A 288,358-nucleotide genomic window follows, 5' to 3' on the forward strand; every position below is an offset into this window, starting at 1 on the left:
AGGGAAAAATTAAAGTGAGAAAAGATCAGTTAGATTTACTTATCAAAAGCATTTTATAAGTAATTATTTAAAAAGAGAGAAACCCTGTACAAATTGAGGTATGTCCCCTTAAAAGTATGGAATATAAATCCTACTCGATGGTTGTAGATTCTTCGTGTAATGTGACAAATATCGAACAGCTGGGGGTTACTGTATGCTGCTGTTAAAAGGGAAACACTATGAATTTTTTTCTTTTTGCCTTTTTTCACAAACAAAACCATCTGTCACTTTTTAGCAAAGTGAATACTATGGACAGTTGTAACCTCTGGTTCGACAACACGTAACTGTTAGAAAAGCAAAGAAAAAAGGGGCTGCAGTCATGTTTTTAATAGCATCACTATATGACCCTAGGTGACATCCGCAGAAGAGCAGGGTAAGAACGTTCAAAAATTCTCTTCTCTGTAAAAGAATGAGAATATTGGCATGACTGACAAAAACCAAGATTTTGGAAATTTTGGAAACCTACCAAAGGGATTAATACAGGGACATTTATTTGAGAAAACTCGTTGAATCTCAATAAGAACAGTCAGCTTTGTCCCATTTTAACCTTCCCTATCCCCATCCCAGAGATTAGGTACCAATGAGCGCGGAGAGGCCCCTTCTGCTGGCACGGAAGACTCATTAGAACTCAAAGGCTCAATGTCCCCAGCTTCATCAGGATCACCTCCTATGTCCCCACTCCAACATAAAGGCTCTCTTTCTTTCCTAGTCATTGCTCTCACTTTAACAGAAGACATCCTGTGAGGCTGGGAGTTCAACTTGTGTTGTAACTCAGCCAGCTGCACGATGGGGGCCTGTGTTTGATTTTCAGTAATCTCAGCCCTGTGTGTACAGCGCCTCCTTCAGGTCACACACAGAAGCTCTCAGGTCCTTTATACGGTGTTGACGGGAAGAGAAATCCAGTCTCCGAGCTCATGTTTTTTTCACCACTTTGCCTAAGCACATTAGGAGCAACTAACCGCTGTCCTTTACACTCTACTGTTTTCCAAAAATGATTGAAAGTATTATATACAGAGTCACTTAATGCCTTGATTAGGAGTGTAACGTCTTTTGCCTATTGCTATAAAAGGTTCACACCTTGGGTTTACCACTGTTCTCTTCATTGCTAGAAATAATCATTAGCATTTTTAAATCCAATCAGACTAGAGAGCCAATTCCAGAAGGCCCAGGACCAATTCAGAAAACTCATCCTTAAATTTCCCTTCCTCTAAGAACCACTTTTGGTACTGAAATCTGTATTATTCATGGTTCTCCAGAGAAATCAAACCAAGAGGATATAGACATACAGAACAATATATATTGTAAGATATCTACACACGTGATTATGAAGATTGAGAAGTCCCGTAATCTGCCATCTGCAGGCTAGAAACCCAAGAAAGCCAATGGTGTATGGTCCAACCCGAACGTGCGAACACCAGTGGAGCCAGTAGTCCCAGCCCAAGTCTGCAGATCTGGAAACAGGCAGCACTGATGTCCGAGGGCAAGAGAAGAGGGATATCCCAGCTTAGGTGCGGAAAGCAAGTCTGTCTTCCCTCCACCTTTTTGTTTTACTTGGTCCCTCAATGGGCTGGGTGACCATCCACGTCGGTGACGACAATCTTTATTCTGTCTACAGCTCTGAATGCTGATCTCTTCCAGAAACACATTCACAGACAAACCCAGGAATGATGTTTTACCAGCTATGTGGGTATCACCTAGCCCAGTCAAACAGACACGTAAAACAAACCACCATAATGCCTGTACCTTGTGTGATAAGGTTCCTGGGAAAAATGACTACCAAGGAAAGATTTCCTTCCTGGAAGGAAGGCAGGTTTTCCTGAGGAGGCAGAGAGGAGGAAGCCCATCAGGCAGGACACCAGCTCCCTCCATGCGAGTCCGCAGGCACAGCTGGGACGGCGGCTCATGAGGTCACCATGCGGACAGCACCTTCTGGACACCCGCCATGTCCGTGACCTGCAGAAGGGGACGGGCCAGCAGGACCCCTAGCCTGCTGCACGACAGGGCTTGCAGGGGTACTGGAGGGTGACAGCAGGACCCTCCCAAGGCACGTAAGTAGAAAAGTTGGCCCTGGCTCTCAGATTTTGCTTTCCATGGGTCCCAGTGAATCTTTGCTGGGATTAGGGTTGTGAAGCCCCACCCTCAGCCCTAAGAAAAGCAGGACATCAGGACTGTGCGCTTCTCTCCACCTCCTGCTCCGACCTTGCTCTGCAGCCCTATGTACACCGTGGAATTTCCAGGACTTGTAAGTAATAAACCTTTTAAAAACCTTTTCCAGGTTTCCTGGTGGTTACTGCTGAAGGCATCTTGAGATCACAGTAAGAACCACAGGGGCCAGTCCGGCCACATCACCAGTTATCAACAGGCTGAGACTGCCATTAACCACGACCTCACGGCATAAAGCACCATTCATGAACAGGGCCCCCGTGGGCAAACATGCAGCATTTGGTCTCTCTTATCATGACTGTGACAGCATACGGAGCACAAAAGAGCAAACAATGCCCTACAACTAGGATAATAGTATTTTTTAAAGAGATTGTATTTATTTATTTGACAAACAGATCACAAGTAGGCAGAGAGGCAGATGGGGGGTAGGGAGCAGGCTCCCCCGCTTAGCAGAGAGCCCGATGCGGGGCTCAATCCCAGGACCCTGGGACCATGACCCAAGCCGAAGGCAGAGGCTTTAACCCACTGAGCCACCCAGGTGCCCCAAGGGATAATAATATTTAAGGAAAACTAGAGCTATTTGAAAAAGGTGTGCTTCTAGATTATAGACATATCGATCCCCTATGATTTCTCCATTTATTATTAATTTCTACCTTACATAATAAGCATATACTTGCTTAGGAATAAAAATGTCTCCCAAAGATCTTTCTACTCTTGCTGCTCATTTCCTGCTAGCAAAGACAACGCTTTGCATGTGAGAGAATAATCATTTTGCACAGCAATGAATGTGAGACATACTACCTTCCCACAAAGGAGGAAGGAAAGGGGAAATCACAGAATGTGACAGTGGTGGCTTCCTGGATCAGGCTCCCAAGGCTGCTGTTAAGGTTCACGAGGAGTTAATTATGCTTCATATCATTTTCTGCATCTTTATGCTGGCAAGCTTCCTGACATCACATGACTTCCTGTGTCTCTTCTGTAAGCCTTCCTCGGGCTTACAAAGTAACGTTCCATCACCACACCCGCATCTAGCCAACTGAGAAGAGCGGCTTCCGTAGAACGCGCTCAGGGTTATACAAAATAGAAATGACCTGCTTGGGAATAAAATGCCCCTTGCCCCTGTCTCACTCTTTCAGGTGTTCTAGGCGCAGATCACTGCTGACCACAGGAAGTAAGGGAGGAAATGGAATTACGGCTCATCAACAGAGGGGAATGAACCACTGATGTACATCAGAATACAAATGATGCTTGAAGACATCATGCTGAACAAAAAAGGCTTGACACACAGAAAATAGAATTCAGTTTCTTTGATATTCTAGGAAAGTCACAACTAACCTATAGTGACAGAAAGCAAATCAGTTTTTGCTTAGTCCTGAGGTTTCAGGGTGGGGGTAACTGCAAATGGGCCAGGTGAACTGTTAGTGATGATAAAAAATATTCCGTCTTAGAGGAGGTGATGGTTGCATGGGTGTCTGTATTTGTCAAAGCTCATTGAACTGTAAGTTTAAAATGAGTACATTTCATTGGCATGTAAGTATACATCCATAAAATGGAGTTTCAAAAAACCACATCTTTGAGGTGGGCTCAAGGCACAGCATTGCTTCTCATCCATATAATTTAACTGCAGGAGAATAAAATCTTGAGAAAAGAAAGACAGGAAGCAAGGGACAGGCCACTTGAATGGAGGCCCTCATCTACATTCTGAGTGAAAATTAATCAGAATCAATTTAACATGTCAGATAAATGGCACACCTATCATCGAAGTGCAAACAAAAAATCATCCCAGAAGTTTCAACTTGATAGGAATACTTGAAATTATGTTTCTCTTTGGTTTTTAGGCTATGAGTCGATATTTTTTTCCTGATAGTTTGCACATGTGCATAAGCACCATCAGATTATCACATGAATAAAACATTACAAGAAAAAAATGATGCACTTAACTTACAGAATTATTACATCACAGACCTCATGAAACTATCTGAAAGTTTCTTTCAAGAAGCAAAATTACAAGCAAATCTACCCATAAGCTGTCATCCTAACACATCCGCTAAAAGGAAAACATTTTTTTCCCCTGGTGGTTTCTATTTAAATAAAAATTTATTTAAATTTAGTTAATTAGCATATACTGTCTTATTAGTTTCAGAGGTAGAGTTCAGTGATTCATCAGTCCTATATCATGCCCAGTGCTCACCGTATCACATAAAAGGAAAACATTCTTGACATATCTTTAAAAGTCAGTGAAGATTTGGTCCTAGTCCTTTCCAATCCATGCTGTGCTTTTAACTCCCTGTTTGTACTATTCAGTTGACAGGTCTCATTTTTTCCAGTCATTCCTAAGATAATAAAAATCCTTCGTAAGTCAAATTATAAGCAGTTATTTGAGCAATTTAAATGTCTAGTCCTAGGTAAGAGTACAAATTGAAACTCTGCCCAAGGTGGGAGCTTCTCCCCACTGCTGAGTTCCAGTCTACTACAGGCTGAACACCTGGAGAATGGAGACCACGATCAGCCCCTTGTTTGCATCCCCACTCCGTGCCTATCCCCCGCTCTTCCACTGTTTCCTCGCCAGGAGGAAAGAGCCTCAATGGCTCTTCTGGTTTCAGAGTAGAGGAGGGAACTAGATACGGTGACGAAAGAGGTCTCAGTTGATGAACACTGTCAAAGAATTCATCAGTGGCTGACTGGGACTGGCCCTCTCATTTGGGGCAGAGGGTCTCTCTGATAGGAACTTCTAGTATTAATACTTCCTCCTTGGCCCCACTATAAAACATGCCTCTTAACATTTGCCTCCCATGGCACACTAGTAACAGCTGGGAGAGTGAGTCATCCCTAGAGAAGAGATTTTAAATAGTGGCACATTTTTTATTTATTCTTAGAAATACAAATTATAAGTGTATTTCTGCTACAAGGATTATACTTTTCCATTGTAGAATCTTTCAACTACATAAAAAGAAGGGGAGGAAATCTGCACATATCCTCACCACTTGTGATAGAGCGATGTTTCACGCTCTCATGTACTTCTTTTTGAGATTTCTTCTACGCACGTCTTGACATTCTGTACAAGTGAACATTATGCTTTTTTGTTTCACATAATTCACAAACATTTCCTCATGTTACTAAGTAATCTTGAGAAATGATATTTTAAGGCTGCATAATCTTCCATCATATGGAAAATATACTTGACTTAATTCTTGCAGCTCACAGGGTATTAATATGGAATACTATGTAACTTTAAAGAAGTCATAAACAGCATTTATTATGTTGGTATATTAAAAAAAAGAGGGGGCGCCTGGGTGACTCAGTGGGTTAAGCCTCTGCCTTCAGCTCAGGTCATGATCCCAGGGTCCTGGGATGAGCCCTACATCGGGCTCCCTCCTCAGCGGGAAAACTGGTTCTCTCTCTCTCACTCCCCCTGCTGTGTTCCCTCTTTCACTGTCTCTCTCTCTCTGTCAAATAAATAAACAAAATCTTAAAGAAAAAAAAAAGTAGAAGTAGAAGAGAGAATCAGCCTGCCCTACCGAGTAGAGTTCCAGAAATATCCAGAAGTGGAGCTAGCAGGTATTTTGCCTTGGGCACGAGTGGGGTGGTGGTGGGGGGAGGTGCAGACAGGAACAAGAGGTGGAGCTAAAACAACAGAGAATAACTGAAACATTATTAAAAAGGTAATCCTTCGGGTCCCACCACAGCTTCTCCAACTTCATGCACTGAAAAGGGAGATGGTCAGGCCAAGCACTACCGAAGTTTTCACCAAGTGCGAGCACACACTGTCTGAAGAGAGCTGGGATGTGGGGGTGGTTGTTCCCCTCTGCAGGAAGCCTCCCCACTCCGGCAGCGGGCACTCAGCCTGGACACTGCTCTGCTCTGGATCCACCTAAAAAGCAGCTCTGGAAAGCCCAAGCACACAGAGCTTTCTGTTAGGCTGTCTATTTCATTCAACACGGAAGGCCCACAAGGGTCCACCACACTTTTGAAGAAAACCAAGAGCTTAAGCCAGTGAGGAAGAATGAAGTAGGTAAGGTTAATTTTTCAGCACTTAGTGGGTGGTAAGTGACTGAAACCCCACGGCAAACTGGCTTATTCAACAAACTGATAAGCACACAAACAAACAAATATGGGTCAGTTCACTAGAGCTCCCATATCAAAGCACCACAGATTGGGTGGCTTAACCAACAGAAAAAATTTTTTGTCAGGGTTCTGGAAGCTAGAGGCCTAAGAATAAGGTGTCAGCATGGTGGGTTCCTTTTGAGGCTTCTCTCTTTGGCTTGAAGAGCCCGAGCACAGTCTTTTCCCTACGTCCTCGCTTGTTCTACTCTCCACACGTGTCTGTGTCTTCTCTTCTCATAGGGACACAAGTCATAATGGGCGAGGGTCTACCCTCGTGACCTCATTTTAACTTAACCACCTCTTTAAAGACCTTATCTCCAAACACGCTCACGTTCTGAAATACTGGGGGTCAGGACTTCAACACAGAAATTGGGCAGGGACAAAACTCAAGCCTGTAACATCGATCTGCTCCATTAACAGCCAATGCTGGGTCGGCCATAGCATGAGGCACAGTCACGTTCGTGACTGAACCACAGTTGGCCTCAGGAGCAGCTTTTCCTACTTTCTGAAGATTGTATTAGATCTTAAATTTACAAGAGGCACACAGGTCATTTTAAAAGTAATGCAGCTTTATTAAAAAAAAAATCAACTGATGTGTATATCAAACAATTCCAAAATTAAAATTCTATTTTTAATAATCCACATCCTTCGGCCACCACTTCTTGGCCAAACGATTTCATCATTCTTTTCACCTGTACTTATTATTCCTTGCACTGCAGACACAGTAGTTCTCATTCATGAAAATGGAGGCCACTGCAGACCGTGGACAGTTACCATCCACCAGTCCCTTGGTGCAGTATGACCTTTCTGTTGCCCTAAGGATGTGGAGGGAAGGATAAGGATGACAGTCCTTATTAGGACCTTCTCAGAGCTCCTGACCTCAGGGGAGACCTACATTTAAGTCCCACGTCTGGCTGGAAGTCATGTTTCGTTTTATTTCTTGCTGAGACTCATCCCACCCTATAAAAGAAACCTGTGCTCGCAAATTCAGATCACATTTTACACCCAACCAAAAATGCATGTATCAATTTTAATGATTGGTACCGATCCAGGAGATGGATATATTTAAGAAATCATGGTATCACTCCTAAGCAGCATCTGGGCACACATTTTAATATGTTTCTACAACATCTTGCTGTCTAAATTTGCTGTCTCTCTTTAATGGCTTTCATAATGACTGGCTTAGGCCATCTATACTCAAGTGGATTCCAAAGTGTTTCAGGGAACTAGGCAATCAAAATTGACCAATTTAAAAGATGTGAAGGGGCGCTATTGATTTTTTTAAATGCTATTTTTAAGGATTTTCTGACAGTTTTAGTGGTAGTTGGAAGAATGTCAAATTTACCCTTTAGTAGAAAAATTGATTATATGCAAGAGGGCAGAGCAATGTTGTTTTCTTAATCCCCAAACTTATCCCAAACAGTGTTTTCTTCTCATTCTTTCTTTTAACTGAAAGGAGTTCGTTTAAGAAGGGGAAAAAATGAGTATGCATCGCTACATTCTCCTCTATATCTCCCTTACTTTAAGTGGCAAAAAAGAGAAAATAAAATTCATCCTGTTCGAAACCAAGTAGTTTCTGTAATAATGAGCAGACTACGTTAAGTAATTAAGTACAAGGTTTGATCTTTGTGACAGAGGGCTCTTGAAACAACACTCCAACTGCTTTCCTTTTGAGTTTAGGCTCCCATTAATTAGATCAAATATATGCTAGATACTAGAATATAGATATGAGAAAGAAAAAAAGAAAAATTCTTATTTTCTAAATAAAATACTATTTTTATGAAATGTAAGAAATTCATACGCTCATTAAATTTCATCACAAGTTCTAATAGTATAGGTAAGATCAAAATTCCATATTCTCTCCATTACTTGTCAGAACTATGTTGTAGAAGAACTGTATTACTTACAGATACTAAAAAGACAAATTGGCATTCTTTTAATAGAAATCACACCTTTATGTAGCTCAGTATACTTTCTTGTAGCTTCTGTGCATCTAACAAGATGTAATACTTATTTCTAAATATTACTCAATTGATATTAATATGTTATAATAGGTCTACCAGCATACGGTGGGACACTGGACATTATGTGACCCTCAAACTCCTTGTATACTCTTTCTGAGTTATTCCAAAATGGCAACATCCTCTGTAGTTTTGGGGACTGTATTTCCAATTGCAAGGTCTTCCGAGTCAGCCACTCACCACAGTAAAAGTATCTTTTTATATTGGTGGGAGAACCACCAATGATGAATGGGTCCAGTACATCTGAGGCATTTCCCCCCAATTAAATGCAAGAATAGACTTGCTTGCAAAATGAAGAATTTCAGGGAAGAAATATGGAAGATCATCTGCTCTAAATAAAAGAAATTCTGGTTGATTACCTGGTTCACGTAAAGATAATGGAATCTCGAATCTTTTTATGATTTCCTTAGATTTGAAGGTCAGAAATATTTCTGCTACCTGTGACTTACGCTAGTCATTACTAGAAATGTAAGGAGCGGTTCCAGTTAGCCCATATATTTGTGTGACAATGCTATGCTGAAAATACATCCTCAAGAGATGATTTATTTTATTTTAAATTTAGAAACACTAGCTTTTTTTTTTTTTTAACATAAACTTCCTCTGCTAGAAAACTATGAGATGCACAGAAGAGCTACAGAGACATTCAGACTTAGCTTCTCCCATTATTTTTTTTTCTCCCATTACTCTTAACATCTTACAGAACCATGGGACATTTGTCAAATCTAAGAAACTGATGTAGGAACATTACTGTTAACTACAGTTCTGACTTCATTCGGATTCCATGAATTTTTCCATGAAAGCCCACTTCCTGTTCCAAGATTCAATACAGGATATATCACATTGGATTTGGTTGTCCTGTCTCTCCAGCTTCCTATGATCTACAACAGCTTCTTTCCCCTTCTCTCTCTCTCTTTTAATGACCTTCACGGTCTTAGGGAGTATTTCTGGGCATCCTGTAGAACGCCCCGCAGTCTGGGACAGTCTGATGTCTTCTCATGATTTGACGGGGGTCACAGGCTTTGGGGAAGGCTACCGGAGAGGTGAAGTGCCCTTCCTTCATCACCTCATGTCAGGGGGAACAGGAAGTTGATGTGACATCATGAGGGATGTCGGACTTCATCACTCGGCAGGGTATGCCCCATTTCTCCACTCTTAAATTATTCTTTTAACTTAAACTCCTAATCTATTCTTTGGAAGCAAATCACAGAATCCAGCCCACATTAGGGGGGGCTTGGACGTGAGGAGAACCAGTCCCAACTTCCAGGAGGGGCATTATCTGTATATATTACTTGGATATTTCAGTATGGAAGTTTTCTCTTGTGCATTCTTTGTGCATATTAATATGACACATGTATATTTATTTTGTACTTTGGGTTTATAATCCAATACAATGCTATTTATTTTGTTGCTAACATTAATTCAGTTTTGGCCTTTGGAAAGTTTTTTGAAGGATTTATTTATTTTAGACAAAGAAAGAGAGAGAGAGTTCAAGCAGGAGAGGAGGAGAGGGAGAGAGAGAATCTCAAGCAGACTCGCTGTGGAGCTCAGAGCCTGGTGTTGGGCTTGATCCCAGGACTCTGAGATCATGATTTGAGCCAAAACCAAGAGTCGGCTGCTTAACTGATTGAGCCATCCCGGAAAGACCCTGCAACGTCTTTCAAGTTGGCTCTTGTATCCCACTGACGTAACTCCAACCTTCTGTTTTTTGAACACTTCCTTAGTTTCTGGGACTCATGATCCCCCTGGCTGGTCTTGTATTTCCTGTGACCCATCAAGAGAATGCGCAGTGACTTCCTTCCAAAAGTAGACAATGGAAAGGGACTGCCAGAGTGGAGTAACTTTAAGTGATGAAATCTGTCAAACACTTTTTTAGCCACCGACCAACATCAACAACGACCAACACCAACATCAACAACGACAAGTAATTTATACCAGGTACCCTTGATCTGATGTGATGAAAAGGGCACCCTATCTCTGTGCTCTTCCTCCCCAAAACACATAGCCCTCATGTAATCATAAGAAAAACATCAGATATATCCCAATGTAAAGCCATTCTACCAAGTAGTTAACCAGTATCTCCCCAAATTGTCAATGTCACCAAAAGTGAGGAAAGGCTGAGAAACTTACAGCCAAGAGTAGGCTGAGGAGAAATGACTACTGAAGGGAATATGGTAGCCTGGATGGGATGCTGGAAAAGAAAAGTACATTAAGTAAAAATGAAGGGAATCTGAATAAAATAGGGACTTAGGTTAATCAAAGCATATTGACATTGGTTCATAACAAATGTAACATACTAACATTAGATGTTAGTAACAGAGAAACAGAGGGTGGGTTATATGGTGGTTAAATGGAGACTTCTTGTACTATGTTCACTATTTTTCCTTTCCTTTTTTTTTTTTTTTTTTTTAAGGGAGAGAGGGATGCGGGGGGGGGGGGGGGGCAGAGGGAGAAAGACAGACAATCTTAAGCAGGCTCCATGCTGGGCGTGGAGCCCGATGCAGAGTTCGACCTCACAACCCTGAGATCATGACCTGAGCAGGCACCAAGAGTCGGATGCTTAACTGACTGAGCCATCCAGGAGCCCCAATTTTTCCCTATTTCTAAAATTGTTCTAAAAATACATTTTATTTAAAAAATAGGTATGCAATAAATACAACTGACTTGGGAGCAAAAACTGAAGAACTCTGACATTTTATCCCTGGAAACGATCGACTCTGCATTCATTAATCAGAAGATAAATGGGTCCCAGTGTCAGAGGATAGCTTACATGTGAATGTACCGCTGAAGTCTCTCTCCAAGTTTGAATGTAGCTAAAAGTTTATCCTAAGGAAATTCAGAATTCTCTAAGAATAGAACTCAATTCCATTAATTTGCTTATTTTTTAGTTTTACAAAAAATGATATTTGAATACGTAATACAGGCACAGGCACGACGGGGTAAGAATGAAATGCAAAAGTGTTTGCTCCCTCATCCCCAAGAGATGCTTTATGAAGAGAAGGGGACAAAAGTTCCCAGGAGTCAAGTAAGTGCCAGATACAACAGAATGTTCCATAGCCCTTGGGGGGGCCTAGAAGCAAAAATGAGATCTTGCAATTAAGAAAATGCTGCAAAGTAAAGCTGCATTTCTAGGTGAAGACCACAATTCCCAGCGAGAATAATTATGATACCATTATTCTTATTAAATGTCCCAATTACTGTGTCTTGGAGACTTTATACTGGACATTAAATAGGAACAAGATGGTTATTCCCATGAAGCCAGATTGGTTAAAGTCCAGTCATTCTGATGAGGCAGGGTTAGGTTTATGTCAGTATGTTTAGGTACTCTGCAGATGGCAAGGAACATAGTGTCTTTTGAAGTGTTCCATATTTTAGCTGTCCACAGATTTGAAAAGGGGCTCGCTGCCATTTTGTCACCACAGCCCACAACTGAGATAGCAGACCAACTGCCTGGGAGAAGGGCACTAGTGGAGAAGGGGAGGGGGCTGCCCAGGACGTCCCCTTCCCCAGCCAGCTCCTGCTGTACTAATGCTGCCGGGGGCTTGAAGAACTCTGGGATGCGCTCCAAAGCACAGGTGACCCCAATGCCCCAGGCCAGGTGACAGGCAACGAAGCAGACTTGCACTGTCTGGAGCAGAGGAGAAAATGCTGGAACTGGCGCATCTCAGCGTGAGTAGGTCCAGCTGTCAGAGCACAGTCCCAGGAGGACCGGCAGGATGACAAGCTTCACGGTCCTCAGGCCCGGGAGCCCCCAGGAATGTTCTCCAGCTCCTGTCTCCCTGACATCCTCCATGGAAAGGAGGCAGAGCAGCAGCCCACTCTGTCCCCAGAGAGAGCAGGAGCTGCCCTGATGCTCATGCCAAGAGGCCTATTCCATTGCTCGTTGCACAATCCAGTCCCTTCAAGGGTGGCAGAGCCACCGCCACGGGAAGGCGGCTGGAAGGGCCTGGAAGGGAGCACGAGGACAGGAGGTGTGTGTAGGTGAATGGGGCGACCTGCAGAGCACTAGGAATTATTGGGGGGGGGCAACAACAAAGCCCACCCAGAAGCCCTCCCTCCGGACCCACACCTGCTCCTACATCCCATCTCTGTCTCTCTTTCACAGCAGACTCTGCGACACACCGAGTGTCTTCGCCAGATGACGGAGTGAGTCACCGCTGCTTGGCTGCCATTCGCCAAAACAGGCTTCTCTATTCAACTGCCTTCTGTTTTAGGTTCTGGGCTGCCAGGAACCACAGAGACTCTCCTCTCAATTTTGAGGGCCCCGTTTTCTCAGGAAAACCGCTCCCCTGTTAACCACTTCCTCTGTCACCTAAATGTTAGCTGGCGCATTCCTGTCAGAAAAACTGCCTTGATCCTAAAACCCAATCCCCAACATGTGTGCTACTTCCTGGGTGGCTATGACGGTCTGGGTCCCCTGGGGCTCGCCCCCTCATGCCCAACACGTTCGGATGATTTCACTGTCCTGGGTACGCGGGTTTCCACTCCACATGGCATCACCTTGGAAAAAATGTCCCTATTTCTACACAATCACTACAATACATCAAAACCTCCCGATCATAATAGGGGAGCTCGTATTCTTACTTGAAGAATGAGGATTTGAGGGAAATAGAATCCGCCCCAGTGAGGAACAACAGACACAACTTCAAACACAAGCACCCACATTCTCCACAAAATCTTCAGTGACTGTGACAAGGGATTGTCCCTGACTGTCCCAACCCCCTGTGGTTCTCAGACTGGAGCCCTTTGGTGGCTTCTCTCAGTTCATTTCTCTCTCTTCTCCTCACCTCCCTGCTAATTTTAAATTATTTGCAGTGGCTTAAGGGCTTCTGTACTGAGTTGTCCAAACACCGCAGCCCAACTGTGTTACAGACTGGCAGGTGTGATGCAGACCCAGAGCCCAGAGTGCTCTGGAAGAAAGCAGGCCCTTTGCCTTTGAGAAGAATGGTGGTTGTAAACAGACAGTCCTTGATCCTTTATGCTCCCGATACAGCCTTCAGGAGAAACACCTCTTAGGGACCAAGATACAAAGAAACATTCGAAAGGTCTGGCAGTAATAAGTGCCTTCCCCGGGGGCTTGGGGAAAGGCTATTTCCCTTCCTGCCTTTCCCGGAGAACTGTGTCCTTTTAGCCTTACTACTCACTTGAACATGCCTTTGATTAAGAGATACAAAGAGAATGTCAAGGTTTGCCAAACACCCTCTATCTTTCTAAAATGTAATTGGGAAAGTGGTATATAGTGACGAAAATGTCCTAAAAAAAAGAAAAAGAAAGAAAAGAGAAAGAAAAAAGGAGGACTATCCAATTGTTCACAGCTAAATCGTTCATTTTTCACTTATTTCAAAAGAATTAGGAAGAATGGGTAGATAAAAGAAGTCACCTATTCAGTCAAAATTGGTTCTGCAGCAAGACAAAAATCAAAATAGCAATGACTGCATGTAAATTAAAATGTAAAGAGAAACTTCTACTCCCTCTTAAAGTTACTCTGTGATTCTTTTGTGACTTTTAAGGTATGTTAATAACATAAAACACTAACGTGTCTCTACTTAGCTTTGCTAATGAAGCAGACCATGTCCACAGAGCAGAAAATACTTCAGCAAGGCGCAGGAATTCAGTGGAAAAAATCACCAATTTGTCTCTTTACAAATGTATTTGGCATATTTTGCTAATGCAAAGAAATAAATATCTGCTAAAATATCTGTTTACTCAAGATGGATGAGGTCTTTTGCTTTGTGTTGTTATTTTTTTTTTTAACCTAATATTGGCAATTTGTGTAAAAGGGTTTTCAAACACATCCAGCGTCTTCAGAAAACCAAAGAGCTGGCTCCTGGATTTTTTCTCCCTTCTTGTCAGAAGCATCTAGAATTATAACATCAGTTATGTTGACAGTTTTAGGCCAAAATTCATTGGAATGACTCTAATTTGAAACTAAATGATTTTCTTTATTATTATTTTTTTTTAATGGCACAGAAAGGTCGTTTACTTCCCTTTTTCTGATTCTAGTTCACTGTTCACGTTTTACATAATAGACCTCTGGTCTTTATGGGAAGAAACAGAAAAATCCCGAAGGAAAGTGTTTACCACATAATTGCTGAGCAAAACCAGCTGACTGAGAAGGGGGCATGTCCTGAATGTGCTGGGAAGATATTTGCTTCTTTTCTTACTGTAACTTCAGCATTGTATAAAAATGCTATTTTTATGACTGTGAACAAGCCTCTCCGTAACTCATTCAGGCAGTTTTAAGGGCTATTTTGTATGTAGCAGCATTTTTTTTTCATTTTAATAAGTATGTTTCTATAGTTCTGTATTTCAACAAAATGCCTCGTTTCTATATTCTTACTCATACCTTAGTTTTCTACCAACCGCCTATTTAGAGTCAAGTTAAAAATGAAGCTGAAGGGAAGGAGAAACTCATTTTAAATATATTCGTAAAAATGGCAAGGTCAAGAGGTAAATGTTATTTTAAAATATCATGTAATGCAGAGTACTGCTCCTTTTTATCTTTAGGTCTAAAAATATACGATCCGTGTAGTTGCTGCTGATTGAGAGTTTTGAAAAACAGGTGGAGAGGCCAAGAGGTGGGACCAGTTGATAAATCACCTGATGTATCAAGGGACCACAGTTTTCTACCAAAGGAGAGCAGAGCTAAATATTTACAATTGCTCAAAGTTCCCAGCGTAGCAGCTGCCAGCCATAGCTTGCTTCAAGAGCAATAGCTACTAAGGAGGGTTTAGTGAATGAATAACATGCTTCGTTCACAAGGATATTTTTTTTTTTTAAAGATTTTATTTATTTGACAGACAGAGATCGCAACTAGGCAGAGAAGCAGGCAGAGAGGGAGAAGCAGGCTCCCCGCTGAGCAGAGAGCCTGATGCAGGGATGCGGGACTTGATCCCAGGACCCTGGGATCACGACCTGAGCCAAAGGCAGAGGCTTTCACCCACAGAGCCACCCAGGTGCCCCAAGGATATTTTATTTTTATTTCTTTAGCAAAATCCTAACATTCTCCCTCTCTTACACCATCCTTTCCCACTTGGTGGCCCGATGAGTAGGAAAGCAGTGCCATTAACTGGAGCATGAGAGGAAAAAGGGATGTACAGGAGAACGAGGTACTTACCACTGCGGGCACAGAGAAGGTAAAATCCCTGTGAGTAAAGCTTGTGATACATTCAAGCATGAGCTGGTGGTTCTCAGTGCAACATGGCTAAAACAGGAAAGCAATGAAGCACATACAATTCTATAGTAATGGATCATAGGGGTAATGATCTCGATGTGAATATCCAAGTACCACAGCTTTTAACACTATTCTGCGGATCTGTTTCCCCACACTGAGCCCTACGCCTGTGCACACGGGACATAAGGGCCCTCTGCCAAAATCGACCCTTCACCCCCACCAAGGACCCACTTCCGGCATGAGTCCACGACCTATCCCCCTGGCAGCTGTGATATGTACAGGATATTCACTGGACACAAAATGCATATCCGGACCTGCAAGATTGCAGACACATTTTCTTCTCCCATGTGAAAATCCTCACGGACCATCCGTAGAACCTCCCTATTTAAAGTAAATAGTATCACACGGTCTTAGATCTCCAAGTGCCATTTGAAGTGACATTTAAATTATGGATGAATGGATGATATTTAAAAAAAAAAAAAAAAGCAGCACCCTATAGATTAGAGGCAAGGAGTCTAGGTGGAGGGAACCGCCTGGAAGGAAGCCCGGAGGCATGCAAGCACTTGGCGTGTTCAAAGAACTGAAAGGGGCCGGCACAGATGGGGTGGGGGGGGGCTGAGCACACATGGGAAACAGCTTGTGCCGGACGGACAGGTAAGCAAGCTCCTAGTCATGCAGATCTGGGATCTCGTGAACTGTAACCAAGATAAAAATAAATGTTTCATCTGTGTTTTAAGATTTACTTATTTGAGAGAGAGAGAGAGAGAGAGAGCGTGCGCACAAATTATGGGAGCAGAGGTAGAGGGAATAAGGAGGCACCCCACTGAGCAGGGAGCCCAATGCGGGGCTCGATCCCAGGTTCTGGGATCATGACCCGAGTGGAAGGCAGATGCTTAACTGACTAAGCCACCCAAGAACCCCCTCATCTGTATTTCTTTAAAATGCAATTCTGAAGATGAAGATTTAAAAAAAAAAATGAGAGTGAGGTGACTCAAATAAAAGTTATCAACACCCTGGAGTCATGAAAGGAAGGAATAATTTCTCGTTTTATTACAAGGACCAACCCAAGCTACCTGGGATATACATTTCCGACCTGGGCTGCTGAAGCTAGACTTCGTTAGGAAGCACACTCTGACTCTCTACTAGTCATTCCCACAGGTGTTCAGTAGAACAAAGTTAACTGGAAATTCTGAAAAGAATTCCAAAGCCAGATTTTGTTCAATATGTGCTGAGTATAAAGAAAAAAAAAAAACAACAACACTCAGATCAACATGGAAACATTATGTTATCCATGAATAATTATGTAATTTATTTGGCTACTACCCTCTTTTTTTTTTCTTTTCCCTCCTGAACTACCTGACAGCACTAGAGCTTCAGGGGACATAATTAGGTCATTGCTGCTCCTAGAGACTTGACAACAATAAATCTGTCTTGGTTCTTGTTTGCTTATTATAAAATACTGTTTCTTTTTATACATTTTCCATTAAAATAATTATGAAGACTTAATCTTTAAGAACATAAAATGGGCTATTTATTCCCTTAGGCATAGGAGATTAATTTGATGACTTTATTTTGGATTTTATTTCCAGCTGAGGTTTTATACCTGGATGTTGAAAGCCCATAATCTGGCTGACAGCAAACGAGGGATGGATAAAGTCAGGGAAATCTTCAACCATGTTTCGAAGGATCCTGTGTGATGTGAATTCTTAATTTTGGACTGACCCAATTGGTCTTTACTGGACCTATACCAAAAGTCCTATTAACGTGGCCTTATTTCATGGAACCAATTATTGCCTAAAATAATTCCTATTACCTCTGAAGAGAAAGTAGCCCATTCACATGCTCTTGTAATTCTGAAAGATCTGGACACACTTTTAACTATTTTGAAATTGTATAGTAAGCAAGTTGCCAAAGTAGTTACGGAGCCTTCCTGAGTACCCGTCACCCAGCTTCTTCCCACAGTAACATATAAACATAACATATTGTCAGAAATTTGATGGTGCTACAATAGTACTACTCAGGGACAGACTTTATTTGGATTTTAATAGCTTCTACATGCAGTGTGTGTGTGTGTGTGTGTGTGTGTGTGTGTGTGTTGTGTTGGGGGTGGGGTGAGGAGCTGGTATCTTTTAAGGAAGGATTTTACCCAGGGAGTTTTCAAAAAAGATAGCTGCTATAAGCAAGCTAATTAGACATCCACTGCTAACAATCTTGACCTCAATTAGGTGAAGAATTCCTAATTAAATCGTTACAGGCTTTTGTGTTAAATGGTAATTGAACGCCTAAAAGTTCTTCACAATTATATCATATTAACAAGAATGTATTTGCATTTTTAATGCTTTATTGATTTCCAATTCAGGACAGGGCTGTTAGTTTTATCTTACCCTACCGTTGAAAGCTTTACAAATTGTTCTTTAGGGTTGACAAGCTCAGGGAACAGGTTAAAAAAACAACAAAGTTTGTGACCCACTCAGGGTTTCTCAGAGTGCTGAGTTTTGCTACTCCCTCCCACAATTAACGCCATCTATTTAAATGTAAATCTGTGGCTAGGAAGGCAGAGGACAGGTGACACTGGAGATAGGGGACTTAGGCCACTCCCCTTTCCTTACCATTTTTTATAGTACACACCGGGATTTCTCTTATTCAGTTGAGTTGCCTTGACTAATTTGGTTGTACACATGAAAACCTTAGGTTTCAGTACATTTCATATTTATTTATTTAACATAAATTTGTGGTCAATAATGATTATCTATGTTCATTCGGACATAGAGCATTAATTCCTCTAAAATATTTACCCAAATCTGTTAACAATACTGTATTTGTTTTTTTTTTAATGGACTCATCTTTTGTACTGGCTTTGACCAGTCCATTAAAAAAAAAACAAACTTGTACAAGATGGACAAAGCGAGATTTTTAGAAAGTCCATGTCTACTTACTTTACGATCAACCATGGGCCTGAATTGATTTTTTGGACATGAGTTTAATTGGTCATTTAAAAGGATGGGATTAATTTGAGAAGGCCTACATGGGTTTATAGATGGAAATAAATTGTAAAGAAGATGGATATGAGTCTGTCTCAAATTCAGATTATTTTCTCCAGCAGTCATTGGTGGTATAGTCTCATTTTTTAATGTCAAAACCAATTTCAGAACAACGTATTTTGCCAAAATGGATCTCTTTTCCCAAATGATCGGCCAGGCTCCAGCTTCTACTATCTTCCTTCATGCTGTGTTACGCATTCCTCCTCGGTTTCAGGGTCTTTTCAACTTGGTTTTAGGAAGGGTATTTTCATAGATTACTCAATCCAGTGGTGCCTTCTGTATTCCTTAGTGTATGTCCCTCACTCTTATATGAGATTTGTCATCTATTATAAGCTTAGGAAGCACAGTAGTGAAAATCAGATGCCCACACACTAGAATACATTAACAAATGTAAATAAGACATTTTTCTTCATCTTTTTCTGTTAATGTCTCCTGGGAGTCTGTTAGATGATGGAGGCTGCATTAAAACAATGAGAGATTTTTTTTTTAGAAAGGAGTATTTTTGCAAATACGTCCTGGAGAAAATATCTGTTTGAAATCAGCAATTGTTCCTACCTAATGTGATAGGTGAGCACACCTTCATCACCAAGCACAAAGGTCATGCTAACTTTTCTGCTGCCAGCCAGGAAATACTGAAGACAGACAGGATGTAATAGTTAAATTAAAAGTTTGCTCTGGGGTACATATTTCAAGTTCCTGATATTATTTAGGTGAATACCAAATCATATTTTCAAACTTTTCAGTTATGATTAAAAATACAAAACAAGGGGCACCTGGGTGGCTCAGTGGGGTAAGCCTCTGCCTTCAGCCCAGGTCATGATCCCAGGGTCCTGGGAGCGAGCCCCGCATCGGGCTCTCTGCTCAGCCGGGAGCCTGCTTCCCCTTCTATCTCTGCCTCTCTGCCTACTTGTGATCTCTCTCTTTCTCTCTATCAAATAAATTAATTAAAAAAAAATACTAAACAAGGGGCATCTGGGTGGCTCAGTGGGTTAAAGCCTCTGCCTTCAGCTCAGGTCATGATCTCAGTGTCCTGAGATTGAGCCCCACGTCGGGCTCTCTGTTCAGCAGGGAACCTGCTTCCTCCTCTCTCTCTGCCTGCCTCTCCACCTACTTGTGATCTCTGTCTGTCAAATAAATAAATAAAACCTTTTAAAAAAATACAAAACAATTACTCAGATATAATTGGAAGTGAACAATAACAGATCAGCCAACATAATTCCACCAGAAGCATATCACAGCAAAAGGGTTTAGAGAATGCTGTTAATGCAGGATTGATCCTACCTCTTGTCTCCCACAGCACAACGAAGGTGATGGGCTAGATTGTTTAAGTTTTCACACACTTCATTTCTGTTTCACAGTATCAGATGCACTAGTATCCCTATAGAAATTCAAGCCCACGAAAAATACTTTAAAATATTTTATACTGATAATAAAGTATTAATCTACAAAAAATCAATATTCCTATTGGTATGTTCACATTGCTCTGGTCTGCTCTTTGGAATCACTTATAGAGTAAAATTTCCTCAAAAAATCCTTACTGGGGCACCTGGGTGGCTCAGTGGGTTAAGCCGCTGCCTTCGGCTCAGGTCATGATCTCGGGGTCCTGGGATCGAGTCCCACATGAGGCTCTCTGCTCAGCAGGGAGCCTGCTTCCCTCTCTCTCTCTCTGCCTGCCTCTCTGTCTACTTGTGATCTCTGTCTGTCAAATAAACAAATAAAATCTTTAAAAAAAAAATCCTTACTATGCTATGCATTCATCTTTATTAGAAATGGCTCATTTTAATAATCCTATGTTCCTGTTCATGGAGTCACAGAACAAGATCAAAATACTTCAGACATAATATAGCTGAACTCACCATAATGGGGTTATGACACAGATGTTAATTATTTTTGCAATTTCCACAACACGAGCTTACACATATTTTCCAAGTATTTTGCATTTTGCCATTTTTAGTAATATATGCATGAGCAGTTACTACTAGAAGTTTCGCATCGTAATTTTCAATTCGGTAACTTTATATCGTATGGTCGATCCAAATTGGAGCATCACCAAAATGTGCCAGGATCTGTGTATAAGCCTCCTCCGATCTGCTTACTGGCCTGCCCTTGTTTTTTGGCTCTGTTCATATAGAAGGACTCCCAAGAACCACTTGTACCTTTCTTGCGGCCTTAAATGTCATCCCATCCTAAACTTCAGGTTGTGCAGTATTCCTTAGGGGTAAAGTCTGGACTGAACTACAGCCTTTATCCTGTGTGACATCTCTTCCGTGTTTTCCAACTCTCTAACTTCCTAGACGACACCTGCATAATTTCTCCAGACCTTTTAGCCCCGATGTTACTTCTGTTTTTATTTAATCTTTTTTTTTTTTCCAACTCATCCATTTAGTTTTTCATTTCCATGATATATTTTTCAATCTATTTTTTTCAAATTCCACTACTGGCTATTTACTCAAAGCAAACAAAAACACTAATTCAAAAAGATACATGCACCCTTGTGTTCAATGCGGCATTATTTACAGTAGCCAGGATATGGAAGCTAGCCAAGTGTCCATCCATAGATGAATGGATAAGGGAGATGTGATGCGCGTGTGTGTGCACACACACGTGCACCCACACACACACCCTCAAATATTACACAACCATAAAAAAGAATCTCGCCATTTGTGACAATGTGCATAGACCTAGAGGATATTACACTATGTGAGATAAGTCCGAGAAAGACATATACCATATGGTTTCAGGTATACTTGGAACGTAAAAAACAGAACAAATGAATAAGCAAACCAAAAAGACAGTATCAGACCTACGAATACAGAAAACAAACTGGAACATGCCAGAAGAGAAGGGGGAGGAGGGATGGGCACAATGGGTGAAGATGGGTGGGAGATACAGGCTTCCAGTTTGGAACGAATAAATCATGGGAATAGAGGGTACAGCAAAAGGAAGATATTGGATGGTATTGGAAGTGATGTGCGGTGACAGATGGTAGCTACGGTTCAGGTGTATGTAGTTTAATACACAGAGTGGCTGAATCATGATGCTGTACACCTGAAACTAATGTAACATTGTCAGCTATACTCAAACAAACAAAAAATTCTTTTTTTAGAAATTTAAAAATTTAGAAATTTCCTTTCTAAGTTCATCTTTTCCAAATGTGCTTTATCTCTTAAAAATCTTTTTAGCGGTTGCCCTGGAGTCATAATATCCATTCACAACTAATTTAAATATTTTCCAACAATACTAGACTGCTTCGTGGATAGTGCAGATACCTTATAAAGGATTATTCCCCATTCCTCCTCCCATCTTCTTTAAGACTACTGGTTTTCAGGGCACCTGGATGGCTCAATGGGTTAAAGCCACTGTCTTTGGCTCAGGTCATGGATCTCAGGGTCCTGGGATTGAGCCCCGCATCGGGCTCTCTGCTCAGCAGGGAGCCTGCCTCCCCCTCTCTCTCTGCCTGCCTCTCTGCCTACTTGTGATCTCTCTCTCTCTCTCCCTGTCAAATAAATAAATAATCTTAAAAAAAAAAAAAAAGACTACTGGTATTCATGTCACTTGTCCACACTGACCTATTAGACCGATTAAGAATATGACGAGATTTTGTTTTACTTGATTCTTTTCTCAATGCTTTCCCTTTCTTTTGGTAGATCTCAGTTTTTTTTTTTCTTTCTTTCGGTATTTATGGCAGCACATGTTTGCCGGCAATGTATTCTCTATTTTAGTTTGTCTACGGAAGTCTTTATTTCTTTCACTCTTGAAGGCTGATTTCACTGGATACAGAATTCTAAGTTGGTGTATTTTGTTGTTCTTTCAATAGTTAAAATATTTCACTCTATTCTCTTTTTGCTTGCATGGTTTCAGATAAAAAGTCTACTGTAATTATTATCCTCATTCCTCTAGAATAGCCCCCAGCTTTTGTTAAGGTTTTACCTGTGCCTCGGGTTTTATGCAGTTCCTTTCTTGTGTTTTGATCCACTCTTAGACACTGATAAATACTTGTTCCCAATAATTCCATAATCTGTAGTTCTTGGGATCTGATTATATATATATATATATTTTTTTTTTTTTCCTGACAACTCTTACTAATATGACTTTTTCTCTTTCATGTCTTGTAATTCTGAATTATGAGCTCATCCTTGGTAGATCTACCTGGGAAAATCAACCTCTCGAATTAGCTGATGAAGTGTCTTTTTTTTGAAACTATGTTATTATTTTCTGCAAGGTAGCAGGTGCAATATTGGCTGTGGATAAATTTAAATTTATTTCTCAGCCTCAGTTTTTCCCAATTACAGCAGTATTATGAATTCAAACCCCAAAGACATATGAGGGCATGCCTGTGCTTGTAAATATTTAAGCAATTTTTAAAAAATTTACAGTCTGGACTGAAACAGGCAAAGTCCTTTGCTTGCTTTTTAAGAGGGTAATAACTGGAAATATCTGTTAGAGTGATTATCAGTGTCACAGTGGAATTATTAGTGATGATTTAGTAAGGCATAGTGCGGTGATACACTCAACAAAACGTCATCTGGTTACAATAAATCAACATAGTCAAGAGTTAGTGAATTAAACATTGTGTTTGCTATAGTCACTTAAAACCAGAGGCTTTAAACCATTTAGAGGAACTTGTACCAGGCCCTGTACTGGCCTTATAAGCTAAGTGTTTAAAAAAAAAAGGGACTTAAAAATTAATTACCACTATATAAATATTTTATTTCTTCCGAGCATAATGTCAATATTACAATGTAAAAATCCCTTGAACATGAGTTTGGTTCATGAGTTTCTAATGCTGTAAATTATCTGCTATTCTGAGACCCTTTCACCCATCAAGAAAACTGGGCTCTCTTAAAACAATGATTAATTGATTCTTCCTCCAAATCCACCCACCTCAAACCTACACCCTACCCTGCCCCCCGCCGAGCTCACCTCTTACAGGAAATGACAGCTCTCCCAGAGTTGCTCAGACCAAAATCTTGGGATCGTCTCGATTCCCCCCTCTCTCTCTTACTCCTCCAGCAAATCCTGAAAGCTCTACCTTTAAAGTGTATCTAGAATCCAGGGCGCCTGGGTGGCTCAGTGGTTTAAGCCGCTGCCTTCGGCTCAGGTCATGATCTCAGGGTCCTGGGATCGGGTCCCGCATCAGGCTCTCTGCTCGGCAGGGAGCCTGCTTCCCTCTCTCTCTCTCTGCCTGCCTCTCCATCTACTTGTGATTTCTCTCTGTCAAATAAATAAATAAAAAATCTTTAAAAAAAAAAAAAAGTGTATCTAGAATCCAAATAGCTCATGGTTGTCATAACCAGGTAACTGATCTATGTGCTTCTACCCTTTCCCATAATAAAGTCTACTCCACAGAACCACAGAGTGAGCTTTTATTATTCATTCAGGACACAGCACTTTATTTACCAAGTCAGACCACATCATACCCCGCTCATAACCCTCCGATGACTTCTCATCTCACTCAGAATAAAATTCAAAGTTCTAACGCAACATGCCTCAAGACCCTAGGTGATGTGGCCAGAAAGCAGAGTGTCTTGTGTCTCAGTTAATTTAACTCCCTTCTCCAACGTCTGTTCGGCAAAGAGATTGTCTCTGACCAGGGACATAAAACTATAGCACACCCCGCCTTACTTTAACCCCACTCTGTTGTAATATGCTTTCTTTTTATCCACAGAACTACTAACATAGTATTCCCACACACTACCTGATGTTTATTTATTATTTATTAATAATTGGTCTCTGTGGAGCTTGCTCTGATTCCTACAGGAGACAGATCACTGGCCAGGAACAAAGTAGGCACCTTATCAATATTTGTTCATTCATTGAAAAATATTTGGTTCACTATATTTAGTGTTCAGAATAAAATGTCGAGCCAAATGTCCATGTGTTCAATATATTATTAAATAGATAGCAAGGAAAAATGTATGTTGGTTTTACCAAGGGTGCGTGAACAGAACCTCTCATCTGCTCTAGGGAGCTGTGAGTCACTTCTCGGAAGAACTGACATCTGTACGGATACAGGTGTGTGACAGGTATCTGATTGACAAGGGCATTTCAGGTGGTGGGATCAGCCTATGCAAAGGCCCTGTGGCAGGAGGGAGCAAGGCCTACATATATTAACTGAGAGAAGCCCAAGGTGCCTGTTGAACACAGAAAAAGGGGAGACTGAGAGTAAGACTGAAATTATGGGCAGAGCACAGAACTCTGGGCAGATCTTGATTAAAAAAAAAGTGTTCTTTATCTTTGGGCAAGCGAGCAGTCAGTGCAGTCTGCAGTAGGTGGAATCAGGTGACCCAGTTTCCATCATAAGACGACAATTATGCCTCCAGGGCAGGAAATGCAGAGACTTTCACAATCATGTGCAATATGAACTAGGAGATGGTAAGAGTCTGTGTGGGGATAGCTTCCTAGAGATACTTGGGGGTTAAACGGGCATTGCCTGGCGATCAATTAGACTCAAGGGAAATAGCTAAGTATTGAAAACACACCCTCGGGGTGCCTGGGTGGCTCAGTAGGTTAAGCCTCTGCCTTTGGCTCAGGTCATGGTCCCAGGGTCCTGGGATGGAGCCCCGCATCGGGCTCTCTGCTTGGGGGGGGTGTCTGATTCTCCTTCTCCTTCTGCCTGCCTCTCTGCCTACTTGTGATTTCTCTGTCAAATAAATAAATAAATAAAATCTTTAAAGAAAAGAAAAAAAAAAAAAGAAAACACATCCTTGATGAATGGCTTGCTCAGGTAGAAGGAGAGTTGGTGGTACTCCTGATTTGGGAGGGAAAGAAAGTAGATATGAATGCGGACTGGCATGCTTCAGCAGTGATAGAAACTGCATTCCTGTTCCTGAACAAACTCTGTCCTCCAAATTCTGCAAATGACACGGTAAGCAAGTTGCTCATTTTAAAACTGTCCTCACGCCTGTGACTGCATCTTAACTGCGGCAGAGTCCCAAAGTGTCCCAGCACATAACGTCAATCCGTCCCTGATGACCTTTGTTTTCTCTTTGCTCTGCTGAGGAGTGATTTACTCCTGCGAGTTTGCAGGACAAGGGGGGAGAATTTGAACCCAAAGAATATTTTAAAAAGTAATTCTTGTCTCCACACAGTTTAAAGTTTGAAATATGCAATAAATAATATCTAAATAATAAAGTAATATATCTTCGAGGAACAGTTCTCTGTAAGAAGCAGGTCTCATGGATTATCTTCATTGCCAATAACCAGAATCTTAAATCAGAGGCAAAATGTTAGCCACTGAAATATTAGTGTCAATAGGAAAATACAGAGATACCTCATCATTTACTTTCAGTAGAGGCTACCTGAGTGTTTTCAAATAAAGGACAGAAATAAACTCAACAGAACATTTTATTACGTTAAAAATTGGTCATTGAGTGGGTTTGAAATAATAATTCTTTTTTACTGAAACGTTATGAAAATAGAGGTCTTGAAGTTAACTGTTTAGATTTGAATTATGAAAGACTCATTACTTAGATGCTTTAATGAAATCAAAATGTCTGAATAATTACAGACTTTTGCTTTTTATGTAAATGGCGGCTATTCTATAGAAACCACAATTATATTAATAAAAGCTAAATGCAATATATTCATTTTGCATTTTGGTTCAGAGTATAATATTGAAGGAAACAAAAAGCAACATTGGATCTAACTCATGAGGGGATAAATTTTTAAAAAAATACACCACTATACATCTAGCCATTTTGCATTAGGGCAGAGTATTTTCTGACTCAGAAAATCAGCCAAATGTCCCACAGAAAGAAAAGATCACAAGCAGCTGTCTTTGAAGCAGGTCTGACTTGAACTACCTTGAGCTGAAAAGCACTGCGAAAAGGAATCTTTTTGTGATGTGAAGAAAGTCATCTCACTGCTGTTGAGCCTAACCCAATAACCAGAGCTGGAGTGGGACTCTATAATGAGAAACTATTTTAAAGCAGATTGGTTATCCCTAAACATAAAACGTGGTATTCCCATCTTTGGGTCTATGTAACATTTATCTTGATATTCTGGAGACAACATGTTTGGCAAAATTACTAGAAAATCATGGAACCATCATTTCATGATGGGGCACGATGTGTGTATAAGAAACATCTTACTAATTTACAAGGTTGGACTCCTATGAATAGAGCCTTTGCGAACACTTGTATGCATGTCTTTGTGATGTATGTTTTCATTTCCCAGAATAAGTATCTAGGAGTTGAATTGCTGGGTCATAGGCAAAGCCTATGTTTAACTTTGGAAGAAAAACCTCAAATTATTTTCTTAAATCATTTTATAATTTGGCATCCTGTCCAGCACTGTAGGGCCGTTCTAGCTGTAACCAACACCGTCCCTTGCTACTGTCAAGCGCAGTGGTATTTCACTGCGGTATTAATTTGCATATCCCTGATGACTAGTGAGGGTGAGCCTCTTTTCATGTGCTTAACAGCAAGCTGCATATTTGGTAACTCATGTGTTCAAATATTTTGCCTATTTAATTTACCTCATCTTAATTTTAGAAAAAGTTCTAGATTTACAGAAAAATTTGTGAACAAGACAGTATCCCCATAAACCCTGACCCCACTTGCCCCATTATTAATATTTTACATTAGCATGATACATGAGTTAATTTTATTGAGCTGATGATATTAGTATATTACCATGGACTAAAGTCCATGCTTTATTCAGATTTTCTTACTTTGTACCTTATGTGCTTTTTCTGCTCCTACATCCTGTTCATGATAATGCATTACATTTAGAAATCACATCTCCTTAGGCTACTCTTACTTGTGATGGTTTTTCAGACTTTCTCTATTTTTGATGACCTTGACAGTGCAGAGTAGTGGTCAAGTATATTGAAAAATGTACCTCTACTGGGATTTTTCTGATGTTTCTTACCATTAGCCTAGGGTTATAGGTTTCAGGGGTAAAGTGTCATTTTTATCACACCATATCAAGAGTACATCAATCAATGGGACCTATTACTGTTTTTTTTTTTTAAGATTTAAAAAAAAATTTATTTGACAGAGAGAGAGAGAGAGATCACAAGTAGGCAGAGCAGCAGGCAGAGAGAGAGATGCAAAGCAGAGAGCCCGATACGGCGCTCGATCCCAGGACCTTGAGATCATGACCTGAGCTGAAGGCAGAGGCTTAACCCACGGAGGCACCCAGGTGCGCCTAGACTCATGGATTTGATACTTACTTTATACTTTGTGTTATAATCCAATACTACTTTACTTCTTTTATTGCTCAAATCATCCCGTCTTTAGCCACTGGGAATTCTTTGAGTTGGGTCTTGTGTTGCTTTGGCATTCACTGTAGGTTTTTGTCTCCTTGTTTGTAGCATTTCCTTACCTTTGGCACTACAAGATACACCAAGCTCACCGCGTATATTTTCTGCCCTACTTTTATAATGAGCCTTTTCCCAAAGATCCCTGAATGCTTTGATTGGAAATGTGGCTATCTAGCAAAAATAATTTTCCTTATGAAGTTTCAAGTGAACAGAGAAAAGGTTTTTAAATGATCATCTGGCAAAGCAGGATAATCCAAACAATCTCTCTTTATCAATTATTACTTTATATTTGAACACAGATTTTGGAATCTCTGTGATGAGTCATATTCAGCGTTACGAAAGACGGTCATACTTTCTAGATGCTTGAATCATTTCAAAATCTGGTGTGTCACAGGAGAATTTTATGACAAGTGTAAAATTTACTGTCACGGCCTTTTCTAGCTATTGTTTCCAACCCTAACATACCCTAGGGCACAAGAGGAACAGACTAAAGTATTTATTACATGTGGGTTCTACTTGCAGTTTTCTTCCAGTGAACTTTCCTGTGTAAGGTACAAAGAGACCTTGCAGACTGGTCGGGGAGGCAAGAGTATTACGTTGTAACGACAGCAAATTCCTGGATTGGATCCCGGTAAATCTGGTGTCCAGTTTCAATTCTGCTTAACAATAGGTACATAATATTGTAAAAATCACATAGGAGCCTCAGGTCACTTTCCGTTATGTAAGGAGGCTAGATTAGAGGATTAGCGAAATTCTTTCAGATACTACCAGGCTATTTTTGCAGACAAGGCAGCACATCATTACAAGGTGAAGTACTGAGTGTAATTACTACAGGAGCTCTGAGAACAGAAAGAATGATGTTTGCCGAAACCACAGGGGAGGAAATGATGAAAGACGGGTGACCGAGGATTTCAGGTGACTGCAAAATATTTAGTACTTGGATTTATAACCAAAGTCAAATGTTTATGACCTGGTAATCACCCTTATGTTTTATTTTGTGTGACAACAGCAATGCTAATCTGAGCCACTTTTAATCAAATTGATCGGTTGTTTTATGAAACAGCTTACTGCTCATTATCGGACTGAGGTTTACCAGAGAGGCAGGACATGTGTTTCATATAAGGATAAAACACAGAGGTTATTTCAAACCTAACTTATCTGCAAGAATAAAATTCCTGATATTTTAGTTGTCCCGTACTAATGAACTGTTTCTAGCGCTAAAAGTATCACCGCTGGCTGGGCAGTAAGGCAGCCTTTTTAAATGATGCCCAGATGTTCGAGAGTTCTGGTCAGGTGTTCTACTTGAGTTATGGTTTCTGGTGTAAAGAACTGTGCGAAACCCCACTTGGAACCAGAGAGCAGCATATAATACCGAGTGTGGCAAATAATGTTTGCTACCAACTGCCGCTCATCATTTTTTTTTTTTTTTGACAGATTCAGCTCACGATTAGAGACGAAAGTAACACTCCCCATGGTGTTGAGATGTGAATTCATGAAAACAGCTGCCATTGGTAAACACTTCAAGTGTTGAAACAGCCAAATTCTTCCAGTCCCAGGGAAAAATATACAGTATAATGAAATTAATGACAGCAATAAATGTGCTTCTTGGGTTCAGATCCTTTCTTATTACAGCACAGGGAAATGCATGTGATAGGATGAAGAAGGTAAATACATTTTACTTATTTTTTTTGGTCTCTGATTCCTGAAAGTAAACTGCCCCAAATTAAAGATTTAGGAATAGGTTTCAGCTGCGTTAAGGACAGTTCAAAAATCACTTGGATGGTAGTTGAAGTTTAGATGCTAAAACTTTATCAGTGGAACTCTGCTCTCAGGGATCACTGCGTTATTCTTTAATATTCTTTAATAAAGAAAATTTCACCAATTATAACCTGACATGTGTTTTTACTCTTTCTGCTAGGTCGGTAATTGCTAACTGAAAAGAACTTTTATCTGTTCATATAGTAAAAGCCTAAAGAAAATAATAGGAAGAAAGCAAGATGTGAATTAAACCCCAAGTAACAAACTAAGGGCATAGTCTGTAAGAAGAATGCTCTCTTTGTAGCAAGTCAGAAAGCCAAGAATCTCACCTCTCCCACCAGTTTGAGGGGGAAGCATCAACAATTCATGTTATGTGTCAGAGTTTCAGTTCCTATGTTTAAAAAAAATGGGTAAATAGGAAAGGATCATCTGTAAGATTTCTCCCAGGCATAAATAACGGTTATTTATGTTAGCAAGAACACTCCTGCCAGAGCAGAACCTTCAGATAAAGGGAAGCCTTCACACTAGTAAAGAAAACAAATGGAAAAAGGAAATCAATCACTAAGAAGACGGCTTAGACTTAAAAAAAAAAAAAATCCTGATAAGGATCCCATTTGTAACGTGGTGTCTTATACCACAAATTATAGAATATTTGCAAGTTCAAGTTAGACCTTCACGATGCAGATGAGGAAACTGGCTTCAGAGGAGTGAAGGGGCTGGTTCAAAGTCAGGGAGCAAGCGGAAAGAATGGAAGATCGGGAGTGAGGGTCTCTGACCCCCAGTGCCCCAGTGGCCCCCGGCCCCCTGCACCACCTGTCACCAGCACCTGATTCTTAATGATATGACATGTTCTTCTTCTTCCTGTCATCTGCCCTGGGGGATTAGATGTCCCTCCTTCATCATTCATTCAGCAGTATTTACAGAGCACATATGAGTCGGGTATTACTCTGAGCTCAGCAGATGCGACGGTAGATGATGGGGCATCTCTCTGTCATTAGAAGCGTGCCAAACAAACGCTGTCTGTGTCTGTGGGTGACATTCTGGGCTTCTTCAGCATCTCCACTGAGGGAGCTGTTCGTATCAGCAAACAGAAACTGAATATGGACAACGCTACTACGATTGAAAACCATTCCTCCAAACAGATCCAAGTTTGAAACAAACATCCTCAAGGCAAATCTTTTTTCCTTCCTAAAGATCCTCAAAAATAGGTTGTGGATCTTGAGTGGAGGTAGTGAGTGCGCACAGAATGGAATTCTTCCACTTTTAACGTGAATCCCCCGCTCTCAGAAGCACGGACGTGGTGTCGGAAATAAAAGATCATTGTGCTTTTCATAAGATTTCAAATATACCTTATCTGCTTAAATATTTGGGTATTTATTATAATTACATGTATTTAATTTTCAAAAATTTGAAAGGCTATTATGGAGATGGAATTATAGAGATTGATTATAGAGTTAATACCCTATAGAAATCAATTCTCTATTATAGAGCACCTATGGGTAACAGAGATAAATTAAAATGGTAAGAATAAAGAATAGTTTTGAAGATTTACATTATTTTTCCCCACCTGTAGCCTAAACTGTTATTTTCACCCATCTTTGGGAGATGTTAACTTGACTTCTGTAATATGTGTCTAAAAATGCTGATGGAACATGAAATAAAAATTGGGTCTACATTTGAAAAAACAAAACAAAACTAGCCCTGAGTAAGTGCCATGGGTAATTCTGGCATTACTTAGGATATTTTCCACAGAAGCAGATGAAGGATTGATTGCTTAAAATGATGTATTTAGATCACTTCGTAAAGAAGCAAAATACAAATAACAAGCCAGCAACAACAAAACCATTGTGTAATATACTCAGCCAAACAAATAGACAACCAAACCCATAACATAAACTGATAACATTGTAAAAATGAGTTTCAAGACCAACGCAGAGCAAGTGACAGATGTGTATGAAATTTTAGGAAAAAAGCATGTCAGACAAATGGGGCGGTTTTTATGGATAATTATCTGAAGATCAGAGTGGGAAAGCATAGGATTCCCTAAATCCCAGGGCTGACGGCCGCGATTGCCCAGATGCTGGAAATCAAACCAATGACGTCAGTGTGACCAGGAGACCGCCCTCACACAGCATGTGGCCTCCTGTCCCACCAGCGCTGAAATCTGTGACTGGGAACTCCTTTTCCTTAGCTGTGCTCCACAGACCACCAGCTCCTCCCTCCTGCTAGATCTCGTCACATTCAGCAAAAGGAAACCAAGTGACATTTTCATTGTCCACTTAAGAAACACAATGCCAAGGCCAAATATTCATTAGGTACGCGGTTCCTACTTTCTACTCAGAGCAAGGGGTACTTTTGACCATAAACCATAGGTCACCCTTTTTCCAACATCCAATAAAACCTTTCTCACTGGTTCCCAAGCTTTTGTAACAGTTTTTGCTTCCCCCCCCCCCGCCACCCCCCACCCGACCCCAGCTCTGGCTCATGTTTTCTTTCTTCCCAATGCTGCGTATTTTAGATTTCTGCTAGGATCACACCCCGTTTCTAAGTCATACTTTCTGTTCCTGTAGGCCAGCCACCCCAAAACTCACCAATTTAAAATAATAATACTTCATTACCCCTTACCTAATCTACAGGCCACTGGGCTCTCTCTTCTGTTGAGGGTGGCTGCGGGTCAGCGGGTTCTCTCTCCTTCTGGGGGGCTGTCTGGCTTCCCTTCTCTTCCCCGCAGCCTCTCATACCCCAGAGGGTCAGCTCAGGCTCTTTCTCAGGGAGTCCAGAGGATTCTGAAAGAGAGTACAAGCAAGCAAGTCTTCTTGAGTCCTAGGCTTGGACCTGGTACACCCGTCCTTCCTTTGACTTCTATTGGCCAACAGGAATCATAAAGCCAGCCCAGATTCAAGAAATGGGAAAATAACTCTCTCTCTCTCTTAAGGAAAGAAGCTGCACCACAGGGGACAAGACCAGGAGGATGTAAGGTCAAATCAACACTTTCCCCCGTATTTCCTATGTTCTGAGCTGATGAATTTAAACAAACATAGGAACACGTACCCCGTATAGAACCATACAGACCCTGTTTCAATGAAGAGAAAGGTCCCTTTCTGAATGATCAAAAGCAGTAAACATCTGTATTTGTTATTATCCATTTACTAAGGACAGATCATACTGAATACATACTGCTTTGTTCTGTACAGTATGGCTGTTATCAAATGTATGTCATGATTCCTTTTTTCCTTTTCCTAGTACATTCCACCAAGTAGGAGGAGACAAACATGGTGACTGGGGCTTCACTGCTACCAGGAGACATGAAGTGGGTCAGCTTTTGTTCTTAGTCCTGTTTCTGGCATTTCATAAAACATACAAGGCATGCATCGGAAGTTTTCTTTTGTCCTAACATTATAAAATGAAATTAATTTCCCATGGCAACTTTTGTATCTAGAGTTTAGTATAAGGAAGTGAGTGACCAAAACCCAGCAAACTTCCAGATGGTTTCAAAGCAGAGTAAACAAACCAGCATCTGCCTGTCTTCAGCCCCCTGGGTGCCATGTGCTTCCCCTTTAATCCATCTGTGGTCCTGATTACATAATTTTCCATCTTACTTTCTCAGGCTCCTTCTCCAAGTGCCCCCCCCCCCCCCCCCGCTTTCTCAACTGAAATCACACCAATGAGAGGTGTGAGTTTTGCTTTTTTTTGTTTTGTTTTGTTCTAACATGGAAGACTTCCCACGAGGAACCAGACGATCAGATAATTAGGAGCCGAAGGCTTATTATATTTCAAATATCTAACAATGTGTGATGCTTATTACTTATTAGTCTTTGTGTAAAAAATTATTGAGAATGTGAAGACATAAAGGATTATCACCGAAAATCTCTTCCTAGAGTATTTTCTTGGGAAACTTATAATAAGAGTTTCAATAGTTGGCAAAAGTCTGAAAACCCAAGTTGACTCCTGCTAACTGAACAGATTAGACAATCTTGCCAGTAAACAAGGGTCTAGTGGGTCCCCCCGCCACCACCACCAAAACCCACAGCTGGAAGGACCTTTAGTATAGAAACTAAGCCATCTTATAGGTGTTTGGGATTGCTCAGCCTTATCTTGGAAAGGACTCTTCCTACTAATTTAGCTCCTTGGTGTTCAAGCCTGGCTAAATATTAGAATCACCTGGGCATCTCCCAGAGTCTACCACTCTGCAGAATGAGGTATTATCACCTGATGGGTGTACCATGGGGCCACTGTTCAATTTTAACCTAATCCCTGCGTGACTCCCCTGTAGAGCCCAACACGAGGACTATTACTAGCCTCTCGATGACTATTTCTTTGACTGAGTTGTATTTCATTTTTAAAAAAACATAATATTGTGTCAATTTACTGACACTTTTTGAGTCAACATTGCATTCATTGTTCTCACACGTGCACAGACCATCTTTCCCGACAAAGGGGTGTCGTTAGGTTCTATGAGCCGAGGAACCACATGACAAAGATGGAAAGACACTGCGTGATGGAATGGCCTTTGCATACAAATGACTTCAGCTAATCATATTTTGGGAACATAATTAGCAGCCTGGGGAAAAATAAACAAAGATAGCTGTAGGTTCTGATGCAGCATCTTCGGGCCTTAATCTCGCTGGTATGGGAAATTTGAATAAATGTATGCTCCTTTGAGATTGGCCGAATCGGAGAGTGGCATATATTATTATTCAGCACCTTTGATGAGTTACAGTATTAATTAAATGTTACAACTAAAGGACATTCAACGCAAATGAGAATAACTTCATAATGTGATTTTTAATCTGACCATCCAGGGTCATAAACAAGAAGTGACTTTTGGTGGGTTTCCATGTAGGTCAATAAAACTACGTTTTTCCATAAAGAGGAACATGTGTCCACTTATCCCTGAAACACGCATGTACATCGATGATAGTTAATTCAACAAATTTATATCGACCTCCTGTATCGGTGGGCACTGTGAGCTCATAGTACTACAGGATCTCCAATCTATGATATCGTTGACTACAAGGTCAACATTTGGACGTGATAACGAGAGAAAAAATTGCTGATTAAAACACAGCAGCCATTACTTAGAAGTGTCTTAGAATTTGGAAAAAAAAAAAAAAAAACCAGTCAAACTTACTGAGTAGTTACTAGGCACCAGGCCTTGTGTCAAACTCTAAACATCACAATAACCATATGAGGGATCATTATAATTCTTAACCTAGGGATGGGGGCGGGGGGTGGGGAATCAGGTTTAGAGAAGGTCAAGCACTTCCCCAAGGTCACATGATCTGATATTAAGATTCAGAGTCCCATCTTTTAATAACATAGCATTCCACTGCTTACAGTCTATCAGGGAAAATAACAAACTTTATTTTCAAACTAACAGGATGTGCAGTTTTACATGTGGTCCTTCAAAAGAAGGACTTGTAAGTCACACTCTAGGTTCCCAGAAAGTATCCTGGAGCAGAGAGATCTGGTTTTTTTAAAGTCCCTGAAACAACAGGTTTGGCGAAACACGTAAAGACCACAATTTGCATAGCTAACTGAATTACATAAAGAATCGGAGGATTTTAGAGGGAGAAGACTATTATAAGTCATTTAGCCTAGCTTTTAGAAGGAGGGACTTGGGATCCAGGGAGGCCAACGCATTTGCTGATGGGCAGGGTACCAGTTTATCGCCTAGACAGTACACCGCTAACAGCTCACGACCTGTGTTCAACAATGCCATTATTTACAGGGCAAATTATAAATTCTGCAGACATGGTAACCCAGCAGAAAGTATTTAGGCAAGGTAGAGATGCAACTGGAATTTTTATTCTAAAAATATCTTATTACTGGCAATGTGACAGATTTTGGGCAGAGGAAGACAAGTATCAGATTATCATGTAAATCTAGTGGCTCCCCAGGGATTAACTGTGATACCCAAGACCACAGCTGGTAACATCTAGAGACACTTTTGATTGTCAGGACTGAAGGGAGGTGCTTCCAGCATCTTGTGGATAGAAGCATATTCCTTGTGGATAGGGATGCTGCTTAAATATCCTACAACAAATGGAATGCCCCCACCCTCCGCCCAACACACACACACACACACACTCCAAATAATCATCTGGTCCCCTGTCAATCATGCCCAGGCTGGGAAATCCCTTAGTCATCCAACAAGACATCAAGATCGGGGTTGAGTTCAAGTTTTACTTATTCATTAAATATTCACTGTGGATCAGCTTTTGTGCCAGTGACTGGAACATACTCCAGATTAAAAAAAAAAAGAAGATATGCACAGGGAACCCCTGTTCTCCCATGGCTTACTACACAGCAGGAGAGATCTGAGCTACTTAAATATAACATTAAGAGGATTGTGGTGGTGGAAATGCATGCGGTGATGGGAGGACCAGGGGGCGGGGGGTCTCGCCTCCTACCCGACGCTACCGTTCTGTCAGTTTCTTACATCAGTCTTTTCATAATTTAATATTAACTCAACGGTGGGTAATGAAAAAGATTCCGCCGACCACAGATACGGTGCTACGAGGAGGAGGAACGGGGCCACACATAACTTCTTGGTTTATGAAATACTCCACTGGGAAAGTAACATTGAAGGTACCATTTTAAGACAAAGAGGAGGAGGAAAATCCTGCAAGCACCTGGAACACCATCTGCGACCAACGGAGTCAGAATTAGAAGGGAGGCAGCAGATGGTGACCGGATCACAGAAAAAGCTGTGTGGGAAAGAGGCGGCTCGCTGAGGGTCACAGGGGTAAGATCCCCCTGGCCAACCATTATTTTTGAGCAGGCAATGGAAATCACATGCTCCAATACCAATACGTAACAGAACACCCACTGACCTTAGGGGAAGCTCCTCATGATGAAAACATGGACAACTCCCCCTCCACACAGCTGTGCTCTCTGAACGGTGCGGGGCTGGAATTCGATGTCTGAACTCAACAGATATTTTGAAGGTCATGATTTAGAACGGTTCCATGAACTTCGGGACCTGACTTCAGTGCACCCCCCCCAATCCACACATGCATACAATTTTTTTAAGGCTCAGGACATTTTTAGAGAAAGGACTGTAGCCCTATGAATTTACTTATTTAAAGTCATCAGAATGAAAGAAATAAAGCATCTGTGAATGTGGCATTTCAGTGAATTGTGGCCTTTTCTAAAGACATTTTGAATTGCAAAGGCGGCTTTTTTTTTTTTTTTTTAAGAGATTGCAACTGAAAACAGAAGAAGAGGGGTTTTTTTTTTCAGGTCAATCTTACATTTTCTTCTTAATGAAAATTAGTTTTGGAGAGAATGGCATCCCTCTGATTTCACGGTATTTATAGGGAAAAAATCATGCCTTTCTCAGGGCTAGTAATTAAATAACTGAACAGAAATTAAGATGATAGGGAATTAGTGGTACATAAAGCATACAGCTATTTCTCTTCCTTTAAAATACATTGGTGAGGTTGAGTACAGCCTGTGCGGGGCGAAATGGTGAATCTCTATAGTGTTTAAAACATTTAATGCACAATTTACCTGTGACATAATTAAAGAGTGAATTAGCAACTTGTACATAAAAGCATGATGGCAGAGTAACCAGCACAGACATTAGGATCTCACTGAGCTGACGGTGAGTCTTGGTGGCAACCTCTAGTTTGCCTAATGGCCAAGCAGGTTTGAGGGAAACTGCATTACTGAAGTGTCCAGGACCTGTTACTCAAAAACTGAATATTGTTGGGAAAAATGACATATTAAAAAAAATAGAAAGCAAGGCACTCTATGATAATTGTGTCAAGCGGACGCTCCCATTAGATGCTGTTTTCTTGCAGAGTGATGTTCCTCCTGGGGTAATTGCTGAGAGCAAATCAATGGTGAGGTCCAGATATCACACATATTTTAATACCTTTCATTTTCTTTGAGAATATCTGCCCGAATCTGATGCCGATGAAAAGGTGGGATTAGGATATAGAGAAATTGGACATGACTTCAAACTGATAATTTCTTGCCTTTAACATTTCGATCATTTGAAGTCATTTAGACATTGGGTTGACATACATAGTATTTAAAATAAGGCAGCACACATGCATCTTTTTAAAAAATGGCATTTCACTCACAATCTTCCATCGTTCGTAATAACTAGGCATGGTAGGAATACCGACCTATTTGCATTTTTAGTTTTAAGGGAGGCTGTACTTTGTGATGTGAGTTTAGTGAGTACTTCCAAATATCCCAGAGGGCCTAAAAAGCTTGTTATAATATTGCTGCAATTATAATGATAGAAAAATAATGACAGGTGATGGCTTTGTTTCTAGGGAATTACACTAGGATATGGAAAATTAGAGTATTTTCTAAGTTACAAATGAGCTTCAACCTTGTTTGTATATTTGGGATACAAAGTTTGACACATTTCCTCTCCCCAACAGGATTATGGCTCCTGGTTTACAATGGAAGGTGAGCTGACCTCCTATTTAAAATGTAAAACCCAAGTGTCGAGCTGCCAAAAGTGTCTTTAACAGACTGGACAAGGGAGACGGTAATTGAAATTCAGAGCAAGCAATTAACTCCACGGTTCATCAAATCACGAAATCTGCCCACCTTTTTTTTTTTTTTTTTAAAAGATTTTTAAAAACAAAACCCATGATAATCAAAAGACTTCCTTCTTGTAAATTAAACATGTAAAACCACATCTGCTTCTTCAGGATAATTAATTCATTGACATTTAAATCAATTGATAAGAGCACCAGCCAGTGCCATTAGTTAATTAGTAACTTAAGAAAACACGCATGGAGTGCTTAGCCCGTCCCTGGTCATCAACCAAGCACAGGGACACAGTAAAAAAAAAAAACCAAGATGCAGTCATGTGGTCTATGGTGGGATTCTAAGTTCGGGCTTATCCGGAAACGACTTCGGGTCAAGGCTGGACCTAGAGACGCTGTCAGGGGCCAGCCTGTTCAGGCAAGTAAGCAAGCAAGGTGGAAAGGAGTCTGATGACGGTGGACAGGAGGACATACATGAACACGTCGCATCGCAATGACCAAACACATGCCTTTGAACCCCAGAGTGAGCACCAGCTTCTACTTGGAGGACTAGGCTGGTTGGGGGGTTGGGGGGGTGGGCGGTGACAGCGAGAAGCTTTATAAGTAGAAGGAAGTGAGAAATCGAGTGGCGGGTGACTGCAGCCCACTGCTCAGGGGGTCACTCCTGGATCCGCATCAAGTCAAAAACTAAAGTGGCTCCTCCCCCCTCCCCCCCACCTGCCGTCTCTCCCCACCTCACCTGGAGCAGCGCCCCTTTCTGGCTTATTATCCAAGGGTTTGATGGAAGTGGCTTTAAAAATATGAAAACAAATGGAGGAGAATAATTAGCTAATTAAGCATGAAATCCTTTAGTATTTAGTAAATTGCGTGTATGTATACATATATGTAAATAGAACAGGAAATAAATATATATAAAAATAATAATTATACAAAACAGAGAAAGTAAAAGTGAAATCATTTTGGCTCCCTGGGGGGGCTCTTTCCTGGGCTACTAGCCCTACCACTTACTACACGTGTATCATCAGCCAAATTATCTGTCATTTAAGCCTCGGTTTCTCTGCCAAGTGGGGGCAGTAGTGGCACCTGTGTCCCACTGGGGCTGAGGGAATGACGAGTCCACACAGACAGTGTTTAGAAGACAGGCTGGCCCAGAGTTACCTCCCAGACGGTGTCACAGATTTTCCTTGTGCGGCCAGGGGCACCTGCTGAATTGTTAAAAGGTGGAGGGAAAAAGCGGCCTCAGGATCCTGCTTTCGGCTTTTAGCTAAGATTTTCTGAACCGAGAGGGACAGAGTAACTTCCGACAGCTGGGGAGGTAGAGTCAGCTCAACACCTTCTACATTTTACAGACTGAGTCCATTTGTAAAATGGTGAGAGTCTGTAAGTTGGCTGAGAGTGTGGGTTTCGCTCTGAGTCAGCAGAGATTGGACCAGAGCCCTGTGACAGGGCGTCACCTCCCCGTCACCCCTCACATGGCACGAGAGCCATACACGGGCAGGGTGGAAGGCGGTCTCCGAGATCAGCACCTTGAAACAGTGCCCTGAGTCTGAGCTCCCACATACGGCACTGCCAAGTGCAACAACTGCCCAGGGTGCCCAAGTGTTTAGATCGCGAGGACATCAGGTGCACCCTCAGCTGGTGACCCGTGGAGGCCTCGGAGTGGGACAAGACCAGACATGGGGGTTCTTTGAACTGCAGGCAGAAAGCGACAATCAGCAGTGGGTACCAGACATCATCAATGGCCCCTCCATCAAGTGCAGGAAAGAGAGGCCGCTCGAAGCCAGAGCCCACAGCAGGGTCTCCCGAAGCCTCCCCGGACCACTCACTTCTGAGTGCAGAAGGACAAGAAAGGATTTCCCAGACATAGTAGGATCTGCACAGCTTTCCTCACTCAGCAGCCCCCCGGGGATAAGGAGGAATAAAGGCAAGAGGGGCCACAGACAAACAGCCATGAAAAGGGATTTAAGTTTTGTGGGCACTTTCCCCTCAAGAACCAGAATTAAATGGGAAGAGATGGTTTTGAACTGGGAAGAAAAAAAAAAAAAAAAGTTGCCTTGACTTTGTTGGCGCTACGTCATTTTTGGGTTCCCCCTCTCCCTGCCATGGGATGGCTGCTCTTAGGAACCGGGCCCCAGAGCATTACAGAACATGAAAAGGAATGACTTTTGTTCAACCTTTCAGTTTGAACAGGACGCGATCTTAGCACTTCACAAAACGTCAATGGTTAGCCATTACTAATGGGGCCACCCCGTCTCCCATATCTAGAAGGTCCTCTCAGTTTTCGGGAATCCTAGTGTAGGGGCTCAGAGTGTTCACCACAATGTGTCATTCTAAAGGTAGTTTTGTCCTCAGAGGCTAACACCCAGTGTCCTTCCCAAAGCCAAACTATCTTTTTTTTTTTTTTTTAAAGAGTTTATTTATTTATTTGACAGACAGAGATCACAAGTAGGCAGAGAGGCAGGCAGAGAGAGAGAGAGAAGGAAGCAGGCTCCCTGCAGAGCAGAGAACCCGATGTGGGGCTTGATCCCAGGACCCTGGGATCATGACCTGAGCTGAAGGCAGAGGCTTTAACCCACTGAGCTACCCAGGCGCCCGCCAAACTATCTTTGAGTGGGAACTCTGAGTTGGGTCCCCTTTCGATTCCTCGAGAGTGATCACTTCTCAGTGAGAGCTGACCGTGACTCAGGAACCATTTCCGATTTTTTGTTTTTGGACTCATTAGTCATTTATTATGAACACCCATCTTGCTTTCTGTCATTTCCCCTTGGGTGGGCTGGAGAGAGTATCCTCGAACCTTCCAAATTAGAAGGAACCTTAGAGAGACTCTAGTCTAGATTTATACATAAACTGAGTCCCAGGTCATCTACAGGGCTTGCGGAGGCACCTAATAATGTTAGTGGTACACCTAAGCCTCTATGGTCTCCTGGTGCCCGCCCAGAGCCTTAAGACACATGCTTTGGGGCACACCCCCGGAGGTGGCCTGAAAATGCATGAGGGCAAACCTTCGGATCCACTGAGACCATTACTCCCTTCATAAACATCCGTCAGAGAGCAATTTCCCAAACACAGAGAGCGCACGTTGTTAGCTCCCACAGAAGAGGAATTCTGACCAGGGGGAGCCATGGGCACCGAGTGCTTATTTTTTCAGAGGAAACAACTGCTAGTTACCAAGAACCGAGTGAAGAGTTTATCCATGTGGGGGCCTGATGAACAGGAGTGAAAGGAGTCTGATTTAGGTTTTGTTCACAAGAGGGGAAGTCGTCTGATGTACAGCTTCACCAAAAAAGTAAACTTCGCTGCAGAAGGAAAATACTTCCAGTGGAGAATTCCTAGGTTTTATTGGAGTTCAGTAAAAGTAGAAGCTATTGATGTAGGAGGTTAATGTCTGTCACAGTCTGGGTGTTTTGCAATGACTTCCTTCACAGCGTGTTCATTTTAAGAATAAAGAGGTCTTTATGGTTAGTGGAGGTTTAATGAGGATTACAATGGCCCCCCAGATGCTTACAACCCATTTAAATAACCCATAACCCCTGTGTTTATCATGAGAAGGAACATGCCAATTTAGGGTATTACAAACATTCCCCTGAAAAACTTTAGTTTCCACAGGCATTTTCAATAATTTTCCTCTACATTCTGCCATTTATAAATTGCGGAATGTATGTTACTATGGAAACGACCTCTGGTCTGTTACTCGAATGCATGAGAGATAAGCTTTGGGGACGCACCCCCACTAGCAAGTGTCTTTCTTTACTGTTTCATTCCTCCGTACCCCCTTCTTCTGTCATACACGTTAGCGACGAGACGTTAGAATAGGTATCATAAAGAAGACAAATAGGGAATTCAATAAAAGCACAAATGTTTTCTGCAAACCGAATCGGGAGAGCCTAAAGATAGAAAAGTAATAGAAGTAATGTCGACGCTGCTAATACTTGTTGACTACTTACAAGGGTTTGCTCCTGTGAAATTCGAACTTCAGTGGACACGAGCGTGAGTCACCCAGCTAGACTCTACCCCTTTGGCTCGGAGGCAGCAGATCTGGGGCGGGAACCCCATTTTGCTTTCTTAACAAGTCCCAGGGGAAGGGGCTACTGAAGGTCCAGACACCATAAGGAGAACCTCTACTCTAAGCATCAAAGTATTTTTTTTAAATTGTGATAAATATTACGTAAGATTTGCCCTTTTAACCATTTTCAAGCATAGGACATTCAGGATGTTCACAAGGTCGTGTAACTACCTGGTGACAGTTCCAGCTCCCAAACTCCTTCATCCCTAATTGAAACTGTCCCCACTAATAAATAACGTCCATTCCTCCCTTCATCCAGCCTGTGGCAACCGCCGTTCCACGGTCTCTGGGAACTCAACTATTTTAGGTACCTCATAAAGTGACATCGTACAATATTTGTCCTCTGGAGACTAGCTTGTTTCACTTAGCATAACGTGGTCAACGTGTACCCATGTTGTAGCAGGTGTCAGGGCTTCCTTCCTCTTTAAGGCTGAAGAATATGCCTTTGTTGTATCGACCACATTTTGTCGATCCGTCCATCTGTTGATGGATGCTGGTTTTGTTTCTACCTCTTGGCTACTGCAAATCATGCTGTGAACATGGGTTTATAAATATCTTTTCAAATACCTGCTTTCAATTCTTTTGGTCATATACCAAGAAGTATAATTGCTGATTCTAAGCATTTTCCATGTATATGGAAACTGCAAATTTAGAAAAAGATAGGTTATCATCCCCACCTTAGAGTTGAGGGGACAGATACCCAGAATTCACCTTGTCTTCCTGAGGCCACACAGCTGGTAAGCACACCTTTGTTTCTGGCACAGGCCAGGCTGCTTCCTCTGTTCAGATACTCAGGACACTTAATTTTATTCTCTACCTAAAGAAAGCACTTTATTTTCCTGGGAAGACTCCCCTCACTTATACGGACATTAATTTTTTTTTTTTTTTACAATAAAAGTAGAAGTAATTACCTTTCAAAATTAATGGCTAGTATGAGATTAAATAATAATATGTATGTAAGAATTCTGGTAGAAGATAAAGCCAATTTAATTCTTTCCAGTTTGTTAATTTATGCATTTCTCCTTTAAATTATTTCCGGAATAAAGTAGGCTCGACTATTTCTAAATTCTGCCACATAGGGGCCAAAACTATTTTCAGTTGCCTAGCCTACACAGTTCAACTCTAAGCGGCAAAAAATGACAATCTGACAGTAGAGTGAAACTGTCCTTCCAATGGTCAGACTAGCAAGACTGGCCCATGGTCATATATTCCATTCTTTGGATAATTAGGCCAACTGTCCACTGAGAAATTCCTTTAGTGGGATTTACAGGCAGTTAGGTTAAATTAATATGCCACAAGAATTAGAAGCCATGATCTGAATACTACAGGGAAAATCCAGCACCAGGTATAGTACGCAGGATAACAGAAGAACATGGCTGAGAAATTCACAGGGGGCCCAGATTAAAATGCTAGACTCTGTTTCTGGAAGGCACCTTCCTACGTGGACTGCTTACTCCCATGCCTCAAACTCAGAAAGGCTAGTATGCATGAAAGTGCACGTCAAATATGAGGGATGATGAAGATGGTGCTTTAAAATCATCTGAAGACTGGAGGGCATCATTAATGATGGACATTTTAAATATTTTAAAGGGGCACATTTATTCTCCCAGATTTGCAATCAGGAAGCGGTGGGTTTTAAGGCTGTGCATAGGCAAATAAGCATTTCCATTCTTCAAACCCTGTCTCAGATCAGACATACACATTGTATTTCCTGCCAATCTCAATGCTTCAAGAATACTGAAAGATTAAAAAAAAAAAAAAAAGAATACTGAAAGATTATTAGAGCACTATTACACTGGTAACTGAAAGCCAACCTTTAAGTCAAAGAGACATGAGAGAAGATGAGACTGTATGAGAAAGGCACTTCCCCACTCCTTGGTCTCATTCCTCAGGCAGCATGATACTGGAATTCTAGAAGTCATGTAAGGAGAAAGATTTCTCTTACATAAACAACCGAAGGGTGGGCACTTCCTGCATGTGAAAAATCTACAAATATTTCCCCATCTCTAGTTTTATAAGCTGTAACCTAAATATTGCCTGCCCTTCCAGTTGCTCTGTAAATTACATAATTTTCTGTCGTATTCGTGGAGCTCTCAATGAACAGTCTTTTGTGGGAGATTCTACCCAGCTCCCCCCCCCCATCTTCCTGAAAACTGTCCTTTCCCCCCTACAATACCACTAATGTGGCCTCCCTAGTACTTTTAGTATAACATCAAAGATGGCTTTTGAACAGAACTGGAAATCTCAATTTCCACTAAATAATAAAAGGTTCTTCTCCCATCTCCTAAGGTTCTACTTGCACTTAAATATTTTTCTCTTTCCATTTCAACAGTTAGTGACAATTAATACAAAGGGGGAACAACAATTAAAGTTATAGGATGGCATTCTCTCACTTTTTTCAATGTATTATACCCACCCTGAGTCAAGCCTTCATTTTTCATGTTAATTTTCTTATACAAAGGACTTTAAACATATTTTTCTCATATTTAGATACAATGCTTAAGCATGAATAAATTCTGAATGGGCTCCTCCTTGAAACTTTTTATAGTTTGACGTACCTTTCTTATATCAACATTTGACTAGATCTTCCTTTCCATACCTACAACATTCTTAATATCTGAGCTCAAATGGCTCTCTGATCAACAACACTGGTTCCACTAAGTAACTTTTTCAGTTCTCAAAGTACTTATGATTCTCCAGACATTTAATGTGAGATCCAAATATTATATATAAAGCTACCTCCTGTTGTAATATGTCTGCTGGAGAATCTATAATTATTTCTTGTTGAGATTTCTTTAAATATTTGGTTCTCTGAAGTCAAGATTGTACCTGCATGTTCAGTGTTCTCCTTCTCATCAGTCAGGATTCTTATTTGCATATGAGAAACACACATTGGATCATTTAAGCAGAAAAGAGCTTCATGGAAAGAAAACTGAATAGCTCACAGGCTTTCTTGGATCCAAAGAGACTTGGGGAACTTTTCAGGAACACCCCCCCAAACCTTACCAACAAAGCCTCCTGCATACCTGTTCAAATCTCATTGGCTCTACTTCTTTCTCTAATCAACGCTTCAAGAGTCAGTTCCATGAAGACTTTGATGGACTTTCTTTATGTGATAGCTGATAGTGCCTTGTCTTGAGCCTGCCTGCACAACTTACATTTTAAGAAGGAACTTCCCTAAGCCACCAGTGAAGACACCCTTAAGATCCTAAGGGTGCCGGGGGAGCCGATGCATATGGAGTCACAGCGGAGCAGAGGATGGATCTATGTCAGTCCCTTTCATCAGCCAGGTATGCAGTTAGGACCTTCATTTCATTGAGGTTCTTCACACGTATTCTGGAAGCATGTAAGCCTTATACCTCATCATGATACCTAATCAGTAACACATCTCTGCAACTGCTTTCCTTCCTACCATGTTTCAACTACTACTATGAACTCCTGCTCCCTGGGACCACATCCCCCAAAAACCTACCAGCTCCCAAGTCTGTTCCTTCAGGCTTTTCTTTTGAGGAAAGCAATGATAAAAAAACGTGATATACTATGAATCTTATCATTCCACTTCTCTTTGGATTAGACTGTTAGTATATTCTTTTATTTATTTATTTTATTTATTTATTTATTTTTTTAAAAGATTTTATTTATTTATTTGACAGAGAGAGATCACAAGTAGGCAGAGAGGCAGGCAGAGAGAGAGAGGAGGAAGCAGGCTCCCCGCTGAGCAGAGAAGCCCGATGCGGGACTCGATCCCAGGACCCTGAGATCATGACCTGAGCCGAAGGCAGCGGCTTAACCCACTGAGCCACCCAGGCGCCCCTAGTATATTCTTTTATTATTTTCTTTAAAAGTTACTCTATAGAACAAACAGGGTTGCTGGAGGGAGGTTGAGGATGGGTAGATGGGTGATGGGTATTAAGGAGGGTACTTGTTGTAACGAGCCCCGGGTGTTGTATGGAAGTGACAAGTCACTGAATTCTACTCTGGAAACCAATACTGCACAGTCTGTTAAAATTTTTGAAAAGAAAAAAGTTACTCTAGAGATTGCAGCATGCATTCTTGATTAATTAATGTCTAACTTAAATTATTACTTTTTGTGGGGCACCTGGGTCACTAAGTGGGTTAAGCTTCTGCCTTCAGCTCAGGTCATGATCCCAGGGTCCTGGGATCGAGCCTCGCATCAGGCTCTCTACTCAGCGGGGAGCCTGTTTCCCCCTCGCTCTATGCTGCTCTGCCTACTTGTGATCTCTCTCTCTGTGTCAAAGAAATAAATAAAATCTTAAAAAAAAAATTAGTACTTTTTGTCACATCCTGGTCAGTTGCGTGGACCTTTCTCTGACATGCGGACTATTGGTGTTGGATATATCAACTTCAAATTCCACAAGACATCATGATGTGTAGTTCTGTACAACAGATAATGACCTTTCAAGGAAAGGACTATGAAGGAGGAAACACTGCTATACAAGTTGAATTGCTTTCATAGCCCAGTTGGTGTTCCTCGTGTGTTAAAGCGATGGCAGAAAATAAGTCGCTAAGCCATGAGTTTAGCAAACTCATCAGGGATTCATCCCTTACCAGAAATACTATTTCTTAAGCTGCTGGTAGGTGCTGAGCACTCATGCTGTTCCTTGTATCTGTGTGTGTGTGTTTATGTGTATTTCTTTTTTAATTTTATTGTGGCAAAATCCACAAAAAGTTTACAATTTTTAAGTGTATGGTACTATTGTATTAAACACATTTTTTATATGATAAAGCCATCATGACATCCAACTTCACGAATTTTATCCTTTTGTAAAACTGAAACTGTATATCCAAAATGGCATGCTTTTACTCACACAATTATCTGCTCAGTTTTACTCTCTGACCTGCCTTTAATATTATTTTCTTTCTGTATGAGAACACACATCAGTGTTATTTTTTAATGAAGGTCTGTGGTGACAGCTGCTCTCACATTTCATTTGTTGAAAAATATTTTACCTCCATTTTCCAAAAGATTATTTTTATTGGGTATAGAACTCTACATTGTCTGTTACTTTCTTTTAGCACTGTTTAGAAATAATGAAAAATAATTGTATTTTGGCTTCCACTCTTTCATGTGGAGAGGTCAACTATCCTACTCATTCTTCCTGTTAGGAAGGTAATACAAAGTTTTTCTTCTGGGTGATGTTTAAGATTTTTCCATGGGTCTTTGGCTTTCAGCAGTGTTTAGGTGTGGCCTTCTAGGAAGCATCCTGTTTGAAGTCTGTGATACTTCTTAAGTTGGTGAATTAATGACTTCCATGAATTTGGGGAAATTGTCTGCTTCTGCCCCATTTTCCTCCCTCTTTTCTGCAACTACAGTTCACCTAATGTCTGAATTTTACCCAGGGAAAACATCTTTTAAATTCTTTTTAGTATTTGTCCTGCTTTTTCCACTCTCCATTTCATCCTTGATATTCTGTTCTCACCTACCTACCAAACCATCCCAAACTACATCTAAACTGTGACTTCATCCACCCATTTGGCAACTATTCAGTTTTGCATGGTCTTGTTGCTAGAACTTTCACTTTGTCCTTCATTAGAGTTTCCAGTTCTCTGCCAATTCTATCCCATCTTTTAATGCTTTAGGAATAGTTTCTTTGCCATGATTTCAAGGCACATGGCTGGTATTTTCATTGCTTTTCTTTTGCATCTATTTTTATTATATGATTTTTCTTTGGTTCTTAGTCTTTTCTTCTTTTAAGCTAAGTCATATTGTATTGACCCTTGTGTATTTATATAAAAATCTAGAGTAAGAATTTGCTTCTGCTTCAGGCATGCAGCTGGATCGGAGAATATCATCTAAATCTAATCTGGGAATTGAGTAGGTTTTAAATGAGACGTTTCGGTATTAGTGATTGCTGGTTTCTGGATCACTATAATCTTGTGTGGCATTTTCAGGGACCCAAAAAAGCCCCTATTGATTTAAAAGGGTCCCTCTTCATGGGGTGAATATAAACACCATCTTCTTTTTTCTCCCAATCCCATGGGACTATTGAAATTTTATTCTTCGCAGTCTCCTAGCAACTGCTTTTAGCATTCTCACTGCCTTTGAGTGGAGAATGAAGCCAACTACCAGATGCCCATTTCTTTGGCTTTTTTCTTTTCCTAGGATCCTAGCCCCCCAAATACCTAGTGCCTTAAACGTAGCTTTCAGGTGTCTTTGAACAGTTTTGCTGGGTTTTGTCCAGTAGTTCTCAGGGCAAAAGCTAGTCCATCACTAACTAAGCTGCTACTATTGTAAACTGAGATTACAAAAGCTAGAAAAGATGGGCTACTTTACATACACACTACTTTATTAAGAGAAAAGCTCAGTGGCTGGTCTTGCCAGTTTCCCTAAAGCTAACTCCCTCTCCCCAGACAGAACACCAGCCTACAGAGGCAATCTCATCTGAGTGTTCTGGCTAAAATGCCCCTTGGATATTGATTCATAGGTCAACGAGATGATAATCACTTCTATTTTCACAAGTTTTGCTGTGACAAACTTTCACAATTGTTTGCTGACAATTAAAGCACTATTTTTTTTTTTAGGTAAAATAATTTTTCTTCCCAATACTAGGGAAAACGTGGATAGTGAAGACAGTAAAAAAATTTACAGTAAGAATCAGCAAAGCTGCAGACAACAAATTATGAGAATGCTGAAAGATATTAAAAATGAACAAATATAGCAACAGTAATATTTTCACGAAGTATATTAATTATCCTTTGGGCAGAAATAGTGTTGTTGCATGGCACCAAGGGCATGCTAACCCCAACAGAGAAATACAAAGGCAAAACAAAAGCAAAACTACGCTAGTGTAATATAAATGTTAAATTCTGGTTGCGGTTATGATTGCCAATCAATGGGGGCAAAAATCAACATGTTAGTATCAATATGTTATTAAAACTGTGTTAGTGGGAAGGATATGGTATCCCTGCACTCACACACTCCTCCATCTGGACATATCTCTTCCAGACTTTTCCAGGCAGATGCATAAGGGAAGGCGGGAAAAGCATGAGAGTAGGATGGCATAATTCAAGGCATCAGAAGGACTAATGGCATTATCAATCTTGTATTGCATCTAGAAGCCAAGTCATGTGTCAATTATTTTATATCATAATAAAAATTATCCCATTATACAGGCAGTAGCAATGTCCAATGTGCTCTGTTCAGAAACTTCAGATTATAAGCAGTTTTCACTTTGGAGAAGCTGAGCAAGTGATGAATTATGGATGGAGAAATAGGATAAATAGCAAATGTTATTTATATAAAAAGGTTCTCTAAGCTTTTGGTTTGGTTTGACTGGTAAGCTAGTAATAACTTTATTAAGGGAATTTGGAGGGATTCTCAGGTAATGACTTCACATTGCTAGATATGAAGAAACAGAACATTAACTATAGGAAAGTCCAGCCAAAATACAACCATTATTTAGACTTGCTGTCCAATGGATGAGTCTTGACTCTTTATGAAGTCCATCTAAACGTACTAAAACAGCACACTCATATTTGTGTCTAACTTCTGTGTTCAACATTGTATCTGTGAAATTTGTCCATGGTTCTTCCTTATAGTATAATTTCTATTTTTATGTATTATTTTGTTGCATGGATATACCATAAATTATTTATCCATTCTATACCTGGTGAGTATTTGGGTCTGAATTATAGTAAACAACACTGCCATGGATATGACCGTACATCTTTAATGGACATATTCTATGCATTTCTGTTGATCAAGCCTGATAGTCGAGTTACTAGATCATGGAAAATCCACAAATTTGTATTTAGTATTCCGGACAAAAGACCCATCCCCAGGGCTGGTAACCATTCTACCTTCTACCAACAGAATAGGAGTCATGTTCTTTCACACCCTCTCCATCACCAGCCTTTCAATTTTATCACTCTGGCCGTCACAGAATTTGCATTTTTGAATGATGATATAGAGTATCTTATAAACTAATGCCTTATTGGTTGTTTTCATTTATGAAGTGTAATTTGGTAAAGTTGTTGATCTATTCTCTACGAGTTCTTTCTTATATAATGCAAATAGCTTTCCCCACTTCCCGGCCTGCTTTTCTAGTCTCTTCTCTGTGTCTTTGGGTGACCCCATGCTTAAGAAATTCTGTCCAGATTTTCCTATATGGCTACTTTTTTAAAAACTATGTATGGTAAAGGTATATAACATAATGCTTTGACATACACATACATTGTGAAATGATTACATTCAAGGTAATTAACATATCTCACAGAGTGACCATGATTTTGTGTGATGAGAGCACTTGAAATCTACTCTTTTAGAAAATTTCCAGTATTCAATACACTTAACTATGGTCATCACGCTATGCATTAGATCTCTACATTCTGTATAACTGCAGGCTTGTACCCTTGGACCAAAATCTGCCCCCCTCTCTCCAATTTCCCCACCTCTCCACCCCTTCACCTTAGTGGTGAAGGTAATAACCACTCAACCCTCCACTTCTATGTGTTTGGGATTTACAGTAGCCAAGATTTGGAAACAATCTAAATGTCTGTTAAGAGATGAATAGATACAGAAATCATGATACACACACACACACACACACACACACACACACGGGAATATCACTGAACCTTAATAAAAGCAGATCCTGCCATGTGCAGTAGCCAAGATTTGGAAACAATCTAAATGTCTGAAGAGATGAATGGATACAGAAATCATGATACACACACACACACACACACACACACACACACACACACACAGGGGAATATCACGGAACCTTAATAAAAGTAGATCCTGCCATGTGCACCAACATAGATGAATTGAGAAACACTACAATGATTGCTTTTGGCATCACTTTAAGAGAACTTAGCCTACTCTGAAACCATGCAGGAATTTTATATGGACTCCAGCTCTCTATGGGGATCCTCTCACTCACCATCTCTCCTCTTGGTAAAAATCACAATTTTAAACTTCCTTATGTACTTCAAAATAGGGATGATCATTGGTTCTGTTTCTAACGCTGTTATCTTCTTGGACCTATTGTTGACCTCTTCATTTTTTTTTTAATTGAATGCCATCCATTTTTGCATAAAAAAATTTATGGGCTGATGGTATATTCCTCAAGGGAACTAAGTTATAAATTCTTGCATGTAGCTGATTATGGCATCCCCCTACCCAAGCAGGACTTGGACAGATCCAAGGGTGGGTTTAGGTTTTTGTAAGGCCTGGTCTATCTGCTGGCTGCTTTTCCTACAGGTTGTTTATCAGCACCTGTCCCTTCTTAGGGGACCTAGTTTCTAGTTTTTTCAATTTCTTGTTCTGTGAATCTGCAAACATTTCTGAGTATCTTGTTAGAAACATTTAGGAGCTAAACTCTGCTTTGCCTTTTGCTCTATGATCCCTTTTCACTGACAAACAACTTTAAGATGAAGATGAGAGCACAGATTTCCTTTGCTTCTCTTCCCTTCACTGCAGAAGTCAGCCCTTCCAGTCCTGGATGCCATGAAAGATCAGATTCCCAGTGTTTGGCTCTCACACCTGCAAGTCTGTCACCAATGCTGCTCAGCTGTTACGTTCTGCTCAGCTCTCTACCTCTTGCCCCATGCTGTTGCACAATCTGCAAATGCCTTGACTAAAAAAATGCCATGGAGACCGTTTGGCTTCCCTTCAATGTGTTATCCTTCTCTCCAGGTTCCTGGCTCCCCCAGTTCTAACTGCCTTGAAAGCTCTCTGGTACCTTTGAGAATGTATTCTCATTGAATTTACCTTCTCTTGTGTTCTTGGCTTTGGGTTTAGTCAGCTGCACACTAATCCATCATGGCCAGAAGCAGAAATCTTCAATTACCACAGTCTCGAGTCCAAAACTAAAGCCCTGAAAGAAAATGATAGAACAAAATGACCATCAATGTAAGATATTTGAGTAAATATATGACCATATTTCAAAGGAGATTATCTGATTGGATCATTTAAAGGACCCACGGAATTACATTCATTTGGCCCCCTCCAGATTCCAACACATAAGATGTAATTCAGAAAATAGTAGTATACGTTTAATCCACTTGAATGTATAATAAGTTTATTTCACTTAAAATAAAAGCTAAGAAATAGCATATTCTTGCCACAGAAAGCACTTCCATGATGAGCTCTAGCAGTAGCTGGTATTTTATTGTACACAGCACTTTAATCCACGTTTTCATTAAATACACAAAAGGATTACTGCTATTTTTATTTTTGAAATGAGGGAACAGGCAGAAGGAGACAAGAAACTTGTTCAATGCTCCTCTGTAGCAATGAAAGAAGCCAAAATTCCAACTCCAGTCTATTTGATTCCAAGGCCCAGAGGTATACCTGTTGTACATTCTGTTCAGGAGATCTACTCAGAGTTATATTTGGAGAGCAAAATATTGAGCATGAACACAAATATAAATATGGAACACTCATATGAAGCTACCTGGGAAAACAAATTCTAGCATGCCTAATGTCGTGTGTACCCGCAAAAAGGACAAATGAAACAGAGGCTTTCACCTCTACTCATCAGAGTCACCTAATCTGTTATGATCCTTTAATAGTTTGAGGTTCCCACTGGGAGAGACATTTCTGATTACATAAGCTTCACCAGGAGCTGCAGCTGTCCCTGCATCCGTGCTCGTTAGTTCAATAACGTGGAAGTGGATATGAAGGCTGTGGGGGCCCCCAGTGATGATAATATTGTTGGATTTTAAGATGTTATTAACAATTTGCAATACAAATGAGTTGTCTGCAGGAGGGGGGATCACACTGTGATCATACCTAATCAATGTGAGAATTAAAAACAAGCTAACATGTGGGGAGGCACAGATGTGGATATTAGGAGCTAAGCTTTAGCCTGCTATTAGCCTGACCATCATCAGACTCAAGGTCAGGACAGATGTGCTCAGGTTTACTTTAGTATTCTTTTCTGTTATTTTCAATGAACGTGGACAGGGCTAGAAAATCTTCTAATATGAACGTGGATAAAGAGTTCTCTCTTGCTTCCATGCTGAACAGATCTCGTGGGACTACTGATCGGAAGTCACACAGACTGAGAGGAGACATAAATGAAATCAGCGTTCGTGTAGTGGATTCATGACCAGAAAACATTTTGGGGGGTACTTCTCTTTAATTTAATGCAAGAGGTTGTAATCTCTTTAATTTCTTCACTTCAACTCTTCCGGTGTGTTAACTCTTAAAGCATTCAATGTACCCCCACCCCAGTATCTAGTAGCCAGTAAAACTTTTGTTTTCAACAGGAGTTGGGCATTTTTGAACACATAGGAAGACTGAAGGAATATATGGACTTAAAAACATATAAAATTCTATCTCTTGGAAATACGGTCTCTGGTGTAAAAAGAATGCTGCATTTTGTTGAATCTGTCACTCTTTTTGCCTTGAAGGGATGGTTTTCTGTTTCACTGTTGCAGTGAAACATTTTTGATGGGTCTTAAAATTATATTTTCACTTCACTTCATACATATACTGAGATTTAATTTTCTTTGTTGTGGCAACAAGTTTTAAAGGTGATTGAGGAAGGATTCATTGAAAGCAATTACAAATAAGCTGAAGAATAAGCAACACAGGATGATTCTGTGGCTGTTTATCCTTCAGAATTTAAACAAATCTTTGTGTTTCCATATAAAAACTATTTTTTCCCTAGAATACCACCTCAGCGATATTTTGTCCTCCTTAGTGGATCGTATCAGGAGGCACCTGCTGTCCCATTATCCTAGTAACAGTGATATTAATCTTGATCATTTGGTCAAGGTGGTGTCCACCAGATCTTCTCCACTGAAAAAGTATTTTGCTCTTTTTGTTATTAATACCTCTGGTGAGCAAGTTTTGAAACTAAGTGTCCTGTCAAAACTATGACCAGTGTCGCATAAGTTAGTTTTACACTAGTTTCAAAAGTAAGGTTTTCCTATAGTCCTTCTCTGTTTGCAGAAATGCTGTTCTACTCAAAGAAGCCTTTCTCTCTCTCCATGTTTGTCTCTTTGTGGATGTTGTTTAATACACAGAAGAACCATTTTGTAGAAAGGGACTAATATTATTCTGACATATATTAAAAATATGAGCCACAAACACCCATTAGATTTGATGCCAGTTTCTGGGGAAATTTGGTCCAAGAATCTGTGCTAAGCACACTGTACTTGAATACTATTGGCACGAAATCCTTTCTGTTTCTTGGTACGTGTTTGGTTGGCACATGGAAGGAGTTTTCAATGAAACATTTGTGTGGCCTGGAGAGAATGTGCCAGAAACACGGAGTGGCAGAGGACTCCTAATCTGAAACCCCTTGTTCAGAATCATGTCTGAGTCTGTGTGTGGCTCCTGAAAGAAGAGGTGATGCCTTGCTTTTCCCACAGCCAATGAGCCAACATGTCTCTCTTTCCAGTTTTGACGAGTTGCTTCCGGATATTAAGTAGGCATTTGCAAACATAAATATATATGTTAATTAAATGTATTCAAAAGTCCTTTGTTTTTTAGATGATTTGACTTACAGGGCTTGGTTAAACTTTGCCTTATCAAAGTCTTTTGATTGTGACATCTTATTATATTAGATGTAACTAATAGCTCATCCACTTGTATTTTACATGGTTTTACTTGTCCTCAAACTCTAGGTGTATCTAGAACTTCTGGCATCAAATCTTTTTTTCCTTACGAGTTTATTTACTTGAGAGCAAAAGAGAGAACACAGAGGGAGAGGGAGAAGCGGACTCCCTGATGAGCAGGGAGCCCCTTGCATGACCTGAGCTGAAGGCAGATCCTTAACTGATTGAGCCACCCAGGTATTCCGTGGCATCAAATCTTAACTTTCTGAATGATGTCTTCAATTTTGTTTATAAAAAATATTTTCATAGATCCTGAAAGGAGGAGGAGTCCTGGGAACAATGCACTAGCTAAAAAGTAAGATCACCTACAAATACAAAAGTCTATTATTTTAATTTTTTAACAAACACATCCCAATTGAATTCTGTTTGATTCTCTCAACAAGGGTAAAGGAGACATTTTCTGAAATCAGCAGGGAAGAGTTTTAGATGGTTGTTTGTTTTGTTTGTTTTTGGGTTCCTTTGGAATTTCTCTCCCCCTGTGGTCTGCAAACTATGCCACATAAGCCTCATCCTTCTTTAGCCTTGAAAATTTCAACAGCAGCCTATGAAATGCATGTAGTTAAAACACAGCGATTCAGCGTAGGAGCCAACGGAATGGAAGGGCAAGAAGTGAAGCAAATCCAGTTCAGAGAGAGCTATGGAGACATTGATGGCTTGTGTTATGAGCACAGACCGCCTCTACCCCCTGACAACCCTTCACTGACCACCCCGTGTTGATGGGATGTTTCAAGTGAATCCTTATCCAAGTCAAAGATGGTCATGAGAAAATGAAAAGAACAAGATTATATGGCAACTTGTTTTGATGTTTTTCTTTTCAAGCTACGCTCATATATTAAATTCCTTACAGAACATAGGACAATAAGAAGGAGAGGAAAAGGTCTCATTGTGGAGGTGTGCCATCTGTGCATTCTGTCCCTTAGGTGATTATCTGGCTGGACAGATTTCTTAAGTGATAGGAACTACCACTTCATCAAGGAACATTCATTAGAGCAATGACTGAAAAAGTAGACAGACTGTTTGCCACAAGCCCGTTTCACTCTGAAGAAATTCAGCCCCATATTCTATTGTGTGTAAATGATGTCCTCATAGAGACCCATGTGTCCGTCATCCACTGGCAGGGACATCCTCTATGGAACCCCAAGATACAAAAGTCTGTCCTTTACAACTGCTCAATGCGAAGTAAAAATAAAAAATAAAGTTTTGTGAGTTTCCAAATCATCTCCCAAAATAGTGATTGCTAGAGAGCATTGATTCCATGGTAATTTCCTGATGCTACAAACTATAGTGAAACACCATTTGGTATTGACCATTTTAGTACATAGCAGGCTCTGGCTCTGTGAGAAATTTCAGTTAGTGTCTATTTTGCAAGTAAAGAGTTTGAGGTCCAAAATAAAGGCTAGTTAAGGTACCCAAGATCCTTCGGGAAATAAAAATTTGCATATATTTAACACCCGAGGTAACTAATACAATATGTTAAATTAATCAACATGTGTTTCTTCATTTTCCTTAGAATTAACTTACGTAGTTAAAATGTCAGCATATAGTTATTTTTTAGTAGTATACAGTCTGGAAAACAGAAACAAACATTTGTTTACAACTTCAGAGTCCACTAATATGTGACAGTGGACAAAAATATCACTTCTCCTGGCAAAAAAACAGCCCAGAACTTGTATAAAGATCGTTGAAACTGTGGAAGCAGCTGTGGCTCACCCATGTTTAGCCTCCAAGCCTTTTTCCCTTTAATATGCATGTTAATTATCTGAGAGAGCAAGGGAGTGAGCATGGGTGGGGGAGGGTCAGAGGCAAGGGGAGAAGCAGGCTCCCTGCTGGGCAGGGAGCTTGACACTGAACTTGATCCCAGGACCCCAAGATCAGGACCTGAGCTGAAGGCAGACACTTAACCGACTGAGCCTCCCAGGCGCCCCGTCTCCTTGGGTGTCAACAAATCCTGCTCCAGACTACACTGTGGGGAAGAATTTTTTTTGTCTTTATTCTTTCTTTTTTTTAGTACATTATTCTTTAAAGTTGATTTATGTTAAGGACTATGTAGTGCACATTATTTTAGTTTCTTTTTTTCTTTTTTTTTTTTTTTAAGTGTCCCTGGTGATTTTGCTAAGGTGTGTACAGGAGTAAATACATGTTTAAAAAAAAAAAAGAAAGAAAGAAAGATAAAGAAAAAAAGAAAGACAAATAAGTATAGCAAAGCATACAAATATAAATAGAAAGTAAACAGGTACTTCTCAAGCAAAGGCACAAAACATTTATTTTTTGCTCCTCTGTTACACAAATTTGATTTCTTTTCTTCACAAGAGAATAATGTTTGGGGTGTAAACATATTTGAGAATTTGCCTGCAGATTTATAACGTGTTTGTCTGTGTGTTTCTTACAAGTTCCTGTTTCATTTTATGAAACTGCTACATGTCTTTTTTTTTTTTTTTAAGATTTTATTTATTTAGACAGAGAGAAAGAGAGCGCACAAACGGGCAGGAGGGACGGAGGGAGGGGAGGCAGAGGGCCTGAGGGAGAGGGAGAAGCAGATTCCCCAATGAGTGGGGAGCCCAAAGTGGAATTCAACCTCTAGGACCCTGATATCATGACCAGAGCCACAGGTTGATGCTTAACTGACTAGGCCATCCAGGTGCCCCTAGGCTTGTCTTTTCTTTTCTTTCTTTCTTTCTTCCTTTTTTTTTTTTTAATTTATTTTTTATTTATTTTCAGCATAACGGTATTCATTGTTTTTGTACCACACCCAGTGCTCCCTGCAATCCGTGCCCTAATACCCACCACCTGGTACCCCAACCTCACACCCCCCCCCCCCGCCCCTTCAAGACCCTCAGATTGTTTTTCAGAGTCCATAGTCTCTCATGATTCACCTCCCCTTCCAATTTCCCCCAACTCCCTCCTCCTAACTCCCCATGTCTTTTCTTAATGAAGAACTTCCTCTGGGTTTTTTGTTTGTTTTTGTTTTTGTTTTTAACTTCTTTTCCTAAGATTTTTTTGCCAATTAAGAAACTGGAGGGCACCTGGGTGGCTCAGCCATTAAGCGTCTGCCTTCAGCTCAGGTCATGATCCCAGGGTCCTGGGATCGATCCCCATAATGGGCTCCCTGCTCAGCCAGAAGCCAGCTTCTCCCTCTCCTACTCCCCCTGCTTGTGTTCCCTCTCTCACTGTATTTCTCATAGTCAAATAAATAAAAAAATCTTAAAAAAAAAAAAAAAGAAAAAAGAAATTGGACTCTTTCATTTAAATTATGGAGGTGGGGGAACCATGCGCAAACAGAAAAATGTCTTTCAAAGACAGCAACAGTGGGAGAATAGTAGAGAAGATTATTGGTGAAATTTTCTTTTAAGACAAATACTACTTTCTTAAAATGTAGAATTCATTTTATTTCACGAATAAGGAAACTGAGATCCTAGAGTATCTGGGTGAAATTCGAAAGGTGTCAAAGCACAGTAATGTGATACAGTGAATGACAATCAGAAGTTCTCTGGATTTGAACTTCCTCCTCTTTAAAAATGAAGAAAGAGGGGTGTCTGGGTGGCTCAGTTGGTTAAAGCCTCTGCCTTCGGCTCAGGTCATGATCTCAGGGTCCTGGGATTGAGGCCCGCATCAGGCTCTCTGCTCACCTGGGAGCCTGCTTCCTCCTCTCTCTCTGCCTGCCTCTTTGCCTACTTGTGATCTCTGTCTGTCAAATAAATTTTTAAAAAAATGACCTCATCTCCTGAGGTCTATTCCAGATCCACCACATAGCTGAGAATCACAGAGTTAACATTTATATTCCATCAATGACTTTATAACATGACAAAACACTTTTGGATACTTCCATTGCCAGACCTGCCCTTAGTCCTTTCTGGACCTTATCACTTGCCCATAGTCCCTAGAAGAGGTATTCCTGTTTTGTTTTTTTTGTTGTTTTTTTTTTGTTTTTTCTTGCCATTCCACTTTCCTCTCCCCTCCCCACTGTCCTTGGTCATATACCTGATCCCGCAGGGATGGGCACCTGATCAAAGATAGCCAACCCTGTTCCCTTTGTTCTGTGAACTTGCTTGGGGGTAACCAAGCAAAACCACGTACAAAGCAGCAACAAGTAGAACAGACGCAGAGAAAATGGAGGTAAGAGACCACAAGGCTCTGGAGACATACTGAGTAAGAAGCAGAACTTCCCATATCTCAACACAGACCCTGTTTCCAGGAACAGACCACTCAAGGCCAGGAAATACTTCTTACTCTGTCCCTAGATTCCAAACGGTGCTCCTTACCAAAAAGATTTTATTCACTGCATAGAACTTGGGTAGAATTGGGGTTCTCCTTTTACTAGAAGGAAATCTTCTAAAACCTTCTGAAAAACCTTCAAAAAAGTATTTCATTGGTGAATTCTGTAATTCAGTGAATAAAAAAATCTATGTTTTGATTTTTTTGTAAAATAAATGAAATCCCAGAATCCCTTACTTATCCATTCATTTAACACATCTTGATAAAAAGAGGAATACCTCATATATTCTAGGCACTTTTCAAGGGTCTGTGGTCTGTGGGTCAACAAAATGGACAAATATCTTTGTCCTCATGAACCTTGCACTTCAGTGGGGAAGACAGGTGATAAAAAAGAAGACTATGAAGGATTAAGAAGTGATAGATGTTAATGATGTCTTCTAGAGAGGAGAAGTTTAAAAAGGCAGGAAAAGTCAGGGGGCAGTTATGATATTCTATGAAGTATCCAGAGATTTATGTGACAAAATGACACCGGAAGAAGATGAGGGGGTAAACAGAGAGGAGAGCAGAGGGCAAAAATTACCATGGAAAGGAAAGAAGTAAAAAGGATTTCAGGTGGGCAAAAGAGTGAGGGGATATTTGGGTTTCCAGTTCCTGCAGGTAAGGACCTTGAAAGCCACCACTCCACCCCAATAAGTAAAAGCGGAACAGAGTGAAAAATCAACAACTGTTCTTGGATCCCTTGGATCCCTAAGAGAGGTAAGGATACAGGGCAAACCACTGCCTCTAAAGACCAGAGAACTAGACCAGCAAACAACAGAGTCACAGTGTCTTCCCAAGCAGAGACTTGTAAACCACCATGGGGACCTGTGATAGGGCCGACCTGTGATTATTCAGTTACTGGGGGCTCATTGTGGAAAAGTTAGAGACAAAAACTCTGGTGGGGGGGCGGTTCGGTCATAAAAGCACACCCATAATATTGTGAGATTTATCTCCAGAAGCTCAACCAGATGCCCACAGTGAATATCAGGAAAAAATCTCTTCCTGTTTCCATCAGAGGGAAGGGGAGAGGAATCATTTTAAAATACATCCGAGAACTCTGTTCTTAACAAGGCCTGTCTTTAGGAGAAACTTCTTAGCCAGAAGCTAACCTGATGAGGTATATTCTCAGAGCATCACTGACCAGTGAAAGGGAAATACCCAATGGCAGCTCACTCTAGCCCTCCAGTCCCACCAGAGTGGAAAGTAAAAGACCAATCTTGGTGAAGTCCACAGACACAGACACACTCAGAGACTCGAACCCATCACAGGATACAGGATACTTCTCCTTCCCAAAGGTCTTGGCTACATTACCAAAGGTAATTGGCTCTTGGCTACATTACCAAAGGTCTATCTACAGCAGTTCCTTTTACCCTGTACACCATGTCAGGCTAGCAAGAAAAAAATCACAAGGCACACCAAAAGGCAAAAACAAAACAAAACCCCACAATTTGAAGACACAGAGCTAGCACAAGGACTGGATGTGCTAAGGATGATGGGATGACCATACAGGGAATTTAAAACAACTTCAAGGGGTGCCTGGGTGGCTCAGTGGGTTAAAGCCTCTGCCTTCAGCTCCGGTCATAATCCCAGGGTCCTGGGATCGAGCCCCAGGTCAGGCTCTCTGCTCAGCAGGGATCCTGTTTCCCTGGCTCTCTCTCTGTCTGCCTCTGTCTACTTGTGATCTCTGTCCATCAAATAAATAAAATCTTTAAAAAAAAAAACTTCAATATCTATGCTAAGGACTCAGAGTAGGTAAAGCTGACAACACATGTAAGAACAGAGAGACAGTGCAAGCCGAGAGATGGAAACTCTAAGAACGAACCAAAAGGCAATGCAAGATATAAAAAATACTATCACAGAAATGGAGAAGGCCTTTAATTTGGCCTTACAGTAGACTGCACACAGCGGAGGAAAGAAGCTCTGAGCTTACGGAGATCTCAGTAGAATTTTCCAGACCTGAAAACTGGAGAGAATAAAAGGCTGGAAAACTCAAAAGCAAAGAGAAAGACTGGCGAAAACACACACACACACACACACACACACACACACACACACACTACAGACTGTGGGGCAATTACAAAGACACTCACATTACCCATGCATTGGTGCCGTATTTTGAAAATGGAATTGGATTAGTTGTAGGCCCATGTTGTGAACTCTAGGAACACCACTGAAAAAGCTATTTTTAAAAAAGGTATAACTGATGTACTAAGAAGGAGAGAAAATGGAATCAGATAAAATGCTCAGTTAAAACCACAAAAGGCAGGAAGAGAATGGAAGACACAACAGGAGGAACAAGGTCAACAAGCAGAAAACACCAATGACCATGGTAGGTAATCATACAACGACATCAGTAACCACTAGATCATTATCAAGAACCCACTGAACATCAATGGTCTGATGAGACCCATGAGAAGACAGAGGTTTTTCTGAGTAGATAAAAAAAACCCAGGACCCAACTATATCTCCCAGAAGCCCTCTTTAAATATAAAAACACATGTAGGTTTAAAGCAAATAGATGGGGGAACTATGCCATGCTAAATAAACCAGGGAGATGACAAGGTAGCAGGGTGAAGTGTGTTTGAGGAGGGTCAGTAAAACAGAGACCCCAGAGGTAGCAAGTAGCCAGATTGTGTACAACTTTTTCCCCCCAATTCTCTTAATTAAAAAAGAAACGACTTTATTGGCCACAAGGGACGAGAGACTGTGCACAGATGGGGATCACCACCTGCTGCTGAATCATAAGAGGCTCAGATAGGATATACGTGTTGCTTCTTGTGTGCATTGGAGGAAGCAGAGAAAAGTGGAAGCCATAAATTTAATTCCTGGTTATGCCATTTACATCAGGTGATAATGGGTTAATTACTTCACTGTATAGGCTTCAGTTTCTTCATTAAAATTAACGATAGGGAATTTCATGAATTACCTTAACTTTCAATTCAAAAGTTCATGACTCTATGGCTCATATCAGCGTTCATTACCAGGGATCTATGGGCTATTAGTCAGGGCTCATTTGGTTACAGAACAAAACAAAAACTCGTTTCGAAACTAGCTCATGATAAAACACAACCGTCCTGAAGAGAGGACATGAGACTCATACCCAACGGGAGCCTCAACCAGGACAAGTGAAAGAGAACAAGGGCAGAACTCAATGTTCAGGACCCCGGGACCCCCATTTCTATCCGCAGGCTGCTGACAGCTCTCCTCCTTGCTTGTCCCAAGAGACGGGAGGCTCTGTCTCCAGCAGCTCCAGGAACACACTCCCCCTCTTCGGAAAGAGCCTCCTTACCTCAGTTCTAATGAGGAAAACCCCAGGGCTGCAACATCTGGTCCCTTCTCCGGCCCATCTCTGTGCAAACCACATCCTTGAGAGTGAGGAGAAGAGGGAAAGCCCTTCCCTAAAGTGCAGAAAAGGGACAGTGTCCCCATCAGCGGGGAGTCCCGCGGGTAGCCAAGCAGACACAGGACCAGTAGATGGTTGTCAATCACCCATCACGGACTTTAAAATGTGACGTGTATACGTTCAACCCGAAGGAGACATTTTCCATTTTTACATGAATTAAGATTAAAGGTCTCCAGGGTATTGTTAAACTTTTTGTTTGTTTGTTTGTTTGACTGCCTAAGATGGAGAAGAAGAAAAGAGGGGGAGGAGGGAGTGTCTGTCCCAACTCACAAAATGAAACCTGGAATTTAGCCCCGAGCATGTGTTTTACCGCTAATTGCCAAGGCCAAGGGATGGACATGATCTGGGAGAGGAACGGCAATCTGACCTCCAGCCTCCCCAGGTAACAGAGACGACAGATAATTTACTGTCGGGCAAACATCTCCTCAGTGATAATCCCGAGGGGTTACCACTAGGTAATCCGCTGGAGACGCGGAAGCTCTAAGTGCTTTTCTCTCTCAATTCGGGGGAAAAAAAAAAACCATATCGAAGGTTGTAAGGACAGAGGAATTCCATTTAGTGTATTGTGGTATGAGGTCTACTTACGTAGAATAAAATTCACACATTTTTATGTAGAGTTCTATGAATTTTGACAAATTCATCTAGTCATGTAAAACCACCACCAGCAAGAAATACTGTATTTGACATTAGAGGGTTATTGATGACCAGTTCCCCACTTCCCAACCCCTGGCTGACACTGGTCTGATTCTTGTCCCTGTAACTTCCCCTTTTCCCGAATGCCATTAAGTGCGGGCCCACAGTATGGGGCTATTCAGACTGGCACTGAGAACAGAACGCCTCCGAGACGCCCCGAGGGCTGTTACTGTGTATCAAGAACTCACTCCCATATACTGTGGAGTAGTATCCCCCGGTGCAGATGTACTCTAATTTTTCCATTCATGCCCCAGATGACTTCTGGGTTATTTCCGGCTTCCCGACAGTGACAAATGAAGCTGCAATCAACATTCATGTAAGGTTTCTATGGGGACGTAGGTCTTCTTTTTTTCTTGGGTAAAGGTCTAAGCATGGCATTGCTGGCTCATATGCCAAAGTCTTTTGCAAAGAGGCTGTATCGTTTTGTTTCCAACCCACAATATAGGAGAATTTCAGCTGTTCTATACCTTTGCCAGTATTTATATGGTCAGTTTTTAAAAATGGGTTTTTATAACATGGCCTATAAAAGACAAAACTGGAATTCAAACATATATCTTTTGATTGTATTTGGAATAGATTAAATAAACTTGAAAGTGGATCTATATTTATAGAATTATATAGAAGTTTTTGCACACAGTGCTTATTTTTTTTTTCTTTAAGATTGTATCTATTTATTTGACAGAGCGAGAGAACACAAGCAGGGGGAGCAGTGGGAGAGGGAGAAGCAGACTCTCCACCTAACAGGGAGCCTGATGCGGGGCTCCATCCCAGGATCCTGGGATCATGACCTGAGCCAAAGACAGATGCTTAACTGACTGAACCACCCAGGTGCCCCCAATAGTGCTTATTTTGTATATGGGATCCCACGGTAATGGATCACAGACTATTGCCTAATTCTTATAATAAAGTCAGATCAGTAAAGTCACCATATGGACTTTCTGTCCTGATTTTAATTCATTTGCTGACTTAAGGACGTAACACAACTTGGATCAACACCAGCAGAATTTGGGGAACTGCAATTTTAAGAAGCAGAAATTAGAAATTTTACTTTGGGCATAGTTTATCTTGTCCTTAGAATTAAAAAAAAATGAATTAATTAAAAAAATGGTGGACATTCCTCCCACTTTGGTGGTTTAGTAGTCAAAAAAGAATCCACTAGACCACGTGTAGCTGTGATCTTCCCTCTTTCATCCATGGCAATTAATTGAAGTCCCTTTCCTAGTAAAGTACTATGAATGTTGTGGGGACACATAAGGCAAGTCTCTCCCTCTGGGGAAAGCCCTGTGTCATTCCCAATGTACAATTACTTCTGTCCTTCCTAAATTTTCAGGAGAGGATAACTGATGACCTTTGCCACTCCAGATCTCCACCTAGAAATTCTTCCTTGAGAAGTGGAGGATGTAGGGTGAAGAACATCCAACAGATTCTTGAGGAATGACTTTCTGTCACGTCTTGCTCATCCTCTTACCAATGACACGTGTTGTAGGAGTTGCATGCTAATTAATCTTTTTTTTTTTCCCTTTTTCCTCCAAATTCTACTTAACTCCCTTGAAGTAGGATCCCATTCTATCTCTGTGAGAATATAGAGTACAACCATTTCCTAAGACATGCCTGTGTTTCACAGGAGAAAATAATTTCAACTCATAATCTATTACCAGTGAGATGAAAAACAATCCTGAAAAATGTTTTCATTCATTTCATACACTTTGCATTCAAGATGCCTAAACTTGATTTCCTTTTTTTAAATCTTGATGCACATTAATTTCAGATTGTTTTATAGGCATCTTACAGCATTGAGGGAGTAGCTATTTACATGCACTACGTCATCTATAAGGAAATTCAACATCTTCATAGTCACTGTCTTCACCAACAAACCTGACACTCTTTAAAAGAAGCAACTGCGCACCTGGTAGATTTTATTAAGGTTTTGAGTCTATGTCATGTTCAGAGAGACAAAAATACCCCATTTTTTTTTTTTTATCAACCATTGATTTTTAGTTCATTTTCCACTTGAATCCAGTCAACCTCTTGTGTGTTTCTTAAGTGACTTTGGATCTGACTCAGGCCTTCACGATTTTCCCTGGTTGGGATTTCATTTCCATCCCAACTCTCACCTTCTATTTTGCATCTTCTTATTTACAATTTTGTTTTGCAGGAAATCCCATTCAGGAGGAACACATCAAAGAAGGGTTCCTAAGGTAACAGTTGGTGAACGAGAACCCCTGGGTTCTCATTCCTGATCCCCCCGCCTCTAGCTTGTACAACTGTGTAAGTCATTTAGCTGCTCTGTGGCTAGTTGTCCGATTTGGGAAAGCAGGCTGGTCAAAGTAAAACTAATGCACAGGGTATCTGAGGATTAGGTGGGTTAACTCACGGGGTGCACAGCTGGTTTCCTGGGCATGCTTGGGGCCGTATCAGCATCTACCACCGGTTTATGTGGCATTTTTATGGACAATACATCAGCCCTGGTTGTACTCTTAGGAGTTCTAGTCTCATCCAGGCCCCCAGCTTCTCTTCTTCCATCCCCAGAGGGCATGTTAAATATTTTATAAACAAACAAAAATAGCTCCTTCCAAAAAGAAATTCTGAGGGTAAATCATCACAGAATACATTTATCCCATTGTTAAGGATCTATGTCTTCCACAATGCTAGCCAAAGTAATTGGCTTGGGAATACCACTTCCTTTTCATGTATATCTTATTTACAATCATATTAGCAATATTTGTGATCATACCAAAGAAAGCTTCGCTAGCCCTTCATGGTAGCTAATCATTAGTAACCAGGTATTGGGATAAATTATTTACATCATTTTAGAGAAAAAAAAATGGAGATTAATATCTCCTGTTCTATCTATCTCACTGTTAGGACACTTACATAAATACTAGAGATTTTAGTAAATCAGAATAACTACAACATCACTGTGGAGTTTAGATGCACTGGGGCAGTGGAGAAAGAATGGGTTTTGGCACCAGACAGTCCTGGGCTCTACATACAGCCAGTTCCTGGATGGGTGAACTTGAGCAAGTAACAAACTCTTTGAGTTTCCAGTCTCCTCTAAGAATGACAACACCCATGGAAGCATTCATTATAAGGATTAAATGAGATGCACGCAGCAGGTGTCCACTGAATTTCATCTACTTCCCAATCCCTACACGGGTCACAGGCAGGAAGATTCATCTGTAGCATCCGATTAATGGAAGAATTAGTTCATTTCCTCACTCTGATTCCTATGGCTGATCCCTGAGGAAGCTTCCAGATGTAGCTTCTACCAGAGTTAGGCCCAAGGCTTGTGCCATCAGAAAGGACGGTAGAGATCATACAGCCTAGGATAGCTGTACTTCCAGGGGTGGTGTAACCCAAGAAGCACAGGCTTGAAAGCTGTGGAAGAAGGTGAAGGAAATCTGAAGAGAGACCAGGGTGGGTCGCGGTCATGTGCTCAATCAGCTGACTTGGTCATGAAAAATGGCCGCCCACGGTCAGAGGCATGTGGAGGTAAGCATTTGCTCTCATGGAACATCAGGTCAGCTGGGTTGGGGTGGGCGTGGCTGAGCAGCTCTGCTTCTGGCTGCAAGAGCTGGAGCAGCTCTACTCCCCATGTCCCACATCCTTCTTGGCTGATGATAACTTGGGCTTGCTCCTCTCACGGCAAAGGCCAACACACAAAAGGAGAGACAGAAATACACAAGGCCTCTGAAGGCCTATCCTTGAATTTTCACAGTTCTTACTGCCAACAGGTCATAGGCAAAAGCACCTCTGATGGTACAGCTCACACACAAAGCTTTGCCATGTCCTCTGCAATCATGGGCTTAGTTCCAACTGCTCCGAGGGAGCTCCTACGTCCCACCGTAGGAGGCGCATCCAAATGGCCAGCAAATGGTAAAAATGGTCTTTCATCCTAAAATTATTCAGACCCATATTCTCATCCTATGAGCAAGACTTGCACACTTCAACTGTCACCTTGTTATGCCATCCCCTTCTTCAATGTTATGAATGTTTAGAATATCCAGAGAACTGAGCCGTTCTGCTCAATTACATGGATGTCAGTGAGCCTTCTAGTAATGCTGTCATCGAGACACCTGTGTAAGTTATAAAGACAGTTCTGAGTTGTATTTGAGAAAAACTTGAGAAAGGTTTTTGATCTGGGTATTAACCCCTTTAAAACATGACCATATAAGCTTATCTTTGCAGGATTTTAAAAATTAAAAGATAAGGGCACCTGGATGGCTCAGTGGGTTAAGCCTCTGCCTTCGGCTCAGGTCATGATCTCAGGGTCCTGGGATCAAGCCCCGAGTCAGGCTCTCTGCTCAGTGGGGAGCCTGCTTTCCCCTCTCTCTCTGTCTGCCTCTCTGCCTACTTGCAATCTCTCTGTGTCAAATAAATAAATAAAATCTTTTAAAAAATTTTTAAAATACATATATTTCCAAAGAGAACACTGAACTTTTTTTTAAGCTTTAATTTATATTCTGTCTCTGATTTTTATTCTAGTTACTGGCTTAAAATGATGTCATATGCAATCCACGTTCTACCAGTGTAAACATAAATGAAACTCATGAAATTTAGCATGGCTCATTGAATCACAAGTAAATGGCTTCTCTATTTTTGGTATTATACAAATTAACTGTCAGTCATTTGCCTAAAATATCTGCTCTATTTTAATTCATGGGTGATTCATTTTTTCTTGCTTCTGTGTGTATGTGTGTATGTGCGTTTGTTATTTTCCTTTTGCTCATGGTATTCACTACGAGTATAAGTGATGCCTGCCAGGTCCTCAGCGCTCTAGGGTTTGGCCACTCAGGCCTCATGTGTATGACCACCTCCTCTGGGAACCGCCCTCAGCCTACGGAAGCTGCTTCTGAGGGAGTGAATTCTCCCACTTTCCATCATAATGGTGTCTTAAGGTATCTTGTCACATTGGATATTCTGCAGAACATATTTTGGTCCATTCTATTTATGACATCCTACTAATCTCTTTTTTAAAATTTATTTATTTAAAAGAGAGATCACAAGTAGGCAGGCAGAGAGAGGGAGGGAAGCAGGCTCCCTACTGAGAAGAGAACCCGATGCGGGGCTCGATCCCAGGACCCTGAGATCATGACCTGAGCCGAAGGCAGAGGCTTAACCCACTGAGCCACCCAGGCACCCCTAACATCCTACTAATCCCTTGAGCAAGAAGCAACAAATACTCTAGATGCCCTGACAGCAGGAAAGAAAGTCTACAAAGATTCAGGACATTGCCCACACATCCCCTGAAAAATAAAGGAGCACCAGTGCACATGGCATCTTTTATTACAAAGAAAGAAGCACACGCGCTTTGTGTACTCTGGGCATGAGGGTATTGCTCCCACCCACTTACTGGGTTACATGCAAGACTTTTAGTTTTGAGTGTGGTCCTGAGGACAAAACTATTTGCTGAACCTGATGCAGGCTGAGACACATGCAGCCTACGTCTTTAGCCATATGACTCAACTTCCAGACCTCATGGAACTGAAGGATCTACAGTTAAAAAAAAAAAAAAAAAAGATACTATAGTGTATCTAGAAAGACACAGAAACGTGTTCCTATATTTGCAGATGTAATTGACCCTAATCACAATCACAGGCAGACGCTGCTGACATCAACACGACTTTCCAATGAGGATGTTAATCTCGATCAATGCCAGACTCCTTCGCTACAAATTCTCTCTCTCCCCCTATTTTATTCTGTGCAAGCTAGTGATTAAATACAACGCACACTCAGCAGAAGGGAAGCTGGTCATACCACCTGGTGGGGACACATCTCCCCCCCGGGAAGAGGAAAATTATTTGTCAGCCCTTCTCCCGTATTCATTCATTTACCTATTTACTTCTATCAATATTGATCAGATACTTATTTCTGTTATAATAACATTCTGTCATTATTTATTTTGTTGCTCCTAATGTTTCAGCTTTGGCCACTGGGAGCTCTCTCAGGTTGACTCTGGTGTCCTTTCAGAGTGCCTCATGTTATTGTTTTTTTTTTTTTTTTCTTTTTTCTTTAGCAATTCCCTGTTTTCTGTCATTCCTAGATCCTCTAGGCTCATCTTGTATTTCCTGCCCCAGACCAAGAATGAGACATTTCCCCAAGGAGCCATAAGGCCAGTTTTAAATGTGGCTAGGAAATGGAATATGCCAAATCAGTTTCTATTTCATAGAGTCAGCTTCTTGTGGAATGGGTTTCTGGGAAAACACTTAGGATGCAGAAAGATATCACATTCTGGCTCTTGATTTGTTTTTCCTTATTTTCAGTGGTGACCGCTTTCTGACTTCAACCCATGCCTTAGCACTAGCGCTGTTCTTCCACGGAGACCAGTAAGCAGAATTTGTAGATTTGTGTCATAATGTGTGTCATCATTAATCTTGCTTCATCATAGTAAGTCAATGGTTATTCCCTGTTCAGTGACTGCTAGGAGCTCAAAGGGTTAAAACTGGGAAGAATGGAACATCTTCATAATGTAGTGTCTTCCTTCGTTCAGGGGGACACTGAGGAACCAGCACTTGAGGCACCAAATAGAGGGGCGAGGGATGGACAGGACACCAGCAGCTCCTCCTTGGTCCATGGAGACTTTACTCAATTTTGAGGACTCAGGAGAAGGCTCCAGGCGTTTTACACCAGACCCAGAGGACAAGGACTGGAACAAAGAGAAAGACCATGTTGCTTCTTTCTGAGTAGGTGTTTTTAGTGGCTTTTTGACCCATGACAACAGTTGGATTAGACAGTAGCTGATTGAAAGCACATGCACTGGAAATATAAAGATTCCAGTGGTTTTCACTTTTCAGACAAAGTTTAAGGTTAAAACAAAAACAAAAACAAAAACAAAACTTAATGAACATTCAGACTAAAATCTGTTTCCATGGAAGACTTCACAATCCATTTATGACTCTCACCTCCTCTTGGCCCTCTCTACAGGAATTGCTTCATTGACATCCTCATACATTTGCTCGAATATATTATGTAAATAAGGAACAAATAATTTGTTGAAAAGCTTTAGACGGGTGAGAATTTTTGAATACAGCTGCTTGGAATTTTTAAATATTTGGAGCAATAATTGTTGGCTATGATAATTTATTTCAAAAACAGGAGGTATTTGCCTAAAAATGGACTCATCCCCAGCCTGTCTCACTATTTAATTAATTTCCTGAAGATGAGACTTGATAGCATCATTATAGATGCGGAGAAAAAAAAAAAATGTTTCCGTTAAATGAAAAGAAGTCAAAATGCAAAGCTTAATTAGTAGACTATATTTACCAGTAAGAAACAATTAAATAAGGCATTTATCAGTTAAAATAAATGTAGCAGTAGTAGGTTCTTTCTACAGTTCTCTTCCTTCTGGTCTATGCCATTAGGATGCCTTTTCTGTTTCCCTACTCCTGGCTTTGTTTCATTAGCCACCCCTTACTCTCCTCTGTTGGCTTATTCTACTCCAGTGACCTCTACAGTCTGCTTGGTCCCAAGGTTCTGGGTTCAGTTTTCCTCTCCATATATGTACTTCTGTATCAATTCATCAAGTCACGACTTTAAAGGTCTTACCTTTCCAGCCCTGACCCCTTCTCAAAGCTTGAGACTCTTAAATCCACCGTCATACATGACTTCTTACCTAGAGTCCTGTACAGGGTCTCAAACTTCCAGCTCCCAGGTGCACCTCTAAATCTCTACCCTTCGGTCTTCTCCATGTCATTACACAGATTCAACATCTACCTTCTTCTTTGGGCCAAATGTGAGAAGTTTTCCCATAATCTTTTCTGTTCCCACCTATATCCAATCTGTTGGCCCAGCTCCAACATACTTCTGTATCTAAATATGTGGTCTTTTGCATCTGATTCCTTGACCTTGGCATGTTTTCGAGGTCCATTCATATTGCAGCCCTTATCAGTACCTTGTTCCTTTTGAGTGAATAGTTTTCCACCATATAAATATACCACATTTGTTGAACCATTCAACAGGACATTTGGACTGTTTGCCATTTTTGATTATTAAGAATAATGCTACAATAACGTCTGCATTAAAGTCTTGGTACAAGAATACCTTTCTTCCTTTGTGCAGGTAGATTCCTAGGAATAGGATTCCTGAGATGTATAGTAAATATTTACCTTTCTAAGAAATTGCCAAGCTGGCCTCCAAAGTGAGTGTACTGTTTTACTAGCAATGTGTGAGGCATGCCTAGATCACTGCCAGCCCTAGTGATTTCTCTCTGATCCAAATCACTTTTGCTTTAAACATGTCTAGTCAGTGAATTCTAATGGAAACCATTAATTCACATGCCAAGTAAACGCGAATGCCCTGTGACACTATGTTTCTCCTGAGTTGGGAAAAAAAAAAAGAATAAAAGGAAATTGTGAATGATTAGGATATAAGCAAGGATAGCCATTTCCCAAGATAGCAGGCCACTAAATCTCTGATCTGGAAAAGTCTGCTCATCAGATCAAGTTACCGTGAAACCGCTTCCCTATTACAACCACATGGAGAGCTAGGTTCTCGGATACGCAAACACTCCCTTGTTGGGCATACATCATAGGCAGGGCTGAGATGAACCACTGCCCAGAGAAAGTGTAAAATTAAAGACAAGAAGCCAGTAATTCAAAGTAATATGAAAATTAACACCAATGACCATGAAAAAAAAAATGCAGTCCTCAAGAGCTTTCATTTGCTTCTGGGGCGTTGAATACTTGTTCAAAACAAAAAGAAGTAATTGGAATGAAGTGATTATCTGGGAAATCATCAACTGTAGTTCAAGGTAAGGGTGCAAAATTGATGGGTGTTATATTTGAAGTTAATTATTAGCTTGAATTTTAATTGAGGTCCGTTTATATCCTGTAAGGGTTATTGGGGTCCTAATTAATTTCTCCTGTAATATTTGAGTCTCAAATATCTAGAATCTAGAATATCTGGACTGAAGAATGAATCTAAGGATACAAATGTGGCCAGCAGGTTTCGGGGTCATTGTCTCAGCACGACAATAAAGAATGAGGATATTTCTCAGGATCTTGCAACAGCCATCTATGCACAAACTTTACGGTAACAGAGATGTTGAGTTTCCCATTACGGGCAAAGAGTGTAAGAGAAAGTGAAAGGTCATTTATTTTATATTTTGGAATATTGCACTTATACAAAGTTCAAGAGTCTGATATTTGAATACAGGGCAATAAATTATTTCTGGCAGACTAATTAAAGAGATTAATAATATTCCCATTTGCCTTGATATTACGAAAAATGAGTTCCCCGTCTTCTTTATAGCATATTTGCATACTTCTCTTCCTATCATTCTTATCACCCATCTTATATACAATAAACATATATTTTAGGGTATAAAGACTGTACTTTCTCAGGATTACCTTATTCCATATAGCAAATATTTATGTAGGTATTATATTCATAGATTTTTTTAAATTAAAACAATGGACAAAACTCATTTATCATGATCCTCTAAAGCCCTACAGAAATTATAATTATAATTATTCATAGTCTTATAATATGCAGAGAGCTCTTAATTCAACTAAATACCAATATGACATTTCTAGCACCCCAAATGGTCTCTTAAATAACCATCTACTGATACTCTCTTATGAGCATTTACTAAGTTCCCAGGCACTATATTGAACACATTGCCTAATTTAATCCTGCCTACCACTCTATGAAGAAATACATGTACTCACTTTTGCAAGGAAGACCACATAAACTTACTAAGTTTAACTATTTGCTCAAGATCACTTAGCCTCAAAATGCTGGCTCTCAGATTTGAATTTTGGCATGTCTGATTACAGAGCTCGCTGGCATAACTATCGCGCTATTCTATCTCCTTCCTCTCTTGCTGTCAAACGGGATTGTGGAGAGAGACACGTGAGTCATTTCAGGATTCAGGGTCCTCAGGCACGCCATGGGCCCGTGCACCTGTGTTCCTCCATGGGACCCTCTGCTGGGACCCATCTCAAGTGGGAGGAGGAGGATTGAGGAAAGGAAAGAGAACAGAGGCTGGACACACAGTCACAAAGCAACTAGCGCCACTGGGTACTTGGACAGCATCTTCTCTGAAAGGTACTTGCATCTGTTTGCCCACGTCTCTCTAACGTTTCCTCCCCTTTATGCACCCCAGAAGCCCAACGACTCTCAGGGTAGCTAAGAGCTACCGCCATGCTACCACTCAAGGCAAATTTTGCCTGTCTCAGATTCTACTCATGTTCTTGTTTTTCTATTAGAAAAAAAAAAGTGCCAGATGCAATGAAATATAAAAGACGTCAAAATTGTCATGTGATCCTTTAGGAAACCATACCGAGAGAGATACATAAGGATTCCACTTAGTCCTAGCCCCGGATTGAACTACAGTACTTGGGGGATGAGGAGTCACAGAGAAATACCTCACGTCACCTGCCTTCGGAAAGCCCACACCTCGTCTGAGAGCAATTCATGCAGCAACATTTCGACCATGGTCTGATGCACGAATAATGTGAAATGAGCACAGGGTGCTTGGGAAGCCATCAGAGCAGCAGGCCAGTGGGCCGGATTCATCTCCAGAAGGCAAGAGATATCACTACCGAGGTTGCTATAGTGTGCTCACTTTTCTAGAAATCAGGCTATCTGTGTGGGGTGTGGATGGCTGACCTTCACCTGTGAGCACACACATTCAAGGCACCCAAAGGGTGTGTGTGCACAGGCTCATCTCCCCCATGCATCTGACCAGTTCACCAGCATCTTTCTGAAGGTTATGATGGTGACACACAGTGGTGGTAAAACCAGGCTTTGTGAATATGAACAAAAAAAATTTTTTTTAAGGTTTTATTTATTTGAGAGAGAGAATGCTCCAGTTGGGGAGGGGCAGAGGGAGAGGAGCAAGCAGACTCCTTGCTGAGTGCAGAGCCAAATGTGGGGCTCAATCCCATGACCCTGAGATCATGACCTGAGATGAAATCAAACTGGACACTTAACCAACTAAGCCACCCAGGTGCCCCTTATGAATTCTTCATTAAAATAGATATTCTTGGGGCATCTCGGTGGCTCAGTCAGTTGAACGTCTCTCTTCAGCTCAGTGATGACCCCAAGGTCCCGAGATGGAGCCCTACTTTGTGCTCTCTGCTCAGCAGGAGCCTGCTTCCCCCTCTCCCTGCTGCTTCCTCTAGTTGTACTCTCTGCCTCTGTCTCTAATAAACAAATAAAATCTTAAAACATAAAATACATATTCCAGCATCTATTGGCTTGAATAATTCTGCATAGCCATTCCCATCTGGAGCTAAATTGCTTGACTTCGTGGGCTTTCTCTGGGAGGCGGATTGAGGCTGACAGCAGCGCGCGAGTCAACAGTGTCACGGTCACAACTGGGAACTGGAGACAGGCCCGCCACCCACTTTCTCCCAGGAAAGTCCCCCCAGAAAAATCTGAGAGACCCTGGTGTAACAGAGGGAATGTCAAAATAGGTCTGAAATTCTCTTTCTAGAGAACCCGGTCAGGTAGGATCACAGGCCCAGTTTTAAGATGATTAGGAAGTATTACATCATTCGGTCCACGGTGTCATAGAACAAATATCTATCAATTATCTTGGCAAAACTTTTCTAATAAGGATAATGTGTTAAATGCCAAGAAAAACATTAAAATGTATAGCTTTCAAAGAAAAGCAATAGGACTCAAGTCACGGGAGGAATTATTTAAAGTTCTTTGGTTAATGCTATTGTAGGCACAAGATTAATTAAGTCAAGAAAATACTAGAGCCACTTACAGAACGTAACACAAAGTCTCTGATGGGCAACTAAACACAGTCACAGAACTCTAATATGTTTTCAGGGAAGTATTCCTTGAAGAGAGGACAGGAGGCTGAAGGGATGAATGGATGGATGGACGGACAGATGGATGGATGGAGATATAATGCCATGTAGGTATGTAACCATATGGACACACAGATATAATTCCCATCAGTTGTGAAATAATTAAGAATGGAAGTCATGATTCTTTTGATTTTAGGTTTGATACGTAGTAGGAGGAAGGGTTCACTGTGAGCTAGATCTTCAATGCACACCCTTCACCCAGTGATACCAGTAGATAGGAATGTTCCCAGGTACCCTCTTTAGGTTTGTACATTTGAAAGACGACGGTCAAAGGGCAGCTTTTGAACACATCTCCCAAATTTCATTGGCAGATGTTTTAAATGGTGCCCTTACTCCCAATGTGTGATTGATAGATTTCCTTTTTTTTGTTATATATTTTCCCCATTCAAACAGAACTATCGCCCTTTTATTCAGACAACTGAGCCAACCACAAAAATGACGACATTAACAGTATATTATCAATTGTGTTAAAATAAATATAACAGTTTCAAGAACGCAGTCATCCCTTTCTAGGCAATATCCCTAGTCTCTCACACCTCTGGCCATTACTGGACCTTCCGACAGCTGATACTCTTCCCTCTAGAAAAAGTCTGCTCCCTTACACACGCAGGTGCATGCACACATGCCCATCATTATTTTATGACAAATGGAGAAAGAAGGATGCTTGCCAAGAAGCCATAGTATTTAAAATCACTAAGACAAACAATGATACTAGCAGTCTGTCAGCAAATAGGACTCTTAAAATCAGATTTGCTTTCTCTGATGACACTGGATAATTTTCTGGGTACGGTCTTAGGTCAAACAGGCGACTGAAGGTAGGGACATGGTGACCTGGGAAAACCCGGAAAGGTTACACCAGAAAGGAAATACCAGGGGAGGCTCAGATGGTTAAGCATCTGCCTTTGTCTCAGGTCATGATCCTGGGGTCCTGAGATCGAGCCCCTCCTCCTCACTGAGTGGGGAGCCTGCTTCTCCTCCTTTTGCCCCACTGCTCCCGTCATGCGCTCTCTTGTTCTCATGCTATCTGAAGTAAATAAAATCTTAAAAAAAAAAAAAAAAAAAAAAAGGAAATACCAGTTTCTTGCCCTTGACTTACTTTCTGGCAAACTTTGTCCTATTAAAATGCATTAAATTAAAATTAAGATCTCCTTTCCTGACCCTTCTCCCTGCTCTACAACTTAAAAGAAAATTTTTATGTTAAGAGTCCAAGCCTTTCTCCATCCAAATCCTATGCCTTATTCTGTAAATCGAGTCTTGTTATTTGTATGAAAATCAGCCATCAAGCTTCTGAGAGGTCTGAACACATTTATTCAATTATTTCAACATTATTTTCTTCCCAAATAATTTCCAGCATCTAGATTCACAAAATACATAGAACACCTGTTCAGTGATAGCGCACTTTTGAATTCAGGGGGTGAAGTGAGACGGGGCAAGGGAAAGAGTTCCTTTTATTTTAGTCAATGGTTTTTATTTACTTCATCCCCAACAACCCAACACGCAGGCGCAGACATGCATCCCTGCTCCTTCTCCTTATGATTCTTCCCCTTCTCTTCGCTTTGGGTCTATGGGGGCTGACGGCCGCGCTGGACGGGAAGGGAGGGCTCTTCTCCCATCATTAGCAACCAAGATCGGACTCCAGTATAGCAGCTTGCCTTTCAAAATGGCTTAAAACACACACACACACACACACACACACACACACACACACACACACACAGGTGTTCATACATTTTAACAATCAGCTCGGCTCAGAGTTACGTTGAAACTATAGATACAAGGCATTACGATTTACTTTAAAAGAAGTATCTAGGGGCACCTGGGTGGCTCAGTGGGTTAAAGCCTCTGCCTTCGGCTCGGGTCATGGTCTCAGGGTCATGGTCTCAGGGTCCTGGGATCGAGCCCCGCGTTGGGCTCTCTGCTCGGCGGGGAGCCTGCTTCCCCCTCTCTCTCTGCCTGCCTCTCTGCCTACTTGTGATCTCTGTCTGTCAAAAAAAAAAAAAAAAAAGTAGTATCTATTTCTTGTCCCCTTTACCCACCACATCATGAATCATCAAAAGGGAGGTGACTGCTTTTGTGAAAAGCATATGACAAACATTTATTGTTGAAAAATGGGATTTCCTCAACCAAAACCTGAATAAATAGAAGATAATGGGTGCCTGTGAAATAGGGGGAGAAGAAAACCTTGGCATTTGTTCCTAAAGTACACAGAAGCAAACAAACAAAAGAAGGTAGGTGATAAAGCCTTTTTTAACTAACAGACCCCAATCTCCTAGGAAATATTTTATATTGTCTTTCTTATTTTAAGAACAAAATAAGCCATTTCATCTTTTTTTTTTCTAATTTCAAAATGCCCGTGGTTTCATTAGCTCTGTTCCTGGCGTTCTATTTCTGGGGCTGTGTTGAGAGCGATTTCACATCTTTAAGAAGTGGTAGTGCAGAAATAACGGGAGCTCTACACCCCAGATAATTTAAAATGGAAATCCGAGTGGCACTTCTGGGAGTGATAAAGAGGAGCCATATGCACAGATAAACTCTCCTGAGTCCCAGCAAACTTTTCAGAGGTTTGAAAAGCACTGAAAGTAGAATTTTCTCTGGTGGAGCTATGCCATGGTTTAACTCAACCTAATTTTATTCAAGAACAACCCAGAGGAAACCACACACACACACACACACACACACACACACACACACCTCCTGGATTCTGATAGCTCCTTGTAATTAGAACGTGATGGTCACAAATTAACTAATTCATCTCAAAAGTCATGTGTACTTTATTTTAAAAATACTACCAGAGGGGCGCCTGGGTGACTCAGTGGGTTAAAGCCTCTGTCTTCAGCTCAGGTCATGGTCCCAGGGTCCTGGGATCGATGCCCCCAACAGGCTCTGCTCAGTGGGGATCCTGCTTCCTCCTGTCTCTCTGCCTACTTGTGATCTCTGTCTGTCCAATAAATAAATAAAATCTTAAGAAATAAAAAATAAAAATGCTACCATAGTCCAAGAACCTCAGGGGAGATCTAACAACTTCCAGGTTCCAGAACCCTTGTCAGCTACAATGGGCAGCCCCAGCTGGCTCATCATTAAAGACAGAGGGAATGAGTGAGCAGAGAACCTCCCGAAGGTTGCTGCTCCAAGGAAGGAGTCTGAGTCCAAGTTCAGCATCCCCTTGTGTTTTTTTTCCAGGCAGGAATGGAGGAATGGGGTGCTTGGGTGGCTGAGCTGGTTGGGCATCTGCCTTCAGCTCTGGTTATGGTCCTGGAGTCCTGGGATCAAGCCCTGAATTGGACTCCCTGCTCAGTAGGGGGTCTGCTTCTCTGTCCCTCCCCTGGCTCCTGTGCATTCTCTCTCTCCCCCCCCCTCACTCTTTTCTGCTCTCGAATAAACAAATAGTCTTTTTTTTTTTTTTAAAGGTGGGGTGGCGCTTGGGTGGCTCAGTGGGTTAAAGCCTCTGCCTTTGGCTCAGGTCATGATCCCAGGGTCCCGGGATCAAGCCCCGCACGGGAGCCTGCTTCCTCCTCTCTTTCTGCCTGCCTCTCTGCCTACTTGTGATCTCTGTCTATCAAATAAATAAATAAAATCTTTAAAAAAAAAAAGGAATGGAGGAATGGAACTGGTAATTTTGAAAGTAATAGTTATCATTTTCATCCCTCGCAAAAAGCCCAATCCCCACTGAAGGATCCATCTTGGGCACCTGCTGCCCTGAGCTACTCCTCCCAGTGTCCTAGACTCCTACACCTCCTGGTCTCCACACAGCTACCTGATGCCCATTCTGCCCCCTTCTCCCTTACCAATATTCTAGCCTGACACCCGAAGGTGTCCAATTCCCACATCATAATCCTATATTAAAATTTGAAAGATCTCTCAGGTATTTCTTCCCCTAAGTGTATTCAAAGCAGTCACCTTGCTAATAATAGTCCTTCAAGGTGAGGGTCTCATTCATCGGTCCATTTTATCCTCAGCATGTAGTGTGGTATGCGACAGTCACTACTCAGTAAATATTACATTGGACCAATGAATTAAGTACTTTTTGAGTATTTAAATTAATGACAACACTGAAAACCTTGCCTGATCAGGACGCCAGCCCAGCCCTTCAAACATCCAATGGTGATGCCCTCAACCAACCTGATGGGAGGTGGAAGAAAGGAAAGATGCGGGTTACAGCTTTGATGATTCCCTCATGACTTGGCATAGATGGAGGGAAAGAAGGGGGCAGCAAAGACAGTATCACTCTGAGCTTTCAATGTTGTGGCAACAAAGGACAGACGGACGGCTAGAGTGTAGTAACTGAACAAAATCGGATACTGATCGAAACCACATGGCATCGTTTTACCCTTTGTGCCCTAAATTACACATTGGTCTATTAAGAATGTCCTCAACAGCCCACAGGGTCTCACTGGATTTGCCCTCTGGGTTCAGGAGCTCAGTGAGGCTCAACTCTCAAAGATTCCCAGCTTTCTACAAAGGCTGAGGTAGGGAGCACCTCAGGGAAATCACACAGAAGAGCGGGTGATGGCCGGCTTAGGAAGCCCTCCTCTCGCAGAGAGCAGGTTCGGAGGAGGACTCAGACGAATGTGGTAATCCCAAATAAGGGTCCCCAGCGAACAAACAAACGCAATCATTCTTCCCCACGCCCAGGCGCCGTCTCGGTGGCTCCCCGTCCCACGACTGTGACATCAATGATCCATTTCACATTCAGAGAAAAGAACCCATCAAGAGCACAACCCACGTTCATCCAAGTGATACTCTACGTCTTCATAAATATCGGTCAGATTTCACCCTTAGAGATAAAAGCTCCTAGGGAAGAAAAGCTGCAGATGTTTTATAGGCTTTGACTTCAGATGAGCACCCCAGATAATTCTGTGGAAGGTTAAGAGTTCTCCTTTTATCTCCTTCCTCACTGTGGCTCGTTACATTTCTCAGAGGACGCAGGAACATCCATCTCAAGCTTATCTCTCATCGTACTTCCAGAGAACACAGAGAATAGGTTAATGCTGAACTGGCTCAAGTTGAGGCCCCAAATATCATAGCTGCTCTTCTTCAAAGTTTAATTTCCAAAGAAGCAGGTTGTTGGGCAAAAATGTTCTTACTCCCCAAACAATTTCCTCACATGGTTCTTGTGTTTGGTCTTTAGTGATTTGCCCATGGAACCTTGGATTGTGGAGTATCATAATGGAGGTCATGTACTTCACAGAGTCTCCAGGTCACCCTAGGCTGTCACTAAACATCTACATATATATAATTTTTTTTCCTAGAAGGAGACCTATGTAAGATACATCCTTACCCACACTGCGAAATTGTAAAAATAGAAGATCGAAGTGCTATAGGTTTACGTGAGCGCAAATACAGAAACTTCTGGTTGGATCTAAGTATTCTGTTTGCTAATTTAAAGTTTTCAGGTAGACTCCCTGATATCTATTATCTGATAAAGAAAAGCAGGCCTGCTTTATAAAAGAGATAGAGATGTTCTGCTGCTAAACTTGAAGACAGATCACCGATGCAAGTCCTGTACTGACCCCATTTATGGGGCACGCCATCCGAGAATGTGGCTGCACCCTAGATAAAGGGAGCCCTTCCCGGGGCTCCCGGAGAAGAGATGCCTCAGCTCTCCGACTTGGGGTTGGTGGGGCTCGGTGACGTGGTCATGCTTCTCCCTCCCCACTCACATTCCCACAGGCACCCACGTATGTGCTGTACAAGAGGTACTATAGTCTATCAACAAGAAAGGTGATTTCTGAGTAACTAAAAAAAATTATAAAGAACAAACATAAAAGTTATAAAACAACAAATGTTCCCAAGGGTTCTGTGATTGTGACTGTGTTTCACTTCTCAGCAAGAAGGTCCTTTTTTCCCCTTAAGGGATCATGAATGATTAAAGACTTGGTAATAAAAAAAAATTAATTATGAACCAAGAAAGCAGAACTGTTGGCTAATCGTGAGTTTGCTATCAGTAGCCTGGAATACAACACGTTTGACTTCACTCCTATCAGCTTCATGTTCAGGGATTAAGAAAGGGTCACGGATTGTGTTCACCAGACGCATAAGGAGAGGCGAAGCATCTTTTAAGCTACTTGCTCACTCTGAAGAAAAGTTGTCTAATGTAAAGAAAAGCACATCCCAACGGGGACCCACCAAGGACGTGCTAGATCCAGATCGGTTTCATTTTGCCACCTGCTAATCAGTTTCCATGTTCTTCCAATTAAGTCCAACTTCTAAAGAAAACCTAGTTAATTACAATGCATATTATGTTTAACTTCTCAAAAGGTTCCTTTTAATATAAACAGAATATGATTGCAGATAACATATTCCCTCTCAGGCACATCTAATTATAATATTGCAAAGAGCGAACGGAAAGAAACCTGGCATAGAGTGGCTTAATATGCATCTTGAATCAGAGCCTGCATTGTTTGCGCGGGGGGGGGGGGGGGGGGGGGGGGGGCTGAAAGCAACAAAGGAATCGGAGATAGATCCTATTAGAGAGTGGATGCTTTTCAATAGCACTTGCTTCTTACTGACATCCTGCCACATATGTGAGAGCAAAGCTTATGGAAAGAAAAGCAAATCTTGAAGCAAACTCCAGTTCAGTATTCTGGCATTATATTTAATTTTACTTTAAGGGGAGTTCTGGTTTTGTTTTTCCCTCCTGGGATAAAATTAGCCAGGAACCTGGCAACATTGCTGTGGCTTGAAGTCTCACCCTTGTTGATTTTTTTGTACTCATCGCTGCAGTAGTGGAACCACTCTAGATTTTCTCCGTGCGGAGGAATAAGAAACGAGTCAACAAAACAAGCTGGTAAATAAGCAGACATCAGAGATTCAACGGAGGATAAGTGAGCACACCAAGCGAACTCTTTATTAGGAGCGAATGTTTCCAGCAAAGGGATAAGCCATAGGCAGCCACGGATTAAAAAAAACTCTGGTTGTCTTTCTTTTTCTTTTTCTTTTTTTTAATGTTTTTAAAGATCTTATTTATTTGACACAGAGACACCAGAAGTAGGCAGAGCAGCAGACAGAGAGAGAAGGGGAAGCAGGCTCCCCGCTGAGCAGAGCCCCCCAATGTGGGGCTTGATCCCAGGATCCTGAGATCATGACCTGAGCCGAAGGCAGAGGCTTAACCCACTGAGCCACCCAGGTGCCCCCAGTTGTCTTTCTTAGTAGATTCCTGCAAGCCAACAGAAGGTCAACCAAATAGATGGTATGCACAAAACCTTCAGATAAAAAATAAGTTTTTTTTTCCCCTAGTAGTTTACACAAGAGTATGAAAATATTAACCAGCATTTATGGAGCAAAAACAAACAAACAAACAAACAAACCAAAACATGGTTTTGAAAGCATTCCAAGAGCTTTGCAGGGGCTTGGCACAGACAGATGAAATGGGAAACAAAGTCCGCAGCCTCGTTGAACACAGCTGGTCGTGTTCCTTTCTTATTCCAAACTTTTCTTGTCCCATTTGGGTAATCCATCTGTAGTGACGTGCTATTTATGACACTGTGCCTCTATTTGCTGGAACGCTGAAGTCACAGAGGTATTTTTTATGGAGTCTCAGTGGTGTTTTGAGTATAGAACTGTTTTAACTGGGAAGACCAAAGCAAGTTTGAACCCGCTCTTTACCTTTGAGTGTAAATATCAAAAAAAAAACCCTCTCCTAGATCAAACAGAGAAGTTCCACCCAGTTCTCCACTTCTGAAAGAGAGTGGGGGGCTTTGTTGGGCACTATCTCCGTCACCGATGGCTTTGTATCAGATGTCTTCCAGCCATCACAGGTAGAAGACAGATCTGCACCGATCCTACACAAACTGGAGTGGGCACACGTATGTCAGCGAGGAATTTCTACTTGCAAGAGTGTGTACAAATCTGTTGTGGATAGATTTCTCAGAAAGAAGGCGTGAAGGTGGTTCTCCATGTATCGTATCCCAGGTTCCATGATTAAAACATGGAACTGATTCTCTCCACTTCCGTGTAAGTTTTGACATTACAAAGGCTATTTACCATGAATAACATGTATGTTTCCATGAAACCTAAGGCCTTATCTTCCTAGGTTTGCCCTGTCAAAGACCCAGTTTTTCTAGACTTTCTTTTTTCTGCAAGTTAATTATTTTCCTATGAAGACCTGAAGAACCGTCACATCCTGCCAACCTTTGTCCCTATCAAACTATCATTTCAGAGTTTTTCCTTCTACTTCAAAGCAGAGGCACATGGGTAATTTTTTTTAATGCTATGTTAGTCACTATAGGGTACATCATTAGTTTTTGATGTAGTGTTCCACGATTCATTGTTTGCGTATAACACCCGGTGCTCATTATAACACATGCCCTCCTTAATCCCCATAACTGGGCTACTCCATTCCCCCACCTCTCTCCCCTCTGAACCTTCAGATTGTTTCCTAGACTCCATAGTTTCTCATAATTCATTTCCCCCTCTGATTCCCCCTCTGATTCAGTTTTTCCTTCCTTCTCCTAATGTCCTCCATGCTATTCCTTATGTTCCACATGTGAGTGAAGCCATATGATAATTGTCTTTCTCTGACTTATTTCACTCAGCATAATCTCCTCCAGTTCCATCCATGTCAATGCAAATGGTGGGTATTCATCCTTTCTGATGGCTGAGTAATATTCCACTGTGTATATGAACCACATCTTCTCTATCCATTCATCTTTTGAAGGGTATCTTGGCTCCTTCCATAGTTTGACTATTGTGGACATTGCTCTATGAACATTTGGGTACATGTGCCTCTTCTTTTCACCACATCTGTATCTTTGGGGTCAATACCCAGTAGTGCAGTTGCTGGGTCATAGTGTAGCTCTATTTTCAACGTCTTGAGGAATCTCCACACTGGTTTCCAGAGTGGCTCTACCAGCCTGCATTCCCACCAAAAGTGTAAGAGGGTTTCCTTTTCTCCACATCCTCTCCAACATTTGTTGTTTCTTGTCTTGTCAATTTTTGCCATTCTAACTGGTGTAAGGTGGTATCTCAATGTGGTTTTGATTTGAATTTTACAGGTGGCTAATGATGTTGAATATTTTTTCATGTGTCTGTTAGCCATTTGTATGTCTTCTTTGGAGAAGTAAGTGTCTGTTCATGTCTTCTGCTCATTTTTTGACTTGACTATTTGGGTTTTTTTGCGTGTTGAGTTTGAGAAGTTCTTTGTAGATCTTGGATACCGCCCTTTATTTGTAATGTCATTTGCAAATATCTTCTCCCATTCCGTGGGTTGCCTCTCAGTTTTGTTGACTGTTTCCTTTTATGGCACATGGATAACTGAGCAGCATCTGGGAGCCCTAGCAGATGCTACCAGTGGCCTGAACATATGCCCAGGCCCCATCATTTCAGTCCATGCTACAGGAGGCCCACACTGTGATCCCTATTACATGCACATATATTAGGTTACACAGAAAAAAGGATTTTGCAGAGGTAATTAAGCTTATGAACTTTGAAGTAGGGAAATTATTTGGATTATCTGGGTGGGCCCAATCTCATCACATGGTTCCTCAAAAGCAGAGAACACTCTTCAGCTGAAGTCTGAGAGACGGAGCAGAACACCAAGTCAGAGTGACTCACGGCACAAGAGGGTCTTAACCTGCCATTGCTGGTGGGAAGCCGCATGGAAAGAAGGAGAAAGAATGTGCGCAGCCTCGAGAAGCAAAAGGTGCTTTGCTACAACTCTAAGGACCTGAATCTGAATAACAACCTGAATGAACTTGGGAAAAGCTTATCCTTGGAGCCTCCTGGGAGGAAGACGGCTTGGCTGACACTGTGATTTCAGCCCTACGAGACCATAAGCAGGGGGGTTCAGAGCAGTCCAGCTGTACCTGGACTTCAGACTTACAGAACCATGAGGCAGGTGCCTGTTTTAAATCACTAAATTTGTAATAATTTGTAATAGAAAACTAACATACAGACCGACCTCCAATAGCCAGGGCCACAGTTCCTTCTCTGAAGGCTTTCTCGTGACTCCCGAGAATGTTCTTCCCTAGTAGGTTGCAGGACATATATGCCAGGGAACTGCTGACAGATACGGAGCAGAGCAGAGAGACACGCCCAGCTCCCTCGGCTCTTGAGTGGGTAACTTTGAGGCGTGTGTTCCTCAGTGAGGCTCCGAGTCTCCTGGTGGGGCTAAGCTCCAGTGGCCCACAGCGGTGATATGCTTGACAAAGCACGGTGACATGCATTTGTTGGGGGCAGGGGGTGTGCTTCATTTTCTTCTGCATATTACATCTCTCATCTCTCCTGATTCTTGAAATCAATTTCTAAATATGCTTTTTCAACCCATATCTCAGGGTCTACATTCCAGTGCACCTCCAAACCAAGGCAGCGCTATTCTTCCTATCGCTTTCATAGATATTTCAGTGTGTAAACCAGAGTCTGGTTGAGTCCACAGGACTCATTTTACGAAATTAATTCCCACCAATGACAAACCAAGTTTGCACAGAGAGAGCCGCGTTTCCCAGAGTTTCACGGAACTCTGCTTGAGAAATGCTGCACTGGCTATGAGCATTTGGGGCTGTGCCTCTTTTATTCTGATTTTTAAAATTTTATTTATTTGTGCATGCACAAGAGAGATAAATAGTGCATAGGCAGGGGGAGAGTCAGGCAGAAGGAGAAGCACCACGCTGAGCAGGGAGTCCCCACGCAGGACTCGATCCCAGCACCCTAGGATCACGACAAGAGCTGAAGGCAGATGCTTAACCGACTAAGCCACCCCAGCATGTGGGAAGCCGTGCCTTTCTCACTGCTCTTACCACAGCCACTAGCACAGCTCCTGACACATTCCCAGTGCATTTTTACCAAATGTAGGGATCCATCTCCAGTCTCCTAGACAGTTCCTGTTGCTTCACTTAGGGACCCTGTTCGGGTCTCTCCTAGCTCTTCATTCCTGTTCAGTCTCCTCGCTCCACAGGCTCTCATTAGCAACCTGTTGCAACAGTCCTTTGCCAGGCCTCTAACTTGCGTTTTCCAGGTTGTGTAGAGATGATCAAAGGCATCTCCGCTAATCCTGAGTGCAGGCAGGAGACTGACATGAAGAGAAGCCAAGCGTAGGACCCCCTGCTCTTTGTCGGGAAACTCTCACTTCACTAGTGGGCTCCCCAGAGTCCCTTCTCCAGCATTATTGATGCTGGCGAAACTCGTAGGCATTATTTCACTCTGTGTCATCTCCCGAGCAGCAATGGACGGCGGTCACAATTGGGAAAGATCAAGAAATGAAATGAAACAATGCTGAACCAATGAAAAAGTCACAACAAAAACCTGCCTGACTGCAAAGCATTTAGGGCTCATCCTAAGTATTAAAATGTGCTCAACGGGAATGTTTCTTTTTTTTAACATATTTTAAGAAACAATACTGCACAAATTCATAATGCCCACACAGGGTATTTTTTTAAAATAAGGAACTCACAAAGATACTTATCTGTAGCCTTTGGATAAGTGGAGTTCCCTTGCCCATGGACCCTACTGTCATTTCTGCCCTGAATCACAGGGGAAGGTAGTGAAGAAGGTAGGGGTTGTTATCTCTCGGGACAACAGAAAGAGAGAGACCACAAGTAAGAAGAGCAGGAAGTTAGCTTAAGTGATACAACTTTTATAAAATACTAAGCAAAGGCTGATATGCTGTACCTATGCCCCCAAGCCCTGCCCCCACAAGGCAGTATGTGTGACATTCCCCAGGCACTCTGGACTGCCCTCAAGCTAGGGGAAGGGAAAAATTAATGGAGACCACAGTCCTGATAGGGATCACAGTCCTGTGGGGCCGTGAGTCTCCATCAGTTTACAAATGTCTTAGTGATTTAGAAAAAAAAAAAAATTCTCATTAATAACTTCACTTCCATTGACTTAATTTCCTGGAGCCCTAACATCACCCTCCCGTCCACAGTGATGTGGGAAACAGAGGTAGAAGGGAACGGAAATAGAGTAAGATTTCCTTATAACCTGCCCCCCACTGACAAACACTTTGAGGCGCAGTAGGACATTCTTCCGGGAGGCTCCCAGCTACCTTCCTGCTAATGCCCCACTGGAAGGAAGAACCACCAGCGCTTGACAACAGGCGGGACTCCAGCATCCTGAGAGTCTTCCTTAAGAGATGAAAGTCCTTTCAAATGCCTCCTTTGTCCTTACCTCCCCCAACGCCCAAGTATAGAATCAGCCATTCCTCACAACCCTGGTGCGCTCTTTGTGCCCAGAGGTCCTGTCCCTGTGTTTTAATAAAACCACCTTTTTGTGCCAAACGCCTCTCAAGGATTCTTTCTTGGCCATCAGCACTGGACCTCGCCAAAATGTTCCCAAACAAAGTCACCTTCATGGCCTTTCCTTGATGCATGCCCATGCAAAGCATGAAGTCGTTGTCTTCTTAAAAAGGCCACTAATCCTTTGGGGTGCCTGGGTGGCTCAGTGGGTTAAAGCCTTTGCCTTCGGCTCAGGTCATGATCTCAGGGTCCTGGGATGGAGCCCCGCATCGGGTTCTCTGCTCAACAGGGAGCCTGCTTCTCTCCTCTCTCTCTCGGTCTGCCTTTCTACCTATTTGTGATCTCTGTCTGTCAAATAAATAAATATCTTAAAAAAAAAAAAAAGGCCACTAATCCTTTATGATGGTTTCAGCCTCAAGGAAGCTTCTAACCCCAGCTCCCTCTCACAGGCCCCATCTCTGAGCACCACAACACAGAGGGCAGGGGAACTTCCACATAAGAACTTTCGGAGTCACCTACGTTCCGTCTAGAGCTGCTCATTTTCCGGTTGCAGTTTCCCCATTAAAAGTGGGGATTTCAGAATGGGGAAACAAAATCTTTTCTCTGGAACACTGAAAAATGTTCAAGTGGTGCCTGACAGCAGACTCCCCAGCAGCTCACACGAGATGGGCTTGTAAGGGCGATGCATCAATGTCAGGCTCCCCGCCCTGCCCCAGGGACACTAGGTCCCGCCATTCATCTCACAGAAGAGGTCAGGATGCCTGAGCCCGCCAGACCATTCACTTCCATCCTCTGGGTTTCAGCTTCTCCATCTCTGTAATGAGGTCAGATCAGAGGTTTCCTAAAATCCCTGGAGTTCTAATATCCTCTTCCTATGCTTGTTTCATGTTATTACTGACCCTGATGTCCTAAAATGATTGATGTTTTACATAGGATGCATAATTTTAGTTAGAAGAAAAATAAAAACATCTAATTAAAGCTCTGAAAAAAAACATTACTTAGAACCTGATCTATGGTTTGTGATGCATATTGGAATTTAGCTTTTGGTTATGCTATTATTTCTTGCAAGTCTTCTGATTACTTTCATTAGAAACTCTGTAGAGATTGCAGGAATGGTTCAGTGCTAAATTTATAAAATAAAATAATGAACTAAAAATGATACTGTGAGCACTTTTTTTTTTTTTTAATTTTACTTGAGAGACAAAGAGAGGGCACAAGTGGGGGAAAAAGCAGAGGGAAAGGGAAAAACAGGTTCCCCACTGAGCAGAGAGCCAGAAGCTGGGCTTAATCCCACGCCCCTGGAATCATGACCTGAGCTGAAGGCAGACCTTAATGGACTGAGTCACCCAGGTGCCCTTGTGGGCCCTCTTGAAAGTAGGATAGTTGAAGAATATTATTATAGCAACCTAAAGTATTGGGCTAATTTTGCTTTATTCAGAAAATAAAATTATTAAAAATGGTTAGTTATCAATTATATAAGAGGAAAGGAAAGCAAGCAAGCAGAGGGATGCAGGCAGAACGTTCAAATCCAACAAAAATCTCTCATAAGCTCTGCTACTACAATGCTAACATGTAAAACTGGCTCCTCACGGACAACCCACTGTCATGAATGTTAGTCATCGGTGGGCCAATCACAATTATGGTAGTGCACATTTACAAGGACTCCCAAGTTCTCCACATCCTGGCCAACAGCCGTCTTCCCAGATGTGAGGCCATAGCTCACGGTGGCTTTGGTTTGCATTTCCCTGACGGCTCGTGATACCGAGGGCCTCTTCATAGACCTGTTGGCCACTTGTATGGCCATCCTCGAAGAGCATCTATTCCATGCCTTTACCTCATTTTAAAAATCAAGTTACTGAAGTTTTGTTTTTGTTTCCCTATTGAGTTGTAGGTTTTCCTTATTACTAGGAAATTAACTCCTTATCTGATATACAGTTGGCAAATATTTTCTCCCGATCTACATAAGCTTTTTCGTTTGATCAAGTCCCCCTTGTGTATTTTTGCTTGTGTCGCCTGTGCTTTTGGGGTCATATCCATGAAATCATTGTCAAGACCAATGTCACTACGGAGAACACTATGGCTATTTCTTCAGAAGTTGTTAATAGAGCTGCTTTATGATCCAGGACTCACACTGCTGGGTATTTATTTATCCACAAAGATTGAAATCAGCACGTCCAAGAGCTATGAGCACTCTAGTGTTCAATGAGGCACCGGAGCCAAGATGTAAGAACAAGCTAAATATCCATTAACAAATGGATGGATAAAGAAAATGTGATATATACATACAATGGAATTTTACTAGCCTCACCCAAGGACCCTGCTGTTGGTGACAACATGGATAAACCCGGGGGACTCGATGGTAAGACAAACAAACCAGTCACAGAAGGACAAACACTGCCTGATTCCACTTACAGGACGCATCTGCGATAGTCCAACGAACAGAAGCAGAGAGTAGAGGGGTAGTTACCAGGACCGGGGGGAAGGGGAAAATGGGGAGTTGCTAATCAATAGACATCATGTCTTAAGTATGTAAGTTGAAAAAGTTCTAGAGATCTGCTGCACAGCACTGTCTCTATAGTGAACAATACTGTATTTTATACTTAAAAATTTGTTAAGAGGATAGCTCTCATGTTTAAGGGTTCTTGCCACAATAAAATAAAATACAAGACTAAAATTAGCAGCTGGTTGGCTAAGACTTTGAACATGACCTTGAATTTAAAAAAAAAAAAATGAAGTCAGTAAAGAAACTAAAGAATTACTTGTCTAATTAATAGCTCCAGAAGCTTTCATTTTCTTTAATAATACTCCTCAGATACCCCAGCATTAAGTTGGCACAATCATGGAGGGGGGATGGCAAATGCTTCTTTCCAGTTTTGCTCTGAATACTTTTCAACAGCTAAAATCTTTTAAAAGTATCTACCCAAGCATGGCTTGTGGAAAAGAGATAAAAAGCTAAAAAAAGAAAACATATTATGCAGCAGAACTCATTTGAATGATTTATTTAAAAGTGTTACTGAAGAAAAGAAAGAAAATTCTTTAGTATACAGAATCTATCTCTGAAATCCTTTGGGGAGACACAAATTTATTTTGCTCACATAATCTGGGCAATAAAATTATGGCATAATCATACAAACATTTTATAAAATAATGCTGGGGAACTGAGTAATGCAAATCACTAGGCAATTTCCAGATCTCCATATTATTTGCATATTTAGAACAGGCTACTTCTAGAAACCTACTTTGCAGAAAGACTAGCATGTGTACACAAAGAAAGTAACAGTTGTAAGAGTTATTAAGTGATGACTATGCCTCTATGTTGAGCTCACTTAATACTGATAAATATCCTTTTCTATCCATTACTTCTCTCCCCACCAGTGGCCCCACATGATGATTCTCAAAGGAAACCATTATTAAGAGAGAGGAAGGCTTGTGCTTTGCTGTCTGTCCTCACCATGATGCCTAGGGAATAGTGGTATCATTTATAGACTTGAGGAAGAACTGAAGAACTCCTACTTTAAGAAATAATATAACAAATTAAGATCTAAAATGCTGTATATAAAGTGATGCTACTTGGGAATCATTCAAAATTAGATTCCTAGACATTTTTTAAAAAATCCTTAAATATCACAGAGATACAGAGGATAAGAGGAGGTAATGGTAAAATCTAGGAAAGGTCAGTGTCCTGACTGTAAGGATGGAGGGATTTCTTAAGTTCAGGTCAGTGTATTAGTTTTTTATTGCTGCTGTAACGAAGGACCACAAATGTAGCCAATCAGCTCAAATTAATTATCTTGTAATTCAAGAGAGAAGAAGTCTGAAATAGATCTCAGTGGACTAACACCAAGGTGTCTGCAGGGCTGTGTTCCTTTTGGATGCAGGGGAGACTCTCCTACGGGGCAATCAGTTTCTTTGCCCTTCCCTGCTTCCAGAGGCTGCCCTACATTACTCGACTCATGGTTCCCTTCATCTTCAATCTAGCAATTGGATCCTCTATACGAAGATTCTGTAGGCTCACCTTCTCTTTGACTCTCTTATCTCCCTCCTTCCTTTTTAAGGACACTTATGATTACACTGGGCCCACCCAGATAATCCAGGATAATCCCCCTATCACAAGATGCGTAATTTAATCATATTTGCAAAGTCCCTTTTACCATGTAAGATAACATATTCATGTAGGCTCTGGGGATTAGAATGTCAAGGGAGCTGAAGGGCCATGATGCTGCCAAACACAGTTATAAATGCATGTGTATATCCATGAGATTTCAAGATGGGAGAGGGAGGTGTGGAGAGGAAGCAAAAATGAAGATAGAGATTCTCAAATAATTCATCAGCCTAAGAAAGGAAGATGAGTGACTCGCTATCCCAGGGCTCCCTTTTTGATCATGAATATTTCTTTTGAACTTGAGTTGAAATATACATTATTAGGCATGTATTACCAACCGTTTTTTCTTTCCTTAAAGATTTTTTAAAAGTAATCTCCATACCCAACATGGGGCTTGAACTCACAACCCCAAGATCCAGAGTCCCACCCTCCACCAACTGAGCCAGCCTGGCACCGCTAGTTATTTCTATGATATAATTTCCATTAGCAAAATATATTTATGTTACAGAATGTATAATATGCTGAGTTTTGGTAAACGTAGGTACATGACTAACTGATGTAGTTTGGGAATATAGGTGAGGTTTGGTGGGATGAGATCCGGAGCCCACGACCAGAAAGGAATTCTTGAGACATCTTTGGTACAAAAATGGTGTGGGGTTATTAAACTGCAGGACAGGACCTATGGGCAGAAACTGCTGTTGCACCAGGGTTGTGAGGGGTGGCTGATTTTCAACTTGGGAGTTGGGGGAGGTAAGGAAAAGGGAGTTTTTTTTAGAAGAACTTTATTTTTTCAATTAAAAAAAATTTTTTTTTTCTCAGTGTTCCAAAATTCATTGTTTATGCACCACACCCAGTGCTCCATTGTAATACGTGCCTTTCATATGCTAAAGAGGACCTCCAAGAAACAAAGGCCTTTGCCATTGCCAAGTTCAGGTTGTTTCTCCCTTTAGGAAGGTATTAACATTAAGACAAATGGGAGCTTCCCAGAGGGAGGACTGTCACACCTGGAGTGGGGGGGAGGGAGGGTTACAGGGTGTCAGCTTCTGCTTTGTCCTTAGCTAGCCTTCTAATATAGAGTCCCACCGGCCACCAACTGAGCCAGCCCAGCACCGCTAGTTATTTCTATGGTAATAGAAATAACCTCATCATAACCACCACATTAATCAAGATAAAGACTTTCTCCATCACTCTAAACTAAAATACTCACAGATTTTCTATTTCTAGCAGTATCCTATATATATATATATATATATATATATATATATATATACCATGTACACATATCAAGTCAAGTATATGGGACATATATAGTTGGTGCCTCGTAAGATTTCTACTCATAAGGTAGAACTATGCCTTTCTACCAGTGTATTCGGAACAGAAACTGTCCAAGGATAAAGAGGCTACCTCCTAACCAGGATTAGAACACTAGCCAAAACTATTTTGATTAAAAAAAAAACAAACAAAATAAAACCTCAAGTTGGTTTTTCCCCCCTGTAGTAAATTACTGATATTTCTTTTTTTTTTTTTTTAAGATTTTATTTATTTACTTGACAGACAAAGATCACAAGTAGGCAGAGAGGCAGGCAGAGAGAGAGAGAGAGAGAGAGGGAAGCAGGCTCCCCGCTGAGCAGAGAGCCTGATGCGGGACTCGATCCCAGGACCCTGAGATCATGACCTGAGCTGAAGGCAGCAGCTTAATCCACTGAACCACCCAGGTGCCCGATATTTATTTCTTAGGGAAATACTTCAGCATATGGTTCCGATCTGTGAAAGCAAATCACTCCTCACAGGGTACTATGTATCTACTTGTATCTACCAAGAGTGCTCATAGCATTAATCACAAGTTCCTGCCTTTAGTGAAATGTTTCTAGGCAGTTCTTGATGTCTGAACAAGAGGATGGTGACAAAAAGCTCTACAATCATCTAAGACATGCAATGGTTAATAAAAATCTGGAAAATGAGGATTGGACTAAGTTCATATTATATTATTGAGCCTCAGTAAATAAATCTAATTAGGTTGGCACCCCCCCCCCAAAAAAAAACCCCAAAGCACTTCATCTAAAATTTTAGGAAAGGACAGTAAGTATTTTTTGTATCGCTCACAGGGAGAGCTGGAGAAAGGAAGTGCTGTGATCCGGTGGCTATCACAGAAGCCTTGCCTAGAGCCTGGGTTAGCAGAAGCCTCAGAACAAGATTTAGCGATGATGGCAGAACAATGTTCCCAGAAAAACAAAAAGAGGGGATAGCCCCTCACAGAGGGAGTGTCACTACTGAGCCAATCAAGAGGAAATCAGGGCCCAAGTTCTATGCATACTGGCATAAGAGATAAAATTCACTGCAAATGACTTGAAGGTGGAAAGTCAGAAGCCCTGGTTGAGAGAGAAAGGCTCCATGTCCCACACAGATGATGGTCCGCTCAGGTGCTCGGTGGTGGCAGAAGGGACATCCACCACGTCGGTTACACACTAGCTGAGCTTCTGGTGCCTTGCCCAGAGAAATGGTTCCATTGAACCCTTCAAGTTTTGGTTCTATTCATGCAACAAACTCTAAGACAAAGTGGTGAGGGCTGCCTTTCCCAAACCTTACTGTGCCTCAACAAAAATCATTTTGGGTGTCTGCAGAGGGAGGGCTTTGATGCCAGATGATCCAGGCTTTGAGTTTCGGCCGGCCCCCGTGTTAGCTATATTAAAAGGATATACTACTTGTCCTTTGTACCTTTGGTTTCCATCCTGTGTAAGATGGAGATGATGCCCACCTCCTGTTCTTAGGAAGAGCCAGTGTCATCCCAGATCTAAAATGTGCTGCGTGCCTTGCACAGTGCTGACTTCTCACCAGGGTTCTGTATATTATGGCGTATTTCTCCTCTTCCCCTCACTATCATTCTGTCATCCTTCGGTTAAAGTGACAAATGTCAGATGAATAGACTCAACTCCAAAGCATTAAAAAAGCGGCGAGGCCCAGCCGTGTTGGAGGGGCCAAGGATATTCCGTTGGACAAGTGGACTTCACTGTGTGAAGAGGGGAACCGAGACCCACCCAGGAAGAGAGGGCACCCTTAGGCCGTCCTCCCGGCTAACATGAAGGAGAAATGGTCGATTGGGTCAGCCTGGAGAGAGGAGTCAGTGAGCACGTGCAGGGGGAACCCTCCTCTCTGGTACTTCTGGCTGCCTCCACCTCTTCTGACCCCAGCAGAAGTTTCTGCGCAATGGGGCACCTGGGTGGCTCAGTTGGTTAAGTGTCTGCCTTCAGCTCAGGCCATGATCCCAGGGTCCTGGGATTGAGCCCCACATCAGGCTTCTTGCTCAGTGAGAAGATTGCTTTTCCCTCTGCCTGCTGCTCCTCCGCTTATGCTCTCTCTCTCTCTGACAAATAAATATATAAAATCTTTTTTAAAAAAGGTTTTGGGGCAATGAACTCCCCATTCTCCAGGGATGATTGAAGCTGTCATTCCAAGGAGATTGAAGAGAATATATTTCTTTCTAGCTATAAATGAGGCATATGTTTATGTGAGAGTCTGTCTTCTGGCTGCTTGAATGTATCCTGACATTCAGTTGGAGATGTACCTTTATATGGAAATTGTCAAGTGATGTTCCTTTCCTTACTTTTTCCATTTTTTTTTTTAAATCAGTTGAACACACCAATACATATTCATTACACACACGTGTGTTTATGTTTACTGGCCCAACTTAAAAACCACAAAACAGTGGTATCTAACAATAACTTCCTAACCCAGAAATTACTACAAGCACAACTAAGGCATGTCAGCTGATTTTATAAAAAATACCACTACTTCTAAGCCAATACTTCTGAAAGAATAAAAACATATGCATACAGATTTTAGTTATTGATTCTTATTATTTTCAATGAAATAAAGAAAGTCCTATTGTCATAATCCAGAGGGTATAATTACTGCCAACATTTCATCATGTTGTCATTATGACTTAGCAGAATTTTAATGTCTAATTCTTTTTTTTTTTAAAGATTTTATTTATTTATTTGACAGACAGAGATCACAAGTAGGCAGAGAGGCAGGCAGAGAGAGAGAGGAGGAAGCAGGCTCCCTGCTGAGCAGAGAGCCCAATGCGGGGCTCGATCCCAGGACCCTGAGACCATGTCCTGAACTGAAGGCAGAGGCTTTCACCCACTGAGCCACCCAGGTACCCCTTAATGTTTAATTCTTAACGGTGTTTGTAAACACTGTTCAGAGTTCTCTGCCTTCTAACAGTATGTGCTGCAGACATGTGAGAGAAGAAGAGAAAAGTTTGGAATGTTGAGGGTTGATGGCCATTTAAATCCTTCACACATCAGTGGGAGAACAGATTTCTCAGTATTGGAAATCACGATGCCTACCTGCACATTATAGATCTGTGATTAAATTAAAGCTTCAAGTTTCCCTGAAAACTTGTACAATTAAAGGCTTTTGCAAATGCATAATCTTCATACATTAAGTAAAACTCTATTTTTTTTTCCTATTGATCTTTCTAACAGCCTTATTCTAGAACATTCCATGGTATTGAGTTTTGAAATGGCAGCAGAGGAACAAGTCCCTCAAAAATCGATTCCATTGATTTCCATTCATGGAAATGCATTAAGTTTTACCCTAGTTGATGTTCTTTCCTACTAGAGGAGAGTCAGACTGAAGATCAGCTTTCTACATTCTGCTCCATCCCACTTCCCACCCATGTTTCCAAGAGGATCTCAGAGTATTTCTGAATAAACAACAAGGCAACATCTCACCTGTAAAGTTTTCTAAAAAACATGAGCAACGCTATAGCATGATGAATTATGTGAACGATAAACTGCAAATACACATAATGATAAGAACTTATAATAATAATTGGAGAGATAAGATTCAACGTGACCCATTTATTGAATACAAAATAGGAGATACTCAGATTAAAACATTTAAAACTATGAAGAGGGGCACCTGGGTGGCTCAGTGGGTTAAGCCTCTGCCTTCGGCTCAGGTCATGATCTCAGGGTCCTGGGGTCGAGCCCTGCATTGGGCTCTCTGCACAGCAGGGAGCCTGCTTCCCCCTCTCTCTCTGCCTGCCTCTCTGTTTGCTTGTGATCTCTCTCTGTTGAATAAATAAATAAAATCTTTTAAAAAATAAAATAAAATAATAAAACTATGAAGAGATAGGCCAGTGCAATGTAGGCAGAATGAGAAAGGGAGACGCAGCTCAAAGCACATGTCTATAGTTCCCAGGTGTCCCTTTACAGGAACCGCCACCTGTCTCCCACTAGAGTTGCAGGCAAGTCAGGAGACCCCATTCTCAGTCTTACAATGGTGTAAGACCCTGACAAGTCAATTAATATCTTTTGACTATTTACTATTATATCCTGATGACTATAAAACATATATTTATACTCCAGACAGTCCTGCTAAGCAGCATGGTTTTTTACTGAATTACTTTATTGTCTCTGCTGGGAAGTCCACTAGTCACCTTTAAATCAACATCTCCATTCAATCTGTCATTCCCCCCAAGTCCTTAGACCGACCCTGACTGCTATTACTTCATGAGCGGCATTATTACTCACCTCTTCTACTCGTCTCAGCCTCTCAGAGGATCTTAGACGTCTCCTTATTTTCCACTCCCATCCGTATCCCCCACTGTATACATTTGATTATGGTCAAGCCCCCGTAAAGCTAATACTGTATTAACTTTCCAATCCATTGCTTTTTCTCCACTTGAGCTGGAGCTGCTTGAAGTAGGGCCTCCAACACTTTGTATCTGGATTGTTCTAATGAGTTTCTAATAGATCTCCCTGCTTCCAATCCTGTTTTCCTTCTATTTTTTCTTCACACTATTGTCACGTCATCTTGGAAAATGAAATCTGTCCCCCACCTCTTTTCATCCCTTGCTTAAAATCCTTGCCTGGCTTCCCTTAGAGTTCAGAATAATGTTTCAAGATCAAACAAGAAATGTCCTATTAAATTTTGACTGAAATAGAGAGTAGGTTGACTACATTTCCCTAACCTTTGAAATGTTCGGATTTCACCTGATAAACTTTAAGGATTATCTGTCTCACAAATTCTACCCTCATAGATCAAATCCCTCCACCCACCTTCCTGGCATCAGGACACGCCTCTCTTCCCACCACCACACTGTCTTCATCTTTGGGACACTCCACATATAATAGAGAACAGAGACCAAAAGGTTTACTGAACCTTGGGATAATTAATTTTATGAACCCAATAATGCCTGGGAACCATGGAAGCAGCTGCCCAGTCTCAAAGCAGATTCCAGAGGAGAACATTCACAAAGATGTTATAGACAACCTCCAACCATATGGGTGCCTTTCCAGGCCCCTTTCTAATTAGCCACCTTACATCACTGTAACTACTCCTATGTCACAGTTAACCATTGGCTTTATCAAGGAGGTGATAAAAGGGTTTTGATACATTCTCAAGTATTTCTCTTCTTCATATTTCTGAGAGGACCTCTAACACTATCTCAAGTCCATCAAGGGCCTCCAGCCATGCCGGCACATATGGCCATGGGACTCGAATCAGCTGGAAACGCTGCTTACCAAGGCACACAGCATCTAAAAATCTACGATTCAAGATGGCACCCTTCAGGAAAGGAAGAAGACCCCAATAATCAGACCAATAAATAGAAAAGGAATTCTCCAAGGGGCAAAAAGATACAGGAAACAGGACAAAGTAGGATAGAAAATATCAGATTCCTTTCACTTGATTTTATCCGTTCACTTAATTAAGCACTATACTTCTCAGTTGGGGTTAGGACATTTCTAAGTCATTTGCAAATATATTAAATCATGCAATCCTCCTCCTAAGTCAATGAGCTCATTGCTACTCGTATTTCTATTTTGCAAATGTGCAAATGAAGGCACATAGAGATTATTACTTGAAACGCATTCCCACAGCCAGGAATTGGCAGAGCCAGGCCATGAACTCTAGTACGTGGCTGTAGGATCTGTGTTCCTGAGGACTGTGCTCTGAAAATGTACTCTAACTCAGATGGCCTGGCCAAGGAAAACATTTCTAGACTCCACAGCACTGATAACACCAAATGTGTGGGTTTTCACACCCATCTGTTCTCCCGATCTCCAAGGGGACCAGCTGGGTGTCCTACAATTTAGTGCAATTTTGACGCCACTGACCATAAGTTCAAAGACTCTAAAGGTCAAGAGCTCAGTCCCACGAGTCTGCCCTCCACTTCAGATGCCAAGCACAAGGAGTGGGTCACCAGGTTACCCACAGTTTTGTCTGACTTGGCTACAAACTGGGGACCGCCATCACTCCCTCTTCAAATTCAATCATTTGCTATAATGGCACACATAACTCAGGGCAAGAATTTACTTACTATTACTGGTTTATTATAAAGGATGTTATAAATGATACAGATGCACAAACACCTAGGACAGCATCTAGAAGGGTCCCAAATCATGTGAGTCTCTGTCCCCTTGGAGATGGGTATGCCACCCTCCTGGCACATGGATGCCTTCACCAACCCAGCAGCTCTGCAGGCTCCTTTATCTAGGGTCCTTAGAAAGGTTCCATTATGTGGACATATTGATTAAACCATTGGTCACTGGTGATTAACTCAATCCTCAGCCCCTCTCCCCTCCTTGGAGATTGGGGGATGGGGCTAAAAATGCCAACCCTCTAATCACCTGGTTGGTTCCTCTGGAAAACAGCCCCCATCCTAAAGCTACCTGGAACAGCCAGCCACCAGTCATCTCATTAACGTAAGCACAGGCCTGGTTGACAGGGGCTTATCATGGATGACAAAAGATGATGCTATCACTGCTATCACTCAGGAAATTAAAAGGGTTTCAAGAGACCTGTGCCTGGAACTGGAGGCAGAGACCAGGTATATACAGACCTTCCTTGACTTACAATGGTGTTGTGTCCTGATAAACTCTTCAAAAATTGAAGATGTCTCAAGTCATAGTGCATTTATTACAACACCTAACCTACTGAACTGACATCATAGCTTCCCCTAGCCTACCTTAAAAGTGCTCAGAACACTTCCATTAGCCTACAGTTGGGCAAAATCAGCAAACTCCAAGCCTATTTTATGAAAAAGTGTTGGATGTTTCATGTAATTTGTTGAGTACCATACTGAAAGTGGAAAACAGAATGGTTATTGGTGCAGGAGGAGGAGCCTAAGTGTAGCGGGTGTTTACCCTCCTGATTGCGTGGCTGCCTGGGGTTGGGGGCAGGGGCTGCCAGCACCCAGCATAAGAGGGTATGGGATCCCCTATTACTAGCCCAGAAAAAGATGTGAGGTCAAAGTACAGTTCCTAATGAATGCTTATCATTTTTGCACCACTGTAAAGTGTATATATATATATATATATATATATATATATATATATATATAAAATTAGAATCATTGTGAGCTGGGGACCATATGCATTTCTTACACAATATTATATATGATACCTGGACGCCATATCAGCTCCTACGTTAATCCCCCTAACTCCAAATATTGGGAAATCCACATGTTCCCCACCTGTCCTAGGTCTGATTAAAGAATCAAAGAAACCTCCACAGGAGTGTGTCTAGGGGCCCAGGTGTGGACAGAGTTCAGACTACAAGCCTTTCCTCCATGTGTGGTTTATCAAAGCTTGGAGCAGACCCGCTGATGAGGCATGATGGCTGACATCCAATGACATTCCATTTGTAAATCTTTATTTGCAAGGAAGAATGCAGTTGAAAACCTACAGCCTGTTTTTCTACATGTTCGGTTAGCATCTCGGCAGGCATGTCAAAGATGAGACAAGATGCGAACGGTCACACATCAGGCCTTGCACAGCCGGGGTTGCAACAAAGAGGTGTGCCAATCCCAAGGTTCTCAAGAACCCAGGGACCTCTAGGAGAGCTCTCCTCAGCCTGGGGGGGGGTTCCTGCTTCCCATCACACCTACAGACGCAAGGCCTGCTGGGCTCATCAAAGCACAAAGGGAAGAGTGGGGAAGGCAGCAGGAGACCAGAGATACCAACAAAGACCATCCTTCTGGAGGCGGCAGGACTCCCACGTTACTCACATAAGAGAGACCACATGCACTGTCTGTATTTGGACACAAGGAAATCTCACCAACCTCGTGCGGGGGCCAAGAGCACAAGCTCCAGCCCTCTCCCAAGCACTTCTGCTACTATACATAGGAAGCCAAGGGCTGCTCCCAATCTTCACACGGTTCCCAGGCCAGAAGATCACAAAGGAAGCAAAAACGCAGTTTCAATGCCCTGTAATGTTTTTGTTGCAAATATAGTCTTGGCCGTGAAAGTAATTTTGATGGCAATGTCTGTCCAATCCACGTACCCACCTAGACAAGCACATTTTAATCTCAATTATTACTAATTCTCTGTTCATTTTACTGACATTCTCCAAATGGGAAAGAAAATTCACCTAATTACAGCTCAATTCCCACCGTATTATTATTCAAGCAAAGAATGTTAAGTATTTTCAAAGTCTGGTTTTAGGTTTGAAGGGTTAGGCTCAAGAAAGAACAGAATAAATGTTTAAAAAATGTTACATGTAGTCATTTTAGGTAAAATTACATTAATTTTTAAAAATTTGTTTGACAGAGAGAGAGAGGGAGAATGAAAGAAAGAACATAAGCAAGAGGAGCGGCAGAGGGAGAAGCAGGCTCCTTGCCCACCAGGGAGCCTGATGCAGGACTCAAACCCAGGACCCCAGGATCATGATCTGAGCCAAAGGCAGATGCTTAACCGACTGAGCCATCTAGGTGCCCCAAAACTATGCTAATTTTTGAAGAAATAGTTTCTGTATCATTTCTTTGAATGAAAATATATGAAATTACCAACTGGCACTTGACCACGATTGCCCACACTAGCAAATGTGTAGCTACAAAAGGAGAGTGGACAGAGTAACAGACTGGCTCTAATGGTTAGTTTGGAGAGGCATTATTAAAGAGACTGAGGTCTACCATGTCTTCCTCATTATGCATTCAACAAATGGTTGTCATATTATGTGTAAGACACTGTGTGACATACAGGACATGTAGTAGGAGACACAGAATAAAAATAAAAGGTCAAATTCATTTTTTAGCAAGTCTGTGCGTGAACTTCAGTCCTAAGCTATGGCAAAGAGACTACAGAAAATGATCTCATGCTACTGATACTATTAGCCCATGGAATTATTTATGTTTTCTTTCCGTTTTGTACAGCTACTACCTGCAGATAATGCAGGTAGGAAAACTTACTACTTTAACCTGAGACCTAAAAGTCAGCCCCAATTAAACAGGTAATTTGCATGTAAAAACAAACATACACTGTTTTTCTGACAACCCTGAGCTAATAGCATACATAAGTACGTGATATTTGTCAAAGCTTTTTTTTTTTTTTTTTAATGTACTTATTATTTAGCACATGCTATTCTCTCAGGGTTGTCAGAAAAACAAAATAATGCTCATCACTAATGAATAAGTAATATGTTTCAAGTAAGGTTAAGTACATTTTTCGAATTCTCCCGAACTACTTCCTATCAGTTATCCCCAAAGAGAATAAAGAATAACCAAAAAATGTTCCTGACTGTTTCTCTCAATACTCACAGTCTAGTCATTTGGGATTGCAGTCTTTATTAGGATAAGATGTTAATTTGTTAACTTCAAAAAAAAAAAAAAGTAAGGCAAAGCATGCAGCTCTCAGTGGAAAAGTTAATTCTAATGCAGTAGAACAAATTAGCACTGGTAAGCAAAGCAGTTTGGAGAAGCTCCTAAGCATTTCTAAGAAACAGACACACTGTTGCAAAAGGAAGAAAATGCAATAGAAGATAAAAACTAGACCCGCTCAACGATTTGCTTGAGAGTGGATGTTTCTGTTAGATGTGCACCAGCTCAGCCTGGTTTGCCTGTTATTTCTGGTAGCATTTAATCTTGTCAAGTTTCCTTTTGAAAGCTTAACATTTGACATCTACAGCAGTAAGAGTGACAGAAATTCAGTCAGCGATTTTTTTTAAAACTCCTAATGATATTCTTTTCTTCTCATAGTATTTCATTCGTTTGCTAGAGAGAATTCTATTTTATGTAAAAAAGCGTGCTGAGCCTTTTAGGGAAGGACGTAAGAATATTGTTTATTGCCAGTCACAGTATGCTTTTTATAGGAGGATAGAAACGGGTCCTTCTGTCCATAGAGTGGAACAAGAGAAATAGCTTTACTGCATAATTTATTTCTCTGGCACATGCTCTCAACAGTGACTATCATTGCCATCTAGTAGACACTTGATTAGTTTCCTTAGAGTTCCGTTATACTTTGGGTCATTAAGCAGTTTGGTCAGCATTTTCCCTGGGCGGCAGAATATCACGCGAGCATCTGAGTTCAGTTTGTGAACATGTGAACACGGGAACGACTCATTAAAAAGAGCAATTCAAAAGTCTGATTTAAATATTGCTGAGTGTTTATTTAATTGAGTATCAGGCATATGTGTCTGCAGCACCGTGGGGTGCTACAGGATTTGTCAGAACCACAGTAACTGTGTGGTCTTTGGAAAACAGTGTATTTAACTGCGAATCACCTGAAAGTTGGCAGTCCGTGCATTTCATTCCACCAAGCTCTTTAAACTCTGCCCACCATCAGTTAGAGACTAGGAAGCACGGATACCAGTGAATCACCCCAGGTCCAAGTATACGCAAGGAACATAAGTTTTCGGTCTTCTGTGCTAAATGTGGTGACAGTGATCTCTAATTCTGAGCACTTTGGAGGGATGCTTAGGGAAGAGTTGAAATATATAATACCAGTAGGAACTGGATGTCTTGTGTGTGCTAACACTACAATCCTGACCATGTTCCTGAAAAGGAAGTATTTTTATCCCATTACAGGTGAATAAAAAACAAGCAAAACTGGGTCCAGAAGATCAGTAACTACGTCTGGACTGAAAAATCAAGGAATTAGATTAGAATACAAACCTCCCTCAAAATCTTCTCATTTTTGCGGTCTCTCACTTGGGTATAGTGAGTTAGTGTTGTGTTTCTTATTATTACTTATTTTAATGGCTTTAAAATCCTATAGTTTCTAGAGCCTAGATAAAAAGAATTCCTCTCGGGGTGCCTGGGTGGCTCAGTGGGTTAAAGCCTCTGCCTGTGGCTCTGGTCATGATCCCAGGGTCCTGGGATCAAGCCCCGCATTGGGCTCTCTGCTCAGTGGGGAGCCTGCTTCCCCCTCTCTCTCAGCCTGCCTCTCCGCCTGCTTGTGATCTCCCTGTCTCTCTCTCTCTCTCTGTAAAATAAATAAATAAATAAATCTTTTAAGAAAAGAATTCCTCTCTTCTTACCAAGTACTATGGAGTCCTTGGAATTCAGTTCTCTAACTCAATAGCCAGTTACCAGATTATTATAAACCTTCAAGTTTATGACTCATTTATACCATAGGGAGCCAGTAGGTTTTAGATGTAGGTCATTCATGCATCTGTTCAATTGTTGAGCATCTACTACGTGCTGCACACTGTCAGGTCTTGAGAGGTAGAGAGATCCCTTGGTCTCCTAAGGTAATCATTAAAAAATACATAAACTTGGGGTGCCTGGGCAGCTCAGTGGGTTGAGCCTCTGCCTTCAGCCCAGGTCATGATCCCAGGGTCCTGGGATTGAGCCCCATATCGGGCTCTCTGCTCAGCGGGAAGCCAGCTTCCCACCACCACCCCCCGCCCCACCTGCCTCTCTTTATACTTGTGATTTCTATGTCAAATAAATAAATAAAATCTTTAAAAAAATACATAAACTTGAATTTGCTGCTTTCTCCTTACATACAATTAACCATGGAATGATAAAACAGTAATAATGCTTTTTTTTTCTTTCTTTTAAAGAGGGAGAAAAAAAAAACACCACAATAGAAGCCAGGAGTAGACTTCCTAAATAGGACCCTGAAGCTTGAAACATGAAAGAGAAGGATTATTTTGACTTTGTGCTAGCTAAAAATACCTCTACAGAAAGAAAAAAACACCGTAACAATTACATGACACGTGCAAAACCAGGAAAGATATTTATAACTTATGGTATGTTAGAAAAATGATTAAAAATGATAGAAAACAGGGCAAAGGACAGAAGGAGCTATTTCAAAAAGCCATTTAAAATGCCAGCAAAAATAAAATAAAATAAAATAAAATAAAATAAAATAAAATAAAATAAAATAAAATGCCAGTAAACCCATGAAGCCATGTCTTGCTTCAACAGCAAGGAAGGGCATGGGAATGAAATCATGGCTCTACATTTTCTTCAACACACCCAGTGTGGATGGGGTCTGAGGAGGTTCCGGCCCAGTTTCATTGCTCTCATTTTGTGGGGGGGAGGCGCGGGGAGGGAGACCCACATTGGAGTGTCTACCTCACTGACAAGGCATTTTTTTTTTTTTTTAAGATTTTATTTCTTTGACAGAGATCACAAGTAGGCAGAGAGGCAGGCAGAGAGAGAGGAGGAAGCAGGCTTTCTGCTGAGCAGAGAGCCTGATGTGGGGCTCGATCCCAGGACCCTGAGATCATGACCTGAGCTGAAGGCAGAGGCTTTAACCCACTGAGCCACCCAGACACCTCTGACAAGGCATTTTTTATAGCTCCTGAAAACCTTGGCCATGTTTTGTTCCCACAGATAAATTCTGAAAGGAGGAAAAATCGAGTGGTGACCCCATCTTTCTCTTAGCTGATCATCCCGCGATGCCCGCTTGCCTGGCTTCCTTTCTGGAAGGGCACATATGGCGAAGTCAAAGCATGTAATGACAGGCATACCTCAGTAATTTCCTAGTTCAGGGGATCCTTCTCCCCTTTCTCACCCAAACCTGAATTTCCTGGTCACAGGACTTAATTGTAAATGACGTCCTGCAAATCAACATTGTCTAAGGCTGTCACTTAGCAACTACGTGGGACACTGACTTCTTCTTCTTCTTCTTTTTTAAAGATTTTATTTATTTATTTGACAGACAGAGATCACAAGTAGGCAGAGGGGCAGGCAGAGAGAGAGAGGAGGAAGCAGGCTCCCTGCTGAGCAGAGAGCCCAATGCGGGGCTCGATCCCAGGACCCTGGGATCATGACGCGGGCCAAAGGCAGAGGCTCAACCTACTGAGACACCCAGGTGCCCCGGGACACCAACTTCTTAGAAGTTTTCAAAGCTCCCTTTGCGTGGTTTCCGCAGGGCAAGAACTCTGGTTATTCTTGGTCTTTGCTGGCGTCCCACGGCTGTTCCAGGCTCACACGCTGTCAAGGTATCTTGAAGTTCTTCTAACTTCTCTGCTATGAAAAGCACAGTCGTACTTTATCACAGTCTGGGGTCACACCACCTGAAGAACTACTCACTATATTATGATCATTTCAGCGTGAGGGGGTAAAGCCTTCTGTCAATATATCTGCTACCCAAATGTTCCAAGTTGTAATTAATTAGGAGGAAAGAACATACGAAAAATACATTTCAAAGATAAATCTAGTCTCTAAGTAGTTCAGTGTGTCTTCTAATTTTCACATTTCTATAGCAACTGCCAAATTCATGCCTGTCTACAAATTTGGGAACAGAAGAAATCAGAGAAGGGTATTTAAGAAGCCTGGCAGCCAGCCAAAAAAGCTATCTGCCACTTGCACGTGTGTTGTGTTGGGCCAAAAAGCTTCTCCGATGGACTCAGAATGCTGAAGAGCCCCCAGACTCCTGAGTATTTGCTGTACTGATTCCCTGAGCAGCCCAGGAGAAAACAGAGCACGTAGGCCATCCTGCCCTCACCAGGCCCAGAGCTCACCTGAAGTTCAAAGTCAGAGAATCCCGGTGCTTTAGCTCTCAAAGGCCAGATTCTCATTGTTCCCATCCCCAGACCTCCCCATACTACTCCATGGAACCATCCCACACTTGGGTGCTCTGGATCAAACCCCTGGAAATCTACCTCAATCTCTCTGCTCATTCCTCCTGTTTAGTGGGTCTGTGGGCCCTGCCTGTGGTGCATCAGAAAGAAACCAAAATACAAGCACTTCTCACAACCTTCCTTGCCAGCAGCCTGTTCCAAGTGGCCAACACATCTTGCCTTGATTATCACCACAAGCCTTTATCACTGGACTCAGCACCTCCACCAGGTCCCTCTCGATGAGCTACCGCAAAAAAATGCCTAAAACCATCCATTGGATTCTCAACTCCTGGTGGCCACAGTAGGTGTCTCTACACTCAATACTACCTCTTTTCTTTCCTCAGGGTGGGCAAGACACACAGTCCGTCTTCCCAGTCTTTAAATAAGCCCGGCTTATTCCCAACCCAGCATTTCTGCACTTTTCCTCCTGCCCAGAATCCTTTCTGTTTCTAAATGCTCAGGAGCCCAGCTCACTTTCATCGGGTGTTCTCATTGCATATTTTTGTCCCTTTGAATGACTTTGTCTCCTCCTGCTGGTTCAAGTTCTGCTTTGGTCATAGCACTGGGCACTACTTAAATTATCTTATCGTTGCTCCTCCTGTCTTGATCTTTTCATTGCTGGTCTCCTTCGCACTGGAGCAAAGCCTCCATGCTTTGGAGAAGCATGAAGAGAGAAGAGAAGAGAGAACCTCTTCTGTTTTTTCCATGGCTGTATCCCACCTCCCCAACATGCACGGGGTATACTTGGTACTCAGATAGGACTGGTCAATGGAGTTAGGTCCTGAATTTGCCACATGGGAAATCACAAGCTCATGTAAGGTACCAAAATTGAAATCTTGCTCCTAATGAATAGGCAGAGGATGGAAATCCAGTCTCTGACTCCTACTCCAGTGCCTGGCACTCAACGAGACAGCCTCTTTTATCACTGGACTCATATGAGCATTCTTATTTTCCGAGTGTTCTCAGAGAGCTCTAACAAGATTTTGATGGATCTAAGAGGAGGGTGCTTCTCTGTATCTTCCCTGAAATCAATGAATACATGAGCTCAGAGCCTCCCATGACCATCCTGTTAAAAGCCTCAAGAATGAACACAAGAACAGAAGAGAGTTCGATGGTCCACAGAGATGAAGATGCTAAGGTCTGAACTTTTAGACTCCAATGTCCCTAAGTTCAAATCTATCCATCTTGGACTTATCAACACTAAATTAAGAAGTACTTCTTGGGCACCTGGGTGGCTCAGTGGGTTAATACCTCTGCCTTCAGCTCAAGTCATAATCCCAGAGTCCTGGGATCGAGCCCCGAATCGGGTTCTCTGCTCAGCGGGGAGCCTGCTTTCCCCTCTCTCTCTGCCTGCCTCTCTGCCTACTTGTGATCTCTCTCTCTGTCAAATAAATAAAATCTTTAAAAAAAAAATGTACTTCTTCCCTCATCTATGCTTTGATGTCTGTTGCTTGCAGTCAAAGAACTTTGACCACGGGGGCCCTGGGTGGCTCAGTTAGTTAAGCCTCTGCCTTTGGCTCAGGTCATGATCTCAGGGTCCTGGGATCAAGTCCCACATTCATTTCTCTACTCAGTGGGGAGTCTGTTTCTCCCTCTCTCTCTGCTCCCTCTCCCTGCTCATGCTCTCTCACATGTGCTCTCTCTCTCTCTCTCAAAGAAATAAAATCTTAAAAAAAATTTTTTTTTTACCATGCATTAGACTCTGTAAATAGGAATGCAATGTACATTAAAAGAAAGGCATATTTTGGAACATGAAAATGCTACCTAGCATGATTTATAGTGATGCAACACATCTTCAATGCTTGGCATGTGTTCATAGGTGGTTTTATTCAATTCAAATTATTGACTGAGATACTTATTCATTCATTGGAAATCCCCAGGCTAAAATCAACTCCGGCAAATTAGAAATATCTGTGCAATTGTTGTATTTACAAGGAGTAAGTGCTCTATTTCATGGACGGTGGGAAAAGATGAAAACCAAAACATGCCAAATTTATGTGGTTCCTGTTCTAAATATTCTCATCAAGAATATATTTTCATAGTTATAGGACTCAGGAAAGGTCATTTTCAATTTCATTCTAATAGACAAAGCTCAATTTCATCAGAAAAAAAATAATTGTAAATCCTGATCATAAATCTCCCAGAAGACCTCGCTTATTCAATACTTTAAGGCAACTAGTGTTTTGCCCTCAATTTTATTTTTATTGTTTTTGAATGATTAATATACAGGCATTGACTAATAATTTCTTTTGCAGAATTGAATTGCAATGTTATTGATGGGTTTAGAAATGGGACCTGAAGATATATTATCATAACTATAGAGTTTAAAACATTAAGCCAATGGGGTAAGAAAAAAAAAATTTAAGTAAATCTAAAGCTCACCTTCAAAAATAAAAATTATGTATGACTATTTTGACAACAGATGACAAATCCTTATTGGTAGCAGTGCTCAGACATTTATAAAAGTCTCATCCAACTGGAAAACTAGAAGAGATATAAACTACAACCAGATCCTTTTTTATATGCTATTTTCCAAACAAATAGGGTGTAAGGCAAATGATGGGAGTAATGTTGCTTCTCATAAGGGATTGATTTTAAATGGATTTTCTTGTATGATTCCAGAGATGAATCCAGCGTCTGAACGAATTCTTGAGCTCTCTGGCTGTAAGCCAAACGATATTTCAAAGAATAATCAAGATCATATTAGAGATTTTTCTCAAGTGAGGACAACACTAGAGGTTGAGATAACCTGCATCTCTTTGGAGTTCATTAGGATTTTATGTGATGCGTGCAGGTGATACAGGTTTTCATTAAAAAGAATGGGCGGTTAAGAGTATATTTTCCCTCAGTATCAGACAGTACACTATAGAAAGTGAGAACAATGTAATTAATAATGATATTAAGAACCCATCACAATCGCCTCACCTGTGCCCCTTCATCCCAATAGAGAGGCTTTTATAGTAGAGAGGCAAGGACACACAATATTTTAAACAGGTATTTGAAAGAATACTGTACCACATAAATTCAGCCTAGTACTTTTTTTTTCCCCCTCCAAACCCTTAGCAGTAATCAAGCAGAATATATTCAAGAATCAAGGTCATCTCCTGGCTGCAACACAGGATTGGGAGTCAACAGTCAGAATCCCAGGTCCTAGTACTCCACAACTAACTTACTCAGGTTACTTCTAGGTCTCAACTTTTTTTTCATCTGTAAAATAACGAAGTTGATGAGGTGATCTGCAATATCCCTCATGTTCTAAAAATGGCCTGATTCTGTAATGTAACTGTAGGAACATCTAAAAGATATTTTGTTCTAGAATGTAAACAGACAAGCAAATAAAGATTATCTAACAAGAAGTAAGGGTTTAAAACCAGAGGAGCTGAGCTGTTGTTCTCAAATTTGGCAGGTTTAAGGCTCTGACGGGGGAAGGGGGCATTTCTCAGAGCTCCTTCCACTCTTCCCGTCTTACATATTCTTAGCCCACCTGAAGAACAAAAATGTAATAATATCAAATTATGAGTTGTCACAATTCTTAAACAAATTCAAAGATGATTTTCATTTCCATGTAATACCAGTGCATACTGAAATAAATGTGTCAAGCATGTTTATCTCTACGTAGGGATGTTGAATCACATGTTAGCTTTGGGCAAGTTTCTCTTTTCATTAATTGTCACATATGATCTATTTCACATAAATTAACATAGTATAGAGGGAAACTGGGCCAGTTACTAAATATTTATAAATCACCTTTAAAAAAATTCTGCCCCTTTAGAAGATGTAAGTTCATTGAGAGATAGGTTACTTCAATAGTCTCAAAATAGGTTTTTTAATTAATCACAGAAAAAAGGAATAGAGTAGCTCAACAGTGGAAGTACCCGATGGGCCCTACTTTAACCAGATGGTCAAAGTTAACATCTCCAGTAATGAACAAATTGACTTTATTTCCTTCTCATAGAAAGAAAAACACATCACTTCTGTGGTGTTCCTGCCCAGAATGCATAATAGGCATCTAATCACGGGTAATCATCAGACACATTAAAATGACCAGCCCGTTCACTTCCAAAATTTCAAAGTCATGAAAAACAAAGAGGAGCCGAGGAACTGCTGTAGATTAAAGGATAATAAATAGGCACAGCACTAAATGGAATGTGTGATCCTAAATTAGATCCTGGACAGAAGATAAAAAACGAAAGCCATAAAGGACATTCTGGAGGCAAATGGTAAAATTTGATTATAGACCTGGGATTAAATAATAACAGTGCATCAGTGAATTTCTTGATATACCGACAGTGGTTATTTGACAGAATATGCTTGTATTTATGCAACACACAGATAAAAGGGCTGCTTGTTTGCAACTTACTCTCGTCTTAAGTGGCCAAATGAAATGTGTGTGCTATGCTGTATGTGTCCTTGTGCAAAGACAGAGGCACGCGTGCACACACACAGAGAAAATGATGAGGCAAAAGGAACAAAATGTTGACAATTAGTGAATTTTGCTATGCCCGTCCTTTGCATCATTTTTACACTTTGCATTTTTTTTTAATCTTCCACACCTTTTTACATTTAAACATTTACGAAATGATGTACCATTGAAGTTCTTTTCTAGAGAAAATTAGCCAAGTAATGTTGGTCATGGAGATGCACTTCAAGGAACTAAATATACCCGAAAACAAAATAAAAAACCCACTAAAATAAAGGGCTCAGCCTTACCTAATAATATCCACAACTAAGAAAAAGATGCTGCAACACTGATTACAAAATCAGCTCAAAACTATCTCTAAAAGGCAATGTAAGTGGGGAGAAAGCAACATTTTAGCATACGCTAACATTTAGGCTACTTGATCAGAAAATAAAAATGAGTCTCCATAGCAAATCAAGAACAAGATTTGAATCTTGGGGCTACCCCTTCTGTCCTCCTCACATCCCTCATGACCATCTCCTGCCACGCTGTACCCGGTCTAGCTCAACTCAGTTCTGGGTATAAAAGTAAGTATCCAATCAACTGGACTTTACCACAATGACGGGACTCACAAACGAAAAAGCGTATGATTGAACATGAGTGTGGCTGAAGGCAGAAGCAGCAAGAAGATGAGTCTTTAAAACATAAAGACCACACCTACCTAACCTCAATATGGAACGTACGTAACTCAATGTAGCTTCAAAAAGATCTGCCTTTGTTGCTACATTATCTCTGGTAGAATGAACAGGACGTAGAATTTTGGACTTGGGTAACACGTAATTAGTATGCTTGATCTCCCACGAGCCTTTGGCAATATATCTAGATGTGTGGACATCAGATTGCTCTTCTGTTAAATTGGGGTAATAATATTTAACTTGGAGAATTACAATAGAAGATGATAATAAAAGCTTGCATTTCCTGGACCTATGGACCATGTGCTGGCACTCTGCTAATTAATCTGCACAGATGATCTCATTGAACGTTGTTGACATCCCTTTCAGACAGGTTCAGTTATTACGCTCCATTTTACAAGTGAGTTACAGAACCCGTCCAAGGTCGCAACTCCGGTAAGCAAAGTGTCCAACCCCAAGATACATAGCTCCAAATAGTCAAGATGGACTAGTAGTTGGGATCCACCATTAACAGAGCTGAACTCCCAGGGTCCAGATCCTTGCTCTAACACTTTGCAATGCTACAATACTGGCCAAGTCATTTCAGTTCCCCGTGCCTTCTTTTCTTCAAAATTACAATAGTAGCACTTACATTCTGATAAAGAGTAAATAAATACATATATTCACTGATGATTCACGCATGCATATAAAATGGAGAATCTTTATACTAAGAAATATCAGGTAGGAATGAGGGATACGATTTTGTGTGTTTTTTTTTAAAGATTTTATCTATTTTGACAAAGAGAGAAAGTGCAGGCTACACAAGCAGGGGGAGGGAGGGGCGGGGGCAGAGGGAGAAGCAGGCTTCCTGTGGAGCAAGAGATCAAGGAGCCCGATGTGGGACTCCATCTCAGGACCCTAGGATCATGACCTGAGCCGAAGGCAGAAGCTGAACAGACTGAGTCACCCAGGTGTCCCAGAATGAGGGATAAGGTTAACAGATTTTATTGAAAATAGCAGGATTACATGAAAATCTTTTAACCATAATAAATACATTATGTATGTGTGTGTATGTGTCTGTGAAGGCTTTTAGATCATACTAGGATCTGCTCCAAACATGATTCTATATATATCTATCTCTACATCCTACAGATAGACATATGTTAGTTTGGCACTATCAAGACAGTGATGTTTGGAACAGGGCTAGCCTGATCTAAGAGTCTCCTAAGAGTTTTCTATTGCTATAGGTAAAATACGTGGTAGGTTATCAACAAACTGTATTACTTGTCATGTAATAAATTCAACTGGGAAAAGCTGCCTAATTTTTATTTTTAAAAAAGTTGTAGAAGCCTGAAAAAAAAAAACAACACAAAAAAACCCAACCCTGTAGCTATGAAGATAATGTTACTTAGTCTTACATATATTAGTGCATTAATTTAACACCTATTGAACTAAATGCAGGAGTTCTAACATACAAGACTGAGTCTGTGATTAAATAAAAGGCACAAAAGACAGTAATTGTTTAGAATGTCTTGTGATGCTTTAAAGCTCTTTAAGTGTACCCAGCCACAGCACACTAATTTTAAATGATCAACTCTTATAGAGTAATTGGAGTATAGTCTTAACTCATTTAATATTACTTACATAGCTAAAGGCTTCCATGTCAGCTAAGCATACAGATTTTTATGGAGCTATTTTGTAGATACTTTGGAGTTTTCTTTTTAATACCTCTATATAATTATAATTAGTTCAGAAGGCCCAGTAACACTTTGAGATAATTGTGCATAAATTAATTGCTAAAGGGCACAATTAACTTTTTATTAACGTTTGCAATAATAAACATTCAACTTGGTTTCTAATATTTCATAAATTATATTCCATATTTTAATTGCTCCTGTATTAAGTTTTATTACTTAATGTCCTTGACTATTTGCCTTGGGGACCAAAGCAAGCACTCTAACACGCTTAATCCCAAAGAAAACCTGCATTCAATTAGACAGTGGGAGTCCAGTGGGCCCTGACTATAGCCTCCCACAGCCGTCACGGGCAAGAGAGAATTCCTTCACAGGAAACTTCTCCATGCGAATATAAGCCTTTGACAAAAGTAATGTTTTCATAAAATAATACCATTTAGCGCTTTAAGGAAACTTTGTTACTGTTTGTTGTTGTTTTTAACTAGGGAAATTAAGCATCACCATGGAATCACCTTACAATTCAATGCCTTCAACCATGAATTAGGTTTCTGCATGATGTGGTAAGCTTGTTCATTCTTAGGGTGGAAACCATGCAGTCTGACTCTGGGAAACCTCCCACCCCTGTGTCCATCATTAAAAAATATATATTTAATTTCTCAAAAAAGAACCCTACAATCTCTCTGCTTTGGGGTTACAAATCTGGCTCAAAGTACTCGGAACCAAGCATGAGAAGAGAGAAGGCATCTCCATGTTTAGTTAGTAGACTTCCACACAACCCAGCTCTTTTCAGTAAAATTCCTTCATCTCACCCCCATTTTCACCCGAGGTTCTATAACCCAAAGCCTCTCTTTAAAGATGTTATTAAAAATTAAGATATATAGCCCCTTAACCATGAAGCATTTCAAGGATTGACTGATTCAAGGATTGACTATATTTTTGACATCTGCAACCACTTCCCCAACAGCTTCTGTTCTAAGCCTTTTTAAAAGCTTTTCTACTCCAGGGTTGTTGAATCGAGAGCCTTTAAGTATGAAAGCCCTGTGAGCTCCCCTCAGAGCCAGAACAGAAGGATTCCCAGAGAACTTAATTCCATGAACAGTCTAGGCTCAGAGCCACCGTCACAGACAAGGCTGCTCTGAAAAACCAAGATAGAGAAGTTGGCTTCTTTGGGGCCACAAGAGAGGGAGACAAACATGGGACCAGGCCAGGCCTCTCACAGGTCCTTGGGGTCAAACATATGGAGCAGGATTCCCCACCTACATCCATTCTAAGGGATGACCTTCTACAGGTATTAAATGGCAGCCTTTGGTGAGTCTACTGGTTTCATTAGACATGTAAATGGAAAACAAAAAATAGAGTATATTTGTGAAAAGATTTCCATTATATACTCTGAAATGGGAAAGGCAAGTTGCAAAACTTGATGCATATTTTGATTTCATTTTGGGTTAGAAAATGCTCCCTCACTGTATACGGGCATGTGTGTTCTTAAATGCCAAAGGAGGATCTTAACTCTCCGGAGAGGAGCTGGAGTTGGGGAATGATAATGCAATGGAAGCTTTTGGGTCATTATTATTTTATTTATATTATTTATTTTCCTTTATGCTTCAAAACCATTTCTGTCCAAGAGAAATACAAAGGGAGCCACAGATATGAGCAGCAGATAGGCTTTTATTAGTAGTCCCCCCCCTTTTTTTTAGAATAGGTAAAATTTTTAATGTATATTTAACCTAATATATCAAAAGTATTATCATCTCAATGTACATCAATGTAGAAGCATTGAGATGTTGTACATATTTTTCCATGCAAAATTTGTGAAACCTGTCATGTATTTCATATGTCCAGCCCGTTTCATTTTGGAATAGCGACAGTTTGAACGCACAACTGTGTCGTGTGGGCAGTATCTAGCAAATTGAATAATCCAGTTTCATACTATTACATTGAGGATATATTTTTATAAGAAATGCTAATAAAAATACACACGGAAGCTGGCTGTGTCCAGGTAAAATAGTTAAATTTCTAGGGTGCCTGGGTAGTCCCATTTGTCTTCAGCTCAGGTCATGATCCTGGGGTCCTGGATTGAGCCCTACTCTCTGCTTAGCAGGGAGCTTGCTTCTCCCTCTCCCTCTGCCTGTCACACCCCTGCTTGTGCCCCAGAACTCTCGGTCAAATAAAATCTTTAAAAAAAAAAAAAAAAGTTTCATTTCCTAACTTCCCGATTTCTTTATATTGATAAGAAAGAATCTGAAGCAGATCAGTGCCTCATTATTTCAGTATGTTAATCAAACCAGATTACTTTCTCTTCAAGACCTTGTGTAGTTGAACAAAGAAAAACCTCATTTAATGTAGGGGTGGGAGACCAGAAGGGGAAAGCTCTCATACCCCGCAATGCAGTCAGGGGCAGACCCCCACAAGACGAAGCTTACTGTACTACCATGGCAGAGAAGGAAGATTTTCTCCTTGCCTGGCAACAGCCCAGTCAATGAGAAATTGCCACAACTCAGCCAATGAGGAACTGTCAGCATCCTTAACTCTCACTTTCCTCCAATGGACTTATGTGCAAAGCAGCCCCTCCCCACTTTGTTTTTTTTTTCAACAAATAAACACTGCTCTCCTCTGTTCTCCAGATCTGCCTGTGGTTTGGGCATAGCGTTCATGGTCCAGAACTGCAATTCCTTTGCCATTCTTTAACAAACCCCTTTGGCTGGTAAAATAACTGGCTGTTGTATTTTTCAAGGTCAACAGTTGAAGCCCTCCTTGAAGACACATAACAGTATATCACTTCTGATCTCCTTGAACATAAGTGCCTGATCCAACAAGCATGCATAATACTCAATATTCATAAATATTGAAAAAAAAGAAATCATAATGCCTGTGCTTTATAAATTTAAAAATGCTGCTGCATCTAGGAGGCATGAGGCAAATTGAAGTATTATCTGCAAGAGCAATGCTAGGGCACCAGGGAAGAAAACCCAGTCTGAAATAAAAAATTTAACATGGATGCAATGTGGACCAGAACAGGCAGGAAAACCGACATGACTGGATTACGTGGTACTGCGTTCGTACTTCCCGATTAGACAGTTAATCCTACTATTGATTAAAAAAAAAAAGAAAGAAAGAAAAGAAGAAAAACTCCAATGCTCTGTACTTAATTTTAAACCAGAGCAAATGTTATCTTCATTTGCTTTTACTTTCTGTGATTTTAACCAGCAGTGGGAGGGAAAAACAAAAATCACCCAAACTACAGAATTCAGAGTATTTTCCTAGGTGCCCAGAGCAGTCTGGTCCTGCTGTTTTGTAATAAAGAGTCATCTTCTTCTTCCTAAGACATACCTTCTTCCCTATAGCAACGGAAAGACACGGAAAAAGCGAAGCAGAGAGAAGTTTCTCCAATCATTTCCAAGAACCGGCTTTATTCACTTTGTTCCAAACTCAAAGCCCTGTAGTGATCTTGAAAATCTTAGGAGAGTAGAAAATCCCCCTTCACTGTAAGGGGGATCGCAGCTGTGGCACCATCTTCCCAGTGAAGCCCATTTGACTTGTAACAGGATGGTCAGTGAACCCTTACACCTACTATAAACACACACACACACCCCCAAAGGTTCAATGCACTCTTAGACACACATCCCATTCAAAAGTCTCACAACACACACCACAGATACACATTCACATAAACCCTATACACATATACAAGTATTTGCAAAGATGACTATTGAACTCAAGCTATGTTTGTTTTACTGAGTCACTTATTTATAAATTCAAGACTAGAATTTGCTCAATATGTAAAACTTTTTTAAAGGGCTCTCGTTAGGTTTTTTTAAAAAAAAAAACTTGCTGGTCATTTGTATTTTTTTTTATTAATATCTTCCATTAGTTTTTAGTTTCGCTGTTCTGCTTTCCTAGTTTTTCTGTCATTTTCTACCATGTAATAGTTGGGAAGAAGTAAAAATTTCATCCTTCAAAAATATCTTAAAATAACTTTCTCTGAGTAGTTAAAGTAACTGCCTCATCATATATGGGATATATGTGACATATATGTAAACCACAGATAGCTATAGGCTATAGATACATGTCAAAAAGAATAACAAGCCTTCCAGTCAATTTTGAATGTTGACAAGCTGGAGGCATCTCATTTTCTTTTCTTTCTTTCTATTTCCTTTTTTTTTTTTTTTTTTGGAGGAAAGGAGAAAACACATCTGTTTTTACCTTGCACATCAAAACTCTCTCATGTCACTTTAGTAACATTAGCTCTCGTTGCTATGCAAGAGATCTTTGATCTTCCTGGAAGAAGCCACCTTATTTGAGAACATGACAAGGCTCATAGAAAAGTACAACACAAACAATGTCTTGGGAATGACATGATGTTTGTACGTGCTGGTGTTTAAATGTGATCGGCATCAATTCTGGAGAATTCTGTGCATTGTTGTCGGTTGTTTCATCAATATTTCTCTTTGGAGAATCTTTGGAGAATTCTCTTTGGAGAATCGCCTTCTGACAGAAGGATGCGGACACGTGAGGATGTATACTGCTATTCTGACTCCTTGATACAAACCCCATCAGCGAGCATTTTCCTACTCTTCTGTGTCACCTCTTTATTTTGGCCGAATTTTCTGCTCCAGTGAGATAGGAAATCATGTGATGAGTGATGCGTTCAAGGAGGCGGACTTTCTCCTGGATGACACTTTCTCAGACTTTGTTGGAGGAGGTCTGTGTAGGGATTTCCTTCTTTTTACCAGGAACCTATGCCAAATTGATACTTAGGGGATACACTAGTCATGCACAAGCCCCACAGATATATCTGGCATGTATTTGTGATAGACTTCAAGCAATCATTGCTGTTGTAGGTTTATTCAAAGTAACTTTCCCTCTATCCATGGAAAACGCAAAGGCAACATTCAATAAGGCTGTCTCACTAGGAATTCAAGACTGATAGAGCCATTCAGGAAGTAGAAAACAAGGAGTCAAGGGAAGAAAGCTCAGTGAGATCATTCTCAGAAATCATCTTCATAATTTGAGTTTTGTAAGCTCAGTCAAGAATCAGGGCAGAACTCTTGTACGAAGGGACTGCAAAATGGTGGGTAAATCCAAGTTAACTCAGTCAGATCCCATCTTACCAATTATTAATCAAAGACATTAATATCATCAGAAGAGTAGTAATTAAATAGGCCTTGTCCCCTTCCCAGATGTTTCTCTACACTAGTACCTGGAATTAAAAGTATGTTTATGACCTTACTGATTTGGCTCTTTAGGATGGCATGAGAGAAGTCCAGCAATGATAATGCGCATTTTAAAACTAAAAACTAATGCTGTGCTTATCTGCAGGTATCAATGCAGATACATGTAATATACACCTGAGGAAACGATATACGTAGCCCTGTGAAATACACATTTTTATAGATACTCAATATACATATGAATTCTGCAATATATTTCATTCATTGTACACATAATGACCATACCTAAAAAACCCACTGTAACCAATTCTCTAGTAGACAGAGAGAAAACAATATTTTTCTTAGCACTATGTGCATAATATTGCTAAGATTTTCCCATTTGTGACTTTATTCAGTCTCAAAAATTCTTACCAATAAAATGGTATCATGAGGAGCTGGAAAAACTATCTCCCTAGTAAAACAGAAATTTATCTGATGATAATTAATCTTAACAAATCATTTTATTTATTTAGATATTGTTCTAAGAGCAGATAGAGCAGAGGAAGAAGCATAATCATTCAACATAAGGCCCCTTCCTGGGACAAGGGGCTTAAACACAAATTCTGACCAAATACTGACTGAACTATAAGCAACTCTAACCCAAGGAAGTGGACAGGAATCAGGTTTCAAAATTCAATCATAGTTGTACCTGGAAGAGTCTGTACATGCCCAAGCCTAGGTCCTCTCAAAGCAATCCTAAATACAAACAAACAACCCCCCTCCCAAAACCAATCCTAGAGGGAACTTCCTAGTTCAAAGACCCAGGCTGAAGAGGAGGCATTAACAAAAGCCCTGAACTATGACAGTATTCTCCAAGCCACAGACACAGCCCATGATCAAGGGGAAAAATCTAACTGACAAAGAATACCTAAGCACGACATAGGACGATAATTGGCTTATTCTACCCAGGACAACCCTGAGTACCCAGGCTCCAGGATAATTAACAAGAGAATGAAACAATTTGTGCAGGGACAAGGAACCTTGAGCAGAGGGAGACAGACTTGCCAGAATTAGTTTAAGCCAGTCACTTAGCCAACAAACAATGGAGCAGGAAATAAGCAGGCAATAAAAACTGCCATTGAAAGGACCCCTACGGCTGACAGCCCCTCTTAGAGAGTGCATCACAGAGAGCTCTCAGATGTGCCAAAGCCAATCAAGCCTTCTATCAGGAAACATTGTATCAGAAATGGTGAAACTTACACACCAAAGGACTGTGGCTCTACTACATACTCAACCAAAGAAAGAGATGGAGGCCAAGTTTCTTTTCTAGGCTCTCTGCTCACCATCCAGATAAGACTATACAATGCCTGCTTCACCTGCTAATCCAATTCCTACTTTTTCTCCTGCTAGCAATTTTCTGTGTACATTCATCTTAGGTTTGCTTTAGACATTATACTTTCAGTAACCATGAAAGGATTTGGATTTAAAATTGCCATTTAACTGGAAAAAAAACCCCCACCATATATATATATATATATATATATATATATATATATATATGTACACAAACACACACAGGTATGTATGTATGTCTGTATATATATACACACACACATATAAATGTAATTAGAGATGTGTATATATATACAAATACATATGCGTGCAATCAAGAAAGGTATTTCTAACTGGCCCCTTAATTGTGTAGCTCTCAATTGCCCTGAAAAGTGTAAGTAAAGTCTCTGAACCCATTCTCTAACATTTCTAGATTTCTCAGACACACTGGGCTAAAATCCTAATATTTTCTTTTTGCACAGTGCTTAAGGCCACTCTTCTCTGGTCTATTAACTGACTCAGAGAAAGGAAGAGTAAATTGTCCTTGACTGCACAAACACCCAGACTTTTTTTCCCCATGAATACAAATAGAAGATTTTTAAAGTTTGACAGTTTGCAGACATGATTCCCAAGACAAATTAAAGATCATGAATGCTTCCCCGCTAACCACCGCAATACTTTGATTTTTCGGATGTAACCTTGGCGGGGATTCTGATTCTGACACTGTTTGGCAATCTTTGGAAAGCCAAAGTCTCTCTCTAGACACTTTAAGAAAAAATTAATTTAAAAAGTGTGAATTTTATGCAGGGAGCAGAAACCAGACGACCTCAAGTACTTTCCCAGTTTAAACAATTGATGGTTTCATAATTTAATATGCAGAGAACTCATACTCTCCTCCTCCTGGACTTCTAACAGACGCTCCCACCATATGTTCCCCCTGTGCTTTCGGCAGTGATCCACTGTAGCGATTATTTGATTGTATTGAAATTTTGTTTTGTGTATTTGTCATCCCAGTAGCTCCTTCACTTCTAAAGGCCAAGGTCTAAGTCTGAAATTACTTGTTTTTTCTCCCCCCCATCTCCATACTCCAAGTTCCATAGATAAAGCTTAATACCAAAGTGATTCTGTTTTTTTAAAGTATTTTATTTACATGAGACAGAGAGAGACTGCAAAAGTATGGGGGGTGGGGCCAAGAGAAGATGAGAAGGAGACCTGCTGAGCAGGCGGTCCAAACCTGGGACTTGATCCCAGAACCCCGAGATCATGACATGAAGGCCCCCAGGTGCCCCATGCAAAAGTGATTCTAAATATGGAATTAATTGAACTGGAGAAATTAATACATTGGTAGTATTAAGTTATTAAAATTTATTTACTTCTGGTTCTTAATTTCTACTTCAGAAAAAAAAAGGAGCATAGCATGTGTGGCCTTAGCAAGAAGCAGCCACGAGGGGGACAGGTTCTGAGTGGAATGGTCAGTATCCTCCCTTAGTAGACAATCTCTCAAGCTTCTTATTTCCTAGCATATCCATGTAGATGGTATAGGTTTTGGTCTTCAAGAGTTACTTGTGTCTTGGTAAGGCAGAACAGAAGAAAGCATGGAAATGGGACAAAGAGCAGGCATGCTGTGGGGCAAGAGGAATCCTAGATAAAGCCAGACACAGAACGGGACACTTGGCATCCTTTCCTCCTTGTATGCCTACCACATGCCAGACACATACTAGATCCCTGCCTGCACGCATCTTGAGGGCTGTGGAGAAGAGGCATTATTAAGCAAGAAGAGTGCCACAGAGTGATCCATCCCGGGTTTAGGTAAAGGCCAGGGGGATGACCTGGGGGAATCAGGGAAAGCTTCCAGAGGTGGTGACCTTTTGGATGAGATCTGAACAACTACAGAAGTTAATGAGGTAAGAAATAGGGAAAACATGATCCATTCGGTGCCAACAATGTACACAGAGGAGGCAGAATGTAGAGCAGGTAACAATTTAAGATCCACATTGCAAGGTCTGGAATGTTCAGGAGAAAAGAAGATGGGGAAAGAGGAAGCTGGTCTCTGTAAACTGTAAAATATGCAAACCACATTAAGGAAGCCCATCTCAGAATCAGAGGGTACTCCTAATTTGAGCAGCCATCAATCAATTTTGTTTATAACACAAAGACTGTTGGTAATTACACCCATGCAATTTGCAACTTGTCTTTGAAGTTAAAAAAGAAGAAAAGTAACATTTCCGATGGTAAAAATAAGGATCCCACAGCTATACAACTTTGTTGTCAAATTACTAACAAAAATCTATTTCCTTCCGTGGAGAAAATTTTAATGTCCAGACAGACAGGCAGGCAGGCAGAGGCCGCCACGTGGACAATAACAACTGTAGGAAATGCTAGAAAGGCTCTGCTGGGAGCAGGGACTGCAGATGCCCAGACAAGGCAGGAGAAAACACTGTCTCTGGGGATCCCCAGGGTCAGGGCGGCTGCCACGGTGGGAGCCAAAGTCATTTAAATCTCACTATAAACGACTCAGGGGAGGCTCTTCCTTTCCTCTGGGCTCATCACCACCTTTGCTTCATGATGCCCGGAATCTCTGCAGCCATGAGGCATCAGATACGGGGTGGGGGCTGAAAAGCAGAAGACAGAAACCATCGAGGTCTTTGAAGAGGTAAGGGAGAGGCTGGCCAACCAAGCTTCGAGCCAACCACCCCCTTGAACAGTCGTGATGTGGGAACATAACCGCCTCACAGCATTGGGCATCACAATGAGGATAGTGTCTACCCACGGCCAAAATCGTCCTAATTGACAAAGGAAGCCCAGGACAGCCCCCGTGGATGTAGTTTGGAGAAGCAGCATGGGGGCCAGGTGTGCCCCTGGCCAGTATCTGGTCCAGGCAGCTTAGAAATCATCTGATCCAAGTGTCGTATGTGCTTTTAACTCCTGCAAGCTAGAGATACAGAGACAGAGAGAGAATCTGTTTTGAATGAGAATCAGTGTAGATCACCACAGGAGAACCCCAGCTAACAACACAGAATTCCTCCTCCTCTGATTTTATAAAACATTTATAAATAGATCTGTAGGAAATGCGTATTAAATTCCACTTAATTTTAAAGACTGTAACTTTCCTGTGTCCTTAGTGGTGCACTAGGAAGACTGACAGACTTGGAGCCGAAGCAGCCCCCACCCTGGTCAAGCGCGGGCAGGAGTCCATCCCTTGACGCAGAGCACCCCGGTGTGTCCCAGCTGTGCTCTCGGGAAGAATCCCGTTACGATCTCTATGCTGCTGCAAACGCAGCCCGTGTCCGGAGGGCACGGAGAGGAACGGGAAGCTGGACCAATCCCACTGGTGTGAACTTGCAGGTGAAAGCTTCTCTAGGCTCAGGGACATCAGACTGGTGTCCTGTTGATTCCACAATTCTTCCCTCCTTTGAGATCCTAAACATTCATGCACACATGGAAATGGACACACTGTAACTTAGGAAAATGGGACAGACGTAGCTATTGGGAAAGATTACTAAGCTTTAAGAGACATGGTCTTCTTTTAAGGACGTGGTATTTTTGCTTCAGATGGTGGGAGCGATACAAATAGAGAATGGGGTCAGGAAAAGTGTTCTCGCTGAGATTCTGACAAATATCGAGCAGAGGACAGCTTCCTGTCCAGCCGCCCGCCCCGTGGAAGCACCCAGAGCCAACTTCTGCTGGAGGCAGAACGGTCACGTGATAGCAGCGGAGGAAGAGAAAGGTGACGGCATGGTTCTGGTCCACAAAACTGTCACGCGGTCACAGCAGCTAGTGACGCTGGACCGCCCACCATGATGTAGGAGCTGCTTGGGCACAGAGAGCTGTCTGTCACAGAGGTTTCACGGACCACAGAGGCCAACCGTCTCTGGAGTCTCGCTGTACTCCACATGGCCCTCTGAGCGGTTGTTCAGTCTAAACCCAACAGGCAGCATCACAAGGAAGAGAAACCAGCAGCTTCTAGGTCTGGCTCCTAAAGAGAGTCTCCCCCGAGAGCAGGGACAGGAGCTTGTGCTCTCAGACACGCCTGCTCTCCGAGGGAAGCGCTGTTCTTCCCATCCCCACCAATGGCCTCATCATTCCTTGCGGTAAGGACATGACATTTACATCTCAAATGACAATGGATCCCACTCGGGGTGAATGGACAAGGGAGCTCCCCAGAGCATCTGAAATTAAGAAATAAGATCTTTGCATAAAGTTTTATGTTCACAAACCATTTTTCAAGCATTTCACTCATCCAGGAAACCTCAGAAGAACACTATAGCCTGCGGGAGGTCCATTTCTTCACGGCCAAGTTCGAACTCCAGTGCCTTGTTCACCACCTGAACACCGGGCACTTCCCACGGCAAAGTCCTGGTTCTCGCGGCACGGACACGGCAATGCTTCATGTCACCTAAACAGACTTTTCCCTGTGTCATTTCCCAAAGACAACACAGGAGATGAAGCTGTATTCAAGTTCAGAAACAAATTTAGCAACTTACTGATGGATCTCAGGTTTCTTCCAGTCTGACGTCCAAATGCTTGTGTGGGAGATGGCGGGATGTGGAGCACCCAGAGGAAGAAAATGAGACTCGTGGTAATTGTAACCAATCCTCACCCCCCAAACCCCCACCCCGGGCCCCCAGGGAAGGGGGCTGACTCAGGGACTGCTCTATCATGTCCTGGCTTCTCTTATGTATTTATTTGTTGCCACTGTTTCCTGCTCACCACGCAGCCACCAAAAAGAGGATTCTGCTAACACCGTTAACGTGGACGTTCTTCCGAGACAAAATGGGCTTTAAGAAAAAATGATGCTTAAAAAAAAAAAAAAAGAAAGAAAGAAAAGAAAAAGAAAAAATGATGCTGCAACCCGGCCAGGTAGCCTTAGTACCTCAAAAACTCCAAGTCATCTTATGGTGGTGCAGGTGGCAAAGGGTTATTTTTACCTCAGACGGGTGTGGTGTTCATGAGGTGGTTTGCGCTGGGTTTGGGTTTGGGGGGGAATGGGCCTAATAGGAAGCACGTTTATTGACTCTTTGTTTTAAGGATAGTAGAGCACTATAAACGCACATGTTAGTGTTTTCAGTTGACTGGTGAAAATTTATAGCCCAGCAGGATTTAAGATATGGAATAGACAGGGGCACCTGGGTGGCTCAGTGGGTTAAGGCCTCTGCTTTTGGCTCGGGTCATGATCCCGGGGTCCTGGGATCGAGCCCCGCATCAGGCTCCCTGCTCAGCAGGGAGCCTGCTTCCCCTTCTCTCTCTGCTGTCTCTGCCTGTGATCTTTGTCAAATAAATAAATAAAATATTAAAAAAAAAAAGATATTGAATAGACAATACAGTCTCTTAATGATTGATGTTTTCATTGGGCAAGCTGGGAGATAGGAAGAAAATAAATCCCCCCCCCCACACACACACATAAAAACCACATACATGCATATGTGTGTATATATATATACATATATATATACACACATACACATACAGAGTGCGTAACCCAAAATTTTTGAAAATTCAACTATGTAGTTAAGAAGCAGTAATTCAAAAAAAAAAAAAAGGAGCAGTAATTCATTATTTACGTGTCACTGTAGGATCCTACATTACGTATTTAAGAATATTATAACTAGATAAGGGGTACATGTGTCACAGGAAACCAAAGGTTGTATGCTTCTCATTGACATATCCAGCTCTATTCAAAGGGAATTCAGAGATAATTTTCATCTGTTTAGTCTCTGTAGAGTACTTTAAAATATTTTAAAATTCATGGGAATAATCAACACTCAGAAGAATTACGTCTTTGGCAATGAAAAACACATTGAGAGGTTTTAGAGCCGCTGCAAACTGCCACTCAAGCTTATTATTTATGAACTCCTTGCTCTTTAAAATCGAGAACAAAGCAATTAACTACAATTTCACACCTTCAGGAAGACTAAGAACATAGTCTGCTATCTATTGTAAATTCCAAAGTGTGTTCTTTCCCTTAAATTTATAGTTCCATTGCATGGAAATTTTCCTCTTATTCAAAAGAAAGTTAGAAAGTGAATCTTTTATTGTTTTTTCACTGAAAATGGACGATGCATACCAATTTTGTTCTTAAGAAAATAAGCTTAATAGACCCCATTGTAAAAATAATTGGGGAGCCAATATTTAAGACGACAGTACCCAGAGGCAGACCATGTTAAGGGAGGCCACGTGCTCCCTGGTTTGTTCATGGAGTTCGGCGATCACGAGTGCACGAGTGTACAAGTGCAGGCCTTGGTAACCGTGTGTGTTCAGGTCAAGGGCAGGGCACTTACCGTGGGTCAGGGCCTCAATCCCCACAGTGGCTGTGCTACGCTCCTACCTCCAACCACCCATGCTCTTGAATCAGGGAGCCTGGGAAGGGTCCCCAGGTGGGGAGGCGTGGGCTGGAGCCCGGCGGCCTGACCGGAGCGCGAGCACCCCTCCCTGCGCACTGCAGCTGCCCCAACAGGAGCGCCCAGCAGGTGCCGGGAGAGCCACCGGCATCCACGGCGTCACCCCTGAATACCGCACCTCCGCACGGCTTCCACCCAAAGAGAGTAACCGGATGTTCCTTTTTGAGAACAATGAAAATAACAGAACGACTCTCATACTTCGGAGCTGCCCGAAGAAGGAATAAGAATTGAGCGGGCATCGCAGGTGCCTTAGACGCAACACTTGCCTCTTGTTCTTCCTCCTACGGCCTGAGTCAGGGGCCTCCGCCTCCCCCTCAGCCATTCCGCGAGACCCCAAAGTCATCCTTCCAACCTCAATCTCCGCTCCGTTCAGGTTTTCGGAGTGGTTCTGCTCACGACCAGTCCACTGCTCGAGGAATGTTCAATGGCTACTCCTGACCACAGGATAAACTCCGTACGGCCCGGACCTTGTGGGTCTGGGTTCCCAAATGGACTCGCCACACCCCCTTCCCCCATCAAGAAGGAACCACCAATCCCACCGTTTCCGAGTAGTTCCCCTCCCCCACCCTGCCCCCAGGACTAGTCCCCAAATCCCAGGATCTTGCTACATTTAGTGGTCAGTCCTGAGGGGGTGCTGGGGAACCCCGGTAAATGTAAATATCATCTCTGCACAGATGCTGCCCTCGAGTCCCACACACATAGTGCTCAGAAGGATGAGCGCGACTTTGGAGAATTTATCAAATTCCGTTGGGAACTGTGTTTTTCGCTCAGCTATTTTTGTCATCTCAACAATTTAAGCAGATGAGCACCCCTGGTGTGGAAATGGGGTGGGTGTCCGGCTGGGGGGGGGTAGATTAGGGTCAGGGTGTTGACCTTCACGTAGGAAAACACACAGTGATTCCCCCTCCCTAGTCGGACTTCCTTTCTGTATTTATCTTGAAATTTGCCGCAACTACAATTTTGCACTTTCCACCACTGGTCCCATAGTTTTCCTATCTACAGGAACTGTCTCCCACTCTCTGCCTGTTCAAAATAGGGAGCACGATCACTGCTCCGATCTACAAAGCTGTGCATGGAGCCCAGCTCAGGGTAAAATGGTGGCTCCCTCCTGTGAGGTCCCACCGCTCTGGGCCCTCAGGCCACACCGCGGTGACAGTGAAGCATTTGGGAAGCAGCGAGATTCCTCCGTCATCAGGCCCCGATGAAGATACCTGCAGTCTTGTTAGAGCCTAGATCAGAGCCCTCAAAACCTGTGGCTCAACCTGTATTTTCTGCTCAAAAATCTGTGTCATATTATTTTCTCCCTATATATTTTCTTTTTAAAAAATAATTTACCTTTCATTTGCTTTCTCCTTTTATATTAAAATTTTTTTTTCCAAGCTGCCTTTCCAATGTCAAGTGCTTCAAGCATTTAATCTGGTAAGCCTCCGTTCTCTCCCGTGTAGATGGGAGATAAGAGTATTATCTAAAATAGAAGGCTATTAGGGGAACTGATGGAAACAATGCATGAACAAAGTTAGCACCTGTCAGAGCCACTGACTAACTGGTGGGAAGCAGAAGGACAGGCCGGACCTGGGCTGGGAACACAAAAGGAGACCTATTACAGCCCAAAGGACACTGCTGAGTCATGGGGCAGGGAAACAGAGACAGGAGAGTATGAGGAAAGCAGGGAAAATATCACTAGAGAAACCTCGTCCCCACGAGAAGTCTCTCCATTCAAGGGACGTTTTTGCTGGACATTTCACAAAAGCAGAGTATATGGGTTCTAGCATCCGGGTGTTTCTTGTTCAGAAATGACGTGGCAAGTCCATGCAGGACACGGAGGGGACTGAAAAAGAAGGGAGGGTTCTCGAAACTGGGAATCACACTGAATTGACGGGGTTCAGCGTAGCATCCCGCACGCAGCCCTCCATGGAGACTGGTCCAGGGATCGCGCTGGGTCCTTCCTGCCGCAGGGAAGCCGGGGCCGGGCCACGTTGGTGACTCAGTGCCACGCTCTGATCACATCAGTTGGCAATAAAATGCATGAGTGACCAGCAGCAAATGGTCCTGCCTTCCGGTTTCCCTCTCGTTCCCTACATAAACAATTGACCAGGTGCAGAGGTTACAGAAGAGATTGTCGTTTAGTGTCAGGGAAGGAAAAAAAAAAATCCATCAACCCGTTTCCCACAGAGTGTTAAAAACATCCAAGGAGGGGAACGTGCTCTTAAAAAGAAAAAAGATTTGCTTGGACTTGCCACTGTAATTGTTTAAGTAATTTATTTTGAAATAGTTAATGTCTATCTTTGTTATTTTCTAAGATGCCGATGGGTTTAATAAGATTAGGAACATGTAACAGACTTTTCCGATTTTATTTACTGTCAGAGAAAGAGAGAGAAGCATGAGCAGGGGTGCAGCAGGCAGAGAGAGGGGAGCTCCCCACTGACCAAGGAACCCAACACAGGACTAGATCCCGGGACCCTGGGATCACTACCTGAGCTGAAGGCAGACGGACAGAGCCACCCAGGCTCTCCATGAGCAACAAACTTACATCACGAAGCATCTGAGTTTTCTCTGTATCGAATTAGCATAAACCCAGCCGCTTGCAACACCACATACTTCCTTTCTCGCGGTTTGCATGGGTCGCAGAGCCCAGCCCTGGTGGAGCGGGTCCTCTGCTCAGCGCCTCCCAGAGCAGCGAACTGGAATCTGCGGGCCGGTACGCTCACCTGGAGGCCTCCCTGGCAAGAACCTGCTCCACGATCATTTGGGCTGTGGTCAGGATGAGACACCAGCAGCTGCCTGAGAGCTCTGCCCCCAGTGGGGTGCAGGTGGGGGGGCTACCTCAGGGACCAGGGTGGCCCACAGGGCCCAGAAGCCTTTGGCATGACCTCCCCTCGGGGCCTCCTCACCCGTGGCCGCCTCCTTCCTCAGCGTCAGGAGGGGAGGCTCAGGCTCTAGGCTGCTCTGCCCGAGTCTTCTACAAGCTCATGTCACCACAGCAAGGACATTCTCTGGGTCCCCTGCAGCTATGGGTCCGAAGCACAGCATGGGTCCTGCCAACATTCGAGGGGAGGGCACCGCACAAAGGCACAAATATCGGGGACTGGGGCCCACTGGGGCTCACTTTGGGTGGGTAAGTGAGGTGGAGAACCCATAAAAACACATTCCCAGCCAGTATCTCTGTATCTAAAATTTAAGGCTTAAAGAAATGGAGAAGCTCAGCGCTGTTAAAACTAAAAACTTCTGCTCTAGGACAGAGGATGTCCAGAGAAGGAGACGACCAGCCACAGCCTAGAAGAAATACTGACCAGAGACACCACGGACGAAAGACTGTTCACCAAAACATCCAAAGAACTCTCCAACCTCATCGCCATTAAACACTGAGCCAAAGACCCTAAGAGACCCCTCACCAAAGATACGCAGATGGAAAATAAACATTTGGAAAAATGCTCCCTATCGTATGTTATCAGGGAAATGCAAATTGAAACGAGATACAACTCCACAGAGGTTGCAATGGCCACAAGCCTGACCCCTGACAACAGCAAATGCTGACAAGGGTGTGGGGCCAGCCCTTGCGGAGGTGGGGCCGTGGGGTGGGGTGGGGGACAGAGGGGCAGCCACGTGGGAAGACAGTCTGGCAGCCGCTTATGAAACTAAACCTTCTCTTCCAATCCGATGCAGTGATCACCCTCCTTGGAATTTTCCCCAAAGGGGTTGAAAACGTGTGTCCACACGAAACCTGCCCATGGATGCGAGACCAGCTTGATCCAGAACTGCCCAATCTTATAAGTAACCAGGACGTCCTTCAGCAGGCGTGTGGTATGTTACTCAGCGCTGAAAGGACATGAGCCATTAAGTCATGAAGAGACAGAGTTTTATATGTGTATTTCTAAGTGAAAGGAGCCCATTTGAAAAGCTACACGAGGTCTCCAACCACAAGACATTCCGGAAAAGGCAAAACTATGGAGACAAAAAAAGGATCCGTCATTGCCAGAGGATCAGGTGGGGTGGGCTGAGTATACGGAGCACAGAGGATTTTCAGTGAAAACACTCTGGATGGTACCATGATGAGGGACATAGGTCATTCTACCTCTATCCAAATCCACACAATGGCCAACACCAGGAGTGAACGCTAATGTCATCCTCCTGCTTCAAGTAATTATGACGTGTCAATATGGGTTTATCAGTTACAACACATGTACCCTTCTAGGGGGATGTCCACAATGGGAGAAACCATGCATGTGTGGGGTAGGGAGTCCATGGGAAATCTCTATACCTTCCCCTCTATTTTGTTTTGGAACATTCTCTATGAAAGTAATTTCTTTTTAAAAATTAAAGGACTGAGGAAAACTTACACAGAATAACACCTGGTATCCCCATTTTCACTGTGACCCTTACAAATGTTTTTTAAGTTCTTAAATCCGATATCCTCATAGCAAGGAACTTTTAAATTTAATGAAATATGAAGAGAATTTATAAGAAAAAATTGAGCCTATAGGTTATGTTTACATTTCTGTCATGGAATTTTGCATTTAAGAATTAATATTTCCGTGGACCATATTTTTCTGATTTGCTTGTGGAGAGTCAATAAAAATCTTTTGTGATAACCAAAAATAGAATCATAGCTTTTTATATGGGATGGAGCCAGCTGCTGAAAATTCAATCTTAACCTGAAGCCAACAGCGACATTTGAATGTCAGGGACTAACCTGGGGAGTAAACAAGTAAATACTTCCTCCACTGACTGCAAATAATATATTTAAAAATTCTTCAAACATAATTTTATTTCTATATAGAAACTAATACATTTAGATTAATAATTTTTTTAAAATAGTCCCTAGTATATAAAATTATAAATGAACATTAGTTCATTTGAGTATTTTAAACATTTACTGGTGATCATTTCTATCTATTGGACCTTATTCTAGGTGTTGGAAATTACATTAGTTATTTATTGATGCTTACCAAAATAACCTCAAAACTCACTGGCTGAAAACAGAAAACACAGACCAGCAGTTTCTGAAGCTCAGGAATCCGGGAGCAGCGTCGATGGGGCGTTCTGACTCAGGGTGTCCCATGGGGTTGGCATCAAGATGGCAGCCAGGACTTTGGTCATCTGAAGGCTGCCCTGGGCTTTCAGCATCTCCTGCTAAGGCCACTCATGGGACTTGGCTGGAGGCCTCAGTTCCTCACTGTGTCTGTCCCTCCCTAGAGCTATGGTGACATGGCAGCTGGTTTTCCTTGATTCAGCAATCCGAGAGGGAGCAAAGGCACAACCAGGGAGTGTAACTTCATCTCAGAAGGGACACACCACCCTCTTGTCTGTAGTGGATTGTCCCAGCCACCAGCCTTGGTGCAAGGTGGGAGTGAACTTCTCAAGAGTGTGTCACTGGGAACCTGGCTCCCCCAGTGAGACTCAAATGAGCCCTGTCAGAACAAAGTCAGTATCTTAGTAGGTAGGGTTCATTTCTGATGATAACCAGTAGCCCTCTGGTGCCAAAAGGATGAACCGAGGGCACATTTGAGCTGGTTAATATCAGCATGTGTCCAAACAACCTGTTCGCAGCCATCATTCCATTCTCCCCAAGGTCAGAGCTCACATGCGTCTCCCCGGCTCACCACAGTCTGCACCGGGACCTCCTTCCCAGCCTGCAAAGGGATGCCCACTCTTCAAGTATCTATTAAAATTCTCTGCCTCCATAAATGTCTTCAACCTCCCCTCCCAACCCAACACACTCTCTCTCTTCTGAATTCCACCCTCAGAGGTTTTAAATGTCTCTTGCACCAACTCTAATTTTCCCTGCACTGTAATTACCCATCGAAGCATTTCCTCCCACTCATCTAGTTTCAGCATTTCGTGAGGAAGGACAGGGTCTTCTTTCCTGTATGTCCAACATGGCGGGTGTTCTAGCCATTACAGAGAAGAGTGACAGGGGGTATACCACATAGCAACTTGCCAGGAGGCCTCAACACAGGCAAGGGACTAGGGGACATGAAGACATAAAGGACTAGGGGAAAATACATTTTGAGGCTGAAGTTAGGACAAACATGTAATTACAGAAATATACTTTCAAGGACAGCTCCATCCACAACACTGACCATACTGCCTACACGCCAGTCCCCCGAACTCTCTAGTGAAGCAGATGCTCTATACACTGGAGACACTGACACATACACGGGTTATGCATTTCACAAGATTTTAAGTTTCTCCTCATTTCCGTCTTCTTTTGAAGAACAGAGATCCAGACTGGAAAACCATCCATCTCCACGACATCTCTGATTCCCAAATTCTGCTGGACATATCTTCTTCTCATAGAAGCTTATCGGGTCACATCACATGCTAACACATCAACGGATCCAGGATTTATTTTCTAATCCATTAAAACTCAACAGAATCACGTTAAAGATGAGATCCAAATCTGCTTCCACTATTTAATCTGTGTCATTTCAGAATCACTGTCATTCCCTTCAGCACGTCCGTCCTGTCACTATGTTGGTTCTTTTCCACTGGATGGTCTGGGATAGTTTGTGCTCATCGTTAAAGTAGTTATCCATTAATGCATATAGAATAGCAGTAGTATTTTATTCAGTAAATTATACTAAATAGAAGTAATACCAATTAGTAAAGAAGAAAAGGCATTACAGACTGACCCATTGGGACATCTGTTTCAAACACCTTACTGGGATTTACAAAGCCCTAAATAATCTCAACTACATCTTCCCTGACTTCAGTTCTGCCTCCAGCTCAGCACCCTGGCTCCCTTTCCATTTCTTGAGTTTGTGAAACTCTGACTATTGCCAGCGTTCTCCTGTGACTACCTTTCCCTAGAAAGGTACTGCTCATTTTTCACATGGAAGACTGGTCATCACTGAGTCTTGGTTTAAATAGGAAACCCTTGAGGGATTTTCCTTAACTATTCTTTTTGAATAGAAGTCCAACTAAATTATTCTCTATCATAGCACTCAAATATCACTGTATTATAATACAAAATTTTAATTTTTACTTGTTCACTTGGTTACTGACTCCCTCCCAAAATAAATTTTGAGTTCCTGGGGCAGTGGTTTTGATTGGTTTTTAATTTGTCCACTTATAACCAAGCATAAGGTGGTGCCTAGAACATGGAGGGCATTCAGAAATAGTCTTGAATAAATGAATTAACATCATCAATCAAACATCATCTTTTGCTACTAATCCTTTATAAAATTTCACTCTGCATTCTAGCTTTTCCTGAACCAACATTTTAATTCAGTTTTAGGGAGTTTTTGTGTTATCATTCACCCAAATGATCTGCCAATCTGAAGCCCATTTTAGGAAATGAAGCCACAGCCATCCATCCCCAGGATGGGACGCATCACATTCACCTTGGGTGGACACGCAGGGCAATCATGCACCATCATCAAGTCTAGGATAGAAGAGAGCCACTGTCTGAAATAAAGTCATTTCTGGAAACTGAAATGCAAAGAGCGCTAAGAATGCATCTCTTTTAATGAAATCAGAATGTGGAACTGCCAGCTAACCATCTATCCCAACAGCACTGCAGAAAATGGAGATGTTCTCATTTTTATTAAACCATATGGAAAAGGCTGTAAAAACAACCACACACCAAGTTGCAGAGCTCTACAGTAAGAGTGATTGGACCTGGTTAAATGGTCTTGTTTTTCTGTCCTCTCGTCCTTTTGCCTTCCCATCTCCTTCCTTATGTGTGCAGCACAAAACATTTCTTACCCCTGTCTTCCGTGGCCTGTTTGTGAAGGCCTTTCGCCCCCGCACACACACAGCCGTTACCGTGCAGAGTGGGAACCACTAAACCACAGTCACTTTTGCTTTCCCCCAATACAATGTATACTTCCATGGGAAGCTGCTTAGATATTGTCATATGACTTTGCAACAAAGTCTGAAAATTCTTCTGGTTATAGAGAGTAGTTTAAAAATTACATTTTCAGTCTATATCAAGGAAATATTCATTCATTTGTTCATTCATTTAGTAGGCTCCATGCCTAATGTAGAGCCCAAGGTGGAGCTCAAACTCATGACTTTGAGATCAAGACCCGAGCAGAGATCGAGAGTCAGGCACTCAAGGGTCTAAGTCACCCAGGTCCCCCAAAACGTTCTTTTAAATACAGGAAGGGAAATTTGGGCATTCAGGCATTGTTCTGGAAAATTACATACGTACATATATACATATGTAAATGCCCGGTCTGACAAACTGTTTTAGCTTAAGAATTCTGCTTCTTATTTTCTTCAGCCAGAGTACAGCAAAAACCGCACTAGTTACAACAACGGATTACATTTATGACCTGTCTCACAGGCTCAGAGATTTAAGCAACTGCTATTTAGAGCTCATGAATAAGAAGGACAAAAAAAAAAAAAAAAAAGAAAGAAAAAAAGAAAAAAAAAAAAAAAAAGGATGGTGTTTAAATATCCAAAAGGGCATTTCATTTTAATCTTGTATAAATATGTAATACCTGGAGTAAAGCTGGACACAAATGCAATTATAGTCAGGAACATGTATCTAAGAGAACTGTGGAAATTCAAAAATTTATTTTGAATTTTAATAAATACTGGTTCCTATTTATAGCTTACTCGTATTAAAAAGCCACACTGACACATTGATTTATATCATTAATAGAGTATTTTCTCCTGGGACACCTGCACGGCTCACTCAGTTAAACTACCGACTCTTGGTTTGAGCCCAGATGGTGATCTCAGGGTCATGAGATCAGGTCCGCGTCGCCGGGCTCTGTGTATCGAGGAGTCGGCTTGGGACTCTCCATCCCTCTCCTGCTGACCCCCCCCCACCCCCCGCTCTCCTTCTCTCTCAAGAAAGTAAATAAATCTTTAAAAAAAAATTTTCCTCTTTTTCTCTGATGATATGGGGGACATGAAATCTGATCTGCCCAAATGGCGTGTATTAACAGGTTACTTGTACAATCCTTTTAAGTGCCAGAAGAAAACATGGGTCTCACGTTCAATTTTACAGAACCAGACTCGGACAAAGGTCGTACCATCCGGATAGTCTCTGGTATTCTTATTTCTGCCACACAGAATAAGAGGAGTAAATACAACTCCAGACAACCCTGCAAATCCCAGTCTGGATGTGACTTATGGGATGGGAATTGCTCTCCCAGAGTGACTAATGTGAAAAGCCAAAAGGATCCAAATTCCGCTCCAGGGTCTCGACTGGAAAGCTGGTGCACAGATCTATCTCCAACGGTTTGCCTGATGCTCATGTGTGATGCTGACCCAAGTGGTCTGCAAGGAAATTTTAGAGCTCTTCTGTGGGATGTTAAAAACCTTTATTTTCCTCAAAGAAAGTAATACCCACCTTTTACCCATTGATGCTTCCAAATGTGATTTGGTATTCTCCAAAGAAGGTACCTTGGGACACTCACCCAAGTCTTATATTATAGGAAAAACACAAAGTCTGGGGTCAGTGGACTAGAATTCCTAGGTCAGCCCCAACCAAGTTTTCTCACCATGCACATGTCACCTCACTGCTTTCAGCTTCATCTCTGATATGGGAGGGCTAAAATAGGCCTTTATTATATGCAAAAAATGTCTGTCAATTGGGTAGGTTGAAGTAACTTAAAAATTTACATTATTTACTCTAAGTAACCTCTAAGATAATAAAAGAATTGTAGCTAATAAAACGACAATGAAGACAGCATCACATAAAGACATAATCCAAGTTACAAAAAGTGGAAAAAAGCAAGTACCAGATGAGACTAATATAAAACAATGAGCAAGATGGTGAATTTAAACCCAAACATAAAGATAGCCACATTAAATTTAAGTAGTCTAATAAGCATGCTATTAAAGACAGAGACTGTCAGATTGGACAAAAAAGCAAGACCCAACTTTAAGGGTGCCTACAAGCAATTCACATTAAATACACAGACACTTTTATAATTAGAAGTATGGAAAAGGTATCAAAGTAGATTTTAGAGAAAAAAAAATATACCAGGGACAGAAGAGGGTCATTTCATAATGATAAAGCAGTCATAATGAAAAATGCACCGAGTATGTAATTCTAAACCTTTATCCAACTAATAACAGTTTCAAAATACATGGAGTTAAAACTAATAGAACTGCAAAGGAAATAGACAAACCTACAATTATAGTCAAATATTTAAACACTTCTTTCTCAATAATTGATAGAAAAAGTACACAGAAAATCAAGAAGGACATTAAAGAGTTGAACATCATTATTAACCAACTTGACCTGACTTTTATAGAACACTGCACTAAAAATAGTATAATATACATTATTTCAAATGCACATGCCTATATAGAGAACTCTAGGAAATCTACACTCAAAAAAACTCTTAAAACTCTAAGTTTAGCAAAGTTTATGAAAGATCAATATAGGAATATATATTACATTTCTATGTTCTAGAAAGTAATGATCTAGCATTAAAATAAAAACAGGGCACCTGGGTGGCTCAGCAGGTTCTTCGGCTCAGGTCATGATCTCAGGGTCCTGGGATTGAGTCCCGCATTGGGTTCTTTGCTCAGCAGGGAGCCTGCTTCCTTTTCTCTTTCTCTGCCTGCCTCTCTGCCTACTTATGATCTCTTTCAAGTAAATAAATAAAATCTTAAAAAAAAAACAGTATTATATGGAACATAAAAAATGTTCTAGTTAAGGACAAAAATCAACACAGAGGTCATTAGGGAAGAAGTTGAAAGAGTAAGTGCAAAGGACCTGGGGCAGGAGCATGGTCAGCCTCAGGGAAGGAACTAGGGCTAACAGACAGAGGAAGAGAGGTTGGGAAAGCAGTCAAAAAGGTGAGGAAAGGATCAGATGGTGTAGGGTCTTTGAGACCTTGGTGAGGAGTTTCTATTTCCTTCTTAGTAACTGTTTTACTAAGTGACCTAGTATCCCCTGGGAAAAATTACAGCATTTTGCTTGCATTTTGCTGCTAATTCTTTCCCCCAGATTCTAGGTTACTGACATCTACCTGCTCTCTAGGGATCTCCCAGACTTCATCTTCTTAAGGGCTTTATTCTGCATCTTTTTCCCCATCTCTACCTCCATTCCAGCCCCAATCCAGCAAGCTTCATGTGTATGCACGCTTCTGTTTGTCTAAAACGGCTCTCCACACAGGCTGCATTCAGACTCGAACCGCAGGGATTCATAAGCCCTTTCCTTCAGATGCATGCTTGTATGGAAAGAGTGGGTTTCCTACAAAATCCTAATTTGACTTCAGAATTTATCATGAATCCTAACTGCAGTTATTAGTTAAAAAGACTTTGAACAAGTTACTTAATTTCTTTTCATCTCTCTTTTCTCCATGCGCCAAACGGGGGAGCACAAACAGTATCTTCCACTGTCGTCATGGAGATGAAAGGTGGTTTGGCCACTGATTCTGACGGGAGCTTCAGAATAACACAGAACACACAGACCTTTGTGAATGTTGCCATTAGAAGTGTACTTACATCAAGAAAACTGGCAATACATTAGCTTATACACTTTGTAAATTTTGACATTCTGTACCTTCCTCTAGAATCTTTAAAAACAAAAATCACTTTGATTTGTACACAATAGTCATTTTTTCATTGGTCCATGTCCGGTCTTAACTAGAGCCATTAAAAACATGTGTATGTAAAGTTCAGATTTTCTACTTTATCTCACTTGCATTATTTATCATGATAATCCTGTCCTATAGGTTCAGTACACCCCTGCATTGACAATCCCTCTTCACAAATAAGATTCCCAACAATTTCAGCTGCCTGGGTGGCTCAGTTGTTTCAGTGTCTGCCTTTGGCTCAGGTCATTGATATCAGGGTCCTGAATCAGGTCCCACACTGGCCTCTCTGCTCAGCGGGGAGTCTTTTTCCCTCTCCCTCTGTGCTCTCCCTCTAATAAATAAAATCTTAAAAAAAGAAAAAAAAGATTAACAATAATTTCCTATTACCCGAAACCAGTCCATATGGAAATTTCCCAACAGACCCAATGTGACTTTTGAAACTGATTGTGGATTGTTTTTAAATATGAAAGGATCCTTCAAACATTAGCAAAATTATGTTATGGATATAGGATTTGGGGACCAGAGTTGTTTTTTATTTCCAATACAATTTTGTCAATCACACATTCTCCAAACGCTCAGAAAAGTGAATGAATAGGTAACTTTGTAATCCTTTTTTAGAAACAATAGAGTCATCACGCAATTAATGGGCCTTAAATTTGCACACACATCACAGTTTGCTGGGCCTCACTGGCTAGTGCTGCTGGTTCCTTGGATGGAGAGGGAACTGGAATGAGCATTTCTGAGTTTCCAGGTAATTCTGATGCTGCCAGTTGGGGACCACACCTGGAGAATACCGTACTGTCCCATGCTCTTACAACCTTTATGTACATTTTTAGCTATCTTCATTGGTGTATCTGCTCACCTAACAGGGTCACAGAGTTCGGTATTTAAGTTTCTTATTTAAGAACTAATTTTTGAGAACCAACTGTGTGCAAGCTGGACACTAAGTTAACACTAAGAGCCACAGCTCTGGGTAGTGATGTACTTTCCAACCTTTCTCCAAAGCACTGGGAATACACCAAGCACCAAGCAGTTCATAGGAAGGAGAGTAGACATAGTTCCGTATGTGAGTGATATCCTAGGGAGAGAAGGCCAAACCACGCTCTCAGAGAATGAGTTGGGCTTAGGACGCGTCCCTGTGCACACATACACCATCTACTGAGTTCATTGATCTGAAGGAAACAATCTGGACCTTTTGGGATTTCACAGCTTCCTGATGTAGTGGTAAGAACCATAGTTACTTAGTTGGGAAAGTGAATCTCGGAAGGGTCATAATGAGTTTCACTCACCCTTAGGCCAAGGGCACCTAATGGACTTGCTCTGAAAAGTGCCTTTGGGAGAATTTATTTGACTTGGATGAATTTTTCCCCTCCAAATGGATGCAAATCAGCCTCTTCAAAAAAAAAAAAAAGGCTAAAGGAGTCAGCAGGGCACTATAGCTTATGAGGAGTTCATAGAGCCAGAGGAAATGAGTCACGGGGGCTCTCTGTGAACCCACCTGTGGGCTTCCTTCAACACACCCGGATGTGTTAGCTGACCTCCGCCCTTTCTCCTCCAACTGGAGGATGATCCATTCTTGCTGGAGTTGATCAGGCATCATGATGCATGCCTGACACAGCCATTACCCCAGCAGACGCCCTGTTCCAAGCAGCAAACACATCTCAGCCCCAGGAGCTTTGCACACAGCTCAAGATGACATGGTGGCTGCTACTGGGTTCTGCCATTGAAGGAGCCTTCCCCCCACCACCCACAGCACCCACAACACCCACACACAGTCAGCCAATTGCAAAGGTCGAAAAGAGGCTTAAGAGACAGCATTTAATCAAGGTCTTTCATTTGACCATTATTAAAACACTGCTTCAAAATTATTTGCTCATGGACCTATCTCTGTTCAAATCAGAGTTTTTTGGTAATAAGAAATAGCCTTCAACTTCATACCCAAAGCACATAAACACTGCCGAGGACATGAAAACTTCACAGGTAAGGGATGAACAGACAAATGGCATGGTGCGGGGTAGCTGGGGGGCCGAGCAGGGCTGCAGAAGCCCAACAGAAACCAGGAAGGTGAGAGGAAGCCTGGAAAGGAGGCTGGTTCGGAGCCCGCATTCGAAAGGCTGGGTAGGGAGCCCTTGCAGTGGGGAGGCTTGCAAAGTCAAACAAATGGACAACATTGAAGGGGGGGGGTCAAGGACATCTCTCACTGGGACGAGATTTACCCAAAACTCTGGTTATCAACTCACTGGAGTGTGAGGGGGAATCACAGAGTGGCAGTTCAAGTGTAAAAAAAAGATCTAGAGACGATACAGCCTCAAGCTGCATATCTCTTACCCTGAGCAGTGAGCTTACGGATGTGGCAGCAAGTAGGGCAAAAGGCTAAGGAAAGCCTTTTCCTTCCAGGAATACGAAGGGTTCAAGGAGAAGCACTGTTCCCTGAAGCCATCTAGCTAACACTAAGCCCAAGTTATCACAGGAAGCTAGGGGTGTTTTAAACACTCTAATCACAAAGACAGGAATTAGAGAAGATGAGCAGAGGTATCTAGTGAAATAGATGGAGGGTATCAAAAGCCGGTTACCGTGGAAGAGATCTACAGAGGGGTGTTAGAGAAAGGAATACCTCGCAGGTATCATTATTAATGGATGCTTTTAAACGTGGGTTCTGTTCTCAGTGTAGCTCCACCACACCTGCTGTTGAATTGCAGAAATTCTGGCAATTATGAAAAGGGTGCAATATTCACCATCTTTCACTATCTATGGGAAAAAATGCTATATTCCTTCCCTGTCTTTGTGATTATTTGCATTCCCATTTACTCCACAGGAATCATTAAATACGTGTGATGTGTACCCTTTTTCTTTTCAAAGTTGTAATGTTTTGGGTTATTCTCCTGCATACATTTTCACAAATTTCTACTGTTCCAAAGCCCCACAGTTTTCTCAAGCTTGCATAATATTCTGACTTGCTGGTATGCTTTATTAATTGAAACATTTTCAAATTATGGAAACTTGATTGTATACAATCTTGCTTCCCTTAGAAGAGCTGATTAAAAAAAAAATAGTGGGCCAGTTATCCTCAAGTTTCTCAATGTCTGTCACTAAAAATGTTTTCCAGCATGTATGTTCTACTCTCCATGATCAATCATCAACATACCGTGCCCTCCCCAACAGAAGTGTTACCTTGTTTTAGGGAGCACAGCCTAGTGGGTAGAGAAACTGTATCACTTTTTTGTACATTAAAACTAATGTAACATCGTGTATCAGCTATACTCAAAAGTGTTTGTAAAAGCAGAAAATAGGGGCAGCTGGGTGGCTCAGTGGGTTAAGCCTCTGCCTTCGACTCAGGTCATGATCTCAGGGTCCTGGGATCGAGCCCCGCATCGTGCTCTCTGCTCATCGGGGAGCCTGCTTCCTCCTCTCTCTCTTCCTGCCTCTCTGTCTACTTGTGATCTCACTCTGTCAAAAAAATAAAATAAAATCTTAAAAAAAAAAAAGGCAGAAAATAGGGGCAGCTGGGTGGCTCATTTGGTTAGGTGTCAGCTTTGATCTCAGCTCAGGTCTTTGTCACAGGGCCCGGAGTTCAAGCCCCTACTTAAAAAAAAAGAAAAAGAAAAAAAAAAAAGGAAATGGACACAATATAAGTTTAAAATACAAAAGAAAAAAAAAGTATCAGTAACAGGAACAGTAAATGCAAATCTGTCTGGGGCCATAGTCAGGATTCAATCCATTAATCTGTATAAAGTCCCAGGAGAGTGTTGGGCATTAGACGTGACTAGCATATTAGCAAAAGTATTACTCCTATTACTAACTTGAAGGGATTTGATTGTGCATGGTTCAGTTTTGTATCCTCTCTTGGGATTCCTTTCATTGCCTCTCTCCTCTTTTTTTGACCTTGTAATTTTCCCTCATCTGTGTTTGGTTATTCTTTGGTTCCAAGTTTCTGTTCTCACTTTCTAGGTTTATATATAGATATAAAAAATACATCAGATCTAAAGTTCTTTCATAAAATTCTTTGAAAACTTTCAGTTCATAGGACAAACCAAATTATTGGTTTCTGTTCTGCCGGGTTTTACACAATAATGTCCCGTGAAACACAGAGGAAGAAACCCAGGATCTGAAGACAAGGGCAGGTCTGGAAACAGTTCTAGTTCTTTCCTTCGCGTCTGCTTTCTGATGCTTCCCCTGAATAACTTCAGTGCCTCCATTTCCATCCATACCCAGGGATACAGTTGGCCCAGGCCGATGTGAAGATGCTTTCCCCTGGAACCTGTGATCCGTTTCCTTCTTTTCATGTGGCGGTGAAAGCATTTTACAGGAATGGGTGGTGTCTCTTTGAGAAGACACCAAAATTGTCTGCTCCATCAAGATATGGCATAGTGTTCTGTGTGTGGAAAGATAAATGTCTTCTCCCCTCACTTTGTTTTATGGCTAACAATTAAGTTGATTTAAAAATAAATCCGTGCTTCTCTATGTGCTACTTCACACGCAAACATTCATAATTGCTCCCCCAGTGTAATAGCCTAGATGTTAATTTTAGATAGTTGGAGCGGCAAGTCATATATTTTTAAATCATTCAGTCATTTTTAATTAATGTCTATTTGTTTTCATTTTGAAGCTCTGTTGAAATAATCAATAATGGAAGTTGAAAGTACAGGCCATAGCAATAAAGTTCTATGAACTCATATTGCCTGTAAATTATTTGTAGAATCTTTATAATTTTTTGATAAAAAATACTGTTAAATTGGCCCCTGGTTAAATCGGTCTGTTAAATTAGTCTGCCCACAGAGGACTGAAGTTAAAGTTCTACTTCTGTTTTCTGTGAAACTATAGACAAGGGTAATTTGAAAAATCAAATAAAAGGGAAATGGATCACCAGAGTCGGAGGTCAGTGGTCATTAGTTAAAGTGAGGCCAGTCAGGACGAGCAGCTCTTATCTTCAGCCACAATGAGCTGCCCAGTCACACACGCGGAGTAGGTGGGACACTGCCCAGTAACTATCACGGAGCAAGAAAAAGGGAGAAGAAATGGAGAGAATATGAGAGCATCATTAGAACAAGGGACTCCAGAAACTACACCACATCAGGCCAGAAGTGAAGATAGGAGGCCAGTAATTGATGGTGGGTTCCCTGGACAGGACACGCCGGAGTAGGAGGGAGTCTGGATGGAGTGCAGGTGGCCTTAGCAGTAAGCTGGAAGGTCAGAGACATCTCTGAGACAGCATCGTCACTCGTCCTCACAGAATGGAGGGTCTTAGCTCAGGATAGGATGGTTGAGCTAAGGTGGTAACAAGGTATTTTTAGAAAGGAAGCCAAAGCAGCGAGTGGAATGTCTACAGATCGGTAAAATGAAAAACAGCATGTTTCAGAGTAGGGAGCAAGAAAATCATGAAGCCAAGTACTCAACGGGTTCGGAGAGACAGCAAATTATACAGAAACAGAGTGTTAAAATCAGAGGGGGAGTCTTTTAAAGTTGCTGGCAGAGCGGAGATGGATACAGTTCCCTTGAAGAAAAAAACTATGATTCCACAAACTCAAAGGGAAACTCCTTTTCTGAATACTTGAAGGTCCGTGGGGAATTGTGTGTCCTATAAATGTATTAAATAAACCCAACTCAGTCACAAAATTAGAAGGGGAAATGAAAATGATCCCTAAGATGGGTTTGCTGAATGTCATATGGTGAGAAGTGTGGAAGACAAGGCAGGGCAGAATGCTTTCTGGGACGTAGGTTCAAGGCACCCGTCACTGTGGCTACCCTTGGGGTCAGGCTCGCCCGGCCAGGCCCCTGCACCCCTGCAGAATCCCAGCTCCACGGACGGGCTCGCTCTGCTGACCACACAACTCACCTAGCGGTCACTGCCAACAAAGCCTGATGCTCTGCCACCAGCTCGTGCCCAGGCAGCAAACCCCTCCGGACACAAAGAACAAAGATCTACATACCATGAGGGCACATCAGACATGTCCGCAACAGAACAATCATATTTAACAAATGTCCCGTGTTTCTATTTTATCACTTTTTGTCCTAGAAAGACTGTGCAAATACCATACTGTCCCAAGAGAAAACAGAACCTGACAACTGGGAAAAATGCTTTCACTTTGAAATCTAGGGGCTGCCTAGGGACACGACGATCCTCAGGCACCACCTCCTGAATAGCCCAATTGCCTCTGCCGTCATCTCCCAGAGAGAACAGCAGCATCTTAATGAGGGTGAGAAGGTAGGGCTTAGGCCTCCGCCAGAAGTGCTGGAACAGAAGGGTAAAGGCGGGAAAGGAGACCGAGGGGCCAGCACGGTCGGATTCCAGGGAGAACTCTTCCCAGGCTGCAGGCTGCTGCTTCTCCACACTGGGTAGGAGAGTTCGGAAAACGCATAACGGAGAGTCATTCATTAAGTTCCACCCTCCAGACCTAACCACGCCCCCTAGAGGCCTCACCTCCCCAGAGTCTCCCTTCAGGGGTTTGGTTTCAACACTTGGATTTGGATTTCGGGGGTGGGGGATGGGAGAGGAGAACGCTTAGACCGAAGCAGACACAACACAGGCTGGAAATTACAATAAATTAGATTTATCATTAGTAATGATATTGGTATCACCTAATGGGACTTTAATAGACTATAGACTGGGAAAGAAAAGTGCCATTTGAGGACCATGGCCCCTGTCTATAGTTGATTTTTTCCTTTTTACTTAAGTACGTAGACAGTTTTACTGCTGCGTTCTTTTTTTTTTTTTTTAAAGATTCTATGTATTTATTTGACAGAGAGAAATCACAAGTAGATGGAGAGGCAGGCAGAGAGAGAGAGAGAGAGGGAAGCAGGCTCCCTGCTGAGCAGAGAGCCCGATGCGGGACTCGATCCCAGGACCCTGAGATCATGACCTGAGCCGAAGGCAGCGGCTTAACCCACTGAGCCACCCAGGCGCCCCCTGCTGCGTTCTTCTTACAGCCAGTTAGTAGGAATGGCGTGACAACGCCTTCAGGAACCCACGTCCACCACACTCAGAACTGGCTCCTTGAGATTTTATCCGAATTTATGCGTGTTGAGGTGGGTCTCCTATTTTTTGCTAGCTGTCCTTCTGCACTGCTGTATTGTGCCGTCAGTCTTAGTTCTCCCATACTGCACCCTCAGGTCACAAAGCTTGGGAAGCTGGAAAACCCAGTCCCTGAACCTGAACTGAGCCTGTTCTAGGACCTCAAGGTCTGCACAGACTCTAATCACACCTGAAGCATCTGATGCACTGAAGGAGTTCTGATTCGGTAAAAACACGGTGAAGCATTGTCCTGCCACCCGCCTCTGAAACTAAAGACAGTGGAGATAATCCAGAGAGTGTATGGTCTACTGGCAAGCAAAAACCAGACTTGGAGAAAAGCAGATGAGCTCCATCTACGCATCTAAAACAATAGTGCCAATTCTTTTCAGCACGGTGGCTCAGATGGCTAACCACCTGCCTTGGGCTCAGATCATGATCCTGGGGTCCTCTTGGGAGAGAGAGCCCTGCGTTGGGGTCCTGGGACAGAGCCCCGTGTCAGGGTCCTGGGACAAGTGGGGATCCTGCTTCTCCCTCTGCTCATTCTCACTCTCTGTATCCTTCTCTCCCAAATGAATAAATAAAATCTTTTTAAAAAAATAAATAATCCGAAGGGCATGTCCTGATACTGTGTCCCTCCACTCCTCTACTGTGGTAATGGAGAGAGCAGCTTCGACTCCAGCGTGTCCACGTCAACTACCAACCTCAGCACTAGGTTGCAAAGTATCTCCTGCCTCATGGCTAGATCAGAACAAGGAATGTGTACATGCACATAAGTGAGATGCGTGATTCATGTATGTTACACAAACTTCCTAAGTATGGGCTCAATATTTGCAAGTCAGTAGATGAGGAGTGTATTCAAAGACGTGGACAAAGGCATTAACTGGTCTGCCGGGGAACGGGGATAATCAGAGAGATGTCTCTTGCTTCACAAATCACCTACATAAACGGGATGCTGATAGGCTACAAGTCCACTGACATACCATATTCTACATGGCATCTTATTCCACATCTATACCAACTAACTGTTCTTGGAATGGAATCAACAACAACACAAAAACTGAAGGAGAATAAAATTCTCAGAAGTGTCTAGATTATTCCGGAGAATGTCCCTCACTTTAACATTCCTAAAAGACTAAATACGTTTTATCCAGTGTTCATTACCCAACATGGATGCTTCCCTGAGACTTTTGCCTTTCCTAATTAAATGGTCAAATAAATCAGGCTTTTAGGAGTTACCAATATTAACAGCATCATCGAGAATTCAGGAGAGTCTACTTCCTTTCTGGAGAAGGAGAAATTTTAAATTGGCTCATTTATGTCAGGTCACATATATATCAAGATGTAATTGCTTTGCTAAAATCGCATGGATGTAAAAATCTGCTTCAAGTTCTTCTTTGTTAGCTAAAAATGACCAATATAAGGAATGGTAAAAATATTACAGGTGTCACTAGGAGACTATTAAAACAGGTATCCTTTAACAAAAATATAAGCAAGGGGGTGAGGTGATTAAAAGCAAAGCTTAACAAAAAGAAAAAAAAAAAAAAAAGCAAAAACCCCCAATGGATTAGAATGAGCCTTGCACAAAGAAAAACATACCTTTGGTGTCCTTATGTGACAGCTCAAAAGAATCATTACAAAATGGTTAACACATGCTTAAGACAGAAAATTCAGCAATATTTTTCTTCATTCAATGATCTGTCCATGGTTTCTCTTTCTTTCTTTATTTGAAAATACTGTGTTGCTAAAAATCTTCTATCAAAGTCAGTTAAAATGCATCAAAATGTCCTAACTCTGGGGAGGGGTATTGGTGGGTGAAGGAGCTGGATTTCTGGATACTGGTCTTCCCACTTATCCCTCTAAGGTTGCCCCCAAACATTTCCACTTTTAATTTTATTTAAGATTTTATTTATTTAAGAGAGAGCAAAAGCAAGAGAGCATGAGCATGGCGAGGGGCAGAAGGAGAGAGAGAAGCAGACTCCCAACAACTAGGGAGCCAGATGCGGGGCTCAATCCCAGGGCCCTGGGACCGTGACCTGAGCAGAAGGCCAACACTGAACTGACAGCCACCAAAGTGCCCACAGTTCCAGTTTTAAAACCATGTTCTGGGACAAAGAAAATAAATGGAATAATTAATACTGATAATTCACCACAAACAACCCTGAGAGAAAATGAAGAGGAAATCTGTCTTCAAGACCGTTCCATTGTCTATGTCCATATTCTTCTCTCTCATTCTCCCCGTCCACAATGGTGTCCATCCACTAAGAGATCACTACCTGCTCACTCCACAAGCCAGGTACTAAGAAGGAGATCTTCAGCAATACCTTTTACTCAGTTAAAGCTTGCTGGATAGCTACCTGCGGCAAAGTATTATGTTTAAACAGTCTAGACAGTGGTTACCCAGTCTCCAAACTAGAAATCCTAGAGTGTTCTGAGTGTCTTGATAATAACTCATTTCTTCATGTGAACGTTGATCACTGGTTTTGTTTGGCTAAAATCAGTGAACTCTCTATATTTATTTATTTCTGTACCTTTCTGTATGCATTATACAGTTATACTTTAAATAACATTTTCCCCCAAAAGGAGGAAAAACTCAATTCACCACATTAACAAAGTAAGAGAAAACAGAGAAAGATTTCCATTAATGTAGATATAGAAATCTATATAACTTAGCCTTCATTACTGAAAATTTTCTTAACAAACATCGAATAAAAGGGAACTCCATTAATCTGAGAGAGGGTATCTACAAGAATCTTCTAGAAAATCTTGCATTACATTGTGAATTATTAAACCTTCCCCTGGAGATCAGGAGTAACCCAAGGATGACTGTGATCACCAATTCTGACGTTTTACTGAACGTCCTAGGTAATCCAATAAGGTGAGCTTAGGAAATGAATAAAACTGCCATTATTCAGAGAGGACTTGAAGCCCATGGAACATCTAAATGAATACAGAGATAAGCTATTATAATTAATAGGAGAGTTTAGCCGTCATTGGAAAAAGGGTCAGTAAAACAAAATCAATTTTATTTCCAGATACAATAGAAAATATAGAAATATATAGAATCGGTATTAGACAATGATATATTACAAAGCCATTTGAGAGCTCTGCACAAAATATTTCAAACCACTATCTGAAAAAATGAGAATATACTTAAGAAATACTATCCAAGACTATCCAAGACTTCCTAAGAATAACCTCTGAAGGCTGGGCCCTTATGTTAGCAGTGTTGATCAATGCATGTTAGACTCTTGCTCCTAATTTCATTTACAAGTAGAAATGACTCATGGCTATATAATTCCACATCAGAGTTAATAAAACAGTCTAGTTTTTTCTTTTCAGTCAACAGAAGACTTTTAGGTTCTTACAAAATAATACCATAATGGGAAAAACAACAATGGACTGCAGATTCTAAAATTTTAAGATTCTCAAAAAGGTGGGGTACCTGGGCTGGCTCAGTTGGAAGAGCATGTGACTCTTGATCTTGGTGTCATGAGTTCAAGCCCCATGCCGGGTGTAGAGAGGACTAGAACAATTTTTTTTTAAAGTGAAAGAATTTCAGAAAGGTTCGGGCTCAAGCATCATCGCTGTAGCATTTGAAGGGCTGGGGATTAGGAATATCCCATCAGTGCTTATCATCAGCCTCCATCAAGGACATGTTCTTGAACTTTGCTCATCACTTGATCATCCATTTACCCAACATTCTACGTGCTTACTCTGCAACCGGCACTGTGCTAGAGATTGGAGGTTTGATGGCAAGTCTGGTCTTCTCCAGAATCCCTCATCTCATCTTCTCTTTCACATATATTCACATGTCCATGATGGCTCGGTAGCCGCTGCTATCCCCTGTGAGTTGCTAACTTTTACTTCTGATTAAATAAAGTACTCAAATAGTTTCCATCTGAAGGAATTGCCAAAGACATGAAGAGACGTATTCCAAAAAGTAAGAGAAGATATTTCATTTTAACGGGTTATTCAGTTGCCAAATAGGTACCATCATAATATGGATGATGTCTGGCCACCGGAGACCACTAGGTGGTCTTAGACTAGACACTAGGTCTTAGATCTAGAAGTTTCCTAAGATGCAAATTTCTTATTACTACATGTTAATTTGATCAGACCTGTAGTTTTTAAACTGTAAAAGACTGAACTGAAAAGCTCTATAACACAATGGATTAGGGACCTACTATATACTGAATTTTAGGTTATGTTACCAAATGATTTTGAGAAATTTGTCTTCCCAAATGTAGTAACAGAGAAGATGTTGACTGACCCATGATTCAAGATATATCACAGCTTCCCTTCAATTTCCTTTTGATATTTATATAAAAACTTTACATGTTTTAAAAAAAAAGAATAAACTATTATCCTTGGAAATAATATTTCTTCTGTTTACTTTAGATAAAATTTTTCCCCAATTTTGTTTCTATCATGACCATTCTGATGTCTTGCTGGTGCTTTGTGGAGTTGCTATTACCAGAGAGATTACGAATTCCCTGCTCCCCGCGAAAAAAAATTTGTCTGTGTTTTTGCTGTTCTTTAATATTTTTAGTGCACGCTAAAATGTCCCACAGATTTTTAACTTGATTCTCAAGTTTAAAAATGCATCATTTGGGGGCGCCTGGGTGGCTCAGTGGCTTAAACCTCTGCCTTCGGCTCAGGTCATGATCTCAGGGTCCTGGGATTGAGCCCCGCATCACTCTCTCTGCTCCGCAGGGAGCCTGCTTCCCTTCCTCTCTCTCTCTGCCTGCCTCTCTGCCTACTTGTGACCTCTGCCAAATAAATAAATAAATAATCTTTAAAAAAATAAAAATGAATCATTTGACTTAATTCCTCATTTCTGAAATTTGGGAAATAAAAAAACTCTGGATAATCTTAAAATAGGATACTATTATAACTTAGAATGCTTGATAGGACTTGGAAATCAAGAATATACACATTTCAGGATCTCTCAGAGGGAGGAAGGATAATATTTCACTGTCCCTAAATCAGCTTTCGAATATTGATTTAAAGTCAAAGGCTTTCAAGAGTTGGGAAGCTTGCTATTTCTGGACAATATTTCTAATAAAAATAATTTATTCTCTGTTCAATGGTCCCCAACCATGCCTACAGCAGCCCGGCAGATTTGAAGACATGCCTCCGTCTTAAAAAACCTTGTGCTCTAACATTACAAACCAATTTGGAAGGGGAAGAAAGTGAGCTGGTGAGAGGGAACAGAAACAAGCCAACAGTGTGCAAATCATCTGTGTAAGTTGTGACTACGTGGAACAATGAGGGATTGCGAGGTGCAGGTCTGTGTATGCCAGGGGACTAGACCTGGTCAGAGGAGTCAGGACAGGGATGCTGAGTCTGTGCGATAGGTTGGGGACCACACAGCAAGGAGGAGATCCAGCGAGAAGGAACAGGTGTCCTGGCAGAAGGCAGTTTCTACAAAAGGCTTTTAGCGGAAATAAACACTAAGTGAATAATAAACGCAAAGACTCTCAGTCTGCCTGAGGAAGACAGAGCAGAGAGGAAGTGAGGGCAGGAGGTGGACGCAGGCACAGACTGTGGCTTTGGCGAAGCTGTCTGCCTCCTGAGCCCCAGGAGTCCCATCAGGTAGCTGATGGCACCAGTGACCACAATAAATCCTGACTCAAAAAAAAAAAAAAAAAAAGTATGAAGAGGGGAAAAAAAGAGACAACTGGGGAACTTTAAATACTTATTCAATGCTCGACACTAAGGAAGGGTGGTTAATATTTCAGTCATGACAATGAAACTGCGCCTTGTTTTTTAAAGATCCCTTATCTGGTCTACAGAAACAGAGATGAAATGAGGTGATGAATAGATTTTCCAAATCATCCAGGAGACAGGGTGTGGGGGACAGACGCAGAACTGCTACCGCGTGGTGCATCTTTATTAAAGCTTGACCGGATGCTGACGTAAAGGAGGGGGAGGGGACGAGGTGATGTTAAGAGAGGCAGAGGTGGGAGACGAGGAAGATGTGGGAGGTCCTGAGAGAGGGAGGTCTCAGGGGGACTCCCAGGCTTCCAAGCCACATGCTTGAGTAGACGCGAACACGAAGAGCCACCCTTGGGCAGCGGACACACAGAGGAACTGGGATTTATGGTGGGGTGAGGGAAAGGCTGGGGCCCCAAAGCACGGTTTTCGTTCCAGAGAAGGGGTCAATCTGAGAGATCATCGAAATATCAAAGATGCTGAGTAAACGCTGGGATAGTGCATGTACGGAGCCACGAGATGAAGTCTGGGCAGAATGGAAGAATCCACGCCTGCAGATACACTCGAGAGTCACAGTGATGGATACAACGGACTGACCCGGGTTTTGCAGGTATTTTTTCCGCTGATGGGATCCATGATATATGAAAATTAGCGAAGAGCAAACTAGAAAAAAGCCACTAAATCTTTAGAGGTTTTGCATATAAGGGAAAAATTGTTTTCCTGAAATCCTTCCCAAATATGAAGAATGTCCAGTGGTTTTTGGAAGTGGTCAATACAGAACAGAGAAGGAAAAAGTCAACAGTAACAGTCAACCAAATGTCATGGTGAATTTGGATAGTATTCTACACTTGTCAACAAACTTTTACAACTACTACGTCATTCAATGTTCATAACCATGATTTTATGATAGAAAAATCAGTATCATGAGAAAATTCTTATAAATAATGAAGAAATCTGAGCATAATTTTTTTGGAAGATTGGAAATAAACCCTAATAAACCAATTAGGCAATGAGACAAAATTCTAACTAAAAACCTTGCTGTGCCTTGTCTAGATCTTTTCCTAACATAATTAATTCAGAGAATCCAGCTGTTGTGGGTTCAACAGTGTCCCCCCACCCAAAAAAACCCTCAAGTCTACTCAGGACATCTTAACATAAGTTTATTTAGACACATGGTCATTGCAGAATGAGTTAACAACTGGGGTGTATGGCTGGCTCGGTCAGGAGAGCACGCTACTCTTGATCTCAGGGTCATGGGTTGAAGCCCCATGCTGGGTGTACACCTTATTAAAAAAAAATGAAATAAGATCATACTGGATTAGGGTGGATTCTAAATCCACTGAGAAAGTCCTCAAGAGGCACAGAAGGACTCACAGAAGCACCAGGAAGAAGGCAAGAGGAAGGTGGATGAGACAGACAGGAGGAAGGAGTCCATAAACCAAGACCCATCAAGGGAAGCAGGGAGACCCACAAGAAGCAGGGAGAGAAGCACGAGGCAGTTTCTCCCTCAGAGCCCCCAGAAGACCTAACCCCTCCAACACCTCGATTTCAGACCTGTAGCCTCCAGAATGGTGAGTGAACACCTTTCTGATGCTTCGAGCCACCCCATCCGGGGTGTTCTGTTACAGCACCGAGGAAGCTAGTGCACCATCACGTACAGAAAAGAATTTTTATTTACTAATGAAAACCACATTCCTCATGAGGCCATCTGGCCCTGGATTCTAGCGTCTCTTGATGTATGTCCTGTACATCGCTCTGTGATGAATCTGGAATCTGAGAGAGCAGAATCACTTATGGTGCTTAGATTAACTCTCTAGGTCCATCTGCAGTGGCAAACAAGAGAGCTAAGGTTATGGCTGGTTTTATTTGCAGTGTAGAGTCTCTTTCTAAATGTCTCTCCTGACCTCGATTTATCTTCTTAATATTGGAATTCAAACGCTCTTCCTTTTTCAAAGTAACTGAATTGCAAACTCATGGAGGGCAACAGTCATGTCTGTACATATTTAGCGGTCACCTGTTGGACTGCAAACTCGAATACCGTTCGCTGCCTTTCTGTCACACCAAACCCGGGAGGGGTGACATTGGCGCATCTGCCCCTAACCTTCGGGACCCTATAGACCGCCACCGGCAACAGAAACTTTCCGAGGCCGAGACAGAACAATGCTGTGTCTGAAGTTCTTCGGTATCTCGAAGGCAGAGCAAGCGCCTGTCGGACCACACGACCCTGCGTGTCCCACGTGTCCTTCCTCAGCTTGAGTGTGTCCTTCCTCTCGTTACCCACGGAGCCGTGAGACCCCATCAGACCCGTGAGGTCCCCATCCTGGCGACCTGCTCATCGTTTTACCCGGCCTCTCCCACCGTGCCCAGCGCTTCCCTTTTATTTTATATCCTATCAAGAGGACCCTTTCCTAAAACCCACGTTCGCAAGTATCTAGGACATCACTCTCCAGAGAAACAAGGGTTAAGACCAGGTGACAGCCCCAGATTTCACACTTAGAACCCGTGCACGCGCACCCTGACACACCGTTCCCTCCCCCGCGGTCTGCGGTGACTGGGGCGGAGACACAGAACATGCAGTCAGAGCCCCCCGCCCCCGGGGACAGGAGGGGAACCCAGCAGCAGGGACCAGCTCCAGGAAGCCCACCCTCCCTGCCCGCGACTCCCCCAGAACCAAGCGGGGAAGCCGAAGAGCAGCTCTTTCAACAGTCCCCAAACACCCGGGACAGGACTTATAACTGACCGTTTTCCTCATTTTCGCCCTCACTTCCAACTTCCGACCCAGGCCACAGCCTCCCCCCTGCACCAGGAGCAGCAGCACCCCGGCCACCGGCCCCAGCTTCCCGGCCCACAGTCTCCAGCCACGGCTCCCGGTCCTCTGGGGGCCTTTGCACTTGAAGCTTTGCTTCTCTCCCCTCTGCCCAGGGGTCTCTGCCAAAGGCAGATGCTGGTGGTTGGCTCCTTCCTGTAGACTGGGAAGCAGCAGCCCTGCCTCTCCCCTCCAGGGGGCCTGCCCTTGGCTCCACGGGGGAGCGAGAAGCCAGGGTCCTGCGTGGCTGGCACCTGAGATCTCTCTGACTGTCCCGTAAGCAGAAGCACAAAATCGGCTGCTCCCGGCTTCAGGGGCGGATTCTTTCTGGGAACTTGGGTCTGTACAATCAGGAGTCCTGTCTCTCAGCAGACACTCTGCCCTCATAATCCAACGTTGTAAATGCCCCTATGGGCAACCTGAGTCCTGTGACGGGTTATGTAATACATGTGATTCATTTTATTCGATTATCTTTTAATTCCTGCTTGTATTTTCATCTCTACTCCTCTATGCAGATTTCAACCTATCAGAAAAGCCAATCGCTATGAATGGAAATATCATTATGTAAGGATTAAATGCTTATTTTCAGTTTATGCCACATTCACATAGAAAACTCAGGAATTATTTCCTGATCACGCAGTTGTCTTTGCTTTACAAATCATGGCAAAAAAAAAAAAAAAAAAGGCACACGCTAATATTTTAAGAGGAGATGCGGTGACACAGAGAAGCCTGTGAGGGGAAAGGGAAGAGAGGCGGGATGTCTGGAAGCAAAGACGAAGCCGTGAATTTCTCAGGAGCCTGCTGCGTCACAAAGAGAAAGCCCTGGTCACTCGGCCACACAGGATGTCTCTGGCCCGCGTGCAGCCGCTCCCTACATCAGACCAGAGCACCGGGACAGAGACGGTGCGGGTGTCCAGCCCCTTCTCATCTCCCATTGATCACTGGTCAAGATTCCCCTCCTAGGAGCTCACACTGGTGGCTCCTGTCATTGGAGCACGTTGGACACGGATGGTTGACACCATCCCGCTCACTCTGTCGCACCACACGGGGCCCCATCATCCTCACCCAGGGGTGGCCGGAGGAAACAGAGCCTCGGTGGGTCTATCACATCCCAGCCACCTGCTGCAGCTTCTGGGTCCCACATCCACTGGAGTCCTTCCAGAGGCTAATGCACACCCTGGAGGGACGGTAGGACAGACCATGCTGCCAGCAGGGGATGGCACAGTGGCAGCAGTGCGGAGGAGGCAGCAAGAACAGGGACTCTCGTCAACAAGGGGGCCAAAGCCGAAGACACAAGGAGATCAAGAAACATGTGACCTTCCATGCTTCACACGGGACGATCCTGATGAGTGCAGGTCCACAGACCCGAAGAAAATAAGCAACTCTGCAGGACAGGAACTAGAAAGCGGCAGTCCCCAGAGTTCCTGCTACTGAAATATCCAGCCACTGCCCTCCCGACAGAGCAGGCAGACCTAGATCAAAATATTTAATAACGGCAATCCCCAAACCACTTGTCCCCAGCTGGTGATGGTACAGAGAAGCAACCGTGAAAGTTCAGTCCATCTCCCCCCAGAGTAAGGACTGAAGTCGGGCCAGCCGGGACTGAGACAACATATGGAGAACCAAGACCTGCTAATGCCTGAAAGTCGTTATTTTGGGAAGAAAAATCACTATCGTCTTTGACGTAGAAACATATTCCTAAACACAGGACAACTAAAGAACATCGTTCACAGAAAAGCCAAGCTAGATGAGCTGCCTCAGTGCTTAGCTGTTGAACTGCCTCACTTGAATATCAATAACTTAATTAGTACGTGTGTGTTATGAGAACTTAGAGAATCTCAATTGGAAAAGGATGACGAGGTGCGTCTACAGGTCAGTCCGAGTTAGGAGTGAATCGGGTCCCGGTGCACACGTGCTCCCGCTCGATCATCATCATCAAAGTGGTCCTGACCTTATTAGCAGGAGGACACCACAGCGGGTACGTGAGGGATACACGACTTTCCCTCTGTATTTCTCTGAGCCCTGTGGCAGGTAGCCCAGCAGTGAGCTCGTCTCTGTTCAACGCAGTTTCAGACACAAGAAGGCCCTGCTGCCACCTCTGTCCCCTCCCCGACGCCCAGGGAGGCCTTCTTCTCGGGCTTCATGGCTGACCTTCCCCAAAGGACATGTGTACATCCCCAGAAACCGCAGCTGGACACGAGCCCAAGCCAGGCAAGCTCGGTCTGGTGCCTCTTTGCGTGTCTGAGCCGAGCTGGTGCCCGTACTGATGAAAGACAGAGCCACTGGACTTGCAGCAGGTTGTCCCCGAGATCACAGTGCACCTGAAGGGACAAAGTGTGGCTGAAAATGCTAAGTATGGGACTTCCAGCCCCGTGTTGCTAGGAAGGCACCTCTCTCAGGACGTGTTTCCTAACTCCATCAAGGGAATTCCCAGACTGCATCAGAACACTGAGCCAAGAGTTGTACCAAAACCCCCAACAGAGGGAGCTTGAGCAAGGTAGCAGCTGATTTCCCCTCTGCCTCACACTAAGATCCTAAGAGGGGACACCTGGGGTGGCAGCTCTAAGGGCCAGGGACTCGGGCCCCTCCTTTCTTATTGTTCTCCCCGTCCCCCTTGTCTGAAGGGGGGAGGTGGCCCGAGTCAGCGGACGGGAGGGAATCCTAAGGCGCAGAGCACGTACCCTCCTGTCTGAAGGGCATGAGCTGCACTGTCCTTGACGGGGCAGCTACCAGCCCCAAAGCCCGCTCTCAACTTCCCAGCAATCCCACGAGCACACGGTGCAACAGCCTTTATTAAAAATTCAATTACAGAAACTCCTAACCATTTATATGAAAAACAGGGCAAGAGACACTCAAAACTCAACACTTCTGAGTAACCGTATCTCACTATTGTCTATGTTCTTACAGTCGGTTACTTACTCCCACGGTTCATGCATGTGCATATTATAGAATGACCCGCTACTGCCGAGGTTTTCCTGACAGTGAAGAAACTTCACGTGGGCGGCGTGAAACCAATCACAGCGGGTGTGTTTACACTACGGAAATTGGCCAACACGGCAGGTCAGGCCTCCCCTGATTGTTTTGTTGACTCTCCAGACCAGCAGCTGGCCAGCCAGTTCACACCTGTTTTGGTTCAGTCCTTAGTCCAACCATTTTTTATGTTTTAAACTAGAAAAAGAGAACATGTGACCCCGTCGGACTGTATGTGGCTGGAAAACTTGAGCTATATACTTGCCGGCCCTTTGTAAGAGGTGCTCCTGACCTGATGGAAAATGTGAGCATGCAAACGAACCTGAAAAGCGTCCTTGCTGGGGGTCAGCTGGAAGCCATCCCGGCCCCACAGAAGCAGCCTCATTCCTTGCCATGTGGCCCCCCTAGCTTCACGGCCAACAAGGGAGAATATCCCACAGGTCCAATCCTTCCCATGCTTTGAGTCTCCTTAGCCAGGAAGCATCCAGTCCCTTCTAAGACCCCTTACCCCCACAATCGATCAGGCCCAGGCCTGCTGAGGAGACTCGCCCTTTGAGATCAGCTGTGTAGGCACGCTGTGATTCTGAAGTGATAGCCTGTCCTATGTCTAGGTACCCCCCAATCAGAAGGATGAATTACACATGGACTTGGATCCTGCGGGTCATCCTAGAGTTCTTCCTCCTAGGAGAGGAACCTCAGTTTCTGGCGTATCGACCTCTCATATTTACATTATTTAGAATTTAATGAGATCCTACATGTAAAAAGCACCCGATAACCACATAAAGTTCATTGTGTTGAAAAGTGCTGAAGTCCAAAGTGTTATGGACCTGTACAGTTTCTCAAATTCATACAGTTCAATCCTTGGTAACAGACTTCCTTTCCAGTTCCTAGTTCAGACCTTAGGATGGAGGGAGATCTTGGACCCTGCTTTGGTGGGTACTTCTTCCAAGTCCTCCTGAGGAGATGGAGCCCAACCACTGGATGGGGCTGAAGAACAGGGTCAGACAGGGACCCCTTGACCGTGTGTCCCGCAAATTCCCTTCCTTTACCTTCCCAAACGCAAGGCTTTCCATGCTCCCTTCCTCCCCTCTTCTCTTTTCACTTCCCCCCCCCACCACCAACTGCCCCTCTTTTCCTCTCCCTTGCCCCACCCCCCTTCTTCCATTACTCACACACTTTGACAACGTGTTTCAAAGAACAAAGCCATCGGGAGTTTAGCAACAGGAAGGGAGCGCGCCTTTTGCCAGTTCCTACACACTGGTTTCTCTGGCCAGAGGCCAAAAGATAATAATTGCAACTTTTTAACATCTTTACAATGTGCCTCTGGTTCCCACGGTATCCATTCATAAGCCAGTCCTAAATTTTGTCAAGGACGGAGGAGGCAAATACAAGAAATTCTTGCTTCTAGCTGAGCCACGCCTTTCAGGGAGACGTGTTTATGTGCCCTCGAACACTGCAACCTCCGAGGCTTCTTTGAACAGGAACGAGCTACGACGTTTTATTTGAGCTTTTTAAATGAAAGCAGTATTTTAAGTGCTGACGGTCACCGAGAACTCCCTGCAGGGGCAGGAGGAGAGCAACGAGCCCCCGGCAGGATCGCCCCCAGGTCGGCAGGAACACGTGCACCCACCTGCGTCCAGACCACAGGCAGAGACAATGCCACGTCAAGTGCCCGGAGGTCCCCCGCACCCTCTCTTTTTAGCAAGGAGGACGCCCCGACCCTTTATGAAAAACAGGACAGCAGCCCCGAACGCCAGCGGGACGCTGAGCCCCAGGTCACACAACTGAGACTCGCCCACACTTCGGCTCTCTCAGAAACGAAATTGGGAACCGGTGAGTCTGTCACCCGGTCGGCGGCTCGTCTGCCACACCAGCCCCTGCTCTTCCCTAAAGTCCCAAATAGCTGCGACAACCGACCAGCTCCTTGGTCTAGTAGAAGTCCCCGATCCCACTGCCGTCCGCCGGCCGACACCTTCCGTGGCTCACAGCCCCTCCTCGGAGCACCTGCCTGTCTGCTGACTCGGACGCGGCCTGATTTGAACCGATTTTTGTGCAAATAAACTCAAAATTCTTAATGTGCCTCAGTTTGTCTCTCAAGAGTTCTGGTGTCAGAGAAGGAACCAAAGGCGACCCCCGACATCCCCCCGGAGCAAGAGCAACCAGGCACGGTACCTGCGGGGCCCCTGGGGTGCGCTGCTCCGCGGTCCTGGAGGTGATGGGTGCGACCCTCTCAGGTCCTGGGGTCCTGTCCCCCGGGACTTCGTGGAGTTAGGAGCCCGCAGACTTGGTGAGCTTCCTGTTCCAGAGGGTTCCGGAACCGGAACTGGATAGGGATTGCACCGGGTCTGACTTAAAAAGCAAACTGGGTCTGATTTAACCTGGAGTGGAGCCAGTGGGAGAGGCCTCAGGTGAATAAAATTTTGTTTTAAGGGTGAACAAGCAGGTTAACCATATCAAAGATAATCCTGAATTACGGTGGCCTCAGTGGAAAACTTTTAACGGAGATAAACTTATCCATTTACAAGGTGCCCCGGAGAGAAAGGGGTCTCAGGCAAGCATTCACCATAAAGAGGGAAAAATTATCTTTTCTACTCTACAATTTCTGGTGACCAGGATAAGACCCCTGGAACACCCCCACTTATTCCAGAACCTGCAGATAGGATCTTGGGAAAACTGGCAGAAGCCAATGTCAAAGTTCATTAAAAACAACAAAAAAACCCAAAACATAAAACCAGTGAATCACTGAAATAGTAATTAGCAAAAGCATATTGTGCACCCACCAAAAAAGGCAGTTTGTTAACAGAAAACACTCAGAACATGGCTGAGGCTCACAGGTATACTGTTATAAAGAAGCTTATATGGTGTGTGAACAGTGACTGGTCTTCACAGCAATCGGTTAAAATATTAGAATTTTCTTAAATGAATAGGAATTAGTTAAGTGGTTAGCTCATATAACTTTGGAAGAACTATTTAAGTTCTGCTTATGACTGTTAGAGGCGGAAGCAAGAAGTGACCCAGGTCAAGTTGCCCTCGCTTGCTAAATTAAGCTTTGCTTGTATGATTAAGCTGGTTTTATCCACTCAGATAATTTCCTAGTCTGACTTCCTGTTTGCCTTTAACGCCTACAGAGCGTTAAGAATTCTTACCGAAGTTCGCTTTCCCACATCTGTACCTGTGCTGCCTGGCTGAGAAAAAAATGGAAAATTTTACATCGTCCCTTCCTTTGCAAATTCAGACTCTGGTGAGTTTGATTTTGATGTATCCTCTGTTTGTTCCATCTTGCTCTCCCAGGACAGAGGCTGCTTTCTTGTCTCCTTATATGTCCTGAGAACCCAGCATGGCAACTCTCAGGCTGGGGGCCTGGACAGGAAGGTGCGTTGCAGACCCCTCGCAGATGGGGTTCTGCTGAGTGTCACCAGCTCTCAGGGGAAAATAAGTCTGCCTTTCCTTGGGTTATCCTTGGGAGTGGTTCAGGATCTTGCGAGGGTTCTAGACATTGCAGCCTCTGTGGGGACGTCTCTTGCATTCAAGGAATTGTTCAGTACTGCCAGGAATATTTACTGTTTGTCTCAGCTGAAACCTGACAAGAGAGCTGAATGGGTTCTTTGCTCAAGTTGCTCTCAGGTCAGAAATTGGCCGAGTTGGAAGCTGATACTCAGGACCTGATAGGATCCTTTTATTTTGGGTGGGGTGGGGAGGCTTCTTTCCTAAGCTAAAACGAAGCTATGTTCCCAGAAGGAAAGAAAAGCTTTCTGAAGCCTTTGTGGAAGATTTACTAACTTTCCAAAGACATGCAAGTCTAAACCTAGAACACAGGAATCTTTCGAAATTTCATCTTAGTTGAAGTTCCGCCTGCTATAAAAGGGCAAGTTGAAGATCGTGGTTGGATGACTCACTCAGGCTCCCTACATTCAGGCTACAACCCAGTTCTTTGAGAAATTAAACACTGTCCTTGTCTTACAAACCTAGCCTTTGTAAGATCAGAAATGTGGCTCTAAAATAATTCAAAGCCGACCTATCCTTTTTACCGATCTCAGAACATCCCTTATTCATCTCAAAAGGCTTGCAGATGTTGTAAAAGGTCTGGATTTGGGGAATAAAAACCCTTTATGGTGAAGCTCGCATCCTTTCCTCTGTGTCTTTTGTGATATTAAGCATTCTACATGGTCTTCTCTAGGAACCAAGGCGATTCTTATCAGGAGGAAAGAATGAACGCTATTTTAAAAACTAGGCCAATGAAAAATATTAAAAGTCCTTTCCAACAATATGAGTAAAAAGCTTTAGCCATAGGAGCAGGTGACCTTAACTTACTGCACCTGCCTAAATACAATACAGAGCGAGTTTTGTGTTACTGTGCCCGTCCCGTGGCTAAATTTTTTTAAAGGAAAGCTGTAAGATCTCTGTGTGCGTCTGTCTGTATGTTTATGTATGTCGATTATAAATGTTTGGGGTTTTTTTTCGTACCTCCAGATGGCATTGCCAAAATTAATTTGTAAAGCTCTATTTAATTAGCTTAAAGACAACCAAGTGTTTGTATAACTCAAGTATACTCTCAGAGAAACTAACTCAAATGTTCACAAACTGACTCAAGTTCACATGATCTAGGCTGATCTTAGTTAAATAAAAGCTAGTTTAAGTTTGTTGGTTTAATTAAAATGGGCACATCTTTAGAGTTATTAGCATTAAACATAATACTTAATGCTACTTAGGTTTACGAAAAGTCAAATAAACTCATGTTATTTCTGTTACAGAATTTGTCAGCAAGAATGATAACCTAAGACGATGGTTCGCTGTTTCCTGTCTCATGAAATTTTCATGACTGATGTAAACATAATTATTAAGAACAAGTGAATTAAAATAGATGGAAGTAAAGCAGTTTATAGATGAACTTTTCAACAGTAATTATGCTTTAAACATGTCTACTTAAGAATACTTTCCAAAATTTTTTGATAACTTGAAATAAGTGAAATGATGGATACACTCTTTTTTTTTTAAAAAAGATTTTATTTATTTATTTGACAGACAGAGATCACAAGTAGGCAGAGAGGCAGAGAGAGAGAGAGGAGGAAGCAGGCACCCCGCAGAGCAGAGAGCCCAATGTGGGGCTCGATCCCAGGACCCTGGGATCATGACCCGAGCAGAAGGCAGAGGCTTAACCCACTGAGCCACTCAGGCGCCCCAATGATGGATACACTCTTAATGAACAGATCATTTCCAAAAAAGATAAAATACTGAATGAAGCATGAATCAGTGAACATAGGTTTATCCTAAAGATATTTGGATCTACTAGTAAACATGTTCATGCCACAATGAAAAATTTATGAAGAGAAAGAATATACTTTTAGAAATTATGAAATGTATTAAAAATTTGCCAATCCACAGAATTGATAGTATGTATACACAGTAGTATATTAGATAGTATACGACTGCTTACTCCTTGATTTTCACTGGGAAGTAAGGATTCTGAAGGTTGGGAATTCTAATGAATATATGTAATTAAAGCTACACTGAAATAAGAAAAGAAAGAAAACAAGTGTGTATGAAAGGTCGGTAGTGAAAGTAAAATGATCGATTTCTCCAGAATGAGAAAGACAAATTTAGGACAAAATCTGAATGGATTTAAAAAGTCATGGAAGATTTGTGGAAAAGGAATCTTGGAAAAAGAATTTTATGTGTGATCAAGCTAGCTAAGATAGGAATGGACTTATTTAAGTTTTTAAAAGAATGAGTTTTAATATCAAAAGTATACTGGTACAGGGGTGCCTGGGTGGCTCAGTCGGTAAACGTCTGCCTTCAACTCAGGACAGGATCCCAGGGTCCTGACACTGAGCCCTGCATCAGGCTCCCTGCTCAGCAGGAAGCCTGCTTCTCCCTCCCCCACTCCCCCGACCCCCACTTTTATTCCCTCTCTCGCTCTCTTTCTCTGTGTCAAATAAATAAAATCTTTTTTTTTTTAAAAAAAGTATACTTGTACAATTTAGATTTTGTTTTACTCTCTATTAAGTTTTCTTGGACTCTTGGTCTGTTTTTCATTAGAGATTGTCAAAGCTGTTTTGTTTTGTTTTATGGTGGTAGTTGTTTTACCTTTTGAGTAACGTACCAGAAAGTAAAAGATTTGGGGGCTTACCAAATAATTAACTGTGCCTCCCACTGTATCAAGTTTAATCACTTAAGAAAACCCAGTCTTCTCAATATGTAAAGAGCTAATTTTTTTGTTTATAACTATGTAACCTTCTGTATGTGCCTTTTAAACCTTCCACTGTCACTTTGGTTACATAGATCATTAAATATTATTTCATAATGATCTGTGATCCTATTTAATCAAACGTTCAAACTTTTTGGTCTTTTCCCAAATTCAAATTCTAAACGGAGTCACTTTAACCTCTAACTTTGAAATTTCCCAGGGATCCCTGGACAATTTAAAGGGATTTCTTTCTTACTTTGTCAAAGAGAGATGTTAACTAACTGGGTAAATATCCAATAACCTTAAGCCTTTCACAGTAAGTAAATGCCACATCTACTATGTAATGAGTATTGTCTTGGCAACCAGTGCTTATTTGACTGTATTGTTTTGCTGTTTCCAGTGTCACCTGAGGGCTGTTTCTTACATTCCTTTGATTCCAAGATTGTGAATCTGGTCTGTGTTCTGCCAGTGAGATCCTTTCCCATGAGACTTTGAAAATGCAAGGATGACAGGCACCATACTATTCTTCCTTTAGATGTGGTGAGCAAAGACTTGCTGTGGCAGATACAAGGTTTTGCACCCCTAGGGGTCTTTCCCTGATGCATTCACTGCAGTGATCATTAGCACTGGTTTCCCATGGTTTCCTTATCAGGTTAGCACCAGTACCTTCCTGACTCTCTGGACCAGAACTGTAGTGATAAGTCTGAAAACAAGCTTCAGGCTCTTATGCCTTGTGCAGCCCTTCCAACATTTTTAACACTGAATTCCCTACATAAGTCACTGTGTGCTGCAAATATTTAAAGCAGTGTGTGTGTGTGTGTGTGTGTATATATATATATATATATATATATATATAAAACAATGATATACTCTTAATCTCATGGTTCAAATAATAACAAGACATCCATGTTTCAACTCCCAAACTATATTTTTGTTGGGAAAAGTGAACCCATCCAAATAAACAAAGCTATTTCGTTCAACATCTTACCAGATTTTGATACAATCTTAAAGGGAAGACAACTACAGAAACCTACTTTATGGAAGATTAGAATTTTCATATTATACTGGAACATATTGACTGTTGTAGTGTACTGACTAATAGCATATACTATTATGAATCTATCTTTACAAAATTGAAGGATGTCCCATGTAAAATGGTGTTAATTATATCCAGGTGGTGAATTTGTTTAAATTCTGCATGTGATCATCAAACCTTAGGAAATCAGGAAAGAGTACAAATTCTGACCTATAATTTCATAATACAGACACTATCACAGGAGAGCAACACTAATCACCTTGTGCTGATCATTAATTGTGGATGGTAAAAATAATTTATTTGGGGATATTATCAAATTTAGTCTCATTAAATCAGGCAAAGCAGTTCAGTCAGTAGGAGATGGGGCCCTATTACTAATGGTCCATTTGGAAATGAACAAATGCACAAATCCTGTTTTCTGGCATAGCAAGGTTAGGGGACAGAAATTGAAGCAGGCTCTCATTCTGAGAACAGGAAAAGGATGGTGTCATAAAATGACTAAAGCCAGATCATATGCCAGGACTGTTATGAATCACATTCTGGGGGTGGACAACATACTCAGAATTTGATTAAACTGTCTACCATGTTCTCCCTCTCAACCAAATAATCTAATCCGTTTGGACACCAAGAGACAGCCAAATTGTGGTGCAAGAGGAATCACCCCCATAGCCGTAGCCATGCTAAATTAGGGCAGTAGACAGTGGAGCGACTACTTAACCACGAGAAGTGGGTTGGGAAACTGGGCAGCTGATGCCAAACCAGCTTGTGTTTAAAATTTTTTTAAATAATGAAAGAGCCTCTCACAACAGACTTCTTGAATCAGAATCCGTCTTTTTACAAGATCCCAGGCGATTCCTCTGCAAATTAAATTCTGAGAAGCATGGATCTATGATTCATTGGCAATTACCAGCTGTACTCTCAGAAGAACAAGGTAAAGAGAATAATGCTCTTGGCTTTGTAATGGAGAAATGTATTTCTGGTCACAAAAGAGAATACTCTGAAAAATATGCCAAAGGTGTAGGAAGCAAACCAAAACTTTTGCATCAGATCAAGTCTAGACTGAGGCTCGTGCTCTGTGGAAGTCCTATCAAGATGATCCGTCCCACATCTTCAGTTAAATAGCCTTGAAATGTGTCCTATGAGGGAGGAACAGCATTATTATGCTATGAGCCAATTCGGATACAGTTTAATTAAATAATATGCAAGGTCATGGAGCATGACTGGCAGAGTGATTCAGAGCAGAATTAACTACTCCTTTTACTGTGGCCATCCCTGGTTGTCATTCAACACCGAGGCATATAAACTCTAAGGAAGGTTCTGGCATTGCAGATTTATTCCTGCAGCCAGGGGAATTGAATTCTCTCTCTCTGAAGCCATAGAAACCCATTCCATCCTTCTATTTTTAATCCTTTGCTGATTCTAGAGGCTTCCCACCAAGTAATTTGATGCCAAACAGTTGTTCTCCTGGCTGCCAAAACCAGACCGGCATTTGCAGCCTCGGGTTGTGTCCCATGTTGGCTCTCTCCCAAATGTCATTCCCTACAAGGCTTTTCTTTCAACTGATGCATTAGGGTCTTTGAATGACAACATGAAATTAAATGGAAAATGACATTCATGAGAAAAGATGCTCCTTTCCAATAACTGAGACTCTCTACCCATCTGTCATTGCTCCCTTCTCTGTCTGCCTCGTGGTTTTCCACAAATCCCAAGCAGCTTGATACAAATGTGATCATTAGAGGATTTTCATACATTAATGCAAATTATGTACTGGCAACACTCAGGACATTCTGCTCAGACTAGTTGATGCCTTCCCATAGAAGACTGTGTATGTCAAGAGTGTGGATATCAGTGCAAAACCAAACCACTTTCCTTTGAACCATTTCACCACTAAAATTATCATAAAGCATTTCCAATGAAATTATCAAAAAGCCATGGTCCTTTCATTAATTTTGATGACCCTTGCCAAATACAAAATTAATTCAAAACTTTATTACTTACAGCAAAAATATATCATTCCCTAAAAAGAGAGAGAGAAAGAGAAAGACAAGGATAGATGACAGGAGGTAGGTAGATAGATTTAGATAAACAGATTCAATAAATGTTGAGCTCCTAACAGAGGGCTAAGAAATAGTACTAGTTAAAATATGAGTTCCAGAAAGAGGATAAATTCTGTTCTCAAGGAAATTAAAATTTGTTTCACAAATAGATATTTGAGTCCCATGAAAAAGTTTATATACAATGGGAAAATATGTAGCAGAAATTGAGAGGTAAGGGATCAGTATGGCATGAATTGGTAAGACAGTTAAAAGATTAAGGCAGAATATTTGCTTAGCAGGGAGGAGAAGAGAGCTGAATATTTAAAGCAAACAACACACACACACACACACACACACACACCCCAAGGCGGTGAAGCAGAAAATAACACCAGTAGTTTTAGTCATTCTTTAATTCAGTCGGTAATCAATCATTGATCCCCTTCTCCAGGAAAAAAGACCAAGACAGATCCAGGTCACTCCATCCCTACTCTGTAACCACTTATGCTATTTCTGCTGGGAGAAATAAACTCATGCACTGATGAATGGAGGGAACATACAATTCCACTGACTATACTTTCAGGCTATTTAAGGTAGGAAGCCGTAGATAAAATGTTGGCAAGTTGGTTGAAATCAAGATCCAACAAATACTTTCAAAGTTAGAATAATTATTTATTTTGTCATTGGGTTTTTTCCCCTTTTACTGAGTTATTATATACCCTAAATTTACATTAAGTTTTCTAGTTTCAACAAGGGACTCAAAAATACATAATTAAAAATATGGTCTGTGAAACTAAATATTTTCAAAATTACTATAATTTAAATGCACAAAAGCAAACACTTTTTTTTTGAGAGAGAGTGTGGGTGTATGCAAACAGAGAGATAATCCTAAGCAGGCTCTGTATCCAGCCTAGAGCCCAATGTGGGACTTGATCTCATAACCCTGAGATCATGACCCAAGCCAAAAATCAAGAGTCAGAAGCCTAACTGATGGAGCCACTCAAGCACTCCAGCAAACATTATTTATAAAAGAGGATGATAAGGCAAAAGCAGCGTGGTAGGTTGAATAATGCCCCATTCCCAAAGATGTGTATGCCATAATCCCTAGAACCTGTGATTCCCTAGAAACTTTATCCTTGCACAACAAAGGGACTTTGAAGATATGATTAAATTAAGGCTCTAATAGAGGGAAATTATCCTAGGTATTATCTGATTGGGTGCAGTGTAATCACAAGGAACCTTAAAAGATGGAAGAAGAAGAGTCAGAATCAAAGAAAGTAATGAGGTGATGGAATCAGAGATCAGAAGGAGAGAGAGAGATCCTAAAAGATATTGTGCAGTTGGCTTTGAGGATGGATGGGATGCAGTCAACTTCCAGAAGTTGGAAAGTCAAAGGCACAGCTTCTCTCCTAGAGCCTCCAGAAGAAACACAGCCCTGCTGACACCTTGATTTTAGGACTTCTGACGTCCAAAGTGGTAAGACAGTAAATGTGTGTTGTTTCAGACACCACATTTATTGTAATGCGTTATATCACCAATAAAAAACTAATGCAAGTATATAAAAAGCTGTTTAATACTATTCATTGATATTAAAATAAACATTAAATCACCATGAGAAAACATTGTACACATACTGAACTCACTGAAAACGGCATAACCACTAAAACTGGAAACCATGAAGCTTTGGGGAGGCTGAGGAGTAACAGGAACAGTTACACTGACCCTGCAATCACCGTGGTACATTGTTACCCTAATGGCTCCCACTCACTCTCAGCATGGTCATGTGACTTCCCTGGCCAATGGGATGCAGCAAATGTAAAATAAACAGAGGCTTCATAAATGCTGGGATGTTGGGATCCCCTTGGAAGGAGGTTGTCTGCCTTATGAGGAAGACTAGTTTAGTCTTGAAGGAAAGAAGACAACTTGGAGACAGAGGAACAGACTCCAGCTCTGTTAGTCTAGCTAAGCCCCTCCCTATCAACCTTCCAGGTGTATGTGCAAAATTGGTAGAAGGACACACAGCTTGTTCAGAGAATTGCAAAAAATAATACGCTGTTGTTTTGAAGCCACAAAGCCCAAAAGACTAGTTTGTACTTCAGATCTCACAAAGCTAACACAAGACAAATGTCAGTAACATCTGGAAGCTGGGGTGTAAAGAAGCATTAGAAACAGAAGATTGGTTAGAGGCACCAGATTTCCTCCAGAACCCCATGAATCTGGCTGTCTCCAACCTCCTTTGCACTCTGGAGAGGCACTAGGGCTCTGATTTACACAGGGATTAGATAAAAGTCTCTGTGGAAAAGTCAGATTCCATGTATTGAACAAATTTAGGTCATCAGCCTTAGAATGTCCAGCCTCATGGGGGATACACCAAGCCAAGGTGCAGACAGGTGGAGGTTCTTCATGACATAGCTCTAGTGGATCGCCACAGAATGAGAGCCACCAGAGGGCAGTCTAAGCTACCCCTACTCTTCAGCATCTAAAAGTTTTTCAGTGACTTTCTCGTAAATATGAGTGAACAAGCAAGACCAGAGGCATTGAGGTTAAGCTTCCACGATAACAGACACAAAACCAAACAAAGGAACAAAAAGAAATCAGTGCTCTAAGCAGATTTTTTAAAATGCATTAGGGATACCCGTAATACCTTGAAAAGATACTTTACTAATGAAACAAGAACAGGAGACTATAAAAAAAGAACATTCAGAGCATTCCAAAGAGCCCTTGGAAATTGCACTGTGATTACAGTGATGAAAAACTGAAAAGAAAGTTTGAAAGACAAACTTAAGGGACTCTCCATGAAGACAGGAAAACAAAAACAAAAACACCATCAAAGGGAAGGGAAATTGCAGAGAAAAGGTAAGAAAACTAACAAAGCTATTCAAGAAGCCCAGATCCAAATACAAGGATTTCCAGAAGGATAAAATGAAAAAAATTAGTGCAAGAATTTTTTTTTTAATTCAACCAATTTCCCCAGTGGAAATATGAATTTCCATATTGACATGACTTACCAAAACCTGGCACAATAAACCACAAAAGGCAGGTTTTCTAATGTTTTCAAAAATTTTCAAAAAAGAAAATTTCCAAAGTATCCATAAGGCCAGAACTTCAGTCTTCAAATAGATTAAAAATTAAGATGTCATCAGACTTCTAAAAAGAAGCACAAAATTAAAAAGATGGAAAAAATGGCTTGAGGGTTCTAAAAGATTGTTTTCAATGTGGGATTTCATACTGAATGTGACACTGTTTTTAATATATGTAATTGAAAATGCTTATTTTAGCTTTTGCTGGAGTATCACTCGAGAGCATCAGAGACATTTACTATCTACTCCATGTTACCTGTGAACAGGCTGTATAAAACCTGCCCCCTGCCTGAGAAAAAAATAAAAATAAAAAGCGTGTTCATGTATGTCCCCTGAGATATGCACCAATGTCCCAATTAACATATTTAATTATACTTGTAACTCACGCTTCCATAATATGATAAGAACAAACTTGTGGATCAAAAAAAGCAATGATCTCTGGGGCTCCTGGGTGACTCAGTCTGTTGAATATCTGACTTGATTTCAGCTCAGGTCATGATCTGAGGGTGGTGAGATCAAGCCACGCATCAGGCTCCACGATGGGCGTGGAGCCTGCTTAAGATTCTCTCCCTCCCTCTTCCTCAGCCTGTTCCTTCCCATTGTCCCTCCCCAACTGCTCTTGAGTGAGCCTGGGTGTTCACTCGCTCATCTCTCTCTCTCTCTCTCTCAAAAAAAAAAAAAAAAAAAAGAAAAAAAAAAGAGCAATGATCTACACCAGAAAATCTATATTCTATATTGTATAATAAAATTCTTATTCATATTCTAAAATGAAATATTCATCGAGGCTGTTAAACAGGTCTCAATCCATACCAATCACAGGAAATGTTCCAATGAATGTCCTTCCTTTACACCTGAGACATGGCATGAATTTATTGAACGATATGTAGCAATCTAAATATACCAACTGAAAGCTCAGTACATTCCTCCTCAGGAAGGAATTACGAAAGGGTGGAAAATATTTATCATACAATATGATTATAACAGCTTTTCCTTTATCAATTAATTAGGTTAAACTAAATATCCCCTTTTAGTTTTTCAATGAAAGACATATGTGAGATGCGTAGTCCATACAGATTTAAATAAGCTACTACATTTAAACATTTTTTTAAAAGATTTTATTTATTTATTTGACAGACAGAGATCTCAGAGAGGCAGTCAGAGAGAGGAGGAAGCAGGCTCCCTGCTGAGCAGAGAGCCCAGTGAGGGGCTTGATCCCAAGACCCTGGGATCCTGACCTGAGCTGAGGGCAGAGGCTTAACCCACTGAGCCACCCAGGCGCCCCATACATTTAAACATTCTTGAGACAATACCCTATTTTTCTCTGTATTACTTAGAGCACCTAAGTGAGGAGAAAGTTTTCAACAAATACATAATGAGTGTGAACAAAATAACGAAAAATTTCAATATGCTATTTTGAAAGTATGATAATAGATACTGAGCAAGAAGTTTAAATGGGATGAATTGTATTTAGCATTCTGTCTAATAGACTTAGGTTGGAAAGTATTTCTACTCTGGTGGAATTCTAATATAATCAAGATTTGGTATCATAGAAATACCTACATGATGCTTATAATTCATAAGGTCATTGGGGTTCCTGGGTGGCTCAGCAGTTAAGCATCTGCCTTCAGCTCAGGTCATGATCCAAGGGTCTTGGGATCAAGCCCCGCATTGGGCTCCCTGCTCAGCAGAGAGCCTGCTTCTCCTTCTCCCTCTGCCCCTCCTCTCCCTGTTCATGCTCTCTCTCACTCTCTTTCTCTCTCATATGAATAATTAAAATATTTAAAAAAAAAACAAGGTCATAAAGACTTGGAGAAAAGCTTAGACAAGGAACAAAATGTACCAATCTACCAAAATTTGCCAAGTCTCCTATGAACTAAACAAATAATGACAGCATATATAGCAATCTCGCTCTGGCTCTCTGGCTCATCTCCACATCTAGAAATGTTGTCTCGAAAAAAAAAAAAAGGCAATTAAAATGTGTCACTAGAGTCCTTTGTAATCTAACATCAAAATTTTATGTTCCCCATTCACTTGGTACCAAGTTTAAATGTAACTGCTAGCAAGGGAACATTACCACATGTCTGCATGAAAAATGGCTATGTCTCCTTTATAATGTGTTCCAAAGCTCTCCCACCCAAGCGTTATTTCCTTATTATTAATTCTGAGTCTCTGGTTGCCAACGATGCAGCGGGAATGAGAACTAATAAACTAGTAAGTCCTCTTGCTCCGAATGTCTTCTTATATAATAAGATGGAGACACATTCCTTCTTTCTCCCTTTCCTTCCATTCCGCTCTGGAGGACAGGGCATTGAGAGAAAATATGTATTGCTTATATTATACCTCATCTAGTTTCCAGAAACAGACTTCCCTACTAGCTCCCAACGGTTTTTGAGGCAGCTCAGAAAATATGAAAAGCAGCAAGAGGGAAAGATTTGCTACAATTCAGGTCCCACCATATGGCAGGTGTTAAGCTAGACGCTTCCTAATGTGTTTACTTTAGTTCATATTCTCTAATAAAGTGGATTATTATTTTATTGCCATTTTGTAGATGAGTTGATTGTGCCTTGAAATTTAAGTAATTTCTCCAATTTACGTAGCTAGCAATTGGCAACACCGGGATTCACAAACCAGATCACTGGCCCCCAAATGCTAGTCTTGGCACGCGACCCCTCTAGGTCTCATTTCTACGTTTTCTGCCTTTTCTTTTGTCTACCCTGTTAAATCCATTAAGGACTGAAATGCCTTTTTACAGATTTTGCCCGTGAGAATTACCGTTACCGAACGTGTCATTTGACACAGTGCGTTTTGAACAAGGATTTCCAAATTCATTGTTTCAGAATCTCAACAGATCTACAATAATCAAAAAGAAGACTTTATAAAAACCTTAAGAAACAGAGTCTTTTTAATTTGCTGATTTCATTTCCCCGTAGGGCTTTTAGAAAAATAATGAGATAAATAATTACAAAGTCATCCCGATAGGGCACTTAACTTGTTCTTACAAATACAGTCCTCTCAGAACCATGTAAAAGAATTGTATCATCCATCCCTGGTCCTCTTTTACTCTCGAGAAAGAAGAGACAAGCGGCTCTGAGTACATTTCACCTCTCCTGTCTTTCCTTTCCGCTCTGCTCTATGTCCTCCTGGGCTAAAATCTACAGGCTACAATTCCGAGGCTTTCTTATGCTCTGGCTGCCAGTGAGAGACACGGGAACACCAACCGTGGGAGGAGGATCAAGTCAAGATATTTCAATCCCTGCCCTCTCCCTGCCAGAGGACCAGGCCGCCTGGGGCTGACGCTCTTACCTGCATCGAACGCTCCCATCGTGCGGGTGTTCTCCCTCTGCTACAGCTTCTCTCGTCCCCGGAACAGCCTCCTCTCCACCGTCCTTCAAGCCCGACTGAGCTAACAGCTTTCAGCAGTTACCAGCCTCTTGGTGATGCAACAGTTCATCATTAAACTCTCTTCCACCGACTCTCTTGGTTGTGACAACTGTTTCCTACAGGAACCCCTGTTAGAATAACGATGACTAGAGGTGGACCCCGAAGCATACCTTCAAAACAGGATAACAGGATAGGATGGCTCCTGCATGGCATCAACACAGACACCTGCTCCTGGAAGGGGAAGAGGAGCCTTGCAAGTCTGGGGTGTGCTGTGGCCTCCCTGACTCTCTCCTGGCTCCAGCTGGGGGTACTGTGGGAGGCAGGTCAGGCGTGGGGAGAGATCTGGGCGAGGTTACCAAAGCAGCAATAACGTTAACCAAGACTGTCGGGAGGACTAACTATTCCTGGCTGCCTAGGGGATGGATGGGAGGGGAAAGGTGGATGTGAAGCCCTGACTTCACTCAAAGTAATGGTCAACCCTGTCTCCCCTACGGAGTTCCATATGGCACCTGCGGGTCTCTAGTGCTGAGGCAGGGAAGAGATGGGATTCTGACACTCGGGATAACGGCATTAGGGGAAGCATACTTCGAGCTGAGAACTCAGAATCTCCACCTCCCTCTGTCACCATCGGAAGCTAAGGATGAAGAGTATCAGATGAAATCTCGACTAAATTTACTTAAATGCATGCACTCTTTTGGGATTTGGGGTTCCATAAATTGACTTGAACACCTGGAATGGTATTAACGGTCTGCATGACTGATTAATTCTTTAATCAATGGGCATCTATATCCAATGAGGTTAACAGGAGAAATTCTCAAGGGAAATTGTGAGCGAACAGGCCAGTGGCTTAGTAACAGGGTCTAAGATATGGGACATGCTCAGCCGCCGCTAAGTATGCCCTGGAAGGGACAGGACATGACTGTGGCATCTTGGTCCTCAGACCTCAATGGTCCTCAGACCCGCAGCCAAGCAACAAAGCAAAGACCACTTAAGACTTAAATTTCATATGAATTAAGCTGTAGGTGCTGTCAGCACACAAGAAGAACGGGAAATTGTTAGGGAAAGAAGGAAACTACGCTTATTCGTGTAATTAGCATGACAGAAGCAGGGTCCAGAGCCTCTGTGTTTTGTGTCAATGAATGATTTCTTTCTCCCACAGTCTCTTGCTACCTTATGTAATGAATACCGGTAGGAATTCAATTTCACAATTCAGCTTCCAGGTTAGAGTATGACTACATTAATTTCCCTTGAAATAATACAGTAGTTGATGGGGACTTTGTGTTTCCCTCTCACTGGAGATGTAAGTGTGAGGGTTTTTTTTGTTTGTTTTTTAATTAAGGGAGGCACAACAAACAAAGGACAATAATGGATTTTGAGTGGAAAAATAGGAAAACTGAGCTGGGAACTCTTTCCAGATATATATTTAAATTTACGTATCTATGTAGAAACCAAAGGAAACCCAAGGAACTATATATACACTATACTATATATATGGGATACTGTATCTAGTGTGTATATATATACACTATGTATAGATGGTATTCTGTCGTATATATACGTACCATATATGGTCCTCCGTGTATATGTATGTATATGCACCACAAATCTGGTGTGTGTATGTATACACACATACACACACGTATCACATACACCGCATATATGGTATGAGTGTGTGTGTGTGTGTGTATGGAATAGACCTTCCCCTCTGGCTTCCAGCCTGGTTCCGATCATTTGAAGGGAAGAAGAGAGGGAGCCTGGGACATTCTCCTGGCTCCCTCCTGCCAGGCCATCGTCCTTTGGCTGTGGCTCTCTGCCCAGAGTTCGCCCCCATCAAGGAGTCCTCTTGTCACTGCTAGAGCGCTAATGCAGACCCAGACCAGCTGCTTCTTCATGGCCCTCGGGCCTTGGCACGGTGAACAGATTTCAGCTGTGACTCACCGTTCCCATCCCTTGCTTTTTGCTTCGCCCTACACCGGGGCTCTCCATCCAAACCCCTTCAATTCACTCAGAGCATGCTGAGCTGTTTGCCTCCCGCCAGGAGCCTGACTAAGGCACAGTTGTTCAGTGAATTTCAGATCAGCCGTATCCAGTGATTCAAGACTTTGGGAACAATGTACCCTCATTGGGGTATTATTACATCATGTTTCTTTTATAAGCTGGAAAAAAAAAAGAAGCTCTTTTTAGGGAAGGTTTCATTTCTTCCCAATAGAGAGATTAATGTTTGATGACACTGTGAATTATATAATTCCTTTTTTGTATTATTAGTAAAAATACTTACTACTCATCTCCATTGTGCTTAGTACCAAGGATACAACAGTCCCTACTCTTACAGAGTTTCAGGAAGTTTAAAAAAAAAAAAAAAGCAATAATCAAATTAACAAAATAAGTACAGATGATTCCTGGTGCCAGGAGAGGAGGAAGTGGGGGGTGCCGGGGAGGAGGTGACTCCACACCTAAGCTTTGCCCAGGACAAGCGTGGGAGGGATGCTGGTGGCCTCCCCCACTTTCCTTGCCTACTTTAGTTCAGGTGCTCCCATTTTCATGCACTGTGGGGAAGTGCTCAGCCCCAGGAGGTAAACATGAATGACTGTAAGCCAATCATAATCATTTTACCCCCCTGACATTGAGTCATTCTGGGCTGGACCCGAGACACAACTGCAGCCAATGAGACATAACACCGACACCTGCAGGGGCACCTTCCTGGAAGTGTTTTTTTCTCTCCTAACCCAGAAACGTCACGGAGCCATACGTGCTCCTTTGTCTTTGGGGAATGTCACCTTGAACACCTGTGATGCTTGAAACTAGAGTGGACAACGTCCAGTGGTGAGGTGGCAGGGCTGTGCCTAGCCGTGTGCCGAGGACAGGGGAGCAGAAAGATGGGCAGATCTGGGTCCTGGATGACGCTGCCGAGCTGATAAATCTCGGAGGCCCTTGTCCTTTCACCAGGTAAGCTGCACTTTGCTTGAAAGCAAGACTCAACAAAGCCGTCCCATTTAAGCGGAGATCTAAAAGATGAGGAGAAGCCAGGAGCTGAAAAAGTAGGGCACAACACACGAGGTGGGAGTGGGGTGGGGGGGGGACAAGGATAAAGCCGTGACAGTTGGGGAAGGACAAGACCCCAAGATGCTAAAATGGCATCAACCCAAACGTAAGTGTGCACTGCGCCCATCAGAGGCATCCCTGACGTTTTCTTCCCATTTCAGGTTCTCAGACCTCCGGTCTAATCTCCGTACACACACATTGGGGTAAGCTGGCTTAAGCTGTATTTGGAGAATCTGAAAAAATACAGAAAGGAATCCCCAGGATGCCATGATTGTCCCAAGTTAAAATAGTTTGTCTTGTTTTTCCCAGTATATTTTACAGAACTGGTATCCCAATTTTTTTTAGGAAAACACAGTCACTGAAGTCATTACTCATCGTGGACATCAATCCCAGTATTTGAATTCAATCTAATTTACTGGAACATAGTCTAATAGATACTGGCCATAGTTTATTCTGATAATTTAATTTACGTCATTATAAAAGATAAGTGAATTCAGAGACATCAGCTCTGCTTCCTGTTTTGACCATCTTGAGTGTGTGATTATGTAATTTTCCCTATTATTTATTTTTACAGTGCCTATGGGGTTGGCTGAATCTGCAGAGAAAGCCTTTCAGGCAGTCATTAAATGTGCTTTAATATAATCCCTTTATTAACTGCCAACATAATCTCTCTAAGAACTACTAAGCTTCAAAGCTGATGACTTATTAATCGTGGTTTGTGACATTAAATATGTAGGGTCTTTAACAGTAAAACAAGCCAACAGGCAGAAAGTTCTCTGAACTCTAACCTTTCAAGAATGAAACTGGCCTCCGATTTGGTCCAGGACGACTACATCCAAAGGTATCAGGGAAAAAAGCACCATGTGCTGTAGAAAGGTTCACCACAAGGGATTCCAAAGCAGGAGCCGTGGTTTAAGACTGTAACTCTCCATTTACTCTCTGGTTCTCTCTGCTTCTCCCCCACTTCCTTTTCCCTTTATTTTGTACTTGAATAACACCAGGAATGGTGTTTCGCCATTAGTCTGCAGTGACTCAGGCCTTCTAAAGTTTATTATAAATCCAATACAACTCTGCGGTTGCATGGTGGGTATCTGATTTATGGGTTTCAGCTAAAGAAATACACAAAATAAGAATTTCCACCCTGTTTATAGGGTAAAAACTTGATAAGGCACTGTTTAAATCAGGTTTAATAGAAAAGGGGCTATAAACATATTAGAACAGTTTTAAACAAACTATTCCAAAACGTACAAAAGCCCTGTAAGTGTTAAGTTATAGCACTGTTCACCATATTATGCAGTTAAGAGCCTCTGAGTCTTGCCATTAAAAATCCTATTTTCAGTGCTGTTTAGCACCCGTATAAAAATTCCATCTGAACCAAGATTAAGGATATAAGTCCTCAGTGAAGGAACAAGGTATTTTGGTTTCTTTAAAGCTTTTGGATTGTTTTTTGCTCCGTTAATCTAAACCCACAATCTACAGATTATATTCACTTCAATTTTGTCCCTTTATTTGTAAATATGCAGGCATGTTTTGCTAATGCAAATTGACAAGATTTTAAATAATAATACAAAATGCTGTGTTCCTATACTAGTATTTCTTAGTCTAAATCACTAGCTATGAATTGGCTTGTAACTGATTAAAAATACATCCGATTTTTCAAATATCACCCCAGTGGTTCAGGATATTTATGGCATATCCACTTCATAGATAATGGGTAATGCATGCAATAATGGATTTTCCTACTTTTTCCTTAATCAAATAAAAATCTCTGATCCCTCATGTTCAACTGCTGCCAAATGGCAAAGCTCTCAAAAAGCCTGGTAGGTAAGGCCACATCCATGCTTAGATTTTTAATTTAATCCATAATTAATCCATAACATTATTATTTTACCTACAAAGTAGGAAATAACTGGCAAATGGAAGGACCTTGGCTAAGGCCCATGTTTGAGAGGATACACTGGCTCGTCTCCCATTCTCTGTGCTTCAGTGTGAATGGTCACTTCAGATATCACAAGATATAACTGGTATCTTTTGGATTGTTGATAATGGCATTTCTTCTCTCACATTGATTTTAATCAATTATTATGTATCTAAATCCTATATAATATCTAAATATTTAAAAATTACAGGGGAGGGGCACCCGGGTGGCTCAGTTGTTGAGCATCTGCCTTCGGCTCAGATCATGATCCCAGGGTCCTGGGACCAAGCCCAGCATTGGGCTCCCTGCTTGGCAGGAAGCCTGCTTTGCTCTCTCCCACTCCCCCTGCTTGTGTTCCCTCTCTCACTGTGTCTCTCACTGTCACACAAGTAAATAAAATCTTCAGGGAAAAAAAAAAATTGCAGGGGAGCAGAAAGGAAGTCACTAGGAGCCACATCCAGGGAGAAGAGGTTGGATTCATGCTTTCAGATAACTCAAGGCTCTTCCAGAATATCTCTTCTGGCCAGAGCAGGGAGGAAGAGCAGTGCAAGCACTGCCGTCAGTGTGTGGGCCCCAGTGGACATCCAGGGACAGCACCAGATGTTATTCAGTCCAGGGGAAAGAGTTCTGGGCATTCAGGAAAACCCAGTGGGCCTTGCAGATCCCCAGGAAATGCATGGGAAGAGCTCATTATCTTCCTGCATCTGACTGGGGTCTCACTTCCTATACCAACCAAGCTTGGCCCAAGATCAGGAGTTGTAAAATTCCCTCCCAGGTGAGCAAGATGGTGTTTGATGCTACCAAGCCAAACATCTTTGACACAGCCCATGGGTGGGTCTCAACCAGAACTGGACTTGCCCTGCCCTCACCCACACCCACCCATGCATGACTTCCATTCCTTCCATACAATGACCAGGACCTCTGCAAGAGACGGAAAGAAGATGTGATGATGATGTGTGAGCAGTCCAGTTTCCATTTTTGAGAACGGTCAACCTTGAAGGTGCAGGTTACACTTGATTCTCACCGAACTGCCTAAGCAGCTGGTTCTCTTGCCAAAGTTTGGACATGGGTTGCAAACATCTCGAGCAACCAGAATAGTACATAAAGTGGACACAGAATGGCCCATGGAGGCAGGATTATTCCTGACCAGTCATCCAGTCCATCCCTGAACAGGGGCTATGTGAGGCTCAGGGACACCATAGGTTCTCGGCCTTTTGGCTAAGATCAAGTGTAGGGACACCATAGGTGCAAGACAGATTCTGTCCATGCCCTCAAAGACAGAAAAGATAGCAGAAACTTCAATACAGGAGGATAATGTCTACGCTAGGGCATTAAAATGACTGTAGTGGGGGTCAAAACGGACCTCTCACATGATCTCACGGAGGCAGGCAGATGGAAGGGACAGGAATGCTTGGACAGTTAGTCAGGAAGTCACTCTGGAAGGAGAGAGATTTGGGTGAAGACTGGAAGGACCCTCACTCACTGTAGAGCCTCCCAACCAAAACAGTAAGAAATAGATTTTCACTTCCAGCTTAATCCCCTCGCTTGGGTTATTTCCCTGGTTACTATGAAGAGTCAACTGTCATTAATTAGTGCTCTAAATTCTTCTCAACTTGTTTTCTGGGTAAAAACACTGTCTCCATGATTAATTGCGATCCCTCTGAGGACAGTCACTGTCTTGGACATCTTTTGCACTCCCCAGTGTTTACCAATGCTGGAAACAGAGAACTGAATTAATGAACTCTTGTTACAGGAATGATTGATTCACATATTTTAAAAATAATGTTCACTAATATTTTGTAAACATCGACTACTGTACTCTGTCATCCCGAGACAAGGAAATCTCTTGAAATGGGTGTAACTTGAATACTGCTTTTAAAAGCCCATTTATCATTGTTATCTGTTCTTTAAGAGCATTTGAATTATTGATACAATCTTAAGGCACATAACTCTAGATCATCACCAAATCTACCATAAACGATCTTTTTCATAATGGAGATTTTTATAGAGCTGGATTTCACACATGGCTGCTGTTAGTTGCTGTGTTAATGAGAATCATCACAACTAATATTAAAATATTAAAATAAATTAATATTAAAATGAAAGAAAGCCCTAACTTGCGTTACCCATGGACCTAAAAGGACTCTCTTCTTGGGTTCTAGAATAAACTGCCACTGAACACTACTCTCTCTCAACTCCCTCTGATTTCCAAACTAGCAAATATTCTTTACCAGAAGATATTAATCAACAGCATAGACTACAGAGAGTCCTAAAAATGGCCGAATCAATATAAACAAAATTTATTTAGTAACAGAAAATTGCTTCTGTGCAATTTCGTGTATACTCTGTTTTAACACAAAGGGGATATTTTACAATTATAAGCACCTGGTGACAGATTCATAGCTCTGTTAGTGACAGCAGAAGCCACAAAATTACTGTCCTGTTTCTGAGTTTAATAATTTTTCTTAAACAAAGTAATTATGATGGTTTCAAAACAGGGTCCTAAAAGAAAATATAGACCCATCCGAGGAGAGCATATTGTCTGAAAAGAATACAAAATAAAATAAAAAATAAGAAGTGTGTGGAATTCTTTCATAAACAGAATAATCTGATTTGTTATTTCTTCGGAGAAAATTATTTTTGCAACTCGATGTGGGCAAGAGGTTAAAAAAAAAAACTCTTTCAAAAGTTTCCAAATGAGGACAAACATTTTCTTTGGAGCTTTACGAAGGTGCCTGAAAACCTTCCTCTAGTTTCTATATATGTATCTGTAATACATATAATATTTATAACTTAAGAAATGTAGTATTTACAGTATCTTTTCCATAACTGCCAGACTGTGTTCTATGACTTACTGGAAAATGGCGCTCATTTGGGTTCTTACCCTTTTTCTCTCAGAACTGTGTGAACTTGGAATACTATGGACACGAACAGGTTCTTTAACTTCTCTCTGGCTTAGTATCTTGTCTGTAAAATGAGAATAATAACCTTTAGTGGGCCGGGACTCTGCAAAGCCCCTTTGCCCCCAGCCAGCTCTTCTCTGTTGGCTTTGCCAGCAGCAGGGAGATCCCAAGGACGGAGGAGAAAGGAGGAGCCCAATCCCTTCTGGTTGTCTCCTGTCATTTCCTTTGGTGTGCCTGTCTCCTTCTTGTCATGTCAGCTTGACCCTGGCCTTGCTGCTTGACCCTGGCAGCAACCGTTCATTCCTACAGCAGCATCTGAATAAAGCCTGAAAGCGGCATTCTCCTACAGGCCCTGCTTCATCACAGCCTCCCCCTCAGGGACACCTGCACCAAGGAGTAACAGCTGGCCTCAAAGCCCAGAATCCCAGTCTCCTGGGACTCCTCCAACGCGATCAGAGACCTCAGCACCAGCTGAGAATGACCCCTCCTCCGAGGACTCTGTGTCAGCCCCACAATGCTGTCATCCAAGCTTTAGTTTTAATAATTCAAACTCAGTGTGAGTGGTGACAGCTGCTCTCTAAAGTTTCTACCTTGAAAGTCTCAGTCTTCTCTGTCGGCTTTCTCAGCTGCCTAGGAAACAATTTGTTATATCTAGTTAATAATCCTTTAAATCATTTTTTCCTCTATTAAAATAACTGATGTGACTTCAGTCTCCTTACTGGACCCTGACTAACGTAACAATAATCTGTCACGTTCCTGTTGGAAAAGATCACCTTCTCTTACTCTTTGTCATTATTCTGTATCTCTACAGCAGGGATATGGCAGGTCCCGTTCTAGGCAGTGGGTGCAGACAGGTGATCAAGATATACAAAATTATGCTGCAGGATAAAATCACTGAACAGAGCTGGGCACCAGGTAGAGCCCAGAAATGGAGAGAACCTTCTGGTTCTGACTCTATTAGGAACACTTATGGCCAAGCCTACTGCAAATAAGGCATATCACCCACGGTGGCACGGCCAGGGAATTTAAAAAGCCAGCCTCCGAGGCCTTGAAGACAGAAAGACACCAGCAAAGGCGCTTCCTAACAAATGTATGCGACTAAGAAGGGCTTCTGTGAATTAGTCCTCCGTTCCAGGCCAGTTAAGTTCTTGCCTTTATTTGCCAAGGTTGCTCCTGGCTTTTTATTTAGCTCGCTGAAGTGACACAGGGACAAAGACAGATCGGAAGGAGTTCCGAGGAGTTTACCAAAAAATGACTCAGAGCTCTGCAAGGGCAGAGTAATGAGGCAAGATCGCAATGACTCGATGTATTTTTATCTAGTATTCAACTAAGTGCAATTGTGACATCTAAAAATAAGCGAGGCAGAAAAAGAAAAAATAATTATAGGGAAGATAATATATAATAATTAACTACTGAAAAAAAGTATGCTTTAAATAATGGGATACAGGGAAAGCAGGAATAACTTGAGCTGATTATACAGACTCAATTTCTCACATCGAGGTGAGAGCAGTGTTATCGTTTGAAATTCACAGCCCTTAAAAAAAATAACAGACAAAACATGTAATTATTATCTGCCAACAGTGGAGCACCAAATGATGCAGTAGTGTTTGTTCATTTCTAATTTATAAAGTTCTACATGTTCCTCAAGTTATCCACCTCATTCATTTCTCTTTAATTAAAGTACTCAGAAAATTCTTATAAATCTCGGAAATGCCTGTGACGGTCTCTTGCTAACAGGTGTTGGTAAGTGACACCAAAAGGAATGCAGTTACAAAAAAGTAAAATTAGAGATCTCCAGAGGTACGGCTTTCATTGTTTCTTTATCAATCAACGAGCAAACCTCAAGGGGAAACAATGTGTTTTATGTATGAAGTACAGTTTCTGATTTTAAAAATTAAACCTGACTGTGGTGAAGGTAGACACAGACAGCAAAAAGCCAACAGGTTATTTTGTGGGAACTGGACTATGAGTGATCAACATTGGAAGCGACCAGAGAAAGGTATTTCACCCAGATAGTCTCAATCTTACAAAGAAATCTCCTCCAAAATATTTTCCTATGTTCCTCCCACATCAACCCTTCCTATTTAAGGGTCTGTATTTACGTGGATAAGCTTTGTTGGTCCTCCCCACAGACAATGACTGTCTTTATGCGAAATGACCTTTTAGAAATATGTTTTTAGGGCTCCCTGTCATGTTCAGCATACAAGGACCTCTCTGTTACCAAGAGAAAGGAGTCTACTATTGGTTTGAGTTAAATATCAGGTCTCTGTATTTGATTGACAACACAATTTCTCAGAGGTTTTGGAGCATGTTTGTTTGTTTTTTGTTCTTTGTACCTCTGTCATATTTTGTCCATTCCTCAAAAGGTCCTGGATCTAAGGTTATATATCTTCCTTGACTCTTGAAAGCTGAAGACGAAAATTGTCCCAAAACACTGTAAAATACAAATGTGAGGTCGCTTTTTAATGTTTTAAATTTTACACTTACATTTTTAAATAAAAATCTCTCTGCACAACTTATCAGTTTGTTGAGAAAATACATCTTGAAAACAGAATTACTCTGTAGAGTAAAAATTAATCAAAACTGACTCTAGATTTACAATCTCATCAGCACGACTCACCTAAAAGCTTCTCAGAAATTTCTGTGGTAACTTATTTTTGTCTGGTTGGAAGGCTTCCAGGGTCACAGATGGCCCTCTGGTCCTGCTTCAGTTGAGCTGGGACCATAAAGCCTTCATCTCATAAAGTATGACCCTGTTTTCTAAGTGGTGACTCTCTTCAGGTCCGAAGGTAACTCTGAGGTTGAATCGACTACTCCTCTTGCCCCAAGTCGATGCCATTTCTAAGTTTCCTACCAGCCCTGAAGAAGCCCAGTGCAGCACTGAGCACCATAAAGTTCAATCATAAAGTTATAGAAATATATAAAGTTATAGAACTCTATAACTCTTGCAATCATAAAGTTATAAAAATCTAAAGGAACTTGGTAAGCTACCTCTTCCACTTTATGGGAAGAAAATGAGGCTCAGAGTCCTTACATTAATTTGTAAAGCCCCACATACAGCACGTTATGAATGATGTGCGATCATAGTACAACAGTTCGTACTGAGGACTTTATACATGTCGGTTAGTAAATGAAGGGCTAGTGGTGTATCACGAGATTTAATCCTCACACGAGCCATATGAGAAAGGCATTATTATTATCCTTATTTTATAGAAAACAGAGGCAGAGGTGAATGGTGTAACTTATGTTAGGTCTCACACATAGAATGTGGAAAGAGTAGAACTCAGATCTGGACCTCGGAGAATATACTCTTAACCACTGTAATATACTTCTCTGGAGTTGGTTGAGCAAATAATTAAGAAAGGTGGAAAGCACAAGGCAAAATGTCAAGGACTCAAATGTGAATAAATCTCTGTCCTTGCTCTCCTGAAGGTTTTAGTCTAGTTATGGGGTTGACAAGTATTTTCTGTCAAAGCCTGGATAATAAATATTTTTGGCTTAGTGGATCATTTATTCTTGGCCAAAACTACTCAGTGTTACCACTGTAACATGAAAGCAGCCAAAGACAATATGTAAATGAATGGATGTTGCTGTGCATCGATACAACTTTATTTACAAAAACAAGCCAAGGGCCAATTCAGTTTGCCAATCTGTGATCAAATGGAATAATCACTTATGTAAATATATTACAATGTAACATATGTCTAAGAGTGTCAGACAGAAGCCATTGCAGAGTCACAGAAGAAGTGATTTATCCGGCCCGGGGTATTTAGGGAAAGAAACATTTGAGCAACATATTTAAGTATTAGCAAATTAATTAGTTAAGAAGGTAAGAGTATTCCAGGCAGAGATGACAGCATAAGCAAAATATTAGAGGCAGGACGTTTGAGAAACTGTAGAGAATTTAGCAAGAGAGGTACATGTGTATGCTGAGTAATGGTGGAAAGAAAAAATAGATGAAAATGGAGTGGAGGGGCAGTTCATGACAGGCATATAGTACAGTGTTAAGGAATTTGGATTTTATATGCTAGAAGATGAAGAGATATTGAAAACTCTTTTAAAAAGAAATAACATCATTAGACTTATGTTTTTAAAAAAATGAATAATTCTGCAGGATTTTCTTCAAAGGAAAAAAGTGATAGAATATACTCAAAAGGCAACTTCTTTGTACTGGACAGATCCAAGTTTTAGAATTACAATTTAACTTCAAGAAATACAATAATCTGCTGTAGGAAGAAACAATAAAAAAAATAATAAAAGCACAATGTTGGCTTCTGTAACCTGTAAAATGCCCTGAAGCTATACTTGTTGTTTAATTAATCTTTGCATCTTGAATTCATACATCATTTCTTTTCTCCTTCTTTTTTTTTTTTTTTAAGATTTTATTTATTTATTTGAGAGAGAGAGAGACAGTGAGAGAAGGAACACAAACGGGGGTAGTGGGAGAGGGAGAAGCAGGCTTCCCACGGAGCAGGGAGCCCGATGCAGGACTCGATCCCAGGACCCCGGGACCATGACTTGAGCAGAAGGCAGACGCCCAATGACTGAGCCACGCAGGTGCCCTTCATACACCATTTCTATGTTGCTCATGAATAGGAAATTGGTTTAATAATTTTCTTCTGTTCCAGTCCAAGTAAAAATGTTTGCTAGAAGTTTATATTTATAAGAAGTCTATCTTATGGCACCATTTAAAAATATATTTTATGCTACAATTAAATTTGGTACATAATGCTTATGTTTTGTTCTAAGTCCATATTAAATGCAATCCAGAATAGATCTCTGGTGAATGAAGAGAATGGGCAAAATAGCAATGACGCAGAAGTTAGGGCAGAGGAGAGCTCCCTAGCGCCTGGTATCAATGAGCCATCTCACCTTGAATTTACTAATTCTCAAACCAAAAAGCAGAGTACATACTACAACAGTGCATCAAATCTTTCAAAAAAGCAAACACAGCTTCTGTGAGTATATGGTGATTGGCAAATTCAATCATATTTGTATGGCTCCAAATTACTAATTTTCCTGTTTTTTTTCCCATTAACAGGCAAATCCTTTCCAACCAGACAGAAAGACAGACAGACAGACACACACACACACACACACACACCCGCACAATTTCCAAATGATACTTTGGAAATTAAAATTGAGAACCCTCAATGAGTTGCTCTAATAGGTAGAAAAATTAATGTCTTTTGAGACAAACTTGTGAAATGATCAACAAAACCTATGACCGAGTTGTCTCCGATCCCCCATGATTCCCAAAACACGGAAGACTACAAGAGTATTTTCAAGAGAACTAGCATAAACTTATGGCAGTTTTTTTCCCCCCCAAAACCTTCTAATTAAAATAGTTGCTCCATCTTATCATAATCTATGACTTAAATTACCTTCAATTTAAGCCCAACACTGTCTTGGTGCCAGGTCTTGGCATTGACAAAGACAGCACTGCTTTAAAGTTAAAAATACAAGATTAATTAGATATAGCCATTTTTCACAACAGGATTCTTAACCTAAACCATAAATAGGCTACTAAATTTTTTTTTAAGAGAGAGCGAAAGACAGTGTATGAATAGGGGAGGGGCAGAGGGAGAGGGGGAGAGGGCATTCCAAGAAGGTTCCATGCCCAGCGTGGAGTCGAAAGTGGGGTTGGGTCCCACGACCCTGAGATCATGACCTGACACCCAACCTACTGAGATGCCAGGTTACTAACTGTTTTGAAAAACAAACAAACAAACAAACAAAAAACTTCTCTCCTGGGGCAGATACGGTGATTTGAGAAAAAATTCTCCTTTAGTCTGTTAAAATGGTAAATACATTGATTTTTTTTAATGTTGGATCAAAATTGCATTCCAGAGATAAACTCTACTTTTCATCCTACATTATCCTTTTGCTATATTCCTGGACTCAAATTGCTAATATTTTTCATCAGGAAGTTTGCGGCTCTGTTTATAAGAGATAGTAGTCTGTAATTTTCTTTTCTTGTAATGTCTTTGATATCAGAGGATTTCTGGCCTCATGAATCAAACTGGCGGATCTTCTCTCCTCCTCCAATTCCTGAAGGAGAGTTTATAGGCTCAGGTGCTCTTTCCTGTTTCAACATCTGAGAGAAGTTAACCACAGAAACCATCTCTGTTTGGGGTATGCTTGTGTGTGCATATGTGTATCTGAAGGTTTTTTGGAATAAATTCAAATTATTTAATACATGAGTGTGTTCACATTTCCTGTTTCATTTTTTGGTATCAGTTGGGTAAGATCTGGCTTTTATATTAAATATGTAATATTTTGGGTTTTCCAATTTATCAGCATTAAAATGTTTGTAATATTAACTTTATTATCTTTTTAGTATCCATAGAATCTATAGCTCTTCTTTTATCGATGACATTGACAGTTTTTGGTCTTTCTTTTGTGCAAAACCCTTCTCAAATGTGTTTCCATGAGAAAGTGAAGGCCCCAAATATCCACTAACTAGAATGAATTAATGCATCTTGACTCTAGAACGAGAGCAATGAAGGACTACCTCTGGGGTAGCTGAGTAGACAGTCCCTATATTTTCTGTTCTGTTTAATTCTGTCATGGAAATTTGCTTGATAAAGTCTCCTCTAGGAGTTACAGTGTTTTCCTTTCACCACAGTCTGCTCTTCATATAAAATGCAGACACTGAGACAGCAGAATTCCATTTATCCCCTATCATTTGTAGATTGTCACATTTTTATTCCAAATGCATTATGATCTTGGTAAGATGGTATTACCTTGTTTAAACATTTCTATTTCTTTCAAAAAATTAAGAGAATAAAAAATATATTTTCCCACATATTTATAATTTCTGGTGCTGTTCATTCCTACCTAGAGTTATTAGCTTCTATCCCCTGTCACTTTTATTTAAGGGCCTAGCATTTCTTGTGGTGCTGATCTAAGTGCAATAAGTTTTATCTCTTTCCTTTATCTGAAAATGTCTTTATTTCACTGTGATTTTTGAGGGACATCATTGGTTTATGTGAAATTCAGATTGACTGTTACTTGCTTGAAGACTTTTTATTTTTATTATTTTTAAATTTTTATTATCTTTATTATTATTATTTTATATACGCTCCATGCCCATCATGGAGCCCAACACAGGATTTGAACTCCTGACCCTGAGTTCAAGACCTGAGCTGAAATCAAGAGTCAGATTGTGGTTAACTTCTCTCTTTACTGAGCTACCCAGGCACGCCTCTTTAAGTAATTTTAAAATGTCACATGGCCTTCAGGCTTCTTTTGATGAGAAATCAGTCATCATTTGCATTTTTGTCCCCCCCCAATGTAAAGCATCATTTTTATGTTTATTTAAAAAAAATAAGATTTATTTCAAGGAGAGAGTGCACAGAAGCAGGCAGAGTGGCAGGGGGGCAGAGGGAGAAGGAAAAGCAGACTCCCTGCTGAGCAGAGAACCCAGGACCTGGGGATCATGACATGAGCTGAAGGCAGACACTTAACTGACTGAGCCACCCAGGTGACTTTCTTTTGTTGCTTTTACCAGTTCTTCTACATCTTCAGTTCTTAGCATTTTGACTATCATGTGCTTAGTTGAGCTTTGCTTTGTATTCATCTTGTTTGGTGTTTGCTAAGCATAATGGATTTATAGGTCTCTGTTTTTCATCAAATTTTTGAAGTTTAGTGATTATTTCCCTCAAACACTTTTTGTCCCATTCTTTCCTCCTCCTCTAGGGCTCAGATTACACATATGTTGTATCACTTGATGTGTCCCGTGAGTCACTGAGGTGTACATTTCTTTCATCTTGCTTCTCTCTGTTCTTCAGAATAGATCATTTCTTTGTTAGAGCTACAAATTCACTCCCCCATTCTTCTGCTATCTTCAGCATATTCTTAAGGTCATCCAAACAATGCTCCATTTCATATACTTACTTTTAAGATTTAAAATTACTTAATTTTACTTTAGTGTATGTAATACTCTGCTCAAATTGTTCTAATCCCTCCTTATGGCCATAATTCCCTTTGAGTTCTTGAAAATATATTTATAGTATGTATCTTAAAGTTCTTGTCTATTGATTACAGTACCTGAGTTATCTGGCCATGAGTCATGCACTATTTTTTTTCTTGATTTTGGGTCACATTTTCCTATTTCTATGCATATCTATTCTTTTTAATTATATTAGAAGATATTATTTATGACTGTCTCCCTGAGATGAGTAGAAGCTAAAACTCCTACTTAGTTCTTTTAGGCTTTCTGCTGTTTTTCACAACCTAGGCATCTATCTCCTCTCTACAGGCAAAGTACAAGAGTAAGGATAAGGATTTGGGGGTTTCTATCCTATGGCTTCCTGCTTTCTGGGATTTCTCACTTCACATCCTAGTAACACAAGAAGCCTTAAATGCCATCTCTCTGACTGCAAACCAGTAAGACTGTGGTTTTCTTCTCCAGGTCTTGATCCCATGCAAAACGTAATTGGTAGAAACAATCATACTCAGAGCATTTCTCTTTTTTTCAAAGACAGTTCCTAACTGCATTTGGTCATTCTCTACTGCACTCAAATACTACTATCTTGCATTGGCTTAGAGTTATAATTGCAGTCTGCTAGAAGGTTAGTCTAATGTAAACTACTCGGCTAGCACTAGGAGTCATTCAGATACTTGTTATCCCCATCCGTCATGTGAAGAAGTTGAACGACACAGATCCCATTTTAATGGTTAATAACATGAGGCCTTGCACACAGTAGGAATTCAAAGCTATTCCATTGTATGAAGTTAGGTCCTCCTACACAGTCTTTTTTTTCCTTCAATTTTCTTATTAAAAATATAAGGGAGAGATTTTGTACCTTAAACCTCAGTTTATTGGGCATTCTAATCTGTCCTATTTCAATTGCCTGTGTGATTTTACTAACATCCACCAGTCATCCTTCCTCTAAACTCTTAGCTCTCCAATGTATCTTTCATAATGACTAATTTACATCTCAAAAAACCACAATGATGATGATGGCCAGCCTCACCTCAAATAATAAAACCTTTGTAACTACCATAGTCAGGACACACACATACACACACACACCCCATTATTTTTAAAGTTAGCAAGACATTTATCGCTTCCCAATTTCAGATTCCAAATTAACTTTTCTCTTATGCCTTATATATCCTGAATTCAAGCCATACTGTTCTACTTCATTCAGTATATCCTGTATCCTCCCCACTCCACACCTTCCCTCATTATTTTCTGCTTGCCAAGTATGCTAATCTTCTCTAGTTAAAAATAACGTTTCCCCTGTAAAGCCTTAGAATTAATCATACGAGAGACTGAATAAGCACTTTTGAGCCATTATTATGCTCCTTTATCATATTCATCTTCTGTCTTGTAGTTCAGCAAAATTATCCCCCCACCTTTATAAGCATCTTGTAGGAAGAAATTACATTTTATTAATTTGTGTTTCAAGTACAAAGCTAAGTGTATGCTACTGCGAATTCTCTGATGCAACTTCAGAGCAGCAGTGTTCACACAATTGGACGCCAGGTAGTCCCGTCCACAGAACAAAATACAAATATCCCTTCCCACTCCACGTGGGAGAACTCACCCGGCTTTTTACACTGCACGTTCAGCAAGTGCCTGCAGAATACAATTAAAACTACTCACACCATGTTTTAATAAAGTTGAAAAGGACGTGATGACCTCCCTCCATGCCCTCATCTGTCACATTCTCAGGTCCCACATATCTAATAGATAGTCTATGAATTATTACTGTGCTCTTTACCATCTCATGGTTTATCGAGTTCACATTTTGAAATATGGACGCTCAAACAGCCAAGTTTCACTGCCATTTTGTCTCACTTTCATCCTGAGTATCGGTTCGGCTAGAGGAGCTCGGTTTCCTATCTGGATCCTGTCTAACCTAGACACACAGTTCAGAATATTTTCCCAGCTGACAATAACCTAGTATTGGGTGAAATTTGAAAAGCAGGAAAGGTTGAGACGACGAACAATTAATGCTTCACTGAAAAAAATAAAAAGGCATCACCAAACCTGTTTGTCCTTCTGTCCCCAACAACAGACACCAGAAAAATCTAAAGTATGATAAGCAAAAGCAATCTAGATGCATTTCCCCAGCCCCCTTAGCAGTGAGAAGTGGCCATGAACCCACAGGATAAAGACCAATGACCTGCCTTCCTGATAAGAGAGAGGGAAGAAGCTGGTGTCCCTCTCCCTTTTTCTGCCATCTCTGAAAGGAGACATGACACCTGTAGGGGCAGCATCTACTTTGCAAACATAACACCACACCAAACAAATCATACAGATGTCAGCTCTCACTTGATTGCACTGTTGAACTAACTCTGGAAGACGTTTAACCCTGGAACTTTTTGTTATATGAGAAAATTAAGCCTTTATTTGCTTTGTCAATCATATTTAGGTCTTCTGTCACTTGCAGCAATATCCAAAATGAAATGTGACCTCGTAGTACTTAAGTTGTCTTATGTCCCAAACACGGATCTCAGCTCTTTAGTTTTGTTCATTTTCTTCCATCCTTCTATTTACACATTACATCTCCATCTTTTGGTTGGATGGATTGAGGCTTGGGAAATGTAGGTACAAAGTGAGCAGTATGGACTCAGATAGCAAACACATCGGGGTTCCACCAGGAACTTGCCACTGCTTCTCTAAGTGACAGTAAGCATAGCACTGCTTTAAACTTCAACTTCCTAATCCGGAAAGCAAGAACACAAGAAGTCCCTCTCCATAAGGGGGTTCTGGGGTTACACAATATATATAACGTACTAAGAAGGACCTGACCCATAGTAAGTGATGAATAAATAGCCATTTTCATTATTTTTGCTCTTAATATTTCCAATATTTACTACCGCACATCACAAAGATAAGAAGTGATGGAGAGTTATAAAAAATGACAGTATCTATTAATAAACAATGACACAGGATTCAAAGTCAAGCTTCTTTCTATTAAAGTACTATATATGTGGTTTTTTTTTTCTTCTATACTATGGTGAGAATATTTAGATAGCTGTAACTTCTCCAAGATATCATGGAATTCAAGTCTGCTCTCTGCTGTGACATTTTACATTTCTATAGCCAAGATTTCTGTGAGCTCTGAAAGTGGCGGAATGGGACCTTAAATAGAGAAGTAGGTGCATCTTTGGGTGTTTTCTGATTTCTTCCTCTTCAAAGAATTAAAAAAAAAAATCAGAGCAAGCTTTAGACAATGAAAAGTACTTGGTGTGCCTAATGCATTAAAAATACCCATGCTATGCGTGTACAGGGGTTAGACACATAAATATCCACCCCAGGGTGGCCACGGTGTTGAGGGTCATATGACCACTATGGATCTTGAGGGGACAAACACCCGACGCTCAGTGAGAATACGATGGCTCTGGTCCCTGAGTCTACAAAGGTGGCAGGCAGCGAGTGGGATGAGAGTGAGGGCACATCTTACTTTTTTCTTCTTTATAAAGGAGAATGTTGAGACAAACGATGCTGACTACCAGTTTGCTATTAAACCTTTGAGGAGCACATATTCTAGTATTTCATGTCACTCAGCATAGAAGTCGCGACCCAACGAGAATTAACTGGAATTTCCAACAGGATTAGAAATGCCGTGGGTAACACCGCAGCCAAGGTTCTTGCACAAGTGTTTTCAGTGACAGGCTTCCTGGGCAGTGTTGGTTCAATCTAGTGGCGTCCTGGAAGGAGAATATTCCAGAATATTCCAGAGAATATTGGGGCACCTCTTTCCCTTGGATTTCTAAAAAGATGATTCATAGAGGAGTCAATTAAATCCTATCAATAAATAGTGGCGCTTCTCCGACCAACCGAAAGTGCCATCTGCTTAGCCTCTTTAAAGAATCTCCCCAAAGAAGCCCCCTTCCAGTTGATTTATGCCACCGTGGGAGCTTTACGCCAGAGAGAAACCACCAGTTTCTTTCCTTCTGCCTTAAGAAACCTCTTTCAGTGTGAAAGGCAAACTTCCTAAAGGCAGAACTGATGATGTGGCACTTTTTCTGAAACTCTGATTTCTCAAAGATCTCTAAGATTGAGTCCCTAGAAATGAGGCTTCACTTTGTTTTGTATCTGTTGAAAAGAAATGGGATGATAATCTAAATACGAGTCACGAGGGGCGCCTGGGTGGCTCAGTGGGTTAAGCCTCTGCCTTCAGTTCAGGTCATGATTCCAGGGTCCTGGGATCGAGCCCCTCATGGGGCTCTCTGCTCGGCGGGGAGCCTGCTTCCTCCTCTCTCTCCACCTGCCTCTCTGCCTACTTGTGATCTCTGTCTCTGTGTCATATAAATAAAATCTTTAAAAATTATGTAAATATGAACCACGAGATGCAGCTAATTCACACAAAGAAATACTGCTTGAAAGAACGTCCCAAGAAGAGCTAAAGAAAATGGTGGTGCCTGGCCGAAGTCAAGGGGAGGGCTGGCTCCTTGCTGGGGAGCAGGTCGGGGCTGGGTTTCCCTTCTCACAGTCACTTCTAAGCCATGGGACCTGGGGCAAGACCCTCGGCTTCCAGGAAGCTCGAGTTAACTAAGCCAGAGACCGCTTCCAACGCCCAGAGATCACAGAAGGGCGGATGAGACCCCTCAGCACAGGGCCCGGCCCCAGGATCAGTTCCACAGTGGGAACTCTCGGTGCGAGCGCAAGTAAACCAGAGCCAATGGAGAACTATGAACTCATGCGTACGGAACAAAAGCCCTTAGTAGTGCAGAATGCCGAAGTAGATGATGATGAAAATATAGCTCCTAAAAAAGACTGTCTAGCCTATTTATATAAATAGATAACCATAATTACGTTTATTAGCTTAAATGAATCAGTTTCCTTCTTCAGAGTGCCTCCCATGACAGTGAATGGATGGGCCTTTATTATTGTCTACTATTAAGAGCTTTAGTAAGTTTATGCTCCCCGTCTATGAACATCAACAAAGGCTGAAAAAACAGCTTTGCCAGAGAAGCATTCCTCTTTTTCTCAGTTTACATGACTAGATCACAGAATGGAACTAAATTCGGAAAACAGCCTGACAAAAAAAAATTGTTAACAGTAGCTACTATTGACTTACTGTTTACTGAGCAAATATTCTATCATTTATTAATCAAAAGTCCTAGGAGTGCTCATTAGAAATCAGCTCTTCACAGGTGGGGCACCTGGAAAATACAGGAGTCTGACTGGCTTCCCAAGGTCCTGTGACTATCTAGTCATCAGAAAAGGCAGCATTCTGTGGGCTCTGTGACAGCGCCCTGGAAACAGCTTGGCTGAAGCGAATGACCACCCCTCTCCCTGGTGGTCTCCTGTCAAATCTGGTGAGGTTGTGAGGAGAAGCTGGGCACACACGACACTCTCCAGCCGGTGGCAAGGCCTATCCTCGTCTCTTCAGGGCCCTGTCCTGAGAGGGCGAAAGCACATTTCCTAGAGCCTTTCATAGGAGGGATGCCTTTGCCAAATTCTGAGGCAACAGCAAGGAAGCCCACTTGTGTCAGGAATGGGGTGGTCTGATCTAGGACATTTTTATCAGAAGTAAAGCACTTATGTTGGTCTCCACCTGTCTGACTCCTGTTTCTGTCTTTCAACTGCTTCCAGACTCTGGATGGGAAGAAAGGAGGTTCAACTCACCACTCTGGAACATGTTGCAGCATGTTGCAGAGGCAGTGGGCTGGGAGACTTCCTCAGTTTCAAGGAGATTCTGGAATATCTGCCTGTCCTTTCCAAAGTCAAAGCCTTCTGCCCTCAAAAATATATAGCCTACTATATACTACCCCATCCACCCCACAAGGACTGTAAACCAAGGAAACAGTAGTGTAGGCTATAGAATTCCGGGAGGAGATCCAAGGAGGTATTAGCTAACAAAAGTAGTTTCTTGGCTGTACAGGAAGTAATAAAGCTCAAAGAGGAGGAAAAGGGTAATGGGAGGCGCTCCAGAAGCCTGCTTAAAAGGAGCAAACTGTGATATTGGTCTGAGCTCGATTTCTTCATTTGCTGAGTGACACTTCACAACTTAAAGTCTCAGATGTTTCACTTCCTTGCCTCAAAATTAACAGTAACACCACCTATCTATCTCTTAAATTGTTTTAAGTATTATTATTTGAAAATATCATTATTCATCTATGGTGAAGCCAACAGATCAGGAGGGACCACCATAGAAAAAGCACTCCATGTTACTTACAGTTCCCAAGAGGAGGGGACTTGCCATGCCAGGGGGTGGGGGTAGGCTGAGGAGTGAAGTGGGGTGCATGGAGAATACCAAGGTCTCTTAGGAAGTAGAGGCAATGAAGGAAAAATGTGGGCAAGGGGCTCTACTGTGCTTTCTGCAGGGAGGACCGGGGGCGGGGGGGTTAGCAGGTTTGGGATCAACTACTCTGAATAATTTTAGTGGTTTCTGGGGCCCAGCTGTCCGGTACCAAGAGCTGGGGTGACTCAGGCAGGTGGACAGTGGTCCAGGTGTGAGAGCTCTGTGAGAGCTCAAAAAAGCAGGGGGTTGGCTATGGATTGTTTGTATGAAGGGAAGACACCTAGGGGAGCCTTCCTGTCTTTGGGAATGGGCTAGTCCTGTGAGGGGTCATCTCTCTAGGGTCAGCAAGACCCCAGATGTGAAAGAATCAGACATATGTGGCTAATACACTCCATTCACCAGTTACACTTAACTGATCCACTTTAAATAAACATATATCCCAGTGAAAGGAAACACATATGTAGATACTGTCAGTGACAATTCAAAGCCTCAAGGGAAAAGAAATCATAATGTTGTTTAAAATTTATAAATATCCCCTTTATAAATATAGGCTTCTTCATATTATGCTTCGTCTATGATTTCTTTTCCTAGAAGAGATTATGAGTTCCTGCTATTTCAGCATGATGACTTCCTCTTATCTTTTATCAATTCATAGTTACAGATCATGTTTTTGTTCTTGCTCCTAATAATTCTTATAATTAATTTCCAATGAAGCGGGGGATAAAACGTGCTCAGGCAGCTGGGGATTGGCAAATGTGGTTCCATGTGGATTCCATGCCCTCAGAGAGCTTACAGCTTGATGGAGACAGCAGGTGGTTTGGTTCTGCTGGTTTCCAAAGACCAGCAAACATATTAGATGACATCTATACACCTTAAGGCATCTGGATCAAACTTAAAATACTATAAATTGGAGGTTTTGCCCATTTGATTCCAGAACACTGGACTCTTGACACATGGCATCTTTAGGTAAGAAGTTTAGCATAGTAACATGCACCATTCCTTATTAACTAAATTTGAAGATGGATAAGATGGTGTTTGATTTTCCCATCTAGAAAAGCACTTGAAGACATAAATAAAGACTACAACAGTGCAAGACATTTGAAGACCTGCATGCCATTGATTCTCCCAGTGGAGAATAGCTGAAACCTTAACGGAGGAAAAGAAAATAAAGTTCACTTATTTTGACATTATTGCCAACATTAGTTTGACAAATAAGTACTAAGGAAAAAAAAAAAAAACCCCAAAACCTAAAGCCACTAATTTAGCTCTATAAATGTACGAGATGCCAGCAGAACTTGATTTTACTTTATCTATTAGATTTGTTTCTCCAATACAGGTAAAGATAATTTTATATATTGATTCATTCTGCCACTGATTTTCATTATGATTTAGAAGAATGGCCTCTAACAGATAAGTCCAACCTGAATAATGAACAGAATTCACCCTTCAAAACTCTGACATCATTTATTATAGCATGAACAGTGAACCTAGTCATTTTCCCACATAAGAGGCAACAGCGTGGCCGAAAGTCTAAAAGCACACAACAATTACATGCCCGCTATGAAGCAAATCATCGAATTAAGGCTCATGTTGTTCATGTTTGTTACTGATCTAGAAGTTTCCCAGACAATGTCAAATGACAAGAGGCTCAATCAAACTTGGAAGCTACAATGTGCGAGGGATGTACCTTTAGTAAGTACTAGCTGATTGACCAAATATTTAATATCATTTGGGTTATTCAGAACTTGATACTGAATCAGATAAGCATGTATGTGGATAACTGACCAGGAAACATTTAAAGTTACCTTTTGCTGCTCCGGGTAGGTAGCGAATTTAGGGAGAGACTAGAGGGAAGTTTTTCAGACTTAAGGGGATAAAGAAAAACAACTCCATTTTTCTTCCTCTTTATATTTTACGGACCAACTGATCCTAGACTAACTTTAGCACATCCGAAGTGTCAGTTTTGGAAACCAGAATTCCTCAAAGTGTGGCCACTCACTTGGAACTCCAGAGTTGATATGAAGATTATTTTAAGCTGAAGACACTGGAAATTAAACATATGGAGAAAGAAGCCTTTTCAGAGCTTCCCTTATCTAACTAAAAACAGACACTTCTAAGAAATGAGGACTGCCTAAAATCCCCTCTTCAGGAATTCTCCTCCAAGGAGAGAAACCTAGAGTAAAAACTACCATAAATCCCCTCTCTTGGGGAAGTTTTATGACCCTGAAGAAAACAGAAGAACTACCCATACCTGTATAGACAGACATGACCACAAACTTTCTTAGCTCCCATTTGTTCTTCTAAAAACCCCTTTGTTCCTCCCACAGAAGCCATTCCGCCCCACACCTTCTCCCCTGCTAAGTGTGGTATATAAACCTTTAACTTTAATCATTTAGCCACCAGCTGTTTCTTTTGTTGGCTCTTGTGTTCACACAAATAAACCTTTTATCTGTTCATTTCCTTCCTCAATTTAATTTACAGGTTGCAGGCACTGAACCTAAGAGGGAACAAAAAGAGGAATTTCCTCTTCAACAAAAGTATATTAAAGTAAAACTATGGAATCCCTGAAATCTGCTGTTTTAGAGATGGGAAAAGGTTTTGGAACTAGAGGACATCAGAGAGGTCCTATCGTAATAGATATCAACTTAGTTATAACATTGTTGGGGTGTCTCATTCTGGGAAACAAGCTTGAGATGGGCCCACAGGTCCCTGTTCTCACGGTACAGGGGCTGATCATGCCTCATGTTTAATTCCTTTTGTTTTTCCTTGGTAGATGACATTGATCCAAACGTTTGATACTAAAAATGTTCAAAATTTGAACTATGAAAGTGCTTTCCCCTCAGGTAGTTATTCTCCAGATGTGGATTCTGCAGAATGAATTACCCCTATGTTCAATTTTAAAATAAAAGTAATTTCACCCTCTTCCCCTCTCCTTCCCACACAGAGATTTTCTGGTATTTAAAGTGCAGCTAACAACTTTTCACTCTCCTGGAATTTTCAGTGGCATCTGCATGAAAATTAAGAAATACTTTGGGAAAGTAATTTAATTTTGCAAATGGAAAGCTAATCTCCGCTCATCATCGAAGCAGTAAAACATAAGAGATTTCTATAAGGAAAATCTCAATTAAAAAAAAAAAAAACCTTACAGAAGTGAATTATAATGAAGCAAACAATCTCGGAAGCAAGACCTCGATGGTGGAGAAACCCAATTACATATTTTTTCCAGCCAGGAATTTAAAGCCACATCAGCCACAGATGCCATTGTCCCAGCTGACCACACAGTTTGCAGTGACTCCTGAGACTTCTTGGGGCTTTTTTCCCCCCTCTAAGACTTCTGGCACCTGGCAGAGGACAAAAAGAAAGACTCTTGGGCGCCTGGGTGGCTCAGTTGGTTAAGCGACTGCCTTCGGCTCAGGTCATGATCCCGGAGTCCCGGGATCGAGTCCCGCATCGGGCTCCCAGCTCCATGGGGAGTCTGCTTCTCCCTCTGACCTTCTCCCCTCTCATGCTCTCTCTCTCTCTCACTCTCTCTCTCAAATAAATAAATAAATAATCTTAAAAAAAAAAAAAGAAAGAAAGACGCTTCTCTGGTTGCGAAAATCACATTGGAAAAAAAGGAAGAACATTTAGCTTTGGAAGAAATAGGGGTAGCATTTATTCACTTGCCTCCTTCAGAAGATGGTGATATTCCTGGCCTCTTAAAAAAGAACTCCACACCATCTGGCTTTCACAGTGGCTCGTACATCTTCCCTTTCTTCAGTGGGCAAAGGTCTTTCTCTCCCGGGGCTGAGCAAACGGACTTCAACATGACGGTTCAGTTGAAGCAGACTTCCAGATTATTCAGCAGGTTTTCCTTGTGAATTAATTTTGCACATGCATATTCGCCCATTCAGACCGTAAGTATTTAGAAAGAAGCTTTCCCATCTTTTTTGTACTAGTACCCGAAATCTCAACAGTATCCTAGCATGAGTGAGATGAAGATCCAGGAGTCAAACAAGAAAAACGAGTAGTGTTAGTGGAGCTTATCCACTACAAATGTTGATTTTTCTCTATCAGAATCACTTCAGTGATAAGCTGAACCAGGGCTTTTAACTACTTATATTTCTTCAATATATAAATGATGCAAGAGAGGTTTTTTTGTTTTGTTTTGTTTTGTTTTGAAAAGTTGCTTTGGCACCTAGAGGTGAAAAGTGTGTTCTTACACAAATGGGACTTCATCTTCATGCATTGTCATTTTATTTTATTTTATTTTTTTGAAGATTTTATTTATTTATTTGACAGTGAGAGATCACAAGTAGGCAGAGAGGCAGGCAGAGAGAGAGGAAGGGAAGCAGGCTCCCTGCCGAGCAGAGAGCCCGATGTGGGGCTCGATCCCAGGACCCTGAGATCATGACCCGAGCCGAAGGCAGCGGCTTAACCCACTGAGCCACCCAGGCGCCCCCATGCATTGTCATTTTAAAATAGTACTTTAGAAAAAGACTTGTCTCCTTTTCGTAGAGGAGATCACATGATTATCTTAGGACCACACTCAACATTTTAAAACCTCCCCAACATGCTTTTCCTAACCCTAGCCTGAAACCTTGGGATTTCTTTCATTCTCCTTTCTATTCAGCATACTTTTAATTTTTTTTTAAGCTTTATGTATTTGAAAGAGAGAGAAAATGAATGGGGGAGGTGCAGAGGGAGAAGGACAAGCAGACTCAGTACTGACCCCAGAGCCCGAAGTGGGGCTTGATCTCATGACCTGAGGCCACCACCCGAGTGGAATTTATATCTGATGACTAACTGACTGAGCCACCCAGACACCCCTGTTCAGCATACTTTTTTAAAAGCTAGCTAAATGGTCAATATAACAAAATTAAGAAGATAAATTAATTTCAATTAACTATTTGAATTCCTGGGCCATGTTTCTTGGCATGGGGTTCTGCTTGGAGAGTGAAACAGGTGAGCAGGTGTCAAACAAAAACACTTCCTCTGGTGTATGTCTTCCTTTACTCCTTCTCTCTGCCTGTGAACATCGCTACCCATTTCAACACGATTCCAAAATCTTAACTTTTTTCAAAATCTTATTTAATAATTCATCATTCCCTCAAGGTCTAGATGACTCAGTGCAAATGTTAATCATGTTTTGTCTTTCCTGATAACCCAAATGAACTTTTCCCCCCAAAATGATTACACATTTCAGTTATATGGATTTATATTATCTTGAAGTTGTTTTCAGCATTAGTGTTGTGCTCTATACCCAGAATGTTACTCTTTCAGAAGGTAGGCTGGTCCTTTTATAAATTCAAACTGTCTGATATGCATTCAAATAAATGAATGTATCAGTCATGGCGCTCATTTTCCCCCAACACCCTGATCCTTCTTAGGACCATATATTAAACTCTCTTCTGTCTCATATTGTGCTATGGACCTAAGTGTTACAAAAGTCACAGCAATTTTATGTCCTTGAAATAAAGCAAAAATTGAAAGGACACAAGAAGAAACAAACCTGTAGTTTTATGAGCTGTAATACCATCCTTTCAGAAACTTTTGAAGTATGCATATAAAAAATGAGCAACAGTAACATTTGGGTAACATGATTTACAAACCTGGGATTCTGGGGTACCTAGGTGGGTCACTGGGTTAAGTGCCCAACTCATGATTTTGGCTCAGGCCAGGATACCAAGGTCTAGACACGAAGCCACATGTTGGTTTCTACACTGAGCATGGGATCTGCCGACATTCTTTCTCTCCCTCTGCCCTACCACACTCACTCTCTCTCAAAAAATGAATAAATACAATCTTTAAAGAACCCACAAAATAAAAGCTGGGATTTCCACACCTCACTAAGTAACAATGCAGATTTACCAAACACATATTTTTTTTTAACTGACCGTGCAGAGATCCCCAAATCATTACCAACAATTTTAAAGAACTGACATCATGAACACTATATTATCTGATCACACTGCAATAAAATTTAAAATCAATGAAAAAAATAGCCTAAAAATCCCATGCATTCTAGGCAATAAATACTTCTTTCCCATCTGTCAATAAATTTGAAAATTTAGATAAAATGGATAATATTCTTGATTAAAAAATGAATATTTGAAATTGATCTGAGAAATAGAAAACTGGACTAGATCACAAAAAATTCAATACAGTGATAATTGTTCTTTCCCAAAAGTCACCGTGCTTAAGGAGTCCTACAGAGGAATGTTAACGAACTTTCAGAACCCATATAATGATACAAAATCTTTCCCGATCATGTTTTAATGGGAAAGACTCTTCCAAGAGTCCACAATTTACCAATTTACTTTGGGGCCTAGAATTAGAAGAGATAAAGATACATTTCGAGACTCTAATTCCTTGGGAAGAAAACAGGCAGTTTATTAGCCTAGAGAAGTGATACCCACCAATTTGAATACAGTTATCCAAGATGGCCAACCAAAAGGCAAGGCTTTTCATAAGGAAAGATTATAGTTCCCTGAAGACAACATCATACCACTAAAGTTTGGTGCCTTTTCCTACTGAAGAATCAAGACATTATAACAAATAGAAGAATTCCACTGGACACCACTAGCAAAAATAAATGAGAAAATGTAATAAAAGAGAACACAGGAGCAAAATTAATTTAAAATATTGAGAAAACAAGTAGCATTGTGTAAAGTATTTATGAAGTACATTCTGAAAGCTTATTAAAGGACATAAAAGACACCTTAATAAATGCAGAGACATTCCATGTTTATGTGGGAAAGACTCTACACTATAAAGATAATATGTGGATTAATTTAGAAAATCCAGTTAATCTAAAATTGAAAGCAATTCCGAACAGAATCTAATCGTGTCTTTGGGGAATCGACATATTGTGAGTACACTGAAGAATGATTATACCAGTAAAGGTCTGAAGATAGTTTAAAAATATGGAAATCAAACAAAGGGATGCACATGTTATGGTAATTAGAACAATGTACATTTGGCACCAGAACAAAAAAAAACAACAACAATAGATTAACGGAACCCAACAGGTTACTGTATGACCTCTTACTATGTAACAAACAGCGTAGAGAAGTGAGTTCATCATTTGGGGAATAATTAAACCCCTCCTTAAACACACATTAAAAATATATTTTAGGGGCGCCTGGGTGGCTCAGTGGGTTAAGCCGCTGCCTTCGGCTCAGGTCATGATCTCAGGGTCCTGGGATCGAGCCCTGCATTGGGCTCTCTGCTCAGTGGGAAGCCTGCTTCCCTCTCTCTCTCTCTCTCTGCCTGCCTCTCCATCTACTTGTGATTTCTCTCTGTAAAATAAATAAATAAAATCTTAAAATATATATATATATATATATATTTTAGGTGTATATTAAACCTATTAGTGTGAAAAGGGAAACCCTGCAAGGAGAAATACAGGAGAGGGTGCCTGGGTGGCTCAGTCGGTTAAGCATCTGCCTTCAGCTCATGTCATGATCCCAGGATCCTGAGATCGAGCCCCATGGTGGGCTCCCTGCTTTTTGGGGAGTCTGCTTCTCCCTCTCACTCTGACCCTCCCACCTGCTAGTGTCCTCTCTTTTGCACTCATGCTTTTTCTGAAATGAGTAAATTAAAAGAAGAAGAAGAAGAAGAAGAAGAAGAAGAAGAAGAAGAAGAAGAAGAAGAAGAAGAAGAAGAAGAAGAAGAGGAAGAAGGAGAAACTACAGGAGAGAAAAATGTATGATGTATGATGTTAGGGTTAGAACAGATTTCTTAAACAAGTCTGAAGGAAAAAAAACATGAAGTATAAGAGGAAAGACTCATAAATTTGGCTATGTTAAAATTAGCAACATTTTACAATGAACAATGCCACAGACACAATCAATTTAAAACAGCAGGACTTGAGAAGACATTAGTAAGATGTATAATCCATAAGGACTAGACTACATAAAAATGTCCTAAAACTCCACAACAAAAACCACGGTGTAGGAGGATGGGCAGAAATTTGTACACTGCACAGGAAAAAAATTTAAAAAGCACAAGTGGCAAGTAAGCATAGAAGGAGATATTAAAAACCTCACTAGAAATCAGCAAACATTTCCAGCAACATATTTTTACAACACAATTAATATTACTGAGGCTTTGGGAAATACTGTTTTCTGGAAGCTAGATTGGGAAGACATTCTGTGAAGCACTGTGGCCACATTTGACAAAATTAAAAATGCGTGCATGTCTACAGTATGCACATCCCACATTTGTTTCTATAAGAGCTTGAAGCCAGGGACAAATCTAAGTATCCATCAGAGGGGAAGGGGGAAATGAAATTTGCCAAATCCATGAAGCAAAAGACCAAGATAGCAGAAAAAGCAATAAAATAAATCCACATTTGTGAATACAAACAGATCTCCGACACATAATCTTGAGTAAAGCAAGCAAAATTCTGAATAAGATCTAACCTAAGATATGATTTATGGTATATTTTTTAAGGAATACAACATAGTATGTACATATTAGAAAGATATTAGACCAGGAATTGGGGGCATAAGAATGGAGGCAATGAGAGTGAAGATGTCAACAAGAAAAATTAAAGGGGAAAAAAAAAAAGAAGACTAACACCAATAATGATCTTGTTCATCTAACTGAGCATGGTGAACTGAGACAACCCGTTGTGTGAACTGATATCCTTCACAAATAAAATAATTTTAAAAATAAATCAAATGTGCTGATTGAAAAGAAAAATGTTAAGTATAGGAGAATGGGGAAGAGAAATCTGTTGACAGAAAGGAAGGCATGAAGGCATAAAGAAAGCAAATCCTTAAATTCAGAAGAAACTAAAAATAATAATATGACTCTACCAGACAACTGGGTGGGAAAGAGATGGGTGTATAATTGAGCTAAGTCATTACCCACTGGGGTTAATTTTCCATAGATGCTCTAACAAATTACCAACAATTCAGTGAATTAAAACACCATTAATTTATTCTCTTACAGCTCTGTAGGTTAGAAACTTAAAATAGGTTTCGCTGAGCTAACATCAAGGTGTGGGAAGGACTGGGATCCGTTTTGGAGATTCTAGGGGAGAACCCATTTCTTTGCCTTTTCTAGCTTCTAGAGGCTGCCCACGCCTTGGCATGACTCCCCTTCTTTCCATCTTCAAAGACAATAATGTTGCCTCTCTCCATTGGAGCAAGAGGCTCAGCGTTCCCCAGTGATACATCCACTAGCCTAAATGTTAAAGATAATGTAGGAGCAACAGACAAAAAGTCTGGCTTTGCCTCCCCCTCCCTTTGATAGAGTTCGTGTTACTTTTTATATCATTGTCCACCAAGCACCATGGAGACGTTCTCAAACAACAAACACAGCTGGGAAATACAGACTTAGTATTTGGCAGAGAATCAGCTTTGAGCCTTGAGTGCCTAGACTACAACAGCAGGAAATACCAGCTAGGGCAAAGCACTAGCTAATAAATTTATCCCCTAACACTAATGCAGTTAAAGATATTTTATTAATTGTTTTACTTTTAATGTACTATTTAGTATTTGCAGACATTTTGGTCTTGCTTAAGTTCTTCCCATTAGATTCTGCCTATGTAGTGTCCTACTTACTTACTTATACTCTGCTCTGGAACGCCACCTTGTCCCCTTTCCTAGAACATCTTCCTGGCATTTAACGAACTTTGCATGAGCAGATAAAAATGTTTAAAAAAAAAAAAAAAAAAAAACAGGCCAATAAGTTGGAGCAATGACCAGAAACAAGTCTGATGAAGTGAGATAATGTTGTAAGTCAAAAAATAAAATATGACAGCCTAGTAAACACCACCTTGACCCAGTGATCAAAGTTATCCCAATGAGGTTTCATGTTGACATCATGTACTTCCTGATAACTTCGCCTGGGTGATATTTTCCAATAAACCCCAACTCCAGACTAATCCTGAGAAAGACAGAAAATCCAAATTGAGTGATATTCTACAAAATGTCTGACCAGCACTCTTTAAAACTGTCAAGGTCATGAGAAGCAATGAGACACGGTCACAGACCAGGGGAGACTAAGGAGATACCACAACTCACTGGATTATGACAGACTGACTGGGACTGTGAGATGGAAAGGAGGCATCAGTGGAAAAGCAGGTAGAACTCAAAGTCCAGAATTTAGTTAATAATATTGTGCCAGTGTCGGCTCCTTAGTTTTGATGAATATATTTGGGTGATAGAAGAGGCCAACACTAAGGGAAGTTGGGTGAGGGGTAGGTAGCAACTTCATGTACTCTATTTTTAACTTTTCTATGAATCTAAAATTATTCCCAAATAAAATATCTATTTTTTTAAAAAAAGGAAACCTAACAAAAATTTTTTAATTAAAAAAATGTTAAAAAGGAAATCTGTATGACAAATGGATATGGCCAACTATTGTGAGAGTTTTTTTTTATTTCATTTTTTATTTAAATTCAATTGATTAATACATAATGTATTATTAGTTTCAGAGGCAGAGGTCAGTGATTCATCGGTCTTATGTAACACCCAGAATTCGTTACATCACGTGCCCTCCTTAATGTTCATCACCCAGTTACCCCGTTCTCCCATCCCGCTCCCCCCAAGCAGTGCTCAGTTTGTTTCTTATATTAAGAGTCTGCAAGAGAGGATATTGAGACAGGAAGGGGGGAGGGAATGGGAGAGGAGGAGAAGGAAGGGGAAGGGTAGGGAGGGGAAGGGAGGGGAAGGGAGAGGAAGAGAGGGGAAGGGAAGAAAGCCAGCCAGCCAGCCAACATCACTCAACAGTAACTACAACCCCCACATTTTGGAGGGATTATTGTACTAAGTGGGGTTATTGTACTAAGTACTTTACATACATTATTTACTCATCACTTAAGCCCCCCATGACAGATATCACTAGTATCAACACTTTAGAGAGGAAGCAGTGAAGGCTAAGAGGTTATCTACTCTGCCCAAGACAACCTGCTTGGAGGAACTGAGATTTAAATCCAGGAGATCTGTCCACAAAACGCACACTCTTTCCCACAAAGCTTGAACGTGCTATGACCTCTTCCATTGTTTCCTGTCATTTTGAACAAAAGCACATCCCAGCAAACTGAGTAAGGACACAACCGTATCACCCTACACGTGGTCTTTGTTGAACAGTTTAACAGAAAGGCATGAGGACTGTTCTCTATTTCGTGAGACAAGAAGAAATACTAGATATAAAATACACTAGATATACACTATATATACACTAGATATAAACATACTCATGTGGCAAGAAGACAGCCACTAAATTCACTTTTAAACAATCACCAGCCAACTTTCTCATAATGCTTGGACCGTGAACTGATCTGTTCAAACACCAGTACAGCATAATTGTGAAGCTTAACCTTCACTTTGTCTCTATCCACTAGAATGTGATGTCTAGGAGGTTAACATTTTTTGTCCCTTCTCTTCACTGGCATTTTCCAAATGCCTACAAGAGTGTCTGGTACTTAGTAGATTTTTTTTTAAATGTGTATTTTTTATATATATATATAAATATTTTAAAAAATATATATAACTTCCAATATCTCCCAAGGAGGGAAGGTAAAGGGGGGGAGGGTGGGGAGGGAGGGGAGAAGAACAATTTCCAGAAGCAGAAGAAATTCTGACTTCAGCCATTTTGATGTAGCATCGAGGTAAAGAAGTTGGGAAAAAGTTTGCCCCATTAACTTACTTTCTCTAAATTTAAGCCTGTGTTAAGTAAAGAAATAGTTTTTAAGGAAACCTGGAAAAAAAAAAAACCCTTCTACTGGGCTGGGTTATCAATTTTAAAAAATATGAATTAGGGGGGCTCCTCTCTTAGGGTAAGACACAAATGATCAAACTTTCTTCCAGGTTCAAAACATTACTTTAGTCATCACCTTTTTTTTTTTTTTTTTAACTCATTCAAACACGGATAGCAGGTTGTTGTTGTGTTGCTGGTTTTTTTTGTTGTTGTTTGCTTGTTTGTTTGTTTTTTATGGATACTAGTTTTTAACCACTATTGAGATATATAAGATAAAACCATGAAAAGCAGGAGTGTCAGCTGAAAAACTCCAACGGCACTCTTCTCTTCCTGAACTTGTAAAGTACCTCATGGCCCAAATCAACCGGTATTCTTCTTTTGCCAAATTTCTACTTGCTTTTGAGTTGCTCTTTGGTGTGTAAAAAGTTGATTTATCAACTCAAGCAAAATCTTTTGAGAGTTTTATCTTTTATGTGGTCATGAAAACACTGTAATCAGTTCTGCATTTCTGATTAGAGTTAAGGGCCTTTCACGGACTCCATTTATTGCAAATGGGGACAATATCAAAAGAAGCCAATTTTAATAAAAGCCTCCCTCCAAAAAGATAGGAGAAGCTTCCTCCTTCTGCTGTGATAAATACTTCCAGGTGGTATTTGATGGACAATAAGAACCCAGTGCATCTGGCATTCATAGCAGAGTTTAGAATTAGAATTTTAGATCACGCTGGCAAGCCTGAGTAATTCTTTAATTCTTCAAATGGAACACAATTTGCTCAATCTTACACAGCATTCTGACTTTAATTAAAATATACTGTGCGATATAGAAATATTACACCAACTTGCAAATCCCAACTTGATAGAAGTGGGAGGGGGCATCGAACACCACTATTTAATTATTTGTATTATACTTCGTCAAAAGAATCACACATTACCAGAGGGACCATAACAGTTTCTTCCAGAGTTTATGGGAGCTGAGCATTACAAAAGGATGCTGTTGTGCTACGAAGCAGATGTGAGCAGTCTTCATTTCTAGAGAAAAGCTTTAAAAATAAATACAGAGATCTGCTTCTTGAGTGACTGGGTTTCCCCCAAACTATCTTCTAGTCAAATGCTGTCAGTGATATTTTCAGGAAGAGCAACACCTAATTTAAGACCAGATGGGTACTCATTGCTTTACACTGATGATTGAATTTCAAAATTCAATATCAAAAAAGGCATTCGGTGGTAAGAGCAGTTAATCACAAGCCTTTGAAATGTTGCCCATATATCAGTCAATGCTTCATCTAATTAAAGAGAAGAGTCATGGATAACAACAGAAGCTCTATCCAGACCTGGATCCTGCACCCTTGAAGAACAAATTGGGACTGAGAATCTGTCCTCAGTGCTTGGACTATAGAAACCTGAGAGTCCCTGAAAAGTGACAATGGTGTTTAGTCCTGCTAGATAAATTTCAGTAGTGGATTTTTAAATGCTCCAAAGCAATTTCTATTCAGACTTAGAATAGAGAATGGCCTTGTGAGCTTCTTGCTCAAAAAAGGTGCATATTTTGAGCTCTCAGACGTGTATAAGAAATTCTTCTCGGTTGAGTCTATAAAAATGTATTAAAGACATTCACATCTCTATTAGGAGAATCTTACCAAGTGAAAGGAACAACCTCAAACTGGAGCTTTCATAGGCTTTGCACTTTCCTGAATTCATGAATGAATTACAGCCTGTATAACTAGCCGATTGTATAAATCTTCAAGACAGTTGCTTTTGGAATTGGGCCCAGTACCATGACAACAAACTTCTTTTGGTTTTATCATTGACTTGCAGAAAATATTCAGATTTTCCTTCTAAACTGTACTTCAATAAAGCAATCCATCCACTCTTTATTATACATATCCTAGAACTCAAGCTACAGTAAAGCAAGACAGGAGAATTGCAAATGAATTACCAGTCCCAATTAATTACCAGCCTACATCTGAGACCATTGCCACCTGACTTACAATCATGCCTTTTACTGGGAGAAATAGATTTCTTTGCCCCATAAATGGCAGTCGTGGTCATGGGAGTGTGTTAGCCAATGGGATGTAACATTGGCTATGGCACTCACGCCATATCCAGTTAGAAGACCTGAGAGTCTCTGCTCCTTTCCCGTTGGTAATTTTTCCTACAACATGTCCCAAACAGCCAAGATCCTGGAGGGATAAAGAAATTTTGAGCAAAGACACAGTTAAGCAGCAGACTCCACAGCTAAAACACAGTATGAACAAGAAACAGAAATCTTTGTTGTTCGAAATTACGGATATTTTATTTATTACCAAACCAAAACCTTAGCAAGACTGACTTTTTTTTTTTTTTCTTACTTCGTTATCAGTTGACAGCGCGTCGCTGGTATATTCTCACATTGTGCTGAACGCCGTAACAAATGTAATTTTGTTGTCACAGTTTGTATAAATTAGAATTTGGAAAATTGAGACTGCAAACTCAGTAACATTCAATCTACAGCCGTAGTTTTTTACATAAAAAATAACACTGTGAGGAAGTTTCGGAAGCTAATGCCGCTAATTCTTTAGCCACAATGTCCCCTCACAGTACTCCAAAGGCACCCTACATTTTCACACTTTGTGAGTGTTGTTCTGACATTCAGAAGGCCCCTATCTCCCACACAACTTCCCATTTCCACATATAAATGTTCTTTATGTCCTGGGCTTGTGATCAAATGCCACTCTCTGCTTAAAATCTCTGATCCTTCAGGGGAGTCAGTCCGACCATGTCGTCTGTTTTCCTGCTACTGTTTACTTTCAAGGATACTAGCATGTAAGCTCCTTGAGGTCTGGGACATTTACTGTTTTGTTCTTTCCTCCTTCTCTGATGCCCAGAACGACACACAGCCAAGAGCAAGCACTCTACACTCTGGGTGAATAAGGTCTAGCACTTTGTACAACTCACTCTGTATCTCTATCATTCACCATAGAGTAAGTACTGAGCAGAGGAAGTCTGTATCTTGGTAGACTTTATGCCCACAGCACCTCTGGTGGGGAACATAAAAACTGTTTATCGCTGAATGTGAATCTCACAAAAAACGTCTGTAATGGGATCAGCCTATTTTCATCAAAATACTTTTGTTTTTTTTTTAAATACCTGGTTTTCACAACTACCTTGCCTGTTCTATCACCTGTTACCCAGCTGGCCTATAATTCACATCGGAAAAATGGAAAGATCACAGATCATTTGTAAGATAAATATTTTAGGTTAAGCACATCTGGTGAATCCCGAAATGAGTATCTGTTATTACTAAATTTTTCTGGCTTTATTACCTGTACTCTATCTGGGACAGCTAAAATGGGAACCCATGACTAAAAGAACATGGATTTTTCCCAACCTTGGTATACATCCACATTATTCTCCTCTATCTGCGACAGTTGAAGATTCGAGGGGCCTGATCCCAGCAAATATCACAACCCACACGGGGCTTATGAACTGCTGACTCTTAAATCCGGTCACTCTTCATTTGATTCATTTATTCAACAAGTAGCCATCCTACAGAGGTTGGCTGCAGGCCAAATTCAAGAGAAGAGGGGTTCTGTTTGTACTAGGGTAATGTTTTTAAATCCAAATACTTAAATCAGCTGGCACATTTTAAAAATCAAAAAGTTTTACATAAATGACAAATCCACAATGTCTCTTGAGAAACAGATGTGACCACACTGGGACTCTTTTTCTTTATGCAACATCAGCTAGAAGGAGGGCTGGCTTTCTTCCCCCTGGGTAGAGCATGTGCTCCCAACTTTGTTCCAGTCCTGACCTCTTCCTGTGGTCCTACACCAGAAATGCATTTAATCTCTAGAACATGTAAACATATGGGTATGTAATACTGGCTCACTCTGTCCCCAGCACTGTGTAGAGTGCCCTCATCCACAGCGAGGAGGAGTGTTTGTGAATACATAGAGCCATCCTTCTCCATTATATAGCGGTTCTCAAACTGTAGTCTGTGGGGTCCCCATGATCGTGCCATGGTGCCCTAAGGTCAAAATTATTTTCATAATAAAGATGTTCACTGACTTTTCATTATATTGATATTTGCACAGTCATTATATTTTTCAATGTCACACACTTGAAATAAAATAAAGGAAATCCAGCTTCACTTAAGAATGTCCCCAATGGGGATACCTGAGTGGCTCAGTTGGTTAAGCATCCAACTCCTGATTTTTAGGTCTTGATCTTGGGATCAGGAGGTCAAGCCTCGCATTGGTCTAGCATGGAAACTACTAAAAAAATAAAAGAAGAAAGAAAGAAAGAAAGAAAGAAAGAAAGAAAGAAAGAAAGAAAGAAAGAAAGAAATTAATGAAACAATAAATTGTATTTAGTAAAATTAAATTTTATTAATTAAATTAAAATTAAATTGTATTAATCTGTAAAGAATTTATCAAACTCAACACCCAAAGAACAAATAATCCAATCAAGAAATGGGCAGAAGACATGAACAGACATTACTCCAAAGAAGACGTCCAAATGGCCAACAGACACATGAAAAAGTGCTCCACATCCACTCAGCATCAGGGAAATACAAATCAACACCACAGTGAGATACCAGCTCACACCAGTCAGAATGGCTAAAATTAACAAGTCAGGAAATGACACATGTTGGCGAGGATGCAGAGAAAGGGAAACCCTCCTACACTGTTAGTAGAAATGCAAGCTCATGCAGCCACTCTGGAAAATAGCATGGAGGTTCCTCAAAAAGTTGAAAATACAGCTACCCTATGACCCAGCAATTGCACTACTGGTTATTTACCCTAAAGATACAAACGTAGTGACCCAAAGGGGCACATGCACCTGAATGTTTATAGCAGCAATGTCCACAATAGCCAAACTATGGAAAGAGCCTAGATGTCCATCAATGGATGAACAGATAAAGAATATGTGGTGTGTGTGTATATATATATATATATATATATATATATAACACAATGGAATATTATTCAGCCATCAAAAGACCTGAAATCTCGCCATTTGCAATGATGTGGATGTAACTAGGGGGTATTATGCTAAGCAAAATAAGTCAATCAGAGAAAGACAATTATCATATGATTTCACTGATAGGAGGAATTTGAGAAACAGGACCAAGAATCATAGGGGAAGGGAGGGAAAAATGAAACAAGTTGAAACCAGAGAGGGAAACAAACCATAAGAGACTCTTAATCTCAGGAGATAAACTGAGGGTTGCTGGAGTGGAGGAGGGTGGGGGGGTGGAATTTAATCTCTAGAACACATAAACATGTGGGTATGTAATACTGCCTCACTCTGTCCCCAGTACTGTGAGGAGGACATAGCACATACCCTGAGGAGGGCATGTGCTATGGTGAGTGCTGTGAACTGTGTAAGACTGAAGAATCACAGACCTGTACCCCTGGAACAAATAATACATTATATGTTAATTAAAAATTAGATTTTATTAAATTCTGACCCTTGAGAACTCAACTTCTGAATAATTCTGTGACAAAACAGAAATGGCAGATAAAGCCCCTTTGCTGCATCCAGATAGGACCAACGACTCAAGAGTAGCACTTGGGGGTACCTGGGTGGCTCAGTGGGTTAAGCCTCTGCCTTCAGCTCAGGTCATGATCTCGGGGTCCTGGGATCGGGTACCGCATCAGGTTCTCTGCTTGGTGGGGAGCCTGCCTCCCCCGACTCTGCCTGCCTCTCTGCCTACTTGTGATCTCTGTCAAATAAATAAATAAATAAATAAAATCTTAAAAAAAAAAAAAAAAAGAGTAGCACTTGGGGGATCTCACTGCAAGCTGGAGTAGCTTCATTTTCTTATGAAACGCTATTTTTTTCTTGGAAGAACCACTCACAAAGTAAATATCAAATATTTAGCAGAGATTTTCTTGAACATGAAAGAAGTGGGCTCTCACTTTAAGGAAAACAACTAATTACCAATGATAAGTTTGAGCTCCCCAGAAAAAAATAGATTTGTTGAAAATTGCTACCATGAGCTTGATAGCTTTCCAAAAACTAAAGACTTTTTTTTTTTATGAGAATGGCCATTATATGAACAAATGTGATTTTTAAAATATTGCATGAAATGGGCCAAAATTTGTAACAGTGAGCCAATATTTCCCTAAAGCCTAATGCAGAGTATTATATTCATGAGTAAAGATGCTCTGTGTGGTTTTTAATGCAACAAGCTGTATGGTGTAGACTGCATGTTGCAACCAACCCTCAAGAAACTACCACTTGTCGAGCTTTGGTGTAGTATTAAGGAAGAATGACCACCATCATCTGAAAAGGCTATTAAAATACTCCACCACTTTTCAATTACATATCTGTTCAAAGTTGGATTTTCTTCACATACAGACTGAATGCTGAAGCAGTCTTGGAAGTCAACCAACTTTCTACTGAGGCAGTCATCCTAAAAACCTGAAAACAGTTACAAACAATGCCTTTCTTTCTCATTTTTTAAAAATTTTTGAGTTGTATTATTTGTAAGATATATAATTTATGTGACCCATAATGGGCCCATTTTGTTATTTCAAATGAATTATGGAATATGTATTTTAAAACCTTATCTGCTTAAATTTCTAGTACTATAAACAACACTGTATGTAACCCACATTCACAAAGACTCTTTGGGGGTCCTCGATAACTTTTAAAACCATAATGTCTTAAGAACAAAAGCTTGGGATTTGTTGCTTCAGCACAACATCAATAGCCTCATTTATCTTAATGAAATACACATTATAGCAGTTGCCTATTTTATTGTCATTTCTGAAAAGGAAAGAAGAAAAATCTTTATTTCCTGAATCATAATCAATAGCATTCAAGAACTTTTAATCTTTCAAAGATACTTAAAATAAACAGGTGGGTATAGTGTATAACTAACAAGATAATGACAAATACTCAGAAATGTCATTTTTTTCATTAGCTGTTATTCAAAGATGAGGGAATTACCCCAATTTTACTCCTTATATATATTATTTACTCTATGAGTTCCCTTTACTCAGACAGGAACTCAGCAGAAATTCTTAATTTTAACAATTAGAAATTATATGTAACATATACATATATATACACACACATATGTCTCTGTGTGTGTATATATATGTGTATATACAGAGAGACACATAGATACAGATACAGACATAGGTATCACCTTGGACTCTACCAATAATTAATGGTGGTTTTGTGGCTCCATTCCCCACACCTGAGGGACACAGATTGCATTAATCTCCTAAAGATACAATAACAAATTAAAGCAACATAAATATACTATGTTTGGGGTGCCTGGGTGGCACCTGCCTTCGGCACAGGTCATGATCCTAGGGTCCTGGGATTGAGCCCCACATCGGACTCTCTGCTCAGTGGGGAGCCTGCTTTCCCCTCTCTCTCTGCCTGCTTCTCTGCCTACTTGTGATCTCTGTCTGTCAAGTAAATGAATAAAATCTTTAAAATATATATATATACTATGTTCAAGTTCTGTACAACACGAGGCCAATACAGGTCTCACTGACTAAAATTAGCACATTGGCAGGACTGCATTTCCTTTTTAGAGGTTCTAGAGAACTATTTCCCTGCCTTTTCCAGCTTCTAGAAACCTCCTCCTTCATTTTCAAAGCCAGCAATGTTACATATCTCAGTGTCTTTTCTTATAGTCACGTATTCCTGTGATCACAGCTGGGAAAGGTTCAAAGGACCCTTGTGATTACTTTGGGGAATCTACGATCATCTCAGGATCCTTTAATTTATTTGAATCTTCCAAACCCTTTTTGTCTTATAATGTAACATATTCACAGGTTCTAGGGATAAGTACGTGGTCTTCTTTGGCAGGGCCGGGGTGTCGGGGGTCACTGTTTTGCCTACCACACAGTCAAATGAAGTAAATGAACTGTTTCTTCATACATCCTGTCTGTGCATCAACATACGTATCCCGGCAGTCCTGCTGAATGACAAGGAGTGGTTCCACTCAACCTCCTAGGACCTTCATCAAAGAAAAGCACCGAGACTTCGGAAGCCAGTGGTATATTAGAGAAAAGCAAAATCATCTAATGATTAAAATAACTAGTTACCTTTCTGTGGAAATCTATTCCATGACATCACATTCCCACTGACCTCTCCCGCTGCATTTCTGGATCTTTGTAACCACGGAAACAAGTGCACTCCCACTGATACGTAGATATTCTTTATTCGTAGGCCCACACTGTCCCAACAGTAAAATGACAGAAAAAAATTAAAAAGTAAACACATGCATCAAATGCCTCACCTCATCACCGAACACACTCACCCCATCATCATCCCCCTGAGACATACATACATTTTGTTTGTAGCTAACTGGAATCTTGGGTGTTTTCTGAATAAAATTTGACTCTTAAAAATGTAAGTATTTTTCATCACACCTGAAGATACATTTAACATGTGTTGTATGTTTTTAACCAAGCTGGTTAATTACAGCAAATCATATTCCAAGACACTAATGGCTAGCCCAGGTCCCTCCAGGACAGAGCCATGACTTGAGGGGCTATACAGTGACAGAATCACCTGTGTTCTTTCATATAATTATTTCCTGGTCTGGAGTCTTCCTGTTCCTTTCAATTGAGTACAGACCAGTAGTATTTGGGCAACAGGGAAATAACATCTGGTACAGTGAAGATGAAACTGGGGATGATTTTGAAGAGAAAAGACAAGAAGTTCAGTACCAGCTTCAAGGGTGGGATTAGCCTCCCCCTGCTCTCTCTGTAGCTTCATTTGAGGTCAACTGTAAGACTTATGCTGGGTACCTTCTCCTCCCAGTGGTGTTTGGCCTCTGTGGTGGATGGCAGGGCTCTGACTGAGAATAACCAATCAGAGCCAAAAGCCCTATCGAAGCAATGTGATTTGCATCAGCTAATGCAGAAGGATGAATGGAAGTTATTGTCAAGAAAAGTGCTCTCTTTTCCTTCTGCGTGTCAAGTCTGAGACCCTGCAGGCTTCACAAGGCTCCCTAAGAATATTACTGGTGCTTATGTTCTTCTGATTGTGAGACTCTTAGAAAATGGAACGGGCTTTCTCGGGGGGTTGGGGAGGGTGAGTCTTATGTCACTGGAGATATTCAAGATAAAGCTAGAAGACCACATTTCTGGATGTTCTTTGGGGTTTCTACATAGGCTTTTCAATACAATCTTATTTTAATGAAAATTACTGTCCATAAGATAGTTTTAACAACAATAAAACTGCTATACAAGTTAGATTTAACTCAACTGTGAAAGAAAAATCTATTTTAAGAAAGTGGTAACAGGGTGATTCAGTTGGTTGAGAACGACTCCTGACTTTGGCTCAGTCATGATCTCAGGGCAGTGAGACAGAGCCCCATATTGGGTTCCACACTCAGTGGGGAGTCTACTTGTGATTCTCTTTCCCTTTCCCCCTCCCTCCCACTCCCCTGACCCCCCAATCTTATTTTTTCTCTCTCTCTCTAAAATAGAAAATGGTACCAAATCAAATGGACAAAAATCAACTCAGAATGAATCACGGATCTAAATGCTGCAAAAAGTAATAAAGAAAAACTTCACTGAAATGGAGTTGGGAGTTTGTCCGGGGAGGTCTTCTGCCCTACCACTTCTTAGCGATTGTAAATTCAACAGGAAGAGGCAGACCTTGCCCTTAGATACTCCTTTGCTACCCTACCAGGAGGAAGAAGGCAACAGCCCAGCCAATGAGAGACTGTCACAACTCAGCCAATGAAAAGCTACCAGGCTTCAAAATATTGGTTTACTTCAGTGACCTTTCCAACCTCCCCCCTTCCTTCCTCTATAAAGGAGTGATCCTCTTCTTTGTACTGTGGATTTACCTATGGTTTTGTCACAGCTTGCTTGTTCTGGATTGCTATTTTCTTTTATTCGAGAATAAACCCACATTTGCTGACAAAATAACCAGCAGTCTTATTTTTAAGATTAACCTTACAAAAGCAAACACTGTAACATTTAAAGAAGAAATACTGGAGATCTTTGTGACCTTAAAATACACAAAGATTTCTTAGGACAGAGCGAAAGTAAATACATAAAAGAACCAAAAGAGAAAAAAAAAAGTGACCAATTGGATTTTAACAAAATTAAAAACCTTTACTCTTCATAAAACATTGAATAGAAAATAAAAGGACAAGATGCAAAATGGGCAGAAATATTTGCAATACATCTAGCTAGCAAAGTTATGATGTCCAGATCATATAAGGAACTCTCAACCGAATAAAAAGACAAATAAATAAATAAATAAATAAATAAATAAATAAAACTGTCACAAAACAGAATACTTCAGCAAAGGAGATGTAAGGATGGTTGATAAGCACATTAAAAAGATGGACAACTTCATCAGTCATTAATGAGGGAAATAGAAATTAAAACCACAGTGAGATAGTAACAGCTTGTAAAAATGGCTTAAATTGAAAAGCTGACAATCCAAGCATTAGTGAGAATGTGGGGGGAAAACACAATAAAGCCAATAGTGTGGTTAGACCAGTGATTCATTCCATAAGAAGAGATTTTTAAATGCAACATATGGGGAAAGGCCATGCTTCAGAAAATATACCCAAATATGAAAAATCCAGGCATAAAAATGAGAGACTCTAAAGTAGAACTCTTACCTTATTTTGAGTCCTTACCCCTTCCTGCCCTGCTTTTTAATCCAATAAGAGTTACATATTCTTTTCTCTAAAAAGTACACAAATGCATAAAATGTCCTTCTACCCTTCTTTCCTTTGGCTCAAATTGTATAACTCTTTAAATTCTGGATTTTTACAACACGTTGGTAGTCTGAAGAAGAAGAATATTTTTGGAACGAAGTTGGTGTAAGTAAATAAATAATAAATATATTTTAATATACTGCCAGGTAGCATGGCATCAACAATTTTCAGATTTGAATTTAAGTAGGTAGGAAAATAGGTTTTAAAAGAGTGTACTGAAGAAATGCCACTCCTGGGTATTTATACAAGAGAAAGGAACACAAATGTCCATTAAAATGCTCATATACTAGGGGCGCCTGGGTGGCTCAGTGGGTTAAAGCCTCTGCTTTCGGCTCAGGTCATGATCCCAGAGTCCTGGGATCGAGCCCCGCATCGGGCTCTCCGCTCAGCAGGGAGCCTGCTTCCTCCTCTCTCTCTGCCTGCCTCTCTGCCTACTTGTGATCTCTGTCTGTCAAATAAATAAATAAAATCTTTAAAAAAAAAATAAAATAAAATGCTCATATACTACTGGGTATTTACCCTAAAGATATAAATGTAGTGATCCCAAGGGGCACGTGCACCCGAATATTTATAGCAGCAATGTCCACAATAGCCAAATTATGGAGAGAACCTAGATGTCCATCAACAGATGAATGGATAAAGATGTGGTATACACACACACACACACACACACACACACACACACACACACACACAATGGAATACTATGCAGCCATCAAAAGAAATGAAATCTTGCCATTTGCAACAACATGGATGGAACTAGAGGGTATTATGCTCAGTGAAATAAGTTAACCACAGAAAGACAATTATCATATGATCTCTCTGATCTGAGGAATTTGAGAGGCAGGGAGTGGGGTATGGGGACCAGGGAAGGAAAAAATGAAACAAGATGGGATTGGGAGGGAGACAAACCATAAGGGACTCTTAATCTCGGGAAACAAACTAAGGGTTGCTGGGGTGGGGGTCTGGGTGATGGACATTGGGGAGGATATGTGCTATGGTGAGTGCTATGAAATGTGAAAGCCTGATGATTCACATACCTGTACCCCTGGGCTAATAATACATTATATGTTAATAAAAATAATTAAAATAAAATAAAATGCTCAGACAATAATGTTCATACCATTTTATATATAAAAGTGAAACAGCTGGAAACTGCCCAGCTATCTATCAGCAGGTGAACTGATAGACAACTATGGCAGAGCCATAAAAGAGAACACTGCTTAGCAGTAAAATGGAACCCCTGATACACTCCACAGAATGGATGAATCCCCAAAACAGCACTTAAATGAAATTTTAAAACAAGCAAAATTAGTCTATAGTCACAGAAAGCAGCTCTGTGCTTGCCTGGGGCTAGAGGTGGCAAAGGGAGAAATTTGTGCGGGGGACGGGGGTGATAGAAATGTTCTGTATCTTGATTATGGTAGTGGTGATATAGATACATCATTTGTCAAAACTCTTCGAATTGTACATTTTTGCTGTGTCTTTTTTGTATAAGTAAATTATGCCCTCATGAATTTGATTAGAAAAAATTTATAAGGGAATTTACCTCTACATTCATGACTTCAAGGGTAATTATTCTAACTTATTTGAAACATGCCATTATCACACACATCCTCTTAAATACACAGCAAATACACTGGGGCTTATTTTGTAATATAATGAAATCCACTGCATTAATTATGTTCACTTCCCTAGGTGTATGAACACTCATAACATTTATCACATAGTTACACGGATACACTTTACTCCTTTGGGCATCTACAGTGCACATCTACATGTTATTTCTGAATTGTGCTGTCTACACAAAATAATACCATTCTCTGTATTTTGAAAAAAAAATTGTCATCCTTAATCTTCTTGACAAAATCAAAGAGAAAAAAAAAGCAGGTAATTTTTAATCTCTAGCTTGCATCTGTAGAAACTGAATATAACCTTTTAATTCAGTGGGTGCCCTTAGGTCACTAATGAGTCAGAAATAAATTCAGAAACATAAATCTCCATTCTGCTGATTTTCATACCATTATGTCTAATTCCCAAAGATTTAATAAAATATCAACAAAGTCATTTGTAGGTATGAACATTTCTTCAATACTCCTATGTAGTTTCCTCTAGGGATAAACAGATACATCTGTATCTATTTAATAATAACTCTAAATTGTAAAAAGGAATAGCCCTGATGTCACTATTTTCAAGTTCAAAAAACACACTGACATTTATTTCACATTTGGCATTTGTGGGCAGGTTGATCCTATCAATACACATAATAGTCACCATTTTATATTCTTATTAATACTAGACAGCCATGAAGCTTCAGTGCCCTCGTTTGAGGCATATGTTTTTATTTTTACTGTAAATTTAAGCAATTTGACAAGAAATAACACAATAAACAGTAAACCACTGAATTATTTTAATTGTCCTGATATTAGTTTGTTAGGGCCGCCTTAACAAAGTACCACTAACTGGATATGGAAATGGATTGGCTCAGGTCTGGAGGCTGGAAACCTAAGATCAAGTTGTCAGGGGACTGACTGGTTCCTCCTGAGGGCTGGGAGCAAGAAGCTGTTCCATGCCTCTCCACCAGCTCCTTGGGTTACCAGCAATCTTTGGCGTTTCGTGTCTTGTGGAAGCATCACCGCAACCTCGCACAGCATTCTCCGTGTGTGTCTGTGTCTGTGTCCAATTTCCCCTTTTCATAAGGACACCAGTCCTATGGGAGTGAGTACCTACCTTCTTCCAGCATCACATCTTAAGTAGTTATGTCGGCAATGATCCCACTTCCAAACAAGATCGCATACGGAGGTACTGGCAGGTAGGACTTCATCTGGATCGAGGGGGGACACAAGTCAACCCCAAAACAGCTCTGATTACCTTTCTGGCCCCCTCTTAGTACATTCTCTTTTACGTGTATTTCAGACACCTTTCACATGCTCCTTTTAAAAATAAAACAAGGGAGAGGGCTCCAGGCTCCTGGAATACTCTTCATCCACCTGCCCCCCATCCTGGGCCCCAGGTTTGGTCCTCACTTTGGGCAGAACTGAGACTGGGATCCCCAGAGGACTGCACACCTCTAGGCTTCTGCTCAAGGCCTTGGAAGGCATACAAGGCGGCTGGACTCCGCCCCCCCTTCTCCCTGACTGGTACCAGCTGCCCACCCTCCCTTGAACCCCTGCCCCACACACCTCCTAGCAAAGGGACAAACACCCAAGTCTTGGGAGATCTGCTTGTGCTTCCCCTCCTGCGCTCATATCTCACTGCTTCCTAACCTCCAACTCCGCATGGCGTCCCTCCTCCCCAAACCTTCACACAGACTTCCCTTCCTACCTGCGATCACACCCTCTCTTGCTCTTCGCTCAAGTGGCCCTCCTGAACTCCAGCAGCACCTTGGACTTATCATTTCACAAGATTCCTGCAGCGCAGCCACTGGATCACCTGTCGGGCACTCGCCTGTGCAGAAGCTCCGCACAGCCTTCCCCTGCCGGCTCTAGCACCTGGCACAGGTCTGGGCATGTGGACAGCCCAACAACTCTCTGTTGGTGATTAAACCAATGCACTGCATTTGCAGATGGCCTTGATTGTGGTTTAAGAGCACTGAGAAATGGCTTTGTTTTGTGTCACTCAGTGTCCTACCTTCCCACGATTTTGTTTCAACACCTTGTTTGGTGAAGCCTTTCCTAGCAGGTAAATACAGGCCACATCTATTCCCAGGATGTGGGAACTGGAAAGGCCATAGAGACTGCGTGGTGTCAGCTCCTCCTACTTTTAAGCTGATGGAAAGAAGACCCAGAGAGGTGAAGTAAGCTGCCCCAGTCCTCCAGCTATTCAGGGACAGAGTGGTGCTCGAATCTGTCTCTCCACTCAGGTCTGGCGAATTCACTGACTTCTAACTCCAGTTCAGGACTCCGGGAGGGCCCGGCTGCGTCCCGAGCCTGCACTCTGCTCCGTGAGGTCCAGGCCAGAGCCATGTTATTGGCTCCTGCTGATTTTATTTCGTATCCCACAAGCTACACTTCTTTTAAAACAAACTACTCAAAAGGTCATCTCAGACACACACTCTAATAACATTCAAATAATGCACTCAGGCTGTTTCCCCGGTCCGCAATCCTCTTGCTTCCACAGCCTTAGGCTCCCTTTAAAAGCATCTATTTCTCTGTGATTCCTACAGGAACTTTTTCATCTCTGGACTGCAGAAATAGCCCCACGTGCATGTTTATATCAACGCGCAATCAATCAGAGTTTGTTCTTTTCAAAATAGTTTTCTTTTTAAAGACCCAAAGCCATTTTGGGCACTTTTTCCCCTAAGACTTGAGTTTTGAATTGCTGTTTCAAATCAAAGGGTCACTTAGGAAGAAAATTAACAATCTCTCTGATTGCAGATCAAGATTTTCCTCTTCTTCTTCTTCTTCTTTTTTTTCTTTTTTTTTTTTCGTTATAATTGCTATTGTTTCGTCCTGAATACAGAAGTATTCTAGGACTATGGAATTATAAAACAAAAACAGTTTGGTAATGATTTCTGTATGAATTGCTGATCTACAGCACAGAGAAGGAACATCTGAGAAGAGCTTCTGAAAAAGCAAAATGTGGGGGCACCTGGGTGGCTCACTGGGTTAAAGCCTCTGCCTTCAGTTTAGGTCATGATCCCAGGGATTGAGCCCCGCATCCGGCTCTCTGCTCAGCGGGGAGCCTGCTTCTCTCTCTGCCTGCTTCTCTGCCTACTTGTGATCTCTGTCTGGCAAATAAATAAATAAAATCTTAAAAAAAAAAAAAAGTAAAATGTGAATGAGACCCACCATAGGACACAGTTGTGACCAGAAATATCGGGTGCTTGTGTAATATCGTCATCTGCATCTGCGTGCAATACAAATGAAGACCTAACATTCAATAGTGACGTGTATCAATAAAACTATTACCGGTGGTCTTTGGCAGGGGTACCTGTGAAAATGCAGCTTCTAAAAACTCAAAATTCTGGACTTGTCAGTGTTTACAGTTGCTCTTCTATGGCTTGATTTAAACTTTTTTTTTTTAAGTGTATCAATTGGTATTTGTCTAAGTCATAGTAACATGAAGAATGATCTGTTTATTAATAAATTGGAGAACCCGTGAGTAAAGGGCCAAGTTGGCAGAAGAGAAGCACGGTCAGCTAACTCTGCTTCTCACCTGAAACTATTAACAGAAAGTCAGTTTGCGGTGAATGTGCTGGAATCACTGGGTTACTGCTGAATTTAAATGTTCATGTTTGCATTAAGGGATTTCATGCATTTTGGCCTCTCCTCTGAGTTTACAAATCCCAATTTTGATTTTTGCCTTTATTTTCTTACTAGTAAATTCAAAATATCCTTGAAATGTATTCAAATACCTACAATGCAATATATTCCCCACTTATTTTTGTGCACTGATGTTAACACATATTTAATCTCTCCTTCCAATACTCATTCTTGAGTATTGTTAAAAGACAATGATTATAACAACAACAACAACAAAAACACAATATAAATAATTAAGGCTAGTGTTTCACTATGTCTAATGAAGTCAACTATAAATCCAGCAAATTACTGGTTCCTTTGTATTTTGCAAAAGAAAGAGATATTGAAGACCTTAAGACACTTCTAAAACAGGGATGGCTGGGTGGCTTAGTCCATTAAGTGTCTCCCTTCTGCTTAGGTCATGATCCCAGGTCCTGGGATCAAGTTCGCTATTGGGCTCCTATCTCAGCAGGGAGCCTGCTTCTCCCTCTGCCTATGCGCTCTCTCTCTCTCTGAAAAATAAATAAAATCTTAAAAAAAATAACTTTAAGACATTTCTAAATCTAATCACTTACATTCACAGTAAAGGAAAATTCAAAGTTCTTCATCAAAAGTTTATGAAGCTCAAAGGCCAAGTTAGGAGACTGAATCCATTAACCTGCAGTTGATCTAGTGCCACAGAAAATATTTTGAAAAATAAAATTTCATGACCTAAGCCATAATTTACCTTGTCCTATTAGCAGTACTAATACTTGTTATCTACCAATTACTCCATATTATACAACACAAACCCAAATCACTCTTTAGAGATTGCAAACCCGATATTCAGCTCCCTTGGATAAGGGCACCTGCTGCCTCTGATCCCATTCTGGAGCTCACAAGGTTTCCCTCCCCTCCTCCATTCTCCCTCGGCATATTCATCTCCATCTACCCGAATGGCCAAGCCAGAAATCCAGGAGTCGTACTACCAGTCTCTTCCTCTGCCTCACCATAGACAATCAATCCTCACATGGTCAACACTTTGTCTAGAAACAGATCCGGAGATCTGTCCTGTGGTATGCTGACATTAAAACGGCTCTCGGATGGGGCGCCTGGGGGACTCAGTGGGTTAAGCCTCTGCCTTCAGCCCAGGTCATGATCTCAGGGTCCTGGGATCGAGCCCAGCATCGGGCTCTCTGCTCAGTGGGGAGCCTGCTTCTTCCTCTCTCTCTGCCTAGTTGTGATCTCTCTCTTTCTGTCAAATAAATATACAAAATCTTAAAAAAAAAAAAAAGGGGGGGGGACTCTCAGTACAGAACATGAATATGGCCTGAAGTCTTAGAAGAAATCCTGACAAATTTCAATTTGGGGAATCAAAAAACCTAATGGGCTAACAGTCAGGAACAAGAAGAGAAACTGAAGTATAGAATCCAGAGATTCAGAAATACCTTGCTTTAAACTTAGATGTTGATCGTGGGTCACCCCTTCAATAGATCTCAGGGAAAATGAAGGCAAATCTATCAAGAAATGTTTCTTTTCTATTCAAATGTACCCTCTGTTCGCATGAAAACAATGTCTTCACTTAATTAGACTTACAAAAATGTACATATGTTAGTTGACATTTTTTCCCTCTACTATGTCTACACAGGTCTCAGGAACTGTCATGATTTTTGTCTTCAAGATTTCTTCTTGTCTCTTCTTAACTTCTTAGACTCAACAACAGGTCATCATAACCTCAGCCCCGCCCCCCTTACATCCTTCTTGTCACTGCTTTACCAAAAGTACTCGCTATTCTGAACTTTCACATAACAGACTAGGTTTGCCTGATTTGGGACTTCCTATAAACAGAATGGCACGGTTATGTATTCCTTTTTTCATCTAACTTCTCTCACTCACTACAGCGTATATGAAATCTGGCCATGTTGTGTTATAGAAGTAATCTGTTCTTTTCCATTCTTGTGGAGTATCTCATTGAATAAATATTCCAGGGACGCCTGAGTGGCTCAGTCAGTTAAGCCTCTGCCTTCAGCTCAGGTCATGATGCTAAGGTCCTGGGATCGAGTCCCACATCGGGCTCCTTGCTCAGCAGGGAGTCTGCTTCTCTCTCTGCCTCTGCCTGCCACTCTGCCTGCTTGTGCGTGCTATCTCTCTTTCTCTCCGACAGATAAATAAATAAAATCTTTAAAAAAAAGATTTAAAAAAATTCCACAACTTTTCCATTATATTACGGATAGACATTCAGGTTGTTTTCAGTTTGGAGCTACTACAAATAATATTTCTACAGACATTCTTCATGTCTTTTGGGGGGGATACATACATATTTCTGGGGTGGAAGTGCTAGGCCATCACACAACTATTTCTCTTTAATCAACGTTGTCAGCTTTCCTGAGCGATTGTACCGTCCTCATCTGAGAGTGTCTGAGAATTCCAGTCTCCATTTCCTCACCAGCACCTGGATTTTCAGGGTCTTTGTTTTGTTTCTGTTTTTCGTTTTAGCCATTCAGGTGAGCATACAATGCTATCGTGTTATTCTTCCCCCTGGTAATTTTTTAAAATTCCAGTATAATTATCATTCAGTGTGATACTCATTTCAGGTATACAATATAGTGATTCAACGATTCTGTACATTACTCTGTGCTTACCACGATAATGTACTTTTTAAAAAAGATTTTATTTATTTATTTGGCAGACAGAGATCACAAGTAGGCAGAGAGAAAGGCAGAGAGAGAGAGGAGGAAGCAGGCTCCCTGCTGAGCAGAGAGTCCGATGCGGGACTTGATCCCAGGACCCTGAGATCATAACCTGAGCCAAGGGCAGAGGCTTTTACCCACTGAGCCACCCAGGCGCCCTGCGATAATACACTCTTAATCCCCTTCACCTATTTCCTCCATTCCCCCACCCACCTGCCCTCTGGTAACCATCAGTGTGTTCTCTAGAGCTAAGAGTTTGCTTCTTGGTTTATCTCCTTTTTCCTTTGTTCATTTGTTTTGTTTCTTAAATTCCACATATGACTGAAATCACATGGTATTTGTCTTTCTCTAATGGAATTTTTTCACTTAACAGTATACCCTTTAGCTCCATCCATGTTGTTGCAAAATGGCAAGATCTCATGCTTTTTATGGCTGAGTAATATTTCATTGTGTATATTTTAATATATAACACATTTTCTTTATCCATTTATCTGTCAATGGATACTTGGGTGGCTTCCATAATTTGGCTCTTATAAATAATGTTACAATAAACGTATGAGGTGCTTATATCTTTTCAAATTAATGTTTTTGTATTCTTTGGGTAAATACCTAGTGGTGGAATTAGTAGATCATACAGTAACTTTGTTTTTAAATTTCTGAGGAGGCTCCATACTGTTTTCCGGAGTGGCTGCCCCAGTTCGCATTCCCACCAACAGAGCAAGAGCGTTCCTTTTCCTCTACACCCATGCCAACACTTGTTATTTCTCATGTTTTTGAATTTAGGTTCATGTTGTCCATCTATCTATTCATTTATGTATTGTCTCCTCAGGGGACAGAAAATAGTGGCCACATTTTCACCTGTTTATTGGCCACTGGAATGGCCTATTTTATAAAGTGCTCACTTAACATTTTGTGCACAATTTTCAAGGATTTTCCTTTTTACGGCTGCTTTGTAGGAATTCTTCATAGAGCTTGAAAATTATATTGCAGATGTCTTCTCCTACTTCGTGGCTTGCCTTTTTACCTTCTCAGGGATGTTTTCTGATTCATGGAAATTCTTAATGTAGTTGAATTGAGGAACTTTTTCCCTTAAAGCTAGTGCTTTTTGTGCTCTATTATAGAAGATTCTTGACTATCCCAAGGTCATGAAAGTATTTTCCTGGGCTTTCTTTTGTTTTATTGTTGTATCTTTCGAAAGGGCCACATTTTATCTGTAGGCTTAGTTGTGGAACAGACATCTTCATAATAATAAGCACTAATAAGCACGAAAATTTTAGTCATTGTACAGAAAGTCATGAAGCAGAGACAAAGGCAGATATTTTTCTCTTGCTTTTCTTTATCCAGGGGAAAAGAAAGAGAACCTTCACCTTGAATATATTCAAACAGTGTGATTCTCAAGTCCTTGCTGATGTTTCTTTCCCACAGAAACTTTCTGGAGATCTCCATGCACTGATTCCCAGGAGGCTCAATTTCCCTGGGAAGCTTCTGATTTATTAGGTGCCAAAGGTGAGAAAAGATAAGACCAGGAATGACTGTGACATCCTGGTCCTTGCTGAAAAAAACCCAGCACTCTCCGACAAACGAGCAATGCGATTTCCTACAAACTGCTGAGACATTCTCTTACCTCTTTAAAGAAAGGGTATAAAGACTTTTAAAGGTGAACCAGCTACAATATAACCAGAACATCCTGCTGTCCCTATTTTTTTGCAGCACAGACACTTTAAACAAATACAGGTAAAATGTATGACCTTGCAGGTTACTTGGACTGCTGAAAACTAGTCCCTGAAATAAACTATGGAGACTATTTTTATACAGAAGCAGAAAACCTGTGAAAAGGTAGTCCTTGGCATGCCTTAGAATTCTTACAAACTTTCTTCAGCGATATACTGAATTTTGTCCCTACAAATGTGGCTTGCCACATTTTGCAATTGGTTCCTTTCAGATAAGGGTGTTCCTTAGAATTTTCTTTCTTGCAATCACATTTCAAAAAATGTTCATTTCTACGCTCTGAAAGTTGGCAATGCTGCCAAACTAGTCATCTATTTGTGTTTGCAAGAAATGGTGTGGGACTCTTACAAAGTGTGGAAGGGTAATTAGTTATCAGCAATAACACAAACATAGTTAGTCAATTTTTGATCGATGGCAATGTCCTGCCTAGCGAGGGAGAGTCACAGGGAAATGCACATGGCCAGACCCTCACATGCACTGTGGCGTGCCCAGGGACATAAAGCCAGCTAATCACAGGCAGAGGGCAAATAACTGTTGACAGACTGTCGTAATAAAGTCACTAAATCAAACACATTTTGGTATCTTGGTGATGACGATGAAAGGCAAACAGTTCTGATAATGAGGAAAGTGATGAGTTATACAATAAAGGTGAAACTATGCCTGGTAATACACCTGATGTGTGAGCTCCAGAGCCCTAAAGCAGCAATAACAGGAGGGGACACTGGGCTAAGTAAATCACCAAAACATAAACAGACCCTTAATTTATGGTCCTTTGTTCTGTGTGTTTTCAACTCCTCTGTTAAATCTTTTGCTCCAATGAAAAAAGACCACAGTAGCAACACTTGCCTTAGTCTTGACTCCTGCCCAGAGCTGTTACCTTGAAAATATTCCTCACCAACCAAAAAGAGAGTCTGGCCAGCTCTTCTGGTCAACCACTATCCTTTTTACTTTAAAACTCACACGATAGGAAAGGTAGAACCTGCTTTGGTGGTTGCTAGCATGAGTCAGGCTGTCTGGACTCTGGGTTCTGAGTGTCTCCAGGAAAATTTTCACCTAATCACTGATTAGTATGTCACATACTAACTTGAAGCAGGGAGGAAAAATCCAGAAGCGAAGGCAAGGCTGTCTCTATTGTTTTAAATCATTTCTCATATCAATTTTAAGTATGCTCTTTGGAGGTCCTCTAAATAAAGAACTAGTGCTGACTTCCAAACACAGGTTTAAACAGTATTTATTTCCCAATTTTCAGAATTCTAAATGTAGATTGTGATTATACAACTGTTTGCTATAATTTTATAGGCAGTTACTAATTATTTGGTTATTGTATTTCTCTCCATCCCCTGTTACACTGTAAACTCGCTGATGGCAAGGATTGTATGTACTTTTCCTCAGCATTATACCCCTGGACCTAGCCTGACATTAGCAAGACTAGGGTTATTATTCTCATTTGTTACGTTAAAAACAACTGAGGCTCAAATTCATTAACTCTAGTAGCCAGTTTTTTTGTTTTTGTTTTTGTTTTTAGAGAGGCAGAGAGAGAGAGAGCGCATGCACAGGAGGACTTGGGGGGTAACGGCAGAGGGAGAGGGAGGTTCCTCTTAAGCAAGTTCCAGGCCCAGCAGGGAGAACCCAACCCAGCGCTTGGATCTCAAAGACTCTGAGATCATGACCTGAGCCGAAATCAAGAGTCTGACTTAACCCACTGAGCCACCCAGGCGCCCCCCGCATTTTGATTCCAAATTAAAGCTCGCTCTCATGTTTCACCGTCTTTCCAGTTTTATATGTGACCTAGCAGTCATCACTTTCAAACACCACACCTCCCGTATCTCTCATCACACACATTAATCAAGCCTATGGATCATCTTCATCTATTAATTAAAGGTGCACATTAAATCCTGCCCTTCATATAAATACACCAACTCAATTTTTTCCAAGCATCAAGTATTTTAATTGAAGATCCTATTTCAATTACGGTATGAATTTTCATCTAATGCTATTTTTTCCCCCCCGTGGTGGAAAAGCTGAAGAGCGCAATTACTGATATTTAGGGCATTTTTTAAAAATCTAATTTTTTTTCTTTAGCTTCAACCCCAAATAAAGTTGAAAGATGACGATTTAAAACTCTAAAGAAATAATCTTATTCTTTTCTCTGCGCTCAGACTGGTCACAAGGGAACAGAGACTGCCTCTGAGAAGAAAGGAAGGAAGCTCGTGAGACCACCACAGGTCACAAGGAAGCCTGTGACAGGAGCCTGAGGCGTGTGGTTGCTCTGGGACAGGCCTGGTTTGTCCGTTCCCACCGGCTTTCATGGAGAGAGACCGGAGAAGAACTACTGTATTATTCTGTCATTGCTGTCCATCTTGAACTACTCTTTCTGTGGGTTTCATAGAACAAGGACAACACAGAATCCTGCTTTGAAGACGAGGGCCATTTATCAATGTGAGAAACTCACTTTTTCACCTGGGACCCCCACCTCTGCCAGGCCCTTGTGTCTGCTGGCTATACGGGCCATCCACCATCACGAGCTCTCTGTTTCAACACACGTCTCAAACTCCCTTCTCTTCTTCGTGTTCCTGCTCACTGCCTTCCAAGACTAGCTCCTGTTTTTCAGCTCGGTGCCTTTCCCCAGCTCAAACTGCCTTTGGCTTTTGTCATTTTTCTATGCCCCAGAAGGTTCCTTATTACCTCCAACTTTTGCTACCGAGAAGAGGCAAGATAATAATCTACATATATTTGAGTTTCTCAGCCAGAGCAGTATTTCCTGCCTGTTGGAAATAAGTTCTAGAATCAGTGCCACCAGTTGAGGTTCCAAACACTGAACTAGATTCACTAAAATTTTCATGAACCTCAGAATGCCCTTATTCCTACTGAGATGGTCTCATGTTGTCAGCCGGCTCAAGATTCAGACGACTGAGGGGACATCAGGGGCACAGGGCAATTCTAGCCAGAAACCTTCAGGCTCCACCCTACCTCTCAGACTCAGTGACTCGTCAGGCAAATTAACAAAGCCACATTTTAAAATGTGCTCCCATTACTTTAAGACATGAAGAATGAATGCCTGGGTGGCTCAGTTGTTAAGCATCTGCCTTCAGTTCATGTCATGGTCCCAGGGTCCTGGGATGGAGTCCTGCATTGAGCTCCCTGCTCAGCGGGGAGCCTCCTTCTCCTTCTCTCTCTGCCCCTCCCCCAGCTCGTGCGTGCACGCGCGCTCTCTCTCTCTCTCAAATAAATAAATAGAGTCTTTTTAATAAATAAATAAAACAGGAGGAATATCTTCTTATGTAGATGTTATAAGGCAGACCAGGCCTCGTGTCAACTACCTCCTTGGCCAGAGGCCAGGCAAAAGTGGGACCGCCAAGATGAACCTCATTCATACATTTCATAGGGAAGAGTCAGTCGAAGGGAACAAATCCAGGGCTTGGCAGCTCGGGGTGGGTGAGTGGGTTACTGTGGAGCATGTGTGGACCAGTCGTTGAACCATAATGCTATTTCTGATTCCTAGGAACTGTGCTGGTCTGTCAAATCTGTTAGATCGCATCCAAAGAGTACAGCTGAGTCCAGACCACTGATAGTTCCATGTTCACAATCAACCTCTTTTTTCTGCTCATTCTGCTCAGCTTTCCAAAACCCCAGTGGCTCTCCTTCCTCCTACTGGTGCACAAGCACTGGACACTTTGGGTGTCTCATACCTTCCACGCTCAGGGACATGCCAGGGTCAAATAGGTGCACACAGGCTCAAGGCTTGCAACAACTGTCCTTTATTCTACCATATCTGCCTTCTGAACTTACTAACAGGGAAACGATGTGCATGCTGTGGTAGTTTCACAGCGAACTTAGCAACATGGGCTTTGGCATCAGAACTGGAGGGAAACCTTGGTTTTTACCTCTGGACGTTTAGGTGATGTCAGGTAAGTACATGAATCCCCCTCCGGTTTCCTTATCTGAAAAGTGAAAATCATACTTTGCTCATGAGATGGCTCACAGGATGCATTCCTTCCCCAAAATGTGCAAATTCCCGAGTGTACTCTGGACTTTACAGGACCCGTATCACTGGGTGTTAAAACAAGGGTACCTCCCTGTTCCCTGAACCCACCAGTCATTTCTTTCACACAGACACATCTGAAATATGCTGCAAACTCCATGCAGGGATCCTTCAGAGGATTTCATTGTGTGATTTTATACACAGACACACACACGCACAGAGAAGTCTGCAGGGTACAGCTGGAAAGAAAACAACTCTGGACGTTTTCGGCCCCTGCTTCAATGTATTATTCGCCTCTCCCATTTCTTGGACCAGTGGGTACTCCACAATCTGTCCTGATTTCCATTTGAAACCCAAGATCCTGATTCTTTCCTTTGATAAAAATGACACATTGGGGTAAAAACAAAGTAGTCATTAACCAGTGGATATTCAGTAATAGTAACATTTTGGAATATTTTAAGAGTTTTAAGATATACACAACTTTATATACAACTAGTGGCTTCACGACCTCTGTGATTACCCCTCTCCCCACTGCTTCTGGTATCTGGGGAACTGCTCATGAGTCAGACACACACTGGTCCTCCCCAGGTGTCCTCATAGCCCTGTGGAGTGGAGAGGCCTGGTCTGGAAATGGTGGTCCTGTGCTCATATCCCGGACCTGGCCTGTTCGACCAACATCAAGGAACTGAAGCCACCTGGGGATGAAAGGAGATGCTTCTGGAATGGTGCATGGGATGAGGGGGAGGCGGGATGAGCATCTCAGATAGCATGAAGGATGCCCTCGCTTTACTTGACTCCTCTCCCCCTGGTGGATACTGCAGCTGAGCCCTAATTTGTAAAAAGGAGGGAATGGGATGGTAAGCAGAAAATCTTGACACCTGCTCTGTCTGGGGGAGACCTCAGAGCAAGCACTGAGCACCCCAGCTTTATAAATGCAACAGCAGCACCTTGAGAAGCAGATGGCCAAGGCTTTGGGGCAAACAAGAAAAAAGCATGAGGGATGGGTAGAGAAGGGAGGCCGAGAAGCTGAGAAATTTCTATAGGGATTTGTGAGTTTCTTCGCATATGAAGCCAAAATTAAACACCTCGTAAACTGCGTTAAAAAAAAGTAATTATTACTTTGCAGTTTTGTTTTAAAGAAGCTCTATACACATGGTGAAATATATTCATATCAAGTCAGCTTAAATAACTTCTTAAACATGATTTAATCTCTCTACTCCCATAAGAATATTTATTTATGGTTTTATCTTACCTTAATAAAATTCAGTGCAATGTGGTTTTATCCACAGACACACACACACACACACACACACACACACACGCACACATTATTTTTGGAAATATAGTCTTGCTTTTCAAACAGTCATGGTTTTAAACAGATAAGATAAAATTGCAACCACACACACAAAAAGCATTATTAGTTTAGTTTTTCCAAATCAGATTGAGGCATCATGTCTTATTAAACTGAAAATGAGCATCCTTCACGCTACAGCAAGACTGATCGTTCTCTACCGGGAAGGTTCCCGCTTCCTTTATCACCGCATCACTCAGAGCTGAGCAGACTCCTGACTGACTGCTTTTGTCTCCCTTCCTTGTCCTCTACTTTTTACTTCGATAATAATCTTCTCTGACACAGTAAAGTATCAAAAGGCAGTCAAATCTATTGAGATGTTTCTTTTTGGTTTTCCCCTTTAGTAACACGCTCAGAAATGTCTTTCCTGCCCCTGCCCCTGCCCCCCGCCACCAAATATAGAGCCAACTCGATCTCATTTCAGAATGTCTTCTCGTTCTGTGTTTTCTCCTTTATTTCACACTGCATTCCACAAAGCCTCCCTCTGAGAGCGTATTGTACTGCAGTGTGAATCTATAAACACGGCTGCTTTGGAAAATACTGCAAACTCCACTTCCCTCTAGCTTTAGCTGATCTTGGGAAAGTTAGCATGCTACGGCCAACAGCCAGTCAATAGCGGTTACTGAACAGCGACTCACTAGCAAACACTGGGCAGGGGACAGGGACACAGGGGAAAGACTGCTGACTCAATCTCTATAATCAACTTTATCTTTACTTATTTATTTATTAAATGCACTCCATGTCCAATGCACTCCATGTCCAATGTGGAGCCCAACTCGGGGCCCAGACTCATGACCAGCGATCAAGACCTGAGCTGAAATCAAGAGTCGGTAGCTTAACCTAGGGAGCCACCCAGGTGCCCAGAAATGTTAACCTTAAATGGGCAAACAAAACAAATGCTCATGAAGCATTTTTTAAAAAATACATCTATGGTGGGTTGAGTTATGTTCTCTTGACATTTATTTTCAACTCTTAACCCCTGCTTTCTGTGGATGTGACCTTACTTGGAAATAGGGTCTCAGCAGATATCATCCAAGTAGGACAAAATCAAACTGGGTCCTCAATCCAACGACTAGTGTCTTTGTAAGAGAAAGGAGAGGGGCACTTGGACTCAGGGATACAGAGGAGACACACAGAGAGAAGCAGAGTTGGAGGGATGCCCTCTCAAACCAAGGAGTGCTTGGAGCCCAGAAGCTGAGCTCCCTTCAGAGGGAGTGTGGCCCTGCCAACACCTTTATTTTAGACTTCTGGGATTCAGAACTGTGAGAGAACAAATTTCTCTTGTTTCAGGACACCTAGTTTGTGTTACTTTGTTATGGTAGCCCTAGGAAACTAACACAACATTCATTGCTCCTATCTGACAATTTGCCACGTATTTTAAATTTTCCTAAGGATGCATCTGAGTGCTCCAGGCTCAGCTGCTACTAGAATTTAGAGGACTCCCACGTCAAGATGACAAAGCAGATTCATACTTCATAACCCTCACTGTTCCAAACTCTTAAGAAAGATCAAATACAAAAATAGAGAATCACAAAGACATGCATGGTCCAAAATAACAAATGAACAGCTCTCTGAATTAGAAATAAAACAAATATCCAGAACTGCTAGGGTTTTGAGGATCTCAGCTTGCTGGTCTCCAGAAAAGCAGCTGGAGACCAGAGCTGGTGAATGAACCCCAAGGTCATCCCTATACCCCACTGTGATGACAAAATAATGGCCTTCCAAAGATGTCCACATCCTAATTCCAGGACCTGATGGATATGTTACATTACGCAGCAAAGGGGTATTAAAGATGCAGATAGAACTAAGGTTGCTAATCAAATGACCTTAAAATATGGAGATTGTTCTAAACTATCTGGGTGGAACCAATGCAATCATAAGGGTCCTTGAAAGTGGAACAGACAGATAGAGTGTCAGTGCCAGAGTGATGGGACACAAAAAAGTCCTGCCTGGCCATGGTTGACTTTGATTGCGGGAGGGGTCACAAGGAATGAGGAAAGCCTCGATACACTAGAAAAGTAAGAAAACAGCTTCTGCCTTGGATCCTCGAGAAAGAAGTGCAGCCTTGTCAACACCTTGATTTTAGCCCATTGAGACCCATGTTGACTTGTGACCTCCAGAACTATAAAATAATAAATCTGTATTATCTAGGCCACTATGTCCGTGTGAATTTGTTATGGCACCAACACAATACAAATAACCCAGCCCGTGGGAAAGGAGGCTGGACACCAGCTGGGCCCGGGCTCCCCGTTAAGTAGCAAGGCCGGGGAGGAAAGAAGCTGATACCACGGGGGCAAAGCCACTGCCTGGCTGTGAGGATGAACTGTCCCTCCCTCCAACAGTTTCTGAAGCAGTAACTCCACATGGCCATTAAAATCCCTGGATTTAGAAATGGGGCCTGAAAGGGCCTGGTGGAGTCGAATGCAAAACTCCCAGCTAGACAGGTTAGGGGCAAAAAGACAGGGCACGAGAGAAAGAAAAAAAAGAGCCACACCAAATGGAGAAATTTCTGTACAAAATACGCTTCCAAACCCAGATTCTAAAACCAACATGAAGAAACGTAACGCAAAGAAAGACAACCAACACAACCGGAGCTCTGAAGAGGAATTCACTGCTGGTAATACTCATTTTATAGAATGTCAGACAAATAAATTAAAAAAAAAATAAAGATACTTGCTTTGTTGCTATGGACTGAGTCTTTGTCCCCTCCACCCTCTCCAAAATTCATATATTGCAATTCTAACCTTTAAGGGGATAGTATTTGAAGATGGGGCTTTAGGGAGGGAACTGGGTCATCATGCTTCTCAAAACGGGACTAGTTAAGAAGAGACAGGAGAGAGTTTGCTTGCTCCCTCTCTGCACTCCATCGGGTTAGGGCACGGTAAGACCGACCAGGAAGCGGGCCTTCACGAGACACATCTGCTGGCCCCTCAATCTTGGACTTCCCAACCTCAAGAACTGCAAGAAATAAATGTTTTTTATCTACCTAATCTATGGTAACTTGTTACCACAGCCCCCCAAAGACTACAACAGTACAGGAGCACAACCAATCCAGAATAAAACAAAGGTCATTAATAAGAAACATGGAATAAGGAACATGGACCCAAGCATGGTCAGTGGTGAAAAGCCACTCTCAAAGCGGTCTCCTTTGTGAAGTGGTAGCGTGGCACAGAGAGATGCAATCTCTTAACATAAATCGGTCCCCGAGATGAACACGTCTGCCTCTCTGGATATATACGTGTATATGTACAGGCTCTATTTTTTAATTTTGCAAAAGCAAACAGGGTTTGAGATGGACGCTTCCTTTGAAAGCAAACATCTTCCTGATAAAAGAACATATCGTTTGCTCAAAGGAGACATGAAATTTGGGTGGTTGCGGTCATCATGGATGCTAAATTTGAAACTCCTTAACTCTAACATACGGCAAAGGGGAGCCTGGACTTTGCAAAGTAAAAGGACGGGGAAAGGCTCCTATTCCCCTGCTTCTTGTTCTTCTTCCCTTCTGTGAGACGGTGAGCCAGCAGCAGACTGCCTCCCGACCAAATGGCAAGTGTAGGGGTGGGGGGTGAAGATGGAAAGACCAAACAAAACAATAGGGAACTGAAAAGTGGGGGAAAAAATAGTATTCCAAAAATAAATCCAGCCACACTAGCAATAGGAGTAACGGATTCATTTAGAAAGCTCACTGTTTTTCTAGACAGCTAATTACGTCATGGCTTCTCTTGAGAACCCAATAAACAGATTATCTCAAAGAGAATGTTGCTGGTTGGGTTCTGGAGCCTAACCATGCAGCAGCACCATGGATGAACCCAGAATCCCCACCCGCCTCACAGGAGAACATCCCTGCCACACTTGGATAGGGGAATTATCTAATTCTGGCTCTGCCACTAGCTAATTTAGTTTCTTTAGATTAATGATGCCACATCTAAAAATGTTAGGATTAGATTAGATGTTCCCTCGCATCTCTTTTATGTGTAATTTTTATTATTCTGTTTCACACTGATATTGAACTATTCTAAATCCCCAGTCTTCTCTTGTATGATTTATAAGATTATGGATTGAAAAAGAAGGCTATAGCAGCATTCTCAAAATCAAAATAAACTGCAATTAAAATAAAGGATTATTAATGTTCTGGCCATATCGTACGCTACATTCTCAGATAACACAGCAGAAGTGTAAGTTTTCGATTGTTATTAATGACCGAGTACTATGCACCTGCAAGAGATTTTCCAAAACTGCGAAAACATATTCTAAGCTATGTATTATGAGCAACATAAAGGAAGAAGAAAGCAAGTTTTAGTTTGGGTTAAGTTTTAAATATTGTTCCATTGTTTCTCCTTAATCAATATAAATTGAAAACAGATTCATCTAATTCACTTCAAGAACCTTGTAATGGATTTGGAAAGCCAATTCCAAGTCTCCCAGGCATTGAGCAAAGAAAAAACAAAGCATGAACAGTCTTCCATCAATGAGATGAGGCATAAAATAAAACCTAGACTTGATATAAAAACTGAAACCATGCCCAACTCTACAGGCATGCAGACTTCAGGGACCACATATGGCTGGGCCCAGGAGCGCACAGGAGAAGATTCAGGAAATGTCTTCTACGATTTCAAGAAAACGAGGAGTAAACCATATAAGATAACTGAGAACAAAATTGGTGAGTATTGGCAAGTCAAGTTCTGTCTTAAATACAGAGTAATTATGGACTAAATGATGGGCATGTGGATGCTCTTCCATCTAGTCCTAGAAATCACACAGCTCTGTATAAATTTAAATTTAAATTCAGAGCCCAAAATATATTTTCATGTTATTATTACAGAATAAGCCACCCCAAAAGAATGGATTAAGATAATCATTATAATTTATGTTGCTCAGGAGTATGGTATTGACTGGACTCATCCAGAAAGCTCAGGGTCCTTTCATGGCCATAGGCAAATGACTAAGGTCACAGTATTGGCCTCTTCACTCACAAGTCTGGTGCCTGGGCTGGGCAAATTTAAAGAGCTGAAGACAGGGTTACCTGGGCCTTGGGCATCTCTGTCTATATTTAAGTAGTCATTCCATGTGATCTTTCCATTTGGCAGCCTCAGGGTACCCAGACTTCTAAAATGATGGCCAAAAGCTTCCCGAGTTGAGTGTCACACAAGAAAAATACTATTGAAGACATCATGGCCTTTCCTAAGCTAGTCTTGAAAGTCATGCAGAATCACTTCTGCCAAACCACATTCATGGAGGCCATCTCAAAGTTCCATCCAGGTCCAGTACGACAGAGAGCTCCTCTTCCTGTGGAAGTAAGGCAAAGTTCTCAAAGAGTGTGTGAGATGGGAAATCCTGGTGCAGCCATTTTTGGAAAATACAATCTATCAAAACCTGGTTGGAATAAAAGGACTTCAATGATTTAAGAAATAATTTCCAATTTACTGTGAGAAAATAAATACTTCTGACCACTGTATTAGTTTTCTTTTGCTGCCTTAAAGAACTGCCACAAATGTAGTGACTCAGGAGGACATAATTTATTTTTTTGCAATTCTGTAGTTCAGAAATCTGGGATGGGTCTCATGTGGGTGAAATTAACATATCATCAGAGCTGCATTCCCTTCTGGAAGCTCTAGGGAAGAAACAGTCTTCCTGAGCACAAAGATTGTTGTCAGAATTCAATGACTTGCAGTTGTGGGATTGAGGTCCCCATTTCCTGGCTGGCTGCTCCTATTCTCAGGTTCTAGAGGCCACCTGCACTCACCTCCTCATGGCTCCTGTCCTCCATGCAAAGCCAGCAACAGCTTCTCACTCTCACATCTCACCTCTCCTCCCTGTCTTCCATCATATCTTCCGGACCGACCCTTGATGGAGAAACTCTGCCTTTAAGGACTCACATGATTCAGCTGAGCCCACCTTGAAATTGCTGATTCATCTCCCTATCTCAAGATCTGTCATCTGAGTCACTTTGGTAGAGTTCTTTGCCATGTAAAGTAACGGATTAGACAGACTAGGACCTGGGCATCTTTGAGAGTCATAAGCCCACCCATTATAGACATAATGTGTTTGACTAAATAGAGACCATGGCAGCATCATTAAAGAAATCAATGTTAAAATGGAATGACTGGGGGCCTCCACAAAGTGACTCCAAAAACACAACTCACATTTATTTAACAAAGTGATTTCCCTTCTCATGCATGGTCAGCACTATAAGATTACAAAGTACACGCTTTGTCCCTGTGTTTTAATAAAATCACCTTCTATGTACCAAAAAATAAAAAAAATTAAAAAAGAAGGGACACCTGGGTGGCTCAGTTGGTTAAGCAGCTGCCTTCAGCTAAGGTCATGATCCCAGCGTCCTGGGATCGAGACCCACATCGGGCTCCTTGCTCAGCAGGGAGACTGCTTCTCCCCTGCCTCCCCCTGCCATTCTGTCTGCCTGTGCTCCCTCTTTCTCGCTCTCTCTTACAAATAAATAAATAAAACCTCAAAAATAAATAAATTTTTAAAAGTAAAATAAAATCAAAAATTAAAAGGGCTTATAGTATTACAAATTAAATTTATAATTCTTAAATTAAGAATTAATTCCTAAATTAAGAATCTTAAAGATTCTTAAATTAAAAATATGTATGTACACATCCGTATTTAAGGTCTGAAGAATCACTGCCAACTTGTCAATTAAAATCCATACACACATGGGACCCCTGGGTGGCTCAGTTGGTTAAGCAGCTGCCTTCGGCTCAGGTCATGATCCCAGCGTCCTGGGATCGAGTCCCACATCGGGCTCCTTGCTTGGCAGAAGCCTCTCTCTCTGCCTGCCACTCTGTCTGCCTGTGCTCGCTCTTTCCCTCTCTCTCTCTGACAAATAAATAAAATCTTTAAAAAAAAAATCCATACACACATACTGATTCTCAAAAGTAACCTTATGAAGCTTCAATTCATAAAAATGTATGAAACATGAAAAAATAAACAGAAAACAAAAAAACAAAAACAAAGTGCACACTCTTGGGTCCATCAGTTTTTTCAGTGGAGAGAAAGCCTCCTCGCTCACTTTAATCAACTTCACTTTATACACTATTCTAACAAAGGTTATTCGATTTCTAAGACCAAATTTGGCAGTAACAAAAACCAATCGACAATGACAAGTGACATCTGGCAAGAAAGAAGGAATCAAAAACTGTAATGTGTAAATACGATATCAAACACACACACACACTCTCACACACACTCACACGGAGCAATCTAAAGTCATCTGTTATCAGGACAGACATCGCCATTTGGTGACTATCACTATATGTCATTGAGAAATGACTCAATTGTACTCAAAATATTCTTTTTATGAGTTTATATTATAGAAATATCTTACGTCATTAGAAAAAGCTAATATTTTCTTAAAACAGGTCCGGGTGTACATGCGGTGGACAGACTGGCAGTTTGGCTGCTCCCTCCGTGCCTGCTGAGAAGGAAATGGACCGTGAGAGGACACTCCCTGGACGTATGTGTTTGCACTGTGGGTGTGTGGCCCCGACTGGGCAAGTCGGCATCTCTCCCCCTGGGACATGCCTTCCCGTGCAGAGAGGGAGGGGTAAGCCCCGGGGAGAAGCCAAGCGGCAGGACAATTGCCTGCGGGGGACCTTAACCACTTCCGGGCTCCAAGTCCCACCCCCTCCAGAGATCCAAGAGTACCTTCTGCCTCTGAGCCCCCCACTTTCCAATCATTTCACTTACTTACTTATTTTGGCCTAACCTGGTCCCAATGAATTTCTCTTCCGTGTGACCAACAATTCATCACTAAGACAAATGGGCAAAATCTCAGTCATCTGAAAAACAATCCAGCTATCAAACAGATCGATTCTCCAAATGCTCCAGATGGCTGTGAAGTTTTGTATTTTGTGTGGTTTACCAAAATGCTTTTTGTTCAATATGAGTGTGTTTCAATAAACTATCCTAGCTTTGATGAGAAGAATATGGTTTCCCACCTCAATAGCTAGCTTTTAATGAAACAGATGTCTGCAATTTTCTTTCAAATATGACCCAATAATTGAATTTGACCAAAATGAGTTGATACACAGTGTTTTTCAAATAATGGTCTTATCATCAGTTTTAATATATCTCAACACATGCCTTTTTGAAGTTAAGAAATTAAATCAGCATAGAAATTATAGGTTTCAAAGAAAGCCTGTCTTTTTTTTTAACCAAGAAATCTATATTTTTAGAAAAAAATAAATCACATTAGCATTATAGACAACAGGACTTATTCCTGGAAAGAAGTCATTAGTAATATTAGAATTTGAGGATGTTGAAGTTTGATGATTTGTGTCAGGGGCAAGGCAAGAATACAGATTCCACCCCCTCTGATCCAATAGACAGAAATTAATAATATGAGGTGACAGTAACACAGCATTGTTTGATCTGAAAAGGCAAATGGCGAACAGAAGGAGGCCAGCTCGGGATGATAGCCACAGCAGCTGGGGTGCAGGTCTAGGTGGGAAAACCAAGGCCAGAACCTTCCAGGCAAGAGCTGGAACCATAAGAGATGCAAGTGACAGCTGATGAGTCCACAGGAAGCACAGAGAAAGAGGGAGAAATACCTGGCCTGATCCAGCGGCCAACCTTCACTGATGGCCAGTGGGGAAGGGAGCCTAGGCAAAGTCAGTTACGGGAGTGGACCCTCTGCCCATCAAGCAGATCAAAGATCTGGAAAAGATTCTGAGCACAGGCAGGCAAATAGCCATCACAAGGACAGTGCAGATACTTACACCTTAAAAAAACACATTAGAACACATGGAGTGGAAGAGGCGACTGCCTCCAGCACAGAAGTGTATTCCAGATAAAATCCACATAAGTATCCCCACTGACCATGCGATGTAATGTAAATACAGGAACCTAAAATACACAAGATAATCTAGAAGTCAAATAGAAAAATCAGCAAAGATCATCCCTTGTTGCCCCCGGCATACGTTACTTATGCATGGATTAGCTTATAAACATACTACTAATCTCTCCTGTGAGCAAATGAAACAACACTTATTGTTATTACTATTACTGTCCATAATTATCAAATATTAACAATAATAACTAATTTTATGAAATATGGTAGAAAACATTATGATTGCCTTCAAAAGAGAATCCACCCCTCTTTCACTATTTCACAGTCTTACCATTTGGATGGGTGTGAACACAGCCCTGTGAGGAGAATACACAGGAACTGTCCATTCAAAATTTTATTCAGTAACCGTAACAGTGAAGCTTTATCTCCCTTCTCTTGGAGGTGAAAGTGCAAGTATGAGATCTCAATTCCTTATTGTAGTTATCCTGTGGCCATGAAAGATCTCAGCATGGAAACAAAGTCTGACCTCCTTGGTATACAGCAGATGTCAGAAGCAAATAGATCATAGAAGAATGAAGACAGCCCTGATCAAACCATACCTCAATTCCATTTACTTCTGAATATTTCAGATATGAAATATGTGAGTCAGTAAATCCCTAGACTCTTTAACCAGTTAAAGCTTGTTTTGTCACTATTCTAGTTGTTAGCAACCAAAACCAAATACTAGAAACATTGTTACATACTCACATGGACTATTTCACTTAATTCTGTCCAAATTCAGGGTTTTATTAATGCCTCCGTTTTATATTTGAGGAGATTGAGAAATGCAATTTGTCCAAATTCATATAGTTTGTAAAGTATGAAGAGAGTTTAGATTTGATCCATCTGTCTTTCAAGCCTATGCTCTTAACCATGGAAACAACCACACATTCCCCACACCCGCCTTTCTGCCCCAAAACATTTCTTTAATGGATAGCTCTGTTGGCCTTCAACTGCAGGAGGAATTGTTTATGTCATTTTATTTTTTAATTTTTATTTATTTATGTTTTTAATTCCCATGTAGTTAACATACAGTGTTATATTAGTTTCAGGTGTGCAATACAGTGATTCAGCAAGTCATTACTCAGTGCTCCTCATGATAACTGTATTCTTCTTTTTATAGGTCTGATTCTGCTTTCTGTTGTTTATTCACTTTTTAATTATTTTTTTAAGACTTTTATTTATTTACTTGAGAAAGGGAGACAGAGAGAGAGAACAAGTGAGCATGAACCAGGGGAGGGGCAAAGGGAGAAGGACAAGTAGACTCCGCACCGAGCAAGGAGCCCAAGATGGGCCTCTATTTCAGGACCCTGGGCAATGACCTGAGCCAAAGGCAGATGCTTAACCAATTGAACCACCCAGGTGCCCCTATTTTATTTTATTTTTTAAAAGATTTTTGTTTATTTGAGAGAGTGGGAGCATGAGAGGCAGCAGGGTCAGAGGGAGCAGACTCCCCACTGAGCAGTGAGCCCAATGGGGGACTCCAGGATCATGACTGAACCAAAGGCAGTCGCCCAACCAACTGAGCCACCCAGGCATCCCTTTTATTTTTGATTCCAGTATAATTAACATATAGTATCATATAAGTTTTAGGCTTACACAGGACGATTGTTTTTAAAAAAATGATTTTATAAAACCCAAAGCAGAAACCATGAGGACAAGTTTGAGAATGCTCAAATATATACAATCAAACCACGTTAAGCTAAAACTATAATCAAATTTGGCAGTTTTTACCAAAACAAATCATTGAGGGATATTAGGCATCCATATGCTATCTTGACCACACAGATTAAAATGTCAAATCTTAAGAAATACTTTTAAAGAAAGGGAAATAAAAGTGGATTTCACAAGGGCATCCTATTTTGTTTTTAGAACTGGGGAAAAGTATTGGTTGTAACTCAACGATGTGAACGCTGTAAAATTTAGGTTTCTCTTAAGACTGTGATTTCTTGGCTTGCACTGATGGCTTTTTAAACAGATTTCAGCATATGTACTTGAAAGTCATTCCTGCATAAAAGATTTTGGGCAAAAATACCATATATATTATGGTATATACACACACTTGAAAAATTCTATATATACATGTGTAAGATGATATACATAAGAGTATATACACACATATAACTCACACTTATGTGAACTTACCTCCATCTATCTACCCAACTTTATCTTTATCCCCTAGGTATATATAAATTACACTGTGCTTGTAGCTTTCTTTCTCATGAACAATCATGTAAATATAGTATCTACTCACTAAGTTTTTCCACTGTCCCCCGACAAAAGCACATGCAGCCATCCATGACACAGTCTCTTCTAAAACGAAGAACAAGATATGCTAGGTTTGTTCACATTCCCCAAAAGCCCTCTGTCCCCAACAGTTAAGTTCCATAGCTACCCTGAGGATTCAGAACATGTAGCAATGATCGCTACCTCATCACTCCAGAACTGAATCAACCCATGCTAATTCTTCTTGCTGCTGGGATCTGGCAAATATGCTGGAAAAAAAAGTCTCTTTGGTGGGTTTCCAATTAACAAATAACATATTTCCCCCTGGAAAAGGTTCTTGCCTGAGAAACCAATTAGGAGCTATTCTTGGCAGAATTTAATATTTTTCTTTCAGCCTACTGTCGACATTTTGACTCCAATGCATGACCATTTCTCCTAAATAGAAACCACAAGGTCTACGCTGAATCTTTCAGAAAGAGCAGAAGGTAGAAGCTTCTGGAAACCTGGCTCTTAAAACAGAGGAAGCAAAGACAGTATGTTGTCTATGGATGTTTCTCCTGTTTAAAGAAACAGGAACACTGAAACCAACTAAACCCACTAAATATTATACAAGTCAGGCAGACCTGGCTTGATACCTTGGTTTACTACCTGCCCCCTGTGCGACATTTGGTATGTTTTTCCATGGGTCTCTCTATGTTTGGGTTTTTTCAGTTGTTTGTTTCTCAGTTAACTGTTGTGGTCATCCAGGTCACCCAGGACACAAAGCCTCATTTCCTCCATCCCTTCCCGCAGCCAGGCGAACTCTAAGAAAGGCCCCCTAAAAAGCCACAGCTTGATCCCTGGGATCCGGGGAGTCTAATGAGACATCTCTCCCATCTTCACTCTCACCAAACTCGGCACAGTGACTGTGTTGTACTACGAGAAGGCACAGTGGACCTTATACTAGAGAGATGACTTGGGGGTGATCACATGGGTCCTTGAGGCAAATGGCTTTCCCATCTGGTAGGAGAAGGACATGACAGAGAGATGGACGGTATGAGAAGGGCTAGATATACTGTCACTGATTTAAGGACTGGGAGACCACGATGCAAGGAATGTGATAATCTTAAGGAGCTGGGAGAGAGATCCACAGCCTCCAGCCGCTGATTGAGGAATGGGACCTCGGTCCTACGGTGCAAGGGACTGAATTCTACCAAAGCCTGAATGACCCTGGAAGAGGATTCCTCCTCTGAGACCCCAGGAAGGAAGAGAGCGCTGCTGACACTGATTTCAACTTTCTGGGACTGAAGCAGAGAACGAGTGAGCCACACTAGCCTTCTGATCCGGCCAGCTGCAAGACAAAAACTTCACGTGGCTTTAAGTCACTGCAGTTTTGGGGAATACATTATACGGCAATAGAAAACCAGTTCCCTTCCACAGAGACAGAAAGAGAGTGAGAAACCAGGACCCAGACAAACAGACACTGCACAGGGAGCAAAATCAACAGTCAACAATCCATGAACCTAGGTCAGGTGTCTGAGAGACTTTGTATAAGGCGTACAACTTTTCTGCAAATTTGAAAATACAGCCAAAAAAAAAAAAAGAGTTACAAATAATTAAAGCATGGGGTGAAATAAAATATTTCACATCTGTGTAACTGCCAGGAGATAATGCAGATTCACAAATCCTTAAGTGTACAAGAGCCTTGGGCTGTCCAGCACTGGTGGTCCTCCGCAAGAAGACAGGCATCCAGTGACTGTGAGAACACATTCTCGGGTCTATTTCACATGGTATGAGGTCAAAAGTAGTTTCCCTTTTAATTTTGGCATTGCCATCTTAAAACACACACACACACACACACACACACACACACACACACACACAATGATCTCTGCCAGAATCTCTTTAGAGGATGTTCATGGATGTGATGGAGCCGTAAGTCTGCAGATACAGTATGGTACAAAGCTGAACATCAGACTGAAACATGCGTGAGGATTCCCTCGGCAATGTCTCAGAACACGTGTGTGTGTGACAGAGAGATTTTTCACACCATGAAGGAACTTTTCTGGCACCAGCTTGTAGAGCTGACAACCCAGGCTCAAAAATCAGTGCAGGCATCAGAATGCCAACGCCAGGTCCATCCATCAGTGGCTTCCAGGGCTCCTTCTCAACGAAGTAAAACAAACATGGATAAGCAGAGGCTCTGCGTTATTGATTTCGCTGTTTCACACTTGCTAAGAAATATATTTCAGAGTCTAGAAATAAGTCAAACATTGCCCAACTTGTGTTTTAAGATATCCTCCAGGTCCGCTTTCTGTACTTCCTCCGTCAATTCTCTCAGTTCTGCATTTTTCATTAAGCTTCTTGGATTAGCTTGCATCCCCATCCCTCCTGTCAATAGTCCCCTACGATATTTTGACATTGATTATCAACATCAATTTCAGTTTGACGCCATCTGCTCTGCACTGTGGGACTTCAGCATGCCTTTTCTTTCTTTCCTTTTTTTCCCCCCTAAGTTAATTTGAATTCCTGTATCTCCTGACATGTAGGAACATTCTGATCCTACAAAGCATTTTCAGAAAGAAGAAAATCATATGTTTCTTCAGTTTCCCTTCTCTTCTGCCCATGGGAAACCATTGCTCTTGCTTTTAATAACTCACCAGGGCTCGAAGGGCTAAAGCCAGGACTCCCTGAGTCACCATTGGCACTTTTTAGGGCAAAAGCAAGTGTTGTGCAGGGAAAGTACCCCCATCCTTCTCCCAAAGAAGCTCTTTTATTTCTGGACAGTAATAATGATTTCTTAGACACTGCTTCCCTGTGTGGGTATGAATTTGCAGATGTGTAATTTTGAACTATTGTTCTTTAGCTCTTTATGTCCATATGGGTTGAATTAATGATCTCTTCCAGATGACTGCTCCTCTAACCTGTGAAGACATCTTACTCCTTCCCAGTCCCCAGCCCCTGTCCTGACCAGGTGGAATATACCAGGACTTTCATAAGGCTTACCTGTGAGTACCTCACACCTGGGCACCCTCCCCTAGACAGGCTCCCTTTGATGAGCATCCCTTGGAGAGGGCAGCCTGCAAATTCTTCTCTTCATCTCTAACTGACATGTTATACTACAAAGGACTGCAATTCTTAAGAAGCTATTTTATTGCAACTAATAGGCCTAGACATCTTGTAGGCTTTCAAATTCCAGGACAGCCCAAAACCCTGATAATTTTCTATGATCCTATTACCTGAAGCAAATAAATCAAGGTATAAAACTTGACAAAGAATGGGACACCCAGATGGCTCAGTCGGTCGAGCATCCAACTCTTGACTTTGGCTCAGGACAGGATCTCAGGGTTGTGGGACCAGGCCTACATCAGGCTCCCTGCTAGTGCAGAGTCTCCCCATCCCTTCCCCACTTCTTCTCCCCCAAAATGTGTGCTCGCTCTCTCTCTCAAATAAATAAATGTATAAAATCTTAAAAAAAAAAAAGTTACAATGAACGGGGCGCCTGGGTGGTGCAGTCAGTTAATCCTCTGACTCTTGGTTTCAGCTCAGGTCATGACCTTGGCATCATGAGATCAAGCCCCACAGTGGGCTCTGCACTCAGGAGGAAGTCTTCTTGAGGTTCTCTCTCCTTCTTGTGCTTGCTCTCTCTCTCTCGCTCAAATAAATAACTCTTTGGGGCACCTGGGCAGTTCAGGTTAAGTGTCTGTCTTCAGCTCATGTCATGATTCTGTGGTCCTGGGATCAAGTCCCTCACCCCGCTCCCTGCTCAGCGGGGAGTCTGCTTCTCCCTCTGCCCCTCCTTGGTTCATGTGCATGCATGCTATCTCTCTCTCTCTCTCTCTCTCTTCCTCTCTCAAATAAAGTCTTTAACAAATAAATAAATAATATAAACCTTAAAAAAAAAAACTTTACAAAGAATGAGTGCTGATACCACCCTAAATTAATGCAATTGAGTGAAAACAGAAAGCCGCATTTCCTCATATTAAACCCTCAAGTCTTGTGACTCTATACTATTTCCCTATCTTTTAAACACATTAAGATATTTTATTTAGAAGAATGACAGTACCTTAATATTTAATCTCTCATATAGGAAATTTGAGGGTGTAAAAAGTGTATATATTTCACATTGGTCCAGGAAACTTTTTATATTTTAGTCACCTTAAGGCAAAGAGCCATAGTTCCAGTTGCTTGAATATAAAATGCAGCAGTGGGGCTCATGGAACAGAACTGATTTTTTTTTAATTACTATGAGCTGCTTTTGCATTTTGGAGAAATGAAGAATTTTGGTTTAAATGTCATTTTCCTTCCTCACATTCTGAATAAGAGTGTTCATATATTTTGCAAAATAAGGCCTCGGATTGCCCTGAGGTCTGTATTCAAAATTGTGATATAGTAGAGAAATATAAAAATAAAAGTGCCTACCAAATACAACGTTCCCCTATAAAATTAAAATTGCCATTCCAGCTAGTTCTGCTTATAAACTCCATTCATTTCCAGAGGTTGCGGCTCTCTTCCTCCTGTCTCTCTGGAGTTCTGGCCAGCTGTTCTTGTTACTTAAATATTTGATAGGAAAACACCTGGAAATAAATGGCCTCCACAGGGAAATGTGTAGCACATTTGCCAAAAAAAGAAAGGTGGGCAAAAATGGCTATAAGTAAATAACTTTGCTACTCCGTTAAAAATATTAATAAAACATCATAAGGTATGATCTCACATAGGTAGGAAATGTAACATTTATAGAAGACTGACTCTTCAACAAGAATGCAAGATTTGGGTTTACTGTTTTATTTTTTTTTAATCTAATATGAATGCTATGGTCAACTTCAGCTGTTTTGTTCTTTTTTAATTCAACCCTCACCTCTAAAGCTATATATGGCTAATGAATTACATCTCCAATAGTTAATACCGTACCTCCAAAAAACACATTTTGGAGAACTGTAAATTTTTCTGCTTGGAACTGACACTGAATCTTATGCCAAGATTCCCACCCATTCCCTTTATATTCCTTCTGGGGTCAGCAGTTCCAAAGACGGAATATCAAGGGTGGACACAGGCTAAATTATGAGGAAAACTAACTCCATGAACCCCAGGATTTCGTGGCTTGGTCCAAGCCTGACAGGTAGTTATCTTAAATCTTAAATAGGTATCCAGTATGAACCAGTGATTTTACTTTCGTTAACACAGACACAGATTGTAGAAAATGTCAGGAAGTAGACGTGGCAGGTTGCTAACGGTAGTTTCTTCTGAGGTTGGACCTGGAAGTGGAGAGGTACAGAATTCCCAATTTTGCTCCTCTGGATTTTTCAATATGTTTCCCATTTAAGACAAACAAAAAATTAAACATAAAGAAGATAGCAGATTTTGCTACCATGAGCCATGGATAAAAGGCCTTCGAGTACAGTTACAGTCACACCACTGTGCTCAGGTTTAAGATTCCGTGTGTGATACCAACTGTTTCCTCCTGTGTCAGCCCTCAAGTTCCCTGTGACAGACACTCTCGTTTTCACTTTACCAATGAGTACAGTGGGGCTCAGACAAAGAAGATTTTTTTTAAAGATTTTATTTATTTATTTGACAGACGAGATCAGAAATAGGCAGAGAGGCAGGCAGAGAGAGAGAGGGGGAAGCAGGCTCCCCACTGAGCAGAGAGCCCAATGTGGGGCTTGATCCTGAGATCATGACTTGAGCTGAAGGCAGAGGCTTAATCTACTGAGCCACCCAGGTGCCCCCTCAGACAAAGGACTCTTGAATGATTTCATAAAGGGATGCGAAAGTACGGAATTGGACCCAGGCCTTCCAGCAAAGCCAAAGACATAGTTGTTTCTTCTAAATCCTGCCTCTAAAATGAAACAAACTTGCTGGAAATATTTTCATTCAAAAAATGCTCAGTGAGTACTGAAAATGTACCAGGAAGCAAAACAAAGTCAACACATGTTTCAAAAATCTTTTTAGAGAAGGGCGATTGATAAAATGAGGTAAATCTTGCTAATGGTGACAAAACAAGTTTTAGGACTTCAGTGTCTTTTGAGAAGGCAGTCACTGCTCCCAGCTGCAATACTTTCTCCATCTTCAGTGATGTATTACTATTATTATTTGCTTCTTACTTTGTTATTGCAGGTTAGAAACGTTTTACATTGATTGGTTTACTCATGGGGCTCCTGGGTGGCTCAGTCGGTTTAACGTCCAACTCTTGCTTTTCCCTCTGGTCATGATCTTAGGGTCTTGAGATCAAGCCCCGCATCAGGTTCCACATTCAGCTTGGAGTCTGCTTGGAATTCTCTCTCTTCCTCTCTCTTTGCCCCTCCCCCTCCCTGCACACGCACTCTCTACAGTAATAAATAAAAAAATCTTTTAAATTAGTTTACTCATTTTTTTCAATTTATGCCTTTCTTACTGGGCATCCTTTATTTTGCCCTTAGATGTTTTGTCAGGCTTTCGATCACACAAAGATGCATTATGCCTTCACTGAATAATTATTCACTGTGCAATCTGTGTTATCTGTGACTATTCTGAAATATTCACGGCACATTAATTGTTTTACCTGGATAACAGAGCTCAGCAATAGCATATTCTGATTAGGGTATCACTCAAGCTTATTATACACCAACTAGATCTTGAACACTTTGTATGGTGACACAGATACAAAATGCCATAAAGTATCTGCCTCGGTGAAACAAGGCACACAATAACACAGAAATTAAATAATTACTTATTAAAAATGCTCTATTGTAGTAGGTGCCAAATGACTTGCCACAGTAATGAGATGACTGACTACATGTCAATGGCACACTGTTTTGATACTTCATCACGTGCCAAAACAAAAACAAAAAACAAAGCAAGGAGAAAGACAAGCTGTGTGTCTCCTCTGTGCTAGGCACCATGACTGGAGCATGAGAAACAAAGGCATACATAAAGCATCATCTGTGTCTTCAAGGAATGCACAGCCAAATTGGAGCCAAATTCACAAAAAAGAGCATTTCAAGAGAACAAGGTGATTGTTCTGATGGAGATAAATAAGAATGCTTTGATGTGGAGTTAGTAGTGATCAGAGAAAGTTTCCTAGAGGAGATGGCCCTTGATCCAAAACTATATATAAGGGTGGGTGAGGTTAGACAAATAGCAGTGGTAAATAGAAGTCATCCCACAAATAAGCATATGTTCCCCCAGGAATGTTCTAGACATTTTTGCTCCCAATCAAGTTAACAATGCTTGTTTTCTCAGACTTAAACACACAGGCACCAACACTGGGTACTCTTTAAAAATACAAATTGAGGGACGCCTGGGTGGCTCAGTTGTTTGGGCGGCTGCCTTCAGCTCAGGTCATGATCCCAGCATCCTGGGATCGAGTCCCACATGGGGCTCCTTGCTCAGCGGGAAGCCTGCTTCTCCCTCTGCCTTTGCCTACCACTCAGTCTGCCTGTGCTCACTCTCTCTGACAAATAAATAAATAAAATCTTAAAAAAAAATACAAATTGACATGTGAAAATGTAATCTCATTTTGGGTTTTAATATGCAAATACAGGACTCTTAACTTCAGTGATTGTATTACCTAAGGAGAGTCAAAGGAAAAGAAAAGTTGCAATCACAAGGAAAACAGATTATAACCCTACAGGGGATGGCAGCCAAGAAGCAAGAGATCTGAGAATGTTCTTTCCAAATGGGATATCTGACACAAGTCTGCAGCTTTAAGTTATCTAGCAAAGATTAGCAAAGTGGATTCAAATAATGAGTTTTCCCTAAGATAAAAAGAAATAAAAATGAAATATTTTTAAGGGCAAGCTAAATTTCAAAAAAGCACATTTTATATTTTAGAACCTTTAAAAATTTTATTTCAGGCTGAAGATGTATTTGCTTGCTTATTTGCGTGTTTTCCATACATAAATTATATATAAATTCAAATTAAAAAATTCTAATTTATCTGTGCTATCTGAAGAACCAGATTTCCACAAAGCCATATTTAATAATACTCCATTGTTTCATAAGGATGGTAGTGATAAGCATCATTTCACAATAGAGATTCTGAATATTATTTATTCAACCTATCACTTTAATCTTCCTGAAGTTCTTTAGTCACATTAAATGAAATAAGAAATCAGACTTTATCAGTATAGCCAAATCTTGGTTAAACTAAATTAATTATCAATAGATTAATGCTTATGGATTCCTGAAATGGTTTTAATGATACTTTTAAAAGTTTTTAGTTCCACTTTTATGTCACAATAAATAAATAAATAAATCAAAGGATACAAGTGCGCCTGGGTTGCTCAGCTGATTGAGGACCTGATTTTTGGTTTTGGCTCAGGGTCACGAGATGGAGCCCCATTTTGGGGTCCGTGATCAGTGAGGAGTCTGCTTGGATTCCCTCTCTCATTTTCCCTCTGCCCCTCCCTCCATGCTTGCTCTCTCTCTCTTTCTCTCAAATAAATAAATAAATAAAATCTTTTTCAAGAGCGCATTGCAAAATTTGATAACCAAGATGGAAACTGAGTATATGATAAGCTTTCATGTCAAACCAGTGGAGAAAAGATGGTTTACTTTTTAAAAATGACATTTAGATAATTGGTTAATAGTACAGAAAAAGTTAAAATGAGATATTAGAAGAAAGCATTGATAAATTTCATAAATAGTATTAGGGAAAGCTGTTCTAAGCTATGACTCAAAATCTAGAAATAATGTAGATTAATAAATTTGACCATGTAAAAGAAGTATGTGGTAAAAATACCAGAGCAATGAAAAAGACAAATTATTAACTAGGACAATATTTGGAATTTATATCCTTACTATATAAAAAGCACCTAAAAATGGAGAACACCCAAAGACAAAAATGGGCAAGAGTCATGCACAGGCAGTTCACAGAAAAATGAATGGAAATTGCTCTTCACTTAAAAATAAAGATGCTCAACCTTACTTACTTATTACAAGAGAAATAACAATTAGAAATACTCAAGAGATATCATTTTGTTGGAGGAAGTAACAAAGAGGACTTAGCTACTAGTTGACCCAAGAGCTGGACCCAGGCAACTGGAGGCTCCATGACCTCCTCCACTCAGTATTTTGGAATATACATTTCGCCCACTGCTCCCACAGTGGAAACTGTTCTAAGGACACAGTCTTGAGAGAGTAAGACACTGTTGAGAACATCTGGATGGTATACATAACTGAACCCAGTTAAGGTCTCTATATAAACTTTTAAGATCCCAAAAGGCAGATGTGGAGATTTACTATTCTTGCAGCTGCCCAAGAAAAGCCTTCTAAGTAGACTGAGTCCCTTGCCAATCACATGCCAATCAGAAGGTCTCTCCTTGCCCTCCATGTAGCAGGACCAGTTTGCAAACCAATATATTCATCACCTATTTTATTGCCAACAGGTTGACCATTTACTTGGTTGACAATATTGAGAAAAAGCAGACACTTTCCATACACTGTTGCTAGGGAGGAAAAATGGTGCAAAACCCATAGAAAGGAAAATCTAGCAACATATGTCATTTGCAAATATATAACTCATTTGCACCAAGGTTTAATTTTGGGGTCTGACATCAGTGGTGGGACAAAACTGCTCTATACTAAATGTTGCTTTGGTTTCACAGAATAAAGCTTAACAGAAAAACTGGACAGGATCAAATTGTTTCCAAGTAACTTAATTCATAAAAGTCAAAAGCAAAGTGAAACAGATAAACTTAACTACTACTGTGATTTCTTAACAACCCAGGAAGTATTTGCTTCAAGTGAATTTAAAACAAAGCAATTTGACTAGTGAGAGACATCCTCAAAACAGAAGTTAGTTGAGAAATCTTAAACTGTGTTGAGTAATACTACTTACAATAACACTGAGACTCTTAATCTGAAACTATAATATATACACACGAATAGGTGCATGCGCACACACACACCCCCCCACAAAGTAGAATAAAGGAAATGAGGAATTACTTTAATCAAGATTTCATGGTAAAAGATATATAAATATTAAATCCAAGAATTAAAACTCGATGGGTATTGAGGGCACATGTTGTGATGAGCACTGGATGTTATATACAACTAATGAATCGTTGATCACTACACCAAAAACGAATGATGTACTATACACTGGCTAACTGAACATGATAAAAAATATACATATATATATATGTACATACATATATATATATAAAATTCTAAATTTGAATCAGAATGAATTTGAATTTGAATCAGAATCATATCATAAGTATGAGCCTATAATACATTTTCTCTGGATAAATAAAAACAGAAACATTCGTAGCTACCTCCATTGAAAAGGTCTGGAAATAATTACCCAACTCAGAAGTGGGGAGTGCTCAGCATCCAGATTTCTAAATCTAAATACCATTTCCCACTAAAATGAACAAAGATGCTTGGAATAAATAACTGAAAGCCCACTAGAGAGTACAGATGGGTGAACTTTGAGAAGAATGATTCTATATAACACCAGCAGTTAACTGAACATAGAAGGGTAAGAAGAACAAGAAAAATAAATGGACTCCTAGAATAAAATATAAGAAAATGATTGTGTTATTAACAAACAGGTAATGTAGCAAAAATAACTAAATCTCAGTTATATAAGATTCAAAAATGGGGTGTTAGTGGCTGAGTCAGTTAAGCATCTGCCTTGGGCTCAGGTCATGATCCTGGGGTCCTGGGATCAAGCCCCGCATCGGGCTCTCTGATCAGTGGGGAGCCTGCTTCTCCCTCTCCCTTTGCTCCTCCCTGCCCCATTCATTCTCTCCTTTTCTCTCTCAAAATAAGTAAGTAGACTTTTAAAAAAAGATTAAAAAATGATGCAGTACATTCCTCCCAAAGATGCTGCTGATTTCCTGTGTGCATATGTATATCATGCATCTGCATGACCTCTCTGTCCCTACCACATGTTATGTTTACCTTCCTCTGTCTTAGTTGGTGCTGTTTTGTGAGAGGCCACGTTCTCATCTTTATTCTGATCCACCATTTCTTAAGAGTGTCTGGCAGTGATTCCAACCACTGTTGTTCCCCCTCCCCTTCCCTAACTCCCAAAGATCTTCTTTCTATGGACACTGTAGCATATTTTTCTGCCACCAAATATTCAATCCAGTCTCTTTCATGCAATGATATTAATTTCATGTTTATTTCTCCAGATCCTTGCTTTTACTTTAAGACTTTTTTCTTCCATATATTCATCAAGTCCAACCAATATCTTATAGTTATGTTTGACTGTGTGCCTGGACCAGCAGTCAATCATTGTGAACAGAGGTTTGACTACAGTCATGCAGGGCCAGGACCAAGGTGAGAAAAGTAAGGTGCCTTAGGATGCCTACGTTAAGGCATGTATACTCAGGATTGTCCAAGTGCTAACTCTGAACTGCAAGTGGTTTAATATTACTGAGAACTCAGTGGTACAGATGTGGAATGCTGAGAGGTCAGACTGGAAAAGGATATAAGGGCTCAATCATGGAAAGTCCTGCATGTCCTGGAATGGAATCAAATCCTATCCTCAGAGTGAAGTGGAGCAAAGATGCAGCATAGGCCGGGGAGCAACATGATTTCAGAGGGGCATGTTGGAATGAGCTTGTATGAGCCCACAGAATGGGCTAGAAAGGGCAAGGCAAGAGTCAGGCCAAGAGAGAGAAGTGTTTAAGTTGTTTTATTCATGGCAGGGGCAGTAAGAGTCGAAGACAGGACTATGGAAGAGATCCAAGGTGAAAGATTCAGGGGATGAGGAAGGAATCAAGGATGGAAACCAAGAGGGCCACCACGTTTCTGTTTGGCCTCTTGGGATAATGGAAATACTATCTGCCAAGATGGGTCTTGCTCAAGGCTGTTGAGAATGAGTATGGTCTTGAAGAATGAGCACGGACTACCCATGTGGAAATGAAAACCTCTAACACTCAGAATACTCCTCCGAGCAGGGAAGGGTTGACAAGATGCTCTCGGACCCCACCCAGCACCCACCCTGTCTGCTGCTGTCTGCCTGTTCCTAAGTCTTTCTCAGTCGGAGAGTCAGAATTGGCAGCCCACCAAGACAGCTATAAGAGTGAGTCCCTGCAGACTCCACTGAGACTAGGAAACTGGAGTGGGGACGGTTACAAAGCAGGGAGAATCAGTAGCACTTGGACAAATAAAAATATATGGCCTTTAGGAACTACAGAGATAGAAGAACTTTGGGAGATTAACACAATCCCCTGTGAAGAAGTGCTCTCACAATTAGTCATGTTAAATTGCCAAGGTACATTATCAGCAGGAGCCCACAGCTGCCCCATCTCAGCGCTGGGGAATGTTATTTTTACTCTTACAGTTACAGCAAGACTCTAATTACCGAAACTGCCGATGTCACCTTAATTACAGTTTTATTTAATGATCACATTGGGCACTGCTATATGATGTGGAGTTTTTAAAAGTAAAATATGGCAGAGAAATGAAACTCTTAGCTCCCAACTGTTGTCATTCAGCATATCATGGGCATAAACTTAAGGGAAGTTGGGGAGAGAGCTCCAGTTCGGACTAATGTTCAAATTTAAATTTGGTATTTGTTGTTACATGGGTAAAGAAGAAAAGAAAAAAAAGAGAAGAGAAGAGAAGAGAAAAACAACACATTTTAAAAAAATGCAAGTTCATACTTTCCCAACCAGGCATTATTGAGAAAAATAATCCTTGGTACTTGTATTTCTCACATAAAACTCTATTAGAAACACAACCAAATTGTGTGGGAGAGTTCTTATATGTACTAATGATTCACACATTTCCTGAATGCCCCCTATAAGACTGTGCTAGGCAAACTCCAAGCTCGAAATTTATTAGTGGCAGTAACTGACAAAGATATCCATTAACTGCACATAAACAGCTGGGTGTTAAACAATCTCTGAAATGGTGTGACTGGTGATATTAGCCAGGTATAGTTAATCAAAAAAGATTTCCTATTTTATTGCAAATTTTAAAAGGTCCAATATCGAATCCACCTTAGAAAATACGTCTTTCATCTCCTTCGTTCTATTGGCAACGAGAATGAGGCTCATAGAGGTCAGGGCTTTCCCAAGCTGCACCATAAATTAGTGACATTATAATCCAGGGACTCTGAGACTTGGTGCTGCCCAGGGTCAAATCATGAGCAGCTTTCAGAAGAAAATAGAAAGCGTGTGTGTGTGTGTGTGTGTGTGTGTGTGTGTGTGTGTATGCTTGTGTGGGACAGAGGTGGCAAATATAGAAGACTGAGGTGGCAAATATAGGAGACTGATTTGCAAATACTAACTCCAACATGCCCAAAGACAGAAGCACAAGAACGTGTCTTGATTTGTTATATGACTAGAAGAGAATGACATAGAAGACAGGAGGAGACAGGCTAATGAAGGAAGTGGGCTGTAAACAGTTTATAGAGAACCACACTCAGGGACCTTAACTTCAAGAAATAACTGGAAGCCATCACAAAATTACCGTCCCCCAATAAGTGTATCATATAATCAAAACTTAATTTGCTGATAAATCTTGAGTCTACAAGTAGGACAGATTGAAGATGGGAGAAGGGAGGACAGCAAGAAAGCCAGAAATAGGGCAGTAGCTGTTAACTGGGAAGCAACTAGATGTAGGACTGGAAAACGGGAATCGTACAAGGATTCTGACGTTAGAATAAGTAAGTAAGATGTAGAGATTTTACTCAATACTCTTGGACAAAGAAATATTTTAAAAATCCAACAATACAAGTTTGTGAGTCAAGTAAAACACTGGTACTAGAAATTTGAATTTTGAATGAAGAAATAAACCCCATCTTTAACATACTTTACTTTAAATGGTAGTAGGTCTCTCAGGTGGGGAGTACCAGGTAAAGAAGGAGACACAAAACCCCAATGATAACATTAATGGTCAGATCCAGATACAGAAATGTGAGAGAGAGAGATAGCCATATTATCGTATAAACATTTTTTTCCTCCGCAAAAGCCTAAATTCCTATACCCAGTAAAAATATAGATTGTCATAGCTTAACTTGGCCAAATAGAGAAAAAGCATTTTGGTCAAAATATAATTTATTTTACACTGGTAACTTTTAAACATTGGAAAATAATACGAGCCTTTCCTCCACTAATCTGATACTAAGGAATCATCCTTGAGATTATCAAAAATCGTCGGTAGCTCCATGAGGCTAATGTTACTCTTTATGGGACATAAAACTGCCTTAGCATCAGGCTTATTGCACAAGGCAGCTTGAAGAGACATATTTGCCCTGCTTAAGCCTTTAAAAACTTGTAAAAATAGCAAAGCGCATCTCATCTGGCTTCTACTGAAATAACATCCCTGAAAAAGAAAAGCATTTCAACAAGCCTGAAAAACAAATGCCTCCCCAGAGATCTGGCCTCTCTTTGCAGAGAAGACTTTTTGTCAAAGCTCTTGGGGCGTTTTATGTAGAACCAGATGGGGCAAATTTTTCCTTTTATTGTCTTCACCTCTAATTGATGGGTATCCAGAGAGAGCCTGACTCATAAAGCTCATGAAACCATCTTCATCCACACTCCCTTAAATTCTTTCCAAGAGGTTTATTTTCTGGAAGTCTACCCCATTGACAAGAGCGGAATCAATGCAATTAAAATGAACAAATCACTTTGCAGATCGCCACCTCTAATTTCTACAGTGAGTGTCCCCTTGAAATCCATGAAGGCTTTCACTGCCATCTACTTTTCTCCGTGGAATTCAAAGAGCTGCAAATTCGTGGAAGTTTAGGTATCTTGGAGATAAATCCAGTCTTGAGGATCAATGAGTGAAATTACTCTTAAAACCCAACCTCTGTCCCCAAATCCTACCCCTGGGACAAACGCTGTCCACTTGAATGTACTCTGTGACTGGACAGAGTTGCCTAGTTTGTGCTTGCTCACAACTTCATTGCTCAACTCAATCTGGAAAGGATGTGCAAATAATTACCAAGGAAGCCTCCAACACAGAAATAGGCACATACAGTAAATTCAATCTGTGCCCAGCTCATAACCGGGACACTTGGTATCATGGTACATGCTGAAGGTGTCCTATTCCTCTCCACCCCAGCACGGAGGACTAGATGAAAGTGCTGGAAAAGCAAGGGAGGAACGAAGTTGTCAGAAAAATTTCCCACCTTCATTGTCTCATGGCTGGATAATTCTGAGGTCTGACACAGATTCTTGGGGTTTACCATGATTCAGCCTCCATAACCTCGTGGTAAATTGCTCCATAAACACAATATTTATTGGCTTCTTTCCTTTCCCTGTCTCACTTCTCAAACCCCTATCAATGCTTCTTGCAATTACATCTCAAGTAAACACCTGAATTTGAAGTCTGCTTTGTTGTAAACTAAAATAGGTTATTACAACACAAGTTCATGGCAGTTTGGGTGAGGAACAGATCAGAGAATGCAGAGACCACCCTTGTCCTCATCACTCCCCTGACCATGGAATCCTAAATAGGTAGGAAGCAATCCGGAATCTAATAGCAGATGAGTACCTAGGCTCACCAATTAACTTTCTCCCTTATGGCCAAAGAGAATTCTGATAGGCATAGCTATGAATTTCCTCTAGCCAGTCCTTCCTTTTGTCCAGGTGTCATAGGTAACAAAGCAGGCCATGAGTGTGTTCTCATACAAATCAAAGCCAAGCCAAGTATTGTGCTTAATAGTATCTTATAGGAGATCATTTCTTTGGGATACAGTCTAAACTTCATATCTGATCCTCAAATCATCCTGTCTTCTAGAATCTGCCTTATTCATCAACTTAGATAGAAACTCATTTGTAAGTAAGAGGATTCAAAATTTGAAAACTTACATTAGTTGTCATTTTATATTTGCAAAAATCAAGAAAATTTATGCAAAGGGTAGGGCTTTAGGTATTAGGTAAGTGTAGGGTGAGTGTATTGGACTACACTTTACAGGTATCAGAGTATACATGTATAAACTTCATTAGAACTTAACATGAAATTGGAAATAAATCTTTTTTTTAATTGGAAATATATCTTAACCAAAGTCTTCCTTCCTGTTCCTTAGATAGGTGAGTTTTTTGAGCATTGCCTTCCATTACCATCAGGAGATTTACTGTTTATCAAGAAAATTAGACTGCCTTTCAGACGCTCATTGATGAGATGCACAGTGGGGGTAATTTCAGTCCTAATGCTTGATTATGTGTGTGTCCCCTTACAACAAACTTGGACCTCCAAGCTGTGGCTTCTTCTCCCAACTCTTTCCCCTCTGGCTGAACTTCACAATCAAAGTGAAATTTATCTGCTTAATTTAATACCTGCTTTGCTAAATTCATTAATCGTTGTTTGGCTGATTTCTTTCCGAGTGGCAGATATTTGGGCGTAAATATTTTCTATCCCACGTGTAATATGTAGCCCTGGGTACCTTTCCTCAGGGATGGCATTAAGCTCTGTGAAATGATGGACTGTTTTCCTTCACATTACCTTCCTCCAGGTAAACTACTCTGTAGATTAGTAACCGGTTTTCCTTGATTTATTTTTGAAGGTTACTCCACATTCTTTTACAGTACTTTTCTATGAATTATGCATGCTGTTAAGGTCCAACACCCAGCAAAGGCTGTGGACTATAATTTCTCTTCTTGTAATTTACATTATACCACCATAAATGACTTAAGCTTCTAAATTTTTCATTCAGGTGATACAGCTTGATACTCAAATGGGAGATTCTGAAACCAACTGATAATATAGTGGCTTAGTGCTATTCATTTTGTTTCAAAATTTACATTTCCATGTGTTTTAATTATAACTCTTAAATACAAATGGAAACAAATACACATAAACCTACATTCACCCCAAAATGTAAAATACCTAAAATATTTGCATTACCTATTTCTTTTCTATCTGCAGTACTAGGTGAGTTGAGACTCGAAAACAGAAGAGATGTGACTGCAAAAAGAAAAACGGGATAAAAAGGACCTCAGTGTTAGCAAGGCTCATCTTAATTACCAGAAGTTGCCCATTTCATGTATCCGACACATCCAAATATCATTTTGCTTAACTTTTAACTCCTTTATTGCTTCAATGGATTTTGCTGTAGTCTGTCCCCGTACTTTCCCCCATTCTGCTTTTGTCCGTGTCATTATCTCCTTTGGTTACCAAAATCATCGTCTAATGGGCTCTTCGTAAAGTGGGCAGCTCAGTAAAAGACCCCTTACTGGTCCATCCTTCTTCCTTGTTTTACAGTCCCGTCTGTGGACCCTTCTTCCCTGCGATCACGTTGTACAAGAAACTGCCTGCTTAGAAGCAGGGTGGGGGAAATCTAGCCTAAGAAGTGAACTCTTTCATTTTGAAGATGAAACAATTGACTATCACTGGTCCCTTCTTAGGGGAGCCTACCAAGAACTAGAAAAGTCTTCCGGAGAGAGGAAAAGGAATTCTATGGCTTCCATTTTAAGTTGCAGGGATTTGGGCCGGTTGTACTTTTGCTGGGATGGATTGATTGATTGAGTGATTGATTTTTACTTCTCTCTAAAAAGAGCAAGGTTTAAGGTGAATGTTGCATTCTTCAATAAAGTATATGATAGAGGAGGAAATATCGTTTCAAGTACACCCAGTCTGTAGCAATTACTGGAAATTTTTGCTTCTATATATATTAAAAAAAAAAAAAAAGGTGAATCTTTCCACATGTCAGCTGGAAGTAGGGAGTTTTAGTAATGGTATGGAACAATCTGGGACTCACTGGCTTTATGTACCATTAACTTCCATCCATGTGTGTTTTTGTGCTATGTGTTTGTATGGTGGGGGGATAATCCAGTCTCTCTTGCCCCCAAAAAGTGAATTCCAGTAAAAGCTGAACTTAACTAGGAACAGAAAAAGCTGATGCAAACCTTGCTATTAACTTAATGCACCACAAAATGACTTCAACTAAGTGTGTTTTGTGCCTTGTTTTCACACATCTATAGTATGATTATAATAATAAGCTTCTTAGAGAAGGAAATATTTTTCTTTTCTAAAAATTATTTTGCCCTCAATCATGAATATTATTTCAAAATTCATATTTACATTCTGTTCTATAAAGTTATTTTTTAAATATTGGTTTTCAACCCACACATAATGCAAATGTTTTTAAACCACCATAATGAAACACAGTGTTCAAATCCATAAGATAGTTCCACTAAGGTAATATCTATTATGCTGCTTTATCTTTTTCTCTTTTTTGTACTTATATAAACACATTTTAAAACTACATGAGTATCTCTGAAAAAAAAATCATATTTAAATGACATGTTTGGCCCAGCAGTGTATCTGAGTGAAATACTTGCATGAGATGCATTATTTCAGTCATTCACTTGTATGCAAATACAGGGTTTGGAACAAAGAGCAATTTTATTTAAGTAAATTACACATAAATTATGCATTTTCAGAAAGTCCAATTTTTCTCCTTTTCCAATGTTCTTTATGGAAAGTAGTCTACCTTTTATAATATGTTCCCTATATTAATAGATTAAAGGGTTTGAGTTGTAATTTTGAAGTTGCAGAAAAATATGATCATTCAATGGCTTTTTAAATTCTTCTTACAGGACTTCACAATTCATTTTTTAATTTAGTGATATTCTTTGGAGGTACCACCCCAAAATTACAGAATGTCCTTTCTCTGTTCTATAGTCATTAAGTAAACATCTAGAACTTTGAGCCTCTATTATTTAAAAAAAAAGTTGGGCATCACTACTGACACTACTGACACTTAGGAAGGAAACAAGGCTGGTTGTAGAAGGCTTTATGCAGGTAGGATTCAAAAATGACTTCATTTTCCAGGCTAGAGAAACTCCCTTTGAGTCCAGCTGGAGGTGTCAGCATGGGTCATGTCTCAGTTTATAGATGTCAATTTGATACAGAAGCCAAGCCGACCCAGAAGTTAGTTACACACACACATGTACACACGTGTCTATGACTGTGTGTCCCTTCTTACTTACAAAAAGCTATTCATGAACTTTTACTTCCATAACAACACGAAGTTGAGTTCTTCTATTGCCATGGACAACATGATAAAGTGAATTCTGCCATGTTAGCAAATATAGTAATGTTACTTTAACACTAAAGTGTAGGCTTGGTACATCCACACATTGGACACCGCTGGAGCTATACAGAAGGAAGGGACTCTTGTTTCATGCAACAAAGTAGTTCAATCTTAAACGCGTTTTGCCACGTGGAAGAAATCAAACCTAAAAGGCTACACATTATATGACACCATTCATGTGCCATTCTAGAAAACACAAACTCCAGGGCAGATAAACAGATTCAGATCTGTGGCTGCCAAAGGTAGGCTGTTAAGACCTGGGTTGTCTACAAAGTGCCTACACAAAGGGATTTTAGGGTGACAAAATGATTCTGTATGCAAACCATGCATTTCCACAACACCAAGAATGACCTTAACGATATGCAAATATATATTCTATTGCTACACAGCGTTACTGATATGTAATTGATCTGCAAAGAACTGCACATATTTAATGTATATAATTTGATAAGTTTGGACGTAACAGTCAAGGAAACAGACATAGCAAACACCTACTGAACTTTCAACACTCCACCTCCATATCAGGAGATCCCAGATTGGAATGCAGATGATGCCAAGTCCATCTAACTACCTGTAGCAAGCAGACTTCTCAAACGGTGCCTGCATTTCCTCCACCATCCCTGGGACTGGGAAGATAAGATCTCACACCCATGACTATGTTATGCTACATGTCGAATGGGATTTTTCCGATAAGATTACAATTGTTAATCATTGGCTTTCAGTTAATCAAGAGATTTTACGGATCTAATAACATGAGCAGTTTGAAGCCAGAGATTTTTCTCTAGCTGGTAACAGAAGTTGGGTTCTAAGCAGGATTCACTGCTGACTTTGAAGCAAAGGGGTCAACAATGCTGGCTCTGAAGTGTGAGGGGGACTGGAGAGTAACTTCTAGAAGCTGAGACAGATTGACAGCCAGCATGGCAATGAAGACCTCACACTTACAACTGCAAGGAGGTGGCCGTATGCCAACAACGTAAATGAACCTGGAAGCAGGCTCTCCCACAGAACTTCCAGACATGAGCCCAGCACAATGGACATCTTGATGTCTGCCTTCTGTGACCTTAAGCAAAGAGCCCAGTAGAGCCCACCTAGCTGAGTGACCTATCCAGCTGTGAGCTAATGAACAGATAGTCTCCGCAGCTGCTAGGTTGTGGTAAAGTTAACACAGCACTGGGAAACGAATACACTGCATTACAAATGTATGGCGTATCGTCACCAGAGGTGGTGGGGAGAAAATGAGCTGACCTACACAACTTTGGGAAACAGTGTTCTGTCTGGATATTGAAGATTAAAGACAAAAGCTCTGCACATAAACACTATACTCGAACGGGTAGTTTTGTTTCTCACAGGAGGACAGGCTAGCAATTCTGCAGCTACTTGACATGCATACCAGGATTAAACAAGGAAATAATTTGTACATCGTAGGAGCCAGGTTTCTCATTATCCCAGAAAGAAGTTACAAAAAAGCAAGGGGAGAAGGCTAGAATGCGGATTAGAGTGTAGATATAAATATAAACTCATGGTTATAGATACAGACAGAAATAAAAATAGGAAGTGTATATACATAAAGTAGTATACAAACATTTATTTCCTAGCTCTGGGGGCCTAAAATCGATGATGCCCCAGTAGCAGCAGTGGACAGGCCTAGTACCCAGATTTCATTTCTAAATACCGTTTCAAAAAAAGGAACCACTGCTCTTTGGAGAAATGGCTGATTTTGAAATGAGGCACAGAAATAACCTGCAGTGAACATGAAATCTCTTCCTGTGTTCAAACAAAACAAGAATTAAAAGAAAAAAGAAAAGAAAATCACACAGAACTGGAGTCCACGGAAAGAGCCCACAATGGCCAAAGCCAGAACGGTTTTACTGGTAAAATAAATATTGCTGTTATTGGACTACAACCCTAATAATAAAATAAATATTCATGAGTCTGTAGTGATATTGGTCAATGACTGAATACATAAATGAGAGAAAATAGATAATTCTTCCTCCCAGAAGAATGTCAGATAGTAAATGTAGAAGGAATTGAAACCATGCTCCATACAGTCTGTGAGGTTGAACCTAGCAGAGTTTAAAGCTTATTTTTCAGGGAACTGTCCCCCTCTAATCAGGTAGTGGGTCTTTCCTGACCTCACTAGCCAACCCACTAGCTGTCTCTGCCGAAGCCTGGATTCGAGATGAATTGATATGGTTCCAGCGTAGGAACAATGGGAGCCTGCATTCCTTGCCCAAAATAAGGAGACCAAGGCCTCATGCCGTTCATACCAGCTCTCAGAGCATGCCAATGGCCCCTTCTCTTTGTCCTAAGATAACCTTCTGACACAAGGGGTTGGATTTTGCCTCGTTCTGATGTTAAGTCTCCACCCCAATGTGAACACGGAATGTATGCTACATCCACGTTTGCTCAATGTACAAGCTGCATCTTTCTTCATGAATAGACATGAGTTCTCCTGGCCTTTTCATCAATATGTGTGTAATCTCAACCCCTGTGATTCTAAAACACTTTTTCTCTTCCCCTCCGGGCAGGTGGAGTTGAGGCATGTCCTCCCGTCTCCCCATTTAGCAGCCTCTCGAGTAGACTTTTGGTCCTGCAAATCTGATGTCTCCATGATTGGCTTTCCTGTGCATTGGGCAGATGGATTTGGGTTCGGTTACAGAATGAAGGAAAGGAAAACCACCATGAGAACACCACAGTAATAACTGTCACAGGCAAAAAATCCAGGGAAGAATGCTAAAACCAGTGGGTAGAACTTGAAGGAGAAGCGAGAGTGCACGCATGGCCTCCGAGTACCTCCAACAAAACGTTTATTAATTATCAGAGTGGTTTTAACCTAAATCTATAAAATCTTTGATGCTCCTCCCCAAGGAGGTACGCCTTGACCATGGTCACTGTGACTGAGGACTAGACTTAGTGAACTGCTTCTAACACACTAATTATGGGAAGGGGAAAAAGAGTAACTTTAGAGCCGAGAACACTGACAGATGCCACTTTACCCAGGTGATCAAGGTAATGTTATTTGTTCCTCCTATGTGATCTCGAAGGCTCTGGTTTCAGTTTTTATGGTGGCCTATCCTTAAAGGAAGACAAAACAATGAGAGAACATTCTGGCTCTTTTGCTTTTTGTGCTACTTGTTGTGATGGTTAATTCTATGTGTCAACTTGCCTAGGCGAAGAGATGCCCAGCGAGCTGGTAATGCGCTGTTTCTAGCTAGGTCTGTAAGGGCATTTCTGGAGAGACTGGCATTGGACTTGCCAGAGTGAGCAAAGAGATCTGCCATCATCAACATGGCCAGGCATCAGGCAACCCACGATGGCAAACACATGAGGGACGGGCAAGTTTTCTCGCTTCCTAAGCTGGGATGTCCACATTCTCCTGCTCTCAGAAATCAGAGCTTCTGGGTACCAGGCCTTTGAACTTTGACTCACACCATCTGCTCCCCCGGTTCTCAGGCTTCAGACTCAGACTGACCTACACCCTCCAGCTGTCCTAGTTTTCCAGCTTGCAGAAGGCAGACTGTGGGGCTTCTCCAGTTCCTATCATAAATTTCCTCTTATATATGTCTCTATATAATTGGTTCTGTTTATTTCAGAGAACCCTAATAACATTTATTAACACGTGGTCTTCATACAGCCATACAAATTTCGATTCTACAGAAAGAGGTTCACAGCCTGGGTCTGGAATCAGAGACATCTTGCAATGATTGTGGAAACACGTGTATAGGCATACTTTTCCTGAAGAGAATGTTCATTTCATTTAGAACCAGACATCAGACCCCTCAAAGTGTTAAAAACAAAACCAAAAAACAAAACAAAAAAACCCACAAAAACAGTAGGCTTGAGGATAGCCACTTTTGTTTACTTACCTCTGCAAACCATCTTGTGCTTTTGCAAATAAAATACTTGATCCTTATGTAGAATAAATAAATGGTATAAAATATTTTAATAACTTGGCCCTTTACTGGAAAAAAAAAAGATTATATCTGGATTTGAGAAAGAAATGATTCTCCAAATTTGAGCCTCTAGTTAAGCCAAAATAACAGCCACCATCATTTATAGACAATGAATTTATATTACAGCTCAACGTGGACTTTTCTTATGTATTGTTTCATCCTCGTAGAGTAGCCACGTGTCCCGGTTTATCCCTGCTGGCCCAACATATTGTCTCATCCTGCCTGGTCTGGAATTTGTCCTGGATTTTTCATATTTTAATAAGGTATTATTTTAATACTTACACTCGCATAAGCTAAGCTGGATTTGACAGAGCTGCGCTGTGTCCTTTTAGCTTCTGCCAGAGCCTGCAAATGAAATGTCTGAGTCATAGGTACAAGCAAACAGAGAGCTTAGGGAAACGTGGTTGAATCCGCAGGGTAACTGGCTAGAACCTCTCTCTTTTCCAAGTGCTCTACAGACACGAGGTAATTAACACCTCCTTCCCAAGGACGGCAAGCAGGGCACTCGCTGATAAAATTAAGTGCTCTATGACAGGAGCAGCTAGGGACAGTAACCCCATCAGGTCTTGGGCAGTGATGGGAGGAAAGTGGGATACAAGACTCCTGTTGGTCACTTGGTGTACCAGAGGGCTGTGCATTGGTTTGCTCTGGGGCTTATGAAGAGCGCAAAGCTGCTAGGCAGACAAGGGGTAGTGGGGAAATGACAGGCTAGATGGTTGGTTATAAGTTAGGTACATGAGGTAAGTGTGCAAAGATATAATAGTCTGAAGCTCTTGCTACAGAGGTTTTGTCATTTATCATGTGTGTGAATCTATTTCATTTATGTATTTTAATGCTTTTTTTAAAGATTTTTTATTTATTTATTGTCAGAGAGATAGCACAAGCAGGCATAGTTGCAGGCAGAGGCAGAAAGAGAAAGCAGGCTCCCTGCTGGACAAGGAGCCTGATGCGGGACTCGATCCCAGGACGCTGGGATCATGACCTGAGCTGAAGGCAGCGGCCTAACCGACTGAGCCACCCAGGCGTCCCATTTTAATGCTTTTTCATTTTGTTTTCAAACCTCAGACCACAATGAGCTCAAAAATTGCCTATTAAATTTTAAACAGTGTTTAGATCTCACCAACCATAGGAAATCCAGAAGACTCAAATTTGTTAAAGAAGCATTAGGACCTATTTCAAAATCAGTTGCTATTTTCAGAAGACAAATCCAAAGTCACTGATACTCATTTATTTGCAGAAAGCACTCGACTTATCCTTTAGATCAAGTGACTGCCCTCCTAAATTACTCTTGCTTAGTTTGATCCTAAATATTTTCTGTACACATAAAAAGTAAAACAGTTGCTGTTAATATGTTAGCTCCATTGGTAAAATAACAACAACAAAAACAACTCAAGTGAAATGCCATTTCATATCAAGACCATCACATACTTTAAACACAAGATTATCTGTTAATACATTTCAATAAACATTCTGTTTTTTTCCAACCAGTTATTGGAATTAAATTTAAGCTCTGAGAAGTTTGTTTGGTGAAAAGTAAAATACCTGTTGTTACTGTAGATGCTATTATAAATTCAGTAAAGTTTTATTTTGAGGAAAATAGTATCTGATTTTATAGTGATAAATCTAATAGAAAATTCTGGTGGGACACAGAATCTTGGTAAAAGCCACGTTGTTAATACATTAAGAAATCTGTAGATTAGAAATGTATTTAAATTTGGCATTTATCACATATCATATAAGTCATTTCATTATTGCACTTGAGTTTGGCAGGTATATCTTATCAAATAAACAACCTAATAAGCTACAGTTTCAGAAGTTTTGGAGACTTTTAGGAACTTGCAATTATTGATATGAAGTTTGCGAAGAGAATGATAATGATATTTACTCTTGCAAAATAAAGGGAAAGACCCAAACTGACAGATGAGATATACCAGCATATAAAATTTAGTTTTATCCTTCTATAACAGTATTTTCTTTTATTTTTTTAAGATTTTATTTATTTGAGAGAGAGTGAGAGAGAGCACGAAAGTGGAGAAGGTCAGAGGCAGAAGCAGACTCCCCGTGGAGCTGGGAGTCTGAAGCGGGACTCAATCCCAGGACTCGGGGATCATGACCTGAGCTGAAGGCAGACGCTTAACCAACTGAGCCACCCAGGCGCCCTCTATAACAGTATTTTAGAGTATCCCAAGTTCCCTTTAATAATTGGAAAAATATTCTACGTCCAAGCGATACTGAGAAAACCTGCAATTTGCTAAAACATCTAAATTGGATGAAACTGGGCTCGTCTCAACACCTGGGTCGCTCAGTCAGTTAAGTGCCTGCCTTCGGCTCAGGTCATGATCCCCGGGTACGGGGACTGAATCCAACACTGAGCTCCCTGCTCAGCAAGGAGGCTGCTTCTCCTTCTGCCTGCCGCTTCCCTTGCTTGTGCTCTCTTTCCCTCTCTCTCTCTCTCTCTCTCTCTCTGCCTCTGATAAATAGATAGATAGATAGATAGATAGATGATAAGTAAATAAAATCTTTTAAAAATAATAAATTGGAAGAAATTCAAAATAATCATTAATAGAAACAACTTGTCAAAGTTTTGCTTATATACACAATTGACAAAGAAAAGTACTTTATATGTGGGCAAAAAACCAGTGCCCATGATGCTATTTGGGCTAGAATATTTACATGTCTCAGTGTGAAACAAAGAGACTTGAGGCTGTTAAATTCACTTAGCAGAATTTGTCCTGACTTTACCCAATGACTAGGCACTTATCATTTTTTCTCAGATTTAAAAATATGATTTATATGCAAATACTTTCATATTTATTAACTATCAAATGTGATTCTGAAGAAGAAGAAAGCAGGCATTTTTATTCAAAAAAATTAATTTTTAGAAACAAGAAACCAGACAATACCAGATACACATTAATAAAGACAGAGCTAAGAAATAGATTAAAATATATGAATATGAACCAAGAAACATTCTCCTATATGCCCTTTTTTAATGTCTGGATAATCAATATAAAGAGTTTTTTTTTTTTTTTTTTTTTTTTTTTTTTTTTTTTTTTTTGCAGGGGCGCCTGTGGCACAGTGGGTTAAGTGTGTGACTCTTGGTTTCAGCTCAGGTCGTGATCTCAGAGACATGGGATCAAGCCCTGAGCCAGGCTCCGTACTCAGCACAGAGTCTCTCTCTCTCTGTCTCTCTCTCAAATAAATAAATAAATTTTTCAAAGAAATGTGATTTTGTTTGGCGTCCATAAATATATTATTCTTAGTTTTATAGAAATTGTTTTGTTTTAAGAAATAGTTTTAGAACCAAACCATACTACAGATCCACTAATATATACTGACCCAAGTTTATCAGTTAATACATATATAAGTTTAACTATTTACTTACTAAATTTAGACATAAATAAGACACCAATAATTCAAACCTAGATAATTAAAACTATCAGCAAGAGAAATAAAGAAAAAAACTGGGACAAATTTAACTATTTAAAACTTTTAATTTACTCTAAGAAGCGCCATCCAACATGTTTGATCAATTAAAAGAATACTAACTCTAGAGGATACAAATGATACAGACGGTGCTTGTATGACTACTTATTTACTCTCAAAAAGCAAACAGAAGACCCAAACCTACTGACAGAGGAGAGCTAAAATGGCATAGAAGATTTAGTTTTTCTTTCTGTAACTGTGTTTTAGAGCACCACAAGTCACACAGCTCAAAGTCACAGAGCTAAGATATTGGAAGGTCAGGGACCCAAGCCAAGTCTGTGGAGAAGCTTTTAGTGAGAATTTACGACCTAAAGAACAGCATACCATGTGCAAGAAACATTGATATTATTCTCAATATGCTTCATCAATTCAGAACACAAAGAGAGGAAAAAAACAAGTAACAGAAAAGTGCCTAAGAGGTCCAAAATATCAAGTTTTAAATGAAAGAACCCAGAACAATGACATACAAAATAAATAACATACTGCTGATAAGAGAAGCTTTGAGAAAGATTACTGTTTAGAAGAATTTTGAACCATGTTCTTGCAGAGGAAGAGGCAGAAATCCATTCTAGAGATCTGGGCTGGGGCTCTGAGGTTTGGTGGGGAACTGTGTATAAAGAGAAAAAGCAAAACCAGCACAGTATCCGTAGGAACCTGAGCATTCCTAATGGGCAAAAGACTAGGAGTTGTAGCCATCAAGCAGAATGCTAGATTTTAAAGGCTGTATTAGAAATGCTAGATAAAATAGAAGTATTAAAGCTTCTTAAGCAGGAAAAAAAAAGGGGGAGAAAATAAGCCTATAATTAAATCAACTTGACGGTCATTTTCCTCATTCACCCATTCCATAAACATTCACTGAATGTGTACAATGTACTGAAAACTGCTTTCAGAACAATAAACACAACAGGCTGGGACTAAGGGGTTGGTGGGTGTGATGGTCTTTTTTTTTTAGGGTCCACTTGGCTAGGCTATAGTCTCCAGTTATTCAACCAAAGGTGAATTTGGGCAAAGGTATTTTTGTAGATGTAATTAAAGTCCATCATCTGTTGATTCTCAGTGAAGGAGATTACCCTAGATAATCTGAGTGGGCCAAATTTAATCAGTTGAAGGGCCTCAGGAGTAAAACCTAAGGCTTTTCTGAAGGGAGGAAAAAAAAAAAAAAAAACAGTCCCAAATGGTAGCATATTTAAGTAAGATTTGTTCCATTTACACAATGGAAAATTCTCAAGCCTTTAGAAAACGTCTGATGGGAAAAAAATCAATAATAACATAAAATGGCTGCAAAATTTTACCATTAACACCAAGTCAGAATATTTAGAACAGTAATTTGGAGTTCAAATCTTTCCATAAATAGAGCTGGACTTAAAACCTGGGTCAATCACACGTCACCAGTACATCCATTTATTTAAACTTCCTGAGCCTCCAATCCCACCTCTCCAAGTTAATATTGTTTGTTTGTTTGTTTGTTTTTAAGATTTTATTTATTTATTTGACAGAGAAACGGAGAGAGAGGGAATACAAGCAGGGCGAATGGGAAAAGGAGAAGCAAGCTTCCCGCTTAGCAGGGAGCCCAATGCGGGCCCCAATCCTAGGCCCCAGGATCATGATCTTAGCTGAAGGCAGACGCTAAACAAGTGAGCCACCCAGGCGCCCTTCCAGGTAAATACTGTGAGTAAAAGTGTGGAAAGTGCTCAGCAGTCACCAACAGTATGGAATAAATCTAGTTACTTTGTGAATGCACATTTGATATGTGCATTCATACATTTATATGAAAAATACACACTGTGTATAATATACCTATACATACAGCTAATGCATATATACACACAGAGAGCAAGGTGTGTCTGTATTACTAATTAAACTAAAAACACATTAGAAGTATTTTCATTTTACAGTGAATACCAAAGGTGAATCTCTGGTTAGGTTTGTGAGTTCATTTCATTTAGTCAATAAGTATTCATTAAAGTGACTCTATGGTCCAGGCACAAAATGCTAAATACAGGGGAAAGACCAATATATACAACAGCTTTTCTTGCTCTGTTTGTTTTCCAAGTTTTGTATACTGAATTTGAATTACTTTTCAAATACACATAAAATTATTTTTAAGACTAATGTAACCTCCCACATATTAAATATGTCCCGTAGACATACGGGAAAGAAACACCAAAAAGCAACTATAAGGCCCCTTGCTCCACCTGGGAAGAGACTAACTCACCCAGAGCCTGCTCTCAAAACAACGGGGATGATTTCCTCTGCTCTAAGGAGATAAGCCTCCACCTTCCATCTACACCTTTCGGGCCAGTCCTGTTATTATTCCACTGGGGTCGCCCGATTGCATCTCCTTTTATAATAGCCTTCGGAGCTGCATGGACAGATTTCTCTGGCCACAAGGCTTCCTGGAAATGTTTTCCAGCAGGATTTGCCTTTACGGAAGCTTATCTCATCTGTGCTAAAGAGGGAGTGTTTATGTGTCTGGCTCAATTACCCATTCCACTACCTTCTGTTTCCTGGCCGAAAGAGGAATTACAAGATATATGATCTGTCTGGCTCTCCTATCGTAGGCACCCTCTGTGTCCTCAGTTTCTGTCTCTGTAAAAGGAGCACAATTGAGCTCACCCTGCTCACTCCCCCAAATAAAATACATTAGCAGTTATTAAGTGGGCTTAGAAATGCAAACATACTGTTCTAATATAAAAGAATGTAATAAATTGTGTGAAGTGACTATGAGCTCATCTCCTTAAAGGCATTTTCCTTTGGGACTGTTGTTTCCATATGTTACGAAAAGAAAGATACTACCTGGACCAATTTCACATAGCTACTACAAAGAGTACCTAAAAATGTTATTTTAAACTACTACTAGAAAATTCTCCTCCCCAAAATGTCAGCTTAGCACTTATCAACAGTAATTTGAAATATGCCGGATGTCAGGGTGAACTATGTACTTCCATCCTTAGAGATAAAATATACTACCTGAGTTCAAAAGCATTTATTCAAATGCCTCTCCTGAGAGGTTAACAGGGCTGCTGCTGCTAGAACATTCGGTGCACTAGATGCAGACCCAAGGAGTTTGTGGCTCTGTTGGAAGATTAAGGACTCTCAGCTCCCCATGTTACTGCCAGCTCCCAGCGTCCTCATCAATCTCTCCCACAGACTGTGGGGGTATTGCTTTCTTACTGCAGTTTTATAAACAGGAGGAAGTGAGCTATTGTTGCCACATACGCTCAAGCCTGACTACAAAAAAACAAATATTCTGACTCAAACTTTGGAGAATAGAAAATTGGCTAAATGCCAAGAAATACAGAAATTAGGTCACTGGGCACCCAGAGAAATGAGTCTCACACAATAACCAAAACAACGAAACAAAATAAAAAACAAGCACCAGTTTATGCCCCAAGCTCCAGGTGCTAGCTCTCCTTGGTGACATCACACAGACATCAAAGGGATGCTACAGAGACCACCACAAAGATAATACATCAGTAGGCATTATTTATTGTTTAAGGTTAGTTGTTTATTCCATTGATGCTGTATTTCTCTTACTTTCCCTCTGTGCATTTAATTCATGCCAGAATGAATCATTCCTTTCCCCACGGTCTCACTGCAGGTTGTGTGTCCCTCACTCCATCTTGTGTTGTCACCAGTTTATATCAGCTATTCTCCATCTGTTCTCTTCCCTGGTTGTACCCCACACCTATTGGACAACCTCCCACAAAGGTAGACCTCAGTAGTGTGCCACACTTACTTCAAAAGCACATTGTTATCTGGGTAACCCTGAATTCTACTCTGACTTTTCCTCCAAAAAACTGTTAAAAAACAAGTGCTGGTCTAGGACAAACAAAAACTAAAAGAAATTGCAAACACCAAATCAACCCTACAGGAACTATTGAAAGGGGATCCTATAAACAAAGAGCCTTAATAGTAACACAAACCAGGAAGGAACAGAGACAATATACAGTAAGAGTCACCTTACAGGCAATACAATGGCACTAAATTCGTATCTTTCAATAGTTTCCCTGAATGTAAATGGGCTAAACGCCCCAATCAAAAGACACAGGGTATCAGATTAGATTAAAAAAAAATAAAACCCATTGATATGCTGTCTGCAAGAGACTCATTTTAGACCCAAAGACACCTCCAGATTTAAAGTGAGCGGGTAGAAAACCATTTACCATGTTAATGGACGTCAAAAGAAAGCTGGGATGGCAATCCTTATATCAAACAAATTAGATTTTAAACCAAAGACTATAATAAGAGATAAGGAAGGACACTATAATATACTTAAAGGGTCTATCCAACAAGACAATCTAACAGTTTTAAATAGCAATGCCAATTGCTGGGAGCAGGCAATTATATAAGTCCATTAATAACAAAATCAAAGAAACACATTGACAATAATAAAATAATAGTAGGGCACTTAACAACCCCCTCACTGAAATGGACAGATCATCTAAGCAGAAGATCAACAAGGAAATATAGGCTTTAAATGGACCAGACAGACTGGTCCAGACAGACATCACAGATATATTCAGAACATTCCATCCCAAAGCAACAGAATACACATTCTTCTCTAGTACACATGGAACATTCTCCAGAACAGATCACATCCTGGGTCACAAAGCAGCTCTCAACCAGTACCAAAAGATGGGGATCATTCCATAAATATTTTTAGACCAGAGTGCTTTGAAACTAAACTCAATCACAAGAGGAAAGTTGGAAAGAACTCAAATACATGGAGGCTAAAGAGCATCCTACTAAAAAATGAATGGGTCAACCAGGAAATTAAAGAATTTTAAAAATTCATGGAAACAAATTAAAATGAACACACAACTATTCAAAATCTTTGGGATGCAGCAAAGGTGATCCTAAGAGGAAAGTATACAGCAATACAAGGCTTTCTCAAGAAACAAAAAAGGTCTCAAACACACAACATAACCCTACACCTAAAGGAGCTGAAGAAAGAACAGCAAATAAATCCTAAATCCAGCAGCAGAAGAGAAATAATAAAAAATCAGAGCAGAAATCAATGAAATAGAAACCAAAAGAATAGTAGAACAGATCAATGAAACTAGGAGCCAGTTCTCTAAAAGAATTAATAAGATTGATAAACTCCTGGTGAGACTTACCAAAAACAAAAGAGAAAGGACCCAAATTAATAAAATCATGAATAAAAGAGGAAAGATCACAACCAACACCAAAGAAATAGAAACAATTATAAGAACATATTATGAGCAACTATATGCCAGCAAATTAGACAGTCTGGAAGAAATGGATGCATTCCTAGAGATGTAACTACCAAAACTGAACAAGGAATAAATAAAAAACCTGAAAAAACCCATAACCAGTAAGGAAATTGAAGTAGTAAAAAAAAGTCTTCCAACAAACACGAGCCCAGGACCAGATGGCTTCCCAGGGGAATTCTACCAAACATTTAAAAAAGAATTAATATCTATTCTCCTGAAACTATTCCAAATAATGGAAATGGAAGGGAAACTTCGAAACTCATTTTATGAGGCCAGAATTACCTTGAACCCAAAATCAGATAACGACCCATCAAAAAGGCAAATTACAGACCAATATCCCTGATGAACACGGATGCAGAAATTCTCACCAAAATATTAGCCAATAGGATCCACCAGTACATTAAAAGGATTATTCAACAGAACCAAGTGGCATTTATTCCTGGACTGCAAGGTTGCTTCAACATCTGCAAATCAATCAATGTGATATAATACATTAATAAAAGAAAGAACAAGAACCATACTATTCTCTCAATAGATGCAGAAAAAGCATTTGACAAAGTACAGCATCCTTTCTTGATCAAAACTCTTCACAGTGTAGGGATAAAAGGTACATACCTCAATGTCGTAAGAGCCATGCATGAAAAACCCACAGTGAATATCATTCTCAACGGGGAAAAACTGAGAACTTTTCTCCTAAGGTCAGGAACATGGCAGGGATGTCCACTATCACCACTGCTATTCAATATAGTACTGGAAGTCCTAGCCTCAGCAATCAAGCAGCAACAAGAAATAAAAGGCATCTGAATGAGCAAAGAAGAAGTCAAACTCTTACTCTTTGCAGATGATACGATACTTTATGTGGAAAATCCAAAAGACTCCACCCCAAAACTGCTAGAACTCATACAGGAATTCAGTAAAGTGACAGAATATAAAATCAATGCACAGAAATCCATTGCATTTCTCTACACCAACAACAAGACAGAAGAAAGAGAAATTAAGGAGTTGATCCCATTTCCAATTGCACCCAAAACCATAAGATACGTAGAAATAAATCTAACCAAAGAGGCAAAGAATCTGTACTCAGAAAACTACAGAATACTCATGAAAGAAATTGAAGAAGACACAAAAAAAATGGAAAAAGGCTCTATGCTCATGGACTAGAAGAGCAAATATTGTGAAAATGTCAATGCTACCTAGAGAAATCTACACATTCAGTGCAATCCCTATCAAAATACCATCAACTTGGGCACCTGGGTGGCTCAGTGCATTAAGCCGCTGTCTTCGGCTCAGGTCATGATCTCAGGGTCCTGGGATCGAGTCCCGCATCGTGCTCTCTGCTCAGCAGGGAGCCTGCTTCCTCCTCTCTCTCTCTGCCTACTTGTAATCTCTCTCTGTCAAATAAATAAATAAAATCTTAAAAATACCATCAACATTTTTCACAGAAATGGAACAAATAATCCTAAAATTTGTATGGAACCAGAAAAGACCCCAAATAGCCATAGGAATGTTGAAAAAGAAAACAAAAGCTGGGCATCACAATTCTGGATTTCAAGCTCTATTACAAAACTGTAATCATCCAGACAGTATGGTACTGACACAAAAAACAGACACATAGATCAATGGAAGAGAAGAGAGAGCCCAGAAATGGGCCCTCAACTCTATGGTCATCTTCAACAAAGCAGGAAAGAATGTCCAATGGAAAAAAGACAGTCTCTTCAACAAATGGTGTTCGGAAAATTGAACAGCCACGTGCAGAAGAATGAAACTGGACCATTTCCTTACACCACACACAAAAATAGACTCAAATGGATGAAAGACCTCAATGTGAGACAGGAATCCATCAAAATCCTTGAGGAGAACAAAGAGCAACCTCTTCAACCTCAGCCACAGCAACTTCTTCCTAGACACATCACCAAAGGCAAGGGAGCAAGGGCAAAAATGAACTACTGGGACTTCATCAAAATAAAGAGCTTTTGCACAGCAAAGGAAACAGTCAACAAAACCAAAAGACAACCAACAGAATAGGAAAAGATATTTGCAAATGACATATCAGATAAAGGGCTAGTACCCAAATTTATAAAGAACTTATCAAACTCAACACCCAAAGAATAAATAATCTAATCAAGAAATGTGCAGAAGACATGAGCAGACATTTCTCCAAAGAAGATGTCCAAATAGCCAATGGACACATGAAAAAGTGTTCCACATCACTTGGTATCAGGGAAATACAAATCAAAACCTCAATGAGATACCACCTCACACCAGTCAGAATAGCTAAAATTAACAAGTCAGAAAACGACAGAGGGTGGTGAGGATGAGGAGAAAGGAACTCTCCTACACTGTTGGTGGGAATGTAAGCTGGTGCAGCCACTCAGGAAAACAGTATGGCGGTTCCTCAAAAAGTTGAAAATAGAGCTACCCTATGACTCAGCAACTGCACTACCGGGTATTAACCCCACCGATAAAAATGTAGTGCTCTGAAGGAGCACGTGCACCCTAATGTTTATAGCAGCAATGTCCATGATAGCCAAACCATGGAAAGAGCCCAGATGTCCATCAACAGATGAACAGATAAAGAAGATGTGGTACCAGGAACATAAGGGATATGTGTCCCACAGTGTAGCCTAGGACAGGGTTGGGGTTCTCAGGACCCACAGATTTGTGTCTGCATCACATCACAGTTTTGCTATGACCTCATGGCCCTAGAGTGGGATCTGAGGAGGGCTTCCTACAGGATAGGCTCTCGGGGGATCAAGACAAGTCCTCCTCAGACCTGAAGGGGTGCATAGATGTGTCAGAGGAATTGCTGTGTACTCTTCTGGAACAATTTGGTACGGGTGTCACCATCATGGTCGGGGCAGGGGGTGGTTAAAGAGTTAATGCACACCCACCCACCCTCCATGAGTTTGAACCCTGGGGAAATATTCATTAATGTCTTTTGCCCTCGAAATTCATTGTTTAAATCTGAAGTAGATGCATTATAATAGCTATTTATTAAAGTACAATATTAGGGCTCCTAGCTCTAATTTTACTGATAGACTTTGACATGAATTTTGGGATCACAAGGTATAAGTGAAAAGATCATATGGCCCTCTGGAAAAAAGCAATGCAAGGTTGGGGTAATTTAGGGACATCAGCCTTTAGCAGTCTTGCTGCTATTCACTCTGCAAAGAACTCCATGGGACTTTTTTTTTTTTTTTCCTTTTGATGTGGACCATTTCATTCTGTGCTCCTTTTTCCGACTCAGTGTATTTTATAATGATATCCATCATGTCTGTTTGTCAGTTTATGGCAGCTTAAAAAATCGCCTCAAGGCCAGTAATGAGAAGAAATCTTTCCCACTTCCTCTAGATTGTTTTATGTGCTTCACAGTTTTCTGCACCAAATAATAAAAAATAACATTGCTTTTGAAACTGTCCTGTATCTTGCCTCATTTTCTTCTCCTTTTAATCCTTTATGGTTTATTTCGCTTTGCTTTACTATGTTGAGTCTACTGTGCTTTTGTTCATAATTAACAAGATATAAAAGACACGAATACATTCTCAAAGTGGAAAGTTTTCTAAAGACCTTATTTCAGCTAGTGTTTAATCTAAAATTATCTGGAGTTTTAAAAAATATATACTTTTATACATAAAAAATGTTATAGAGAGAGATATATAATATATATTTCTTTATAAATATATAACATGTATCTTTAACAAGATCATCCACACTTGAAGAACTGATCTGTGAAATACAGAAATCAATACATGCTAGCAATGACAGACGTTTAGCTGAGTTCTCAAGAAACTGCTTGCTAACTTCAATATGGAAAGAAGCTTACAGGTTCCTCGGTTCCATTACACTACCACATGGAACTGACAATCAGTCTTGGAAAGGTCCTCTGTTCCTGGTGCCATCAGAAATATAATGCTGATGATCAGGAGAACTTGAAGGATTTTCCAGGATGGTAAGTCTTTTACCCTATTTTTTTTTTTTTTTATCTTAAATCCCTGCCTATCTAACAAAGCAAGTTGTCCATGATTCCATACTTGGATTACCGTTTAGCAGTGCCTGGCCTTTCCCAAAACATCATTGCCATTTCCATTCTATCACAAAAAGCTTCAGGCTACCTTCTGGAGTCAGGAGATAGGTATGCCTTAAATTATTCCAGGACACATATTTTCTAAAGGGTATTTCTAGATCTTCTCTTTTCGGAGAATTATCTGTAGTTAGCATGTTTCACCAGCTATTGATTCTCAATTACTCAGCACTTAACGGAGGATATCCGGAAATTCGGTCTTTCATGACTGAAAACGGTATATTAACAAAATTTATTTGTGCTTTTGACCTCAATCTATATTGACCTGAAGGAATGAATGAATGGTAATTGGATGGATGGAGGAATAAACACAGGGGCACAGAGATGGAGGAAAGAGGTTTCACTGCTCTTCTTGAAAATATACATATTACATACTATCAGATCAGATTAACAGAACAAATTACCATGGACAGGGTGGCTTAAACAACATTTACTTCTCACAGTTCTGGAGAGAAGAAAGTCCAAGGTCAAGGCACCAGTCGCCCCAGTGTCTGGTGAGGGCTGCAATCCTCTTTTGCAGGCCACCTTCCCACTGTGTCCTCACATGGTGGAAACAGAACTAGCCATCCCTCTGGCCTCTTTCTGATACGGCATGAATACCACTCATGAGGGCTCCACCATCAGGACCTAAGGACCTCCGAAAGGTCCTATCTCCTAATACAGATCGGACTCAAGGTTTTAACATATGAATTTTGAAGGGACACAAAAGGACCATTACTATAATAATATAACATAACAACATATATGTAAAGCCTTTACTCTTAGCTCTGAAACATTTTGGGAAAACTGAGGCTATTTAGTAGTTCATGCACCCACTCACCATGTTTTAGTATAGCTGACTCTGGAATACACAGAGGTTAGGGCACTGACATCCCCCCCTTTGTGGTTGAAAACCCACATAGAAGTTTTGACTCCCCCAAACTTTAAGTACTAACAGCTTACTATTGACCAAAAGCCTTACTGATACACTAGACAGCTGATTACCTCGTATTTTGTAGGGCAGCAGGGTCGCTCAGTCAGTTAAGGGTCTGACTCTTGATTTTGGCTCAGGTCATGATCTCAGTGTTTTGATATCCAGCCCCACGTCAAGCCCTGCCTTAGGTTCTGTGCTCATCATGGAGTCTGCTTAGGATTCTCTCTCTCCCTCTCCTTCTGTTCCTCCTCCCAGTCTCGAACATGTGTGCTCATGCTCTCCCTCTCAAAATAAACAAATGAAATTTCTTACAGAATACACATATTTTGCATTTGTATTATACTGTATTACTGTACGATTACTGTATTCTTACAGTAAAGTAGGCTGGAGAAAAGAAAATATCATTAAGAAAGTCACAGGGAACAAAAACTACACTTACAATATTGTGCTGTAAAAGAAAATCCACGTGCAAGTGGGTAAGTTCAAACTCACTGCTGTTCAAGGGTCAACCGTACTTCGTGGCCTCTCTCCTTTTCCTCCATTTTCCTTCATCTCAATCCCCCACCCCCAACCAAACACACACAAAAATTCCTATCCATATTTCATCTTAGTAAAAAGGAAATGTGCTTTTCCTTTCCAAAGGAAAGTTCTCTGTGTCTATGTGTGTATTCGTGTCAGCAGAGCTGACCGAGAGGAACTGTTGGTCGCTGCCATCAGAAAACCATGGTAACCTGTCAGGGACTGCTACACATTGCCCACAGCTGCAGGACGTACTAAGCCCCTCTGTTGGATGCCATCACCCACATTAAAAAAAGGAGATTCCAGGCAATCTATGACTTTAGAAGACCCAATATTCATTGCTAATTTTCCTTGCTTTGGGGCTCCATCTTCTCTCCAACACAGGCTTTTAGCAGTTGGTCCTGTGGTCACCGCACGTGGGTCGTCAGCCGCTTTGCCCCTCCCTATCCTGTGATCACTTCCCACCTGTCTTACCCCTCACGAAATCAGCCCAGCTGAAGCACTTCCAACAGATCCACGGAGGCTGGACAGGTGTTCACTGCGGAAATGTCTCCACGGTGGGGGAAATGTCATCCCAGCGGGGATGCTGGAACCACTGGGGGGAAAAAGTGAAGCAGATTATTTTTTTCAAGGGCTTAGTCTTTATGCCCTGAGGCTCCAAAAGTGAGCTTTGTGAACTCTTCTCACACTTACTGAAACAAAGAACCCTTCACTCGTGTGTTCTCTCTCATGGGTCAGTGTAATGGCAGTAATAGTCTAGTGAAACTTGAGGTTAAGGCATCATCTCCTAAAGCCATTTCCATTTCAGACTGTCTCTAGATAAAAGCAGCACTGCTCCTTGGGGATAATAATAACAATAATACAATAATAATTATAGCTATCATTGAGAATCTGTTTTTACCCCACATTGTCTGCTAGGAACTGAATGTTCATGTCGCCTTCCAACTTCACATACCGCAGCCCTAAACTGCAATGTAGTACTTGGAGGTGGGGCTACTGGGAGGTAATTAGGGTTAGAACAGGTCATGCGCATAGGCCCTCATGATGGGATTAATGCCCTTATAAAAGGGGGATCCCTCTCCCTCCCCCTCCCTTGCCCCTGCCTGCCCCTCTCTTTCTTGAATCCACCCAGTCTATAGTAATTTAGTACAGCAAAGTCCAAACCAGCTAAGACACTGTCCTAAGCAGATTACTACTCACAATGAAATAGGTGTGGACACAAAGGCACCAGCAACATAATTTACTTGTGCAAAGCTACAGAGCTGTTAAGTAGAAAAGCCAATATTCAGAGACAGGCATATGCTTACAACCATGACAAACAGTGGGGAGGGCAGCACCTGGGCTCCTCGGTTAGGTTTCACGGACACTGAGGTAGTGTGTGTATGGAAGATGTTCTCGGAGAATGCTCTTGGAACAACACATGTGAGGGAGCACAGGAAGCAGGGCTGAGAAGAGGGAGACACTGAACAGCTAGGCACTCAGAGCAGAAGCCTTAGCCCATGTGATGAGTAGCACCAGAGCTAGGATGATCCTTTGAAGACATCCCGAAATGAGGGAAGGACTCCAAGATTATAACCCCCCATCCTTCACTGCCCCATCACTGGATATGGGCTGTCTCCGGCAATGGGATATGCTCTTGAGTGGTGCAGGACCCTTTGGTGGAAACAGGGCTTAAAGAGAGACATAGCCAAGAGCCATCAGCAGCCAATACTCCCAGCAGGTGGGAGAGTAATATATCTTCTGTCAGTGAAGGAGTGACCTTGGGGGTACACGGCAGCATCACCAGCCCCTGGGGCCATGAAATGGGAAATTTGACCAAATCAAAGAGATTAAGGCAAGATGCTCCTCATGAAATACTGATAGATCGTGTATTCTTAAGGAAAAGAGAGATTAAACTAAGCAAGAAGAGTGATGAGGCTTATGAGGGAGGGGAAACATCATGTGCGAATAACCTGTGAACTGAATCGGAGGCTTTAAATTAAGAAATGTAAAAGCCAGAGTGACTGCAGCAGAAAGCCAGGTGGTGCCTGGTATAGAATGGGACCAGATTACACAGAGCTTTCGGGCAAAGGTAAGCATGTCACTTTTATTCAAAGAACAACGGGAAATTTCCGAACCATTTTAAGACAGTGAGATTGTGTTTTAAAAGATGACTCTGACTCCAGGATGGAGACCAAATGAGAGATACTTGGGAAAGATCTGAAGGCCAATGAGATGGTGTCTGATACCACAGGGGCCAGGTGACAGGAGAGATGATGTGTGTACATTCGGGAATATCTGAGATTAAAACTTAGAGCACTCAGAGATCAGATATGAAAGTCCAGGAGAAGGAGGTGCTGAAGATGACTCTGAGGACCCTAATCTGTACAGCTGGGTGGAAGGATGGGTCTTTTACAGAGAAAGAGCACTGGAAAGAACACACTTCACTTAAGCAGTGAAGATGGAGAGTCCCACTGCGGGCAGACGGCCTTACATTCCCCAGAAGGTAAGTAGACAACTGGATATGTAGCTCTCAATTGCACAGAAGGCTTAGGTTTCTGGTATAGATTTAAGTATTCTGGGTGCGGGTTATAATTACAGCCATAGGCATAAAGGAGACCAATAAAGTGTGCAAAGTGAGAAGAGGCCAAAGTAAGAGTCATGGGGAGTATCTGGGGGCCCATATCGGAGGGTGAGTGGGTAAAACTGATATGGAAGTAAGGACAAAATGTCAGGAGGAAAGCAAGGTAGGACAGTGTTTTACGAAGAGTCCAGGAGAGATGGAACTGCGAATGCCCACTGCCCTCTACCACACTGATGTCACTGTGAGCCTCAGGAGGAGTGTGATGGCACGATGAGCACTGAAGACGTGTCAGGCTGGCTCGAGGACTCAGTGTTTCCAGAGGAAATGAAAACCTTGAATTCAAACTACTCATTCATGATGAGTGGATTAAAATGGAGCAAAACTCTAAAAAGAGTAGAGTTGAGGAGGGACATTCCATTTTTGTTTTAAAATCTGGGCACCTTTAGGAACAAGTGGGCAGAGTCCAGTTGAGTGGGAGAGGTTGGAAGCATCAACAAGGACAGGGTTAGTGAGGCACCTTGTAGCACAAGGGGAGGGACTGGTGTCCTATGAGTAAGCAGGTGGTAAAGTCCCTGCCTAAGAGAAAAGAAAGAAGAGAAAAGAAGCACAAATTGAAGGGGAGGGTGCAAATCAGAGGAGGAGATGAACCATGGAGACTATGGACTCCAGGAAACAAACTGATGGTTTTAGAGGGGAGGGGGTTTGGGGACTGGGTGAGCCTGGGTATTATGGAGGGCACGCATTGCATGGAGCATTGGGTGTTATAGGTGAACAATGCATCACAGAACATACATCAAAAACTAATGATGTACTATATGGTGACTAACATAACATAATAAAATCAAAATATACTAATAGTGTAAGTTCAAATATTTGGGGTCCATATGTGTATGAGCCCCCATGTTGCTTTTCTTTTAGAAGTAGAGATGAGAATGACACCATGAATATGTTTACTTAACTGGATTGGACTGGACTGGACTGGATTGGATTGGATTGAAAAACTGACTCTAATAAAAAAGAAAGGATAAATGACAACACTGAAAATGTGGAGAAACACCCAGAAAAAAAGCAAATGGATTGCACCCAGAGATACAAGAATGATCAACTCTGAATTGTTTTTTCTACACCTGTTCAAAATTTATTGGCATTACATTTAACAAACCAGAGGCCCACAGTCTGAGCACACACCCACCATAAGACCAAAGTCTTACACCATCTTTCCCAACTGGTGCACTTTCTACAAAAAAACTAAATCAGCATTTCTTAGAGTAGCTAGTTTTGGAAGACATGGGATGAATTGTTCTCTAGAGCCTGTTTAAGAATTTGGAAAAAATATAAGGCAATTTAAAAAGCAATAAGCTATTTTACTCAGCAGTCTGGCCATCTAAAAATGCATCCTGCTCTAGCTTTCAACTCTGTCTCCTGCCTCTTTGATTTTCATCACTAAGAAATAACATTGCGATGGTTCTCTTCAAATGAATATGTTACTGGCAGTGTCCACAGTGGGAAAGAACAAATCGGAAAATACATATAAGCTTTTCTTCTACTTCCTGGTGGCTGATTAGCTTAATTTGCACAATTAAAACCACTTACCCTTATCCAAGAACTTAACACAAGAAAACATACAATGAGCTTAGGCTCTTAGCAAAAAACAGAATTTACAAAATGCACCAATACTTGGAATCCAAGAATAACTGTTGGCTCTAAAAATTTAATCTGGTATTTAATTTGGCATTAATTTCATTTTATGACTACAACAATCATATTGTTTCTCTGTAATAATACTCTCCATTTCTGGTTAAACACTGAATCATAATTTTAGGTCGTTATATATTTGAATTCTGAGAAGTTAAAAGTAGTGATTACGATTTTCAGATTTCTATGGAAATTTTGAAAAATGTATAAGCCCTTGAAAATCATTTTTTTTTTTTGGTCTGGAGTAAGCCTAAGTGATGTTGAAATGAAATATCTAAGATGCATCCACTAAACACTGTGGTAAATATTTTGGTTCACAGAAAAAAAACACTGTAGATTATAATGTTAAACTGAAACAAGCAGGATAAAAATAATAGATTGAGCACACAGAAAGACTTGGGTGCCTTCCCACATCCCATTAAAATGAGAGTAAAGATATTTTTAGACATTGAAACATAAGAACAAAGGAAAAAAGAACAACCGTATTTTGGAAGCTGAGAAACAGACGGGTGTGCACTGATGTGGCCGACGGGAGAAAGCTGTATCTCAAGTCGGCATTGGGGAAAATGGATACGAAGGGGATTTATATCCCGACTCCCCAAGCTGCCAGGACAGGAGCATGAAAATATAGGGCTGAAGGTAGGAATATGATTTGAAACTCTGTTAAAGAAAGAGACAGATGCCCAGATCCTCACCACACATTCACAGAAAGCCTGACACTTTACATTCTCTGAGAAGAATGAGAGGCTTAGACAGGAAGAGGAAGACTTACAATCAAAACTAGCATTCTCCTGAGAGCGCCCAGAGAAAACAATATAGCCAGGATGTAAGGATTGTATGAAAAAGGAAACATTCACACGTGCGAGCCTGCCTGCCAAAAAAAAAAAGGTTATACAAATTAAAAATGTGATAGACAAACTGAATTTTCTATTGAGGAGTGGAAAACTCAATAGAAAAGTTGGAAACTTAGTTGAGGCCATCTTCCAGAAATGAGAACAAGAGGGAAATATTGAGAGAAATAATTAGAAAATCAGAGGCAGCCTCCAGGACGCCTAACATGTAAACAGGAGCACCAGAAAGAGAATCAGAGAGAGAGAGAGAGAGAGAGAGAGACCAGAGAAAAGGTACTTGTTCATGTATAAACACAAGAGAAAGTCCTAGAACTGAAGGACATGTGCTACCAGATGAAGAGTGCATGACAGGAGAACAAAGGCTCAGACCAAGGCATATTCAATGCAAAATTTCAGAACACAGAGGGAGAAAAAAAAAAAAAAAGGAAGAATCTACAGGTTCTGAGACAGGAAAAACAAAACCAAAGATGCACCCTTCCCCCAAAATAACACTAGTCACACACAAAGCTTCAAGGACTCAAACAGTTTCCAACTTGTTAGTTACAACACCGGAAGTTAAAAACAATAAAACGATGCCTTTAAAATTATCAGATAAAATAAATACCGACTTATTTTTAGGCCCATCTTGCTAGGTGTTCATTTTAAAGGCAGAATACAGGCATTTTTCAGTTCACCCAATCTCAAAATTATTACTTCTCACAATTTTTTCAGAAGTCTGCCAAAGTCCATTCTCAAGGCTGAGGATAACCAACAGGCTCTGGTTGCCCACAATTTTCCCATCTTTTACGTTTAAAGTCCTGAGTCTCTGAAAATCCCTCACTCCCGGACAACTCAGGACAGTTGGTAATCCTACTTTAGATTCATGATGAAAGAGATTAAAAGCAATTCTCAAAAAGATAAAATTTATACTTAAGTAGCTTAACTGCCCACCCCTAAAAAATCCAAGTTTTTAAGGAAAAAGAAAAGCAATAAAAACTGTAAAGTCTCTCAATGTCCTACAGCCAATAAAAATTACTAGACAAGAAAATAGCAGGAAATTGTGATCCATCTGGGGGTGTGGGTGTGGGAGGTGGAATGAGTCAACAGAACACATCAGAAATGACCAAAATGACAGAGGGCATTAAAACACCTTTTGTTTAATGGGCTTGAGAATTTAAAGAAAAACATAAAAATAATGAAAAAAATGGGATATAAACAAGAACCAAGTGGGAATTTCAGAGATGAACAATGCAAGATCCGAAATGAGTATTTCACTCAATGGGTTTTACAGATTAGACACTTGAGAAAGAACAGCTCAGTTAACTTGAAGCTATAGCAAGAGAAGCTACCCAAAACCTTAAAAAGTTCTTGCAGCTTTCCCTGGTGCTCCCAGGAAACCCAAGTTATATAAAAAGTCAAGATGTTCTGCTGGGACGTCACATAAAGAATCCTCACACCAATGCTCCATGGAGAGAAGTTGCCATACTGTAGGAAATGCTGAGAAACCTACTCGTCCTAGCACCTCCATCAACCCTGCAGGACAACCAGCCTCACTCACTGCCATGTGACCCCAACAACACAGGAAATCCCAAGGCTCTGAGCTACAGAACTGCCCAGTTGAACCCAATCAACCCACACAACTGGGAGAGATGATAAGACAGTGACTATTTTAAGCCATTCCGAAAAATGGGAGAAAAGTCCAGATCAACAGGAATTTTCCAACTTCTTGAAGACATGTGGGTAGTAAAACATAGGCAGCCACTGCTAATAACTACTTGTCATTGAGACATGTGACTGTTATGCGCAGCCTTACTTTCCAGCTTGTTCTCAATCCAACCACTATTGTCTTGTCATAAAGCTAACCCCAAACTTCATAATCACCCCCCAACCTTCTCTCTGAAATACACTTCCCAACTCTTTTATAACCAAAAGATCCTCTTCCACTTTCCCACGAGTGATCATTCAATCATTACCTCCAGAAACAAAGAATGTGTGTTTGATAGGCTGGGGCAGAGGGTGGAGGCATTGCCCACATATTGGAAAAAGGCACGGGAAGGCAGACACCCTCTAGTGGCCTAGGTGTAGGAGGGAAGAGGGAAGAAAAGTATCCTGTTTCAGGGTTGGGAAGAAAGAAGGGTAAACCCCAAGGCTGGGTACTAATGAAGTAGCAGAGATGTGGGCCTAGAAAAACCACAGCCAGGTGACCTGCAATATGGAATCCTTCGTCCTTGAATACAGAATGGAAACCGATGATACAACACCTCTATATTTCAGTTACGTTCTGAGTTAAAATGGCTTTTGGAGGCCCAACCACCATTTTTAGCATCTGTTTCCATAGGAAATGTGTTTCATATTAAAGCAATCAATTAACGATCCGATTCTTTGAAAGCTCACATTTATAACATCACGAAGTTTAGTCATTCATCAGGCAGACTGCAAAAATTCACTCCTCCACATAACCAGTTTTTCATAAATCAGGGTTAAATCAGACTGGTAAAGATGGCTCATAACTCTTTAACATATCTCTCCCCACTTAGTACCTTCTTGTTGCCACTGTTCTAATATATTGCTATTTTCTCACTCATGGCTTCTCTCCCTCTATAGGTTATAAGCACAGTGATACCCAAGGATCATGACTCATACTCCTCCAGATGCTTTTATGATAGGTCTGGCACTTCAGAGGCTATCCCTACACTTGGAGTTTAATTTCTGTTTGGATTTATTTCACCAATTCATATCATATGGTCGTGCAAAACCATAGGTCCTTGTGGCTTCTCCTCAAAATATTCCAGCACATACGCCACATGCCTGAGACAGCTGACTTCTGAGTGGGCCAATGTGCGGCCTCAGAAAAGCAAGAAAACACGGGGTGGCCCCAACTCCAGAACTTGTCCCTGCCAAAACCCAGGATACTTGGGACCACACTGGACCCACACTGCCGAGACCCTTCATGACCTGGAAACACCGTAAAGCCAAATAAACCACAGAAGAGGGTAATGGTAAGTCTGGCAAGGCCAGCAATTAGCTGGTACCATCTAGGAGCTGGCAGAAGAAGAGGTAGACAGGAATTACTGTCATCTTCTAGGGCAGGCTATAGGAGTTTCCTGGTTTCAAGAACCCAAACGGGCAGGAGGAGAGCACTAAGTCTGCAAAGAGAGTCTGAGAGTCAATTGTTACAACAGGGGCAGGAAGAGCCTTGGAGAATCCGGACATGTGGGAAGCCCACTGGGGACTTCCAGGCATTGTGCATGGGACATACTCTTGGCAGAACTCCCTTTTCTCAGAAGTTCTACAGGGACACTGCCAGAGGAAAGAGATAGCTCGTAAATTCTCACTTCAGCTGCCCTCGTATCTTTGAGTTTTAGTGCTCAGCAAGTCACCCTCGTCTGTGCTTTTCTCACTGCTTCACCTGCTCTCAATCCTGTTTATGTTTTATTTTACCCACTGGATACTCAGCACTAGTTTTTGCTTCCCACTAATCACAGTTGCCAGCGATTGACTGAATATGATACTGCAGATAAGGGAAAAGAGAATGATCTAGCAGGGACGTTATAGCGTGAAGCTGCCAAGAACAGCAGAGGATGAGGAGCCTGGCAATCACACCTTTTTGAGAAATTCATCAGATGGCATCCAAAGAGATCTACAGATTTACAGTTTCATGGTTATTTTAAAAGAATATACCACACATTTGGAAACCAAAATGCATGCTTCATAGCATGAACCTTGCCCTGAATCAAAAGTTAAAGGCACTATAATCACACAAGGCTAAGATAGAGCTGCATGCCAAGAATTAAGAGTAAGTGGAGGGAAGGCTTTGCAAATGGTCCTCTATCCTTGGCGAGGTGGTGGAATGATCCAGTATCTACTCACTGGATGGGAGAAAGGCGGGTTATGGCACAGGGTGCTCTCTGAATTGAGTCTATAAAAACGCATTCAATTGGTACGATTATGAAGCATCAACATGATTACTTATGTCTGAGTTGGGAGCATTTGTGGAGACTTATCGATATTCGCTCTGCATCCAGAAGACCTGCCAAGGATAGAACTTAAATCTCAAGTCTTGAGTATGGTGAAAAGAGGATTACTTGAACTTGTGCTGCAACCAAAAGTTATCATGTCCGGAGTACGTATTTTTTCACTCAGGGCCAATTCTGTATGAGAGACACCGACTCCCAGAGAGCATTTGCAAAAAAGATGATGATCGCATTCCAAACTCTTCTCATCAACTACTTTCTCTCACCCGTCACCACATC

General features: G+C 41.1%; 2 long non-coding RNA genes across 2 annotated transcripts; one reads left to right on the forward strand and one right to left on the reverse strand.

Moving 5' to 3' along the window:
• Window positions 1–32,193: 32,193 nt before the first annotated feature.
• On the reverse strand, window positions 32,194–197,383 carry LOC116579650. The gene is made up of 7 exons (XR_004281363.1): window positions 197,088–197,383; window positions 181,552–181,649; window positions 179,197–179,279; window positions 173,291–174,357; window positions 171,275–171,480; window positions 51,881–51,986; window positions 32,194–32,351 (listed from the first exon to the last, which is right to left on the reverse strand). It is a non-coding gene; the product is annotated as an uncharacterized LOC116579650 (long non-coding RNA).
• On the forward strand, window positions 158,641–214,988 carry LOC116579651. Its single transcript, XR_004281364.1, has 3 exons — window positions 158,641–158,879; window positions 174,083–174,298; window positions 214,564–214,988. It is a non-coding gene; the product is annotated as an uncharacterized LOC116579651 (long non-coding RNA).
• The last annotated feature ends 73,370 nt before the right edge of the window (window positions 214,989–288,358 follow it).

This window comes from Mustela erminea, chromosome 19 (assembly GCF_009829155.1).
Source record: "Mustela erminea isolate mMusErm1 chromosome 19, mMusErm1.Pri, whole genome shotgun sequence".
Taxonomy (NCBI): Eukaryota; Metazoa; Chordata; class Mammalia; order Carnivora; family Mustelidae; genus Mustela; species Mustela erminea.